Consider the following 288,358-nt stretch of genomic DNA (forward strand, 5'->3'; position numbering starts at 1 on the left):
CTAATAATGCCCTTAGTGATCGCACTAAGTGCCCAAAGTGCCACCTCCAAGCTGCTGACTTAGAACATATGCTGGTCCTCTGTCCAGTTCTTTCTTCGTTTTGGGACAGCTTCGAAAGAATTTTGAGATTGAAACAAATAATTGATGCACCATTAACATCTGAAATGATCCTTTTAGGTTTTCAGCCTATTCCATCTCCATTTCAAAATGTAATTTTTATTCTGTTAGCATGCGCAAGGCTGGTTTTTGCCAGAGCTTGGATTGCGAATCACTCGCCTCATGTAAATGAATGGTGGTGCTTGGTCAAAGAGATACATCATATGGAGCTATCTTTAGCTAGGAAAAGAGGTGTTAAAGCAATGACTAAAATAGAGAGAATCTGGGGATGCATGTTTCCTACTTGTGAACTGAACTAATGTGATCTGAATGCCTGATTAATCTTAATTTTGATCTTACCTTTTATTTGCGCCAATCTCTCTTATTTCTCTTATTTTCGTGTCTTTTTTCCTTTGTTAAACTGCTTCTTGTAATATCAGCGCAGATGCTGGATGTATTGTAAAATGAAATACTGTTTTTTGTTTGTGTTAAAACTTGCTTGTGACACCCATAAAATAAAAATGTTTAAAAAAAAAAGGTAATGACATCACAAATGTTCTTGACAGCCTTCACATTGCAACCACTAATGGGGCACAATAGCACTGAAGATTCCCTTCTACCCTCTCCGACCAATGAAATGGAGCGTCACATAAATGAGTCTGAAGGAACTGAACTCTACTCCTTTCTGTGACACCTTCTGATTGGCCAATAAAAGGTGTGGTAGGAGGAAACCTCACTTCCTCCTCAAGGGCACATTCAAAGCCGCCATCATGATTTCCAAGGTGCAGCTGAGACTAGTGGGGGTTTCCATGAGCATATCTACTCCACAAGATTCCTAGCAGCCTGGAGGTGGGCCATGAGTGCACATAATTAAATATTTCAGCTCAGCAATATAAGAAAAACAATCGATCAAATAAACAGAGTGAGACACACCATAGAATCATATTCAAAACACCCACACTCACCCTGCCAGTCCCTAGTTTTGGGGGAGGGGTGAACGCCTACAAGTGTTACATCACAGCACGTTCACGCTAGACCGCATGCATGCGTGTTAACATGAAATTGCTTCCTCAATCGGATGCTGAAGTTCTGGGGCATCTATAACACGAAACGTCTCATTGAGTGGCCCTATGTCCCACAGGGGTAGCAGTGGTTGTCAAAAGACCCAGCCTCTTGATTGCTTGTGGACTCAGTGCTTAATTTGAGCCAGTGGTTTCCTGTGCTGGTACTGGCACTTAATTTTCAACACCAGCACTTATGACAGCTGCCACATGGTGGCGCTGTCTGTCTGATTTAGAGATGAGCAGAGCAATAGTTTATTGTTAATGTAATGTATTTTAAAAATTACTAATAGCTACCTCCCAAGCCTTTTTTTATAGCTTTAGGGGCCTGTAATAGTCTGAATTGTCATATTCAGTGCTGACAGGGGTAATGGGTGGCGCAAGCTGAAGCAGTCTCCTCATGAGAATGCTGGAACGTATTAAAAAAAACAATTAAGCATTGCCTGTGGTATGATCTTCCATAAAAACTGCAGTCATTGTGGAGGTAGTGTGAGTCTCCAGGGGACCATCAATGTCACCCTTCACCCTCTTAGTGGGAACCCCACCCCAGGGCTGGAGCCAGCAGTATATATTTTGGTGGGTGCGGACCCCAGCAATGACAATGAGGTGTTCAGAGGAGGAGGGGCAGGCTGGATGTAGCAGATTTTTAAAAAATGCTATGCTAACGGTGATATTTTCAATAAAAAACAATTACTTTTTTTTGTTGGTCTCCCCAGAGGTGAAAGTGAGTGATAAATGGTGTATTTTATAGCCTGTGAGTCAACACTGAGCTTTGCTGGTCTTTGATCTTTCCTCTCCTTCTGCTGTCCTTAACTTTCAAACTGTCATGTTTCACATCAGGGACTGGATGAGCCACAATCACCTCAAACTTAACCCGGACAAAACCGAGTTGGTATTGACGGGCGGCTCATCCAGCCCCTGGTCTCCCCTCTTCTGGCCTCCCTCTCTTGGTTCTCCTCCTGTCCCCTCCCCCTCAGTTAAAACACTAGGCATTAAGCTCAATTCCCAACTCACCCTCCACTCCCAGGTTAGCTCTGTGGTATCTTCCTCTTTCCTCTCACTGCGTACTATACGCAAGGTGTCCCGCTTCTTTACCTTTTCTGCTCTCAAACTTATCATTCTGGCCATGGTGGTGTCCCGCCTGGACTACGGGAACGCTCTGTATGCCGGTATTCCTGCATACAGCTTGCGCCGCCTACAACAGATCCAAAACCAGGCGGCCCGCCTAGCCTTCAACCTTCCCAAATTCCACCACTCTACCCCACTTCTGAAATCTCTCCACTGGCTCCCAGTGCGGGCTAGAATTTAATTCAAGCTCGCATCCATCACTTTCCTGGCCCGATTGGACCTGGCACCCGCCTTCATCTCCTCTGAGATTGTTCCCTATGTCCCCTCTAGGGAACTACGTTCTTCTTCCCAGTCCCTCCTCTCCATCCCCCGCTTCCGGAGAAAGAAGTGGGGCGGCTCCAGATTTGCCATTCTGGCACCAACCCTTTGGAATTCCCTTCCCCTTCATCTTCGTGCCATCACCCTCTATCCCCAATTCCGCAAAAGTCTTAAAACCTACCTATTCACAAAATCCTTTGAATAAATTCCCATTCCTCTCTCCCTGCTCTTAACCCTCAGCCCCCACTAGCTACAGCGCCAAGAAACCGCCGGTATACGTGCGCTTTAAAAGTGCTTTTAAACTCAAACTCAAACTGCTTAAACTCATCCTGTCAAGAGGTTGTTGGACTCACTCATGGAATAGTTGCGAACATTAGTGTTCAGTGTTGTACATATAGGGGCTGATTCACAGAACTAACTTAAGACAAAATCCTAAACTTACTACTATTTTGGTATTCACAGAAGGCACTTACTCATTTCGGTATTCACAGAAGTCAGGAGTCCTAACTTTAGGACTCCTAAATGCCTTCTGTGAATACCGAAATGTATAAGTGCCTTCTGTGAATACCGAAATGAGTAAGTGCCTTCTGTGAATAGCAAAATGGTAGTAAGTTTAGGATTTTGTCTTAAGTTAGTTCTGTGAATCGGGCCCACAGTACTTTGGGTCAGTAAAACTGGCCAGCTGTGTTATGATGGAAACAGATTTCCCGGGCGGTTGGAGGTTCTTGTTGTGCACATGGACCACTGCAGGGCACACTGGAACAACCCAAAAAGTGAAAATGGGATAACATTTAGACAACACTTTACAGGGCGTATGGAGATTCTGCCCCCAAGAATTATTTGAGAAACTATTTCCAATCACACATTTTATAATAAAATAGGTCAGTATCATTCATTTGGAAAAACAAACTCAAACATTATAATAAGAGTAGGCATCATCCGGCCACAGAAGGGTGCACACATCACATGATCACCCTTTTGCATGCACACTTGCAAACACATGCAAGTACCTGTCCACATATTTACAAGCTGCCTCCATGCCTTTTTCTACATTCTCAGGACCCCATTTATGGCATTTTGGCTCAGGGCAGCACACCAAGGCACCTTACTGCGCAGCCCTACGCTAAAGTGAAAGGGTAGGAAGGAATGCACTGTATTTATCCAGCACACATGGAAAGAGTTAAAAATGAGGAGCAATTAGGTTATTTCTCCTCGTTATGCCTCACCTTGGGAGGTGTATGGATTTGGCGCTTCCCCGGGTTTACATGTTTTTATAAATCTGGGGCGGCTTCGAATTCCATGGGTGTTGCATGGGAAAATACCACTGCACCGATCATAAATCGAAATGAGAGTACTGCGTCACGCATGTACCATTTTACTTGATGCAAAAGTGACGCAGGGCTCTTGTAAATAAGCCCCTCATTCTGCCGTGCTGTCCCGCTTACGGTGCCCTTTGAACCGTGATCCTCCGCTCATCACCCGATGACTGGCAGACCTTTGACTCTTTGCTCAAGGCCTATCAGGATATAGTTTGAGGTATGAGATGACTGGTAGTTACAGGCCCTGCACTATTAGTCGCACTGAGACCAGTCCTGTCATTGGCTGCGCGGCATTGTGCAGGGCTGAATGGCATGCTTTCTGCCCCTTGCCTTGCACAGAGTGCTGGTGTGTTAATGCTCCAAACAACAAGAACGGCGCATGTGTGACAGCACAGCCTGGGACCATCACCCCATCAGAGGGTGCGGACCTTTCAGTGCGAAAGCGTTTGGAGTGATGGGAGTAAAAACACGAAGGGCACACACGGATGGCGAGCCATTGGCTTCGATATATTAATAAGGCACTCTGCACAAGCAAGGGAAAGTCATATAATTAGCTGAAGGACAACAGGTAAAAGTCCCTCCCTGGAAACCACATAGGTTGTTAAAATTGCCCTCACCCACTAAATAGTGGCATGCTTCATCATAGAGCCGCTAACGCAGCCTGGCACAGACCGATGATCAGAGTGGAGAGAGGGATCCTATCTGAAGAATAAATTAAAGCTGTCTAACAGGGTACTACCTCAATTTTATTATGGTCTCCCCGGCAGAGTGAAAATGGTAGAAATGGGGTGTACTGCGGAAACAAATCCCTGTCACCCTCTCTGCTGTTCTCAACATGTTTCAGCTGTCAATTTGCCATTATGGGTCATTGGCCTTCCTCAGGATAAAGATCCCTTTGTAGAGCATCTCCTTGTCAACGAAAGCATCTTTTTCAAAATAACCTCACATCATTTCATCCAGTGTTACCCTACTTTGGGGGCACTACTATCACACAGATAGCTATATTCTCCTTCTTATCCTCAGAGACATGTTGGTGTCAGGTATATTTAAACTAATGTGTGATACTCTGCCACACTGAGGGTACCTTAGTTGAGGGCTCTCGCATCTTCCATTGTCAATATCGAGCCATGTGGGCTCCATAGTACTTTCATATTTGCAACAGTGGATTCACCTCCGCTGAATTTTGTGCCCTGGCATTTACTCTTAGCTTCACCAGGGCTGGCCGTGGGCATCAGTTACTGGGTCACTCACTATATAGTGGTCGACAGTCCAGCCCACAGGTATGAGTGGCTGACGGTCGCTGCATCTACAGATGCATGGACTGAGCTGAAAGGAGGGAAGGCTAGTGACCAGGACCCAGGAGCGGCCCGACTGCAGCCCCTGGCGATCTACTGCCACGCGGCTCACCTGGGCAGTGGAGGGGCAGAGCAGGTAAGCCTGTGACTCTCGCCAGTGGACCAGACTTGCCACAGACACAGTGACAAATGCGGATCCAGCTCTGAGATGATGCAACTGTCTGCCCCAGGTCCCAAGGATGGGGGCACTGTTTGCTCTCTGGATGAAAGGCACTGGTGCAAAGAAGCTTCCCGATCAGCTTGTGTGGCACCTACAACCCCCCTTGGAGCTGAGAGTTCACACCATGAGCTGCAGCTCCACCACCCTGCACTGTGCAGAGCACTGCCAGGGGTCTTACATACAGGGACACAAGGTTTGGTATGAACTCACATTTATTAACAGCATAAACGGAGTATCATAGTATAATTCTAGTAATAGTTCTGGTGCTCATACAAGAATTAAAAGTGCGTGAAGTGAGGGGTGTTTGTGACATTAAAAATTATATTGCATTGACAATAACAATATGCAAAACAGATATCAAACTCCCGGAAGTATTGCTGGTGTGGGGATTAATGGTCCAAAAAAAGAGAAAAAAAAACCCAATATGCAAAACTCCAAATTAATTAGTGACAGTAACAGAGTTTTGGTTGTACGGTCGATGGCATTTCGATCTCATGAATGTGAGATCATCATCAGGACGAGACAAGTATGAGCAGGCTGTAGGAGAGTAGGGTCTGCTTCCTATGGTCACCCCCACTTTTTGCTGGGATTCTCTGGTTTTTTGACTTTAGTGTGGCTGTGGGCCTGCTAATCAGACCCACAGCGCAGCTGTTCTCTCTCTAAATTGATACCATGTACTTTAGGTACACACCTGATTGGGTATTGGGTCACCTTTGTGAGTCCCTGTATAGTGTACCATAGGTACCCAGGGCATAGGTGCACCCAAGGCCTACCAGGGGCTGCAGCATGTATTATGCCAGGCCATGGCTGGCCTTCCAAACTGACACCACAGGTCTGTTCACACAGCCTGGGTAAGGTGGTGTAATCACTCCTTACTTAGATATAGTATACCTATATCTACCTTATATATAGACACATATGCACCTATAAGTCACTCCTATGGTAGTCCGCGACAATCCTGGAGGCAGAGTGCTTAGTTTTCTGTTAGAGGGTGCCCTGGCATGAGTTGAGCCCCTCTGTAGCTTTCGGAACCATCTCCTTATAGCTGTTCTATGATATAGCCATACCATATACTCTTAAGTGCATTATATTCCTCGCGGTTAATGCTAACTTTGGTTTGGCTTTATCAATACATGTCGTGTAAGGTGTCAAACCTACTCACCCCCCCACAAGTCCTGGTGGCGGGGATAGCATTCCACCCTTCTAGAGGGAGAAGACATGTAGTTACTGCTTTACCCGGTTGAAGTTAAACAGAGCCTCAGCATCACAAAATGGATGCTGCTGCCACAGACATGAGTATGACCTCCTGTTGCTGGGGGAAACTCCAGCTCGGGCGGCCTGGACAATAGGTTTCCTGTCCAGGGAGGGGCCAGCACCTCCCCAGACAGGGGTTTTGTGTATTGCGGCAGGGAGGGCTGCATTCAGTGAATGCACCTAGACACTGCCTGGGGCACACAAAGTGCTCCATGCATAGCCCGGTTCAAACCAGTTGCTGGGGCACTCCAGCCCCAGCTCTGGCGTGAAACTGGACAAAGGGAAAGGGGTGTAACCACCCCCTTCTCAGGTACACCCATAGGAGGGACCTAGTCAGGTAAGCCAGCCCCCATCCTTAGTATAAGTATAGGAGCTGTGTCCCCAGGACTTTAGATTATCCTGGATGAATCTTTGAAAGACATATCTTGGGCCTTCGACATTCCATTCTGACTGGAAGATGGAAGACATCTCCCTTGTGGTCAAGAAGTGACCACACTGTGCACACAGGCACCAACAGCAACTTCGCCAGTCTGCAGTTTCAAGGCTCCCGTCGGAACCTGAAGACTCTGCGACTCAAGAACTGGACTTCCAGACTTTTCTGACCCTGATCCACATCCACAGCAAAGCTGAGACCCGTGGCGGACACGAGAGATGTGAGACTGGACATCTTGGACATCCTGCATTTTGCTACCTGCACTCCTTTCCTGAAGCCTCAGTAAGTTGTGCATTAAGGTACGAGAAGCCCCAGCCCCAAGCACCATTTGCACCGAAGCCCAGGTCCCCACACTCCGCGACTGTCCCGTGGGCCCCGCCTTTGCATTTGAGCTTGATGCGTTTTTTCGGTTCCTTGCCCGTTGGCTAGTGAGCCCCTGATGACGCCATCTTAAATTTGCTTTACTTTCCTGGTTGCTCCAGGCTTGCTCCAGCTTTCCTAAAAGGAGATGCGCCACAGAGCTTGCTGGTCTGCAACAGAGCCAATCTTGACATCCTGTGTGGATTGCGGTTGCCAAGGCTTGTTGGGTCTAATCTGGATACCGACACGCAGTCATCGGGATCCATCATGGGACAGCTTGAATCCAGCGCCTGGTCATCGTCAATGCCTCCTGGACCTCGTGGCTGAAGAGACAAACTCACCTTCTTCACCTTCAAGCACGCGACATAGCCTGGTTCCTTCCTGGTTCCTTCCTGGTCACTGGATAGTGACCCAGACTCTGTCCCCTCTGCTTTCAGGTTCTTCACATCTTCGATCCACCCTTGGATCCACCCGGACAGTTTTTTCCTGGTCGCCTGCAGCACTTCTTTGCAGATCTCCATAGTAAACAACGCCGAAACTCGACACCAAAAGGCACCTATGCACCCGGCTTCCCTGGGTGAGGTAACACGAGTACTCCGGTGCTCCCGTGGGTCTTGACTCTCGAAGTGTCCTAGTCTAAAGTGGTTTTGTCGTAGTCCATCCGGAAGTGCCCTTAAACAGTAACTTTGTAACTTCTTCGTTTCCCATTGAAAGTCAATGGGAACCCGCGCCTGTGTTTAGACACTGCACGCGTCTCAGGTGGGCCTCCTTCTTACTAACCTTTGGTTGTTTAGTGTAGCCCTAGCGATTCCCTAGGCCTGCTCTCTATTTCAGACGTGGTTCTTATATCACTTTCTTAGTATATGGTTTGTGAGGCCCCTAGGGCATTACTGTATATTGTGCAACTTATCGTATGCTAATAGAATAACTTGTGATGTACTTTTACCTCTGACCTCATAAAGAGTGCAGAGGGGTTGTGTTTAGAATAAATACATATATATTCGATATATACCTTGTCTGGTGTACTTTCATTTGGTATTCAAGGGATTATAATTGGTAAAACAGCTGGCTTCACATGCTCTCTGAAGTCTTAGCCTATTGACTGCTGGTCCATGCTACCACTAGGATAGCTTTCTATAAGGTTGACTTTACAACCACCATCAATAAGGGTTGATTAGACTGGTGCAAGGTCCCCACAAGAACTCAATCAATCAATCAATCAGAGCATTTATATAGCGCACTACTCACCCGGAGGGTCTCAAGGCGCTGGGGGGGGGGGTCCGCTACTGCTCGAACAGCCAGGTCTTGAGCTGCTTCCTGAAGGCGAGGTGGTCCTGGGTCAGGCGGAGGTGGGTCGGAAGGGAGTTCCAAGTCTTGGCAGCCAGGTAGGAGAAGGACCTTCCTCCTGTGGTGGCTCTTCGGATGCGGGGGACGGCGGCGAGGGCGTGGCTGGTCGAACGAAGCTGGCGTTTGGGAGCGTAGAAGTTGAGGCGGCTGTTGAGGTATCCTGGTCCTTGGTTGTGTAGGGCTTTGTGTGCGTGGGTGAGGAGCCGGAAGGTGATTCTCTTGTTGACCGGGAGCCAGTGCAGGTCTCTCAGGTGTCCGGAGATGTGGCTGCGGCGGGGGATGTCCAGGATGAGTCGTGCTGAGGTGTTCTGGATCCGCTGGAGTCTCTTCTGGAGTTTGGCGGTGGTTCCGGCGTAGAGGGAGTTACCGTAGTCCAGACGGCTGGTGACGAGGGCCTGGGTGACCGTCTTCCTGGTCTCGGTGGGGATTCATCGGAAGATCTTACGTAGCATGCGCAGGATGTTGAAGCATGACGAGGAGACGGCGTTGACTTGTCTGGTCATTGAGAGGGAGGAGTCCAGGATGAAGCCCAGGTTGCGTGCGTGGTCTGTTGGTTTGGGTGCGCTGCCCAGGGCGGGGGGCCACCAGGAGTCGTCCCAGGCGGAGGGTGAGGATCCCAGGATGAGGACTTCCGTCTTGTCCGAGTTCAGTTTCAGGCGGCTGTTCGACATCCATTTGGCTACGTCTGTCATCCCTTCGTGCAGGTTGGCTCTGGCGGTGGCGGGGCCGTTAGTGAGGGAGAGGATCAGCTGGGTGTCGTCGGCGTAGGAGATGATGTTCAGGTTGTGCTGGCGTGCGATGGCTGCGAGGGGGCTCATGTAGACGTTGAAGAGAGTTGGGCTGAGCGAGGAGCCTTGAGGAACGCCGCAGATGACTTCGGTGGCTTCCGATCTGAACGGGGGGAGGCGGACTCTCTGTGTCCTTCCGGCGAGGAAGGAGGTGATCCACTCCAGTGCCTTCTCCTGGATGCCGACGTTGCTGAGGCGCTGTACTAGGGTACGGTGGCAGACAGTGTCGAAGGCTGCGGAGAGGTCCAGGAGGATGAGGGCCGCTGTTTCTCCGTTGTCGAGCAGGGCTCGGATGTCATCGGTGGCTGCGATCAGGGCGGTCTCGGTGCTGTGGTTGGCCCGGAAGCCAGACTGCGAGGGGTTGAGGGAACCGTTCGTCTCGAGGAAGGCGGCCAGTTGCTTGTTGACGGTCTTCTCGATGACTTTGGCCGGAAACGGGAGCAGCGAGATGGGGCGGTAGTTCTTGAGGTCGGTTGGGTCTGCTGATGGTTTCTTGAGTAGGGCGCTGAGTTCGGCGTGCTTCCAGCTCTCCGGGAAGGTGGCGATGTCGAAGGAGGTGTTGATGATGTCCCGCAGGTGGGGTGCGATGACAGCGTCGGCCTTGTTGAAGACGTGGTGAGGGCAGGGGTCTGTCGGAGATCCGGAGTGGATGGAGTTCATCGTGCGGATGGTGTCTTCGGTGCTGATCGGGGTCCAGGTGCAGAGGGTGGTGGTGGGGGGAGGTGGTTCGGTCGTGGCGTGCGTCGGTTGAGTGCTGAAGCTGTTGTGTATGTCCGCGATCTTGTTGTGGAAGTAGGAGGCGAGGGAGTTGCAGAGGTCTTGCGAAGGGGTGATGTTGTTGTTCCCGGCGTTGGGGTTGGAGAGCTCTTTCACGATGTTGAAGAGTTCCTTGCTGTTGTGTGCGTTGTTGTCCAGTCTTTCCTTGAATGCTGTTTTCTTGGTGGCGCGGATCAGCTGGTGGTGTTTTCGGGTGGCGAGCTTGAGGGCAGTCATGTTGTCCGGTGTTGGGTCTCTGCGCCAGGTTTTCTCGAGTGCTCTGCAGTTCTTCTTGGAGCTCTTGAGTTCGTCGTTAAACCATGGGGCTTTCTTGCTGCCGGGTCTGTTCGGCGGGGTCTTCAGCGGGGCGAGGTCGTCTGCGCAGTCGCTGATCCATTTCGTGAGGTTGTTGGCTGCTTGGCTGGGGTTTGTTGTGCTGGTGGGAGGGTTCTTGTTCAGGGAGGTAGCGAGCTGGTCTGCAGTGATCTTGTTCCAGCTTCTGCGGGGAGCCTGTTGCTGGTGATGGTGGAGCGTGGTCCTCCTGAAGCTGAAGTGGACGCAGCTGTGGTCCGTCCAGTGGAGTCCCGTGGCGTGGCTGAAGGCGGTGTCCTTGCTGGAAGAGAAGATCGGGTCGAGAGTGTGTCCGGCGTAGTGGGTGGGAGTGGTCACCAGTTGCTTGAGTCCGAGGTTGGCGAGGTTGTCTAGCAGGGTGGTGGTGTTGCGGTCGTTGTTGTTCTCCAGGTGGAAGTTGAGGTCCCCGAGGAGGATGTAGTCGGCGGAGAGGAGGGCGTGCGGGCTGATGAAGTCGGCGATGTCCTCGCTGAATTGTGTGCGTGGTCCCGGGGGCCTGTAGATGAGGGTGCCTCTGAGGGTGGTCTTGGGGTTGACGTGGATCTGGAAGTGCAGGTGTTCGGCGGGTGCGAGGGTGTCGTCGGTGTTGGTCGTGATGCGGATGGTGTTCCTGTGGATGATGGCGATGCCTCCTCCGGTTTGGTTGGCGCGGTCTCTCCGGGTGATCTTGTAGCCCTCTGGGATGGGGATGGCGATGTCGGGCGCTGAGGAGGCGTTCATCCAGGTTTCCGTGAGGAAGGCGACGTCTGGGTCTGTGGTGTCGAGCAGGTTCCAGAGCTCGACGGCGTGTCTGTGGACGGAGCGGGTGTTGAGCAGGATGCACTTCAGGTGGGTGCTGCTGGAGGTCAGCTTGGTGGGTGCTGGTGTGGCGTGGGTCCGGTTGCAGGTGAACTTGCAGGAGTGGCAGCTGAAGGGTCCGTGGGTGCGTCTCGGTGTGGCTCGGTAACAGCCCGGGGTTCGGCCGGTGTTGAGTGCGTTGAGGTCGGTGGCGTCGTAGGTCCATCGGGTCGGCTTCCGGCGGTGGAGGGCAGGGGTCCTGGCACTGGGCGCGGTCCAGGCGCGGACGGGCGCAGACGGGCTTACCTTTGGCGCACCTTCGGCGCTCAATCGGTGTTCCCACTGCGCGCGTCCGTTGCGCGGTCGCTCTGGGGGCGTCATAAGTGAGGAGCCGGGAGGGCGGGTCAGATGGGTGGCGGGAGCGGGGCGGCCAATGGGCAGGGGGGGGCCGAGACGCCGGGGGGCAGTGGCGGGAAGGAGGGCGGCTCGAGGGAGCGGACAGGAGGTAAGGGGGCAAGGGGTACAGAAGGCAAAAAGGGGGAGGCAAGTGAGCAAAGGCGAGGGGGGACAGGTTAGGAACCGGGGGGAGACAGGAGAAATAACAAGAGGAGGCAAGATACACAGCGGGGGGAATAGGTGAAGATACGAGTGGAGGCAAAAACGGGCGGAAAGCGGGAGAAAATACCAGGGGGGCTAGTGGACAGTACAAAGCAGCAGGTGCACAGAAAACACAGGGGGGAAACAGGCACGCCGCAGCAGACAAGCAGCGGTGAAAACGGGGGTGTGCGAAGGCAGTGCGCGGCACTCAGCAGGGCAGGGTCCTGGCCACGGCGGGCAGGAGCAGCGGAGGTGGGGCAACCTCACCTGGAACAGGCTCGAGCGGTCGCTAGTGGAACTAGTGGACATCATATTCCAGGCTAACTTCTCACACAGGTGGAATAGGTTAGGCGACACGGCCGGTGTGGACAAGCATCAGTGGAAGCTTAAATGGACCTGAGCCAGCGATCCGAACACTTTGGGTTGGAGAATTGCCCAGAGCGTGACAAGTACGGCTGGTGTAAGGTGGGCGTGTTAGGAGGCCTTGGGAGCCGTGGCCGGTAAAGGCGAGGGCGCTTGATTAAAGGGCAGGTGTAGACACTGCTTCGGTATCAATTGTAGCCAGTTAGGTTTAAGGGTATAATTGAGTTGCCTTCTGCCCAGTTTTGCAATTCGTCCAGCAGAGTGCCTGCAAAATAGTTTGTCTCATTATCTAAAAGGGCAACTAAGCGATAGTTCCTAGGCAGAGTCTTATCGCCCGACTTGAAAATAGGTGAAATTACCGATGCACGCCAGGACGAAGGAAGTAGGCCTGTCTGCCTTACTTCCATGTACAGTGGACTAAGTGCTTTTGCCCAATAATCTAATTTTGTTTATAAAGCACAGGTGGTATTCCATTTGGGCCTAGCGCCCCTTCTTGCCTTCCCTTCTTTATATAGCTTTTTAGCGTTTTGAGGTGATCATTTGGGGGTGTGAATTCTCCTTGTATTGTCTCTGAGCTGGTCTCAATATGTAATAAGATATTTTCTTGGTGAAAGTGGTTTCCAAGGTAGATAGCCCAGTCCTCCTCGGATACCTTTGAACACAGACCCTCGTGTGTTGGGTGGGTAAATCTTTTCATAGTCTCCCAGAACCTTGCACTGTCTTTCCTCTTGGAATCTGCATGCAATTTCGCCCATAGAGAGTCCTCATTGTCTCTCCTGGCCTCCCAAATCGCTCGCTTCATCTGTTTTTTCTGCTGATGTTATTCTGCTAGTTTTAGTGTGTTAGATGGAGACCACCATACCTGCCGTAACGTATAATTGATAGTGTTTTTTATTGATCTTATCTTACTCTTTTGGATCCTGGTAAAGTTGGGATTGCCGCTGCAGCTTTGCTGTGTCCTTGATTTAATTGGGACGGCAAATGATTTTGCCGAGGAGTTCGTATAGTTTGTCCATTTCTCCGTCTCATTGCCAACTTCACGAGATTCGAATAAAAGTGTTGCTGCTTGCTGAAAGTTATCTTGCGTCGCTTGCACACATTTTATTTTTCTATAGTTGAATGTGGTGGTCATACCTGGCTGACCCTTCCATCTCATGAGTTTTGGCATATTTGTGCGAAGAGTGAGCTCTTAAGGCTGATGATCACTGTCGGCTTTGTCACCCATACTGAATGAAAAGATTGCAGTGAGCAGTGAGCGGAGCGAGCAAACCCAATGCTCTCCACAGTCCCCTTTTTTCTTTTTTTCACTCTTTGACCTATTTTTCATCTTTTGAATCGTTCTCTGTTGATGTGTTTGGATCTTGGCATGCCACGTGTAAATATAGGAACTTATTGATAGTCTTTTCTCTATTTGTTTGTAGCCCTGAAGAAGCTGGGATTCTGCGAAACACGTGTTGGCTGCCTCAGTTTTATGGCTACTTTCGATGTTATGTTCAGCAATCAAATTCTGTTCCTTCAAGGGCATGCAGGCTCTCAAAGTTGATCAATCATTTACTCTACTCATAGGCGCTTACCTGTGATTGATCTGCCTCAAACTGGAGCTCACCGTTTGATATGTGATCAATTGTTATGAGGATGTTTGTTTTCATTAACCCGTTTACCACTGCGGAAGCGGGCATTCTTCTAAGAAAATATAGCAATACTATATCAACAATTTACGTTTGTGGATCAACATATTTTTTAATTAGTTTGTTGATCTTTACTCATGCAACCGATCTTCACATGACCCGTCACTGTCATACCATGCTTATTCACTTCCACTTTTTGACTTCCTGGCACTCTGGCTTCCAGCCACTTCTTGGAAGATTGTCAGTAACAAGTTATTACTGGAACTCTCCTTCGAAAGTACTGATTAAAAAACCAAAACAAGCATTGGCAAAATCAACAGGCCTTGTCTTTGAGACCTGCTGTCTTTAGCAAAGGTTTTTGGGGACAATTTTCAACCTAGCTGATGCCGTGAAGCATGGCTAAAGAAAAAAAAGGAAAATGTGCAGTGGCCATGTCATTTTGCAGGTGTGCCCTTGTGCGTCACTACAGAATGATGGTGTCGCTTTTTTTAAACTTTTTATTAAAAGATCTGAGATGGCTTGGTAAATAAATTTAAAAAGTAGCGAGAAAGGGTTTTAAAAAATCTTTAAACGGATCATGAAGTGGGTGGGAAAGCAACAAGGGGAGAACTCAAGCGGGTGAGGAGAGTAACTCTGAGGGAGGGCAGCGGGTGGGGAAAGCAACACTGAGGGAGGGCAGGCGGGTGGGGAAAGTGACACTGAGGGAGGGCAGCAGGTGGGGAAAGCAACGCTGAGGGAGGGCAGCGGGTGGGGAAAGTGACACTGAGGGAGGGCAGCGGGTGGGGAAAGCAACGCTGAGGGAGGGCAGCAGGTGGGGAAAGTGACACTGAGTGAGGGCAGCGGGTGGGGAAAGCAACACTGAGGGAGGGCAGGCGGGTGGGGAAAGTGACACTGAGTGAGGGCAGCGGGTGGGGAAAGCAACACTGAGGGAGGGCAGGCGGGTGGGGAAAGTGACACTGAGGGTGGGCAGCGGGTGGGGAAAGCAACGCTAAGGGAGGGCAGCGGGTGGGATAAGCGACACTCAGGGAGGGCAGCGGGTGGGGAAAGCAACGCTGAGGGAGGGCAGCAGGTGGGGAAAGTGACACTGAGTGAGGGCAGCGGGTGGGGAAAGCAACACTGAGGGAGGGCAGGCGGGTGGGGAAAGTGACACTGAGTGAGGGCAGCAGGTGGGGAAAGCAACACTGAGGGAGGGCAGGCGGGTGGGGAAAGTGACACTGAGGGTGGGCAGCGGGTGGGGAAAGCAACGCTAAGGGAGGGCAGCGGGTGGGATAAGCGACACTGAGGGATGGCAGCGGGTGGGGAAAGCAACGCTGAGGGAGGGCAGTGGGTGGAGAAAGTGACGCTGAGGGAGGGCATCGGGTGGGGAAAGCAACACTGAGGGAGGGCAGGCGGGAGGGGAAAGCAACACTGAGGGAGGGCAGTGGGTGGGGAAAGCAACACTGAGGGAGGGCAGCGGGTGGGGAAAGCAACACTGAGGGAGGGCAGGCGGGTGGGGAAAGTGACACTGAGGGTGGGCAGCGGGTGGGGAAAGCAACGCTAAGGGAGGGCAGCGGGTGGGATAAGCGACACTGAGGGAGGGCAGCGGGTGGGGAAAGCAACGCTGAGGGAGGGCAGTGGGTGGGGAAAGTGACGCTGAGGGAGGGCAGCGGGTGGGGAAAGTAACACTGAGGGAGGGCAGCGGGTGGGGAAAGTGACACCGAGGGAGGGCAGCGGGTGTGGAAAGTAACACTGAGGGAGGGCAGCGGGTGGGGAAAGTGACACTGAGGGAGTGCAGCGGGTGAGGAAAGTAACACTGAGGGAGGGCAGCTGGTGAGGAAAGTAACGCTGATCAAAGCAACATGGAGGGCAGGCGATAAAGCTACCTGAGGGTAGTGAAGCAACACATGGGTCAGGAGAAAGCAAATGAGGGAGAACAACATGGGCAAGAGAGCAACATGGAGTGCAGGTGAAGGAGAGAAGCACACAGGAGAGAAAGCAACATGGCGAGGAGGTGTGGGAAGAGAAGCATATGTGTGAGATAGGAACACACGTGAGGTGGTGGCGCAACGTGAGGTGGTGGCGCAAGGGAAGAGAGAACAACATGGAGCATGGGGATGGAGAAGGCACATGAGGGCGACAGCCTGAATACACATGCACTCGCATGGAGGGCTTCAGCTAAAAAGAAAAAATATTGTTTGCTAAAAGTCAACAGTGTAAGGTATAAACGCCAGCCAATCACAGAGATGGTAAAGGGGCGATGCTGCAGTGGGGGAGGGACAATCACAAGATTGACATATTGCAACACAGAAAGCTGTTCAATAGGAAGCAAGCAAATGAGAGTGACAAGAGAGCAAACCAATGATTAGCAATGGGCAGGTTTTAAGGCCATGTAAGCCTTCAGTCAGCTCACAATGGGGGTCTCATTTATGAGGCCTTGCGTCAGTTTTGCACTTCCGATGCATCACTTTTTGTGGCACATCGGCGGCGTAAAACATGCCCCCTGTTGCGCACTATTTGCAAAGGGACGCATCTAAGCAGATGCGTCACTTTGTAAACCCCTGCGCTACATTATACCTGCGTCAGGTATCATGTATGCAGGGGGGCGTTCCCCCGCAAAAAGCCTCGTAGAAGTGACGCAGTGAAATCTAGGAGATTTCACTGCGTCACTTCTAGGACGCCGTTGCGTCAAAATCTTGCGCCTGCCTCACAGCAGGCGTAAGACTGACGCCAGCCCTTTCACATGGGGCTTGTGTGAAAGGAAGCATTGCTGGAGTTGCGTCACTTTTGTGACACACTCCAGCAATGCGTCCCTTTTGCGCCTACAGATACGTCAGAAATACTGACGTATCTGTAACTCCTTGTGACATGATGTGTCATACATTAAATATGACGCATCAGGTATGTCGCAAGGATGGCGCACTGAGAAGTGACACATCGCTGCTTTCACGCAGCGAAGCGTCATTTCTCATAAATGAGGCCCTAGGTCTTTTGTAACCAAACAGCTGTCCGTCAAGGATAGTGAGCAGTGCTGCACACCACAGTTGTGATTATCATGCAAATATGTTTTTTTTCTTTTTCGTTTGTAAACATATTAATTTAAAGTCTGAACGTCAGATTTTCAAACTATGGGAATACATGAATTTTGCTATGTGACACAAGGCCGTATGTTGATGGGGTTTCCAGGCGCAACGCAGAGCCGAACGCCTTTTTTATGTGCCTCCATGGCATAAAGTGAATTCAGTTAACCTGATATATTTTTTAGTTAGTGTTTTATTTTCAGAAAATACCTCTTGCAAACTGTGGGCATGTTTGCCATTTCAGTTTTATCAGCTGTGCTGTCTGAAAATAAAGAGTAACAGAAATACACCCTGCAATTCTATAATAATAAATGTGATTCTCCAAAGCAAAAGTGAGCACATTCATGACACAAAATACAATTTTCCTCTTGAAACTTCAGCTTTTCACTTTTAGTAAATGCATGTTTAGAACCCAAATCTCGGTTTGCCAGGTTCATCGAGTATCCAAATGTACCCTGGCCTCACTTTGAAACGCCCTGTGAGATGCCTATTTCAAATAATCACATGAACGGATGCCCACAATAGTTAATCACCAACGTTATGTGCCAGGGGCAACATTATACCAACATTGGGCAAATCTCCCTCACATGTGTATGCCAGCTGCAATGATGGGCATCTGCTAATAAAATGTTTGTTTTTGTACAGTGCTGAGTACTGAAATGTCGCCATCTAAGCGCTGTACACAAGAGGTGGGCTAGCCAAATTACTGACATTTTATTGACCTTACAAGGATGAAAGGCTGAGGTGGCAGTCCTGGATGGCAACGCGTAACGTGAAGGTCTCAGTCAGGTTTCAGAGCTAGCACTAACCTACCTTCTCAGCAATTCCATACTTAATAAAACCATTTCTGATGTATGTGAACAGTGTGGATTTGTTGATAACATTACCATTTGCACGCTTCATGATGGAAATGGTACAGATTTTCGTTTAAAAAATTTCACCTGCATCATTTCGGTCACAGAGCACGAGAATGGCTACCTTCGGAAAAATTTGACAGTGTCAGCAAACTATGGGCCATATTATCAAGAAAGGGTGATACATTATTGTCACTTTTATGGGCAGGAAACTGCCGCTAAAGCGGCGATAATGGGCTTGATAATATGCCCTTGTGAATTCCCATAGAAGCCCAGGTTAACACCAGAACCTGGGCTTCTATGGGAATTCACAAGGGCGTATTATCAAGCCCATTATCGCCGCTTTAGCAGCAGTTTCCTGCTGATAAAAGCAGCGATAATGTATCGCCCTTTCTTGATAATATGGCCCTATATTTTTTAAAGTGGCTGTGCATTTGAATGGAACTAAGGGCGGGGTGAGCATGGAAGTCTGCCCTGTTTAGGAAACTTTCGCCACACCCTGGCCCAACCAAAGCCCTGCGCCGCCCTTCCTGGTCCAAGAGCCCTCTAACTACCTGCCTGGTCCGCAGTTCACCAGGAAAGACAGACCTTCTGCAGCTCAGGAGAGGACATCGCATTGATAATTATTACCCTCTACCAGTTGGGGAGACCAAGGCTTGAGTATTGAAACACAGGGCTTTATTTATGAGAGGCTTGCGCTGCCGTAGTGTCACTTTTTTTGGCGTTCCAGTGCCCCAGGCCTCTCAATCATATCTGTGTGGCAACACAAAGCCACTGTGCTTGGCTTTTAATGGCCTCAAAGGTATGCAGTAAGGCGGTGCAGTGCAAGTCGCTCCCTTGCCTTACTCTGCATCAAGGAGGCGACCCATGGGCGCTGCAGTAGGTTTTCCCACGTGTGCTGCAATATCACAGGAAGAGGAAAACGCCACTCAGGATTGTTTTAGTCCAGGAAGGTGCAGCTTTTTGCACAAAAACAACCCTGCCTGCAATGGAGGCACCCTTGCACTGTGTTACAATGGTGCCTACGTTGGCGCTGGCAGCAAACTGTGCGTTAGTGCAGGAGGAAAGTGCAGGACTGCACCATATGTCATACGTACGGCACATTCCTGCCCTTTCACATTGGCATAGGGTAGCACAGCAAGAAGACCTGCAGTGCTGCCCTACGCCAGTTCCTCATAACCGAGGCCCACAGGCTGTAGAGAGTGGGGCACAGGACACCACCCCAGGGTTATTCCGAAACCCTTTTCCACATGTGAGTGCGGCAGCTCTCCCATCCTCTCCCTAACCCGAGGCGCTGGCCCTCCCACTTCGTTTACAACACACGTCCTTAGCACGGCAGGCAGAAAACAGAGACATGCATTTAAAATGCTGCTGAGCCTGGTTGTAATGAATTCACAGCCTCCCTGCAACCTTTTTCTTAATTTCTTTTTTTTAGAGAATCAGTGGACGAGGCCGGCGGGGCTGAAAACAGGCCTGCTGCTCCTAAACTACTTGCCAGTTGCCTAAGTTTCAGAGTGGCAGCTGGGACTGTTGTTTAAAATAAATAGTAGGGAGACTTTTGTTTTGAGGTAGGGTCACAAGCAGATGAAGAGGGGCCCTGGCCTCTCTGCCCCCTTACCCTGCCCTTCCGTAGCTACGGACCTTCCAACCCATGAAAACTTCAGCCACCCATTAGACATCCTGACTATCCCTTAAGATACCTCCAGACCACCCACAATCTCCACCAGCCGACCCATAGAGAAGTCTCAGCAGACGCCCAAACACCTCTATTAGGCCCATAGACATTCTTGCCTGTCCCTCACCCTTGAGGCACCATTGCCTGGTATTTAAACAGCATAGCTGTGCCCTCAAAGACAATTGGGGGATATTCTCAAGAATGTGAGATAATCATCGCCAAATTAGGTTAATGCAATTTTTCATATCGCCGTCTATCGCAGGAAAATAACTCTGTCTCAACGTCTTATTCACAACACAGCGATAACATGCGATAGTTTCCCAATAACGCGTCAAATGTCTGTGATACAATTACCAGGACGGATATAAAAATCTAAATCCGAACATGGAAAAAGTGGCGATGGGCCCAACTGCGAGAAAAAATTCAGCGATAAGCAGTGCCAGGCCTGCAAGTCCCACAAGTCAGGAGTGAAAAATCACTATATGTCAGATTCCCCCGGACGCGGCACGTCACCTCGGAATGCAACAGCCGAATCAGCCGCAGAACACCGCATCACGGGCGAACAAGAAACCACAACAACCAGCATGCCTGGCGCGAACAGTGTGCACACAGAAATGCGTACTTAGGATGCAGAAGATGCCGGGAACGCTGTCGTATATTTGGATTCTTGCCGGCCGTTGGGTTGTGTCCTGCTGTTCTTTGTTTTCCTGGGAAACCGAACCTCGCAGTTACCGAAGGAAGCGGTCCCGCTGTTCTGGAGTCAGGATCAAGGTCTAGGAAGGCAAGCGGCTGCTCGATCGGTTCCAACGTGTAGGAGTCTGGGTCGAGCGTTGGTTTCTACGCTCCCTGGACGGATTGTGGGACAGAGACGCTCACCAAGGGAGGTGATTGCCGCATCTCTGTTTGGGGCTTTGAGTACATCCAGACCCCTCGGTGGAGTGCCCGGCTGGGCGTTCCCGAGTAGTGTGTCTTCATAGCGCCTGGACGCTGTTTCTCGTTCTAACAACCCCAGCTAACAGTCCTTACCCCATCAGTCGTACACGAACGGCATTTTCGGCCGTTACTTAGCACGGTGTCCTCTGTTGGACGAACACCGGGACCGGTGTTTCTGCAGAGGACGGTTGGACCTTGGCCCTCCTGGGAACAGGGCAGGCGACTGATGGGTATCGTATGATTTAAACTTATTACTGAGCGAGACTGTTCATCGCATCTTCTTTAGTTACCTTTTTTCCTGTAAGTTATTGTGTACATTAAACAGTAACTTATCAGCAATACCTACACCTTGTTGTTTCAGTGGGTTTCTTACGGTTTCCTCGATCCCGAGAAACAGGGAGATTACATAATATCCGACCTTTGATTCATATCAATCTTCTCCCGATCGAGGGAAGAAGAACATGGCCACCCTGGATGATGTAGTGGCGGCTCTGGCCGCGGTCCAAATCGAGCTAACGGCGTCCAGGCAAGAAACAGCAGACCTGAAGGCCAGGTTCGAAGCAACACAGCGAAATCCCTTTGATGCTGGTAGCCAGGCGACTCCTCCTTCTCCAGCGGTTGTGGTAGAGATGCCCGTGTCCGTTCCCCTGGCCACTCCAGAACGTTACAGTGGAGACCCTGATACGGTGCAGGTGTTCATGACTCAGGTGGCATTGCACCTGTCCTGCAAATCCAAGGCGTTCCCCACAAGCCAGGCTAGAGTGGCCTTTCTCATTTCGTACCTCGCCGGAAACGCAGCGCAATGGGCGGTACCCTTGGTGAGCAGGGATGACCCCATTCTATGCGATTGGGGGGCGTTTCGCGAGGAATTCTTGAAAGTCTTCGACAGACGGGCGGATACATACACTGCAGACCGTGAACTGCTTGAGCTACGTCAGGGCAACAACGACGTCGTGCAATACCTGAACTCCTTTCGTCGTTTAGTTGCAGAAACCAAATGGCCGGTCTCGAAACAGATAGCCTTGTTCCATCAGGGACTGAGCGAGGAGCTCAAGGATGCCGTTGCACAGATCGATCCACAGCCCAAAACATGTGAGGGTCTCATTGCCTTGGTCCTACGCTTGGATCATCGTTTGGGCGAACGCAAAGGAGACCACAAAAAGAAAGGAAAATCCATGCCCGTACCAGGGACTCCCGGAACCCCAGATAATAACGCCACCACCAAGGCGGAACCCATGGACATCGGAGCGATTCGGGCCAGCCTCACTTCCACGGAAAAAGAGGCACGCCGCAAACAAGGCCTCTGTTTATACTGCGGCAAGAAGGGACAATATGTCCGTGAGTGCCCTGCCAAACCAAAAACCAGCCGCTTCAGGACCAATAAACCGGTAACCGCAGCAGTTGACGTCCAGGCGGAAAGCTAACAGACTCCCTGATTAGTGAAGGGGCCTCTCGGAGTCGTTATAGCATCCCTTCTTTGTCGAGTCCTACTCGTTCGAAACCACAGCACCTCTACGTCACCGTCTAAGTATCCGTAGAAGCCAGGTGGCTTCCCGTAGAGGCCATGGTTGACTCAGGGGCCACTGGCCTGTTCATGAACGAAGGCGAGGCTCGACGGTTGGGTATAGCCCTCATACCCAAGGATCTACCCGAGGATGTATATGCCGTGGATGGAAGACGACTGGTCACCGGCCCCATAGGGCACCACACGGGTGTACTGCCAGTGAGATACGGGGAAGATCACGAAGAGGTCAAAGACTTCAGTGTCATCCGAGCGCCTCAATATGGGATCATACTGGGTCTGCCATGGCTCAAAAAGCACAACCCGACCGTTGATTGGGAGACACACCAGATCAGGTTGACGTCTTCGCACTGTCGCCAACACTGTGGGGTACGGACGGGGTCCACCACCAGTCCTGAGATGGAACACACAGTAGCCACAGCGGCAGAGAAGGCTGTTACGTTACCCGGAGCATACATGCCGTCAGGCACGTATTTGACAAAGCACGGGCTGAGGTCCTTCCCCCGCACCGGATCTACGATTGTCAAATCGACTTAGTTCCGGGTGCCTGTGTCCCTAGCGGCAGGCTGTACGCGTTGACGGAGCCGGAGAACGTCCATCTGCACTCCTACCTTGATAAACTCCTGGGGTTGGGGTTCATCAGACCCTCTAAGTCCCCAGCTGCTTCACCCCTTTTCTTCATCCCGAAGGCCAATGGTGAGTTGAGGGTCTGTGTGGACTTCAGGGCGTTGAATGCGATTACCGTAAAAAAACGGTGCCCTCTGCCGCTCATAAACGTCTTATTGGAACAAGTGAAAAAGGCCCGGGTATACACAAAGCTAGACCTCAAAGGGGCATACCATCTGGTACGGATGCGCGACGGCGACGAGTGGAAGACGGCGTTTAAGACCAGATTCGGCCTCTTCGAATACCTCGTCATGCCGTTTGGGCTTTGCAACGCCCCTGCGGCCTTTCAATACTTCCTGAATGAGGTGTTCCAGGACATCATGGATGAGTACGTGGTGGTGTACATTGACGATATCCTCATCTATTCCAACACAGAGGAGGAACATGTACATCACGTGGCCACGGTACTCCAAAGACTCAGAGACAACCTGCTGGTTCTGCAAGCTCAGCAAATGCGACTTCCACGTCACATCTGTGGAGTTCCTGGGGGTGATGCTGAGCCCTGAGGGACAGGAAATGGCAGAGCGCAAGGTCAAGGCCGTGGAGGACTGGCCGACGCCACAGGGAGTAAAAGACGTGCAATGCTTCATCGGGTTCGCCAATTTCTATCGCCGCTTCATCGACGGGTTTTCAGGGTTGGTGGCCCCGATTACTCAGCTGCTGCGAAAGTCACAGCCCTTCGTATGGAATGCGGATGCTCAGGGCGCCTTTGTGGCGTTGAAAAAGGCTTTTGTTTCTGCACCCATCCTGGCTCATCCGAACCCTGACTTGCCGTATGTGGTAGAGGCAGATGCCTCTGAGGTCGCGGTGGGGGCCATCCTGTCGCAACGGCACCAACGCTCTGGAGTGCTACATCCCGTGGCGTTCATGTCCAGAAAGCTGAACACCGTAGAACGGAACTACCACATCCCGGAGAAGGAGCTGTTGGCCATAAAGGACGCTTTTACGGAGTGGAGGCACTGGCTGATGGGGGCCAGACATGATGTGACGGTATACACGGACCACCGCAATCTACAGTTCATGACGGCGGCAAAACACCTGTTGCCTCGGCAGATGCGGTGGATGCTATTCTTTTCCGTATTTCGCTTCCACATCACTTACAGGCCTGGCACGGAAAACAGGAAGGCGGATGCGCTTTCCCGTCAATCTTCTGTTCTGGCTACGCCGCCTGCTCCCGTGCACTCCATCATACCACCGGGCGCGGTGATTGGGGCTATACAGCCGGACATGTTCCTTAGGGGCATCCAGAGGGGGATACAGACCTTTGCCTGGAGGAGGTGGCTGTCGAGCCACAGGGAATGGCAGGTGATGGACGGTATACCGGTGCACGGTCACCGCTTGTTGGTACCTACTCCCCGACTGCGGAAATAGGCCTTTGCGTGGTGCCACACGTCACCCTGCGCGGGCCAGCTGGGGTTTGAGAAAACCGTGTCTAGCTTGGGAAGACATTTCTGGTGGCCGTCTTTGCGTGCTGAGGTCCGAAGATGGGGGGATAATTGTACCGTCTGTGCAGCCGCGAAATCAGACCATCGACGTCCGCAGGGCCTGCAGCAACCACTCCCACTGCCCTGCAGGCCTTGGGAGAGCATATCCTTGGACTTCGTCGCAGGATTGCCCAAGGATCAGGGCTGTACGGCGATCCTGGTTGTCGTGGACTATCTCACAAAGATGGGGCACTTAGTAGCCTGTAAACAGGTACCCTCGGCGGGCCAACTAGCCTTACTCCTTCTGCGGAATGTGGTACGGTTGCATGGGCTGCCCACCCTGATCGTGTCGGACAGGGGATCGCAGTTTACGGCTCAGTTCTGGAGGAAGTGGTGTTCGGCGTTACACGTCACTTCTGCTTTGTCGACCAGCTACCACCCGCAGACGAACGGGCAGACGGAACGCCTTAACCAGTCACTAAAGCAGTACCTGCGTTGTTTCCTGGACCAGGGGACCGAGGAGTGGGTGGATCACCTATTGCTGGCGGAGGTTGCCTACAACAACGCCACACATAGCTCCACCAAGGCATCTCCTTTTTACACCAACTATGGTCATCACCCCAGGTTTCTACCATTCGTTCACCCCATCAAGGACCTTCGGGTGCCGGAAGCCGCTAGGAGGGTGGCACACATCAAGGAGACTCTGGTTCGATCTCGTGCCTACCTGGAGGCGGCCAAGGCAGCGTACAAAGCTACGGCCGACAAGAAGCGACGGCCTGGACCTGTGTATACGGTTGGGGATTTCGTTTGGGTGTCCACCAGGAATCTGCGGTTCCGGAAGCGCAGCGTGTTTCATCCTAGGTTCATTGGTCCGTATCGCATCACTAAGCGCATCAGCCCTGTGAACGTGCGTCTGTGTTTGCCTAGCCACCTGAGGGTCGATCCGGTGTTCCACGTGTCCCTTTTGAAACCCTCCGCTCGGGGCAGACGTGTGCCGCCTGTGCCGGTGTCAGTGGATGCCGATGTGGAGTATGAGGTGGCCGGTATCCTGGATTCCAAATGGCGGGGCGACAGGTTCTGGTATCTGGTGGCGTGGAAGGGGTACGGCCCGGAGGAGCAGTCGTGGGAGCCCGCGTCGGGTGTCCACGCCCCGCGGTTGGTTGCTGCATTCAAGAAAAGGCACCCTGTCTGCGCGGGCCCCGTACGGAGGGGCTGATGGGGGGAGGATGTACTGTCAGATTCCCCGGGACGCGGCGCGTCACCTCGGAATGCAACAGCCGAATCAGCCGCAGAACACCGCATCACGGGCGGACAAGAAACCACAACAACCAGCATGCCTGGCGCGAACAGCGCTCACACAGAAATGCGTACTTAAGACGCAGAGGACGCCGGGAACGCTGTCGGATATTTGGATTCTTGCCGGCCGTTGGGTTGTGTCCTGCTGTTCTTTGTTTTCCTGGGAAACCGAACCTCGCAGTTACCGAAGGAAACGGTCCCGCTGTTCTGGAGTCAGGATCAAGGTCTAGGAAGGCAAGCGGCTGCTCGATCGGTACCAACGTGTAGGAGTCTGGGTCGAGCGTTGGTTTCTACGCTCCCTGGACGGATTGTGGGACAGAGACGCTCACCAAGGGAGGTAATTGCCGCGTCTCTGTTTGGGGCTTTGAGTACATCCAGACCCCTCGGTGGAGTGCCCGGCTGGGCGTTCCCGAGTAGTGTGTCTTCATAGCGCCTGGACGCTGTTTCTCGTTCTAACAACCCCAGCTAACAGTCCTTACCCCATCAGTCGTACACGAACGGCATTTTTGGCCGTTACTTAGCACGGTGTCCTCTGTTGGACGAACACCGGGACCGGTGTTTCTGCAGAGGACGGTTGGACCTTGGCCCTCCTGGGAACAGGGCAGGCGACTGATGGGTATCGTATGATTTAAACTTATTAATGAGCGAGACTGTTCATCGCATCTTCTTTAGTTACCTTTTTTCCTGTATGTTATTGTGTACATTAAACAGTAACTTATCAGCAATACCTACACCTTGTTGTTTCAGTGGGTTTCTTACGGTTTCCGCCGATCCCGAGAAACAGGGAGATTACACTATAAAAGCAGCAACAAAAAACACAAACAAACACAAACAACTGAGAAGCACCATGGAGGTAGCTGGAGCAAGTACAGAGGACAACCAGAACCCCACGAGCCCCACAGAGGACCAGCCAGGGGGTCAGGGAAGGGCAAGGAGAAGAAGAAGAAGAAGAAGAGGAACCAGCGTTTTAGTCAGCACATTCTGCGATTGTGTGGCTGAGGGGTCATGCCGTTTTCAAAATAAAGTTTATTAAAATAAAAGAGGTGTCAATACAAAGTCAAAGTAAAATACAATATCAGTGTCGAGGTCAAATACAGAAAAAAAAAATGCATGAAAACATAGAGCTGTTTTATTCTCTGCTGACTTGGTGGAAGTCCAGGAGGATGGGGATCGCGGGGGGGGGGGAGGGTGGGTAGCGGTGGTGGGCCTGGGGGTGGTGGCATTGGGTGTTGTGGCCCTCTTGGGTCTCCGAGCTGCATGATCAGTGTCTCCATGACATGTGTTGGTCTTTAGATGTGGCTCTGGGCTGGGCTCCCTTTCATACTGCAGGGTGTCGTCCTGCTTTACACCAGTAAAAGGCAGGTGTTAAATCCCTGCTTCTAACACGCCTTATCACCTGTTTTTGGATCACATCGCATATCTGGCTGGTTGTTGAGAATATCGCGAAGTTGTGTTTCCGTGTGTTTTTGCACGGGAACGCCTTCTCTGCATATCATTGGCGTTAGTTGTCACTGCCATCCGTGGCAATGTTTTTTGCGGCAGCTATTGCTGGAAAACTGGCGATATCGGCATTTTGTACCACCTTGAGAATAGGGCAATAAATCTATCACCACTTTTGCTACGCTAAAGTGCCGATAAATCGGCGATAAGTCCTTGAGAATATGCCCCTTGGTGTGCCCTCATACATCTTCAGCGATGCCCTGAGAATCCATGGAAATGCCCTCAGAGACACTCACTGCCCCAGTCCTAAGCTGAGACTCAAACTGCCCCCTGCTGGTTACAGGGTGAGTTGCCTCTGCCTTTGGCTGTGCATTTTGTAAGAGGGGGATGAAGTTTTTCGTTCAGTCACACAACCGTGCTTCTACGACCTCACGTGACGTGAGGCAGAGAGTGCATCTGCACTTAACCAGCACTAGTAGTCACACCACGAACTGCACAGGCACGCTTAGAGAGCGCTATATAAATGCAATTGCATTACAATACAATACAATACACACCAGGCCCCTGTGTCAGAGTGCTGGTGGGCTTCAAGTACAGGCACAGCCTGAGCGAGATAATGTACTGCGTCAGTTCTGACAACCGTCAGCAGATGGCGCTGCAGGACTGCAAATACCCCTGCAGGCTTTCTATCATTTTAACATGAAATATCTCCTACAGGGCGAGGCAATGAGCAGAAATATAGAAATTCTGCTGCCTTGAAGGAAAGCAAATCTAACGTTTGTTTCTTTGCTAGTTCAACCCTTTTGTTCATGGTTCGAGGGCTTCCGTTCTCCATAAATGCTCCCCGCGCCATCATGTCTCACAGGAGGGGGGGCACTGCGCCTGCTGGTTCGTTCTTTTATTGAATAATTCCAAACAAATACAGACAAAAACACACCCTTATGTTCTCCTAATTAACTTGGGAAAAAGGTGACAATCAAGTTGCCATCCGAAGTCTTTGGGAATTTTGGAACACAGGTGTGTCTGCTGAGAGCACATTCTCTGTGGCAATATGTTATTCCACTTTAATATCGACCCCAAGGGCCATATTACCAACAAAGTGGCGAAGAGAGGTGCTAGCCGCCTTGGCTAACGCTTCTCTTCGCCACTTCGGAAACGCGAGGCTGCACCATATTACCAAGGATATGGTGCAGCCTCGCGTTTCCCCCTGCGATGGCGATAAGTTTTACAACTTAACGCCAGCGCAGGCAGGGAAGGTTTGTTTATGTCACTTTTACCTTTACTACCTCATGTAAATGTAAATGTATGTGTCTTGTAAAGCGCACTGCTGCCCTGAGGTGTCGTGGCGCTGTAGACCGCTGGGGAACCCGTCCTGGCTATCCCTGTGAGATGGTCCCTAACTGGGTATCTCCAAGGTGAAACCAGGCATCCCCGGCGAATGTGGGGGGCCGTTGTAGAGATGAGGCAAGCTAATGCCCAGAGTTGCCGAGTGTGATCCCTGGTTAGAGTAGGCACCGAGGCGAGAATTATCGAGTCCGCTGACCCTGGTCCACGACCCTGCCGCGTCGGGAATTGAACCCTGGTCCCGGGCCATTCTCTGCTTCCGGGTCTGCCGCCTCTAACCAGTGAGCCACACCACTCCACTATATATGTATTTTGGTTGCTCACAATTTTTACTTAAGTATTTTGTTTGCTCACGATTGTCACTATTACCTTTACTACCTCATGTATTTTGTTTGCTCACTATTACCTTATGTAAGTAACGTATGTTTTTGCAATCTGTTCTTTTGTAATGTTTCTCATTATGTTTCATGTCTGTTCCTAATGTGAAGCGCTCTGACGCCTTCGGGTAAAGTCCGCGCTATATAAAAATGCATAAATAAATAAATGAAAAATAAATAAATATGTACAGGAAGGAGGGGCATATTACCAACGATTAGCGATATTTATCGCTAACTAGGCTTAGCAACTAATTTTTTATCGCTAAGCATCGCAGGAAATTATCGCTGAGATAACGTGCTATTAGCAACGTTTATCTCCAAAGCGATAAATTTTCCGGCGATAGCGTGAATATCGCTGAGAATACAGCGATATTCACTCATTAGCGACAAAATGCTCTTAGCCATGTTATCCACCTCCCATTGGATAACATGGCTAAGAACTGGTCTGAGCAGGTGTTAGTTGTTGGAGATATTCGCGCTTAGCGCGAATATTTCCAACGCTACGCCTGCCTTGTTAATAGGCGATAGCGACGTTATCGACTGCTTCCAGTTGCTAACGGGTTGGGTACGCCCACTTTGCATGTCATTAGCGATAAACATCGCTGACTTGCAAAGCGGGCCCCAAACTGCTCGCTATCGCCTAAAAGAATTCCAATAATAATAATAATCCACATTTGTAAAGTGCACAATCACCCGTTAGGGTCTCTAGGCGCTGGGGGCCGTCTGGAAGATTAAGGAAGCTATTGCCCAGAGTCACATGGTGCTGGGCTAACCTGCCGCCGGGGCCGGGGATTGAACCGTGATCCCCAGATTCCAGCGTCAGTCGCCCTGGCCGCGGCGCCACACCTCTCCCAATAGAAGCCCAGGTTAGATGTCCTGCACATCTAATATGCCCCTTAGTGCTTCGTTGTAGGTGTTATGCAGGTTAAGGTTGGTTAAAGATATGGAGCAGTTCGATAGTTGGTTCTCCTCCAATTGACTTACCCATCGCCCGGCTGGGGGTTCGGTCCAGGGGGTGGGGATGGCACGGATGACGAAGGCTCTATTCACTCATCAGCAGGCGAACTTGCGGACATGTTGGTAGAATTGAGTCTGAAAGGCGAATTGAGCCAGTAACCATGCTGCTCTCCCTGAGCTCCCACTAGTCCTTCCCCTAGAGTGGTGGCTGTAGGCGTTAGAGAGGGGGCTGAAGGGAAGGATGTAAGGGGCATATTATCAAGGGGGGTTATCTCCGCTTTTTTGGCTTTAAAAGCCAAGAAAGCGGAGATAAAATTATCTCCCTATTACCTAGCTGTCGCTAACACCAGTTAGCGACAGCTAGTAGGCGATAGCGACCATCTTGGGCCCCACTTTGCATGTCAGTGATATTTATCACTAATGACATGCAAAATGGGCGTGCCAAGATTTTAGCGACTGGAAACAGTCGCTAACATCGCTATCTCCTATTACCAACTTTTGGAGATATTCGCGCTAAGCGCGAATATCTCCAAAAACTAACACCTGCCCTGAGCAGTTCTTAGCCATGTTATCCAATGAGAGGTGGATAACATGGCTAAGAGTATTAGCTCGGTAATGCATGAATATCGCTGACTTTTCAGCGATATTCATGCATTGTGGCCGTTTTTTATCGCATTTGCGATAAACCTTGATAATAGCAAGGTTTATCTGCGATAATTTCTGACGATGCTTAGCGTTAAAAAATTTGTTGCTAAGCATCGTTAGCGATAAATATCGCTTAACGTTGGTAATATGCCCCATAGTCTGGTGGGAGAGAGGGCGGCGCCATTGTCCTTCATGAATGCAAACTTCAACTACTTTTTTCGGAGCCACTGCCATGCAGAGAAGATATTGTTATGAGATAGAGATGATGGCGAGACTCGTGGTGAGACTGACCTGCCGGCTGTCACTGTTGGGGGCTTTCGCCCAGTGCTGGGTGTCTGGGTCTCACACCCAAAGGGGAGGGTGGTGCACCTGGGGGGCAAAGGACATCAGGGAGGGCAAGGACTATGTGGCACGGGCTATGTGGGGAGCACCGGCCACAGATCAGAGCTGTGCTGGTCTATCTGGGAGCGGCTGGCAGACCTGATCAAGCCCCCTCAATCTGGCCAGCCAAGCCCACCCACTCCCCAGACACGCTGCGCTGAGCTACTTACCTGTGTCTTAGGACCTGGCAAGGGGGCAGTGAGGTGCGCTGGCGTGAGGGGCGGCTGAATGGTGGTCGGGTATGGCTGCTTGCATTTCTGTCAGGGAAGGGGCCGGGCTGCGGTTGCAGAGTGACAAAAGATTGCATGCGGCCACACTGGGAGGACACAACCTGCACTCAGCTTTAGCTGAACCGCTTCCGCAGGGATCCTGGGGGGACAACACTGCAGCCGCTGAGCGCAGCCGCAGTGCTTGCATGGACCGGAGCGGAGCTTACTCAGCAGGGATTGAACCCCTCAGGCGGCTCTGGCTGCCACAGCGCTGCCCTCGACCACCTCGCCAGAGACTGGAGCAACTGGAAAACCCGACGTGCCAGCAGCAGTAACTAAAAATCACTAGAAATTCACTGAAAAAACCAAAGGTTAAAATAACGTTAGAGGTAGGTGTGGTAAGAAGATCTGTTTTGTTTTAAAAAAATTAGAAAAACGTAGAAAGTTAAGGAAAAAAACAATGTTAAAGTCCCTTTTTAGGTAGGAGAATATGTCAGTCACAACATTAATGTTTTGGACAAAAAAAACCACAGAAATTCACTAGTTGTAGCTTGTGCTCCTGCCATGCACTGCTTATGACCTCACATATTTCATCACTCATGACATGTCTATGACATCATTTAAGACATCACTATCGACATCCCAAATGACATCCTTGATGACTTAACTGATGACATCATCCAAGCTTCTTTTGCACACATTGCTTTATAAACGGGTTTGGCATTAGTACAAATTAGCTCGGAATAATATGACGCCTCATTAATGCCATCACAGACACAACTCTTAGGTGTAGCAAGCGTGAGTACGTGCAGCATTGACCCTACATAATCCACTTCACAGGTAGCCGAGTTCACATCACCTGTCCATACCAGATATATGGGAAACCCGCACTGAGTAAGGTGTTCATTCTATTTGCAGCTGCAAACAGAGAGCAAAGTTCCTCAAGATACTCAATGTTTGACCAAAATGAATCCCCTACTGCAAACAGCTTTTATCTGCATCAAACCCCTCAAGGTCACTGAACCTACACTGAGAACTGAAGCTGATATGAGTGGAAAGGTGGGTCCTGTAAACAGTGTCCACTCTGTGGAGAGAGTTTGCTCTGCACCACCCTGTTTGCAGACAGTGAAACTCTAATGAGAAATACCCCACAACCTTGGCTACTTCAGGGCCACTTCTTGACCCGTTGACTCCACCCCGTGACCTTCTGAAGGTTTGATTCCTTTCCGGCCCCGCCCCCTGAACCCCCGGAAGCTGAACAGAGACTCTCAGACTGCAATGGTGGCATCTTGTTATTTTTATTGGAAGTATATGACCTTGTAGTTAAAAACACATAACAAAAATAAAGTTTAAAGATTATCCATCCAACAACAAGAGTTTATGAGGCAGTAGGCACTGCCAGCACAAATATGCAAATGCCGCAGTTGTTACACATGTATTATGCATACATCTTTGCTTTTAAAAGTATTCAGTGTGTTGCATTGCTGTGCGAAAAAGGAAGGTTGTAAACTGAGCATCACAGGGGTCATTACTGCTAGCTGCATTTGTATAGCGCCATTATAATTTTTTAAAGGTCATTTCTAGCACCGAAAGAGGTCTCAGCATCCTTTAATCAATTGTCATGAAATAATAAGACACAACAGAAAATAAAAATGACAAAATCTCAGTTGATATTTAACAAGAGAGAAAAGCAGATAAAATATTTTGCCGGTGCGACATTTAAAATGTACACAATGTAATCGTTTTATATTTAAAAATGTGTCATTTAAGGCCCAGACTCTGGCCAGATAAAATAATCAGGTATTCCAGCTGGAATGTGAGCTGGTGGTGAACGTCCCAAGGTAGCCCGTCTGCGCCCCACAGTCGCCCTGTCTGCACTTCACGGTCGCCCCGTCAGCGCCCCGTGGTCACCCCGTCTGCGCCCCTCGGTCGCCCCGTCTGCGCCCCACGGTCCCCCCGTCTGCGCCCCACGGTCGCCCCGTCTGCACCCCACGGTTGCCCCATCTGCACTTCACGGTCGCCCTGTCTGCACTCCACGGTCACCCCGTCTGCGCCCCACGGTCGCCCCGTCTGCGCCCCACGGTCGCCCCATCTGCACCCCACGGTCGCCCCGTCTGCGCCCCGTGGTCACCCCATCTGTGCTCCGTGGTCGCTCCGTCTGCGCCCCACGGTCGCCCCGTCTGTGCCCCACAGTCAATCCGTCTGCGCCCCGTGGTCACCCCGTCTGCGCCCCACGGTCGCCCCACCTGCGCCCCGTGGTCATCCCGTCTGCACTCCGTGGTCACCCCGCCTGCGCCCCACGGTCACTCCGTCTGTGCTCTGTGGTCACCCCGTCTGCAACCCACGGTCGCCCCGTCTGCGTCCCACAGTCGCCCCGTCATTTCCAGTTTGCTGTGAATTGAAGGGGCAGTCTCTGGCTGTCCCTGTAATTATCAGTCTATGTCTCTCTATCTGACTGTCACTTTTTCTCTTTACTAACCATGCAAAACTCTCTGTATGTAGTCGCTTTGTCATTCTTCCACTCTCTGGCTGTCTCTTTGATTGGCAGCTTTTGACTGTCAGTTTCTTTCTCTCTCTCTGTCATTGGCTCAGTGCACCTGTCAGTCTCTCATGCCCTCTGGCTGTCTCTGTATGGGTAGCAGTCTCTGATTGTCACTTTCAATCTATCGCTCCATCTCTCGCTCTGTCTCTCTCGGTCATTGGCTCTGTGTACCTGTCAGCCAGTGACAGGCACACAGTATCGAGCCTCTGTCTCAGTCTCTCACGCCCGCTGGCTGTCTCTATGTCAGTGTCACACCCTCTGGGTGATCTAGATTCACAAAACTCTCTTTTCTGCAGCCTCTCACGCTCTCCGTAGGTGTGGCCTATATGGTTCACTCTCCTTCCACACATGCCTGCAGTCTCTGAGGGGCATTAACAAGGGCTTTATCTCTGCTTTTTTGGCTTAAAAGCCAAAGAAGCGGAGATAAAAATATCGACAACAGGGTGCTAATATTGCAAAATTACATGTTAGCGCCCATTTTCACTATGCTTCCCTTTGCAACTCTAATGAGATGCAAAGTGGGCGTTCCAGAGCAAAATAATAGGAGAAATGTCGCTAAGCTATCGCTGGATTTTTTATCGCCTAAGCGGTTAGCGTTGTTAATAACCCGATAACCAGGCGATATTATCCAGCGATATCGGGCGTTAAATTTTTTTACGCTGAGCGCCTTTAGCGTTAATTTTCCCTGTTCCTTGATAATATGCCCCCAAGTTCCTGCTCCTAAGAGACACCACGCCGGGTGTGTGAAGCAGTCTCTTGAGGAGAGCGTCTAATCCCGTTCATTTCGTGACGTGCACTGAGAGCTCTCTTCTGGTTTACAGTCAGTAGAGACAGCTCTCGTGACCGTCTCTCTGGGTCAGGCAGTCTCACACTCTAACGTTGTGTCCATTAGTCCCCCCCCTCATGGCTTTCTTATTGTGTTTGGATCAGATGACAGAGCAGACAGAGGGGTCATTTGGTTATTTTTCCAGCATGAACACAGCCGGGGTTCTCCACTAGGGCTGCTGAGGCCCAATCCGACACTACAATCCCCTCATCCATCGTTACACTGGTTTTCAAAATATGGCCCTTGGCTCATTGGTATTACATCAATTCAGAGTTTAAATCGATTACAAAACGAAAACATAAAACACCGAAATAGTCATCATAAAACCAGCACTCATGAAATACACTCCAAATATTGTACAGACGTAGGGTGAGAGGGCGTGAAGACCTTCAGAGATTGGACAAGAGGAGGTCAGGCCAACAGGGGTAGGGTGAGAGGGCGTGAACACCTTCAGAGATTGGACAAGAGGAGATCAGGCCAACAGGGGTAGGCTGAGAGGGCGTGAAGAGCTTCAGAGATTGGACAGGAGGAGGTCAGGCCAACAGGGGTAGGGTGAGAGGGCGTGAAGACCTTCAGAGATTGGACAAGAGGAGATCAGGCCAACAGGGGTAGGCTGAGAGGGCGTGAAGAGCTTCAGAGATTGGACAGGAGGAGATCAGGCCACAGGGGTAGGGTGAGAGGGCGTGAAGACCTTCAGAGATTGGACAAGAGGAGGTCAGGCCAACAGGGGTTGGGTGAGAGGGCGTGAAGAGCTTCAGAGATTGGACAGGAGGAGATCAGGCCACAGGGGTAGGGTGAGAGGGCGTGAAGACCTTCAGAGATTGGACAAGAGGAGGTCAGGCCAACAGGGGTAGGGTGAGAGGGCGTGAAGAGCTTCAGAGATTGGACAAGAGGAGGTCAGGCCAACAGGGGTAGGGTGAGAGGGCGTGAAGAGCTTCAGAGATTGGACAAGTGGAGATCAGGTCACCAGGGGTAGGGTGAGAGGGCGTGAAGACCTTCAGAGATTGGACAAGAGGAGGTCAGGCCAACAGGGGTAGGGTGAGAGGGCGTGAAGACCTTCAGAGATTGGACAAGAGGAGGTCAGGCCAACAGGGGTTGGGTGAGAGGGCGTGAAGACCTTCAGAGATTGGACAAGAGGAGGTCAGGCCAACAGGGGTTGGGTGAGAGGGCGTGAACACCTTCAGAGATTGGACAAGAGGAGGTCAGGCCAACAGAGGTAGGGTGAGAGGGCGTGAACACGTTCAGAGATTGGACAAGAGGAGATCAGGCCAACAGGGGTAGGGTGAGAGGGCGTGAAGACCTTCAGAGATTGGACAAGAGGAGGTCAGGCCAACAGGGGTAGGGTGAGAGGGCGTGAAGAGCTTCAGAGATTGGACAAGAGGAGGTCAGGCCAATAGGGGTAGGGTGAGAGGGCGTGAAGAGCTTCAGAGATTGGACAAGAGGAGATCAGGCCACCAGGGGTAGGGTGAGAGGGCGTGAAGAGCTTCAGAGATTGGACAAGAGGAGATAAGGCCACCACGGATAGGGTGAGAGGGCGTGAAGACCTTCAGAGATTGGACAAGAGGAGATCAGGCCACCAGGGGTAGGGTGAGAGGGCGTGAAGACCTTCAGAGATTGGACAAGAGGAGATAAGGCCACCACGGATAGGGTGAGAGGGCGTGAAGACCTTCAGAGATTGGACAAGAGGAGATCAGGCCACCAGGGGTAGGGTGAGAGGGCGTGAAGACCTTCAGAGATTGGACAAGAGGAGATCAGGCCACCAGGGGTAGGGTGAGAGGGCGTGAAGACCTTCAGAGATTGGTCAAGAGCATATCAGGCCAAGAGGGTTAGGGTGAGAGGGCGCGACGCATGACAGGCATTGGAGGAAAGGAAATGAGACCGAAGGGGTAGAGCGAGAGGGCATGAAGACCTTCAGAGATTGGGCAAGAGGAGGTGAGGACAACATGCACTGGACAACAGAGCTCAAACGCTAAGGGGACAGGAGGACTGGGAACGCTGCCTACAGGGGCAGAGAAAGCATTGGATGAAACCAATAGGCATACAGCAAGTCAGCAGTGATAGGGCGAGAAAAGCTCAAGTCCTACAGAGATTGGTCAAGGGAATGGCGAGCATGAGAGAAGCTCTAGGCACTAGACCTCCTGTGGTCTGGGAGGCATGGAGCCCTGCTCGGGTTTGCGAGTTGGCGCACCCGCGTGCACGGGAGGCAGCGAGTGCTGGAGCGTGATGTATCCATTTTTGCTCACTCCTTGCTGGTGCAGACCGTCAGTGTACAGGTTCCCCATGGAGGTTGGGGTTGGGAAGAAGACGTTCTTTGGGCTGGACGTCGCTCTTGGGAAGGTGCTCGAAGTCTTCTGAGCAGGGACGTTTGGTTGCCCAGAGCCCTGGTGCAGAGGAAGCTCGCTCACGTAACAGATGCTTTCGTTGAAGGTTGGCTTGAGGCTCTCAAGAGCATCCTTAGGCACCCCGGTCCACTCCTGGAAGAGAGCCAAGATGGACAGTCAGAGTGGACATACAATTGAGGAACACCTAGAAACTAACAGTGTTAATCATATATCATTTGTGACATCCTAACTGTGAATTAATATACAGAGTACCTGAGTAAGCCCCACGGAGCCCGATGACTTTAATGAGCGAAACATGTAGTACGTATCCTAGTTAGAACAGCAAACAAATCTGATAAGCAAAATGCTACTTTTGAACATGCTTCAAAAATAAATGTGTTTCCGATAAGAAGTAATTGTCTATGAGCTTTTTTCAAATTATTGTTAAAAATTAGGCTGAATCTGAGATCAATCTCAGCAGAGCATGAGCACTATTTGTAATGCAAAGTTTTGGAAGCCTTGCCTCAACCCAAACAGATTCTGTAGCAGACATCATTTTGCTTTTCAATTGTAGTTTAGAAGAAACAAAAAAGGATAACATAACATCAAAATATGGATGTGTGGTCTTCTGCATCCACCATTGATTAATATTCAATAGTGCACGTATATAACCACAATACAGTGCACTGGTGTGGGGAACATCCCTGACAACGCGGTCAAAACACAGCGCTGCCATTACACGCGTCTTTTACAACGCAAGTCGTTACCAGTCTAGTCTAGAGGGCGCTCTAGACTAAGGAATAGTAGATTTACTATTCCAACACCTTCCCTACTGTACATAGGCTGGAGTTGGAATAGTAAATCTTACTATTCCTAAGTCCAGCACCCTACAGCGCAAGTCATGGTAACGACTTGCGTTGTAAAAGATGCGTTGTGATGTACCACGATCTAAAAGGTCGCGTTGTAACATCATACAACCACTGGTGCCCTTCTGTATTCACAATTCAGTAATATTCAATATGGAACTTTTGCATCCACATTGAATATACACTGCCACCTTTCTGAATCCACTATTCATTAACATGCACTAGTGCGTTCCTATATCCACTGTTCTCTATTCACAATAAAGACATGTACAATAGTGCCATTCAATATTATGGATTAGTGCTCTTGCTCATCCACTATTTATTATTGTGTACCAGTGTCCTCGTGCATCCACTAGTTAATAATATGCCCGCCTGCATCCATAATTCATTAATATTCACTAGTGTCCTCTTTCACTACTCCTCGATATGCACTAGTCGCATCCTTCATCCAGAATTCATTATTACAGCACTTTTGCACCTCCAGAATGCCACTTTATTGACATTCCGGTGGCGCAATGTGCCATTTATAAGGACCCCTGGAGTCCCTTTACGTGGTTTTTCGTGGCATTTCATGACATTTTCCATGGCATTATAAATATGAACCCCTTTCACGCAGAACTCTGCGTGAGCGGGCGTGCAGTGGGTGGTGCTGCAACTTCCATGGCTTAGTGACACTGCCACAGATTTACGAAATCCTAATTCTGAGGCATCGCAAGGCGTAAGGGAGGCACAACGAGGAGAAATGCCTTTATTGCTCCTCGTTTTTCACAGCCTCTTGTGAGTGTTTTTGTGCAGGAAGGCTTCGCTTGCTGCACATCAATAATCATCCCCGCAGTGCCGGCACCCTTGAACCATGGTGCAAAGATGCCTGCCTTGGTGCACGGCAGCCCATTGTGCGTCCGCACAGGGGAAAAGGACAAGAATGCGTTGTATCTAATAGATACAGCGCATTCCTGCCCTTTTCTTTTGCCGTACGCCAGCGCCGCAGGAAGGCCTGCTGTGCTGCCCTATGGCAAAAAACCCGTAAATGAGGCCATAAATGAATGTCTGTATACAAAACTCAGTAAGATGCACGAGTGCCCTTTTGCTTCCACAGTTCTTTATTAAGCATTAATTCCAGTCTGGGTCCACATTTCACTAATGTGCACTAGTGCCCTTCTGCATCCACAGTTCATTAAAAGGCCTTTCTGTATCCACAATTCGGCAACATGCACTAGTGCTCTTGTGCAACCACAATTCTGAAATACATACTAGTGGCCTTGTGTATCCAGAATTTGGTGATACACACAAGTGCCATTTTGTACACAATTCGTTAAGAAGGACTTATGCCCTTGTGTGTCCACAATTCTGTAATATGCACCAGTGCCCTTGTGTATTCACAATTCTGTAATATGCACCAGTGCCCTTGTGTGTCCATAACCCTGTGTTGTGCTCTGCTTCCCCTCTATATCTTGAGTAATATGCACTGTTTCACTTCCTTTCCCTCACTCGTGTGATGTGCACAAGTGAAGCGTCTCGGGTTCCAAAGTTGTCTCCTATGCACTAATGCAATTCTGTGTAGCGCTCCTCTGAAGAGCGTCGTTCAGGGCTTAACGCGATCACTGCACACACACACACACGCACCCACACAGACGCACACACACACACATAATGTTCAACAGGAAGTGGGTGAAACACACCAGAAGCCGGAAGTGGAGCACATCCAGGCACAGAACATTTTCACACGCCGCCTCTGCTCGCAGGAGGGATGTGGTCACAGACCCACCCTCCGAGTAAACACGTGCAGTGCCGGATTAAACTCTGTGAAGGGCCCCTAGGCAGTCGAAATTTCGCCCCACCCTCGTAAAATATCTGCTAATACGTTTTTAATTTTACCAGTCAACAATTTTAATTAAAAAAATGTATTAGACAAAACTTAACATTAACATTTATTAATGTTATTAAACAAAAAATAAATTTTTAACATTTTAATAAACCAACAAATATTCACTTTCCTCAGTTTGGTTGTGGTGAAATCTTTGAGGCCATCTTGGGAGTCTGCCTTTTGCAAGACGCCGTATTCAGTGGCCATAATGGCATATGAGTTCAGTCACTCTTGTATCATTGCATGTGAGTTCAGTCACTCTTGTGTCATTGCACATGAGTTCAGTCACTCTTGTGTCATTGCATGTGAGTTCAGTCACTCTTGTGTCATTGCACGTGAGTTCAGTCACTCTTGTATCATTGCATGTGAGTTAAGTCACTCTTGTGTCATTGCACATGAGTTCAGTCACTCTTGTGTCATTGCACGTGAGTTCAGTCACTCTTGTATCATTGCATGTGAGTTCAGTCACTCTTGTGTCATTGCACATGAGTTCAGTCACTCTTGTGTCATTGCACGTGAGTTCAGTCACTCTTGTATCATTGCATGTGAGTTCAGTCAATTTTGTGTCATTGCACATGAGTTCAGTCACTCTTGTGTCATTGCACGTGAGTTCAGTCACTCTTGTGTCATTGCACGTGAGTTCAGTCACTCTTGTGTCATTGCACATGAGTTCAGTCACTCTTGTGTCATTGCACCTGAGTTTGGTCACTCTTGTATCATTGCACGTGAGTTCAGTCACTCTTGTGTCATTGCACGTGAGTTCAGTCACTCTTGTGTCATTGCACATGAGTTCAGTCACTCTTGTGTCATTGCACGTGAGTTCAGTCACTCTTGTGTCATTGCACATGAGTTCAGTCACTCTTCTGTTATTGCACATGAGTTCAGTCACTCTTGTGTCATTGCACGTGAGTTCAGTCACTCTTTTGTCATTGCACGTGAGTTCAGTCACTCTTGTGTCATTACACGTGAGTACAGTCACTCTTGAGTCAATGCACGTGAGTTCAGTCACTCTTGAGTCAATGCACGTGAGTTCAGTCACTCTTGTGTCATTGCACATGAGTTCAGTCACTCTTGTGTCATTGCACATGAGTTCAGTCACTCTTGTGTCATTGCACCTGAGTTCGGTCACTCTTGTATCATTGCACGTGAGTTCAGTCACTCTTGTGTCATTGCACGTGAGTTCAGTCACTCTAGTGTCATTGCACGTGAGTTCAGTCACTCTTGTGTCATTGCACGTGAGTTCAGTCACTCTTGTGTTATTGCACATGAGTTCAGTCACTCTTGTGTCATTGCACGTGCGTTCAGTCACTCTTGTGTCATTGCACGTGAGTTCAGTCACTCTTGAGTCATTGCACGTGAGTTAAGTCACTCTTGTGTCATTGCACATGAGTTCAGTCACTCCGGTGTCATTGCACGTGAGTTCAGTCACTCTTGTGTCATTGCACGTGAGTTCAGTCACTCTTGTGTCATTGCACGTGAGTTCAGTCACTCTTGTGTCATTGCACGTGAGTTCAGTCACTCTTGTGTCATTGCACGTGAGTTCAGTCACTCTTGTGTCATTGCAGGTGATCTCAGTCACTCTTGTGTCATTGCACGTGAGTTCAGTCACTCTTGTGTCATTGCACGTGATCTCAGTCACTCTTGTGTCATTGAACGTGAGTTCAGTCACTCTTGTGTCATTGACGAGGGACAACATTTCAGTAGTTCTAACTTCGAAAAAGTTCATTCACCAGTAGCGTTTGTGATCATGAGACACAAATAAAATCTTAAGGCTGTCATTACATTTGGGAACATTGAGTGCACCACGTTTTAAAAAATTAGGGGCAGATTTACAAACCCGGACGCCACATTTGCGCCGCTGTTGTGTCACTTTTGTGACGCATAGGCGGCGCAAAGCCAGCGCCATGCTGCGGGGTATTTACAACGTGATGCATCTGGGAGATGTGTCACGTTGCAAAGCCCTGCACCACATGTAGGCGTTCGGCGCAGGGGGGGGGGGGGGGCGTTCCGTTGCAGAAACGCCTCCCAAATGTGGCTGAGTGAAATCTACAAGATTTCACTCAGTCACTTTCATGGCCATGCTGCGTCAAAACTCTGCACCTGCTTGAAGCAGGCGTAAGGATTGACGCAGCATGTTAGGGATAGGGCACTCCCCCCGAGCCTTGCTAGAACTCCAGCAATGCGCCGCCTTTCCGCCGGGGGATGCGACACGCATCTTCCCATCCGTGCGCCACGGTGCGACGCATTGTAAATGCGGCGCATCAGTGGTGGCGCACGGGTGGTTTGTCGGGTCGCAACTGTTCTGGTTATTCCTGCTGATTAGCATAGATGCGCCAGAAGTTGTAAATCTGCCCCTCAGTTTGTACGATTTAGATGCTGAGACTGAATACTTACTTCCCCTGAGGCGGAAAGCCGGGGGTGCTCTCTTTTGTGATTTACTGTGCGCCTTGCACTTTTCTGGTGATTCGTTTTTTAACAATTGTATATATCTTAAATTGTGTAATTTTAACCACATTAGTGCACTGATCTTTAGGCGAGACTTACGTCGCCTACAGGGTCCCAGCACGCTTCTGCCCACCGGCGCAGCCGATCTTGGCGCTGACGCCGGCACGCAGAGGGACAGCCGCCATCTTGGGGTAGGCAGGGTAGCGGTCCAGCTTCTGGCCGCCTCCCGCCCTCCCGTGTTTATTTAAGGCGCGCTTTCTCAGTCGATTTCAGACTGAATACTTACTTCCCCTGAGGCGGAAAGCCGGGGGTGCTCTCTTTTGTGATTTACTGTGCGCCTTGCACTTTTCTGGTGATTCGTTTTTTAACAATTGTATATATCTTAAATTGTGTAATTTTAACCACATTAGTGCACTGATCTTTAGGCGAGACTTACGTCGCCTACAGGGTCCAGGCACGCTTCTGCCCACCGGCGCAGCCGATCTTGGCGCTGACGCCGGCACGCAGAGGGACAGCCGCCATCTTGGGGTAGGCAGGGTAGCGGTCCAGCTTCTGGCCGCCTCCCGCCCTCCCGTGTTTATTTAAGGCGCGCTTTCTCAGTCGATTTCAGACTGAATACTTACTTCCCCTGAGGCGGAAAGCCGGGGGTGCTCTCTTTTGTGATTTACTGTGTGCCTTGCACTTTTCTGGTGATTCGTTTTTTAACAATTGTATATATCTTAAATTGTGTAATTTTAACCACATTAGTGCACTGATCTTTAGGCGAGACTTACGTCGCCTACAGGGTCCCAGCACGCTTCTGCCCACCGGCGCAGCCGATCTTGGCGCTGACGCCGGCACGCAGAGGGACAGCCGCCATCTTGGGGTAGGCAGGGTAGCGGTCCAGCTTCTGGCCGCCTCCCACCCTCCTCATGCATAATAACAGATGGTCTTCCCGTCCGCGCAGCGGGTGGGCGCAGCGGGCGCGCCGATGGCGCGCCGTCCGCGCCTGGACCGTGCCCAGTGCCGGTCCCCCTGTTTGTCATCTGGCTGCTCCCAGGGTAAGCTGGTCCAGAAATCAATTATTGCAAATGAGACCCAGGGTATGTTTCTCGTTCCCCATCTGCTGCCCTAGTAATCTGGAACACTCTTCCTATGATTGTTCCCATTGTGCGTTTAGATTACCGCCAGCAAGTAAACGTCCACCTCATTATTATAACATAAATAAACGTCTTACCCAAACGTTAACGCTGAAAACTGCTTTGGTTAACTGCCGCTCGCTCCCACGCCATGCTGGTGAAATATGGTCATCCCTTACTTCTGATGCCTGGGATGTACTGTTTCTCACGGAGACATGGCTAAAGGACTCCTCGAATCCTGACATTCTTTTAGCTACCCCCCCAGGCTACCTCCTTAACGGCTTTCACCGTGAAGGTGGTCAAATGGGTGGGGGCCTTGCCATTATAATCAAAAACCATCTTAAACTGATTGTTAGTAAACTTGGGAACATTGGCAAGATTGAAGCCATATACTTTACTATTGCTGATTCAGCGGCCGTTATTTTTGCTGGGATTTTAGTATATAATCCTCCCACGGCAACGGCAGCCTCCCTCACCTGTTTGGTCCATTTGATTGCAGACTTATCCCTTAAACATTCTCACTTTGTGGTGCTGGGTGATTTCAATCTACATGTGGATAATCCTCTATGTACCCAGGCTACCCAGTTCCTTGATACTATGAAGAGTCAGAATCTCCATCAATTAGTGCAGGGCCCCACACATGTAGCTGGTCATACTTTGGACCTGATTTTCACAGGGAATCTGGATATCAGGCTTCAGCCACCCCTCCCCCTTACCTGGTCAGATCACTATCTCCTCCCTTTTGATCTCGCCCTTACTATGGCACCCATGCCTGTTGCACTCAATAAGGAGTTCGGGAGAAAATGGCACAAAGTTACCTGCGCCTCCCTGAGCCCCTTGCTCTCCGACCTTGTGGATCCCATGACTAACAACATTGATGACAGGGTCTTAAAGTTTAATTCATCCTTATTGCTTGCCATTGACTCCATAGCGCCTCTCCAACCCATTACTTCCGCCAGATCTCACCCTTCGGCTCCATGGTTTTCCTCGACCCTCCGGGAGGAAAAGAGCCGATGCAAAAAATTAGAGCGTCAATGGCGGAAGACTATGACCCGAAGGCCAAATCCATCTATAAAGTCGCCTCAAGAAGATTTCTCAACCTCAAGCGATCTACAATGAGAGATTTTTTCTCTCTACAAATTGAGAAATCCAAGAATTCTTCTAAATCTCTTTTTAAAATTGTAAAGGATTTTACTCACCCTACCGCCCTGTCCCCTCAGATTGTGGCCAGTCAAGCCCTATGCAATGGTCTGTCTGACCATTTCCAGGAGAAAATCTTGACCATTAGATCGGCCTTTCCCTTGGAGGGATCCTCCCGGACCTCCAGAGAGGCAGAGCGGTGTACCTCCTCTTTCGAATCTTTTAAGGAGTTGACCATTGAGTCCTCACTGCGATTAATCACCCATTGTAAATCTAGCTCTCCCCTTGACCTTATTCCTGCTAAAATGATGGGAATATTAGCTCCCGTACTGATTAATCCTCTCCTTTCTATTTGGAACTCCTCTCTTGAATCAGGCCAATTTCCCTCGAGGTGGAAAGAGGCGATGCTAGTTCCTATTTTGAAAAAGGCGAACGCTGACCCTGCCCAATTTAATAACTATCGCCGATCTCCCTTCTCCCCAATTCAGCTAAAATTCTGGAGAAAGCTGTACAACTTCAACTGGCAGAATATCTGGAAACTAGCCGGATACTCCATGATTCCCAATCGGGATTTAGAACGGGCTTTAGCACAGAGACAGCTCTCTTGGAGGTTTCTGAGACAATCAGAGAGTGTGTGGACAGGGGCGAGGAAGCTATGTTAGTCCTCCTCGACCTGTCCGCGGCCTTTGATACTGTCTCACATGCTATACTACTGGATCGCCTTAGTCAGGCGGGAATTGGGGGCATGGTGCTGGCATGGCTTGCTTCTTTTTTAAAAGATCGCTCTCAGAGGGTTTTCCTTAGACCTTTTAAATCTGTGGGTCAGCCCCTCCTTTGTGGTGTCCCCCAGGGCTCGGCCCTGAGCCCATTGTTGTTTAATGTTTATCTGGCCCCACTGGCTAAGGTGGTGGAATCTTGGGGTGTCAGGGTGATCTCCTATGCTGACGACACTCAGCTTGTGTTCTCATTTAGGGATCACTCTGACCCCGGGTTTGCCAATTTCCGCCAGTGTCTGAATAATATATGTACCTGGATGACTACCAACCATCTAAGACTTAATACTGACAAGACGGAGGTAATGTTCTTCAATCAGAAGACTACTATTTCTCCTAGCCTTTGGTGGCCGACGGTGCTTGACCCCCGCCTATTCCAGCCCCCACAGTTCGCAACCTGGGTTTTCAGTTTGATAATACACTCTCCTGTATTCCCCACATTAACAAAACCACCGCCGCTTGCTTTGCGAAACTGGGTATGATGAGAAAGATCTTCCCTTACCTCCCTCTAAATGCTCGTAGAACTGTGGTTCAGGCGTTAATTACATCTCACCTGGACTACGCTAACAGTCTCTACGCTGGCGCCCCCATGTACCAGATCGAACGCCTGCAGATTGTGCAGAATGCCGCGGCCAGACTCATCGGTAATATTCCTTATCGTCAGTCAGTGGCAGCCTACCGCAATAAACTCCACTGGCTCCCCGTTGCTCGTCGCATCCATTTCAAGATTTTAACATTCGCTTTCCGAGCTTTGAATAATTTTGGTCCAGATTATTTGAAAAAACGGATTGTCCTTTCTCACTCCATCAGATCTCTACGATCTAATAGCCTTCGTCTTCTGGTTGTTCCACGGTTCCGTCTCTCTAGGATGGGCGGTAGAGCATTCGGAGTCTTGACGGCCAGACTCTGGAACAAACTTCCCCTGGACTTGAGATTTGCTCCCACTGAACCTGTCTTTCGCCGCAAATTGAAGACGTGGTTGTTCTCCTCTCAATAATCTGTTCTTGTTATTTCTTTTCTCTGAATTTCAGTCGTTAGCGCCGGGACACCCCCTCGGGGGTAGCCGAGCGCTTTATAAATTTCTTAAATAATAATAAATAATACTGGTGGGGCTCCTAAAAGCAGTGGGGCCCAGATGCCGGGGCCTACTTTGCCTAATGGTAATCCGGGACTAATTTTGTGGGGTAGAGACTCCTCCCCTCAGCGAGGGGGGTGGGGTCAGCAGGGAGGGGCAAGAGCAGGTTGGACGAGGAGGGAAGCGGGGGAGGCTGAGCGGGTTGGGCCTGGTGTCTCCACAGCAGAACTCAGGCTCGAGCTCCCTCTGCCGCCCACTCCTCACAAGCCTGTGGTGGTCACAGCAGCCATTGCCAGGCTGGATTAGTGCCAGGGCCTAACTGGCAAAAGATTGACTGGCAGTGCCCATTCTTATATACCCGACATTATTAAATATCTGCTTGTGGAAAACGTATCCACGTAGCGGTGACTTCACCTCCGGCCTCTTTAATCCCGCCCCTTTATTTCACTTTTGCAGGATCCTGCTTTGTCATTTTTTGGGATTTTTCCATCTTTCTCCTTCTCCCCCCCCAGTTCCCTGATAGCGACGTTATTAATCATACCTCGTAAATAACAATACCACGGGGTACGTTGTTATTGGGTGCGATAAATAGCACCTCACGAGTTTGTGGGGAATAACACGTAGATTTTGGTGTTTAACGCATGAAAATCTGCATGATACAGTAAATCGCGCCTGCTCTTCCCCTGTTACATTTCGGAAGGTTTCTTTTCCCCTGTTACATTTCGGCAGGTTCCACCTGAAATGAAATGAATGAAATTAAATTGGGTTTTGTAAAGCGCGTTACTACCCGGAGGCCTCGTAGCGCTATGGATGGGTAGGGTCGGGGAGTCTGCTAACTGGCTCTTACTGGAAGAGAAATGTTTTCAGATTTTTCCGGAATTTTTGTAGGTTGGGCTCACTGCGCAGTGTAGGAGGCAGGGAATTCCAGACAGAGTTCCATGAGAAGGAGCGCCCGCCCCACCTAGCGCGTTTGATTTTTTTTGTTGATGCCAGAAAAGCTGTGCTAGAACGCAGTGATCTCTGGGGGTGGTAGGGGGTAGCTAAGGAACAGATCATTGCGGGGGCTTTATTCCACATGGCCTTGTGCATAATGCACATTGCCTTGAATTTTATCCTGGCCTGGATAGGCAGCCAGTGTAATTTCCTCAAGGCGGCAGCACCCGAATGTCTTCGAGACAGTCCAAGAAGCAGGCGTGCTGCCGCATTTGGGTTATTTGGAGTTTTTTGATCGTGCTGATCGGTGCACCTAAGTAAAGAGCTTTCCCGTAGTCAAGGCGGGACAGGACAAGGGCCTGAACCATTATCCTGCGGGCTTGAAAAGGGAGAAGAGGCAAAACTTTCCTCAGCATCCTCATCAACCCGAAGCATGTGGCGGCAAGTATTGTGGCCTGCTGGTTAAAACTGAGGGTGTCATCTAGCCATACACCCAGACGTTTGATCCGATCTTTTGGACCCATGCAGATCGGCCAGTCAATAGTGGGTCTAGGTACGGCTGTGTTCCCCAGGAACATTAGCTCTGTTTTGTCCCCATTCAGCTTCAGATGGGACAAGGCCATCCATTTTGTTACTGCTTCCAGACAGCTACTCAGGTTGTGGGGAGTGCTGCCTGGCTGATTCAGGGCCACCACTAATTGGGTGTCGTCGGTATAAGTTACGATTTCAAAGACAAACGGGTGCCAAATTTCTGCCAGAGGCTTCATGTAAACATTAAAAAGCGTGGGGCTCAGGGAGGAGCCCTGAGGCACGCCGTGATTGAGGGGCCAGATTTTTGAATGAGTGGCCCCCTCCACTACCTGAAATGTGCGGTCCTCCAGAAAGAACCGTAACCACGTAATGGCATTCCCTGTTACTCCGAGCTGCGTTAGGCGGGAGATTAAGATGTTATTATTTACGGTATCAAAGGCGGCACTTAAGTCTAACAGCATAATTGCTGTGGTGCCGCCTTGATCCATGTGCTTCTGGGCTAGCTCCGTTACAGTCAACAGGGCAGCCTCTGTCCCCAGTTTTGGGCGGAAACCGGCTTGAGAATCATGGAGTAGGTGGTTAGTTTCCAAATATTGCATCAGGATGGTGTTGATGTGCTTCTCAAGCAGCTTACTTATCCAGGAGAGGAGCGAGATCGGGCGATAGTTGGCCATTTTTTCAAGGTCGAGGTTGGGCTTCTTCAAAAGGGCCCAGGCTTTCGGCACTCTCCCTGTGGTGATTGACATGTTTATGATGTTTAGGATGGTTGATCTAATGGTGTCCGCAACCTTAAGCAGATGTCGCGGAGGGGCAGGGTCGGTCGGGGATCCTGATGTTATTTTCAGCATTAGTGACTTGAGGGTATCTTCCTCAAGCAGCGGAAATTCCGCTAACTGGTAGGCAGGAGTTGTGGGGATGTTGTCTATTTTCGGTAAATGCTGTTCGATGGGATTAAAGGATGAGGAGATGGATTGAATCTTTTGAAAGAAATACTCTGCCTGCCTATCACAGCGGTTCTGGGCTTCGCTGGGGTCAGACAGAATGGAAGGGGTACTAATCAGAGATTTTGAGATCCGGAATATTTCCCTCGGGGTGTTGGCTGCCGTCCTAATTTTTTCCTCATAGAAAGTTGACTGTGCTAGTGTGATTTCGGCTTTATATTTCTTAATAGACTCTCGTGGATGCTTTTATCTTGCACCCTAAGTGTGCGTCTCCAAGTCCTTTCTAGTTTCCTGCAGTTTTGTTTTAAATCTTTTAGTTTGGGGGTGAACCAAGGTGACTCTTTAGACTTGGTTTTCTCCTTGAGAGGTTTCAGAGGGGCTATCGCGTCTAGCGCGGACTGTACCCATTCATTATAGTGTTTATAAAGTGTTTCTGGATCATCTCCTGTTTGTAGTGGGATTGCGGAGAGGGAGTTAACCCATTGGTCGACAGATACCTTCTCCCAGTTCCTCCCCTTTATTATAGCCCGAGTGGGGACCGAGGGGGGGCTCATGGTCTCCAAAAATAGTGGCACTAGAAAGTGGTCGAACCATGGAAGGGGGACTGGGGTCCCTACATCAAGCCTATAATCGTTGCTTAAGACTGCATTTAGCAAATGGTCTTTGTTGTGTGTGGGTTCAACGACCTTCTGGATAATTTGGAGGGCAGCAAGGTTGTTTATGAAGGTCTTTGCTAGGGGATCTGTGGGGTCGTCTAGATGGATATTTATATCTCCCAGTACCGTAAAGTGTGGTGAGGATATGGCTAGCTCGGCAACCTGAGAGGGAAGGGAGTCCATGAATTTTCCTATTTGACCCGGGGGGCGGTAGAGAAGTAGTCCGGAAAATGTCAAAGTAGCAGATAGGTTTAAGGCGAAGCTCATGCTTTCACAGTCCGATATTCCGGCTGGGCAGGCTCTACATTGGTAGCAGTTCTTGAATAGTATCCCTATTCCTCCTCCTCTTCCCTCCTTCCTGCCGACCCTCTGTAGTCCATAGCCACGCTGTAGTATAGCGCTGATGTCCAGGTCAACCTCGTCCTTTAGCCAGGTTTTCGTCAGGAATATATAGCATCTGGGTCGAGCTTATCAAGAAGAAGTGACATTTCCACAGCGTGTTTGGTCAGGGACTGGCAGTTTAAGAGAAACATTTGGAGAGGGGGGCTGGGACTCTCCGTTGATTTCAGCGGAGGTCTGAGTTCGAAATGGCAACTGGGGCACTTTCTAGTGGCCATGTTTAGACACATGGCGTAAAGGCAAGATGTCTCTGTTTGGGGCTCTAACTTCCTAAGGGACTCAGAGTCATATATTATACGAGTAGTAAGTTCCTCCGGGAGAGGGGCAGGGAGTCTGGTTCTTGGTCGTGGCAGGGCGTGGACGGGCGCAGACGGGCTTGCCTTTGGCGCGCTGCTGGCGCGCCCGCTGCGCGCGTGCGCTTGGCTTGCCGTTTTTGTAGGGTGGGGTGCTCCAGGACTAGAGTACAACCCTCCCGGAAGCGGCAAAGGCGGAGCCGGCGGAAGTTGAGCTTTCCTCCCTTCTAGCCCTCCGCAACAAACGGCAGAAGCCGCGGCGGAACGGGGCTCGGGAGAGTCAGAGGCAATGCCTAGTACAGGAGCAAACAGGTAGGGAAAACAATAGATTTTAAAAATAGTACATCATTTTGAAAATTGATTAAAGTGCAAGCGGTCAGGCATGCGACTGAGGCTTAAAGTAATGCCTAATGCAGGCAACAGACTGGAATGGGTAAAACAGTGAGGGGCATATTACCAATGTTAAGCGATATTTATCGCTAACGATGTTTAGCAACGAATTTTTTAACGCTAAGCATCGCCAGAAATTATCGCAGATAAACCTTGCTATTATCAAGGTTTATCGCAAATTCGATAAAAAACGGCCGCAATGCATGAATATCGCTGAAAAGTCAGCGATATTCATGCATTACCGAGCTAATGCTCTTAGCCATGTTATCCACCTCCCATTGGATAACATGGCTAAGAACTGCTCAGGGCAGGTGTTAGCTTTTGGAGATATTTGCGCTTAGCGCGAATATCTCCAAAAGTTGGTAATAGGAGATAGCGATGTTAGCGACTGTTTCCAGTCGCTAACATCTTGGCACTCCCACTTTGCATATCATTAGTGATAAATATCACTGACATGCAAAGTGGGGCCCAAGATGGTCGCTATCTCCTACTAGCTGTCACTAACTGGTGTTAGCGACAGCTAGGTAATAGGGAGATAATTTAATCTCCGCTTTCTTGACTTTTAAAGCCAAAAAAGCGGAGATAAACCCCCTTGATAATATGCCCCTAAGTTTAAAAAAAATAGCAGATCATTTTTTAAAAACAGTTCAGATTACAAGCGGTTAGGTAGAATCTCCGACAGAGACCCACCGCATCCCTCCCAAAAGTAAATGAAGGTTGAGTTATTTAACACATCTGGTAATTATCGAATACATTTAATAACAGTCAACTCGTAATTTCGACCCGTGCGCAAATAGATGTTTACGCAGAAGTAAAACAAATAGAACCCCCTTGCAATCAGGCCTTTTGTGTGTCTCCCTCTCTTGCTCTTAGAGAATGTTTAATGAGGAAAAAGTGCCAGTCCCCACAGACGTGTGCCACTGGCACCCACCGGCAAACTCCAGCTCAAATTAAGCACTGAGTAAGAAGCTGCCTTAATGCAAGGCTACAGCAGTCTCATCCTCAGGTCCTTTGGGGCCCCGGGTATGTTATTTTCGGGGCCTCATGTTTGCAACTACTTTGAATTGTATTACCCATTTCTGCAATTGAAGCAAGCAAAGGGACCTAACATATTAGCCGCTTTATGTCGACGTAAGGGACATAACATACCAGAAGCTTTATGTCGACGTAAGGGACCTAACATACTAGACGCTTTATGTCGACGCAAGGGACATAACATAAAAGAAGCTTTATGTCGACGTAAGGGACCTAACATACTAGACGCTTTATGTCAACGCAAGGGACATAACATAAAAGAAGCTTTATGTCGACGTAAGGGACATAACATACCAGAAGCTTTATGTCGATGTGAGGCACATAACATACCAGGAGCTTTATGTCGAAGTAAGGGACATAACATACCAGGAGCTTTATGTCGAAGTAAGGGACATAACATACCAGACGCTTTACGTCGACGTAAGGGACATAACATACCATGAGCTTTATGTCGAAGTAAGGGACATAACACAACCAGGAGCTTTATGTCGAAGTAAGGGACATAACATACCAGGAGCTTTATGTCGACTAAAGGGACATAACATACCAGGAGCTTTATGTTGACGACGTAAGGGACATAACATACCAGAAGCTTTATGTCGACGTAAGGGACCTAACATACTAGACGCTTTATGTCGACGCAAGGGACATAACATAAAAGAAGCTTTATGTCGACGTAAGGGACCTAACATACTAGACGCTTTATGTCGACGCAAGGGACATAACATAAAAGAAGCTTTATGTCGACGTAAGGGACATAACATACCAGAAGCTTTATGTCGATGTGAGGCACATAACATACCAGGAGCTTTATGTCGAAGTAAGGGACATAACATACCAGGAGCTTTATGTCGAAGTAAGGGACATAACATACCAGACGCTTTACGTCGACGTAAGGGACATAACATACCAGGAGCTTTATGTCGAAGTAAGGGACATAACACAACCAGGAGCTTTATGTCGAAGTAAGGGACATAACATACCAGGAGCTTTATGTCGACTAAAGGGACATAACATACCAGGAGCTTTATGTTGACGACGTAAGGGACATAACATACCAGAAGCTTTATGTCAACGTAATGTACATAACATACCCAAAGCTTTATGTCGAAGTAAGGGACATAACATACCAGAAGCTATATGTCAACATAAGGGACATAACATACCAGAAGCTTTATGTCGATGTAAGGGACATAACATACCAGGAGCTTTATGTCGACGTAAGGGACATAACATACCAGACGCTTTATGTCGACATAAGCGACATAACATACCAGAAGATTTATGTCGAAGTAAGGGACATACATACCAGGAGCTTTATGTCGACGTAAGGGACAAAACATACCAGGAGCTTTATGTTGACGTAAGGGACATAACATACCAGACGCTTTATGTCGACATAAGCGACATAACATACCAGAAGCTTTATGTCGAAGTAAGGGACATACATACCAGGAGCTTTATGTCGACGTAAGGGACAAAACATACCAGGAGCTTTATGTCGAAGTAAGGGACATAACATACCAGGAGCTTTATGTCGAAGTAAGGGACATAACATACAAGAGAAGCTTTATGTCGAAGTAAGGGACATAACATACAGACGCTTTATGTCAACGTAAGGGACTTAACATACCAGAAGCTTTATGTCGATGTAAGGGACTTAACATACCAGAAGCTTTATGTGGATCCTTTAGTATTCTATCTGGATGGAGTAGATGAATGTACGATCAGTCAATAATTGGCTGTTTCGTCGCCTGTATGTGTGAGAGCATCATGTGACAGTCCTTCTTCTCCAGCCGCCTGTCCTTTAGTTATTCTTTGTGATAGGGAAGGTTGTGTTGCAACTGTCCAAGTTGCACCATTGTTGAATAGCAAAGCTCAGAATAAAACTTTCCACAACATGAAATACCAAATGATTTGGATTGCCAAAGCTTGCTTTAATGCATGCTGTGAATGAATGAGTGAGCCCTGCAGCTTTTGAAATGGAGTAGATTGGAGCAGAGCTGCCATGTGGCTCTGTGCCATGGATGCCACCTTTGTTGAGTTCTGGCACTGTGGCCAACATCTCGTTGGGCTGCTGTTGGATTGGATGGAAATGCAACATGCAATTTAGTTCCTGCCTTTCTGCCTTTTTCTTGTAAACAGCCGGTGGGAGGCAGAGGCAGCCTTACAAATGCAAAGTGAGCCTCTCAGTGCTAATGAGCAACATTAGTCCTCCTTAGAAAACCAAACCTGTGCCCAAAAGACGTCATTCACTAATGCTATGTGAGCAGCAGCTGGAAGCATCTGAAGAGACACAAGAACAGCAAACAGAGCCTTGTCACTCCTCCCATCCTTTCTATTAGCCCAGAGTCTCAGACACATGATCACAGGAGGCTGGTCTGCTGACCTCAAGTTCACAGTGACCAGGCCAGCGTGAATATGAAGTACCCCCCCCCAAACCAGAAGTGGGGTCCAAGGTATTCGAAATATGAACTAAGCCCAGAGAGGTGCCTGGGGTCAAACAGCACAGATGTGTCAGACAGCATCAGTCCTTTCGAACTACTGTAGCCTCCGGGCCACACAGTGGCATACAACGGTGGCCGCAGCTTACAATGGTAGCTAGTGTGCCCACAGACAGAGCCACGCCCATGTCATGCTTGACTGCTGACACCTCCAGGAAGTGTCAGGTCAGGCTGACTGCCACCAGGGGGCTCCAGCATCATAGACCTGGACTATTAAATAGGACTTGGCCAATGCTCTATTGGTGGGGGGAGGGGTCTGAATCTACATCATTGTCCATACACACTCCCGGCATCCTAAGACTCTTGAAGCCGCTCACGTCTGCCAGATGTTGGCCTATGGTATTTCTTTTTCCAATCACATCCTGGATAACAGTGTCAGTCACTACCAGGGGTTGAAGCTCAAGTGGCAGTCTACATCAACAAACGCATGACCTTCCACCAACCAACCAGACACCTACAACCAGCCTCCCTCCTCCTCGCAGACACCGGCGGATCCGACCAGCTTACATGGGGGGACGGTCTTTTTCGCACCTAGCGGCCAAAGCTTGCAACGGCCTTCCCCTGTACCTCAGATTCTAGCAATTCAGGAAAGGATTCTAGACCTGGCTGTTTGAATAACAAACCACCTCGCAGCAGCTAGCAACTCCAGCGCCTTGAGACCCTCATGGGTGATTTATTGACTGATTAATTGAACGTGGCCTGGGATGAGAATGCCCCTAGAGCTCAATTGATGGTTTCAGTGGATGAGTGTTAAGCACACTGGCTGCTCCTGGTCTGATTATCTTGCGGTCAGTGATCCTCAGTAGCCCTGGGCACTTGAGGTGGGCAAACCCTTGTTGAGATATTGGTATCTGTTGCATTTCCCACTCAGCCCCTCGGTGTGGTAACGTGGGCCTCCTGGGTGGCAGTACATGGTGCTACTCTACTCTCTGAGAAAGGCAAACAAAGCCAATGGTGGGTCCTTGCAATGTTCAGTTGATCTGCCTCAAGTCACTGTGGGTGTTCACCAATTACTCCCATCTGTTGTCACCCATCAATCAATCAAACATTTGTAGAGTGCGCTACTCACCCGTGAGGGTCTCAAGGTGCTAAGGGGTGGAGGGGGAGCAGCTACTGGTCGAACAGCCAGGTCTTGAGGAGTCTACTGAAGGCGAGTAGGTCTTGGGTCTGTCGCCGGTGGACGGGGAGGGTGTTCCATGTCTTGGCGGCGAGGTGGGAGAATGATCTGCCGCCGGTGGTCGTTTGGCGGATGCGTGGGATGGTGGCGAGTGCGAGGTCGGCGGAGCGAAGATGGCGGTTCGGGGTGTAGAAGGACAGTCGTTCGTTGAGGTATGCTGGTTCGGTGTTGTGGAGTGCCTTGTGTGCGTGGGTGAGGAGCTTGAAGGTGATCCTCTTGTTGACCAGGAGCCAATGTAGATCTCTCAGGTGGGTGGTGATGTGGCAAGAAAGTCCGAGGTTGAGGCGTGCGGAGGCATTTTGTATGCGTTGGAGTCTCTTCTAGAGTGTAGCTGTGGATCCTGTGTAGAGGGCATTGCTGTAGTCCAGCCTGCTGCTGATGAGTGCTTGCATGATTGTTCTTCTAGTTTTGGTAGGGATCCATCTGTAGATCTTGCGGAGCATGCGGAGGGAGTTGAAGCAGGAGGAGGAAACCGTGCTGAATTGCTAGGTCATAGAGTTGTTTCATTCAATTGTGTTCTGATCAAATTATGATGAAATATTGTGTTTTTAATGTATTATTGGGCAAGTAATAAAGCTGGATGTATAGATCAATTATATTTTCTTATATTAAAAATATGATTGTTTCATGAAAAATTAATAGTTAATGAAATAAAAACCTTTTTAAAGCAATTGGTGGGTTAGTAATGATTGAAGATGTATTCATTGTAAAAGTTAAGTAGACTAACAGGAATCTTGTCTCTGATGTTTCCCGTTGAATGCTCATTAGGGCCACCAAGTCTTTGTCCATCATCAGGGTGTGATGTTGGTTTTCTGCCTTGTGGTTTAAAGGTGCAGGACTCCAGCCTCCTCTGTATCACCTCTGCATCCATAATGGCCGCACCACCACCTACATGTTCTCTCCTGTCCCTTTCTTCTTTCTCTTTTTGCTTCATTGCCAGATAGGGAGGTCCAGAGAGATATTCTGCTGGATTGTCTGCTCTGGCGAGAACGGGCAGTCTTAGAACTGGAATATCCCTTCCTCAGTCCTGATGTCTTGAATGGTCCTTTCAGGGGGTGGGGCTTGCAAGGGTTAGAGAAGAACTGCTAGAAGCAATTTTAATTTTTTGACCTTAAACTTTGATCAGGAGTCATGCCTGGAAGTTTGGCTTCTGGCTTAGGACTCGGTTGGGACAGTGGTGCAAACTTCTAAAACCACTCAGAGGCGAAAAAGCTGTCTGTCTGCAGAGCGTTGGCGCTGTCCGGTGGGAGGGTTTATGTGTGTGGAGAATGCACTAAGCGACAGTGCCTCAATGATAAACTACATTTCCCAGCAGTCCTTGAACTCTCACACGCGATGGCAGCAGCCATCTTGGATTATCAGGGTTTACTTTCTTTGAGGTTCACTCTATCCTCCCTAGAGACTCTTGCTACAATGTTGCTGAGCCAGGAAATGGCCCCTAGGAGTCAGGATGTTCTATTGCAAAGAATAGTAGCTTCCTTGAGCAAGTGTTGGAGGTCATTTGGAAATACGTGTTCTGAAAATCAAGTTGCGTTGAGAAAATGAACTTTGAACTGTTTTGAACATTTGATATTGAGCATTGATAAAGTCTTTAGAAATTGTTAATTCCTGTGATGAACCAGGAAGAATTCCCATGTCAAGATAATGTTGCATATGACATGGAGATATGATTATGCATAGGGTTTCTGCATTTCGATTTAATCCGAAAACAAAACAGTAATAACCTGTCGGAGGAAATTCTGGGCTTTCAGTAGCAACAGGGATAACAGCACATTCTGGGCAATTATTGTGCTTTTACTCCCTCTGGGGGCAGAGTAGTCGAAGTGCAGCCATTTCAGGTTCATTTTCGCAGTTGCTATCCCTAGTAGAAATTCTCCCAAACCTTCAAACACGTGCACCCTCCCTAGGAACTCCCACCCTGCGAGTGAGGGGGAAACAACCTTTACAACGCAACTTTTACAACGCACTACCATTACAACGAAACTTTTACAACGCAACATCCATTACATCGCATGCCATTACAACGCAACCATTACAACGCATGACACTACAACGCATACCACTACAATGCATGTCATTACAACGCATACCATTACAAAGCATAACATTACAACACATAGTACCCTTACACTATCCACACTTACCCTACTGTTGCACCCCCTGGAGTTAGAATAGAAATTTCTACCCCTACACTATCCAACACTTACCCTACTGTTGCCCCCCTGGAGTTAGAATAGTAATGTTTACCCCTACACTATCCAACACTTACCCCACTGTTGCCCCCCTGGAGTTAGAATAGTAATGTTTACCCCTACACTATCCAACACTTACCCCACTGTTGCCCCCCTGGAGTTAGAATAGTAATGTTTACCCCCACACTATCCAATACTTACCATACATGCAATGTAATGTTATGCGTTGTAATGGTATGCGTTGTAAAGGTAGTATGTGTTGTAATGGAATGCGTTGTAAAGGTAGTTTAAAAAAATTTGTTGTAATGGCATGCGTTGTATTGGAATGCGTTGTAATGGATGCTGCGTTGTAAAAAATGTATTGTAACATCATACATCCGAGTGAGGAGGCTGCCCCTCAAAATAAGCCCTATTGGGGGAGCACACACTGATAATTTCAACCTTGCTTGACGCTAAGAAAACATGAAAGAAAGTCAGATCTTCACTCTTTCATGGTCCTTCTGCCTAAACACATCCAGATGCTGTATTTACTAGGGTCGGCCTGGTGCTCTGTTTTTTAAATCGTGTAATCCTGACCTTCGCCCTCTAGAAGGCAGGTCGTGACAGACAAACTGAGGAAATGGCGGTGATACGCAGAGTGACATTCTACAGCGAGAGCACATGTAAAATGTAAATGTACAGGAATTTATATAGCGCAAATCACCAAGCGGTTTCTAAGCGCTTGCTTAGGGAACCCGTCCTGGTATTCCCCTGTGAGATAACCCCGGCAGGGTATCCGCAAGGTGAAAGCCAGGCATCCCGCCGCGAGGGGCCGTTGTGGAGATTAAGCAAGCTATTGCCCAGAGTCGCAGAGTGTGAACCCGTGAATCGAGTAGGCACCGGAGCGAGAATTGTCGAGTCCATGGACATTTTAGGACTCAAGACCCCGCCGAGCCGGGAATTGAACCCTGGTCCCGGGCTGACCTCTGCTTCCAGGTCTGCCTCCTCTAACCAGTCCACATCTAGTGACCGCGCGCATATTTTAGACAGTAGGGTGCATTTTGCACTAACACTAAATGCCAGGAGTAATTTGGGGGGAAATCCTACCCTAAGTGCACATTTAGTGCTCGCTGTTCATGTTCTGTCGCATTTAGCACTATTTCTTAGCACCAAATGCATTCTTGCACCATTTTGGATGCAAGAGGGCATTTTTGAAAATAACGCTAAATGCAGAATTCTTGGGTAACTCTGAGTGATAATCTTGAAAGAATTTCACGAGCTACACCCATTCCTATTTACTATAGAAAACCATTTTGAGTAATCACCAGGAACAGACTTTCAATCATTTTGCTGTTATTTGTTATTTTTTGTACTGTTACTGCTTGTGTGTTTTTAAAGCATACTTGTTTTTTTTTCTTTTTAGCTTCACAGCTCTTGCAATCGATAGGTGCAAAACATACCCATCAACAGAGAAAACAATAAATGTCTTGTGTAACACAAAAGCCCCTTCACACAGGCCCTTTTACCTTGCTGCAGGACTAACCTCTGAATAAAGCCGCTTGGATCCTCAGGGCCCGATTCACAGAACTAACTTAAGACAAAATCCTAAACTTACTACCATTTTGGTATTCACAGAAGGCACTTACTCATTTCGGTATTCACAGAAGTTAGGATTTTTCTCAGTTTAGGAGTAGTAAATTTAGGAGTCCTAACTTTAGGACTCCTAAACTGAGAACAATCCTGACTTTCAGACTTTGGTATTCACAGAAGGCATTTAGGGGTCCTAAAGTTAGGAGTCCTAACTTCTGTGAATACCGAAATGAGTAAGTGCCTTCTGTGAATACCAAAATGGTAGTAAGTTTAGGATTTTGTCTTAAGTTAGTTCTGTGAATCGGGCCCTCACTGTTTCAGGATCCTGCACTGCTTATTATAGGCTCCTACAAGCCTGAGCTGCTTTGTTATTGGATAACAGCTTCCGCAGTCACCCAATGACAAAGCTCGGTTCATGATGCCTCCCTCTACAGGACACGAGACCTCCACCCTGCCCCTACTGGTGGAGCGCAGAAACACAAGGTCCCAGGGAGGCTTCTCACAGATTCATTGTGAGCGGGTTCCTTCTTACCTAACTGCAGCCAGTGAACGTCTCTGTGGATCCGCTTACCTTCTGGGCCCTGGTGCAAGCCACCGGCTGCACCATTGGTAGCTACGTCCCTGATTCTGACATTGCAAATTTCCCACATCGCTAATCTCTGTCATTGCTAATGTTGCCACTACAAAACCATCTCACTGCTAAACTCTGACTAATGTGTCACTATACCGAACTCTGGCACTGCTGACCTCTGACAGAGCTAAGATTTGATTTTCCTAAACTTTACCTTTGCTAATCTTTCCCACTGCTAAACTCGCTTTTGCTAAACTCTTCTTGCTAAACTCTGACTTTGGTAAACTTTATCATAGTAATTTCATCTATTGGTGAGCTGTGGCTAGGCTAACACCTTGCACTGCTAAGCTCTTACACTGCTAAGCTCTTGCACTACTAGGCTTTGACATTGCTAAGCCTTGGCATTACTCAGCCCATACATTTCCAAGCTTTTGTAGTACTCATCTCTAACATTGCTAAGTTCCACTGGTGCACTAAAGCATTTTAACTGGTAATCCCTGACTTTGGGCCCGATTCACAGAACTAATTTAAGACAAAATCCTAAACTTACTACCATTTTGGTATTCACAGAAGGCACTTACTCATTTTGGTATTCACAGGAGGCACTTAATCATTTCGGTATTCACAGAAGTTAGGAGTCCTAACTTTAGGACTCCTAAATGCCTTCTGCGAATACCGAAAGTCTTAAAGTTAGGATTTTTCTAAGTTTAGGCGTCCTAAAGTTAGGAATCCTAACTTTACTACTCCTAAAGAGAGAAAAATCCTAACTTTAAGACTTTCGGTATTCACAGAAGGCATTTAGGAGTCCTAAAGTTAGGAGTCCTATCTTTACTACTCCTAAACTGAAAAAAATCCTAACTTTAAGACTTTCCGTATTCACAGAAGGCATTTAGGAGTCCTAAAGTTAGGACTCCTAACTTCTGTGAATACCGAAATGAGTTAAGTGCCTTCTGTGAATACCAAAATGGTAGTAAGTTTAGGATTTTGTCTTAAGTTAGTTCTGTGAATCGGGCCCTCTGCTCCCCTCTGAGTTTGCTAAGTCCAGGTGCTGAATGTTGCCATTGCTAGATTCAACTTTGCTTAGCTATGATCTTATGAACTCGGACATTGCCAACTCTTATGGTGTTTAGAGACACTGCTGAGCTCGGGTACAACTATGGTTTCCACTATGAGCAGGTATTGTGGATTTCTGAGAACAGTCACTGGTAGGAAACGCTCCAATGTCTTACTGAGAAGTTGCCGTTGTGGGTGATGAAAAGCTCCTCAAAGTTCTTGCCCGGGTTGGGCACCCGCGGGAGGATGATGACCCAGATTCTGTAAAAGGAGGAAAAGCAAAAAGGTTACTTCAAGTGTCGTGAAGGAGGAAGATTGCACAACAACAAAACTTCTGGAAGTAAAACAGCTGTGACTCTTTTTCTCATTGTCTCATCTCTCTTCTGGGTGTATTCAGATATATCTCTAAGCCCCGGATTCAATGATATCTCTGTCCTCAACTCTATGTTCTGATATGTCTATCTGTCTTTCTTGTCAGCTTTTCCACTGCCTCTCTGTACCTCAGTAGCACTATTTTTTGTTCCATTTTGTAATCACTTCATTTCTTTCCTTGCAGCATTACCTTCTGGCAGCCCTATGCTTACACAGTGACCACACAAGTGTTGTTTGCATTGACTCCACTTTTTGGCGACACCGGCAGGATTGAATGTTTCAAGATGGCGGCAAGGGCGAGAGGGTATTGTGAACAACGCCGGACAGTCAGCGGGCCTTAGGGCAGTGCTACTTCTTGCGGGAGTTCAGTTAGCCCATTCTACCCTTCTGTGGTTCCTGGCCCTTGTGAAGGGTTTTTGTGCCAGCACGGCCTGTGGAGTGGTCTTTGGCGGTAAGGTGTGCAGTTTGTGGAGTAGGGGCCTCATTTATGAGACCCCTTGCGTGGCCGAAACGTCACTTTTTGCGAAGGTCCATGGCTCACCAGCCTACTCCATATTTCCCCACTGCGTTTGGTGGGTTACTTCGACCAACCTTCATGTAATTAGCAATATCCCTTTCACCTTGTGAAACACACCTCATTTAGGGCCATATGTATCAAGGAACCATTTTGCGATTCTGTAATAGCGATTTTTAAGAAATCGCTATTTCAGAATCGCAAAATGGTATGTATCAAGAAAAATGCAATTGTTTAGCGATTTCTTGATATTCCTTAATTGCGAATTCGCAAATTGCGAATTCGCAATTAAGGAATACTTTCCCATTCATTTCTAGGAAGGAATGGGAATTTTCTCTCAATTTGCGATTTGCAATTTGCTAATCGCAAATTGAGACAGGACACCCGGTTGCACCCCTGAAATAAGCATAGGTGCACATGTGGTGCACATACATGCCCTAAGGGCATGTATGTGCCTCACATGGCACTTTGAAAAATGCAAAAATTTGCATTTTTCAAGGAATTCACAACTTACCACCAACTAGAAGTTGGTGGTAATTTGCGATTCCTTAAGGCCATTTATTACAAAAAACAGGGGTCCCTAGTACTTCTGGGATCTTTCGCAAAAATGATAGACATACGCTCAATAGTATGTAAGACCTTTGTCCAGCCGGACAGGAATTTTAATTAAAGTGATAAGCAAGAATAAAGAGGATTTTTTACACAGTGGGTGCAGCCTTTAATTAAAATTCCTGTCCGGCTGGACAAAGGTCATACATACTATTGAGCGTATGTCTATCATTTTTGCGAAAGATCCCTGAACTACTAGGGACCCCTGTTTTTTGTAATACGTTACTGCCCAAGGTCCCTAGTGCTATACCTTTGGGTTCCCTTGTTTTGTATAAAATCCTTAAGGCCATTTAGCACATTTTATTGCCTTCTTACATTGCATTTAAGGAATCGCAAAATTTGCGATTCCTTAAATGCAATTGCAAAATAAGGAATCGCAAATTTTGCAATTTCTTATTTTGCATCGGGATTTCCTTCATACATATCATTTTGCGAATGCAAATTTCAATGATACATATGGCCCATAGTCTATGAATCATTGTGCCCATTTTAGGCTGTCCTCTCCTCTTCCATCCCACAATCTTGAAGAAGACCCGCTGTGACGCTTATTGAGTAAAGCACTTTTCCGGATTTAATAAAGACTTGACTCCTTGTAAACATCTTTCCATTAATGCAGTTTTCTGTGTTAAAGGGGCGTGCAATGGATGTTTCTGAGGGCGTCCCCAGCAACATTCATGACTTTTTGACACTGCCCCAGATTTACAAGAGATTGTAACTCCGAGGCAGTGCCAAAAACTAGTGTGTAGTTGCAAAATGTGTGTGTTTGCTGCTTGATCTGCAGAGTCATCGGTGTGTACCACTTTGGATGCACAGTGAGTGAGCGTTGTGTTGGGTCGTCATCACGGTCTAGGCGTGCACAATTTGAGGCAGCGGTGGCCCTGCTGCTGTGTTTGTTAAGTGTCTGCGAGGGAAGCTTGCGGTGCTGCTGCTGCACTTGTTCGGTCCACTAGTGAGGGTTAGGTTGTTTCTGGCACTGATGCACTTGTTAAGTGTCTGCGGGGGAAGCTTGCGGTGCTGCTGCTGCTGCTGCATGTAGTCTGTCTGCTAGTGAGGGTTAGGTTGTTTCTTGCACTGCTGTACTTGTTAAGTGTCTGTGAGGGAAGCTTGCGCTGCTGCTGCACTTGTTCAGTCTGTGTTTGAGGGTTCCAAGGTTTCTGGCGCTGATCCACTTGTTAGGTGTCTGTGAGGGAGGCTTGCGCTGCTGCTGCTGCACTTGTTCAGTCTGTGTTTGAGGGTTCCAAGGTTTCTGGCGCTGATCCACTTGCTAAGTGTCTGCAAGGGAAGCTTGCGCTGCTGCTGCACTTGTTCAGTCTGTGTTTGAGGGTTCCAAGGTTTCTGGCGCTGATCCACTTGTTAAGTGTCTGTGAGGGAGGCTTGCGCTGCTGCTGCTGCACTTGTTCAGTCTGTGTTTGAGGGTTCCATGGTTTCTGGCTCTGATCCACTTGTTAAGTGTCTGTGAGGGAAGCTTGCGCTGCTGCTGCTGCACTTGTTCAGTCTGTGTTTGAGGGTTCCAAGGTTTCTGGCGCTGATCCACTTGTTAAGTGTCTGTGAGGGAGGCTTGCGCTGCTGCTGCTGCTGCACTTGTTCAGTCTGTGTTTGAGGGTTCCAAGGTTTCTGGCGCTGATCTACTTGTTAAGTGTCTGCGAGGGAAGCTTGCGCTGCTGCTGCTGCACTTGTTCAGTCTGTGTTTGAGGGTTCCAAGGTTTCTGGCGCTGATCCACTTGTTAAGTGTCTGTGAGGGAAGCTTGCGCTGCTGCTGCTGCACTTGTTCAGTCTGTGTTTGAGGGTTCCAAGGTTTCTGGCTCTGATGCACTTGTTAAGTGTCTGTGAGGGAAGCTTGCGCTGCTGCTGCTGCACTTGTTCAGTCTGTGTTTGAGGGTTCCAAGGTTTCTGGCGCTGATCCACTTGTTAAGTGTCTGTGAGGGAAGCTTGCGCTGCTGCTGCTGCACTTGTTCAGTCTGTGTTTGAGGGTTCCAAGGTTTCTGGCGCTGATCCACTTGTTAAGTGTCTGTGAGGGAAGCTTGCGCTGCTGCTGCTGCACTTGTTCAGTCTGTGTTTGAGGGTTCCAAGGTTTCTGGCGCTGATCCACTTGTTAAGTGTCTGTGAGGGAGGCTTGCGCTGCTGCTGCTGCACTTGTTCAGTCTGTCTTTGAGGGTTCCATGGTTTCTGGCTCTGATCCACTTGTTAAGTGTCTGTGAGGGAAGCTTGCGCTGCTGCTGCTGCACTTGTTCAGTCTGTGTTTGAGGGTTCCAAGGTTTCTGGCGCTGATCCACTTGTTAAGTGTCTGTGAGGGAAGCTTGCGCTGCTGCTGCTGCACTTGTTCAGTCTGTGTTTGAGGGTTCCATGGTTTCTGGCTCTGATCCACTTGTTAAGTGTCTGTGAGGGAAGCTTGTGCTGCTGCTGCTGCACTTGTTCAGTCTGTGTTTGAGGGTTCCAAGGTTTCTGGCGCTGATCCACTTGTTAAGTGTCTGTGAGGGAAGCTTGCGCTGCTGCTGCTGCACTTGTTCAGTCTGTGTTTGAGGGTTCCAAGGTTTCTGGCTCTAATCCACTTGTTAAGTGTCTGTGAGGGAAGCTTGCGCTGCTGCTGCTGCACTTGTTCAGTCTGTGTTTGAGGGTTCCAAGGTTTCTGGTGCTGATCCACTTGTTAAGTGTCTGCGAGGGAAGCTTGCGCTGCTGCTGCTGCACTTGTTCAGTCTGTGTTTGAGGGTTCCAAGGTTTCTGGCGCTGATCCACTTGTTAAGTGTCTGCGAGGGAAGCTTGCGCTGCTGCTGCTGCACTTGTTCAGTCTGTGTTTGAGGGTTCCATGGTTTCTGGCTCTGATGCACTTGTTAAGTGTCTGCGAGGGAAGCTTGCGCTGCTGCTGCTGCACTTGTTCAGTCTGTGTTTGAGGGTTCCAAGGTTTCTGGCGCTGATCCACTTGTTAAGTGTCTGCGAGGGAAGCTTGCGCTGCTGCTGCTGCACTTGTTCAGTCTGTGTTTGAGGGTTCCAAGGTTTCTGGCGCTGATCCACTTGTTAAGTGTCTGTGAGGGAAGCTTGCGCTGCTGCTGCTGCACTTGTTCTGTCTGTGTTTGAGGGTTCCAAGGTTTCTGACTCTGATCCACTTGTTAAGTGTCTGTGAGGGAAGCTTGCGCTGCTGCTGCTGCACTTGTTCAGTCTGTGTTTGAGGGTTCCATGATTTCTGGCTCTGATCCACTTGTTAAGTGTCTGCGAGGGAGGCTTGCGCTGCTGCTGCTGCACTTGTTCAGTCTGTGTTTCAGGGTTCCAAGGTTTCTGGCGCTGATCCACTTGTTAAGTGTCTGCGAGGGAGGCTTGCGCTGCTGCTGCTGCACTTGTTCAGTCTGTGTTTGAGGGTTCCAAGGTTTCTGGCGCTGATCCACTTGTTAAGTGTCTGCGAGGGAAGCTTGCGCTGCTGCTGCTGCACTTGTTCAGTCTGTGTTTGAGGGTTCCATGGTTTCTGGCTCTGATGCACTTGTTAAGTGTCTGCGAGGGAAGCTTGCGCTGCTGCTGCTGCACTTGTTCAGTCTGTGTTTGAGGGTTCCATGGTTTCTGGCTCTGATGCACTTGTTAAGTGTCTGTGAGGGAAGCTTGCGCTGCTGCTGCTGCACTTGTTCAGTCTGTGTTTGAGGGTTCCAAGGTTTCTGGCGCTGATCCACTTGTTAAGTGTCTGTGAGGGAAGCTTGCGCTGCTGCTGCTGCACTTGTTCAGTCTGTGTTTGAGGGTTCCAAGGTTTCTGGCGCTGATCCACTTGTTAAGTGTCTGTGAGGGAAGCTTGCGCTGCTGCTGCTGCACTTGTTCAGTCTGTGTTTGAGGGTTCCATGGTTTCTGACGCTGATCCACTTGTTAAGTGTCTGTGAGGGAAGCTTGCGCTGCTGCACTTGTTCAGACTGTGTTTGAGGTTTAGGTTGTTTCTGACACTGCTGCACTTGTTAAGTGTCTGCGAGGGAAGCTTGCGATGCTGCTGCTGCACTTGTTCAGTCTGCTAGTGAGGGTTAGGTTGTTTCTGACACTGCTGCACTTGTTAAGTGTCTGCGAGGGAAGCTTGCGATGCTGCTGCTGCTGCACTTGTTCAGTCTGCTAGTGAGGGTTAGGTTGTTTCTGACACTGCTGCACTTGTTAAGTGTCTGTGAGGGAAGCTTGCGCTGCTGCACTTGTTCAGTCTGTGTTTGAGGGTTCCAAGGTTTCTGGCGCTGATCCACTTGTTAAGTGTCTGTGAGGGAAGCTTGCGCTGCTGCTGCTGCACTTGTTCAGTCTGTGTTTGAGGGTTCCAAGGTTTCTGGCGCTGATCCACTTGTTAAGTGTCTGTGAGGGAAGCTTGCGCTGCTGCTGCTGCACTTGTTCAGTCTGTGTTTGAGGGTTCCATGGTTTCTGGTGCTGATCCACTTGTTAAGTGTCTGCGAGGGAAGCTTGCGCTGCTGCTGCTGCACTTGTTCAGTCTGTGTTTGAGGGTTCCAAGGTTTCTGGCGCTGATCCACTTGTTAAGTGTCTGTGAGGGAAGCTTGCGCTGCTGCTGCTGCACTTGTTCAGTCTGTGTTTGAGGGTTCCATGGTTTCTGGCGCTGATCCACTTGTTAAGTGTCTGTGAGGGAAGCTTGCGCTGCTGCTGCTGCACTTGTTCAGTCTGTGTTTGAGGGTTCCATGGTTTCTGGCTCTGATGCACTTGTTAAGTGTCTGCGAGGGAAGCTTGCGCTGCTGCTGCACTTGTTCAGTCTGTGTTTGAGGGTTCCAAGGTTTCTGGCGCTGATGCACTTGTTAAGTGTCTGTGAGGGAAGCTTGCGCTGCTGCTGCTGCACTTGTTCAGTCTGTGTTTGAGGGTTCCAAGGTTTCTGGCGCTGATCCACTTGTTAAGTGTCTGTGAGGGAAGCTTGCGCTGCTGCTGCACTTGTTCAGTCTGTGTTTGAGGGTTCCAAGGTTTCTGGCGCTGATCCACTTGTTAAGTGTCTGTGAGGGAAGCTGGCGCTGCTGCTGCACTTGTTCAGTCTGTGTTTGAGGGTTCCATGGTTTCTGGCGCTGATCCACTTGTTGAGTGTCTGCGAGGGAAGCTTGCGCTGCTGCTGCTGCACTTGTTCAGTCTGTGTTTGAGGGTTCCAAGGTTTCTGGCGCTGATCCACTTGTTAAGTGTCTGTGAGGGAAGCTTGCGCTGCTGCTGCTGCACTTGTTCAGTCTGTGTTTGAGGGTTCCAAGGTTTCTGGCGCTGATCCACTTGTTAAGTGTCTGTGAGGGAAGCTTGCGCTGCTGCACTTGTTCAGTCTGTGTTTGAGGGTTCCAAGGTTTCTGGCGCTGATCCACTTGTTAAGTGTCTGTGAGGGAAGCTTGCGCTGCTGCTGCTGCACTTGTTCAGTCTGTGTTTGAGGGTTCCATGGTTTCTGGCGCTGATCCACTTGTTAAGTGTCTGCGAGGGAAGCTTGCGCTGTTGCTGCTGCACTTGTTCAGTCTGTGTTTGAGGGTTCCAAGGTTTCTGGCTCTGATGCACTTGTTAAGTGTCTGTGAGGGAAGCTTGCGCTGCTGCTGCTGCACTTGTTCAGTCTGTGTTTGAGGGTTCCATGGTTTCTGGCGCTGATCCACTTGTTAAGTGTCTGTGAGGGAAGCTTGCGCTGCTGCTGCTGCACTTGTTCAGTCTGTGTTTGAGGGTTCCACGGTTTCTGGCGCTGATCCACTTGTTAAGTGTCTGTGAGGGAAGCTTGCGCTGCTGCTGCTGCACTTGTTCAGTCTGTGTTTGAGGGTTCCAAGGTTTCTGGCTCTGATGCACTTGTTAAGTGTCTGTGAGGGAAGCTTGCGCTGCTGCTGCTGCACTTGTTCAGTCTGTGTTTGAGGGTTCCAAGGTTTCTGGCTCTGATGCACTTGTTAAGTGTCTGCGAGGGAAGCTTGCGCTGCTGCACTTGTTCAGTCTGTGTTTGAGGGTTCCAAGGTTTCTGGCTCTGATCCACTTGTTAAGTGTCTGTGAGGGAAGCTTGCGCTGCTGCTGCTGCACTTGTTCAGTCTGTGTTTGAGGGTTCCATGGTTTCTGGCTCTGATGCACTTGTTAAGTGTCTGCGAGGGAAGCTTGCGCTGCTGCTGCTGCACTTGTTCAGTCTGTGTTTGAGGGTTCCATGGTTTCTGGCTCTGATGCACTTGTTAAGTGTCTGTGAGGGAAGCTTGCGCTGCTGCTGCTGCACTTGTTCAGTCTGTGTTTGAGGGTTCCAAGGTTTCTGGCGCTGATCCACTTGTTAAGTGTCTGTGAGGGAAGCTTGCGCTGCTGCTGCTGCACTTGTTCAGTCTGTGTTTGAGGGTTCCAAGGTTTCTGGCGCTGATCCACTTGTTAAGTGTCTGTGAGGGAAGCTTGCGCTGCTGCTGCTGCACTTGTTCAGTCTGTGTTTGAGGGTTCCATGGTTTCTGACGCTGATCCACTTGTTAAGTGTCTGTGAGGGAAGCTTGCGCTGCTGCACTTGTTCAGACTGTGTTTGAGGTTTAGGTTGTTTCTGACACTGCTGCACTTGTTAAGTGTCTGCGAGGGAAGCTTGCGATGCTGCTGCTGCACTTGTTCAGTCTGCTAGTGAGGGTTAGGTTGTTTCTGACACTGCTGCACTTGTTAAGTGTCTGCGAGGGAAGCTTGCGATGCTGCTGCTGCTGCACTTGTTCAGTCTGCTAGTGAGGGGTAGGTTGTTTCTGACACTGCTGCACTTGTTAAGTGTCTGTGAGGGAAGCTTGCGCTGCTGCACTTGTTCAGTCTGTGTTTGAGGGTTCCAAGGTTTCTGGCGCTGATCCACTTGTTAAGTGTCTGTGAGGGAAGCTTGCGCTGCTGCTGCACTTGTTCAGTCTGTGTTTGAGGGTTCCAAGGTTTCTGGCGCTGATCCACTTGTTAAGTGTCTGTGAGGGAAGCTTGCGCTGCTGCTGCTGCACTTGTTCAGTCTGTGTTTGAGGGTTCCATGGTTTCTGGTGCTGATCCACTTGTTAAGTGTCTGCGAGGGAAGCTTGCGCTGCTGCTGCTGCACTTGTTCAGTCTGTGTTTGAGGGTTCCAAGGTTTCTGGCGCTGATCCACTTGTTAAGTGTCTGTGAGGGAAGCTTGCGCTGCTGCTGCTGCACTTGTTCAGTCTGTGTTTGGGGGTTCCATGGTTTCTGGCGCTGATCCACTTGTTAAGTGTCTGTGAGGGAAGCTTGCGCTGCTGCTGCTGCACTTGTTCAGTCTGTGTTTGAGGGTTCCATGGTTTCTGGCTCTGATGCACTTGTTAAGTGTCTGCGAGGGAAGCTTGCGCTGCTGCTGCACTTGTTCAGTCTGTGTTTGAGGGTTCCAAGGTTTCTGGCGCTGATGCACTTGTTAAGTGTCTGTGAGGGAAGCTTGCGCTGCTGCTGCTGCACTTGTTCAGTCTGTGTTTGAGGGTTCCAAGGTTTCTGGCGCTGATCCACTTGTTAAGTGTCTGTGAGGGAAGCTTGCGCTGCTGCTGCACTTGTTCAGTCTGTGTTTGAGGGTTCCAAGGTTTCTGGCGCTGATCCACTTGTTAAGTGTCTGTGAGGGAAGCTGGCGCTGCTGCTGCTGCACTTGTTCAGTCTGTGTTTGAGGGTTCCATGGTTTCTGGCGCTGATCCACTTGTTAAGTGTCTGCGAGGGAAGCTTGCGCTGCTGCTGCTGCACTTGTTCAGTCTGTGTTTGAGGGTTCCAAGGTTTCTGGCGCTGATCCACTTGTTAAGTGTCTGTGAGGGAAGCTTGCGCTGCTGCTGCTGCACTTGTTCAGTCTGTGTTTGAGGGTTCCAAGGTTTCTGGCGCTGATCCACTTGTTAAGTGTCTGTGAGGGAAGCTTGCGCTGCTGCACTTGTTCAGTCTGTGTTTGAGGGTTCCAAGGTTTCTGGCGCTGATCCACTTGTTAAGTGTCTGTGAGGGAAGCTTGCGCTGCTGCTGCTGCACTTGTTCAGTCTGTGTTTGAGGGTTCCATGGTTTCTGGCGCTGATCCACTTGTTAAGTGTCTGCGAGGGAAGCTTGCGCTGTTGCTGCTGCACTTGTTCAGTCTGTGTTTGAGGGTTCCAAGGTTTCTGGCTCTGATGCACTTGTTAAGTGTCTGTGAGGGAAGCTTGCGCTGCTGCTGCTGCACTTGTTCAGTCTGTGTTTGAGGGTTCCACGGTTTCTGGCGCTGATCCACTTGTTAAGTGTCTGTGAGGGAAGCTTGCGCTGCTGCTGCTGCACTTGTTCAGTCTGTGTTTGAGGGTTCCACGGTTTCTGGCGCTGATCCACTTGTTAAGTGTCTGTGAGGGAAGCTTGCGCTGCTGCTGCTGCACTTGTTCAGTCTGTGTTTGAGGGATCCAAGGTTTCTGGCTCTGATGCACTTGTTAAGTGTCTGTGAGGGAAGCTTGCGCTGCTGCTGCTGCACTTGTTCAGTCTGTGTTTGAGGGTTCCAAGGTTTCTGGCTCTGATGCACTTGTTAAGTGTCTGCGAGGGAAGCTTGCGCTGCTGCACTTGTTCAGTCTGTGTTTGAGGGTTCCAAGGTTTCTGGCTCTGATGCACTTGTTAAGTGTCTGTGAGGGAAGCTTGCGCTGCTGCTGCTGCACTTGTTCAGTCTGTGTTTGAGGGTTCCATGGTTTCTGGCGCTGATCCACTTGTTAAGTGTCTGTGAGGGAAGCTTGCGCTGCTGCTGCTGCACTTGTTCAGTCTGTGTTTGAGGGTTCCATGGTTTCTGGCTCTGATGCACTTGTTAAGTGTCTGTGAGGGAAGCTTGCGCTGCTGCTGCTGCACCTGTTCAGTCTGTGTTTGAGGGTTCCAAGGTTTCTGGCTCTGATCCACTTGTTAAGTGTCTGTGAGGGAAGCTTGCGCTGCTGCTGCTGCACTTGTTCAGTCTGTGTTTGAGGGTTCCATGGTTTCTGGCTCTGATCCACTTGTTAAGTGTCTGTGAGGGAAGCTTGCCCTGCTGCTGCTGCACTTGTTCAGTCTGTGTTTGAGGGTTCCATGGTTTCTGGCGCTGATCCACTTGTTAAGTGTCTGTGAGGGAAGCTTGCGCTGCTGCTGCTGCACTTGTTCAGTCTGTGTTTGAGGGTTCCAAGGTTTCTGGCTCTGATGCACTTGTTAAGTGTCTGCGAGGGAAGCTTGCGCTGCTGCACTTGTTCAGTCTGTGTTTGAGGGTTCCAAGGTTTCTGGCTCTGATGCACTTGTTAAGTGTCTGTGAGGGAAGCTTGCGCTGCTGCTGCTGCACTTGTTCAGTCTGTGTTTGAGGGTTCCAAGGTTTCTGGCTCTGATGCACTTGTTAAGTGTCTGCGAGGGAAGCTTGCGTTGCTGCACTTGTTCAGTCTGTGTTTGAGGGTTCCAAGGTTTCTGGCTCTGATGCACTTGTTAAGTGTCTGTGAGGGAAGCTTGCGCTGCTGCTGCTGCACTTGTTCAGTCTGTGTTTGAGGGTTCCATGGTTTCTGGCGCTGATCCACTTGTTAAGTGTCTGTGAGGGAAGCTTGCGCTGCTGCTGCTGCACTTGTTCAGTCTGTGTTTGAGGGTTCCAAGGTTTCTGGCTCTGATGCACTTGTTAAGTGTCTGCGAGGGAAGCTTGCGCTGCTGCACTTGTTCAGTCTGTGTTTGAGGGTTCCAAGGTTTCTGGCGCTGATCCACTTGTTAAGTGTCTGTGAGGGAAGCTTGCGCTGCTGCTGCTGCACTTGTTCAGTCTGTGTTTGAGGGTTCCATGGTTTCTGGCGCTGATCCACTTGTTAAGTGTCTGTGAGGGAAGCTTGCGCTGCTGCTGCTGCACTTGTTCAGTCTGTGTTTGAGGGTTCCATGGTTTCTGGCTCTGATGCACTTGTTAAGTGTCTGTGAGGGAAGCTTGCGCTGCTGCTGCTGCACTTGTTCAGTCTGTGTTTGAGGGTTCCAAGGTTTCTGGCTCTGATCCACTTGTTAAGTGTCTGTGAGGGAAGCTTGCGCTGCTGCTGCTGCACTTGTTCAGTCTGTGTTTGAGGGTTCCATGGTTTCTGGCTCTGATCCACTTGTTAAGTGTCTGTGAGGGAAGCTTGCCCTGCTGCTGCTGCACTTGTTCAGTCTGTGTTTGAGGGTTCCATGGTTTCTGGTGCTGATCCACTTGTTAAGTGTCTGTGAGGGAAGCTTGCGCTGCTGCTGCTGCACTTGTTCAGTCTGTGTTTGAGGGTTCCAAGGTTTCTGGCTCTGATGCACTTGTTAAGTGTCTGCGAGGGAAGCTTGCGCTGCTGCACTTGTTCAGTCTGTGTTTGAGGGTTCCAAGGTTTCTGGCTCTGATGCACTTGTTAAGTGTCTGTGAGGGAAGCTTGCGCTGCTGCTGCTGCACTTGTTCAGTCTGTGTTTGAGGGTTCCAAGGTTTCTGGCTCTGATGCACTTGTTAAGTGTCTGCGAGGGAAGCTTGCGCTGCTGCACTTGTTCAGTCTGTGTTTGAGGGTTCCAAGGTTTCTGGCTCTGATGCACTTGTTAAGTGTCTGTGAGGGAAGCTTGCGCTGCTGCTGCTGCACTTGTTCAGTCTGTGTTTGAGGGTTCCATGGTTTCTGGCGCTGATCCACTTGTTAAGTGTCTGTGAGGGAAGCTTGCGCTGCTGCTGCTGCACTTGTTCAGTCTGTGTTTGAGGGTTCCATGGTTTCTGGCTCTGATGCACTTGTTAAGTGTCTGTGAGGGAAGCTTGCGCTGCTGCTGCTGCACTTGTTCAGTCTGTGTTTGAGGGTTCCAAGGTTTCTGGCTCTGATCCACTTGTTAAGTGTCTGTGAGGGAAGCTTGCGCTGCTGCTGCTGCACTTGTTCAGTCTGTGTTTGAGGGTTCCATGGTTTCTGGCTCTGATCCACTTGTTAAGTGTCTGTGAGGGAAGCTTGCCCTGCTGCTGCTGCACTTGTTCAGTCTGTGTTTGAGGGTTCCATGGTTTCTGGCGCTGATCCACTTGTTAAGTGTCTGTGAGGGAAGCTTGCGCTGCTGCTGCTGCACTTGTTCTGTCTGTGTTTGAGGGTTCCAAGGTTTCTGGCTCTGATCCACTTGTTAAGTGTCTGCGAGGGAGGCTTGCGCTGCTGCTGCTGCACTTGTTCAGTCTGTGTTTGAGGGTTCCAAGGTTTCTGGCTCTGATGCACTTGTTAAGTGTCTGTGAGGGAAGCTTGCGCTGCTGCACTTGTTCAGTCTGTGTTTGAGGGTTCCATGGTTTCTGGCTCTGATGCACTTGTTAAGTGTCTGTGAGGGAAGCTTGCGCTGCTGCTGCTGCACTTGTTCAGTCTGTGTTTGAGGGTTCCAAGGTTTCTGGCTCTGATGCACTTGTTAAGTGTCTGTGAGGGAAGCTTGCGCTGCTGCTGCTGCACTTGTTCAGTCTGTGTTTGAGGGTTCCATGGTTTCTGGCGCTGATCCACTTGTTAAGTGTCTGCAAGGGAAGCTTGCGATGCTGCTGCTGCACTTGTTCAGTCTGTGTTTGAGGGTTCCAAGGTTTCTTGCTCTGAAGCACTTGTTAAGTGTCTGCGAGGGAAGCTTGCGATGCTGCTGCTGCTGCACTTGTTCAGTCTGTGTTTGAGGGTTCCATGGTTTCTGGCGCTGATCCACTTGTTAAGTGTCTGCAAGGGAAGCTTGCGATGATGCTGCTGCACTTGTTCAGTCTGTGTTTGAGGGTTCCAAGGTTTCTGGCTCTGATGCACTTGTTAAGCGTCTGCGAGGGAAGCTTGCGGTGCTGCTGCTGCACTTGGTCAGTCCACTAGTGAGGGTTCCAAGGTTTCTGGTGCTGATGCACTTGTCAGGTGTCTGTGAGGGAAGCTTGCGCTGCTGCTGCTGCACTTGTTCAGTCTGTGTTTGAGGGTTCCATGGTTTCTGGCTCTGATGCACTTGTTAAGTGTCTGTGAGGGAAGCTTGCGCTGCTGCTGCTGCACTTGTTCAGTCTGTGTTTGAGGGTTCCATGGTTTCTGGCGCTGATCCACTTGTTAAGTGTCTGCAAGGGAAGCTTGCGATGCTGCTGCTGCACTTGTTCAGTCTGTGTTTGAGGGTTCCAAGGTTTCTGGCTCTGAAGCACTTGTTAAGTGTCTGCGAGGGAAGCTTGCGATGCTGCTGCTGCTGCACTTGTTCAGTCTGTGTTTGAGGGTTCCATGGTTTCTGGCGCTGATCCACTTGTTAAGTGTCTGCAAGGGAAGCTTGCGATGCTGCTGCTGCACTTGTTCAGTCTGTGTTTGAGGGTTCCAAGGTTTCTGGCTCTGATGCACTTGTTAAGCGTCTGCGAGGGAAGCTTGCGGTGCTGCTGCTGCACTTGGTCAGTCCACTAGTGAGGGTTCCAAGGTTTCTGGTGCTGATGCACTTGTCAGGTGTCTGTGAGGGAAGCTTGCGCTGCTGCTGCTGCACTTGTTCAGTCTGTGTTTGAGGGTTCCATGGTTTCTGGCTCTGATGCACTTGTTAAGTGTCTGCAAGGGAAGCTTGCGCTGCTGCTGCTGCACTTGTTCAGTCTGCTATTGAGGGTTCCATTGTTTCTGACACTGCTGGACTTGTTAAGCGTCTGCGAGGGAAGCTTGCGCTGCTGCTGCTGCTGCTGCACTTGGTCAGTCCACTAGTGAGGGTTCCAAGGTTTCTGGTGCTGATGCACTTGTCAGGTGTCTGTGAGGGAAGCTTGCACTGTTGCTACTGTGCTGGACCCAACCTCAACTAAATTTCCAAAAGAATATTTTGTGTTAGAGCCATTCTCTCTAAAGTTGTCTTTAAATCCTATCCCACGTCATGCAATGTTACTGGATGAATGTCAGTTACAATCCACCATTGATAATACACTTGCGGAAGAGCCCTCAGCTGAGGTACAAAGTTGTCTTTCTTTGAGATGCTGTTTCCCCCAATGATCAGTGGCCAGTGACTCAAAAATGGACATACACATGACCCTTCCACAAAGGTCACTGTATGAGAAGCAGGGAGGGGCCTCACATGAAGTTTGTGACCAGGGCATCGCTAAAGCTTCCGAAAGGCCTTGGGTGAAGACAGAAATGCTGTGCCTCTGCCCTACAGGAGCAGCCGGCGTAGCGGCTTGATACAGTGCTCACAGCGAGGCAGGCGCAGGAGCTTGGCTTGCAGAGTTTGCGCAGGAAGCGCCAGTACTTCATTTGAGCTGGTGGTTTCAGGTGCTCAGCACCAACACTTAATTGGCAGCACCTGCACTTATGAGAGTCTGCCACATGGTGGCGCTGTTTGTCTGATTTACAGTGAGCACAACAACAGTTGTTTACTAATTCATTATACGTCAAAATGCTAATATCTGCCGCCCATGCCAATCTTATAGCCTTGGGGGCCCGGAATAGTCTGAATTGTCACACTTGGTTAGTAGTTGTGTTGGTACCGTCATTAGCAGTGCTGGCCAGGGCAATGGGTGACATAGGGTGCATTGGCCTCATGAGGAGGGCCCTGGCACTTACTCTTATTTATACAAATGAAGCATTGGGAAGAGCATAGGGGAGTGGTGGAAGGCACCGGTACTATGTCTCGCCTGGTGTATCTCAGCGCCACCTGCTGGCAGAGGACAGAGACTGCAGTTAAAACAAAAGGGGAGGGGTTCCTGCTCTTACCTTTCAATGCGCAGCAGGGCCAAGGCACAGATAATCACCAACACGATGGAAAAGCAGATGATGCTGATGTTCTGCGTGGTCAGGAACCCATCGGGCTCTGGAAGAGATGACAAAGCAGAGCAAAGTGAGGAGGGAGGAGCTGCAGCGATTAGAGTAGATTCATAGAGGTCCCTTGAAAGCTGAACACCCCCCAAACACTCTTGTAGCAAAGAGATCTCTCACCCTGTTCAAAACCCTGATCCCCCCTCAGAGGCCTTATCTGTAGGATGTGTTCTACAACCCAAGAATCCAAGCCACTTACTTAACACCATTTGAGACCTGAGGGGAACGCAAACTAGGGGCGAGAAGCCCAGACTAAGAATAGGAGTACTTATGGCGGATAGTCCCAAAACACACGGGAGCATCCCACAGAGAGGATCCGCCTAGAAGGTGATGTATCATTGGTATTTCACACAAAAGAGAAGGGGAGACGGTCAACCACTGAGTAATCCCCAAACCCTCTATTACAAACTATACACACCAAGAGGAGTAGAGAGGAAAAACAATACTAGGCAAAACATGCAGGGGCACCAATGAAGTTAGTAAAACTGCCCTCACTCACACACAAGCCTGTGTGTGCATTGCTTCATCATTGGGTCTGCTTACAAAACACCCTGGCATAGCCACGCACAGGATGGAGCATACGGGAGGAGGAAACAACACAAACAAAACACATAAATGGGTGAGTGCAGAGTGTTACCAACTCTGACTGGGAACCGTGATAGAAATAAGTGCAGTGAGAAATAAATCTAAACTCACATCAACCCTCCTAGGACTGCCTAAGTCAACATGTTTCGACCGAATTTCATGTGCCCAAATTAACGAGTCACGCCGGTCTTCTTCAGGACTCCTACCAGTCCCAGTCAAGCACCCTGTTACCTTATTCTGGTTAATACTCAGAGTACATACATGCAGCAGTTCTGGCGTGTGGAGGTAATTCCCCTGACACGGGATACATGTACGAGTTTATTAGTGTTATAAGCTTAAAATGACGCGCGGGCAGGGGGAACCCCTAATGATACAACTGTCCCGTAGAAGGTTCTAGCCCAGTCGGCCTGCCTCGGACCCGCTGTGTAATCATGGCGGGTCCGAGGCAGGCCTTCTGGGCTAGAATCTTCTACGGGACAGTTGTGTCATTAGGGGTTCTCCCTTCCCGCAGCCATTTCAAGCTTATAACACTAATAAACTCAAGGGGGCTTGACTGGGACTAGTAGGAGTCCTGAAGAAGACCGGCGTGACTCGGTAATTTGGGCACATGAAATTCGGTCGAAACATGTTTACTTAGGGAGTCCTAGGAGGGTTGATGTGAGTTCCTCATTTTCTCACAAATAAACCCATCCCTTCTTATTTTTAATCCTGACCGTGGGACCCAGGTATAAAAGGTTTCATAGGGTACCCACAAGGCAGTTTTAGATTTATTTCTCACTGCACTTATTTCTATCACGGTTCCCAGTCAGGGTTGGTAGCACTCTGCACTCAGCCATTTATGTGTTTTGTTTGTGTTGTTTCCCCCTCCCCTATGCTCCACCCTGTGCGTGGCTATGCCAGGGTGTTTTGTAAGCAGACCCGATGATGAAGCAATGCACACACAGGCTTGTGTGTGAGTGAGGGCAGTTTTACTAACTTCATTGGTGCCCCTGCATGTTTTGCCTAGTATTGTTTTTCCTCTCTACCCCTCTTGATGTATCAATGGTACCAAAATCTGATAAGGTTAGCTGGATGTACCCTGCGACACTCATTGCGGCCGGAGCAGCCACGCATTTTATTGTGTTATTTTGGAAAATGTTAGAATTTCCTCTGATTGCATCATGGTTTAATAGGCTGTGGCTATTGCATGCTCTAGAACAGTTAACTCACAAATATCCCCATTATGAGAAGAAATTTGCCACCTGACGGCAACCACAATTGACCGCCTTTCTAAATTGGAATTTTTCTGTTTGACTGAAGAGGGTAGGGATTCTGCAACAGTGGAACAAAAGTCGCTCGCCATCCATCCCCTCTCGACGTCATGATTTACCACAAAATCAGAGTTCTCCAGACAAGGTCCCACCGGGCCCCGCCCCTGGTCCTTAGTTCCCTGTGACTGGCCCAATCCCCCTCCTCTCTCTGACTTCAGCATCCTCGATCAGCCCCACCCCCTTCCTTCTTCTGCCTCCAACATGGACTTCCCTCAAGGTCCTGGCCGGATGATGGTTGCTTTAATGTTTTGTTGAAATGTTTAGATACGGTCTGTGCATGTTTTACAATACTCCGCGGGTCAAGGTGGACCATTCTAAAATCCTACTGCCCTAATGCCATTCTCTATCAATCAATCAATCAATCAATCAGTCAATCAATCAATCAATCAATCAGTATTTGTTAAGCGCGACTACCCGCAAGGGTCTCAAGGCGGTCTATGAGACTGCCTCTGGCTTTGTTTATCTTGTACCGATGAACGATGATACTGCATTCTATTTTTTTACAAATCTGAAAATGTTTAACAAGAAGATCTGAAACAAAAGCTAACCGCCCCCTCCCCCCAGGACGCTGGCCTGAGCAACGGGCAGGCGGCCCATTGTTGGGTTAACGCGGTCCATTGTTGGGTTAACGCGGTTTACCATCTCTCCGCTCTGGCATCTAGAACTGATGCTTGTGATCCACCCAAGAGTGGTTCAGTCTCCACCACTGGATGAGTCCCAGCTGCTGAAACTGAACTCCACCAAGTCTATAGGCAACGCTCCTGGGGCCATCATCGACTTACCTATCCCCCTCACATTCAGTGCCACCAACCTTGTTTGGAAGCAACCACACTTTTTGATCAAACTTTTTCTGGGAATCTGATCTCACCATAGTGTCCTAGATGAGGGTTTGTCGATCTCTGAAAGCTGGAGAGAGTTAATACATGTATTTGTACCATGGAACATATGGCGTCATTTATGAGAATTTGGCTTAGGGCAGCACCGCAAGTCTTCAAGCCAATGTGAAAGGGCAGGGACGCATTGTATTTACCTCGTAGGGTGCATTCCTGTCTTATCTCCTGCATTGCAACGCATTTTGCTGCTCGGCGTCAACGCAGGCACTCTTGAACCATGGTGCGTATGCCTCCGTTACAGGCAAGATTGTTTTTGTGCAGGAAGGGGCACCTTCCTACACAAAAAGAGGCATTTTCCTCATTTTATGTGCGCTTCAGTATGCAGTACACATGGAAAGAGGAAAAAACGAGGAGAAATACAAATATTTCTCTTCGTTACGCCCGCTCTGGGGAGGTGTAAGGTTTTGGTTCTGTCCAAGGTTACATGCTCTTGTAAATCCGGGGAAGCGTCAAAATGCATGCGTGCTACATGGGGAAACCCACTGCACCACCCACGGAAAGCCTCCCTGGCAAAGAGTAAGGCAAAACAGTGACATGCGACATCATATGTGTGAGACCACGCAAAGCCATGCAGAGTGGCTTTGCGTCACCTCATAGATATGATTGAGAGGTTTGCGCCGCCTAAGCGTAAACACAAGTGAGGCTCCAGTGGGGCAAGCCTCTCATAAATAAGCCCATTGTACGGTGGCTGGCATGTGACAAATTCCATGAGTGGTTATGGAAATGCTTTGCTTTCTGTCTGGCCTGTGTGTCTAATCTATGTTCAAAAGTAGCCTCAGCTAGTCTACTCTTAAAGGGTCCTTGGATCGCTCCCAGCTGGGTAGCTTCCGGCAGTGCCACATCTGGGCAACCGAGAAGTGGACACAACATGGTACCCCAGTGGATGAAGAATCGTAAGACGCGTGGGCCCAAAAGTATGCCTAAGGAAAGCAACTGCTGCAGTTTTACATCACAGCTGCTAGACATTCCCTGTCTTGGTCACACAGCACCTAGAACAATCACTGCTGTCATGCTGGGGACATAGGTTCAGCAGCCCCCCCACCCCATACCCCAGTAAATAATCAACATCTTTCTCCCACTGATGTGAGTGTTTTCTTGTCACAGATTTGTAGAATAAATGTGCCGCAAGAGTTCAGGAAATGCAGTCTATAATATCTGGGTCTACTAGGTTTAAATCCACAGAGTGTAGGCTAGATTCAATTCTGAATATCTTTTGGGAGGCTAGAAACATGCCTGCTGTCTTCCTGAATGACTGCAAAAAAAACAATTGATGGTCAGAAGGTTGAACAATGTCATACATTCACCCCAGTACAGAGATCAGGGCCTAAATGTGGGGAGGAAAAGCTTTTTCTCACCTTGCGCCCAAAATGTGGAATCAGCTACCTGCGGCACTCCTCCTCACGCACAACTACCTCAGCTTTAGAAAGAATCTGAAGATATTCCTGTTCTAAATACTATGGTCTCATTTCTCTCTAGTTCTCAGCTCGGAGATACCCCATTTGGGGGGATTCAGCCGCTTTATAAGACATCTAAATAAATCTAAATAAAATAAATCCATCGGTATTTTTTTATGCACCCCATGCCATTCCAGTTTAAACCCAGCCATATGCAAATCAGTCTTGACCCCGCTCCCCATGAGAAAGGTCAGCCAAAGGGCCAGCCCAGGTCGTCCCTGGACTACAAACAGGCATCCTAAGATGGTTTTGGGGTTTCACCCCTCATCAGCCAGGCTAGCTTGACTCCAGTGGCATGGAGAGTATGGGACCCACGTCTGGGCTTACCCGTCCCACTCGGGGTGACAAATGCAAAAAGAACAATTAATGGACACAATGCTGAACAATGTCAAACATTCACTCCAGTACAGAGATCTGGGCCTTTTTTTGTTCTCCATGCCCTTCCAGTTTAAACCCAGCCATATGCAAATCAGTCTTGACCCTGCGCCCAATGGGAACAGTCCATCCAGAACTGCTTGGCCAGGTCCTCTCTGGCCCAGAAACAGGATCTCTGATTTTACTTTTTTTAACTTACTTGTATGTATTCATTCCTTTTACATTGTTTTTGAGCACTACTGCCACATTTATTTTCAGTCAGTTCAGTTTGAAGGATTTATCTCAGCATCCATTAGTGTGGCTAGCAGATACAACAGGAATGCAGCAACTACCCACACAGTTGAATAATAACATTCTAACATACTCAAATACATCAAACATACTAAATTAACACTCTATGATAAATGACACAGTAAGATCCAATACATCTTCCCCATTTAATCTGATGTAGCAGTCAAAACTAAATATACTAAAATATCAAACACATAAACAATGTAAAAGGAAGGAAAGAATAAACATTTCATCATAAAGAACACGTAATCTATTAGGAAGGATATTCTTGACAGACGACCTATCAAACGCTCTTTCATCTGGATTCACTGACTTTGCTTCACTGACCTCGACTCTCCACTGGACACAATCAACAACTTTGCTCAAACACAATCCATTCTCTAATCTCAGAGCTTTCTTCATTACCTGTACCACCTTCATAGGTAAAGAGAAACGTGAATCATTTTTCCTGTGACTTTGTGGTAACTTGACCCTAACTATATATATATATCACCCACATTCACATTCAGTTTCCTGCACTCAGCTTCCTGTGTCTTACTTGTGCTCTCCTATACTGTGTTCCCACATTGTGTATCAGTTCCTTCGGCAAATCCTTCTTGTCCACGCATGATCTATTCTTTTAGTACATGCAACTTCCCTCTCAATAATATAAAAGGAGAAATCTTAGTATTTGAGCTTGGAGTTATGGGAATAGCCCATAGATGTTTCAGTTCTAGTATCCAATGTAAACAACTTTTCATGGGCAATTGAATATTTTCTTTGACAACTTTGTTACACCTCTCCATTAAGCCATTGCATCTAGGATGATACAAAGATGTGGTAACGTGCTTGATGCTCAGACTGTACAAAAAGTAAGTCCTTTGATACCAATTGTGGACCTTTATTGCTGACAATCTCATCGTGCACACCTTCCCTGGAAAATAATTATTATAGAAATTCTACAAACTGTCTGAAACTGAACTCCTCAAAGACTGAGGTTATGCTTTTCAGCAACAATCCATCTTTCTGGTCCAACAACTGGTGGCCCCATGAATTAGGGATTCTGCCTACCCACAGTGACAAAGCAAAAAACCTTGTGGTAATCATTGACACTAACTGATCCTTTGAAGGACAGATAAATCATATCACTTCCTCATGCTTTTTCATCCTGAAAACTCTAAGGAAAGCGTTGCAATATATCCCAGCAAGTCTACAGAAGAGGGTAGTAACTCTTATCTCCTCCAAAGTAGACTATGGCAACGCCCTCTTAATCAATATCCGAAAGTGTTTTCTTCAAAAGCTACAAACACTACAGAATGCCGTGGCACGGCTACTACTGGGCATTCCAAAACATAAACTAGCTTCCAAGTACTGATACAACTACACTTGCTCCCTATTGATAAACGTACTACAATCCTTCTCGTCCTCTACGCTCATCCACAAGCGGGAATCTTATAATCCCCAGATTTAAAAAAGCCAATTGGGAAGGGATAGGCTTCATTGTTTGCACATCTAGGCTGAGGAACTCTCTTCCAACAGTACTTAAAATTAAGCCAAATCTGTTGGACTTTAGCAAACCTCTAAAAACCTGTCTCTTCCGCAAATAACTGTCTTTCTTCCAGATCCTCTTAGCTTTATAGTCCGCCTAGCACTTAGATACCCAAGGGTGATAGTCGCGCTTTATACATTTTAATTTAATTTAATTCAATTTAAGTTAATTTATTTCATCAACAAGACATCCTGAAAATAGTTCTCCCCATTTATGCCTCCCAACATTTCCATTAAATGCTATAACATAGCCAATGGGGAGCGCAATCCAAAAGGCATTTATTTGAAACAACATGTACCTTCTAGAGTGACAAAGAAGGTAAGATGACGAAACTGCTCATGCAAAACTACCTGGTGATAGGCCAAAGCCAGGTCAAAAGTGGCAAATACTTTTCCTTCTTTGATCAATGACAACATTTCAGTAATATTCAGAAGCATGTGTCTGTCAACCCAAATCCTAGAATCTAGATGGCTGAGATCCACACACATTCTCAAGGACCTGTTGGTTTTGCCTGTTAAAACCATAGGCAACAGGCAGTTTAACCACTCACTGGGATCTATCATGTCTTGAGAACACACTTTATCCACTCCTTTGTGTAATTCAACTCTGTCTGTCATTGGTGCCCTTCTAACCTTAGGTACTATTGGAAGAGTGTAAGGTTTGTGTTGAATTTTGTGTTTGAATACCTTCAATTTTCCTAAAGCTACTCCAAACATTTAAGAAAAACCTTTCTTCCCAGAGAAGTGCACCACCATACATTATTTTCAACAAAACTTGGTCAGAATTATTGGGATCTAATATTGTCCCTAAATTCCTTTGCTTTAACCTGCCCAATAAAGAAGGCCCATTTTTGCCCCATACACTATAGCTGGAGTCCTTTGCCTTTAAAAAACACAGTTGAACCAAATTCTCCCAGGCCCTCTATGGACTTACCACCATATGCTACTGGCTTGACAATGGTTAATTTTAATATGAAGTACTGAAACTTCTCCCAATCATTCACTCCCTATCAGTGTAAAAGGGGATCCGCAATCCGCCATAACATTCCCTGACATATCTCCGACACGGATCTGACTGCAGGGCCTCTGGATTAGACCTCGGTTTACTTGTAGAAATGATCTGTCTCCCCCTCACCATCTTTCATGTCACCTGACTCAAGACACAAGGTCACACTCTCATCGTCAGATTCTGAGGTGGGCCACTGAAGTCTCGAGCCGGCCCTGACTCATCTCCAATGGCTCTTGTAGCTTGGAACCCAAAACACCTTGAGCTTATTTTTATTAGATGATGATGACGATTATGATAATGATTATTATGATGTTGATTATGATGATGATGATAATGATGATGATTATAGTAATGATGATGATGATTATAGTAATGATGATGATGATTATAGTAATGATGATGATTATGATGATGATTATAGGAATAACTTATCGGAAGACAATTTCCCAAACTTTAAACATTATAACAATTAATAAAATAGTTGATCATTTTTAAAACTCACAATAAAAACAGGGTTGCCCACCGGTACCTAAAGATCTGTGAGTACCCGCTTTCCAGTCCACACTCAAGTCCTACAATGTGCACACTTGCAGAGCGCATCCTTACCTTCTGTCGGCCTCTTGCCCCAGTGGATCAGCTCACTCCAGTCACGCTCCACTCATACAATGTGCATACCTGCGCAGCGCATCCTTACCCTCTGTCGGCTTCTTGCGCCAGTGGATTGGCGCACTCCAGTCACACTCCACTCACACAATGTGTATGCTTGCGGAGTGCATCCTTACCCTCTGTCGGCTTCTTGCCCCAGTGGATCGGCGCACTCCAGTCGCTCCACAGGTTGGTGGAGGCACACAGCCAGTACACCTTGGCACTCACGTAGAAGGTGTAGAACTTCTCGGGATCCGCACTAGGGTAGGTGAACTCAAACTGGTTCTTAACCTCGAGCTCCTGTAAAAGCATGGATTTCCTCAATCAGAAGGCATTACACTAGGTAATATTCCATCTCATCTCAAAAAACTTTATTTCAGCTAAAAATAGCCATACAAGCACACATATAAAAACTACATTACATTTGATTAAAAACAGAGTTAAAAAATGACATGTGGTACATTGCATTATCACAACAAGGGCCTCGGAGAATACCAGCAAAGTAGATAAAAACATATAATATGGACAAAATTCATTAGCAACTCATTTGGCCTTCTAGCCCCGGCCCCACATTGTTGTGTAGGTGAGTGAATGGTAAAGTGCTTGTGCAACATGTAAATGTAAATGCCAGCATTTGTAAAACGCAGAGATACCTCCAACGGAAGTGTCCCGGCACTGTCCGTATACCACTTAGGAGCCCTTCCTGGCTTTTCCCTGTGAAATGCCCACTCCTGGGCACCCCCAAGGTGAAGCCAGGCATCCTAGCGTTGTTGGGGCCGTTGTGGAGATTAAGCAAGCTATTGCCCAGAGTTGCAGAGTGAGACTCATGATTAGAATAGGCACCGAGGCGAGAATTATCAGGTCCGAGGAAATTGAGCCCAAGACCTGCCGAGGCGGGTACTGAACCCTGGTCCCGGACCAGACCTCTGCATCAGGGTTCTGCCGCTCTAACCATTGAGCCACACTTCTCCACTGTGGCAGATTGTAGCCACTCTGGCAGATTGTAATTCCATTTTCCTTCTGCCTCAGACCCCAGCCCCATGATGTTGCTTAGTTAGGGTGGTAGCAAAGTGCTTATGCATCATATACACATTCTACTAATAGTTTAAGTGCTTGTGCAACCTACAGGTAATCTTAACGATTACTACTTTGTCTAGAATATTAAGTTCATAAGAGGCCCTTATATAGGCAAGAGATGCCCCTAATCAAATCTAACAACAATAGACAACCGAAGAGAGAGGAGATACTCAATACCCATTTTGGGCATTGTAGTAAAAAAGTTTTCTTGAAAAGTTTTAAAATGCTTGCTAACAATTTACAAAGATACCAATGAGAAACTAGAGACTAGGGGCATATTATCAAGCACGGAGTTAAAATTATCGCCGCGTTAGCGGCAGGAAACTGCTGCTAAAGCGGTGATAATGGGCTTGATAATATGCCCTTGAGAATTCCCTTAGAAGCCCAGGTTGACACCAAAACCTGGGCTTCTATTGGAACTCTCAAGGGCATATTATCAAGCCCATTATCGCCACTTTGGCGGCAGTTTTCTGCTGCTAAAGCGGCGATCATTTTAACTCTGTTTCCTGATAATATGCCCCCAGGTTCGTCGTGGGAGGTACAGTACAGTGTTTTGACCCATACTAGAATGTTGACTTTAAAATGGCACTGCGCACACACAACATTGAAAATAAAAAAAACATGCAACAGAAGCACAATGGGTGGATGTGTGTCATATTTCAATATCCTGTATGCCTCTCTACTGTGTTTAACTTCCAGGTTTCTACATAATAATAATAATAATCCACATTTGTAAAGCGCACAATCACCCGTAAGGGTCGCTAGGCGCTGGGGGCCGTTGGGAAGATTAAGCAAGCTATTGCCCAGAGTCACATGGTGCTGGGCTAATCTGCCGCCGGTGCCGGGGATCGAACCGTGATCCCCAGAGTCTGGAGTCAGTCGCCCTAGCCGCGGCGCCACACCTCTTCTTACATATCTGGCGGAGCCAGTGCGACCGTGCCTTCTTATAGCCTTGGCAGATGAAAAATACATGGATATCTGACTCCTCTCTATTGCTTCAAGCTGGGCAGCCTTGATCAGGACTAATCACCCATTTACTAGTAAATATGCTCAGTGGGAGCACCCCGTGCCTGAATTGGAGATATACTTTTTTGGCCAAAAGTGGCTGTATATCATTCAAGACTAGTTCTAGACTGTATTGGTCTTTGATTTGGAGAAGCTCGAGTGTTAGGCGACCAGCTGTGGAATTCTTTGTGGCCTGAGTCCGTTTATGTTCCCTATTGCTCACCACTAGGGTATTCCTGGGGGTAGCAAGACCGGGTTCTTCTGCATTGGTCCACAGGCCATGTCTCCCTATTGCAGCACAGGTGTTCCTAATATGTATCAACCAGGCGAGTTTGCCCGCGCCCCAGAGCCACAGCACTTTTCTCAGGTCTTCTCTATAAGTTGACAGTTCAGGGGTGCTCCTTAGGCGACGCCAGAATAAAAGAGGTCGTGAGGGAAGCCTGTTAGACCTGTCAGCCCTAGGTTGGTCTTTCCCCACTTTTTTCGCCCTTGCCTCATTTTTCCCACCTTCTTTTTGTTGGCCCTTAGGTCTCCGGGCACCTTTCCATGGCCAATCCATGTTAGGGTGCAGGTGCTCTCTACTACAAACATGGCTGCCACTGGCCCCTGCTACTGCAGCGTGGTCTGTTTCTAGTAGCACCCTAGTTGCCAGGAGCTGGCTTGGACCCCATACATTGTTGCAATGCCAGCCTGCCATCGCCTGCCCATAGGTAGAGTGGGGAAGCTCCTGAAACCTTCCAGAAGAAAGGCGGAGCCTATTTTTGCCGCCTTAGAGAGTGGTCACCTGACCTGGGCATATATAAGCAAGGGAGGAAACGTTTTTAAGTCAGTTGGGGCATCACTGACCTGGGGGACCCACGCAGGAGATTTAGGCGGTAGGGCCTAGTCAGGGACCTATGCCTATGGGAGTGACAGGGCTGAGGTGCTGCCTCCCAAGTAGAGTGAGGTATCCTAGGCTAGATAAACAGTAGAATGTAATGGCTGTGCACTGCTTGTTAATCCAATCAGGTATGCTTTATATATTGTGCTCCTAGGAGTACTCCCTGCTCAGGAGTACAATAGTATTCTATGAAGATAGCACCGACACGGGATGTGTGGGTGTCTCCTAGGGCACTGACTTGTGTGCTGAAAAAATCCAGCAAAAGTTTTGTAACAGAGTGTTGAGTACGAGATATTTATTTTCATAAACGCGAAACCCATTTAGACTTAGATACATCAAGTAGATATGAGATTACTATGCATTAAGATTTCTTGCAGCGATATTAGAATGGAGATTCTCATGACTATTTAATTCATGTTAAATGTATAAAACTTTGCGTGTAATAGAGGAGTTATAGTTATATTCCTTGCTTTTCAGACTTCCCTGACGAAGGCCCAGTGCCGAAATGCATTGGAAAGATTGTTGTGGTTTACCTAATATGGAATAGTGAATATGTAAATTGAAACATGAACATTTGAACAAATAAGGATTTTCACACAAGTATGAATAAAATACTTTGAAAACATACAAGAAACATTTGAAAGATAACTTTATTTACAAAACTTTGCTGGATTTTTTCAGCACACAAGTCAGCGCCCTAGGAGACACCCACACATCCCGTGTCGGTGCTATCTTCATAGTATCCTAGGCTAGCCCACTGATCTGGCCCGGCGGGAGGGGAACCCAGGGACCATCTTCAGTGACCTGAGAAACTTGACCAGCCTTCAACTCAACCCCCCCCCTTCTTAAGAAACAACCCACTAAGGGCGCCAGAATAACCAAGCGTCGAGAAGTCTACTTGCCCGTACTACAGAGGACTACTGGGGGATCGACCAGGTACTGGACTGTGCTGTCCCTGCGCACTCCCTGCTTCCACCTGGGCCTGTGCGGTCCTGCCTGCCTCCCCCTGACTGAACTGCTTGAATTCCTGTCTTGCCTCACCCCCTGCTGAATTGCCTCAGGAGCGCTGTAACCTGCTCCCCTCATAAGTGCTGTAATCCGGCTGAAGAGACTGCTGGGCGCTCGCCCTAGAACTGCCTTTGCGCCGGCCCACTGAACTGCCTCAAGCGCTTCCCTGCTGTACCCCTAAGGAGCGCTGTAAACCCCCCCAGTCGCGATCCTCACCAAGCGCCGTGTGTCCCTTCAAGCGCTCACCTGCAGTGCCCGGCGAAGCGCCGAGATTGCCCCCGGGCGGCCCTTGGTGCCAGGAGAGGGCCGCCGCCATGTGCTTGTGGGCCGCGCCCGGCCCGAGACTCTGCTGTCCCTGCGCCTGCCTCCAGAGCGCTGGGGAGGCCGCCGCGACCATCGGCCCGGCTGTGTCACGACTGGAGGCCCCAGCCCCCGGGCCTAGTAAATTCCTGTCAGCACATCAGGAGCCTAGGCCGCGGTAGGCCTGAAGCCGGCTCCTGCCCCACGTGATGGGGGAACACCTCTGCCCCGCCCCTCCGAGCACCGCACAGCCATTGGACCTGGCTGGCGCGCCCCCGAGGCAGGCACCGTGATTGGTCCCTGCAGCCCGGCCCCTCCTCTGTGGGTCCGGGATTGGTTCCCGGGCCGTGGAAGTGCCTGGAGGCCCGGGAACAGCCAGCAACCTCGCCGGAGGGCCCCGAAGGAAGCCCGGGCCCTCCCGACACTGCGAACCTCCTCAAGGGCTCCTTGTGGAGCCGAAGACCAGAAGGTAACCCCCGGGGGAGGTGGGCGGCCGCGGAAGGGAACGCGGGGCCCCAGGGAGATCGAAGGGGGCCCCGGGGCCGCCCCTCCCCTGCCGGGACTGTTGTTAGGCCCGGTGGCCTTCATTAACTGCCACAGGAGACCGAGAATTGGTGACTGGACCCCGTTGGCCCTAATCTCGCCAAGGAAGGCCCTGAACTGGGCTAGAGCCCCCAAAAGCCACCGTGGGTCCTCAGCTAAGGAAAGTTAACCCCTGGCTAGGGGTCTGGTTCTGCATAGGAAAGTACTGTTTCATGTTGCCTGATTCCTAATATGATTCACTCCTGGAAGAAGGGGAGAGTTACTCAAGCTAAATGTAGGCTAAGGTAGACCCTGATGCCTGAGTGAATTGTTGAGTTATGAAGTACCTTTGCTTGGTGCATTACTCATTCTTAATGAGGAGCACATCGTACCTGAATGCCTACAGTGATATAGGGAAATGTTTTATGCCTGCTAACTGAATTGATAATTGAATGCCTTGTACTGAATTCCTTGCAGGGGCGGGCTTCATGGCATAATTATGGAGATGTGCTATATTGCTTATTGACTTACCCCTTTACTACTTCAATGAAATGGTTATTCTGAGTGAAATGATTTAATGAAATGTTCTGCCTTTGATTAATGCTATTTACCGCGACAGGTTATACTGAATACTGAATTGCGCTCTGGATGAAGGGATCTAATGAAATGTTTATCTTTGATGCATGGCTCTAGATAAATTGATTTGATTTTTACTCAGGCTCACTGTTGTGGTCTCCATCTTTGCGTGTGCACTTAAAGTCTCAGTGGTTGTGTGTGCTGTGTAGTCACTTAACACCTGAGCTTTCGGGTGCCTACCTGCTCGTGCCAGGCTACCCCCGGGGAACTGGTGACCCCAGTTCTTACAAAGCCCGTCCTGACACCGCCGCCTGCTGCCACTACTGGGGAAGAGGAGGACCAGGACTACCGGTCCCAGCCTCACACGTGGCAGCTGCCGCCCACGTCATTTGCTCGGGCCCGGAGGCGCCATGAAGCTGCTTACGAGCTCCCACAGCCTGGGCATACCCGGCCGTGCCCGGGCTGAGCCGAGGCCAAAGGCAGGCCTATCTGCGCCCGTCAGAGCCAGGAAGAGGCTGGGCTGGGCCACACCCCTAAGGTTGGACATCCGGATTACTGGAGCAAAGGTCAGACTTAGATTCTCCTGTGTTTTCTCATCTTAAAGAGTCCCAGTTGTAGTGACTCTAACTTAAGATCATCTTCGTGTTCTGGGGGTTGCTGCCAATTTTGCCTACAACAGACCTGTTCCTTTTGCATCGTCCTGAAGTAAAGGTTTGGCTGAGGGAAGTAGGATCTAATAATCTGCCGTAAATCCTTTGTAACGGCGGACTAAAATCATGGGAAAGCCAATGGTGCAGGCAAATCCCAACTGCAATCCCCCCAAAATGTACAGCCTCCCCAGCAATCTTCCATTGACCAGATGCTCCAAAAGGCAATTGGAGCAGTGGCAACGGAAATCGAACGAACAGAAAGGCGCTTATCGCTGAGCACAGATCTTGTCCCACCTCTTTCCATCCAGAATGATTCACCTGGCCCACCAGCGCAGGTCCTAGATTCGCCCACCCAACACCCAATCCCAAGTACTAAGGTATGCAAGACACCTGGCCCTGGTGCACTCCTGGGAAAAACTCGTACTGCAGCACCACGAGCAAGTAAACGTAAGCCACTGTAAACACCAGGTCAAGCCGCAAGAAGCGTCCCCCAGAACGCCTGACGATCAGGGAACTATGGTGATGGGACTCTTGTTGCAAGGAGGCTTGGTACAGCCTCCCTGGGTATATAGTCCGGTCAAGGACATGCAGGCCCAAATGAGGGCCATTGTAAGGGACGAACTTAACACCCTTTGGGAAACATAGATAAGTTTGTGGCTCTGGTTGAAACTTGGGCGGGAAAGATTGAGGCTCCTGTAAGGGGGACAACCTTCTAAACACTTTGGGCCTTATTTATGAGGCCTTACGAAAGTTTTGCGCTTCCGATGCATCACTTTTTGTGATGCATCGGCGGCGTAAAACATGCCTCCTGGTGCGCCCTATTTACAAAGTGACGCATCTAAGCAGATGCGTCACTTTGTAATTCCCTGTGCTACATTATACTTGCATCAGGTATAATGCATGCAGGGGGGGCGTTCTCACGTACGTCTACGAGACTTGTGTCACTTTTGTGACACACTCCAGCAATGCGTCACTTTTGCGCATCTGACGTATCTGTAACTCCTTGCGACATGGTGCGTCATACAGTAAATATGACGCATCCATCATGTCCCAAGGATGGTGCACTGAGAAGTGTCGTATCGCTGCTTTCACGCAGCGATGCGTCACTTCTAATAAATAAGGCCCCTTGTCTCGCACCAAGATCCACATCGCACTACGGTAGAGCATCTACTGCCAAGTATTCTGCCTCCATACCGTACTCAAAATCATATTAGTCAGGAGGGAGGGATCAAACGGCCGAGTCATGTAGAAAGGCTTAAGACTAATGATTCACAAGGCAGACAGGACAAGCCCAGGTACAAACGACAGGTAGAGGCGGCCGGTCCCACGTAGCGAGGCCCCAGGTACAGGATGATGATCGACAGGGAACAAGACCCAAAGATGGGGTAAACCCCACCCAATGCCTAGAAAGTGATGAAGCTAGCTCAGACTTGCCAGTTATTAATATCCCCCCACCCGCAACCCCAAATCTAATCATTTTAACTGGTGTTCCAGGGCTGAATAATGGCATTAGAAATCACATTTGGACCTCAAAAACAAATGAATCTTTTTGTTAGCCAAATATCGTGACTTCTCACTTAAGAATTCAGATGACACACTCACGACCCGCAGGGTGGGACTGGTAGGCTGGAGGCCTAAAAACATCACAGGGGACTGCGTTGTAATCAATTTCAGATAACCAAGCATAGAGTCTTTCCCCCCTGGGCTATTTTTACCCTCCAAGCATTATACCGGTATATACAAGCCAGGATGGTCTTGAGGGGGGGGGTGTGGTAACAGACCAAGCCACGCCACACAAGGGGCCCGATTCACAGAACTAACTTAAGACAAACTCCTAAACTTACTACCATTTCGGTATTCACAGAAGGCACTTACTCAAATTGGTATTCACAGAAGTTAGGAGTCCTAACTTTACTACTCCTAAATGCCTTCTGTGAATACCGAAAGTCTTAAAGTTAGGATTTTTCTCAGTTTAGGAGTAGTAAAGTTAGGACTCCTAACTTCTGTGAATACCGAAACGAGTAAGTGCCTTCTGTGAATACCAAAATGGTAGTAAGTTTAGGATTTTGTCTTAAGTTAGTTCTGTGAATCGGGTTCTAGGGGTTCACACCACCCCTGCCCACTTTTTTACCATCTGCCACTCACGAACAGATTCGACTCACTTTAACTGGTGGATTGACCCGTGAGTAGGGGGTTTCCTACAAGGGAACTCCGTCCGAACAGGGGAGACCTGGAGGGACTCACAATGTTGGGGGCCGATGGCACGAGGGCAGGGGCGAGGGGAACAAAAGGGGGTAGAGAGTGGAGCAGAAAACAAAGGATGGAATAAGGCCGTTAACACTGAGATCACTAGGTAATATTAACACTTGCTACTTATAGTGCTTAAAAATGATGGATGAAGCGCTAGATACAAATAAGATAATGCTATTACTATACGGCACATTCCCAAATACCTTTCTGAACATAGGGCACCCTTCTGTGTTCTCACTCTCTCAGGAGAAGAGGTCTTGAAGGCCAGCAGAGGAATGGAGTAGTGGCTGACCGGACGATCTAAAGTGCGCATGTCAGTTTGGCCGGCTGTCTTGTAACGGCCAGGCTGACATGCGCACTTTACAGCTCTCTAAGACACCAAGCACAGACCCCTCCCCCAAATGTGTCTAATTTTACAGAGGAGGTAGCAGCAGCCAGGCCGTTTAGGGGGTCGCCTTTTTTTAAATTGCTCTTTATTAATTTTATATGAAAAAGATCAGATCACGCATATAGATCACCATTAACAACACTATATGTAGCATTGGCTGGTCTACGGGTTCATCTTTATGGCATCTGCAGCGTCCCCAGCCCCACAGCAGACTATGGTTTAAGAACGCTGAGGAGGACGAGCTGCAGTGGGTAAGTACCTTTTATTTCAAATGTATTTATTGTAAATGCTAGTGTCATATTTTGGGGGTTTTGGAGGGAGGGGTGTTTTATTAGGGCTTTTGGAGGGAGAGGTATTTTATTTCGGTCTTTTGGAGGGAGGGGTGTTTTATTAGGGCTTTTGGAGGGAGAGGTATTTTATTTCGGTCTTTTGGAGGGAGGGGTGTTTTATTAAGGGCTTTTGGAGGGAGAGGTATTTTATTTCGGTCTTTTGGAGGGAGGGGTGTTTTATTAAGGGCTTTTGGAGGGAGGGGGTGTTTTACTTTGTTTTTTGGGAAGTGGTGAGGCACTTTGCTCACCTCACCACTTTCTAAGGCTGCCAGCCGCCCCTGCTGCTCCTGCATGTAAGTAATAAACTCGTGATGAGGGCAAGGGGGGATCCCTTCCTCTCAGAAGGTTTGACCTCATTTCAATAACTTTTAGAAAAAGAGCTTGTGTACACAATTTTTTTGATTAGTTACAAATAACGATCAAAAATACCACAAATTAGTTGATCATTGTAAAATTCATTACTATATTATTCAAAATATACATTATGAAGGAAAATTTGCTCGAAAGACATTCGTTTCAAACACAGAAAAACACATGATTGTGACTTTGTGTGATCTATTGTGAAAAAATTGTGATGCATAAACCCAGATTTTAACTGCCGTCTAAAATAGACCGGTTCCAAACATACTTGAGATGGGGGTATTGACAAAGACTATGTTTCTCTCTCTGCATTAAGACATCACAAAAATCTAGATGGTCAGAACCAAGGGGTTTTCAGATAAACAAGTCTTTAGAAGAACAGTGCAGTTTTTATCATTTAGGGCCATATGTATCAAGCAAATTTGCATTCGCAAAGGCCTTTGCGAATTTGCTAAATGGAATGTATTAAGCAAAATGTGGTTCAAAATAAGGAATCGCAAAATTTGCGATTCCTTAAATGCAATGTATGAAGCAAAAAAGAATTGCTAATTGTCCCTAAGGAATCGCAAATTACCACCAACTTCAAGTTGGTGGTAATTTGCGATTTTCTTGAAAAATGCCAATTTTAGCATTTTACAAAGTGCAATGTGATGCACATACATGCCCTTAGAGCATGTATGTGCACCACATGTGCACCCATGCTTATTTCAGGGGTGCAACAGGGTGTCCTTTGGACACCCCTGCACCCTTGAAATTATTCTCAATTTGCGATTAGCAAATTGCGAATCGCAAATTGAGAATAATTTCACATTCATTCCTATGGGCCTCATGGCCCATAGGAATGAATGGGAAATTATTCCTTAATTGCAATTAGCAATTTGCTAATCGCAATTAAGGAATTTTAAGAAATCACAAAAAAATGCGATTTTCTTGATACATACCAATTTGCGATTCTGAAATAGCGATTTCTTAAAAATCGCTATTACAGAATCGCAAATTGGTTCCTTGATACATATGGCCCTAAAGTCCTTCAGCAAAAAATGACTCTTCTGTAGGGAGTGGGATAGAAAATCATTTCCCTTGGAAGAATTGTTTTTTTTCTTTAAAATCTTTTTATAGATTTTTTTATCATAACAAATACAGTTTGACACCCATGCAGCACACAGGTGAGGTCGGGAGGATCATATCGACATACAGGGACCTCAAAAAGTGTATTCTGAAGTAGATAAAGGAACTGCCTTACCCATGAGCGATATGGGGTGCGTTCGCCTGTGTTCTGTGTCTTTTTTATCGCCTGTGATAGGACCCTCAAGTACTGGAAGCCGTCTGGAGAACACCACAGGAGGCAGGGCCACCCAGCAGGGGGCATCTAGGTGGAAAGTGGGAATAGCACCGACCTTTGTCGATTTATGCGAATCCCATGTGTACGTATCAAGAATCTCAAGTTCCCTGGGGATAGAGCACTTCGTGTCCACCAAGTATAGTAAAACATCATCAGCGTACAGGGAGATGTTATCCTCCCATTCCGTCGCCCATTTCAGGCCCCGTAGTTGAGCATCGGCCCTCACCCAGCAAGCGAGTGGTTCCATAGCCATGGCGAATAGCAATGGGGAAGTGGGCAGCCCTGTCTAGTCCCGCGTCACAGAGTGAATGTCTCTGAGTGTCCTGTTAACCAGGACCCTGACTACCGGACTAGTGTATAGCAGGCGTACCCAAGACACAAAATCTTCACCAAACCCCATCTTGCCCAACACCGCCACAGGATATCGAACTCGACTAAATCAAATTCCTTTTCTGCATCTAGAGCCAGAAAAACCTCCGGCTCTCCCAGGCTCGGTCTCCTGGCCATTGAGCCAAAAAGACGCTGCAGGCTGTGTTGAGTCACGTCTGTGGACATAAAGCCTGGTGAGTCGGAGTCCACTAGTTTGTCGATAATTTGTGTTAGTCTATTGACTACGATTTTTGCCTGTATTTTAACTTCGGAGTTGAGTAGCGTGATCGGCCTGTAGGAGGCACATTGTTCTGGGGACTTTCCTTTAATGTGGATTAGGACTATAGCAGCAGTCCTTAAGTCTACCAGTAGAGTCCCCTATTTTTTGACAGTATATAGCAGTTTTCATGCGGGCTCGGCTACAAGTCTCCCCATGCATCTACAAATTCCAGTGGGAGACCATTTGGACATGGGGTCTTTCCCCTCCAGAGTTGGTGGATAGCCTCAAGAATGTCTTCAGCTGCAATCTCCCCGTCCAAGGCCATGAGTCATCCCAAGCAAGCCTAGGGGTTGGCAGGTCACTCACAAACTTTTGTAGGTCAGCCCTGGGCCATGAGGCCTCTGGGCAGTAACGCACCGCGAGGTGCACTGCAAAAATGCTTGGAATATCCTTGGGTCTGCATTGTCCGTCCCTCGTGGTTAGTTACTTGGTGTATCCAGTGCCTCCCATCCTCTTACGTGCCAGCCAGGCCAGCAATTTCCTGGCCTCATTGCCTGGATAATACAATCGGTATTGATTAGCGGGGTATTGCGTCCATGCCTCATCTTCTATCAGGCTACGGAATGACTCCTGATGAAGGGCTATGTAACGCCCGGGAACCTCTGCAGTCCGTAGATGGGATTGTAGCTCAACTGATTCTTTATTTGTATGTCACATTTACCAGTGATATGGGATATCAGATTCCCCTGGATAAACATCTCATAGGACTCCTACAGTATGGCAGCTGACTTCACAGAACCTATATTTTCCTTAAAGTACGCCTCTGTGGTGGAAGTCAGTAGTTTCCTGGTGTTCGAGTCTTCCAACTCCAAGGGGTCCAGTCGTCATGATATCTGTCCGCCCCCCTGGTCTCTGTCTGAGTTTAGTGTCTAGTGCAGATTGGAGATTGATCTGAGATTCCCGTGGTAAGTAGTGAGTGTCTCTTTATTGCCCTCCTTGCGGCCGGGGAGCTAAAGCATAGTCAAGTCTGGGCAGAGAGCCAGCCGTTCCTGCCGCATAAGAGAAAGGTTTTTAGATGGGATGCGTCTCATGCCAAATGTCCTGGAGTTCCATGGCCTTGAGGAACATGTGTAGGTGTGTGTCTCCCTCCATCATTGCATGTCCTCATGTGCGTCTATCCATGTCCCAGTGCAGTGTAAGATTGAGATCCCCCTATGATGGGTATTGCCTGTGAAGCCTGGAGGAACGAGTCGCCCAGCTTCTGGTGCACTGCAGTTTGAAAGCCCGGAGGGAAGTATAGGTCACTTCCCATACCAGTCACTCACTCAGTATACCTGCATTGCAGCCCCAGGGTTTACCCATGTGTTGGTAACCACCAGTGGGATTGAACCCGGAGTGTGCCAGGACCATGTATCGGCCTCTTCCCAAAATTGGTCAAGTATTGCTCACCAAGTGGGTCACTTGGAGCAGGACTATATCTGGGTTGTGACAGTATAGGAAGCAGGAAACCACCTCCGTCTTCAGCTTGTGTCCCACCCTGTTCACACTCTTGGACAGTATTGTCAGTCCCCCTAGTTGTGCGTCAGCTGTCATCATCTCTTGTGTCCCAGAGAGTCTGCAAGTGGTCTCCCAAGTGCTGGTGCCAGCTCCCCTGTGTATGCACCACAGGTGGTGTTGAAACTCCCCAAAATACTACCCCTCCCTACCACATCTGCCTGTGGTATCACTCATCCCCTTATTCCAAACATCAAATCTATTGAACTGGCTAATAGTCTAGCAAACCCAGTCTCACTGCCAGGGGATGGGGTGAAATGACTGCAAACCCAACGGACTGCAGCTGTCCCAACTTGTAGTGGATGGCCCAGCATCGTCTATCTCGCTTCAAGCTTCCGGTACTCTGGCTTTGACATGATATTTCACCTTCCACTTCATCGGGGAAGGGAGGGGCCATTTGCCCAACTGCCACCGCTGCCCAGTGGGACACCAACCCTCAAGCCAGTACCATGCTTCTTCAAGAGTAGCGCAGAACCAGGATTTTCCACTAGCGTGGATGTGCAGTTTTGCTGGAAACATTACTGAGTACTGCAGGTTCCGTTTTCTGAGTTCCTGTTTAACTTTGTCAAATGAGCGCCTCTTCATTTGCACCTCATGAGTGAAATTCGAGAACACCACGACAGTGTGGTTCTCAAACATAAGACGGCCCTACTGCCTAGCCACTCTCAAAACAGTGTGCAAGTCCTTCAAATTAAGCAATCAAGCAATGATTTGCCGTGAGCACACCCCTAGTGGGGTAGCGTTCCAGGCACTCTATTGATTCACTCTACCACAAACTGTGGGGCAAATTCCATGGTATTCACTCTGGTGGTAAGGAAAACTTCAATAAAGTGACACACATCCATTCCCTCTGCCTTTTCTGGTAGTCCCCGAACCGTACATTGTTGCGGCGAGTCCTGTCCTCCACGTCTGCGTGGAGCTGTTGAGTGGTCTCTTTAGTTGACTGATATCTGCAGCAAAGGTCTTGATGGTAGCATCGTAGTCTTTCAGGGCATACTCAGTTGGCGTTGGTGATCTTCCCCACGTCAGCCAGAATCAGTGTGATATCCACTGCCACCATACCAATTGTTGTCTCTAGGACTGCCCTGGAGGCTTGGATACCACTTGAGCAGTTCTTTCATGGTAGGACCCCAGAGTCAGTAGCCTCGGTCTCGGCCAAGGAGTCCTCTCCATCTGCACCCCCCATGCCTGGAATGCGTACTTATCCAGGTGATTAGCCTGAGGGCCTTGGAGCCCTTGCCCCACACTATCAGGCCTGGGGTCTGTGTTACTTTTTTGCTTGTGGGGCATAGGGAAACAGGAAAGCGTCTAGTCTATTTTCACTCTTAGAGCCCAGTTCTTGCAATGTTGGTCAAAATGGAAGATGGGGGGGGGGTCGGTGCCAAAAGAGGAGAAAAATATGGGGTGGGGGCACATTCCCAGCCTCCTTGTAATCCCCTGATGTCTCAATGATCACCAGGCCAGTCAATTGACCAGACGAACAGAACAGCAAACCCAGATGGGCTCAGGTTAAATGTTGGGCTTCAGTGAGGCCCTGCAGCACCCCCAAATAGATTTGGGGTCCCCCACTGTGGCCCTGACCCGGTCAGCAGCAACAGGGGGCATCCAGGAGGGCCGGTATTCAGGGGCTGTGTGCCCCACATAGGGTCGAAGTAGCTGAGGCAATACCCGGGCAACTTCAGAGGCGGTGTGCCACACAACAACTGCTGGGCAGCACTCCCAAGGGGCTCCGGGACCTTCACTGTAAGCTCCCCAGGTCAATGGCAGTGGCCCCGGGATCCACTCCGTGTAGACTGAGGCTCCTGGAGCTGCGCGCTTGGCCCGAACCAGCTGAGGGAGGGCAGTCCAACTGCCATCTTGACTTTCGTACACCTCCAGAGATACGATGGTGCAGGATCATTTTTCAGCACATCCGGGACCGCACACCCAACCAGCTGCCTCTCCTTACATTCCTGCATGGAGGGTGCCAGACATGGCCACCGGGAGCAATGAATGGGCCTTGCGGCACTGAGGTACCGGCGGAAGAACCGACAAGGCAGGCTCCATGTCGTTTCGGCATCTTGGCCATGCCCCCTCTTGGAAGAATTGTTGATGAGTTTTAACCCTGTCTCAGGAATCGATGCTGGGGTGCCTAATTAAAAGAGCAATGAATGCCTAAGCTTACGGGCCTCGTGAAATGTGACCATCCTCTTTCGTAAGGTCCCCACTCCGCTCAGTTTGCTCACCATTAGTGTTCCCGCAGCTTTGCTTCTGCTTTCCTCTTCCCTCTTCATGATTTCTATTTGTGGCTCCGGTGGCTCTTGAGATGTTCTTAAAACACTTGGCGGTTCTATCTTGCCATACTATGCTGCTGCCTCCTGTATGTCTGAACCCAGAGAGAGTCTTCTTGTGCATGGGTTTTGTCCATGGCCTGATACCTGGAGCATGAGGTGAGTCTTTACACTGCTTTAGATGAATGCGCCTGCATTATCTGAAATATCAGGTACTGCTGTTTTCTCTGTTGTTATTGTTATTGTTAACTTAGTCTTCTATAGCGCCAACTCACCAACAGGTCTCTAGGCGCTTAAAAACAACAGCAAACAACAATACATGAGGAAGAAGGCGGGCCAGGGGCCAATAAAAAGATTTATTTTGCTGGATCAAGTGCCTCCCTAAATGAAAAGGTTTTTAACACCTTCCTAAAACGCAAGAGGTTCGCTTCTTTCCGAAGTGATTCTGGTAGCTTGTTCCAGATCTGCGGCAACAAAACCGAAAAAGACCTACCCCCTTTGGTTTTTAACTTATAACGGGGGCAGACCAAAAGCTGGGATTCAGCAGACCGCAAAACTCGCTTGGGGGTATATAACTCCAAGCGCTCTTTAATATACGCAGGAGCTTGCCCATAGATGGCCTTGTGGGCTGTACAGAGGCTCTTGAACTCCACCCTCTGTTCAATGGGGTGCCAGTGTAACTTAAGTAGTAGAGCTGAGGCATGAGATCTTCTAGGTAACTTGAAGATTAGCCACGCTGCATCATTCAGGACCACCTGCAATCTATTAATCAAGATTTTAGGTAGGCCTAGATAAAGGGCATTCCCATAATCTAGCCTCGAGACAATGGTGGCAGAGACTACCATACGGAGTGCAGAAAAGGAAAGGAGAGGAGCCAGCTTTCGTAGCTGTCTGATCAAACCAGTACATATCCCTACTACTGAGGAGATCTGACTGGTCATAGACAACTCATTGTCAATCTTTATTCCAAGACTTTTTACATTGTCACTCGGTATCGGTGAGGGCCCTAGTTCCTGGGGCCAGTAAAGATCACTCCAAGGCGAGGCTAAGGTGGAGACCACCAATACCGCCGTTTTTTCCGGATTTATTTTTAGCAGATTGGCCGTCATCCAGCTAACCGTGTGTCTGAGGTTGTTCTGGGCACTAGTTTGTGCCAAGATCGTATTATCGATACTCAGCAACAACTGGGTGTCGTCCGCGTAGTTAAATACCCGGCAACCCATGTTAGCTAGTGAGTCAATCAACGGCTGGAGGTACAGATTAAAAAGCAGTGGGGATAGTGCGGAACCCTGAGGGACTCCGCACTCCAGAATACCCACTCTAGAAATGGCATCTCCCAATTGGATCCTCTGGGTCCTGCCGGTCAAAAAAGATTGGAGCCACTGATGGACTTGACCCCTTATCCCAAACGCAGCCAATCTGTCCAATAGCAGGGAGTGGCTGACAGTATCGAACGCCGCCGATAGATCTAAAAGTATCAGGGCGCTCGGTTTCTTACTGTCAGCCATACCTCTCAGCTCATCCAGCACCGAGAGCATCACCAGCTCGGTGCTGTGATGTGCACGAAATCCCGCCTGACGCTCCTGGAGAAGATGGTGTGATTCCAGGAATGAGGAAAGGGATCTCAGCACATGTTGCTCTAAAATCTTGGACAGAAAAGGCAGCTGGGATATTGGCCTATAGTTTTTTTAAATGGCCGGGTCGGCTCCAGGCTTTTTTAACAGAGGCCTCACACGTGCCTCCTTGAGACTTGATGGTAATTGCCCGGTCATCATTGAGCTATTGAGAATGGAGATAATGTGGTTTTCCAGGATAGGGCACGCCAGACGAAAGACCCTAGGGGGACACGGGTCCGCTGGAGAGCTTGACTTAGTGTTGATCATAATCTGCTCAAGACTTAAAGAATCTAGTTCAGGAAACTTAGAGATGTATGCTTCGGGGTAAAGCTGAGCTTCCAGTGACGGGCAGGGGTCCTTCAGGGCACTAATCTTGATCTCCGAAAGGATGGTTTCCACCTTCTCGAGAAAGAAGCTTTGAAAACTATCGGCAGTTATTGTAGTTTCCGACGTTTCTGTTTTTTTGCTCAGCTCAGTTAAAATTTTAAACGTTTCCTTCTGAATATTGTCCGCTTGATTTATACGAGTTTCATAAAAATCAGCTTTTGTTGCCACAATCAATTTTTTATAAGTCTTAAGTGAGGATCTGTATTGTTCCCTATCTGTCCCATCTTTGGTTCTCCTCCAGATCCTTTCTAAACACCGGAGTTTCTTTTTGTGGTCCCTTAAAAGCGGGGTGAACCATGGGGCGCCTTTTACTATGCCTTTTACTTTTTGTAATTTCTCAGGAGCTATCTGGTCAATTGCCTGACTCAGATTCTGCATTAAATCCTTATAGTCCTGGTCTAAATCTCCTTTTAGAACTAATGTTTGAACGCGGTCAGGGAGGCTACAGGTCAATGCTTTTGAATCCACTTTTGTCCACTGCCGGACTTTTTTCCGATTTAGGGATTTTTTGGGACAAATAACTATCGATCGGGATCTCACAATTCACCATGTAGTGGTCCGACCAGATACAAGGTACGGTGTCCATAAGTTTTACCCTTGGGTCTGATGTCCAAAAGAGATCTAGGATGTGCCCCTTGACATGAGTAGGGGCATCCACAAGCTGTCTGATCCCCAAAGAGGACATAGTATTCTCCAAATGTCTTGATGGCAAATCTTTTTTAACTTTATCCCAGTGCATGTTGAAGTCTCCTGTCACCACAATTTTTTGGTATCTAGTACATAAGTCAGACATAATCGGGGCAAACAAATCATTAAAAACTGACGTGGAATTTGGGGGACGATGCACGGTGAGGATTACTAAGCATGAGTTATTCAACATGATCTTTACTCCCAGTATATCAGCTAGTTCGATAGTTTCCGCAATTATTTTGACAGCTTTTAAATTTTTCTTAAACAGAATTGCTACCTCCCCACCCCGGGCATTTTCCACGCGGTTGTGCCATACCGCGTCATAATTACTGGGAAGGGCAGCTATAATGTCTGGCAGGGAATTTTCACCCAACCATGTCTCCGTGAGTGTTAAAATGTCAATAGCATCATCCTGGAGAAGAGTAAAAACCTCAAGATGGTGCTTTTGAAGGGCCCTAGTGTTTAAACAGGTTACTTGCCAGGGGAGAGGAGCTGTTTCGGACAGGCCCCTGAGCGGTCGGAGAATATTTAAGTCATTTAATCTAGTCACGATAGCAGGATCCAGAATCTGCCTGCCCATATCCATATCTCGCAGGTCTTTAGAAGAAAATACATATCGTTGACCAGAAAGCCTGGCCCCTGACCCCGACCGAGCGCGGACGGGCGCAGACGGGCAGGACTCTGGCACGACTCCGGTGCAGGTCCGGCGCGTCCGCTGTAAGCGTCCGCTGCGCGGAGTCATAACCGTCTTATTTATGCGCTGCTAGAGCGCGTCACCCGCCTGATCCTCACCCAATATGGCCGCCATAGAACCGGGAACCAGCCCTCGGCGTCGATACTCGGCCGAGAGCGGTCCCGAGGCAGAGGGAGGGGGGAAAGGGACACAGAGCGCAAGGAAGCGCTAAAGGAAGTCTCCAAAAGCTTATTAAATCAAGCGGTTTAAAATACACGAGTAAAAATGCACTTGAATGCAAATATAACAAAGTAAAGGAGAGAGACCTCCCGGCTTCCGCCTCAGGAGGGGAAAGTTGCTGCTGTCAGTTTCTCCTAAGATTCCAACCTCCTACTGAGAGATGGACCTTGATGCATGCAGTGGTGGCTGCTGCCAATAAAAGTGCTGGGGCAGCGCGGGGGAATAATATATATATTTTAAGTATTTACCTGCCGCTGCCGCTCGCTGCATCAGTGCTTCACAGTTCCACAGCCTCTTCCACGAGTAGATGGTTTCTGCACAGGCGCACAGGCTCCCAGACTCCCCACCCAATCCAGATGCTGCTCTCATGCTACTACCCAGCATGAAGGAAACACTGGGATTGGTCTAAGCAGCCTGGTTTGATGCTCGCTCAGGCAGCCTCTGCCTCTTCTCCACCCGGCAGTGCAACACAGCTGAGTTGGAGAAATCTACGTGCGCATGGCGATTTGGCCGTCCTGGCCAAACCTACATGTGCACTTATAGTGCCCACCACTCCCTTCTGCTCTCCATGGAGGATGGCCCCGCACGCCCTAGACTCGGTGGACTCGTCTCAGTCAGTGAAAACTAAAATGATAATAAAATAGTTTTATCATAATTTTATTTTTCATCCGCTGGCTCTGAGCAGTGGGGCGACGCTCCTCCGCCATGACGGAGGAGCTGACGCGGAATACGTGTCATTTGAAGCCAGTAGACGTGCGGCCACAGCTGTGTCGTCTTCTTTCTGTCCCTAATCCCTTACCCCCTTTCCCCTGCCGAGGTTGTGGTAGTGTCTATATCCGAGGCCACTGGCCGCCCTCCCAGGAGGAGACTGGGGGATCACCATCATACCTTGCCTCCAGCTGCACCCTGGGGCTGAATCCTGACAACTGCTGCTAGTGTTTATTCCCAGACAGTCCCTGTCTGGCCACACTGCCGCTTCTTTATACCCTTTTTGCAGGGTATGTGGCATTATCACTGCATCCTACCTGCCAGAGACTTATAAATGCCATTATATGAGATGTAAATCCATAATCTGACGTCTATTGTTTAACTTAGCAGGATTGGCAAATATACAACTTGCAAAGTTACATCTCTATAGCTCAACACAAAAACCAACAATGGAAGTGGTAAAGGGGCCAGTCAATGACAAGAAAATAAGCACTGGCAGAGCCAAAGGGCATGGCTTGTATTTCCATTTCTATGTCAGACCTACTGGCTTTGCCAAACTCGGTCAGCACACCGAACTCTTATTTAGGCAGTGATTGGGCAGCAGGAGCAGAGGAGCTGCTGAATGGACCGAGGTTCATCAGCAGTGCAGCAGCTAAATGTGTCTGCTAGGTAAATGTAATTTGTACTTGTAAAGCACACTAATACCCCAACGGGGGTTTCCTGGCGCTGTATGCATACCGCTGTGGAACCCTTCCTGGTTTTCCCATTGAAATGTCCACTCCTGGGCACCCCCAAGGTGAGGCCAGGCATCCCAGCGCTGTTGGGGCCGGTGTGGAGGTTAAGCAAGCTATAGCCCAGAGTGGGACCCATGATTAGAATAGGCACCGAGGCGAGAATTATCCGGTCCAAGGAAATTGAGCCCAAGACCCACCGAGGCGGGAATTGAACCCTGGTCCCGGGCCAGACCTCTGCATCAGGGTCTGCCGCTCTAACCATTGAGCCACAGTTTTCACACTTTCATGGAAGCCATTAGAGGAGCTGTTATTTGGCAGACTAGCACAGCATTTGTTTTGGTGTAAGGTGAACCAATGTGACTTGCAGAGATTAAAAAACAACAAAAAAGATTGCTTTCGGTGACCTATGCATGTAATGTATGAGATAAAGAATTGAATGCGACACAAAGTGGGATCATGGGCCACATGTATGAACACATGTTCCCATAGACACAGAATGGGTCAAACCCTTTGATACATCTGGCCCATTGTGCCATGTCTCAGTAGGACAGCCCCCCTACATTCAGGGGTCACCTCTTCCTAGAGGTAGAGAGATGCACCCAGAGCATGAGGGGAGCGATGCCCACTCCTCGGGGCTGGTCCAGGATGGGCGCGTCCTCACCGTGTACTCCGTCTCCTTGTTGCTCCTGTACCGGACTTTGAACTCCACACATCCCCTTTTGTAGCTGGAGTTCCACCTCAGCAGCAGCTGGTTGCTGGTCACATTCACGATGGTCAGATTCACAGGGGGGCCCAGTTTCACTGGAAAAGGAGACAGGTGCAGTCAGTCAAAGAAGCTTTACTCGATTTAAAATAAATCATAGAAGCACATGGGACAAGTGTTCATCATAAAACATATTCAAAATACATATAAAAAGAGAAATGCCAACATGCATCATAGTAGATAATAAAACATAGCAGCCCCCTATTAGTTCAATACAACTGTGAGCATCTGTAATAAATCAGAAATTAAACAGACCAATACAGAGTACACCAACCGCCCCTTACCATATTTATTTCTGATTGCAATATACCCTCTGATAACATTTAAACTTTTAAAACTGCACAACAAATGTCCATATAGTCCAAAGAGAGAAAAAATCTATAACCTTCTTGTTGTACCTGCTGCTCAGCCAGTGTGACGGTGGTGGTGGAATGTTGGTGTGACAGTGGTGGTGGAATGCTGGTGTGACAGTGGTGGTGGAATGTGGGTGTGACAGTGGTGGTGGAATGTTGGTGCGACAGTGGTGGTGGAATGCTGGTGTGACAGCGGTGGTGGAATGTTAGTGTGACAGTGGTGGTGGAATGCTGCTGTGACAGTGGTGGTGGAATGTTGGTGTCACAGTGGTGGTGGAATGCTGGTGTGACAGCGGTGGTGGAATGTTAGTGTGACAGTGGTGGTGGAATGCTGGTGTGACAGTGGTGGTGGAATGTTGGTGTGACAGTGGTGGTGGAATGCTGGTGTGACAGTGGTGGTGGAATGTTGGTGTAACAGTGGTGGTGGAATGTTGGTGTGACGGTGGTGGAATGGGTGGTGGAATGTTGGTGTGACAGTGGTGGTGGAATGTTGATGTGACAGTGGTGGTGGAGTGGGTGGTGGAATGTTGGTGTGACAGTGGCAGTGGAATGTTGGTGTGACAGTGGTGGTGGAGTGGGTGGTGGAATGTTGGTGTGACAGTGGCGGTGGAATGTTGGTGTGACAGTGGTGGTGGAGTGGGTGGTGGAATGTTGGTGTGACAGTGGCGGTGGAATGTTGGTGTGACAGTGGTGGTGGAGTGGGTGGTGGAATGTTGGTGTGACAGTGGCGGTGGAATGTTGGTGTGACAGTGGTGGTGGAGTGGGTGGTGGAATGTTGGTGTGACAGTGGCGGTGGAATGTTGGTGTGACAGTGGTGGTGGAATGTTGGTGTGACAGTGGTGGTGGAGTGGGTGGTGGAATGTTGGTGTGACAGTGGTGGTGGAGTGGGTGGTGGAATGTTGGTGTGACAGTGGCGGTGGAATGTTGGTGTGACAGTGGTGGTGGAATGTTGGTGTGACAGTGGTGGTGGAGTGGGTGGTGGAATGTTGGTGTGACAGTGGTGGTGGAATGCTGGTGTGACAGTGGCGGTGGAATGTTGGTGAGATAGTGAGTCAGTGTGAGGATGGGCTGTGCAGCAGGAAGGCTGCTCCTGGTGGGGCTCTACATCATAACATCTATCCTGAATAAATCTACCTGCTTAATATACATGGACTACGAGGCGTCTTTAGTACAACATATTGTGGCGACAATTTTACCAAGACGAACCTGCATGTGCCACCTGAAGGGAAGCTATGAAGCCTTAAGTAACTTGAAATTGAAGAAGAAAAACTTCAAGAAGCTGCTCTTGTAACTAAGCTTGGTGTGTACCTCAAGCTGGCAGCCCTTAGCCCCACCAGTGACCACAACACCGGTCGGCCCCAACCCGGGCATGTCAGTTCCTGCTGGACTTTCCCTCTTACTGGCTGCTGTAACCTTGGAAGAGGAGTCTGTGTCAAATTACCTTGGGAAAGTGGCTCCAACATTTTGAGTTTCCCGTGGAGCAACAGGAAGAGTGTTTGGGGTGCTGCCACTTGAGAGGTGTTCTTATTGTGTGGTGCAACCGTCATCAAGAGGAGTTTCCCAGAGGGTCAGCCAGTATGGGCTTTCCCTCTGGCATGTCTCTAACAGCCTTGAGGAAGAAGCAGTTTCTCTCTGTCTTTGTGGTTGTAGTAAGAAGCTTGTAGATATTAGAAGTGGTGGGTGATGATAAAAGCAAAGATGTCATCTGAGGGTCACAAAACTGAATACAAGTATGTGATGATAGTGTGGATAAAGTGTGTGTAATACAGCATGAATTAAAGAATTATATTTACTGTTTTACAAATCTAGGGAAGTTAAAAAGTAATTGTGCTTGATGAAAGGTAATGAAAGCAAGATGACAGGGATAAATTGGAAAACAAATTACAATGGTACAGGGATTTCCAAATCTCCCGGCCTACTTAGTTTTGGAATATAATCTGGTTAAAACTTCGCAAAACCTACAGTCTGGAAACGCAACTGCAACCCTATTTTTCATTTATAACAGGTTAAGGATGACCCCAGTCACCTTAAACAAAACGAATTACAATACTTTACCAACCTGTTGGTCAAATAATATTACTCATATAGTCCTTCACCATATTATTTTTTCTTGATCATCTAAACACAAATTTTGGTTGAAAGGTTGGAACCAATGTAACTTTTTTTTTCACACAAATGTTCCTATAATTGATTTTTAGGTCTCGCCTACCATTGCATCCCGCATGCGCTGCTCGCTCTGCGAGACATATTGTTAATGAGGAGATTTCAGAAGGGGACTTGAAGCCCCCCCATCATTTTCATGGAGTCGCGTCAGCGTTTATGCTAAACGCTGGCCTCCCATTGAAAATGATGCTTTTTTGTTACTGCCCTTTCTCCTTTTTGTCCGGCCCATCCGGACTGGGTCGTCCAGATGTCATGAAGCAATTTCTTATCTTTAGAGAGGCATCTGTTTCTAATTAGTGTAGCCTTAGCGTGGTCGCTTTCACTTTCACGCCATCATTCCTGCGCGTCCACTTCTTGACGTCTCCTTCTATATGCCAAGGCGAGGGACACATTTAGGGAATAGGGTTCCAGTTACAAATGAACCCCCATTCCTACAGCATGGTATTGGGATTAGTGACACAGCATTAGGGAGAGAGTTAATAGTCCAAGAGAACAACAGGAGAGTTGTGAAATGACCCATTTTTTGAGTGCGAGTATTCTGCTTTGGTGTGAAGGAAACGGATTTGCTGAATAACTAAAATATAGAATTGAAAAATAACCACAGTCAACTTTCCTGCCCTTCACAAAAATCTTGAGTTTTTCCTGGAGAATCTCACTTGCTGTAGGTCCTACTTCGGTCCTATTTCTCTAAAACTGCCTTCTCTCTCTTTCTCTTGGATTCCCTGCCCACACCCCTTCGCGTGCCCCTTTCTATGCCATACTTCCCACCCCCTCTCACGCACACATCATGCATCTGCTTCCCTCTCTTGTCCTCTCCCCCGCTTCATACTGTATATACAACCTCCATCTCTCTCTCTCTCTGCACACTTGTACCACACTCCAACCTGCCTTACTCTTGATACTGAAATCATTTTTGGGACGGTACTGATTGGCTGCTGATGAGCTCACCCAATTGTCCAGGACCCTGTGGGGGAGGGGAGTGTGGTGGGTGATGACATCGGCACCCAAATATCCCACCTGTGTGGGACAGAGTTAGAGTGTAACAAAAAGGGGGAACCAGGACGGACAATATTTAAAGGGGTCCAGTGTACGTGTCCGAAAGATTAGCCACAATGTAAAGTACAAAGTTCCCCAGACTGGGTAGAGAGGAGGTAGAGTATGTCGATATGTAGTGTGTATAGAGAGAAAGAAAGAAAAGCCAAAGAGGGGGGAATCCCCTTGTTGGGACTAAAACCCTCACACACCTAGCAAGCTAGATGTCATGCTTCATCATATGGGTTTGCTCCTCGCTGAACTGGCGCTGCAATGTTCAGCGGGCACCCTCAAGGGGGCTCTTTAACGGAGATCTTTAATCCCTGCCATATGGTGCATGCGGGTGTGCGGGGAAGAAAAGAGGTGTAGTCGTAGGAGGTGAGGTGAAGATAAAAAAGGTGGGTCAGTCCACAATAGAATTTATTGGAGTGGCTGGCGCCCTTAGTAAAAAGGTGGGAGGGGAGATAGTTGCTACTGGTTATGTTAGGCAAGATATCTACAACCCCCTGGTGTGGTCAACATGTTTCATGCCTACGCGGCATTTCATCAGGACCCAAAGTGGGACGTACTACACAGTGAAAAATAATATAAATGCAAAGGTTAAAAAATCTGTAGTCATACAACCTTATGCCAACAGGTCATAAAGGGGCAGGCAAGGAAATCCTGCTCAGTATGAGTGACCTGGAGGGATAAAACATAACAGAACATCGTGAACGTTAACTGTTATTCTGGCTATCTCACACGACACACATAGAAAAGACATACTCGTATTTACAAAGAGAAAGAGTCAACCAATTGGTTAGAACAGTGGTTGCATTGACATCAAGCTGTGTCTACTGGTGGGGCGCACAGTCACATGTCACGCACAAAGAAGATATAGAGTGAGTGGCTAAGGAACACTCAAATTCATAAGCAGGGGGGGCAATGTAAGAGATCTTACCCTAAGGGAGATCGTGAGATGCCCCGCAGTCTGCTCCAGTGGGACCTGCACGTAAAGGTCAGGAACCTGGGGGGGGAGCAAGACAGTGTTGATGACACCCCGTCATCTGTATTAACCCCTTAATGAAAATAAGCATCATGGGTGTTGAGGCTCGCAAGGGGGAAAGGGCTAATGCGGAGGAAATGCACCCGAACGGCCATTGGTTTAACTCCTGGAGCCTGAACCGATCAGTGGAGCTGGTGAGATACCACGGCGGTCCAGATTGGGGCGCGGACCATGAAACAGCGAAAAGCGACCCCGCAAGCCCAACGGGCGCTGAAGGTCAGGAATCACTGAAACGATGGGCCACACCGTCATCGAGGCCACCGGTGACCAAGCCATGCTCGTATGTAGGTTGGAGGCATAAGGTAAACATGGGCGTGTAGGTAACACTCCCAAAGCATGCGCGATACCACCTACGGTCAACAAAACAGGGGGGGGCCGAATGCCCTGAATCAGCCAGTCGAGCCACTTACCCGGATAGCGTGCGGTCGGAGCCGCTAACACCTACCCCCACCGTCTGGTCAGGACAGAGCAGCTGGTAACCGCCCTGGATTCACAAGCGGTATTAGTAGCCCGAATCTCGCCGAGTCCGCGTGGGGGCGGGGCCTCAGCGGGACTACGCGCATGCGTCGCAGTGTAAAGTTTTCCGACCACTGAAACAGGGCGGGAGGAAAAGTAATGGCGCTGGTTAGCGGCCATATTGGTGGTGAAGTGAGTGCCTGAATGGTCCAGTGGAACTAAGTACGAGTCGTTAGGGCACACAATGTCATATTCGGCCAAGTCATGGCGGCGAACACGGACAAGGGGTATCCAGCTGATGGATGTAATGTTGTACCATGAGAGAGATAACTACCGTATTTCACGGAAGGTACAGGAGCGCAAAAAGCAAATCATGTGTAGGATTAAATAACTTGCGCAATTATCACAAGGTGAATCTAGTCGGTTACTCGAATGCGCAGTGCGAAAATGACAGTACTGCGTGGTGGCCATATTGGGGGTCAGAAGGGAAAATTTATGGTCTGCTAAATCAAGGTAATTGATTAATGTACAACTAGTACAATCAGGACCAGCCCACGTAAGATGGTAGAGGTGGGTAGGAAAATTTGTTAATCAAGTACAGAGAGTTAAGTGTGACATCGAGTGTATTGTTTTCACGGTCAGGACGTCAGCAGGAGGTGCAGTTGGCACGGTAGGGGTGTCTTAAGCTAGGCACATCACAAGATATTACCGTGACACTAGCGACCATGGCACACAATCATTCAAACCAACAGTATCTAGGCGCAGACGATGTACCCATCTTTGTTCAATTCTGAACAAGGCTTGTTGTGAAATATGGGGATGGGATTCCAAGACTACCCATCTTATGTTGTCTGCCTGATGACCATGTTGGGTGTAGTGCTCATAGAGCCTGGTGTGGGTTTTCAGACATCTGATGTTGCTCTTGTGTTCCATGATACGGAGTTTGACTGGTCTCATGGTCATCCCCAAATAATGTTTATTACAGGGGCAAGTGATAAGATAAATGCACTTGGTGCTGTTGCAATTCGTATGTTTACGCAATTGCCACTTGAAAGTCTCTGAGAGTGTGATCTCCTTGATGGTGCTTGTTTGGGGGCAAACAACGCATCCACCACATGGGAAGTGTCCTGTCACTGGCGGATGACCCCATAGTGTGGTTTGATTTGTACTGTTTTGTTTCTTAGGGCGTGTATGTATGAGAGAGTCTTTCAGATTGGCCGTGCGTTTGAAGGCAAAACGAGGCGGTGGGATGTCAAGTTCGCTTGAGTTCAAAATGTGCCAATTTCTGTTAATAATTTTCTTGATGTGGCTTGAATGTTTAGTGAAACAAGTCACGCAAGTGATCACATCATCCGCTTCTCTCGGATTAGACTCCAAAAGTGCCTCTCGGTGGTTGTTACCAGCTCGTTTGCGAGAGTCCCGTAACAGCCGTGTCGGGTACCCCCTATCCTGTAATTTGTGTTGTAGGATAACAGCTTCATGATTGAAGTCAGTCTTATCAGTGCAATTCCTGCGGACTCGCAGGAATTGCCCGAAAGGTAAATTATCCCTTAGGGCTCGTGGGTGATGACTCCCATAGAGAAGGAGGCTGTTCCTGTCCGTCTCTTTGCGGTACAAAGTAGTCTTCAACCCATCTGGTCCAAGACTGATGTGTAGGTCTAGGAAAGGAATGGCCGTGTCTGATATGGTGCTGGTGAACTTAAGAAAAGGATTCTGTGAGTTGATCCAAGTACAAAAAGCTTCACATTGCATGCGGGTGCCTCTCCATAGTATGAAGATATCGTCTATATACCTTCGCCACATAGTCAGATTGTCACTGAAAGGGTTATTAGCAGAGTTAATCTTATCCTCTTCAAAGGTAGCCATATAAATACACGCTAGGCTGGGAGCAAATGTCGAACCCATCGAGGTCCCGCTGATTTGATGGTAAAGCTGGGTACCGTACTGGAAGAAGTTCTCGGTCAATGCTATAGTAGCACATGCCATTATAAAGTGGACAGGCGTGGGCGAGTGCCACTCCTCCTGAAGTAAGGTAGACTCGACTGCGTCTAGCGTAGCTTGTTGAGGGATGTTGGTATACAACGCTTCTACGTCTAATGTCACGAGGAGGTCCACTCCCTCCCTCCCATTGATGTCATTTATCAGACGGAGCACATCCCTAGTATCCTGGAGAAATGATGGTATCTTTCTCACCACTGGTTGTAAAAAGGAGTCACAAAACTTTGACAGTGGTTCTAGGAGAGAGCCAATCCCTGAGACAATGGGTCTGCCCGGGACTGGACTCTGACCCTTGTGAATCTTAGGAAGGGTGTAGAAGTATGGGGTGACGGGGTCGGTGGTTATCAAGAACTCAGCCTCGTTCTTGGTTATCCACCCATTAGTTTCTCCTTCCAAGACTAAGCTCGAAATAGATGTACTCAATCTTTTCGTAGGATCTGTTCTGAGGGGTTTGTAATGGGTTGTATTGGACAGCTGGCGTCTGCACTCTGTGTCGTAATCGACGCTGTTTTGGATCACAGTGGCACCACCCTTGTCCGCCTGTTTAATAACAATGGAGGTGTCATTTGCTAAATCTTGAATTGCCTGTCTCTCAACTTTGCTCAGATTGTTAAAGTTATTAGTAACCGGCATTGTTTCGAAACCTTTCAAGACAGCCTTCTCAAATGCCAAAACCTCAGGTGGAACCATGCTTTCATTAGGGGTGAAGGTTGATGGTTTTCGTAAGCCAGTATCAGTACTTTCCATGCTGGGTCTGTCATGGAAGAATGCTCGCAAGCGAACTTTTCTGAACAGTTGTTTTAATTCGCACATTTCTGTGAAACTGTCAGGGACGGGTGTCGGTACGAAGCCTAACCCCTTCTCTAGCACCCCGCTTTCGATGGAGGTGAGCGACCTTTCAGAAAGATTCACAATTAGGCTTTCCTTCCCCTGGTCGTGCTCCGTGTCTCCACTGAGGGGGTTGTGGTTTGCTGGTCCTGCCACTGCACTCCTTTCTGCGTTCCTCCTCTGTTCCGCCCTCTTCCTCTGCCCCAGCCTCTGCCTAAAAAAGGAGGGTTCATGGGATAGAATTGAGGTGCTGCCTGGGGATAGAAGGGATATTGCCAAGGGGGCATCATTTGTGGTGGAGGACCATGAAACTGTGGTACATTTTGATAGCCCTGGTTCCAATTGCCACGGCCTTGGTTGCGGTTGCTCTTGGCGGGGAAACCACCGCTGGAGTCGCTGCCGGATGAACCCCTCCGGCTGCCAGTATCTGAATTCTCGTCAGATGAATAAGTAGATTTTTTGTTGGAGTACCCAGTTTTGAGGTAGGGATAGACTTTTTCTTTGTCAAATCTATCCACCTCTTTCTGGAGTTTAGTCATCTTCTGCTTGAGCAGGAAGTCTTGACTGTCTTCAATCTCTTGGTTTATTTCTGCTAGTTTAGTAGTGAAAGGTGTTTTGGTTAGTGTACCCCTGATAGCTAGCTCCATGGCTGTTATTTTAACCTGCAGAGCATCTGCCAATCTTTTGGCAGTCTTGACTATCAGGAATAACAAATCTTTGGTGCACTTCCATGATACGTGGCACCAATCGATCTTAAATTGCCCATCCTCTAAAAAGAGTCTGGGTAGAATGTTAACTATAAGTCCTTGAGGAGCGATGTTTGCTCTAAGGTACTCGGTCATCATTTGTCCGTGGACAGTGATCCTTAGCCACTCTTTCTTTAGGGCTGTTAAGTTAGTCCAATCGTCGTTATTGGTTGTGTTTGAGGAAGAGGCTCCACCCACCGCAAAGAGTGGGGGGGCCTGTCTCAATGCTTCTGCAATGGTGTCTTCGTCAAAGCTCAACCCAGGGACGTCCTCCATGGTAGGTAGGTTTGTCTGGGCAAATAAGTGTGAGCTTTGAGGACCAACCCGATGTGTCAAAATAACAACGGGTACCCAATTGGTCCTCACAGTGATAAGTATACTGGAGGTAGCCTAGGGAGGGTTCCGCGGGATAAATCCCGTGCAAAATATGTAACAAAAAGGGGGAACCAGGACGGACAATATTTAAAGGGGTCCAGTGTACGTGTCCGAAAGATTAGCCACAATGTAAAGTACAAAGTTCCCCAGACTGGGTAGAGAGGAGGTAGAGTATGTCGATATGTAGTGTGTATAGAGAGAAAGAAAGAAAAGCCAAAGAGGGGGGAATCCCCTTGTTGGGACTAAAACCCTCACACACCTAGCAAGCTAGATGTCATGCTTCATCATATGGGTTTGCTCCTCGCTGAACTGGCGCTGCAATGTTCAGCGGGCACCCTCAATGCAGGAATTGCCCGAAAGGTAAATTATCCCTTAGGGCTCGTGGGTGATGACTCCCATAGAGAAGGAGGCTGTTCCTGTCCGTCTCTTTGCGGTACAAAGTAGTCTTTCCTTGCCTGCCCCTTTATGACCTGTTGGCATAAGGTTGTATGACTACAGATTTTTTAACCTTTGCATTTATATTATTTTTCACTGTGTAGTACGTCCCACTTTGGGTCCTGATGAAATGCCGCGTAGGCATGAAACATGTTGACCACACCAGGGGGTTGTAGATATCTTGCCTAACATAACCAGTAGCAACTATCTCCCCTCCCACCTTTTTACTAAGGGCGCCAGCCACTCCAATAAATTCTATTGTGGACTGACCCACCTTTTTTATCTTCACCTCACCTCCTACGACTACACCTCTTTTCTTCCCCGCACACCCGCATGCACCATATGGCAGGGATTAAAGATCTCCGTTAAAGAGCCCCCTTGAGGGTGCCCGCTGAACATTGCAGCGCCAGTTCAGCGAGGAGCAAACCCATATGATGAAGCATGACATCTAGCTTGCTAGGTGTGTGAGGGTTTTAGTCCCAACAAGGGGATTCCCCCCTCTTTGGCTTTTCTTTCTTTCTCTCTATACACACTACATATCGACATACTCTACCTCCTCTCTACCCAGTCTGGGGAACTTTGTACTTTACATTGTGGCTACAGAGTTAGAGTGGGCAGACTCTGACCGAATTAATATCAAAACTTCTCGGCACTCCTGTAAGAGGGCTCTGTTATGTCGTGACTGATGACGGTGTTCATCACGTTGCGACGTAAGGGTCATGTGACCCTCAATTAATAAAAGTCACGGAGCGTGCTCACGTCGACCAGTTGGCGACGGAGGCACAAGCCCGAGAGTTAAGCAGCAAACTGGCTCCTGTAATCATTTGCATCTACGTGCGTGGGCTACCCCTCAAAAGTAATTGGTATTACCCGTGTTGGGCTAATCACACGCCCGAGACAACAATTGGCGACGAGGGTGGGCATGCCCTCGCACCTTGGAGTGCCGGCCGCGAGTTCGTCCCATCGCTCGCGGCGCTAGTGCCCCGAGAACTCCCCGTGACGCCCGATGTGTGGCAGCTGCTGCCATCGAGTGGAGCGCCGGAGGTCGGAAGGCCCCGTGGCCTGTCCAAGTGAGGTCGTCTGCTGAGGAAGCCCCAACTGCTGCCAGTATAGGAGGCCCAATAAAGCCTGCCCAAGCTGTTGCGGAGCCCCGCCTGCCCGATTGAGTGTACCGCGGTGTGGCTCGGCAGGTGTGCGCGATGCCGTGCACCGGCTCAGGGGAAGTGCGCTCCCGTCTTTCACTGAAGGTGTCGCGCGGCGCGCTCGTCGTGAGAACTGCGCATTCCAATTCCCGCCGGTTGCGCTGCGGCATCGTGGGAGGCGTGGCCCTGAAGGCGGTTGGGGGACAGACGCCCGTCGGGCAGCGGGAAAAGCTGCGAGTGTGGCTGAGAACCGATCCACTCGCATCCCTGTGACACTGCCCAGGCTGGAGAGACAACTTTCCCCACGCAGCGCTGCTGAAACTACACGCTCCTCCAGCACACCAGAAGTCGCCCACTGCGGTGAAACACCCCAGATTGTACGCAGAAGGGGTTGGAGTTGGCTCAAGCTTCTCTGCAAGGTGTATAAGCTCAATACACCCATAGCACGGATAGAACTAGCCCACAAATAGCAAGGGGCTCACAAGGGGCTCAGGATAAGAGTGTCGGGTCATCTCTGGAAAAGAACACATTGGCACTAGCTCGGCACGTAGCCCCAAAGAGGAAAACCCTTTAACACAGCTGCAGCCGCCCACCGGAGTGCAAGACAAAAAGCGAGACGGCATCTGGGAGCCCTGAACATACAGCATGGCGCAGATACAACCCATTGAGCCGTTCATAGTAGAGGGATCACCATCCTCTCTCGCGCCCAAGTGGAAAGACTGGGTAGATCGGGTACAAATATTCTTCAAAGCAACCACGGTGCACAAAGATCAGAAAAGAGCAATGATATTGCACCTAGGGGGTAAAGATATACACAACATCACGAAGACACTCGTAGAAGCAACTCCCAAGAACCACCATACGCTAATCAATGCACTCAACGGGCATTTTGAGCCCATGGCTAGCCAGGACTATGAGAGATTTATCTTCAGGCAGGCCCGGAAACTACCGGATGAATCGTTGGACACGTATCATGCCCGGCTGAAGAACCTAGCCTCAACGTGCGGCTTCCAGGACGCGACAGAAGAAATACGAGGTCAGATAATCCAGGGGTGTGCATCCGCAAAGCTTCGAGAACGCATCCTAGAGGAGTCTGGAAAACCTCTCGCCGAAATCCTAACGTTGGGACGTACCAAGGAGCTGTCCAAAGCCCGCGCAGCTCACATGGAGGCGGCACTCCAAGCCCCCGTGAAGACGGAACCGGTAAACGCTGTTACCACCAAGCCTACAACGCGATGGAACAAGAAAGGGGCCCGTCCTGTCCCGACGGCAACGGACAAAATGTGCGTATATTGTGGCGGACCACCACACCAGCCAGCCGAGTGTCCAGCAAAAGGGAAAAGATGCTCGGGGTGTGGACGCTTTAATCCCTTCGAGAAGGTGTTTAGAGCTAAGAAATACCGCAAGCCACGCCAAGTGGTCAATGCAGTACAAGAGGGAGACAAATCACAGAGCGACATGGACGACGACGATGAGGAGGAGCGGGTAGTGCACAAGGTGCACATGATTGGCACTGCATCCCGCAAAGTGCGACGCCTGCCCCAGTGCAACATCCGGGTAGGGGCTCAAGAAGTTATGGTGGTGGTTGACACTGGGGCCACCATCAACATCATGGCTACTGCCCTACACTGGACAATGCGTCCCAAATCTCCGTTACACCCGTCAGCCATCACAGTGTTCGCGTATGGCCAGGATACCCCTCTGAAAATTCTGGGACATTTCAAAACATCAGTGAGTCATGGAGATCAGACTGTCAACACCAATATATATGTCACTGAAGATGGCCAAGGCATGCTCTTGGGATGTCGGGCTGCAGAAGACCTGGGGGTAGTGACATTTGCCTTCAGTGTACATCAGGAGTCAGTACAGCACCTGTTCGAGGAATTCTCAGAAGTATTTGAAGGCATAGGAAAGTTCAAAGGGAAGGAAGTCCATCTGCACATTGATCCTACCGTTCAACCTGTTGCGATACGACATCATCGAATAGCATTTCACTTAAGAACCCAGGTTGAGCAGGAACTGAAAAAATTGAAGGGCGCTGGGATTATTGAAAGGGTTACCTGTCCCACGCCGTGGGTATCACCCATTGTAGTCACGCGGAAACCAAAGCATCCTGGTGCCGTAAGAATATGCGTGGACATGCGCCTACCAAATGCCGCGATCAAGCCTGAGCACCATATAACCCCCCCAATTGACTATCCGATCAGAGAAATGGCTGGAGCATGCTGGTTCTCCAAACTTGATTTACGGTCAGGATACCACCAGCTGGTCCTCAACGAGGTGTCACGAAACATAACCACCTTCTCAACTCATGTGGGCCTGCGGCGCTACACGCGCCTGAGTTTTGGAGTGTCCAGCACCGCAGAAGTATTCCAGAACGTCATACAAGAGCTGATCACCGACATCCCGGGGGTGATTAATGTAAGTGATGACATCATGGTGCATGCCAAATCATTGCGGGAACACAATGCTCGTCTCACACAGGTACTGCGACGGCTGCGAGATGCTGGACTCACGTTACATAGGGAGAAGTGTGAGTTCTTGAAGAAGAAGCTTCAGTTTTTTAGCTACACTTTCTCCACTGAGGGGGTTAACCTGGATCCCGAGAAAGTGCGGGACATCAAAAATGCCATCCCCCTACCAGCGTGACAGAAGTGCGCAGCTTCCTGGGCATGATTAATTATTGCGGAAGATTTATCAAAGATCTGACTACCCTCACGTTGCTGCTACCGGAGCTGACCAAGGATTCTACTCCATGGAAGTGGGATCCGCTTCAAGACAAGGCCTTTAAGGACATCAAAGACACCCTTTCTGAGGCGACCACGTTGGCTTTCTTTGATCCGGCGCGAATGACCCAAATTGCCATTGATGCCGGCCCGCTAGGCCTCGGAGCGTTGCTCTTACAGAGACAGCGTCAGGAAGAAGATTGGGCTCCGGTGGCATTCACAAGCAGGTCACTCACAGAGACTGAACAGCATTATTCTCAGACAAAGAAGGAAGATATTGCCATACATTGGGGATGTCGTAATTTCCACCTGTATGTTTATGGGAAACCGTTCGTGGTCACTACTGATCACAAGCCGCTGGTAGCTCTGTTTGCAGGGACATCCACGAAGCCGCCCCCAAGAATTGAAAAGTGGATGCTTCACCTCCAAGACGACTGTCGAGTAGAATATCAACCGGGGTCACGGAATCCGGCGGACTACCTGTCCCGACATCTCAGAGCGGCCACGGATAAAGAAGGGGATGACGCTGAAAACACCGAAGAGTATGTGAAATGTATCACGGCCCGGTCCTGTCCGATCCCCCTATTTATGAAAGATCTATCTGAAGCTACTGCCAAGGATGAATGCCTTCAGAGGGCTAAGTTGATCTTGCAAAATGGGAACTGGCACAGAGCCAAAGAAGGATGGAAAATTCTGACGGCTCCAGCTCAGCGGATAATGGAAAGCCTACACCATGTGAAAGATGAACTCACTGAAGACCCAACCGGTTGTTTGTTAAGTGGGCATCGTCTAGTGATCCCCACATCATTAACGGACCGATGTGCACAATTGGCCCATGTGGGACATCAGGGCATGGTAAAAACGAAGGCGAGGCTCCGTACCAAGGTGTGGTTCCCCCTCATGGATGAGATGGTGGAGAATGCTGTCCGGTCCTGTTTGGCGTGTCAAGTCACAGGTGATCTGCCTTTTCCTGCTCCAGTCATTACTGAGCCTCGGCCACAGCCCCCGTGGTCATGTGCCAGCATGGATTTTGGTAGCCTGCCTGATGGCCGACACACACTGGTGGTAATCGATGACTATTCCAAATATCCGGAGGTGGAAATCGTGACATCTCCCAATGCTGCTGGGGTAATACCCAAGATACAGAAAATTATAGCCACCCACGGATTGATTCATGAGATGCGTACTGACAATGGGCCCCCATTCCAGGGGCAAGAACTGGCAGCTTATCTCACAGCCCTTGGTGTACAACATCGTCGGATCACGCCTCGCTGGCCTCAAGCCAATGGTGAAGCGGAACGCTTCATGAGGACCCTCAATAAGGTTATCAAAATTGCACATGACAAGAACCACTCCATAGAATTGGCTATCTTTACATTCCTTCGCAGTTACCGGCAGACACCCCACACCACCACGGGGGTAGCCCCTGCACACTTATGGATGGGACGAGTGGTCACTGGCTTAATACCTCAGGATGTATGACGTTACAACGCATACTTTTACAACGCATACCTTTACAACACATTTTTTACAATGCAACATCCATTACAACGCATGCCATTACAACAAATTTTTAAAAACTACAATTAAAAGGCATTCCACTACAACGCATACTACCTTTACAACGCATACCATTACAACGCATAACATTACATTGCATGTATGGTAAGTATTGGATAGTGTAGGGGTAAAAAATACTATTTTAACTCCAGGGGGTGCAACAGTAGGGTAAGTGTTGGATAGTGTAGGGGTAAAAATTACTATTCTAACTCCGGGGGGTGCAACAGTAGGGTAAGTGTTGGATAGTGTAGAGGTAAAAATTACTATTCTAACTCCGGGGGGTGCAACAGTAGGGTAAGTGTTGGATAGTGTAGGGGTAAAAATTACTATTCTAACTCCAGGGGGTGCAACAGAAGGGTGAGTGTTGGATGGTAATGTTATGCGTTGTAATGGTATGCGTTGTAATGACTGCGTTGTAATGACATGCGTTGTAGTGGTATGCGTTGTAGTGTCATGCGTTGTAATGATTGCGTTGTGATGGCATGCGTTGTAATGGATGTTGCGTTGTAAATGTTTCGTTGTAATGGTAGTGCGTTGTAAAAGTTGCATTGTAAAGGTTGTTTCCCAATACCTCATCATCCCACATGGCAGCCAAAACGTCCTGATAACACTCTCATTGACACTCGGCGACAAAGGGCCCATGCTCAAGTAAGCCACCGACGGAAAGCGCAGGAGAGCCAGATCAAGGAAGGGGACTTGGTGGTGTTAAAAACATCGACATCATACAGGAAAATTCCAACTGCCGTATGAAAAGATGCCTTGGACTGTGGTGGGCGTTGGAGGAACCAGAGTCATCGCCTCCAGAGGACGGGAAGTTGTGACCCGCAACGTGTCCCATTTCAAGAAGTTTCACACTACAACGTCAACATCAGACTTGGCTGCTTCAGGGACTATGGACAGTAATGGTGGGGCCCTGGGACACCTCCCTGTGGAGAATGAACGTGCTACTGAGGACCTGGATGAATCCTGGGTTGGAGGTCCTTGTGATGTGGCGAGCGCGAGCTCTTCAGTTCCGGTGGAAGATGACTGCCAGGAGATGGTTATGAAAGATGATCCCATCCTGTCCTCTGGACGGGGTCACTCTCAGTACCAGCTGCGGAGAAATCCTGAACCGTCGTCTAGACTGAGAGACTACCTCACGTAAGACTGTTCTATGTTTGATTTGGCTCTGTGCTGAATGGGTTATCCTAGTGGGTCAGAGTTACACTATGAAGAAACGTTAGTGTGTCGTTATTGCAAATTGTATTGCTCTGTTGTTTTTTGATCCTTGTTGGGGAGGAATGTTATGTCGTGACTGATGACGGTGTTCGTCACATCGCGACGTAAGAGTCATGTGACCCTCAATTAATAAAAGCCACGGAGCGTGCTCACGTCGACCAGTTGGCGACGGAGGCGCAAGCCCGAGAGTTCAGCAGGGCTCCTGTAATCATTTGCATCCACTTGCGTGGCCTACCCCTCAAAAGTAATTGGTATTACCTGTGTTGGGCAATCACACGCCCGACACAACAGGCTCCAGTCCCCCTCCCTGCGATTTTCCCCTTCCCGCCCCCCACTAATCTCGGCCAGTCCCTCCCGCCATCCACAAAAGACCATAATATGTGAGTTTTTTCTTTACAGTAACGGTTATTTGTTTGAAGCAAGTGTTCATCCCGCGTTGAATCTCCGTGTACACGGCCAGAGGGGCAATAACCGACAGCGAGTCTGGGGGTGATGGCGCGAGATTCGCGGTATTATCAGTGCTTTAAATGGGCCGGTACTCACTGGTACCGAGTACCGGCACTTCCGAATATTTGTGCTGTCAGTACCGGCACTTTTTCTGTAGACCAGGAGGGTACCGGTGCCATGACGGCAGGCTCAGGTTATGCATCTCCTGCACCTCAGGGCAAGGCCATCTCCTCCAGGGCTTCCGGGCAGCTTGCAAGTAAATGAAGCGTGACGTAGCCGCCCTTCTGCAGGGTTGCTGCTGAAGATTAGCAGCGCCCATTTCATTGTTGCCAAACTGCAGGGGTTTGAGTGGGCACTTGTCACACTGTGATTAGCAGGGCAGGGTCTCTAGACAGACCCTGCACTGTCAATCTGGTGTGCAGCGATGAAAGTGCTTTAGCGCCCCCGGTCTGCGTTCAATGCCATGGCTCCTTGCTTGGGAGCTAGTCTCCCGCAGCTCACTTCTTCGGATGCCCTCTCAGCTCCTTACGTGCTTTAAAAGCAGATCAATGAAAACGCCAGGATTTGCATACATATTGAATCGGATTACTGATACGGATCTAAAAGTACCTAAAAGGAGCTTTCCTTTCAGAAAGATAAACATTATATTTATATTAAGGTAATAGTGCGACCAACTAATTACAATGATTATTTACAAAGTTAAAACCCTGTAAATTGTATTTCTTTGGCACAAACAATGGTGAAACGAAAATTAATTTATGTTCCATATTTATTTAATCTCTTTCCGTATTCCTGTCCTGATCAGGGGAGAGGCTGCAAAGGAAAGAACCTGCTGCCCTAAGGAAACTTGCATGCCGCATTCGTTTACTTTCACAGGCGTAGGTTTCTGGACCATGAATAATTGTAAAATCAAAAGAGAAAGAGCTCATTTGGGGACCAGCTTGATTAGTATTCTGCCCAACACATTCCCGGCGCTCAGTGGCGTCACTAGGGGGGTGCTGACCGCGCGGGTGACACCATGAGTTACAGCACTGGGTGACACCAACCCTAGTGACGCTGCTGCCCACCCCTCCAGCAAATACCTCAAAACAAGGAAATGTTAACATATCACTGTTTGCTGTCATTTTGTGTAATGAGGTAATCTGTTTTGTGGACAAACACATTTCTCATGTGTTTTGATATATGCTGCAACTCGTACAGAAGTCATTATGTATGATCATATCTTCCCGTAGCCCCGCCCCTAACCCAGCCCACGTGCCACGCCTCAAGCTCATTTTAATGAGTACCTGCACTTTTTTTTTCTCCATTTAAAGCACTGGGTATGATGGCTGACAAAGCAGCATGTTCCTTCTCCAGGCCCTAGTCTGCCCCTCCCTTGAGGCCTGACTGGCAGCAGTGCAGAGACCCACAGGCATTAAAGCTATTCCATTATGGGGAGAGGGGGCACATTTACCATTGTCCGAATTTCTAAATACATTTTATTGTAAACTCTATTCAAGCCTTTTTAACCATTCCAGAATCCCTAAACGGCCTGTATATTTGAGTGAGAAAGGTCGTGACCCTAGGTTTAAGGGTCTAAGAATGCCTTCATTTCTATAATCAATACCGCCCTTGAGCTGGGACACTAGATGAAGGCAAGGTTAATGGGGCGCGTGCCATGGGTGACCAACCAGACCTGATGCAAGCAGGCTCTATATTGATGAACCAAAGGATGACACAACAAGAAGGAACAAATCCAATACTACTACTCCAAACCAATGGCACACAACCCAGGTAGAAAAAGATTAACACATCTGGTGACACAATCATAGGTGAAAAAGCTGCACAGTGCAGCAGAGCCAGGCATGCAACCTTGTGACACAGTCGGGGTAACATGGCGGAGCAACATGGCGGAGCAACAAACGAAAAAGGTCATCAGAGCAGTGACAATACAGAGTAACTGAACCAAAGCAACACAACAAGGGATTGCATTTTATCTGATGTTGATACAAAGCAATGCAATTTGGCAATCAACTAGAGCATGTGTACTCACAAACATTTTCCCGGGGGCTGCAAAGGTTGATCTTTGGTGTGATCGAGGGCCGCACTGATGCCAGCCAGGTGAGGGGGGTGTAAAGTAGGTGAGGGGGAAATGAAGCATGTATATCTATTGGCTGAACTCAATTGATTGTATGTTGTTACAATGTATTCCGTTGCAACGCGTGCCTTTTCCACGCATGCGTTGCAACGGAATGCTTTTTCAACGCATAACCTTTACCACCAATATTCCTTTACCACATATACCTTCACAACGATTTTCGTTGTAAATGTATGCTTGGTAAGGGAATACTCTTGGTAAAGGTTATACCCCTTACATGACTCCCGATCCCCAATCCTTCTTATTTTTACCACTTCCCTTAACCAATCCAATCCAATCCAAAATTTCTTTATTTCGGTCCTTAAGACCATAAAAGATTCATACAAAATACATTTATACATCCATATTTAAAAAGTACATTACATTTTTAAAATACAATAATAAATAAGCTTTCATAATGTACCAGGGATAGAAATGGATTGGAGAATCAATTGAATGATATTAGAAAAAATAATTTCAATATTTAAAAGGGATAATTCTGATTGGGAGAAACATTCAAATATTCAACATTTAGGCGGGAAGTAGTTTTTTCCTTAGCTGCCACATAGCCATAATAAATTTAGCCACTGCAAATACAATATGAGGCAAAGTGCTTGTTTTTAAAAATCTATATGCAAGTAGGTAAGACCTAGTTCCCAGGTTCCTGCATAAGGGCACCAGCCAGTATTTCCTGGGTCTATTGTAGGCAGGGCAAAAGAAAAAGAGATGAATTTCCTCCTCATCATGCATGTTACATCCAGGACATGATCTATCCCCCCCCCCCTTAAGCCATTTACAGGTGAAGGTTTTTATGGGAAAAGTACCTAACCTCCACTGTATAAACAATTTTCTCGCTAGGATGGGGAATATAATGTCCATAAAATCTTCAAATTCAAAGGAATTCTTAAATTCCAGAAAACGATCAGTCAGGGTGCCATTGGTAGTGGCGGACATGAGAAGAGCTAAACTGGATTCCTTATGGACTTGCACCAGATTTTTGCGGGAAATGGTTCGACATCCCTGCTCTGGGTCCTCCCATAGCTCCCGCAATTTTAACCGATACAATTCCTTTTTGACAAAGGCCAGCCATGGGATTCTATCCCGCTTATTCAAACTCATCACATGGGTGAGATCACGCCTGTAATGAGCGAGTTCGCTGGTGGTCCATAGCCTATGCCAGAATCTTAGTGGCTTTGACTCCAGTTCTATGGCAATGGAAGGTAATCCCACATCTAATCTTAGGGGGAGCAGAGTTGTGCTACGAGGGAGTACCAAAAGGCGTCTTAAGAAGTTATTTTCCACATTGGCCAATTCACGCCCCGCTCTATACCCCCAAAACTCGTTGCCATAGGATGCAGCTGCCTTGGCTTGAGTTTTGTAAAGCTCTAGTGCCGGGCTTATAGGTTTAAAAGTGGAAGTATTCACAGCCTTTAGAATGGCACCTGAGAGTTGGCACAACTTCAACCGAGATTTTGATATTTGGTTCTTTCCGTTTCCTCTTAAACGATGCCGATTGCCTGTACTTCTCTACATTACTTCAGGTGAGCCCCCTTTTTTTCCCCTACGTTTTATTTTTGTCCCTTTTCTAATTTGTCCCTTTACCACACTTGCCTTTACTACGTATCTCGTAGTAAAGGCATGTGTGGTAAAGGCTTTCTTGGTAACCACGCATGCGTTGTAATGCATGCGTGGTTAAGCCTTTCGTGGAAACGGCTGCGTTGTAGTGGCCGTTTCCTAACTCAATTGTGAAACCAATGTGCAATGCAATAGGTCTCGTATTCACACGATTTTAAGCTGCTGCTGCTTTTCAGTAAACAACTAAGCATTTGAAAAGTTCCTCAACTATCTCTTTTCAAGCCTGGTGGCATGGTGTATCCTACACTCACAGACAATATAGAGCATATGTCAACCCTGTTGCATTTGTTATTTAAAGAGACATTATTTGGCCACTGGTTACCATTTTGGACACATACTCATGAGAGTTTGCTACTCATCATCATTCAGTAGGAGAGGTTCTTAAACTTCCATGAAGGTTTGTTAATCAGTTTTAAATATATGTAGTAACATTGTTGCTGTTTTTATCTTGAACGCATATTTTATACACCTCTTTACATTTATCATCTCTTCTTCAACAATATTTTTCATTACATTCCTTTTTGCTTATTACATTTTCTTTTCTCCTCTTTCCTGCTCTTACACTTTGCCTTAAATCTTATTTTTATCTGCTTGCATCCTTTTATAATTACTTGTTACACTGTGTCTATGTACATTGTTCTTTTTGTTGTTATGTTATGTTATGTTATGTGATGTTAATTTATATTTGTAGAGCGACAAATCACCAACGGTCTCTAAGCGCTACAGACCATGAACCCCATATTACTAGCTGGTCGAGCAAAATCGGGGTAAACTTATCCGAATGCCTCAGTGAACAAGATGGTCTTAAGTTTCCTCCTAAATGAGAGTAAAGTGGCTTTCCCACGAAAACGCTCTGGTAGCTTGTTCCAAAGCTGGGGAACCACAACCGAGAAGGCACGCCCCCCAAAGGTGCTTCTGTTAAAACCGCGGACAGGCCAACAGGTGTGTCTCTGTTGAGCGAAGGCATCGAACAGGCACATAAAGCTTCAGACGGTCTTTGACTATTTGATGTAACTAGGCGCTGCTCCCTACTTAGCTTTGTGTGCAATGCATAGGCCCTTAAACCTGACCCTCTGCTTAGTAGGGAGCCAGTGTAACTGTTGTAGCAGGGGTGTGGCGTGTGTTCTTCTCAACAGTTTAAAGATCAGTCTTACCACATCATTTAGTGCCAGCTGAAGTTTTCCCAGGAGTTTTTTCGGGGAGCCCTATGTATACTGTGTTACCGTAATCCAGGCGTGACAGGATTAGAGCCGGCACCACGGTACGCATGGTGGCAAATGACAACAAGGGTTCCAGTTTCCGTAGTTGCCTCATCAGTCCCACACAGCCCCCCACTACAGCAGTTACCTGATTGTCCATCGTTAACTTGGAATCTAACCTAATACCCAAGCTCTTCACCGCTGGCACCGGTATCAGAGTGGTGCCAAGCTCTTGTGGCCAGAAGAGCGTTGACCAGGGGTTAGCCCCTGTAGCGATAGCAAGAACCTCTGTCTTGTCTGGATTTACCTTAAGTGAATTAGAGGTCATCCAGTTCATAATGAACCGGAGGATGTTCTGCACCTTGAGCTGTGCCTGAGAAGAATTGTCAATACGAACAATTAATTGAGTGCCATCTGCATAATTAAACACCTGACATTCCAGTTCAGCCAATGCTTCTATCAAAGGCTGAAGATAAATATTGAAAAGCATAGGGGACCACGCAGAGCCCTGCGGGACCCCACAAGGCAAAGTGCCATGCCTGAATGTACAATCCCCTAATTGGACCTTTTGGTACTTATCTTCCAGAAAGGAGACAATCCATTGGAGGACTGTCCCAGTAACTCCCAGCCGACGGATACGGGCCACCAACTGTGCATGGTTCACCGTGTCAAACGCGGCTGAGAGGTCCAATGAGATCAACACTGAGGGGATCTTCTTATCAGCTGCAAGCCTTAACTCATCCAATACTGAGAGCAGCACCAACTCGGTGCCGCTGTGAGCTCTAAATCCCGCTTGCCGACCATGTAACAGCAGGTGGTCTTCCAGAAAGGATGAGAACACTCTGAGCACACGCTGCTCAAGCACTTTAGCCAGAAATGGAAGTCTGGAGATAGGTCGAAAATTCTTCAAGTTCTTAATGTCCGCCCCTGCTTTCTTCGGCAGTGGGATTACCATGCTTTCCTTAAATTTGTGAGGGACCTTCCCTGTTGCCAAGGACAGGTTGAGTAGGCATCTCTGGCCCTACCACCGGAAGACCCATTTTAAACACCCTAGGAGGACAGGGGTCTTCTGGTGACCCAGACTTTACTGTGACCATGATATGAGCTAGACCGTTTAAATCAAGTGCAAGGAAGACTGAGAGTATGCCTCCCTGAAAGTCTGGTGGGTCAGACACTGGGAAGGGACAAGGGCCCAGATGTAGGTAATAGCAATTAACCGAATGGTAAATACCGAATTTTACCGATTCGGTATTTACAATTCGGTAATTGCTATGTAGGTAAATAATTCGGTAAAAATACCGAATCTGTAAGATTCGGTAATTACCGATTCGGTAATTACCGAGTCGGTATCTGCCATTGATTCCTATGGGCCTTGAAGCCCATAGGATTCAATAGCAAATACCGATTCGGTAATTACCGAATCAGTAAAATTACCGATTTTACAAGGGGGACTGGGTGTCACTTTGACACCGTGTTGCACCCCTGTTTCGGGCTTGTGTGCCATGTGACACACATACATGCCCTTAGGGCATGTCAGTGTGCCACATGGCACAGGTGTACATGCACAGATGTGCATGTACACTGGAATTCGTTATTTACCATGGAATAGTATTCCATGGTAAATAACGAATCGGTAATGGCCCGTGGCACTGTTTTCAGTGCCACCTACATCTGTATTTACCGATTCGGTAAATTTACCGATTCTGTATCTTTTGAGGCCCCTACATGCCAATGTCCAAATACCGGTCGGAAACGGCCGAAAATCTGTATTTTCGGCCGTTTCCGACCGGTATTTGGCGACCTACATCTGGCCCAAGGACTTTTGCGGGTAGTGCCTATTTCTCTAATAATATGTTTCACCTTGACTAAAAAGAAGTCCTGTATCTTATCACAGTCCTCCTGGTTGACGACTGTCCTCTGTTCTTTCTTTTAGCTTAGCTCGAGTAAATTAAACGTCTCCTTCTGAGTGTTAGTAGCCTCCCTGATCTTCAATTCATAGAACTCTTATTTTGTGGAAATCATTGATGCTTTATAATTAGGGCTCCCGGTTTTATGGTACTTATATTTTTGTCATTTCCGTCTGTATTTATCCATATTTATTTTTTGCTAATTTTACCTGTATTTATCCATATTTATTTTAAGTTTTGTGAAGAAATGAAGCTGAAATGTGTATATTTCTGCATTTATTAAACCAGTTAATGTACACTTGTGCCTGAACGCATGACAGGTTTCAAAGATATATACACACTTAGAAGGTAAAATACACACTTATAAGAAAACGTGCACATTTCAGTATCAAGTTTGTGCAAATCTAGTGCTGTTTGATGGTTATTTACTAAAGTTCCTTAATTTTTAATCGCTTGCCTGTCAATCCGCATAGTTTTTGTCCTGGCAGTTATGGTTGACAGCATTCAGAATCACTCAAAAACAAGCCAATTTCCATTTTTATCCAGATTTAAAAATAAATACAGACATGAAAATAAATGGTTTTCTGTCTGTATTTATCTGTAAAAATCAGTAAAAACGGAAAACAGGGAGCCTTATTTATAAAGGGCTAATTTTGCTTTATAGTTTTCCTGATCCCTTGGCTCATGTGATTTCCGCCAATGCCTTTCGCGTTGACGAAGAGCCTGTTTTTCACTTCTCAGCTCTTCAGTATACCGAGGGGCACCCTTTGTTCTATGGCTGCCCTCAGCCGATGAGTGAGTTTCTCATACTCTAGATCCGGATCACAGGACTGTGTCTCTAGGTAAGCCATCTCATTTAATGCTACCCTCAGACTACTGTCGTGTTGTAGCTATTCGCTGGGTGGCATACCAAGCACAGGACACAGGTTAGTCGGGTACTTCATTTATTGTCATATTGTACAGCAGCTCGTCAGTACATCCGTCCTCGTCTCTGTCCTGGTCATTGCCTGTCCTCTTCCTGCCCCGTCACCGGAACTGGTGTCCGGTGACGACCTGGTCACTCTCCCTTAGGACATTAGGACCCACAGGGTCCTAACGCCCTACTGTCGGTCGCCCACCTTATCAGGACATGACATCTCCCCCTTTGTTGCAAACAAATGTTCATGACACATTTATCATAACCACTGTCGCCCACCATTGACAGTCCTCATTCACAGTTACATTCATGAAGGGGAAAAACAAAAAAGAGAGAGAGAGAGAGAGAGAGAGAGAGAGAGAGAGAGAGAGAGACTTGTCATTCTACATTTCTTCAATGAGTCTCTGTTGTTTACTGCATGCCCTTCGTTATTCTAATTTCTCCATCGCTTCCTTGTCCTTTATCTTCTACCTTCCATATGGCTGAAGTTGTCGCTGCCATTTCTTCTTTCTCCGCCTTCTTTGTCCTTGAAATGCTATCTCTTTCTTGTTATTCGTTGTTTGTCGTAGACAGCCGTTATCATCCATCCTTTCACTTTCGTCACCGCCAGTGACTCTTTGGAGAGCTTGTTGTCTTATCATCTATATTATTTCTGTCTCAACACCTTTGGTCCTGGCCCTGCGGTGCCTCTTTCCTTTATTTCCTTGGTGGCGCTTGTCCGCTCTGCTCATTGCATGTCTTTGTCCTTTCTTTTTGCTGCTCTTTCTCCTGTGGTATGTCTTTCCGTGTTGCTCCCTTTTACCCCTTTTTTTCTAGGCTCTCCTTGTCCTTTGAGCCTTTTCTAGGCTATCCTTGTCCTTTTCTCTTGTGTCCCTTTTGTGTCCTTTTTTCTTCTTCTTCTTCTGTTATTCTCCTTGTCCTTTTAGCCTTTTCTAGGCTCTCCTTGTCCTTTTAGCCTTTTCTAGGCTATCCTTGTCCTTTTCTCTTGTGTCCCTTTTGTGTCCTTTTTTCTTCTTCTTCTTCCGTTATTCTCCTTGTCCTTTTAGCCTTTTCTAGGCTCTCCTTGTTCTTTTTTGTGTGTGTCTCTTTTGTTGTCTTTGTCTCTCCTTTTCCTCTCTTTTTCTTTTGTGTTCTCCTTTTTTCTTTCCTTTTTCTTTGGTCCTTTCTTTCCTCGTTATTTTGCTCCTCGTTCTTCTTTCTTCTTTTCTTTATTGCCTTGTAACTTCTCTTTTGCTCTTTCTTTGTCCTTGCGCAATCTTTGTCCTTTTATTTCTCTTTGTTGTTCTGCTTTCTTTCCTTTTGTTTTCATTTCTTTTCTTTGTTGTGTCTCTTTTCTGTCTTTTATTTAGCCTTCTCTGGCTTCTTCCACTCTCTTGTTCTTCTTTCTTATATATGTCTATATTCTTTCCTTCTTTCTCCTTCTCTAAGTCCTCTTTGTCCCTCTTTTCTTTGTTATTTCTCTTTTCTGTCTTTTGTTCAGCCTTCTCTGGCTTCCTCCACTCTCTTTCTTTCACTCTCTTTTGCTCCTTTCTTAACACTTTTCTTTTCTTCTTTCTCTTTTTATTTCACTTATTATTCTTTTCTTTTCTCTTTTCTTATTGCACTGTCTTCTTTCTTTTTCTTATTGCTCTTTTTCCACTTGTGCGCTCTTTTGCCCGCTATTTATCCTTTATTCTTCAATCAAGACATTTATCTCCTTTGTCTCCCTTTTCAGACCTTTTCCGTGCTTATCTTTCTTTTCTTCTTTATCTTCTTTTTCTTCCTGTCTTTTCTTCTTGCTCGCGTTCTCCTTTATTCACCTTGTCTTATGTTCTTCTTCTTCTTTGCCCTTTGCCTTGCTTTGAAATGGCTGCTCTGTTCTTTCCGTTGATCATTTCTTGAGTCTCTGTTTCTTTTGGTATGCTATGTTGTGCTCCTTTTTCTTTATCCTTTATCTTTTTCTCTGGCACCTTAATTGTCTTTGTACTTATTCTCTTCTCTTTTATCTTCTTTTGCCCCTTATTTTCTTCTTTGTTGTTTTCTTGTGGGGATCTTTAGTCCCTTTCTACCTCTGTTTACCTTTCATTCTCTTCGTGTTCTTTAATTGTCTCTTTTTCAATGTTCTTTCACTTATTTTCTTCTTCGCCTGGCCTTGAAATGGCAGCCCCGCTGTTTCTTATGGCCTGTTTCTCCAATGTCCCATTTAAAATGGCCGCCGTTATCTCGCGAGATTTCGCAATCGAAATCTCGCTTTTCCTGACCTCATGATGGCCTCCTCATTTGTTTCCCACTTTCATTGGCTCAGCCGCCTGACTTAGTGATGGCCGCCGAGACTCCTAAGCTCTCGCGAGACCTCGCGCCTTCCTTTCAAAGGCCCGCGCTTGTTCTTAGCGCTTACCGCGATCTGCTGCATCTTTCTACAGTCGCTGTCTGGTGGGCTCCCGCGTCGCTCTTCCCGTCTTCCATCTCACTTGCGGCACATCCAGGGTGAGCACCTGGTTTTTCCACGATGGTGCATGTGCTGGACATATGTCGATCCGTTTCTTTCCTTCGTCGCCAGTGTCGTGTTGTAGCTATTCGCTGGGCGGCATACCAAGCACAGGACACAGGTTAGTCGGGTACTTCATTTATTGTCATATTGTACAGCAGCTCGTCAGTACATCCGTCCTCGTCTCTGTCCTGGTCATTGTCTGTCCTCTTCCTGCCCCGTCACCGGAACTGGTGACGGGGCTGACTTGAAGGTCTCACACTTGTTGAAACTTCGAGCAGACATAAGAAGCAAGAAACGCCCAAAGACCCGACACTCCAGGCTCCCCAGCCCCTCCGCTGAGGGCCACTCAAGCTTGTCCACGATTGGTGAGGACGAATGAGCGCAGCAGCGCCTAGAAGCACCCCTCTGAGCTTCTACCCTCCACTGCGCTATGCACGGCGCGACTCCACTGTCGGGTGAAAGTTCACCATGTTTCTCATTCTAGTTTTCAAACATTGAGAGACACGTGCGCCTAGAAGCAGGCCAGCGCCTGGCCTACGCGATCCTTGACGCAAACTGGCCTCTGAAAACATGTGTTGTTCCCTCACTCCAGCCGGGGGTCATCGAAGACTCTCTGGTGTGTACATGAGCGTTAAGACGTCGCTCTCCTTTTCCAGCCTCCCGGTGCATTGTGGTCCTTGTAGTCGCATGTGTTACAGGCACGCATGGGCTTTGCAGAGACACGGATGCCACAGGCCGCGCCTGGTCGTGGCCCCCATGCACGGGGGTGGCATCCCCTCAGATTCATTCATGGTTCGCTCTGTTCCCACCTCCGCTGAGGACCAATGACTCAGAAACATCCATCGGTGCGTCACAGACTCTGCGGGGGCCTCGCCGACCTTTAGAAAGGTCACATGTAAATGTCACCGCTGCAGGACACGCGTGTCTGCGCCCACGGCGGTGTCAACATCACTCTCACGTGGAGCCCGGCCGCGCACGCACCTCATTCACGCGCCTTGAATCGCGGCGTCAAAGGTGGCGCTACAAAGAAACACATGGTTTAGAATCCGCAAGAGTCTCAGTTTATCATCAATGGTCTGGGCCAGTGCTTTAAATGGGCCGGTACTTACCGGTACTGAGTACCGGCACCTGTTCATTTTCTCGCATCGAGTACCGGCACTTTTCCTTGAATAAGGAGAGTACCGGTACTCACGAGGGCCTGGTTTTGATGCAGGTGGCGCTCCTGACATCAATCACCTCGTACGTTGGCAGCCCCTTCCACTCTTAATCACAGTGGAAGCCTGGGCCGGGCTCGTACAAGAGTGATCTGCATATGCTGCTCTGGAAGCCATCAGAGCAGAGGTGTGGCTGCAGGGAGGTTCGATTAGCCTTTGTTTTTACACAGCAGGGGCAGAGAGGTGGCCATTAAATCTAATGGGCGAGGGTGTGAGAGGCATTGTTCAGGGTAACACAGTGCTACAATGACGCTTCTGTAGCAAAAAAGCACTATTTGTAAACTGCTTCCATTAGACTTTTTAACACAAATTCGTCAGTACATCAATCACAAGACAGGATGTTGAAAACTATGTAAAAGTCAAAGGATTGATATTGTGCATCTTCAAAACACATAAAAGCATTTTTTCCAGTTACTGATGCCTGTGGTGGGCCGAGAATGAAAAGAGTGTCTGATAAATTGCTAGCTTTTTTGCAGCTAAGCATTTACTAATCGTATGACACAGGAAGACAGTGCCTTTCTCTTAAGTAAGATTGGGGCACCAAAAGTAGCAAGAAAGTGGATAACTCTGTGGGTTAATGTGCTTGCTAGAAAGATCTGTGTGCAATCTAATTTAAGGTTCAACTCACAATAAAATTGCATCGGGGGGTCATCGTGCCTGGTGGAAAGCATAGCACACAACATGTAGTACAGAGATATTTTTTATGTAGATAGCTCAGTAGGATACTGTTTTCGTTGCATAGATCCTGGTCTTCCCTGTAGGTCACAAGCTAACATTCTTGGCATATATTTTAGTGAATTATGTCCCTGCAACAAGAACTTGCTTGCAAAAACAAGGAATATATATAGAACCTTACTGGTTTTTTTTCTCAATCTTTTCATTTTTTAAGGTTGCTAAAAAGGGGTTAATTTGTGTAGTAATAAACACTTAGTAAGTGCTATATAAATGGTTATTAATGTAAAAAGCTAATGGACAGATACATCTGATATTCTAACAATGCATGCATATTTATTGCATAAAAACCTTTGAAAGGTAAAAAAAAAATGAAGCCCCACCCCTGTTCCGCCTTTAGCACCACCCTTATGCCCACCCCAAGCTCCACCCCCAGTCTATCCCTCCTTTTGATGAGTACCTGCACTTATTTTTGTCCATTTAAAGCACTGGTCTGGGCTCTGTCTCTGAATTTAAACTCCAGATGTGTCGGTGGCTCGGCTCGTGCTCAGGGTCTGACGCCCCTCACCTTCCAACACCCCACTTCACCCCCGGGGTCTGGCCAGGCGGGGGTCAGGACTCAGGGCTGCTCCTGCAGCGCAAGCTTTCACCGGACACACCCTAAAACCCCTTGTTTTGTATTACTTGATTTTAATGCACGGAAGTGCTGCGGGCAGGAAAGGCCCTCAGCAGTAAACCGGCTCCCACCTTCTCGGCCTACCGAGGACACGCGCGGCGCCGGATAGGGCCCCTCGGGCCTGGTGGCAATGCCCCAGGAGGGCCCTGTAATAGTGTGGGGCCCTAGGCCCACATGGTGGAAGAAGTGCGACACACTCACTAGATGTATCGTGGGTTAGTGAGCCTCGAGCACGTGCGCTCGGCTCCTTTTATTGACTGATGTCACGCGCCTCGTGACATCAGTGGTGGGTGTTTAGTGTAGGCTTACATTGTTAACCCTTAACAGTGTCAGCTATGACACTACAGGCCCCATGGCAGTCATGGCTGTTGAACTTCGACGTAAAAGGCGCCGTGTGCACATAATTGCAAAAACTGAAGACGGCTGGAATGCCAGAAACCGGTCCTCGGAAGCTTGTTTCCACAGCCATTTCAGCAACGAGAAACTCTACGAAGATCTTAAAACTATTGCAAAGCACCAGAAATGGAAGGGCACTATCTGACATGAAACACAGACTGCATAGCTGCCACGTTTTAAGAGTGCTTATGTGTGACATTTTCAAGGTTTCAGGGTGTTTATGAACGACATTCAACTACTAAATGTATAACACTTAAGTGTGACACTTTTCTGCGAGCAAAATCAACAAATTAAGTACATGGACACAGATAAAACATAAGAAATTACACTCATTTGATCAAGGACAAGCTATGGAAAGAACTTGAAACTTCTGCAAAACACCTGATCCTATTGTAAAACGATTGTATACCCACATCTTACATGATTTTACACTTGTTATCATTACTGCTGCTTGTAGAGCCACAAACAAACTGCATTTTACAATGTAAAATTGCCAGATCATGTTTGGCTACGGAACACTTTATCGCACTTAGTTCAACAAGCCATGAATTCCCTTTCTTATTGTAATCTCAACCTTATTGCCGCGTGCTCTCTTCTTAAACACAAAAATCACTGCACTGATTCTAGTACTTGCTCCGTAGTGTAACAGGCCACTTACCAACAGGAAAATCCTGCCTGGGGCTGTAGTTAATAAGCTGCAGTGGCGAACTCAGTACTCACTGCTGACAGCTATTGCGTAGGCCATGCCGGGGTCGCAGCAATGAATGTCTAATGTCTTCCTGGGGGGCCCGGCAAGGCTTGTAAAAAAAAATCCTGTCTGGAGTTAGTCACGCCGCGCGCCATCCACTTACAGGAGCCTGCCAGGCTTTGGAGGAATGAGTGCATTGAAAGGAGCCTGCTCTGACAATAAGCAGGTATTATATCTTAACAGGTACCGGCCGCCCATGCTGGCAGGAGGTATCATAAAGAGGAAGCGAAGGCAGAGTTTCTCAGGGCCCATCGATGTGTAGAATAGCTTTAGTCGGAATAGCAGGGGCATTAAGGGGGGCCTAGTGAGCAACAAGAGTCAAGCCTGGAGCCTCCTGCCTGGCAACCAGAACGCCAGGGGGAAAGGAAGCCACGTAAAGCCTCAACAGCGGGCCGATCCGCAGCAGGAGCAGTGCACAGAACTTGGAGGCATATCCTGAAGCGCCTGTGAGTAGGCAGCAGAGCCGCCTGCCTCTGCAGCCGGGGGTCTGGGGCAGAGTATCTGTTGGACTGGCCCTTCTGGCAGGTCCACCCCTGAAGTTGTGCTTGTTATATGTGACCTGGGGATGGTGATTCCCACTCTGAGTGCGTGTAGATGCGAGAAGCCTGCCCTCCCATAGGATTGCATGGGGAAGGGGTGTGTCCCTGATAGGTCCTGGTGCGTGGGGGGTACAGGCTCGAGTCTGGTATGTATGGACTCGTGTGATTGAATGCTGTACGATGATGTATGCGACGTGTGTGTGTCTAAAAGAGAAGTACCACTTCTAGACATCGGTGTGTGTGTGCAGTAAGTATGCTGGCGCGTGATTGGCTGAAGTGAGGGAGGGGCTGTGCCTGTATCCTGTATGGGTCTGGGCTGTCCCCCACAATGCTGGCTCCACCCACCTGGGGTGCGTCTGGTGTCCTAGCCTGGCCAGTAACAAGAAATTCCTTATAACCAGTTCTAGCTGGTTCTCATCCTGCCTGCCCCTTTTTAGACAAAGGGATCTCCTGTATAAAAGGAGGGAGTGCCCTCTTCTCTCGCTCTTTCCTGCTTGTCCTGACTGGCATCCTGCCAGGGGCATGCTGCTTGGGCTCAGGGGAGGGGCCTGCCTCCCTGAGCCCTGCCCTGCTCCTGATCTGCTGGGATCCTGGACTTCTTTGGGTCTCTGCTATCTATGGCCCTAGCGCTTGGGAGCGCTTCCCAGCTATCCTAGCGCCTTGGGGCGCTCATTCCCGCTTCAAGCGCTTCTCTGCTGTCTTAGCGCCTGGGGGCGCTTCATCCCGGCTTCTAGTGCCATCCGGCTGTCCTAGCGCCTCGAGGTGCCGCCATTCCGCCCCCCCAGCGCTGGGAGCGCTCTATTCCTCCAGCCGGTGCCCACCCGGCATCTGCCTGTTCGTGGGAGGGGGCCCGAGCCCCCAGCGAGTGCCTACCTCGCTTGCCCCTTCATGGCTGCCTTATCGAGGGAGCCTGGCCCTCGTCAATTTCCCCTGTGTTCACCGCCGCAGCCCGGGACCCCGCGTGAGCCCCGCCCCCGGGCCGCGCACTGATTGGCTGCTGGCCCGATGACGTCTCCCCGGGCCGCGCTCTGATTGGCCGGCGGCCCGGGGAGCTGCTGAGAGAGAGACAAGCATGCAGGGAGCGGCGGGAGCCTACTCCGCGCCCCTGCGTCACCCGAGACGACTGCCGCTTCCCCCCGGGGCCCCCCAGGAGCGAGAGGGAGCCCCGGAGAGCGAGAGAGACCGGCGCGCTCGCTGACCGGTGAGTGATGCAGGAAGGGAGGCGGGGCATCGGGCCACATTGCCGGTGGCCGCCCCTCCCCTCCCGCGTGAGCACCGATGTGTTCAGAGGCCCGCGGGGCCCCCAGTGACGCCGGGTCCCCCGAGGGGGGCCCCGCCTGCCCACAGCTTCAGCCCCTGAGCCCCGAGAGGCTCCATCATAGCCCGTGGGGCCCCCAGTGATGCCGGGTCCGCCGAGGGGGATCCCGCCTGCCATGTCTTCACCCCGGAGCCCCGAGAGGCTCCCCCTCCGGCCTGAGCCCCGTGAGGCTCCTTCCGTATGTTTACCCCTGAGCCCCGAGAGGCTCCAGCCGCATTCCAGGCCCCTGAGCCCCGAGGAGGCTCCACCACGTGTCCCTGGCCCTCCGAGCCTGTGAGGCTCAGCCCAGATATTCCCTGAGCCCCGAGAGGCTCCAGCCTAGTCCCCGAGCCCCGAGGAGGCTCCAACGTGTCCTTGCCCCTGAGCCCCGAGGAGGCTCCACCACGTGTCCCTGGCCCTTTGAGCCGTCGAGGCTCCCACAATGGCCCCATCCTTGCGCTACAGCTGCCCAGCACTTCGTGGGCAGCTGCCCCGTTTAGGTTTATTGTTGGCTACCTGCAGCCTGCCTTGAACATCGTGACACTGCCTGCTGGGAGTATTGATTAATGTTAATGGTGACTCTGAAAGTATTACGTATTGCCTTCTGATGACGCCTCTATTGTGTTATGTACTTTGTCATTCCTTCCCTCCTGTATAACCTTGCCTCATGTATGTTGATACTGGTTAGAGTGAGTTCTAGTGCTAGTCCTGTGAAACCCCGGGGCGTGACGTATTCTGATGCTAAGCTCCTGGTGATTATGTGATCTAGTCCTAGTTCGAGGAAACTCCCAGTGGTGGTATGTTCCAAATGCCGACTCCATCTTGTGCATATCCCTGGCAGTGGTCCCATGGCCCTGTCCTGTATATTCTCCCTTGTAAATCCTGCCCGTGCCTCTGGCACCCTGTAAGGTATGTGCTCCTATGTGTCCTTTTTAATATAAAAGCTATTTTCATATATATCTTGTGTGGAGTCCGTTTGTGGGGGGCCCGGAAGGTTGTTGCTGGGGGTGCGGGCGCAAATGCTTTACACATGACCTCCGAGATAAGCCTGACTGCTCGTGCCAAGCTACCAAGGGGGTGAGCAGGGGTTGTCTTGGCGGGTGACTTCCCTACCCTAACTGGAAGTGGTGATTTCTGCCTGGCCTTGGCTCAAGCCTCGGCCAACCAGGGATCCCATTTCCAACAGTATCAGCTTGGAATAAGAGATGGAGATGCAGCCGAGAGGTATGGGGCACGCACCGGAGATCCCGCGGGGGCCGATGCCACGGGCATCAGAAAGTGAGGTGATATTAAAGCTAAACAACAGAGTTATACGAGCGTGCTACACTTACAGGGATTGGTTTGGTAAAAGACCACAGACTCGCCAGAATCTGAGGTTTTCTGTGTTAGACGGAGGTGTGAGGCGCCTTGCAGGAATCCAATCAATGATTCCACGCATGACTGAGTCTGACCGGGCGGCCAGCGTGGATATATCAGCTCAGCTGTTGTCATCTAACCAACATTAACGGGCACCAGCTGAGAGTTACAAAATCAGGCTGACTCCAAAGAAACATTCCCAGGAATACTATAAATTTCACACACCTGTGTCAGCGCGGCCGCGACGAGTTCTGTTGCATGCACCAAAGCAGTCAGATCATATTGTAATGATCGCTGACTGATCCTGCCTCTGCCATGACTGTGCGACCCATTTCAACGTCGTAAACTCCAGTGCCCATGATCAACGAGGCACCAATATAATTATTGCGGCGACGCATGGTGGGTAGCGGCAAACGAAAGCAATTTAACTGCCGCTCGCCCTGCCGCGCACTCTGGGTGAGTAATGGATACACTGTTTGCATTCACGTGACCCCACCACGTCACGTGAATGCCGTGCCGGACGGCCCGCAGCAGCTGGGCTAAAAATGAATGCTCATTGTGCAGCCAGCGCAGCAATGAAGAGCCACCAGATTAGTGCAACGATCCTGACCTGCCATTGCCATTCAAGTAAAAACTGCACTCTTGACACCAATGACACAATCTACTGTCAGAGCAGCACGCGGTCCATTTGCAGGTCCATTTGCGCTGCTTCCTCATGCGTCACGACTCACTAAAGTGCCTGGACGGCAATTTCGGCCCGCTTGTCTTTTCCTCTGCAACGACAGTGGTGGTAAGGAGGCGCCGCAAATGCGTGACGTTAAATTTTAGTGCGGGGATGCGGACCACCGAGCTAAAATACGTTAGTGTCACGTCTAATGCGTGACACTTGACAGGCCTGGGGAAGGCATGGCTTGGCAGTTCGGGCTGGACTGTTCCCATGAGGCACAGGGTCAGACTGATTTGCATATAGCCATGTCTGAACTGGGGTGGCAGAGTGGGCTAAAGAACGGTGATGAATTAAACCCAGATCTTTTGACTGGGTGTGAGTGTTTGATTGGTTCAGATGCTCCGTCCATCACCACCCCCTTTTGTACCGCTTTGGCCGCTATAAGTGTGGCAGGGTATGCTCAGACGTCAGTCCCTTGCTCACTTTGCCACTGGATTCAAGCAAGTCGGGCTGAAGACGGCTGGAATGCCAGGAACCGGTCCTCGGAAGCTTGTTTCCGGTCCAGGGAAGGCATGGCTTGGCAGTTTGGGCTGGACTGTTCCCATGAGGCACAGGGTCAGACTGATTTGCATATAGCCATGTCTGAACTGGGGTGGCAGAGTGGGCTAAAGAACGGTGATGAATTAAACCCAGATCTTTTGACTGGGTGCAGGGGGCCTAAGGCATGTGTAAGCTGTGCACATGCACAGGGCCACCAAACCCCAGGGGCCACCACAGCAATATGTATCCATAATATAATAATCCTCTGAGGATGGATGCATATTTGCGTGGCCGCCCCTGACAGGGATTTGGCGGCCTCCAGCTGTGTTCCACTTCCAAACACCCTGACCCCCCCTCCTTCACTGGCCTCCGCGCTCTGCCCCGCCCGGACCGCCTCTACCGGGGCTCCCTACCTATGCTCCCTGCCCATGGCCACCATGAGACTAGAGCCGCCCCCTGCTGGGTGTGAGTGTTTGATTGATTCAGATGCTCCGTCCATTACCAGAAGTGGCGTAACAAAACTTGTGGGTGCCCCCCTGCAAAGTTGGCCATGTTGGTCCTCCTCGACCTATCCGCTGCATTTGACACTGTTTCCCACAGCATACTTGTAACCCGTTTACAACAGTTAGGGGTCGGTGGTACAGTCCTGGCATGGATCAAATCCTTCTTGTCCAGCAGGTCTCAGAGGGTACTGATGCACCCTTTTGAATCAGAGGACAAACCTCTCCTGTGCGGAGTGCCCCAGGGTTCCGCATTAAGCCCTTTATTGTTTAGCGCTTACTTGGCCCCATTCGCCAAGGTAGTAGAGTCTTGGGGTGTCAGGGTGGTCTCTTATGCTGACGATACTCAGCTTGTCTTTTCATTTAGAGACCATTCTGACTCCCTTTTCTCCAACTTTAGAAACTGCCTTGGTAATATCTGCACATGGATGTCTGCTAATCATCTTGCCCTCAATACCGACAAAACTGAGGTACTCTTCTTCAGCCAGAAAACACCCCCCCGCAACCCTCTGGTGGCCCTCCGTCTTGAACCCTCCCCCCACACCCGTGCAGGCTGCCCGCAACCTTGGCTTCATATTTGATAATACCTTGTCTGGTAGAATTCAAGTCAACAAAGTTGCGGGGGCCTGTTTTAATAAACTGCGCATGATCAGGAAGATTTTTCCCTACCTTCCTCAAACATCCCGCAAAACGGTTGTCCAGGCACTAATCACGGCACATCTAGACTATGCCAATAGTCTATATGCTGGTACCCCCCAATATCTGATTGACCGTTTGTAAATCATTCAGAACGCCGCTGCGCGTCTCATTGGTAATATCCCTGCCCGTAATTCGGTCAGAGCATACCGGGATGAGCTACATTGGCTTCCCATAGCCCGGCGTATCGACTTCAAAACCCTGATTCTTGCATTCCGTGCAATTCATGGAACTGGCCCGACCTATCTGAGCAAACGACTCAAGATTTCATCTTCAGTAAGACACTTGAGATCCAACAGCCTTCGTCTACTGATCGTCCCAAGATTCAGGCTCTCTCGAAGTGGCGGCAGAACTTTCACCGTCACTGCTGCCAAGCTCTGGAACAGCCTACCTCTTGACCTCAGGTTCATTGAATCCGAGCCAGTTATTCGTCGCAAACTAAAAACCTGGCTGTTTACTAAACGCTAATTAAATGCCTTAGCATTCCTTTTCACTTTTTTCGGATTTGAACTAGGCCTCTCACTTTGGGGATACTCTGGTAATCTTAGCGCCGGGACACCTCCGCTGGAGGTAGCCGCGCGCTTTACAAGCTACTAAATAAATAAATATATAAATAAAGTGCATGGAGGGGGGCCCCATGCTCCCGGACCCAGTCAGGAGCTTTCAGGTCCATCCGTGTACAGAGCCGGCGGGGCGCCCTGGAGCTCGGGACCCAGCACTGCAGGGGCTGCAGGTGCCATTGTTACACCAGAGCGAATCTGCAGGCTCACACCAATAACTGAACTCCATCTGTAAACCAAGGATGAGCTCCATCTCGCTCTGTGCACTGGCCTTCGGTCTCAAACTGACAACCAGCCTTCAGTCTTACAGCAAGGACGAGTGTCCAAATGCAGCCAAAGTTGTGACTCCACCCTCATACCAAGGACTGGGCTCCAGTGTCACAAGTTAAGCTAGTTGCAATTTACTGGGAGGACAAAGATCCTACCTCACACCTTGGGTCTGGTGAAGAGCTTTGGGCATTTAAATGGTCAGGGTTACAGACAAACTCTGCATGGATTTCTACCGAAACCTCTTTTGATCTGTCCCTCTCTGGTTCTCCTTATTGAGACATGACTCCTTTTCTGTGTTCCACCAGCTCTCCCTCCGTAGTCGTCGCATGCGCCAACTGGACCACTTAAGCTTTTCTCTTAGTGATCAAATGACAACACAGCCCCTATAGCTATGGGGTAAGAACTTATGCTTCTTGAACTGATCACTGCTTTGGTCATTTTCATCTAGTATCACAGTATTTACTCAGTAAGGGTGCGGACTGTCGCCATTGATGGCCAGGACGAGGCAAGCCAGATCCTGTCATCAAATAATCAAGTCGGTCCAGATTAACATAACAAAGAACTCTGGTAAGTCTGCGCTATGTGTGTGACATGTCTGAGGGGTGTTTCTCTTGCCTTCTAAAGGCATTAGATCGAAAAATAAAACACAAATGACTGTTTGACCCAGATTGCAAATAAACAGTTCAAGACCATCATGCCATTACTTTAGAACCAGTTTCTCTCTTTAAATTAATATAGTCTGTGCATAATTCTTTTGCAATCTGACCAGTATAATGGGGGCTTTCAAAAGTAACTGAAAAATGTATTGAATTATTTTTTGGGAAATTTAAAACATAATTTCCTCTTGGATATGACAACTTTGTGTGAATGAATGTGATTTTGAAAATGTAAAATACAGTTTTCTCCACAGTTATGACGGTGTGTTTAGATACATGTATGTATGTGGTCAGTGCGTGTGTGTGTGTATTTGTGTGTGTGATATATCTCAGGACAAAAAACTGCAAGTCCCCTTGGCCCTTGACCAGGGCCACTAGAATTATAATGCAAGGGGGATCAAATTTGGTCGCCAGGTTGATTAAATAAAGTGGTCACAAAAGGCAAACAAATATGCATTATGCCATTGGCTGAAGGGGAAAGCAAAGTTGCCCCTCAGTAGTGTGTGCCAAAGAGGATGGATCTACTAGATACGGTGCAGCACACAAAGAAAAAAAACCTTTTAATCTCTGGGATCTGAGTCAGATTGCTGGTCTCCTCCTGCCATCGTTAAAGCGCTTGAAGGCGATAGGTGCAATAGCGTGCCAATTGGCTGCAGCCAATTGAAAGCCATATCTAGCATTTAACAGAGCTTTAGCCTCATATTAAATAAATATCCTCAAAACGTTTTGTGCTTCTTCAAATAACCTGTATAAAATTAACAAACCAACCAGACTCCTGGTTTTATTTGGTGTATTTACAAGTTGAACTCCCCCTTAACTCACTGAAAGATTGGTGTGACCCACCCCCTGGAAACAAGTCTGACCACATCAAGGCTCACGCCCCAGATGGGCATTACCTTTAACAGAGATTAAAAGATTAGGCGTGTGTGATTCACCAGCATAGCTGCCAAGGTTTCAGATTGCTCATGTGTGACATTTTCATAATTTCAGTGTAATTAAGAGTGACATTCAACGACTATGAGTGACACTATCTCCAACACCACTGACCAGAGTCACCCGATCCTCACGGGCGCAGCCCAAACATAGCTGCCAACTTTTCATTGCACACAAGTGACATTTCTATGTTTCAAGACACCTATGAGTGACATATTCACATCTCATGTGTGACACCTTATAACTATCAGTGGATTAAGAAAATCTTGTTTTAGTAAATGCAGTGTACTACCTGGATTAAATAAACCACTCACACCCAACATGGGGTATTTTGTGATTTGTGAAGTTGCCCTGCGCCCTTTCCCACCGTACCATACCTTCCTCTACTATTTGATAGTAGTATAAAATAAAATGCAGTTGGTAATCTATACCAAATAACTCTCTTATCTCAGTTACGGCATGTATATAAACATTGATCTGCAATTTATAATTAATTGTGCAGTAAAAAATGTTTACACTAGTGGAGGGATTTCAAAGTGTTGCAACTAATAGCATTAGCCAAATTAATGACCGCAGTTTTGAGATCTCTGAAGAACTTATACAGCTGCCACCAGCCAGTGCCCTGCACATTTATCACCACGCGTTGCCAAATTGTTTTTTTTTTTTGTTTTTGTTTTATATAGCGCGGACTAGACCCGAGAAATCGGATATCAGAGCGCTTTACATGAGCACCAGTTTCGTCTTCTCTCCCCAAACCTGTACAATGCTCCATGGCCTGTGTGCAGCAGCACTGGATCAAACACTATTGAAAACGATCAAAATATTAAGGTTTAATAACGAAATATAACTCTGGCATATGTGTGCACGTCCATGGTGTCATGTGTGTATATTTTTGTACATGCATTTGTGATTATTTGTGTGGTGCTATGTAGGCATACGTGACCATTTGCATATTATGATATCCTCCCCATTTGCAAAGCGCAGAGATGCCATTGCAGTGGCCAGGTAGCGCTAGAATATGTGTTCTTGGCGTGCGCAATAGTTTTTTCTCCGTGACAACCTGACAGAATGGATTTACGTTCCAAAAATAATATTCATACCTGAAGTGATGACGTGGCATCCCGTCATTTTAAAAGTTTTAATCCCATAAAGTCCGACATTATTTACCGTTGTGCTAGGCAGGCCAAAGCGTTGGGAAGCATCAGCCAATATTAAGAACTACGATTACCAGAATGCTCTAGTCTCGTGTTTGAGTCTAAGGCTTGCTTGCATTAGAGGCCGGGGCACACGTCCCATGCTACAGAGGGGCCAACGAAAGAGAAGGGGCAATTAAAGCCAAGACTAGCCCTGAAAGTTTGATTTAAAGGAGAGTGCTAATATTATATGTCTAGGGTGGGGACCGGCTTTGGGGCCATACTTTGGACTGATGCCAACTTGTAGGAAAAAGATGCAAAGGATTGTCCAAACACCACAGTTTACTTAAGAACTTAGGGGCATATTTACGACTCCTGGCGCATCTCTGCATACAATGCGGCGCGCCGTGGCGCAAGAGTAGGCAGATGTGTGACGCATCTCGTGACGTAAGGGCGGTGCATCGTTGGAGATGCGTCGCAAGCGCGACGCAACTCCTGCAATGCTCAGGGCCGCCCAATTCTTAACATGCTGCGTGAGTCCTTATGCCTGCTTCAAACAGGCGTAAGGAATTGACGTAGCAGCGTCACGGAAGTGCCTGCGTGAAATCTTGTAGATTTCACGCAGACACTTTTGCGAGGCGCACAGGCGCTGGAACGCCCACCCTGCGTGGGAATGCCCCCATTGTGGCGCTGGGCTTTATAACGTGACGCATCTCCCTAGATGCGTCACGTTGTAAATTGTAGTACTTAAAATTCTGAACCTGTGTGATAAACATCGTCGTATCATGATGATTTTGATATCAGCAGACTGAGAATGGCTAGTATACTATGCACAAGGATTTTCGTCATATTCGAGTGACGATTTCACCCCGAAACCAGAGATTCCATCCTGAACCTTCGGGTTCCATTTTGTATACGGCAGCCATTTTGTGATTGCCCTCACATAGGCCGGTGAAGGACACGTACTCCTTTGCTGACTTCTACACGACCTGGGCAAGCTGGCTCCACTGCCCAAGGCCAAACCTGTTCGGTCAGTTCCTCTCCCAGTGGCCGATCGAGATAGTATCAAGGCACAACATGCCATAAACTTTTCATCGCACACAAACCACGCCTAATCTCACACACACCTGTCTCTGTTCCTTACTTTATGACCTGCTTTACGAGGAGGAGGTACCCGTTTTTATTAGGGGTCCGCCGATATCTGATGGAAAATGTTGGGCCTTGCCGGGCAATTTGTTGTGGGCTGGACAAACTGAAAATAAGCTTGTCATCATGATTCTGCTTTTTCTTTGTAGTGAAAATATGTGAATGGTCAACTGTAATGTAAAGAATGTTTGCCTGAAGCATAATATTTTGTATAAAAAGAGAAGGCTGGCTTTGTAAGATTGAGCAGTCTCCTGAGAATATACACTGTGTTGTACTTCTAGGACGCCTGTTACTTGGTTGCAGCCAATAAATTCGATCTTTGACTTCACCTAGAAGACTCTGAGTTTCTGTAGTCTGAAACAGGAAGCACCCGAAGTCTTAGGGTGTACCCCTGGCACCGCTGGGTTCTGAAAACCCAGTACTTCAGCTGGCGCCCAACGTGGGGCGATATCAGCGGTACCGGTCAAAGCCAGAGGTTCGTGAGGAGCTTCGTGTGAAAATTCTGGAGGAAGGCCGCCACTTCATCGACCCCTGCATGTCGACGTGGTCCGAAAGTCTTTGCTGCGAGGTTCCACGCTTCCCAACGGCTACGAAGGACTGCTGCCCTGACTATCGCCCTGTTTTGGACCCTTGATGTTTGGTAGAGCGAAACGATAGACGAGTCTTCTGGTGACGTCATCGATACCTCAGTTAAGTATAAGTGGAGCGTCTCCCAGTCCTTAGTTTGGTTCTTAGTTTGGGTATCCCCTTGGGATCTTTGATTTGGAACTTGCAAGTACCAAAGCCGAGGGACTCGTGTATTCACAAGACTATCGTATTCGATAATCCTTTGAAGTTTGAAGCTAGACTAGAGAGCGAAGATGCCTGGTCTTAGCAGACTTGGAAACTTGTTTTGTCTTGGTTGTAATAGGGGTTCCCGATTGGAGGACTCGTGTCCGGTTCCTCCGATTGGAACTCCAACTTATGAACTATATGTGAAACACGGCGTAGGCCCCATCACATATAATGAAGTGTGGATCAAATACACCAGAAAGGATGGTGTTTTAAAATGGCCCCAATATGGTAGCTTTGACACGGAAATCTTAGATAATCTGGAGGTGAAACTTTTTAAAAAGAAAGCCCGGCCGGCGATGTTTGACTCTTTCCGCCTATGGCGTAAGGAAGCCAAACAGAAAGAAATTAAATTAGCAAAGAGAAATAAGAGAGAAAGGGGTATCTCGATAATGCAAGCTGCTACGCAGTATAAAGACAATGAAGAAGAACAGGCAAGTGAGCAGTTGCACAGGCAACGTAAAATGGCAATACAGGCAACGTAAAATGGCAATTGATAAATGTTATCCAGTTTTGCCGCCTCTTCAGCAAGATGCAGCAAAAGATCTTGAAAAAGATCCCCTAATGTCACACTTATTGAGTTCGCCACCCCCCTATGTGCAGAGTGCTACAGCACCTCCGCAACCTTTAGTTGTGCAACCTCCAATTGTTGTGCCTCAAGTTCTTCCACAACCGCCAGCTCCTCTTCAGTTGGCTCCTATTCCTTTGGTGCAGCCTCCTCAAGGGCCGCTGACTTTGCTACCTGCTCTACCTACACTTCTTACGACTTTACCTATTGCATCAACTACCCCTTCTGGTATTCCTCCTGATACTGCCTCTGCGTCTGCATCTGCATCTACCTTGCCTCACCCTGTTTTTCCCCCTGTTCTCTCGTCGACTTCTCCTTCTGTTCGACAGAGAATGACTGACACTGTTGCTAGCCTTCTATATCCTTTCTTTGGAGCAACAAGTGTAACCCCTGTTTCAACACGCAAACAGTTGCGTAGTCAACTGCCTGACTCTAGAGAGCAGAAAACGTTGGATTATTTGGCACATAAATGGGTTACCGACCCGACAAGATATGATCTAGAGTCTGTTATGGATGTCTTCCATCAGTGGGAAGCACCAAAACAGAGGTACGTTTTTGAGAAAATGTGTACTTTCCTTTGTGAAGATTTAGAGGAGAAGGATTTGGAGCAAAACCCGCCTGAGTTGTGTCGTGTACGGTTCGAGTTTGGGAAAGGCACAATTGTGGGTTCAGATGTTAAGAAAGCAGTTGCGACATTGTTATCGTTTAGGAGTGGAACTATTTCTCAACAGTTGTTTGGGTCTGATTTTTCTGTTAAGAGGAAGGCGAGACAATATCCCATGAGAGAAGTACCTCCAGTATGGAAGGAAGAAGCAGCGGCTGGTCTGAATAATGTTCCCCCAGCTATACGGGCACACTTTCAGCGTGTCTGGGTACATGTCCCATGGAAGCGAGCTGAAGTTCTGGCCCTTAAACAGACATTGCCTGATCCCCGTAAAAATCCTGCAAGGTATTACAAGGAATTGTCACAGACTGCAGGCTCTTGCATTATGAATTTAGCCGACATAGACATGTTGTTTGGAAATGTTGTTCCACAGCCTTTATGGGGAAAGATTTGTCATGCGGATCATGATCAAGAGTTAGGTGACTCATGGGTTAATATTAGTGCTGCAGATGACCGACAAGTTGGTGGTGCTAAACCCAAGCCTTTAGTAGCAGACCTTTCTGGTAGGATCATTAATTACATGAAAACTTTAATGCCTGCGATGCGAGTGAATTGGGACAAATTGTCTGCATGTAAGCAGAAGAAAGATGAGACGGTGTCTGATTTCTTCACCAGGTTTGAAGAAACGTTTATCGACCACAGTGGTCAAGATATGAGTACAGAAGGTGGTCAACGGTTGTTCGTTGACAAGTTCGTGCACAATTTGCTTCCCGAGGTGTGTAAGAAATTAAAAGATTCAGAAAGTTCTTGGGCAGTTTCCTCTTCAGCACATATATTGGCTACTGCGCAGTACTACGAAAATAGGGACAAAGATGAGAAAGATAGAGCAGACAAGAAAACGAAAGAGTTAAAAACAAAGGTTCTTTTACAACAGGCGTATCCGCCACGTGGTGGTCAGAGTAACTATCAGCAACCTCAACAGTTTCAGAGGAACTCGCAAAAGTTCGAGTATCCTCAACAGCGTGTTCCTGTAGGTCCCAATCAGTGTTCATATTGTAAGGAAGAAGGTAATTTCAAGTATAGTTGTCCTATTTTGTTACAGCGTATGAATGGTGCTTCTGGTGCAAGAGGTCGAGGTGTTCAACAAGCTCCTAGAGGTAGAGGGCGTGGAAATTTCCCCCAGAACGCGCGTTCCTTTCCGCCTCAGAATTCAATGAATAGTTTTGATCAGCAGAATAACGCATCTGGTAGGACGACTCAGTACTATGCTGATGACTACTATGCAGAAGATGAAAATATGGAAGGTAATGATTGCTAGGACAGCCATAGACAAAGAGAGGGAGTTGTTTCAGTTCCAGTAGATTAGAGTGGACCTTACGTTGAGGTGATTACATCAGGTGTGTCAGAGCCTTTTCTGTTGGATACTGGTGCTACAAAGAGTTCTATTATGCACTCTAAACTCCCTGGCGCACCTTTGTCTGGCGAAACTAATGTATCAGTAGGTTTTTCTGGCGCCCCGGTTAGAAACCCAGTTTCTAGTCCTATGTCCCTTTCTGTTGGACCTTGCGAATTCGAAGCACCCCTTATTCTAACGACAGGTTGTGGTGAAAACTTGTTAGGATTAGATTTGTTGAAAAGATTGTATGCGACTTTGTACTGTTCTCCTTCGGGATTACAACTTACACTGGGTAAGAAAGTGGTTTCTCCAATGTATTTGTCGAAGGATAAACTTCCGACAGAATTGTCGTTTCTTCCTAATATTCTTTGGGCTACTGGTCCTAATGATGTGGGTCTTTTGGAAATACCGCCATATGTTGTGACATTGAAAGCCAATGTTAAAATGCCACGCATTCCCCAATATAAAATTTCTAGTGAAGGTGAAAAAGCGTTGCTAGCGATCATTTATGACTTGATGGAAAAAGATGTGATTGAAGAGACAAGAGGCAACGTTTGCAATAGTCCTGTTCTGCCTGTTTTGAAGCGTACTGACCCTTCCCAACCACCTGTTTACAGATTCGTGATTGACCTTAGAGAGGTGAATAAAATCGTTGTGCCACAATTTCCAGTTGTTCCTGATATCACTACCCTATTAACTATGATTCCAGCTTCCGCGACCTGGTTCTCGGTGATTGACTTGAAGAATGCTTTCGTCAGCATCCCGATTGCCGAGGAGAGTAGGGATATTTTCGGCTTCAGTTTAGGAGGCCGAAGCTTCCGCTTCAAACGCGCTCCCCAGGGCTACTGTGAAAGTCCATTGATATATAGTCAGGCTTTAAAAACACAGCTTGATACGATTGTTTTACCCGATGGCGCTACCCTTATTCAGTATGTTGATGATCTGCTTGTTGCTGCAGATACTGAGGAAATCTGTAAAGAAGCCACGTTGTCATTGTTGCGTCATTTGTCCGAGTTGCACCACAAAGTGTCCCTTTCAAAATTGCAATATTGTCGACAAGAAGTGACCTACTTAGGTCATCTCTTATCGAAGGAGGGAAGGAAACTGACCCCAGAAAGAATTCAGGCAATAGCAAAACTGAGTGTGCCAAGAACATAGAGAGAAGTGCGTGCTTTCTTGGGCATTACATCATACTGCAGACAATGGATACCGAATTTTTCTTTGTTGGCCAAACCTTTGGTGGCATTAACTTGTAAAGATACACCGAATCCCCTTCCATGGTCTGAAGAGTTCAGAAAAGTTTTTCCGAATTGCGCAATGCATTATGTTCGGCTCCTGTGTTGGGTACCCCCGACTACAGTAAGCCCTTTACATTGTATGTCCATGAGAAAGAAGGTTGTGCATTGTCAGTGTTGACACAGTTGTTCGGAAACAAGCAGCGTCCATGCGCATATTTTTCGTCGACTTTGGACCCGGTAGCTAAAGCATTGCCGAGTTGCTTAAGAGCCACAGCGGCAGCAGCTGTTTCTATTCGGCAGTCTGCTGGTTTAGTGATGAATAATACATTGGTTGTGATGGTTCCACCTGCAGTGGACACTTTGTTAAACAAAACCAAGACACAGCACTTAACTAGTGCTCGATTGTCAGGTTATGAGTTGACACTGTTAGCGAGCCATGTGCACATAAAGAGATGCAACACATTGAATCCAGCTACGTTGTTGCCGATTGTAGCAGAGACAGATGCTTCTGAACAGCATGATTGTTTTCTCAGAACAGAAGAAGAAATGAAAGGGAGAGTAGATCTTCAGGACACTTCCCTTGTGAAGTGTGATGGTACCTTATGGGTGGATGGTTCATGCTTCAAGCTTCCGAATGGTGATACGACTGCAGCATATGCTGCCACGACTTTGCATACGATTGTTGAAGCTGCACGTATCCCACATAATTCAGCTCAAGCAGCAGAGTTGATTGCACTTACGAGAGCGCGTGTGTTGTCGAAAGGAATGAAAGTGACCATATATACCGACAGCCAGTATGCATTTGGTGTGGCTCACAGTTTTGGACGATTGTGGAAAGAACGTGGGTTTCTGACTTCGCATGGAGCTAAGATACAGCATGGTCAGTTGGTGAATGAGCTTCTCGAGTCACTTACTTTACCGTTGCAAGTTGCGATTGTGAAATGTAGTGCGTAAAAAAAGGTGACTGATGATGTTGGTCGTGGAAATGCATTTGCTGATGAAATCGCAAAAGAAACAGCGAGGGATGTGATGAGCCGAATGTATGTTGCAGGCCCTGCAAGATGGATTGGTGACATTGGAATGTGTGAAGACACGATAGAGAGTGTGAAATCTATTCAAGCTGAAGCTACAGAGAAAGAGTTGAGTGTGTGGAGAGAGAGTACGGGTAAAATGGATGCAAATGGTTGTTGGGTTGAATTGTTAGAGTATCAGAGATGGTTGTTACCCGATGCGTATGTGCTTGCAGTGGTTACAATGGCCCATGGAATGGCTCACATCAGTGTGAAAGGGATTTGTAAGTTGTTGGCTCCAGTATGGCAAAATGCTGGAATTCCTAAGTGTGCAGAGAATGTGGTCAAGAATTGTATGGTGTGTCTGAAATACAATCCGGGTAGGGGAACCCCAACTCCAGCTGGTCATTTTGCGCCTCCAACTTATCTGTTCGAGGTTTTGCAGCTAGATTTCATCCACATGGAAAGGTGCAACAATTTGAAATACGTACTCGTTGTTGTTTGTGCCTTTTCAAGATGGGTAGAAGCATATCCCCTGAAAGACAACACTGCCTTATCCACAGCTAAAGCCCTTGTGAAAGAGTTTTTCCCTAGATTTGGAATGCCGAGAATGGTCTGGAGTGACAATGGGAGTGAATTATTGGGTCGAGTGATGAAGAAAGTATGCGAAGGGCTAGGTATCCAGCAAAAATTCCACGCTGCAAATCACCCCCAATCAGCTGGACTAGTAGAATGCTATAATGGCACGCTAAAACTAAAATTGGCCAAAATTCAAGCGGGCTCTGGTCTTAAATGGCCTGACGCTCTGCCCTTAGCACTCCTATCAACAAGAATGACTGTGCATTCGCGAATGGGACTTAGTCCATATGAGATTGTGTTCGGCCGTCCGGCCAACATATGGGGAGTGCCAAGGCCGTTAAAATTCAGTGCGATCGAACACCCTGTACTGCTTGACTATTTGTATGAATTGACGGCTAAATTGCGTGTTTTACACCAACAGGTTCACGATACTCTGCCTCAGGCCTCCGGAGCTCCAGGACACCATATCGACCCTGGATCCTGGGTGCTGGTCAAGAATTTTCAGCGAACAAAGAATGACCAGCCCCGGTGGACCGGCCCCCATCTATTTCTTCTCTCAACGAGATCAGCCGTTCGAGTGGAAGGAAAGAAGCACTGGATCCACGGGGCTCATTGCAAGAGGGTCCCTTTGCCTCTGCCGTATGACCAGTGGGTCAAGGAGGGTGTCGCTGACTCAGAGACTCAGACCGTGCCTCACTTTCTGCCTTTCAGTGATGCACGTGTAAAAGGAACAATTTCAGAACGAGAAAGTGACAATCTTTTGCAAGAAGCTGTGCCACCGTTAATTCGATTGGACACTACAGAGCCTGAACTCCTGTTTCAGGACCAGACAGTACCTGGGAAGAAATGCTATAATCTGAGACCGAGACCTATGGACTAATAAAAAAGTTTTTTCCCTTTTCTTTGCTAATTTTTGAAAGTGCAGCTCTCTCATCTGAGAAACTTTTTTTATTTTTGTTTTTCGAACCACCATCCGGGTTCAGCTGTAGGGTCGCGGTTGCCCAAGTCTTTGGGGTGCAGCTGAAGACGTTAGGTCGACAGTTCTGGTTGGTCTAAGGGACTTGCCCTGGACTGACAGAAGCATTCCTTAGCATAGAACACCCTACCATCGCAAGCAGCATTTAGAGAGGATGGAGTTTTTCGAGATGGAGAGACCTGCCAAAACAATGAACTTTAAAGCCAAAATATGTAGAATGATGACCAAGAAAAGCTTTTTGATATTATGCTTTTTTATGTTGTTCAGTGTAATGATGTTTTTAATAGGATATGTTTTATTCTCTTTTCGAGTGACATTTGCAACCACTACACAGCCCATACCTCCTCCTACTGTTTCCTCGCATTCTTTCCACCCTTTTCCTGAACATGAATCCGCTAGGAGATTAGAGTTTATTAATAACTCCTTCGTTCAGCTTTTGCACCAACACCAACTAGTAATGAACACGACTAACTGCTGGGTGTGCGGTCTTATGCCTCACACAACGGATAAAGGTATCCCTTATCTGGTCTTGCCATTCAGCCACAATGGTTCTGTGTGGGCATACAGAACGATGTTCATCTACGCTCATGAAGTCTACCCCCTACATTCTGTAAAAGACAATCCTAAGAATAGTGCTCTAGTTAAGGGTATAGTAGACATGATTAAGGAAGATATTTCCTATGAGACTATCCCGAGAGATGAGACACTAGTGTATATTGGATGGAACGTGACCGGATATGGAATTACTCTGAGTGAGAAACAGCAAGCTGAGAGATCTTCCCCGATTTGGATTGTACCCCATCAGGGTCACCTATGTCTGCAAGGTACTGGCAAGAATCCCAGAGCTCAGTTAGGGAAGAGCATCTGCACTGAGACATATGTTTTTGCGTCCCAGACTTCCCCTTCGTTCTTAGCAGCTAAGGGTACCTATTTCATCTGCCATGATAGAGCCTACACATGGTTGCCCCCTGACTTTTTGGGCACATGCTTTGTTTCGTTCCTGTTGCCTCCCACCTACACAGCAGCGGCCGATTACCATAAGACAAGGATAGTTAGAGGGGTCTTCAGTAAAGAAGACACTGCAGGACAAGAATTTGGAAACTTCGTGAAGGGTTTTCTGCCGTTCTGGGGACCCATGGTTAACAGCAGGAACATAAGGCAATTGACGAGGGTGGTTGAATCCACCGTAGTTGAAACTGCCGGTGCCCTTAGTAACTTGACTGCTGAGCTCCAGTTGGATCGTCTTATGACCCTTCAGAACAGGGTCGCGTTAGACGTCATACTTGCAGACCGAGGTGGGGTATGTAGGGTGATCCAATCGAGTTGCTGTGTTTTCATTCCAGATAACGCTCCAACAGTGTACCAGGCCATCTCCAAACTACATAAGATCTCTGAATCTATTCATGTGGATAAAGGAGATTGGTCGTTGATGGGGTGGTTCTGGGAACTGTTATCCGCCTGGGGATGGAAAATTCTGATGGTCATTGGGTTGATCTTAGCCATTCTTTTCCTGTTCTGTCTGTGCGTACAGTGTGCTCCTGCTATATGTGGCCTCTGTGCTACATCATGTGTAAGGAAACCTGTATCAAGGGACAAGCTAAGCAATAGAATGATGCTACAGCAACATCTCAATGACTTTATGAATATAGACCTGGACTCAGATTAGCGTATAGGTTATTGCCTATGTAAGGGCAAAAGGAGGGTTTGTAGTACTTAAAATTCTGGACCTGTGTTATAAACATCGTCGTATCATGACGATTTTGATATCAGCAGACCGAGAATGGCTAGAATACTATGCAGAAGCATTTTCGTCATATTCGAGTGACGATTTCACCCCGAAACCAGAGATTCCGTCCTGAACCTTCGGGTTCCATTTTGTATACAGCAGCCATTTTGTGATTGCCCTCACATAGGCCGGTGAAGGACACGTACACCTTTGCTGACTTCTACACGACCTGGGCAAGCTGACTCCACTGCCCAAGGTCAAACCTGTTCGGTCAGTTGCTCTCCCAGTGGCCGATCGAGATAGTATCAAGGCATAACATGCCATAAACCTTTCATCGCACACAAACCACGCCTAATCTCACACACACCTGTCTCTGTTCCTTACTTTATGACCTGCTTTACGAGGAGGAGGTGCCCATTTTTATTAGGGGTCCGCCGATATCTGATGGAAAATGTTGGGCCTTGCCGGGTAATTTATTGTGGGCTGGACAAACTGAAAATAAGCTTGTCATCATGATTCTGCTTTTTCTTTGTAGTGAAAATATGTGAATGGTCAACTGTAATGTAAAGAATGTTTGCCTGAAGCATAATATTTTGTATAAAAGAGAAGGCTGGCTTTGTAAGATTGAGCAGTCTCCTGAGAATATACACCGTGTTGTACTTCTAGGACGCCTGTTACTTGGTTGCAGCCAATAAATTCAATCTTTGACTTCACCTAGAAGACTCTGAGTTTCTGTAGTCTGAAACAGGAAGGACCCGAAGTCTTAGGGTGTACCCCTGGCACCACTGGGTTCTGAAAACCCAGGACTTCAAAATGCCTCGCACGGATGCGCCACGTTTACGCCGCTGTTGCGTCACGCAAGGCGGCGTAAATGTGGCGCAAGGGGCTTGTAAATCTGCCCCTTAACATTTGCATACATTACAATGTCACATAAATGCATAGAGTTGGTATCACCGTCTGAGAGCGCTCGTGCCCTGCACTGCAGACAGGCCTGGCTCGCTGACCGAGGCTCTCTCTGACCTGCTACGTCGCATAGCGCCTGCAAGAACCCCCCAGAATCAGCTGGTAGAATTGTCCCAGGGTCCAGTAGAAAAGCCCCAAGAAGCTCTTAAAAGTGACTTTTCTAGGCTCTATTTAGCAGATGGATCTGACCTGCTTGCTTTGCTGGGTGGTGACCCGTTTTGTTAAATCTTCTATATGTCAGTCTGAAGAGTAATTGCCGACGCATAATTGTGACTGTGTGCTCTGTGGTGGCAGCATCTTGACAGAGGTGAGCACTGGGCACCCACACCTCTCACCTCACCTCACCGAGTGTGTGAAAGATCACAATTCAGACATGTGCAGGCGATGAGAGCTGCAGCAGAGGCGGGCTCCCGGCTGCGCTGGCTTCCATAGTTAAATAGAGCACAAGAATAGACTGCGTACATCCAAGGGGCCACTCAGGGACTAGCGAGAATTAAATTATGGCCGGCGGCCGCACAGTCCCTCGGATGCGCATGACAATGGTTACCCGTCTCCCGGCGCAGATGTGGAGATGTGCGCGCCGCGCACCAATTAATTAATTTGGGGTTGGAGGTAAAAATCGTGTGGCCAGCGACATGTGTCTCCTGTGTAATGATCTGGTTCAAGGAAAAATTAGTCATTGTATCAGTCAGTGAGGTCGTACTACTATCCCCACTTTTCTCTAGATGGTAGTTAAAGTCTCCAAGTATCGCATAGTCTGGTCCACCTAGACTAGACTCCAAAAAGGGACTGATGATATTTAGAAGGGTAGTCCGTGCTCTAGAGGGCCTATATAAAAGACGGCCATTTAGAGAGTAATTGTCAGTCAGTGGAATCTGAAAAGACAGAGTTTCGCAGTCCGCAGAGCTCCCTGCTGCGGATCCCACCACTCGCAAACTCTCTTTAAAAATGATCGCTAGTCCGCCATCCCGTTTGAGCATTCTGTTTGCTCTAATAATTTTAAAACCCACCGGGAGAGCAAGAGCGAGCTCCGGCTCTGATGACTCATCTGCCCAGGATTCGGTTATAAATGCAAGGCCAACCTCATGAGTTCCAATTACCTCAGCCACCTCAGTATTATGTTTTACCAACGACCTAGCGTTAACTAGCATTCCTTTAAGATCGGGGATGGTATTTTTGTGGCCAGTGTTAACGAATGTACACATCTTCTGAAGCAGTGGAGGCTGGCTGCATGCCTGGAGTGTGGGCAACATCTGGAAAGAGGCTTTACATCTCTGATGGACACGCTATGAGACACATGAATGAAGCCAATGCAGACTGTGTGTAACACGGAGCCACAGGAGCCTAACAGGACTTGCAAAGAGTGGCGGCCATCTTGAACTCTTGGAGTCAAATTTCCTCCTGGTCTGTAACGTCTATACAGGCAGGTGAGACGCACAGTTGCTGCAGCACAGATGTTGTCAGAGTTTGGAATCTTTGCAGACTATTTTTATCTTTGGAAGTTTGACACAAGATTGACCTGGATCAGGAAATTATTCAAGCCCAATAATTGCGTTTAAGGCGTCAAGCTTTGCAATGGAGCACTATTTTTCAGGAGTTATCAGTTGGCGATTATGAACTCTTTTGTTTGCATTCTTTTTTCCAGAAGAGGAGTGAAATAGACCCTCATCTTGTACACACTCTGATAGTCTTTCTTTTGAGATGTGATTGGCATTACTGTATTGGCTTACCTAGGGAATTGTTTGCTTGTTAGCTCTATAACTTTAATATCCATTTATTATATTGCAGTTTCTGAATATTTCACTTTGAAGGAAGAGAATCTTAAATTCTTCATGGTGGCCTCAACTGTGTGGGGGGGCAGTATCGAATGGAGGAACGAGGTGTTCTAGGGTTTGTGTGAATTGAAGCAGAAAGCCTGTATTCTTGTTTTCTCTTCTATATCTTGAAAAGCTCCATCAGATTGGTCTTTGGGGGTTTTCTGTCCAGTAGTCCAGTTTGTTGATTTGGCTAGCTTTGTAGATGATGGCGAGTGATTTCAGCTTGATAATTCCTGGGAGGGGTAGCCAGTAGAAGTCCCTGAGAATTGAGACAATATGATTCACCAGTAACATTGTATGCAAGACTACTTTTGGGAGAATTCTGGACTGTCAGGTGGGACAGGAAGTGGTACTTTGCACCCATGGATGTGAAAGGGCATGGGGTCTGGCACCCTAGTTCAAAAGATGTCAGCTGGGAGGGGAAGTTTGATTCACAGAGGAGGCTTAGCCATACCAGTTGACCTGCTGTTTCTTTTTACATCCTCATTGAAGCAGGACTTAATGTACTTGACCAGAAAGAAAGTGCAAGTCGAGTGGGGGAAAGGGAAGAAGTTACATCTTGTTGAGCTATCTTGGTCTGAGCTGGAGGTGGCTTCTGTGTGTTCTGTTTTGGTGGGACTCAAGTCACATAAAGGACATGCATCAAACTTGGGAAACAGCAGTATATGCTGTTGGGGGTTGACTTGCTTGACCAATAAAACCCCCAAGAATCCCATATTTACAATAAAGATTATTAGAGTAGAATTGAAGGTTCACTACAGGGATGATACATATATTCTTTGTTTTTTCTTTGTTCGCCCTAAGTGTGGCAGGGTATGCTCAGACGTGAGTCCCTTGCTCACTTTGCCACTGGAGTCAAGCTATCCGGGCTGAAGACGGCTGGAATGCCAGAAACCGGTCCTGGGAAGCTTGTTTCCGGTCCAGGGAAGACATGGCTTGGCAGTTCGGGCTGGACTGTTCCCATGAGGCACAGGGTCAGACTGATTTGCATATAGCCATGTCTGACCTGGGGTGGCAGAGTGGGCTAAAGAACGGTGATGGATCAAACCCAGATCTTTTGACTGGGGGTGAGTGTTTGTATTGTCAACGCTCCGTCCATCACCACCTTTGGTTTTTCTACGTATATTCTAGTGGCAATGCCTACTACAATTATGAATGATACTTATTCTATGTTACACATTGCCCGATTACTTATTGCGCCCTTATAACCTACAGGCCAGACACTCTATACACCAGTGACACAGGTATGCCAACAATTTGGGGCATACACACTGGACACTGGACACATTGATTTTAGCATGTGTACATACCTGACACTTGGGGCGATTGACAATGCTAGCTTGCAAATACTAAGAGAGATGCATAGCAAATACTGCATGTACATGGAGTAACGCATATTGTTTTATAACTTGTGCCTCAACACATATAGGATTATGTTTATGGTGGAGAGGTGTGGCTCAATGGTTAGAGCGGCAGACCCTGATGCAGAGGTCTGGCCCGGACCAGGGTTCAATTCCCCCCTCTGCGGCTCTTGGACTCAATTTCCTCAGACCTGATAATTCTCGCCTCGGTGCCTACTCTAAGCATGGGTCCCACTCTGCAACTCTGGGCAATAGCTTGCTTAACCTCCACAACGGCCCCAACAGCGCTGGGATGCCTGGCTTCACCTTGGGGGTGCCCAGGAGTGGACATTTCACAGGGAAAGGGTTCCACAGCGGTATGCGTACAGCACCAGGAAACCCCTGTTGGGGTATAAGTGCGCTATACAAATTCATTTCATTTCATTTTCTGTCTCACCAACCCACAAGTTTCGGGTGTTCGAGTTGTTCTAACATTGGGACTGAGGGTCTCTCCTCACAAATGACTGTATAACAATGTGGGAAACATATGTGTGATGTTGTAACATCACATTGTATATATGTCTTTCCAGCCCTGACGAAGTCACGGGTGATCCACCCAACTAGCGACGAAACACGTGTTGGCGGGAACAACTGGAATAAAGAGAAAAAGACTGAGAAGAATTATTGCTGCTGTGGTTGATACTTATTGTCATGAACATAATACAATTGGTTTGTGTGTGCTAGGACATTGCAACAAATTATTAGAGTCAAATTGAAGCTTGTAGTGTGGTGTAGCTGGCAGAGTTGGGAGGATGTGTTCATTTAGAAGTATTGATTCTCAGGCCTGTAGAGGATTGGTGCAATCCATGTGTTCTGAGGTTTTCTGCGTGGGGTGGTTGGGAGGTTATAGAAGTGTGGACTGGAGTGTGCCGCGCTGGAGTGCACACTGTGGATTTTGTTGACAAGAGCGGGCGATGTTGGTGGATTGTCTGACAGGGCACCTTCCACAGGTTCTGAATATCCTTTTCTCAGTTTGCCATCCTTTACATTCTGAATTTATCAAGTACACACATGGTTAGCCATCATTCCATTTTCAACAAACGTGATTGTGCAGCATTTATTAGGAATCATTTCTCTTCTATGAAGAAAGCCCTGAGTCTCTGTCCAGCCCAGCACCAGAAGGCAGAAGAGGTCAGCCAGGTAGGAAGGAGAAGCAAGCAAGACAAGAGGAGGAAAATGCTTTAAGGTGCGAAGCAGGTCATGGGGCCTCAAACTGCACTTTATAAGAAGACATAACATCACTCCACTTCCCTGTGGAAGAGGTGTGGTGCAGCGGCCAGGGTGCCTGACTCCGGACCACAGGGTTCATGGTTCGATCCCCGGCGGCAGGTTATGTCAGCACCATGTGACTCTGGGCAATAGTTTGCTTAATCTTCCAGATGGCCCCCAGTGCTGGGACACCTCTCCGGAAGTAGCTGTGCGCTTTACAAATGCTGGCATTTACATTTACCCACACCCAGGCCGCCTTTAGGGTTGGACCTCTCTATGAGCGGGTTGTCCCTTTCCACCAGTGTCGGCTGTGTATCCTTACCTAGGTTCTGAAGCCTCAGTTCCTTGGTGGGAATAACAACCTCCTCTCCACCATGGCTTCCATTCACCCGGATGTTGAAACCCCGGAAGTATATGAGCTCCGCGGCTCCGAACCAGCATCCAGTGTTGATCCCGCGTTCCTGTAGGTAGCGCTGACATTCCACAACAGAATCCTCATTACCATTGTACCTGGTGGAGGACAGAACCAAATGTAAGATATTGACATGGTTGTATCACATAATAACACAAAAATCCTTCAATCTGAGAGGATGTGGCCTAACAGCTAGAGCAGTCGATCTCGAAGCTGGGGAACCGGGTTCGAGTCTTGGCAACGACGCTGAACATCCTGTAATTCTGATCAAATCACTTAATCTCCCCGTGCCTAACAAAAATGAATGTGTCCATCTGTATTGAAACTGGTGCTCATGTAAAGCGCTCTGATACCCGATTTCTCGGGTCTAGTTCGCGCTACTCAACAAAAAAAAAGAAGGGTCCAGAAAGACATTCATTCATGGAACATTGCATAGTATGGACACTGCTCTGTAACTACTGTAAAACATGGCTGCAGAGGTAATGAGGTGGCAGTGATGCTATGTCTGACGTGTGGCTGGTGAGAAATGCCTAGTGTGGCTGACCCCATTGTAGGATATGTCGTCCAGCAGTCTCGGTGTCTGGTCGAAGTAGCGGGCAGCGCTCTATATAAAGGAGCAACGCACAGCGAGTGCGCAGGTGGTGTGCGCATGTGGTCTCTGGATATGAGTCATTTCATGACCAGCTCTTTCTGCGAAGGGTCAATTGTGCCCCCAACTCTCTTCAGTGTGTACAGCGATTCTCGACATCAGTGGTTCCCAACCTGTGGTCCGGGGACCCTTGGGGGTCTGCGAAGCCACCTGAGGGTCCGCGACTACTTAGAAAATTAAACAATGATATCAGTTTAATAAAGTGTATAGAAATATAGAAGCAGAATGTACAATTCAAAAAAATAAAATGTACTGTAAATGGAAAGGAATTTGAAATTGGAGGCTAAAAATGTAACAAGTATCCTCAGATTAATTTGTGAGAGCAGTGCGGGTGCATTAAATAGAATATAGTATGGTCGATGAGTGGCCTCAAGTGAATTTAGAAAAGCTCAAACCTTTTTAGTAAAACATTTAAAAAACAAATATTTATATGTGTTTGCAAATAAAATAAAATGTGCCATCGTTTGTGTATTTGTTTGATGAAGGCTTTTTTCTGCATATTTTGTGTATTGTTTTGTTGTTTAATTCATGGATAATGCTTAGACCAGGGGTGGCGGCCTCCAGTAATGACTCATTGGGGGTCCCCAGCTTCCAGTAATGACTCAGTGGGGGTCCCAGGCTTCCATTAATGACTCCATAGGCGGTCCCCGTCTGCCAGTACTGATTCAGTGGGGGGTCCCGGTGTTATGAACTCCAATGTACCCCAATATAGGCCTAGGTAGTTGCATGACCTTTTACCTACATTTGTCCTACCATTGTTCTACATAACAGGTTTGATGCTGACCTTTTACCTAGTTAGGTGCTGCAGAAATGTTCTGTGGTGTTCTCCGAAAACTAGCCTCATTTATTATGCATTAGGATACTCTGAATTACAGCAGGACTACCATTGTCTGCCTAATAACTCTATATAAGGGTCACCACCATTGTCATCCTTGCCTGACATGCCCACAGTACCATGACACATTTAGGTAGAACCCCTGAGGGTACCTTTTGGGTATATAAGCACCACATGTTCACTGGACAAGCAGAGGAGAAAAAGGACTCCCATGCTGACAAACTGACACGAGACGCTCAAGTCCTGGCAAGCAGTCTCACCCCAGCACGCAGTGGTTTGGCATCCCTTGCGGGGTGTCCACCTCGAGACCAAGACGGGGTTCTTCGCTCTCCCACATCAGGTAATGTGTTTGGCTCTATCCTAAGGGGATTCTTGGCTATACACATACATACATGCAAGGTACACTTAGGTACATCTAGTTAGGGTCTACATGGTAAGAGTACGCATTATTACTGTCATGTATCTATATGCCTCCATATATATTCATTGTTTTAGCACAAAGGTAGAATTCAACCATCTATTTACTCTGTTTGTGCTTATAACCGTATACATCTGTTTCTGTCTTATGGCTGTTGCAGCACACTTATTTTATACTAGAATGATGCTGGTTCAATAAATGCTTATTGAAAATGTCTCCACTGTTTATTCAGTATATTTCTCTTTTAGACAAAGTAGGCACAGGTGACTGAGCGAAAAGTACTGTACTGTTTCCACGATCCCTGAGGGGTCAAGGTTGTCATGTTGGATAGTTGCCAGAGAGTATTCGCTCCTTGGTAGGAGGGGCTCATTGTGGCACTGTGAGCTAGCTGGTCTACAGGCGAACATATCCTCTGGGGGTGCCTGGAATCTGTCTGGACACCAATCCCTTAGTTTGTGTTGTCTAAACTTGCAGATCCTATATAGATCTATAGGAGCTACACAACACTGGCTTTCAGTAATGACTCATGGGGGGTCCCCAGCTTCCAGTAATCAATCATGGGTTGTCCCTAGCTTCCAATAATGTTTCAGTGGGGGTCCCAGATTCTAATAATGATGACTCAGTGGGAGTCCCCAGCTTCCAGTAATGACTCTGGGAGGGGGGAGTTGGGGGGTCCTCAGGTTCCAATAATGACTCATGGGGGTCCCAGGGGTTCCAGTAATGACTCAGTGGGGGGTCCCCAGCTTCCTGTTAATGACTAAGTGGGGGTCCCTGTCTTCCAGTAATGATTATTTGAAGTTCCCAAGAAGTCAAAAGGCTGGGAACCACTGCTCTATGTCATCTGCTAAAATGCTGAGTCATCTCCTGCCGACCCTACGTTATTGGTATGTGATATTACCTCTAGGTATCATCGCCAGTGGCCAAGACTCTTGAGGAGATCCAGGCCTAGAAGACTCTTCCCCATCGTAAACTTAATGCTCTAAAAATAACTAGGACCTTATCTCTCCAGCCTTAGGGCCTCTCTCCTTTACAGTTTTGACTGAATCTAGTTCTTACCGTAGACTGCACCATGGATTGCGCAACTTGCTTAGGCTTCTGAGAGGAAAGGTTGAACCCGCCGGCCCAGATCAACAATTTGTGTTGAAATAGAAAATATCAAGCAGTGTCGTGCTATGTTATCAGTTATTTGTATAGCGCATGGTCACCACAGCTTCATCGTGCTTAATAACCATCTTCCATGAGCTGGAGAGCATCTCATTACGGAACAGGAAGGACTTTAACTGCTCCCTGAAGTAGTTTAAGGAGGGTGCTTGCCACAGGTGTGGTGGGAGAGAGGTCCTGACCTGGGCCGCAGTGACACAGTAGGCCTGCTCGCAATGGCAAGATGTTTCTACTCTCAAAAAGTCAAGCAAGAACAGAGAGCTTGATCGAAGAGAACAAGGAGACCCATGCCAACGCCATCTTGAGCCAATGAACTCTGGTAGACACGGCTACAGGCTTTACGGACGATAATCATCAGTTTATAGAAGACCTGCAGCCAATCAGGAGCCAATGAGTGGTTTCAGGATGGGGGGAATATGCTGTCATTTGAAGCGTTGGTAATGAGACCTCTGCAGTGACCAGTGTGGCCTGTAGGGGGACAGTGGTGCCTACATACCACCAGCGTGGACTCTAGGAGGACAGTGGTGCCTTACACCCCCCAGTGTGCCCTCGCGGAGGACAGTGGTGCCTTACACACCCCCGTGAGGCCTCTAGGAGGACAGTGGTGCCTTACACAACCCAGTGTGGCCTCTAGCAGGACAGTGATGCCTTACACACCCCAGTGTGACCTCTAGGAGAACAGTGGTGCCTTACACACCCCAGTGTGGCCTCTAGCAGGACAGTGATGCCTTACACACCCCAGTGTGACCTCTAGGAGAACAGTGGTGCCTTACACAACCCAGTGTGGCCTCTAGGAGTACAGTGGTGCCTTACACAACCCAGTGTGGCCTCTAGGTGGACAGTGGTGCCTTACACACCGCCAGTGTGGGCTTTAGCAGGACAATGGTGCCTTACACCCCCCAGTGTGGCCTCTAGGAGGACAGTGGTGCCTTACACCCCCCAGTGTGGCCTCTAGGAGGACAGTGGTGCCTTACACCCCCCAGTGTGGCCTCTAGCAGGACAGTGGTGCCTTACACCCCCAGTGTGGCCTCTAGGGGGACAGTGGTGCCTTACACCCCCAGTGTGGCCTCTAGGGGGACAGTGGTGCCTTATACCCCCCCAGTGTGGCCTCTAGGAGTACAGTGGTGCCTTATTCCCCCCCCCAGTGTGGCCTCAAGGAGGACAGTGGTGCCTTACACCCCCAGTGTGGCCTCTAGGGGGACAGTGGTGCCTTACACCCCCCAGTGTGGCCTCTAGGAGGACAGTGGTGCCTTACACACCCCTAGTGGGGCCTCTAGGAGGACAGTGGTGCCTTATACCCCCCCCAGTGTGGCCTCTAGGAGTACAGTGGTGCCTTACACCCCCAGCGTGGCCTCTAGGAGGACAGTGGTGCCTTATACCCCCCCCAGTGTGGCCTCTAGGGGGACAGTGGTGCCTTACACCCCCAGCGTGGCCTCTAGGGGGACAGTGGTGCCTTATACCCCCCCAGTGTGGCCTCTAGGAGTACAGTGGTGCCTTATTCCCCCCCAGTGTGGCCTCTAGGAGGACAGTGGTGCCTTACACCCCCCAGTGTGGCCTCTAGCAGGACAGTGGTGCCTTACACCCCCAGTGTGGCCTCTAGCAGGACAGTGGTGCCTTACACCCCCCAGTGTGGCCTCTAGGAGGACAGTGGTACCTTACACCCCCCAGTGTGGCCTCTAGGAGGACAGTGGTGCCTTACACCCCCCAGTGTGGCCTCTAGGGGGACAGTGGTGCCTTACACCCCCCAGTGTGGCCTCTAGCAGGACAGTGGTGCCTTACACCCCCAGTGTGGCCTCTAGGGGGACAATGGTGCCTTACACCCCCAGTGTGGCCTCTAGGGGGACAGTGGTGCCTTATACCCCCCCAGTGTGGCCTCTAGGAGTACAGTGGTGCCTTATTCTCCCCCCCCAGTGTGGCCTCAAGGAGGACAGTGGTGCCTTACACCCCCAGTGTGGCCTCTAGGGGGACAGTGGTGCCTTATTCCCCCCCAGTGTGGCCTCAAGGAGGACAGTGGTGCCTTACACCCCCAGTGTGGCCTCTAGGAGGACAGTGGTGCCTTACACACCCCTAGTGGGGCCTCTAGGAGGACAGTGGTGCCTTATACCCCCCCCCAGCGTGGCCTCTAGGAGGACAGTGGTGCCTTACACATCCCCAGTGTGGCCTCTAGGGGGACAGTGGTGCCTTATACCCCCCCAGTGTGGCCTCTAGGAGTACAGTGGTGCCTTACACATCCCCAGTGTGGCCTCTAGGGGGACAGTGGTGCCTTATACCCCCCCAGTGTGGCCTCTAGGAGGACAGTGGTGCCTTACACACCCAGTGTGGCCTCTAGGGGGACAGTGGTGCCTTACACCCCCAGCGTGGCCTCTAGGGGGACAGTGGTGCCTTATACCCCCCCAGTGTGGCCTCTAGGAGTACAGTGGTGCCTTATTCCCCCCCAGTGTGGCCTCAAGGAGGACAGTGGTGCCTTACACCCCCAGTGTGGCCTCTAGGAGGACAGTGGTGCCTTACACCCCCAGTGTGGCCTCTAGCAGGACAGTGGTGCCTTACACACCCCAGTGTGGCCTCTAGGAGGACAGTGGTGCCTTACACACTCTCAGTGTGGTCTCTGGGAGGACAGTGGTGCCTTACACCCCCAGTGTGGCCTCTAGCAGGACAGTGGTGCCTTACACACCCCAGTGTGACCTCTAGGAGAACAGTGGTGCCTTACACCCCCAGTGTGACCTCTAGGAGGACAGTGGTGCCTTACACCCCCCAGTGTGGCCTCTAGGAGGACAGTGGTGCCTTACACCCCCAGTGTGACCTCTAGGAGGACAGTGGTGCCTTACACCCCCCAGTGTGGCCTCTAGGAGGACAGTGGTGCCTTACACCCCCAGTGTGACCTCTAGCAGGACAGTGGTGCCTTACACCCCCCAGTGTGGCCTCTAGGAGGACAGTGGTGCCTTACACCCCCAGTGTGACCTCTAGGAGGACAGTGGTGCCTTACACAACCCAGTGTGACCTCTAGGGGACAGGGGTGCCTTACACACCGCCAGTGTGGCCTCTAGGAGGACAGTGGTGCCTTACACACCCACCAGTGTGGCCTCTAGGAGGACAGTGGTGCCTTACACACCGCCAGTGTGGCCTCTAGGAGGACAGTGGTGCCTTACACACCCACCAGTGTGGCCTCTAGGAGGACAGTGGTACCTTACACACCGCCAGTGTGGCCTCTAGGAGGACAGTGGTGCCTTACACAACCCAGTGTGACCTCTAGGAGGACAGTGGTACCTTACACACCGCCAGTGTGGCCTCTAGGAGGACAGTGGTGCCTTACACAACCCAGTGTGGCCTCTAGGAGGACAGTGGTGCCTTACACCCCCAGTGTGACCTCTAGGAGGACAGTGGTGCCTTACACCCCCAGTGTGACCTCTAGCAGGACAGTGGTGCCTTACACCCCCCAGTGTGGCCTCTAGGAGGACAGTGGTGCCTTACACCCCCAGTGTGACCTCTAGGAGGACAGTGGTGCCTTACACACCCCCAGTGTGACCTCTAGGAGGACAGTGGTACCTTACACACCGCCAGTGTGGCCTCTAGGAGGACAGTGGTGCCTAACACACCCCAGTGTGGCCGCTAGGTGGACAGTGGTGCCTTACACACCCCAGTGTGGCATCTAAGAGGACAGTGGTGCCTTACACACAACCAGTGTGGCCTCTAGGAGGACAATGGTGCCTTACACCCCCCAGTGTGGCCGCTAGGTGGACAGTGGTGCCTTACACACCCAAGTGTGGCCTCCAGGAGGACAGTGGTGCCTTACACCCCCAGTGTGGCCTCAAGGAGGACAGTGGTGCCTTACACACCCCAGTGTGACCTCTAGGAGGACAGTGGTGCCTTACACCCCCCAGTGTGGCCGCTAGGAGGACAGTGGTGCCTTACACAACCCAGTGTGACCTCTAGGAGGACAGTGGTGCCTTACACAACCCAGTGTGACCTCTAGGAGGACAGTGGTGCCTAACACACCCCACTGTGGCCTCAAGGAGGACAGTGGTGCCTTACACACCCCAGTGTGACCTCTAGGAGGACAGTGGTGCCTTACACAACCCAGTGTGACCTCTAGGAGGACAGTGGTGCCTAACACACCCCAGTGTGGCCGCTAGGAGGACAGTGGTGCCTTACACCCCCAGTGTGACCTCTAGGAGGACAGTGGTGCCTTACACACCCCAGTGTGGCATCTAGGAGGACAGTGGTGCCTTACACACCCCAGTGTGACCTCTAGGAGGACAGTGGTGCCTAACACACCCCAGTGTGGCCGCTAGGAGGACAGTGGTGCCTTACACACCCCAGTGTGGCCGCTAGGAGGACAGTGGTGCCTTACACAACCCAGTGTGGCCTCTAGGAGGACAGTGGTGGCTTACACACCCCCAGTGTGACCTCTAGGAGGACAGTGGTGCCTTACACACCCCAGTGTGGCATCTAAGAGGACAGTGGTGCCTTACACACCCACCAGTGTGGCCTCTAGGAGGACAGTGGTGCCTTACACACCCCAGTGTGGCATCTAAGAGGACAGTGGTGCCTTACACACCCACCAGTGTGGCCCCTAGGAGGACAGTGGTGCCTTACACACCCCCAGTGTGGCCTCTAGGAGGACAGTGGTGCCTTACACACCCCCAGTGTGGCCTCCAGGAGGAGAGTGGTGCCTTACACACCCCCAGTGTGGCCCCTAGGAGGACAGTGGTGCCTTACACACCCCCAGTGTGGCCTCTAGGAGGACAGTGGTGCCTTACACGCCCCCAGTGTGGCCTCTAGGAGGACAGTGGTGCCTTACACCCCCAGTGTGACCTCTAGCAGGACAGTGGTGCCTTACACCCCCCAGTGTGGCCGCTAGGAGGACAGTGGTGCCTTACACAACCCAGTGTGACCTCTAGGAGGACAGTGGTGCCTTACACAACCCAGTGTGACCTCTAGGAGGACAGTGGTGCCTTACACTCCCCAGTGTGGCATCTAAGAGGACAGTGGTGCCTTACACCCCCAGTGTGGCCGCTAGGAGGACAGTGGTGCCTTACACACCCCCAGTGTGGCCTCGCAGAGGACAGTGGTGCCTTACACCCCCAGTGTGGCCTCTAGGGGGACAGTGGTGCCTTACACCCCCCAGTGTGGCCTCTAGCAGGACAGTGGTGCCTTACACCCCCCAGTGTGGCCTCTAGGAGGACAGTGGTGCCTTACACCCCCAGTGTGGCCTCTAGGGGGACAGTGGTGCCTTACACCCCCCAGTGTGGCCTCTAGGAGGACAGTGGTGCCTTACACACCCCCAGTGTGGCCTCGCAGAGGACAGTGGTGCCTTACACACCCTCAGCGTGGCCTCGCAGAGGACAGTGGTGCCTTACACACCCTCAGCGTGGCCTCTAGGAGGACAGTGGTGCCTTACACTCCCCAGTGTGGCCTCCAGGAGGACAGTGGTGCCTTACACTCCCCAGTGTGGCCTCCAGGAGGACAGTGGTGCCTTACACACACCCAGCGTAGCGTCTAGGAGTACAGTGGTGCCTTACATAACCCCAGTGTGGCCTCTAGGAGTACAGTGGTGCCTTACACTCCCCAGTGTGGCCTCCAGGAGGACAGTGGTGCCTTACACTCCCCAGTGTGGCCTCCAGGAGGACAGTGGTGCCTTACACTCCCCAGTGTGGCCTCCAGGAGGACAGTGGTGCCTTACACACACCCAGCGTAGCGTCTAGGAGTACAGTGGTGCCTTACACCCCCAGTGTGACCTCTAGGAGGACAGTGGTGCCTTACACCCCCAGTGTGGCCTCTAGGGGGACAGTGGTGCCTTATACCCCCCCAGTGTGGCCTCTAGGAGTACAGTGGTGCCTTATTCCCTCCCCAGTGTGGCCTCAAGGAGGACAGTGGTGCCTTACACCCCCAGTGTGGCCTCTAGGGGGACAGTGGTGCCTTACACCCCCCAGTGTGGCCTCTAGGAGGACAGTGGTGCCTTACACACCCCTAGTGGGGCCTCTAGGAGGACAGTGGTGCCTTATACCCCCCCCAGTGTGGCCTCTAGGAGTACAGTGGTGCCTTACACACCCAGTGTGGCCTCTAGGGGGACAGTGGTGCCTTACACCCCCAGCGTGGCCTCTAGGGGGACAGTGGTGCCTTATACCCCCCAGTGTGGCCTCTAGGAGTACAGTGGTGCCTTATTCCCCCCCAGTGTGGCCTCTAGGAGGACAGTGGTGCCTTACACCCCCCAGTGTGGCCTCTAGCAGGACAGTGGTGCCTTACACCCCCAGTGTGGCCTCTAGCAGGACAGTGGTGCCTTACACCCCCAGTGTGGCCTCTAGGAGGACAGTGGTACCTTACACCCCCCATTGTGGCCTCTAGGAGGACAGTGGTGCCTTACACCCCCCAGTGTGGCCTCTAGGGGGACAGTGGTGCCTTACACCCCCCAGTGTGGCCTCTAGCAGGACAGTGGTGCCTTACACCCCCAGTGTGGCCTCTAGGGGGACAGTGGTGCCTTACACCCCCAGTGTGGCCTCTAGGGGGACAGTGGTGCCTTATACCCCCCCAGTGTGGCCTCTAGGAGTACAGTGGTGCCTTATTCTCCCCCCCAGTGTGGCCTCAAGGAGGACAGTGGTGCCTTACACCCCCAGTGTGGCCTCTAGGGGGACAGTGGTGCCTTATTCCCCCCCAGTGTGGCCTCAAGGAGGACAGTGGTGCCTTACACCCCCAGTGTGGCCTCTAGGAGGACAGTGGTGCCTTACACACCCCTAGTGGGGCCTCTAGGAGGACAGTGGTGCCTTATACCCCCCCCCCAGTGTGGCCTCTAGGAGGACAGTGGTGCCTTACACATCCCCAGTGTGGCCTCTAGGGGGACAGTGGTGCCTTATACCCCCCCAGTGTGGCCTCTAGGAGTACAGTGGTGCCTTACACATCCCCAGTGTGGCCTCTAGGGGGACAGTGGTGCCTTATACCCCCCCAGTGTGGCCTCTAGGAGGACAGTGGTGCCTTACACACACAGTATGGCCTCTAGGGGGACAGTGGTGCCTTACACCCCCAGCGTGGCCTCTAGGGGGACAGTGGTGCCTTATACCCCCCCAGTGTGGCCTCTAGGAGTACAGTGGTGCCTTATTCCCCCCCAGTGTGGCCTCAAGGAGGACAGTGGTGCCTTACACCCCCAGTGTGGCCTCTAGGAGGACAGTGGTGCCTTACACCCCCAGTGTGGCCTCTAGCAGGACAGTGGTGCCTTACACACCCCAGTGTGGCCTCTAGGAGGACAGTGGTGCCTTACACACTCTCAGTGTGGTCTCTGGGAGGACAGTGGTGCCTTACACCCCCAGTGTGGCCTCTAGCAGGACAGTGGTGCCTTACACACCCCAGTGTGACCTCTAGGAGAACAGTGGTGCCTTACACCCCCAGTGTGACCTCTAGGAGGACAGTGGTGCCTTACACCCCCCAGTGTGGCCTCTAGGAGGACAGTGGTGCCTTACACCCCCAGTGTGACCTCTAGGAGGACAGTGGTGCCTTACACCCCCCAGTGTGGCCTCTAGGAGGACAGTGGTGCCTTACACCCCCAGTGTGACCTCTAGCAGGACAGTGGTGCCTTACACCCCCCAGTGTGGCCTCTAGGAGGACAGTGGTGCCTTACACCCCCAGTGTGACCTCTAGGAGGACAGTGGTGCCTTACACAACCCAGTGTGACCTCTAGGGGGACAGGGGTGCCTTACACACCGCCAGTGTGGCCTCTAGGAGGACAGTGGTGCCTTACACACCCACCAGTGTGGCCTCTAGGAGGACAGTGGTGCCTTACACACCGCCAGTGTGGCCTCTAGGAGGACAGTGGTGCCTTACACACCCACCAGTGTGGCCTCTAGGAGGACAGTGGTACCTTACACACCGCCAGTGTGGCCTCTAGGAGGACAGTGGTGCCTTACACAACCCAGTGTGACCTCTAGGAGGACAGTGGTACCTTACACACCGCCAGTGTGGCCTCTAGGAGGACAGTGGTGCCTTACACAACCCAGTGTGGCCTCTAGGAGGACAGTGGTGCCTTACACCCCCAGTGTGACCTCTAGGAGGACAGTGGTGCCTTACACCCCCAGTGTGACCTCTAGCAGGACAGTGGTGCCTTACACCCCCCAGTGTGGCCTCTAGGAGGACAGTGGTGCCTTACACCCCCAGTGTGACCTCTAGGAGGACAGTGGTGCCTTACACACCCCCAGTGTGACCTCTAGGAGGACAGTGGTACCTTACACACCGCCAGTGTGGCCTCTAGGAGGACAGTGGTGCCTAACACACCCCAGTGTGGCCGCTAGGTGGACAGTGGTGCCTTACACACCCCAGTGTGGCATCTAAGAGGACAGTGGTGCCTTACACACCCCCAGTGTGGCCTCTAGGAGGACAATGGTGCCTTACACCCCCCAGTGTGGCCACTAGGTGGACAGTGGTGCCTTACACACCCCAGTGTGGCCTCCAGGAGGACAGTGGTGCCTTACACCCCCAGTGTGGCCTCAAGGAGGACAGTGGTGCCTTACACACCCCAGTGTGACCTCTAGGAGGACAGTGGTGCCTTACACCCCCCAGTGTGGCCGCTAGGAGGACAGTGGTGCCTTACACAACCCAGTGTGACCTCTAGGAGGACAGTGGTGCCTTACACAACCCAGTGTGACCTCTAGGAGGACAGTGGTGCCTAACACACCCCAGTGTGGCCTCAAGGAGGACAGTGGTGCCTTACACACCCCAGTGTGACCTCTAGGAGGACAGTGGTGCCTTACACAACCCAGTGTGACCTCTAGGAGGACAGTGGTGCCTAACACACCCCAGTGTGGCCGCTAGGAGGACAGTGGTGCCTTACACCCCCAGTGTGACCTCTAGGAGGACAGTGGTGCCTTACACACCCCAGTGTGGCATCTAGGAGGACAGTGGTGCCTTACACACCCCAGTGTGACCTCTAGGAGGACAGTGGTGCCTAACACACCCCAGTGTGGCCGCTAGGAGGACAGTGGTGCCTTACACACCCCAGTGTGGCCGCTAGGAGGACAGTGGTGCCTTACACAACCCAGTGTGGCCTCTAGGAGGACAGTGGTGGCTTACACACCCCCAGTGTGACCTCTAGGAGGACAGTGGTGCCTTACACACCCCAGTGTGGCATCTAAGAGGACAGTGGTGCCTTACACACCCACCAGTGTGGCCTCTAGGAGGACAGTGGTGCCTTACACACCCCAGTGTGGCATCTAAGAGGACAGTGGTGCCTTACACACCCACCAGTGTGGCCCCTAGGAGGACAGTGGTGCCTTACACACCCCCAGTGTGGCCTCTAGGAGGACAGTGGTGCCTTACACACCCCCAGTGTGGCCTCCAGGAGGACAGTGGTGCCTTACACACCCCCAGTGTGGCCCCTAGGAGGACAGTGGTGCCTTACACACCCCCAGTGTGGCCTCTAGGAGGACAGTGGTGCCTTACACGCCCCCAGTGTGGCCTCTAGGAGGACAGTGGTGCCTTACACCCCCAGTGTGACCTCTAGCAGGACAGTGGTGCCTTACACCCCCCAGTGTGGCCGCTAGGAGGACAGTGTTGCCTTACACAACCCAGTGTGACCTCTAGGAGGACAGTGGTGCCTTACACAACCCAGTGTGACCTCTAGGAGGACAGTGGTGCCTTACACTCCCCAGTGTGGCATCTAAGAGGACATTGGTGCCTTACACCCCCAGTGTGGCCGCTAGGAGGACAGTGGTGCCTTACACACCCCCAGTGTGGCCTCGCAGAGGACAGTGGTGCCTTACACCCCCAGTGTGGCCTCTAGGGGGACAGTGGTGCCTTACACCCCCCAGTGTGGCCTCTAGCAGGACAGTGGTGCCTTACACCCCCCAGTGTGGCCTCTAGGAGGACAGTGGTGCCTTACACCCCCAGTGTGGCCTCTAGGGGGACAGTGGTGCCTTACACCCCCCAGTGTGGCCTCTAGGAGGACAGTGGTGCCTTACACACCCCCAGTGTGGCCTCGCAGAGGACAGTGGTGCCTTACACACCCTCAGCGTGGCCTCGCAGAGGACAGTGGTGCCTTACACACCCTCAGCGTGGCCTCTAGGAGGACAGTGGTGCCTTACACTCCCCAGTGTGGCCTCCAGGAGGACAGTGGTGCCTTACACTCCCCAGTGTGGCCTCCAGGAGGACAGTGGTGCCTTACACTCCCCAGTGTGGCCTCCAGGAGGACAGTGGTGCCTTACACACACCCAGCGTAGCGTCTAGGAGTACAGTGGTGCCTTACATAACCCCAGTGTGGCCTCTAGGAGTACAGTGGTGCCTTACACTCCCCAGTGTGGCCTCCAGGAGGACAGTGGTGCCTTACACTCCCCAGTGTGGCCTCCAGGAGGACAGTGGTGCCTTACACTCCCCAGTGTGGCCTCCAGGAGGACAGTGGTGCCTTACACACACCCAGCGTAGCGTCTAGGAGTACAGTGGTGCCTTACACCCCCAGTGTGACCTCTAGGAGGACAGTGGTGCCTTACATAACCCCAGTGTGGCCTCTAGGAGGACAGTGGTGCCTTACACCCCCAGTGTGGCCTCCAGGAGGACAGTGGTGCCTTACACACACCCAGCGTAGCGTCTAGGAGTACAGTGGTGCCTTACATAACCCCAGTGTGGCCTCTAGGAGGACAGTGGTGCCTTACACTCCCCAGTGTGGCCTCTAGGAGGACAGTGGTGCCTTACATCCCCACAGTGTGGTACCTTGCATGGCAGGGGTGCCTTACACTCCTTAAGTGTGATTCCTTGCACGACAGTGGTGCAGTATATAATCCTAGGAGGGAGTGGCTGCCATGGACTGTTCTGCTTCTGAGGGGATGTCTAACTTTAGGAGAGAGAGAGAGAGAGACTGGGGGAGGGTCGAACAGGGAGACAAAGAAGTGAAGATGGAAGACATGGAAAGGAGGTTGTGGCTGTAAAACGAAGGAAGAATTGCAGACACAAAGCATGGACATGAGAAGGACAGGAAGTAGGTGCGACTGTCATATTTCACCTACCAGTAAAAGAGGGAATTGTTCACTTCCGGCCTCCCCTGACTGTTCCACATGCATGTCATGTGCTCCGTGTTGAAAATGATGCACTCCACACCTGAAAAAGGTAATCAGACAGTGGGTCAGTAATGTGGCTTGAGGTTCTCACTAGCCTTCAGGCGCTATCTCCGGGATGCAAGTTTTGAGGGTGGAACAGACGTGTCCTGTGGCCCCCCCACTCCATGACCTGCTCTTCGGCTTTCCTCACTACCACCCAGCAAAAGGGCCTCTCCTCTCTCCATAGCTCCTCTCTCACATATGTTTCATTTATTTTAAAGTGCTGGTAAGGGCTAGATTTACCAATCTACTCAGCTATTCACATAAAATACAGATCTGTTCTCTGCAGCAGGCATATTAACCCTCTGCGCTACTTTATGGTGAGTCCAAACTGCCCCTAGATAAAACTCTGATGCTCTCTCTCTAGCAGGAACATTAATCACAAGAGTTATCTTGACATTTTTATTGCTGCCTGAAAACTGGACGTACAAGAAACTCTGTTGCACGTGTTGTTACATCATAAGTAGGGCTCCCGGTTTTATGGTATTTATATTCTTGTCATTTCCGTCTGTATTTATCCATATTTATTTTAGGTTATGTGAAAAAATTGAACTGAAATGTGTATATTTCTGCATTTATTTAACTGGTTAATGTACACTGTTGCCTGCACACCTGACAGGTTTCAACGATATATATATATAAATACACACACTCGGATGATACAATATGCACTTATAAGAAAACATGCACATTTTAGTATCACAGTTGTGCAAATCTACTACTGTTTAAGGCTCTTTACTAAAATTCCTTTATTTTTGTAATCTTCTTGCCTGATTGACAGCATTCAGAATCTTCAAAAACAACCCAATTTCCATTTTTATCCATATTTAAAAGTAAATACAGACAGAAAAATAAATGGTTTTCTGTCTGTATTTATCTGTAAAAATCAGTAAAAACGGAAAACAGGGAGTCTTAATCATAAGGTATTGCTAAACACAGCACCACCCCTTCCAACAGGTCAGTGCCACCCTTCTAGTTCAGCGCCCAGTGCGGCTGCACCGGTCCCACCCCCCCTAAAGCCGGACTTGCTGAGAGAGCCATTGCCTCGCTCACTGGTAAAACCACAACCGCGTGTTCTTTCAATTTGCGCGCAATGTACAGCAGTGAGCAGCTCTGCCTACAAAGCGTTGCTCGTGGGCTCTCTTAGGTGTATTACTGGTAACTCACGCCAGCGCCACCCTGCACGTGCACGGATTTAGAATGGGTAGTAATGGTAAATCCCAGAGGAGAATCCTCTGACGGAATTCAGTTCACCACTCTGTCCCACGGAGTAAGGTGCACCCGCGTGTTGTCTACCAGACTTAAGGCCATATTTATGAGCTGTTTGCGTCACTTTTGTGCCACGCAAGGTGGTGCAAGAGCGACGCAAACCTAAAGTCATATTTTTGAAGCCACGCAAAGCCATTGTGCGTGGCTTCGATGGCCTAATGAATATGGAGTAATGAAATGCAGCGCAAATCGCTGCGTTACACTGCTTAGTGCAAGGGAGGCGTTCCACGGGCGGCGTGTGGGTGTTCCCACACAACTCCCATGGTTTAAGATGCATTCCCAGATCTACCAAACCTGGTGAACCAAGGAATGAGCCAAAAAGATACGCCTCCCAGGTGAGGCATAACGGGAGAAATATCTTTATTCCTCCTCTTTGTTTCCTCTTTCTACGTGTGCAGCATTCAGCAGTACGCATAGAAAGAGAAAAAAGCCTCTCAGGATTGTTTTTGAGCAGGAACGTGTCCCTTCCGGCACAAAATCAATCCTGCATGCAACACAGGCACCCTTGCACCAAGTTGCAAAGGTGCTTGCGTTCTCGCTAGGCATCCAAAATGGCGTCAGTGCCAGGGGAAAGGACAGGAATGCACCGTATTGGATAAATACAACGCTTACTACTTCAATCAAAAAAGAGGATGTTCCTTTACTATCGATTCCTCAAAGTTTGCACTGGTACAAGAAGTAAAAGTTTTTCTGCACTATTTTTGCACATATTCCACCCTAGTGTTACACAAACATCTCTGAACCACAACTAAAATGAACTTCAGTTTCTGAAAACATTGCAAAAATGTGTGAAACATCAACTGATTGTAATAAATTATTGAAAGCGCCCAGTGGCGTAGCTAGACCTTTGGCCGTCCATGGCGGTCCCTGCGTTTGCTGCCCCATGGCGGCCGCATATAAGGGAGGGGAATTGGTGAATCCTGCTTTTGATATCCCCAACTGGCACAGGTAAGAGCAGAGGTGGGAAAGGCCGCTGCCCCTAAAACCCATGCTGCCCGGGGCGGACCACCCCCTGCTCCCCTTGCTATGCTCCAGAAAGCACCTCACACATTTGAGCCACTTTTTGCGCCTCAGGGAAATCTTTGTGTTGAAAATGGGTGTAGTAGACGTGTGCAGCCCAATCTGTTCTTTTCAAATAACCCACATTGTGGTGACTACAACAACAGTATATATATTGTTTATATGGCTTTTTTAAATGTTTTTACTTTTTATTGTTTTCAGACGATACCTCATACAGTGCTTGACATTGGACAATCACAGGGTCAGTATAGCCAGTGTGAATCCAGACCCCGCCCACCATCCCCTCATATGACAGTAGGTCAACGAGTCTGGACAGCGCCTAATAGTGCGAGTTCCCTTTCAAGGGTGCGACTTGTGGTACCTCCTGGAGTATAACATAGCAACATAACATGTATTTGTAAAGTGCACGTTCACCCGTAGGTCTCTTGGCTCTGAATAACAGATGTTTATTGTTACCCAACTCAATGGTACTCATTTTATCGACCTCAGAAGGATGAAAGGCTGAGTGGACCCGCCGGGATTTGAACCTGTGACCATGAGGTCGAACACAGACGCCTGCAGTGGATGCATTAGTCCACTGAGCCACCAGACCCGGCTGTCTGTGGTCCTCAGGAGCCCCTCATACAGGGACCGGGCATTCCATTTTTTCACACTTCCAGGGACAGCCCCAGTACATTTTTTGTAATAAAATAAGTGCTGGAGCCCTTGTCAGGAGGTCACTAGAGCTGGCACCACCCATTGCCCCTGCTAAAGCTCCCAAAACAAAACTAGTAACCATCGCGTGAAGCTGAATACAGATAAAACAAATTAATCCAAATCGGGAGGGCCCTCAAACCCCTGGAACTCCAACTTCTGGCCGCCAGAGTTGGGAAATCCCCCCTTCTGTGAAGATCTATCAAAAGCCTCGGCATCACTATTGACAGCGCCCTGTCGATGAAATCTCAGATCGGGACAGTAGTTTCTGTTTTTTCCAGCTTCGGAGGATCAGGAAAATCAGCAGATTTCTTACCACCGATGCCCTGACCCAAGTTGAACTGGCCTTAGTCATCTCCCACATTGACTATGCCAACTCTCTTCACTTTGGTATACCAGCATACCATACAACAGTGGGCGTAGTTGGTGGAGTACCACCACACGGAATTCTGCAGAATTGATCAAAAACTCTATGTGAATTCCGCTCCACAACTCGATTCCGTCTCACCACAGTTAATAAAACAGAAACCTCACATACCCTTCATAAAACGACAAGTAACTCTATTATTATATGCTAAAATGCATATAATCATCTCACGAAAATACTTCAAGCAGTGAGAGAGGTGATGATTTTGGGGTCCTCCCTAACCTAGGGAGTGAACCGAGCAGATGCCTTGAACACAAAGAGCACATCCTGCTGAAGGATTCGGTGGTGGTCCCATCCTCCTAGGACCACCCCACGCACAGTTATGGGCAAAAATACAATCCCAACCGAAGGCACTGCAAAGCATTATGGGACAATGTTCTAGAGCACCATGAATATTATAGTATCCAATATCAAAACATTCCTCAAAGGGCAGGCTCTCCAGGCTCAGCTGAGAGCTAATATTATAATATTCACAAACTCTAGAATCTCGCCCCATAATGCTTTGCTTGACCTTTGGTTGGCATTGTATTTTTGCCCATACCTGTGTTTGGGGTGGTCCTAAGAGGATGGGACCACCACTGAATCGTTCAGCAAGATGTGCTCTATGTGTTCATGGCAGCTGCTTGGTCCTCCCTCTAGGTTAGTGGGGACCCCAAAATCATCACCTCTCTCATTGACTGATATTTTTCAAAGCTCACTTTAGTGAACTGGTTACATGGTTTGTAGCATGTAAAGGTAAAGTTGTTTTATCAATAGAATGTGGTTACAGTAGTGTATTCCAGAGTTTGTGTATCAACTCCATTGTTGTGTATTAATAAAAGTTTTAAACAGAAATCTCACATACCTTTAGTAAACAAAAAAAAAAAAACTGTGCATGTTAAAGTACATTTAGCCATCTCACAAAAATGAAAATATAGCAAGCAGAGCCGTTAGTTAAACAATAAATAATTCTATCTTTACATGCTTAAATGCATATAGTCATCTCACAAAAGTGAAAATGAAAAATAGCAAGCAGTGAGAGACGTGATGATTTTGGGGTCCTTCCTAACCTAGGGAGAGGACCTAGAAGATGCCTTGAACACAAAGAGCACATCATGCTGAAATAATGCGGAGGTGGTCCCATCCTCCTAGGACCACCCCAAGCACAGGTATGGGCAAAAATACAATCCCAACCAAAGGCCCTGTAAAGCATTGTGGGACGATATTCTAGAGTGCCGTGAATATTATAGTATCCAATATCAAAACACTGCTCAAGGGGCAGGGGCTCTCGGGCTCAGCTGAGAGCTAAAACTATAATATTCACTGCCCTCTAGAATCTCGCCCCATAATGCTTTGCAAGGCCTTTGGTTGGGATTGTAATTTTGCCCATAACTTTGCTTGGGGCGGTCCTAGGAGGATGGGACCACCACTGAACCATTCAGCATGATATGCTCTATGTGTTCAAGGCATCTGCTTGCCCTCACCCTAGGTAAGGGGTGACCCCAAAATCATCACCTCTCTCATTGCCTGATGTTTTTCAAAGTTCGCTTTTGTGAATTGGTTATATGTTTATTTAGCACGTAAAGGGAAAGTTGGTTTACTAAAGGTTTGTGAGTACAGTAGAAAACTCCTTTGCGGAGCGGAGTTTATTGCCTAGGTTTAATACCAAGCCAAAAGACTGCAACTTGTGCAAAATCAGGCTGCTAGATTAAATAATCACCAGCCCAGATGGCAGACCGATCATGAAAAAGTTGCACTGGTTACCGGTTGCTGAACGCCCATGCATTCAAGCTGGGATGTATTATATTTAAAGCGCTCCATGGCAAATGTCCAGCGTTTGCTTCTTCTCGGGCAAAGAGATACTTCCCTACCCTGAATCTTAGGTCTTCCCACCTCAACCTTTTAGTTACTCCTTTCAAACGTAAGAAACTGGGGGCCTAAGATTGGCAGTCCTGGCCCCAACATTCTGGAATTCTCTTCCTCCTGATATTAGAGCGACAACCTCGTACTCTCAATTTAGGAAGCTTTTAAAGACCTGGGGGCATATTATCAAGAAAGGGCGTCACATTATCGCCGCTTTTATCGGCAGGAAACTGCAGATAAAGCGGCGATAATGGGCTTGATAATATGCTCTATGAATTCCAACCGAAGCCCATGTTAGATGTGAAGACATGTGGGCATCTGCTCTACGGCAAGAGACCTCCTCGTCTCGTTTCTCCTTGATATAACCCAGGCCGTCACTCTTGGACCTTACCAATCTGCTAAGCTGACACAGCCATGTGGGGTACCTCAAGGCTCATCCCTGAGTCCGACACTATTTAATATCTATGTGTCGGACCTTGCCAATGTCATCAAGGCACATGGGATGAGCCTAACCTCATATGCTGATGACACGCAATTGGTTATGGCCATTAGGGGTGACGGAGGGGAGGTCGCCCAACGCTTCCAGAATGGATTGACAGAGATAGGAGAGTGGATGGCTATAAACTGCCTGAAACTCAACTCAGAAAAAACTGAGGTTGTGATTTTCGGACCTCTTTCACCGGACTGGTCTGCCTTCTGGTGGCCTTCCACTTTTGGTGCCCCCCCTAAACCAGTGACTAAAGTAAGAAATTTGGGAGTCACCTTTGATGACGGACTTAATTTCATGGATCATGCCAATTAAGTGGCCTCCACAGCCCACCATAAACTTCGCATGATCCGGAAAATAAGTCCCTATCTTCCAGCGACCGCCATTAAAACATTGGTTAGTTCATTGGTTCTAACATCATTGGACTATTGCAACGGGCTTTTCCTAAACACCCAAGTTAGAGTCATGAGAAAAATGCAGTCGATACAAAATGCGGCAGCACGCCTGCTCTTTGGAATTCCAAAGTTCGCGCCTATATCGGACGCTATCACACGACTCCACTGGTTGACGATCCAGAATAGAATCAGATTTAAATCGCTGTGTATAGTTTACATTTACAAAGCACTAAACAGGCAAGGTCCGCATTTCTTAACAGATCAATTGTGCCCATATCAACCTTCCCGCCAGCTCCGATCCTCCAACTGCAACCATTTAGTGGTCCCTCGCACCAAAACGGTGTCATGGGGTGATCGCCGCTTTATGGTCGCTGCCCCCAAACTCTGGAACACTTTGCCCCAGGACATCAGAACATGTTCTACACTCCTCCAATTTCGTAAGAGACTTAAGACGTGGTTGTTTACCCAATCATTTTTAAATAAGTGGGTACCCTGTTGGAGCATTTAATAACCATCTGAAGTTTGCAAATTAACCAGCGCCAAGACGCCTTCGGGTATACGCTGCGCTTTATAAATGGCAATAAATAAATAAATAAAAATAAATAAGACATCTAACATTGGCTTCGATTGGAATTCATAGAGCATATTATCAAGCCCATTATCGCCGCTTTATCGGCAGTTTCCTGCCGATAAAAGCGGCGATAATGTAACTGCCTTACTTGATAATATGCCCCCTGGTTCTTTTGCCAGGCATACAAATGAACTTCTCAGCGGCAGCACTCCCTGGATCATAGCGCCATGAAACCGCATGATGTACGTGCGCTCAATAAGTACCTTTAACATAACATAACCATCACACTCCTAAAAGTGTGACAAGTCAGACTATACCAGGCCCCAAGCTGTAAGAATCTCTTGGGCAGCAGGTATTATTCATTTTTAATAAAAATTATTAATTAACATCAGTTATTGTGCTCATCTCTAAATTAGACACCATGGTGCTGATTTACAAGCTGCTTGTGCCACTTTTGCGTCACATATCCCATGTTGAAAATGGCACAAAAGTGGCGCAAGGGGCTTGTAAATCTGCCCCCATGTGTCAGACTGTCATATGTACTGGTGTTGATAATTAAGTGCCGGTGCGGAGCCCTGGAAACCACTGGCTCAAATTCCTGGCCTTCAGTCCACGTGTGCAGCCTGCATGCACCAATCCTTATCATTGCCTTAGTGGTCAAACAATGGTAGAGAGGGTGATACCAACAGCCTAGCTATATAGAGCCTAACTACTACTACGGGCGCTGGTAGCCTTAGAAAGTGGTGGGGTGAGCAACTTGTCGTTTTGTGACGACTGCCCACCCTCTCCTTTTTTCCCTTCTGTGAGTTAGCCCACCTCACAAGCCTCAAGACCCAGATATTTGCAACCTTACCTCCCCACTGGAAAATCACCCTGAAGATTGTCCACGATTGGTTCAAATGACCTTTGTTTGGCCAATGAGAGCGAAGAAAGATCCAGAAAGAAAAGCTACATTTGCTCATGATAGACGTACATAAGACATTAAAACGTATTCATCTTCATAGGAGTGCACCCTGGTTAACGCATCAGGGACCAGATCTCGCTTTCAAGATGGCGGGCCGACCCTCTGTGTTCTATCCAGTCTTCCTTGGTCACTCCCTCTGCTTTGCAGGATGGGTTCAAAGAGATCGGAAATATATAATCTCAGATCTTTGTGGGTAAATCTCAAGGAATGCCCCAGATGTGAAAATTGAGTCCAGGTCTTGGCATATCATGTGTCTCCTCGAGGGCCAGCATGCGCCTCCGAAACTGCTCTTAGCAGTCAACTTGACTCATCCAGTCCTATTTCCAATTTTATCAACCTGTCTCCTTGGTCGATGAGGTCTTTCAAGCTCAACAAAACCGGTTTTTTTCCATAACTTCTCACAATGCCAGCAGGAGGAGTCTTGAATTCTAGTTTGGTCCGAGTACTCCTGGGCCTCTGCAGGCCTACCAGTGTTTCTTGTCGCTGTTCGTTTTATCGGCTGCACCGCGGTGGAGGAAGGTCCTTGGACTCTGTCATCCCCCCGCCTCCGGTCATCATATGACTTATTTCAGCTGCCGGCGTGTTTAATGATTTTCTAGGACTTCTTCCGGGTTGCCTCTGTTTAGGGGGCTAGGACTTTGGGGCTTCAGCTGTCCGAGGGCTCCCACGGCAGGATGCTCCAAGACCTCCAAGCCAGGCACTTATAAGATGGTCACTTCTGTGGTCCAGGAGACGCTAATCTCAGGTCACGACCCTCCTGTATCGCTCAACGGCAAAGAGGATCCAGTGTGACATGCTCAGCCTCCATCTTGAGTGCAGCAATTCTCAATCCCCAGAATGGAGCGGACAAGCATCCCCCACCCCCAGAACACAATTTCCAAGGGGGGGGGGGACCACCAGCTTCTATCCACCCATCAACTTCTGGTCACCATCAGAATATCTCGCCATGTCCTCCACCCCCATTTGGTATTGTGTTGGATCCCCTGTGCGTCTGGTCGAGGAGCGTTACAGGCCACAGTTTCACCGCCGTGGTGGGGGGCAGGTGGGTTCCCCATAGACAGGTGGCTGCCTCTCTTTGGGGTCACCTGCTTCAGAGCTTCATAGCTACTAACCAGAGGCTCTCATAGCGACATGCGCTCGCGTTTGGTGTGGGGTTGCTAGATACGAGGCGAGTTTCTTGGGAGCGCTTAGCTCAGCCTGTACGGTCTGACCGTAGAACCGGGGGTCGCCATCTTAGGCCGGATCATGGGGCCCAGCTTTCACCTTGGTCGTCGGGCTACATCAGTTGTCCCAGAATCTCTGATTTAACTCCTCCCACCAACCTCAGAAGATTGTCCAATTCAGTTATTAGCACAAAATACCTCTCTCCTAACGAATATTACTTTCTGTGTGACCTGAAATGGTTCTGATGTGCTAATAACCCACCAAAAGTATGCAACACCAGCAAGGTTGCAACAAGCAATGTTTTGTTCTGTATTTTATTACATCATTAACATGTTTTCTTTGTGCATGAAAAATATTTTTTGTGTGCCACATGTGCACACAAGCACTTTTCAGGGGTGCAACAGGGTGTCAATGTGACACCCTGCCACCCTTGAATGTTTCCCTATTTTACCGAATCGGTATTTACCGATTCGGTAATTCACATTCATTCCTATGGGCGGAATGAATGGGAATTACCGAATCGGTAAATACCAATTCGGTAAATACCGAATCGTACCGATTCGGTAATATTTACCGAATTTTTATCTACTTTGCATTTACCGATTCTAAAATACCGAATCGGTCAAATTGTGTATTTTAGAATCGGGAAATTTTCATTACCTACATCTAGCCCTAAGTGATTTACCCAGAATCACACATTGTTAAACTAAGCACTGAAGCCGGGATGCAAACATGGGCCCCAGGTACAAAACTGAGCAGCTCTAGCCAAATCTCCTCCCTAAAACATCAGTGATATTTAATGATCACAATATTTATACGGTATTGGCGTCCATAGTAAACATTAACAATACATTAATAATATTGGTAGATGATAAAGGGCTGTGATGCACCTACGCCCTTTTCGGAGATGTTTCTGGATAGGATTAGGCTTGGGTGGTAAATTCCGTTCTGCTCGCGGAATTTGGGCAATTTCGCAGTCCGTGGAGAACGCGAAATTGCCTAAAATTCTGCGTTCCGCGACTTCGCGAAATTTTTTGCGTGTTTGCAGAGATTTGCGTAACGCGAGTACGCAAATTCCACCCACCCCTAGATAGGATGCCTCTTTGCAGATACTTCTACACAGGGCATAGGAACTCTAGTTTTACTATCTTGGAGAGCTCCTATCTGTAAGTAGGAGCCAGTCAGCAGCTGGCTGCCTTGATGCTGTGACTGTGATCCGGTCTGTGTCGGAGGGTGTGGTACAGGCTGGGACTTAATATCTGTAATTTTGGGAGTCAGAGCTAATACCCCTCTTTTACTGTAGATAACCTGCTCTACTTGGTTTGGTGTGTTAGGAGATGGGACAGGGAAGTCATTCAAAATTGATTTAAAGTTGTAAGTTACAGTGTAAATAAGTTTAGTTAGCCCCACCCAGCCTGTTATAGGCTCTGAATGTTTCAAGTTTGGGGTCTGGAGGGGTCCTGACTGTTCAGACGATTACCGCAAGACATGGCCCTTCTTAAGGGGATTTCCATAAAACCTTTTGCTTTTTGTCCTCCTGGTTTTTGCCGGCTCTCTTTTCATGACCTTAGGACTCTGGACAATTTCACAGTGTTCTGTAGTGGGAAAGGGTAAGTGCCCTTCCTGCCTATGTCAGGATAGGGTGCCTACTTGATTGGGTTAGGTGTTGTACATATGAGTAGCTCGATAAAAGGTGCACCACATACTCAGGGCAAGTGCTGCACTGGCTAATAGGGGGATGCCGCACTGATTGTGCCGCCCACCGGAATAGCCTGTCAAAAATGTGTCATAGTCAGGCTGACCGGTCCCCCTCCATAGCCAACCGTCAGGGCTGTTCACTACCACCAAACCGGGGCAGGTGAGTGGCCGGGTAGGTACATCTGCGTGTGAACTGTCCAGAAAGGTTTGAACCCCCATGAGTGTTTTCCCTACGTAGGGGGTCGGCTCTCCTGAGGGGACACTTTCTGGGTGTGGCCGATTCTCTCGTTAAGACATTGCAATATTGTGTACAAGCCTGTAACTTTCCCTATCAATGTCGGGTTTCGCCACCCTCCTGGATGGTTGGTTGGCAATCTTACCGAGAACCAGACATAGGTTTGTGTGGCACGGCACCAAGTTAGATAAGGCAGGGATATGGTTGGCGATTAGCGGGCAGTGGGCCAGGCTCCCAGTCATCTTAGTGGCAGCCGCGGTCGCTGCAGGTAAGAGCTCTGGGGACGGTTGGGGGAGGATTTAAAGAGACGACCACAAGGGAAAATTAAATAAACAATTAATTTTCCCTTGTGTTCTTCTTTTGAAATACCCCCCCCCCCCCCCAATCCGGCCCCACTGCCCCAGCATTCTTACCTGCAGCTGCTGCGGTTGCTTAGTGGTACTGTATGCCCCAGTCAAGGACATGTTAAATTCTTGTTACACATCGTACAGGAGATAATTGAGTGCAATTAATTATAACTGAGGAGGGACTCCTGAACCTTCAATAGATGGGGAGACCCGAGCGGAGACTTGGATGCAGTTGATGCTTGGGCGCACTGTCACCCGATGTCAACTGATTACATGCTTCTTAACCTTGCAGAGCGCATGAATACCCAGAGGCGTCTAGGCGCTAATACCAGCGAATCCAGTAAGGTGCAGATGAAACTGTGGATGAACATGATAGTTGGCAAAGAGCCAGGTTTTTAGCGATTTCCTAAAAGATACCAGCGTAGGGCTGTACGTTATGCCGGCTGGAAGCGGGTTCCATGTTTGGACCGTTCCTAACAAAAAGCTTCTTCTGCCCCATCGAACTTTCTTGAACCTGGGAATTTGTAGGAGTCTGCTAAGTGCGCATCTTAGATTTCTGGAAGGCACATACCAGTTCAGATGTTTCTTCAGGAATTGAGGACCGGCACTGTGCAGTGCCTTAAAAACTAGGCACTGGGATTTAAACTTGATCCTCCTGTCCACTGGGAGCCAGTGCAGGGTTCTCAGACAGTGGGCGACTGGCTGGGACCTGGGGATATCAAGCAGTAGTCCAGCTGCCGCATTTTGGAGGTGCTGCAGCCTCAGCAGAAACTGTGACTGGTTACCCATGTACAAAGTATTACCGAAGTCTAATCTGGACAGGGTAATGCTGTTACAAGAGTTCTCAGGGCGTCGGGCGGGATAAAAGGGCGAACTTTGCGGATCATTTTTAAGACGAAACAAATAGTTGAGGTGCGTGTATTGATCTGATTTTGTCATCAAAGACGAACCCTAAGTTTTTCACCTTCTGCACTAGAACTGGAAAGTCTCCCAAACTGGGGAGCCACCGTCGGGGTGACCAAAAGGAGGTGTCACTACCTAACAGAAGGACCTCCGTTTTTACGCTGTTCAACTTTAGGCAGTTGGACCTCATCCACTGGTTTAACTGCGTCATGCAGCTGTTCAATCGTCCTGCTGTCTCTTCAACGTTGCTTGAGACTGACACCACTAACTGGCAGTTGTCAGCGTATGAGCGACCACAGAGAATCTGTGCCATCTGATGATTGTAGCTAGCGGGGTCACATAGAGATTAAAAAGTGTAGGGCTCAGGGACGTGCCCTGTGGCACCCCGCAGGGGAGTTTAAATTGCTCGGACGAGAAGGCTCCAGACTCTACTGATTGAACCCTATGATGTCAGCAGCTTAAGGGCGGTGCCTCTGATTCCCAGCTCTGCCAGCCTGTTGGCTAATATTTCATGGTTCACTGTGTCAAAGGCCGTCGATAGATCTAACAAAATCAGGGCGGCCTTAACCCCAGCATCCAGCATTGCTCTTAATTCTTCCTACCATGACCAGAGCTGTCTCAGTGCTGTGCCCCTCCCGGAACCCGTATTGTGAGGGATCTAGAAGGTCCGTGGAGGAGATAAATGCCGTGAGCGATGCATTTAGTATTTTCTCCAGCACCTTAGCTCGGAAGGATAGTCTGGAGATAGGTCGGTAGCTGCTAGGATTGGCTGGATCGAGGTTGGTTTTTTTAGGAGTGGTAGAATCGATGTTGTTTTCCAAGTGTCAGGGAATGAGCCTGAGCAGTTTATCTCCTTGTATACAACGCCTAGTTGTTCACAGATGACATCAGGAACCAGGTGCAGTATTTTAGGAGGACAAGGGTCGGAGGGAGCCTCCGATTTGGATGTTTTTACCACCTGCATAATCTGTTCTGTGGGAAGAGGGGAGAAGGAAGTGAACAGATTAGGTGGGAAAGGAGATGCAACTGCTAGAGGGTTCCCAAGTATGGATTCATTACAGTCCGGGAAAGATTTTGACACTGTCCCTATTTTGTCCTTAGACGACTGATGCTGGTGCCCTGCACTGAGTAAAGAGATTGAGGAGCAGGTACAGCAGTAAAGAGATTGAGGCTTGTGTCAAGGATAAAGAGGCTGAGTAGTATGTAAAAAAGTAAGGAGATTGAAGTGTACATCAAAGAGTAAATACGTGGGCGAGAACGTAAAATACTAATGAGATTGAGGAATGTGCAAAAGAGTAAGAATTTTTAAGCAGTATGTAAAAGACGAAAGATATTATGGACTATGTATAAGGATATTGAAAACAATGTGATAGAGTCAAGAGTTTGAGGAGTATGTAAAAGAGTAAAGGGATTGATGAATATGTAAAAGAGTAAGGAGTGAGTAAAAGAGTAAAGAGATGATGGAGTAGGCAAAGACTGTAGCCATTGAAGACTGTGAAAGAGTAAAGTGATTGATGAATATGTAAAAAAGTAAAAGGAGGCATAAGTAAGAGGGTAAAGAGAGTGGAAATGTGTAAAAGAGTGAAGTAACTGAGGAGCATATAAAAGAGTAAAGATATTGATTGTGTAAAAGTGCAATGAGGGTAAGGAGTAAGTAAAACAGTAGAGCGACGGAGGAGTATGCAATGACTACAGCCATTGAAGACTGTAAAAGAGTAAAGTGATTGAGGAGTCGGTAAAGTACTAAAGATTTTGAGAAGTGTGTAGAAGAGTAAAGCGACCGAGGAACATGAAAAAGAGTTAAGAGGTGCAGAGTATTAAAAGACCAATGATATTGAGGAGTATCTAAAAGTAAAGAGATTGAACAGTATATAAAAGCAAGAGAAATTGAGGATTATGTGAAAGAGTAAAGAGAATGAGGATTAAGTAAAAGAATAAAGAGATTAAAGAGTACATAACAGTGTAAAGTGGAGGCGGATGTAAAATCGCATGAGTGTTTGTGCTGGTAAAGCAGGTTCTCGATGCCATCACCGACGTCCAATGGGACATGGCCCACGGTTCCCTTAAACTTTTTTACAGCTCCATTGCGTCACACCAAAATACCATGGGGCAGAATTACAAGCCCCTTGCGCCACTTTTGGGTCACTTTTCCCATGGTAAAAGTGACAAAAAGTGGCGCATGTGGCTTGTAAATCTGCCCCCATGGGTTTTATTTACAAGGCCCTTGCGCCACTTATGCGTCATTTTTAACATGGGGAAAGTGACGCAAGAGGCTTGAAAATCTGCCCTCATTATTTTGTGGGCAGCTGAGCTACTTTCAAAGAGACCTTATTGAAATATTAGGATTACTTCCGGGTGAAGCAAATCTACTCAAACTCTTATCTGCTGAATTTCCCGGTGATACGAGTTTTGAGGAACTCTCCAGATGATGTGAGACTCGAGATTTGACGACGCGTTACTGGCATAGTCTTTCTTTCATCTTCTCCACTGGCTGAGAGCTGAGAACCAATGAGCGTTGTGCAACTGACTGAGCATGTGGTGAGGACAGCTCATTTGCTGAGTTGGCCCGGGGGCTTTTTTTGTCCAAAAGGAAGTGAGAATTGAAGGGACAGGGTTTGTTTTTAACTTGACTGAGGACTCACTTGCTGCACTGGAGTCTTCAGGAGTCTCAACTTGAAGTGGTCACATGTGAGAATCATATCGATAAAACCCGGAGTGGAGTAGCTACTCACACAACCCCAGGCTCAGTTCTGGCTTTTTAGTTAACATGAACCTCCAAGCAGGCTGGAAGCAGCCAGCGTGTGCTTTCAGTCAGCATCACTGCATGGCGGCAAGTTAGAGAACATACAGCTAACAGACCAGTGAGACTACAAGTCCCAGAATGCAAAGTTGTATTCCTTAAAATGCTGGGTTTCAAAGCTCACACGTGAAAGCGCGGCTTGAATGAAGGGGCGTAGCTTGATCAGTAAGGTTTGGGGCGGGGTTCTTCAGATTTTCCAACAACCACCCTGACATATCGTGTTAAAATATATTACACAACAGTGAAACGCAAGAGAGGGGCTTAACCCCTTCGGCGCTGCTCACATTTGTACCCTGTGCGGGTGATTTAAATAGTGGACGGGATTCGGACAGCCCCCAGCCGTCCTCCGCACACGCCCACCGTGACTCATGACGGCCGGGTGCCGTCATGCGCACCGAAGGGGTTAAGGGGCAGTGGAAAGGGGGAGGACTGTGGATTGGTAGGAGTATTAAGTGAAAGAAACCATCATATTTTGTAAAATAACTAACATTTTTGAGGACTTTCAAAACAGAGAGGAAGAGAGTGTGTGTTTTTGTCTGTGTGTATGTGAAAATTCCTGGTGTAATCCGACAGACACCTCACCACACCCGAGTGAAAGCCCCTGCACCCACCTTTATGGCAGAGGAGAGTCGCCCCGCCACTGCCAGCGCAGCAGGCAAACACATTCATAAAATGGTAAAAAATACAATGTTATTATGTGTGGCAGGCACGAGGATGAGGACAGGAGGCGGGGCCGATTAGTGCAATTGCACAATCATATCAGCCCTCTGCCTGTGCCCATGGCAGATTGGCCGGGTGTCTATAGTCGGCCAATCTGCCAAGCGCACTTCAAAGCCTGCAATCCCAGGGCTGGAGAACCAGCCGCGGGATTGCAGCCACAGGCCCCCAGCCTCAGAATGAGCGCTGGGTTAGCCTGCTCCAACCAATCGCAGCTCCAAAATTGGTTGGATTGGCGTGGTACAAGGGAGGAAGTCCCTCCCTTTCCACCTGAGTCCGAGAGCACCAGAAGAAGAGAGAGACGGGGACTGGACCCTGTGGCCAGAAACATACTTATCATGAGTTTTTGGGGGCATTGCACCCACCATATGTTAATGTTGCCGGCCGCTACTGCCTGCCCCAAATATTTATCAGAAAACAGATTCATGGGGCTATATTTGTTTATTAAACTTGTTATGTTATGTTACAATACATTTATATCACGCAAGGATAGTCAAGAGTGTCCCGGCGCGGCTGGTGAACATAACAGCAGAGAGTAAAAAATGAGATGGCTTGATTAAAAAGAAAAGTCTTCAACTGTTTCTTGAATAGCATAGTATACTGAATATTACACAGCTCCAGAGGGAGGGAGTTCCAGACCTCCGCTGCTTTGACAGAGAGAGAGCTGTGCCCCAGACGGACCCTGCGGAAGCGGGGACAACTGCCAGGCACTGAGTTGCAGAACGAAGACTTCTGCGAGGGACGTAACAGGCAAAGCGCCTCCGGAGGTAGGCTGGCCTAATCCATGCAAGGCTCTATGAGCCCGAGTAAGGGCCTTAAACTGGACTCGATGGACCACAGGGAGCCAGTGAAGGTCCCGTACGTGCTGTTTCATACTCGATCTTCCAGGGATTTGCAGCAGAACCCTAGCTGCTGCGCTCTGTATTGTTTTTAATTGTTTGATCTGATACCCTGGGAGGCCAATGTACAAGCCGTTAGCATAATCAATGCGGGACAGAATGAGAGCTCGAGTCACCATCTCCTTAGCCGGCCTAGGCAGCAAAGGGAAAAACTTTCTAAGTGATTTTAGTATGCCAAAGCACGCCCGCAAGCCTCTTTGTCTGCGTGATGAACCTAAGATCCTCCCCAAACCGGACTCCCTGGTTTTTTGCAGGGTTGCCACAGAGTCTCTCTAAAAGAAGGAACGAAGGATCCATAGAGAAGGACCTCGGACTTGTCCTCGTTACACTTTAACTGCGCCCTAGCCAGCCATTTGAAAACGGCAGAGAGACAACTCTGAGCTGCAGTCGGGGACAGATCACTTTCCCTCCAAGTGAAGAGGTGCTGGGTATCATCCGCATAGGCAATGACTTTCGCTCCCAGCTCCTGTGCAAGAAAGATCAAGGGCGTGATATAGACATTAAAAAGCAAGGGGCTCAGAGTCGAGCCCTGCGGAACTCCAGTAGACATTCTCCTAGGGGTTGAGGAGACAGGTGGCAACCAAACCTGCTGGGTGCGATCTTCTAGGAAGGATTTAAGCCAATCCCAAACCCGACCAGAAATGCCAATGCTAGAAAGCCGGGTAAGAAGTTGTTGATGGGGGACCGTATCGAAGGCCGCAGAGTGGTCAAATAAAATCAAGGCTGCTCTGCCGCCCGCGTCCAGACATTCCCTTATTGCCTCCGACATTTCCACAAGAGCGGTCTCAGTGCTGTATGATGCCCTAAAACCGGATTGGGCCGGGTGAAGAACACCAGATGACTCCACAAAGGTGGCTAGCTGTCTACAGACTGCTTTCTCGCACACCTTTGCCACGACTGGAAGAAGGGAGATGGGATGGTAGCTAGTGAGTATCTCCGGGTCTAAGGAAAGCTTCTTCAGAAGCGGTAAAAGAATTGCCTGATTCCATACCAGAGGGACGATGGCAGTCTGGAGGGATAGTTTTATGATGGTATTTACCTCCGGATTAACCAACTCTGCGACCCCCGCCAGCAACCTAGCAGGAAACTTGTACTAAGAGATGCGCCTAATGCCGAGACAGTCTTTTTTCATACCTGTCAGGAGCACTGGGAAAGTTGTATGGAAGGCAGAGGGAGTGTGATAACAATGTCGTGCCCTGGCCTGCAGAAGCAGGTTACTGGCCCTGCATACTCCGAGTCACACAAGACCAATCCCTGTCGGCTGAAGCCCGCTGAGGAATCGAGGTCTTTCATGCAGGAATCGGGAGGCGGGAGAGTAGCCTTGAAATCGGTAGTCTCTCACCTGAATCGGGAGAGGTGGCATGGATGACCTATGTTCACATAAAGAAGGGGGGAAGCAGGAAGAAAGGAAAGTGAAACATAAATGAACTGTGCTGCCTCTGGCTACATTATTGATATGATTTAAATCACACAATACTATTGAGAAGCGGTGCTCACAGGAAGGTTTCTAGGCAAGGGTCCATTCGTGCCCCCTGGAGCCGAGCCAACAAGCATGACCTGGGTTTGGGGCATTGTCCGCTCACAAGGTGCCCCTTGGAGTAACGCACGGGTCAGGACTCCTCACTGGCACCGTTCAACGTATACATGCATCTTCTGCCCAGGCCCTGGCACACCATGGGCTAAACCTTCAAATGTCCCGTTGCCAACGACACTCAGATTCACACTGGACTGAACGTGTCATAGGGGGACCAGGATAAACCACAAATTATTTATTTATTTATTTATTTATTTATTTATGCATTTTTATATAGCGCGGACTTTACCCGAAGGTGTCAGAGCGCTTCACAATAGGAACAGAACTGATACATGAGAACATTACAAGTGAACCAAATAAAAAGGCAAACGTCACATTAAATGAAGCAAAAATGACAATTGTGCGCCAACAAAATATAAGAGGTAGCAAACGGTGCATTACAAAAGTGACAATCGTGAGTCAACAAAATACAAGAGGTAGCAAACGGTGCATTGCAGGAGGAAAAAGTGACGTGTGCAGGTTACAAAAAGCGTACAAAATAAACATAGAGGTATAATACTGCAATATATGGAGGACACTCCAGCACAAGAACAAACGTTACGTAGGCACTGGTGGCACTTGTGCAGGTGTCGAAACAAACAAATGTAGGAGGTAGAAAACAGTGTGTTACCGGAGAGAGTGACGGGTGCAAGTCACCCACGAGTCCCAGACACAGGAAGAAGGACAATACTGCAATAAGAGGCAGACTCTCAAACCACAAGAACTTGCTTAAGTGTGTGTTGTCGTGGTCGGGTTCAGTGTTTTAATGAGGCGCCAATACAACGCATGACACAATTAACAATGAAAGAACATCTTGGTTAATGGTAGAGGAGCTTTTAAAAAACAAGTTCTATTTCCTGTCTGTGGCAGGAAAAGGGAAATAACACCTTTCCCGGAAGACCTTTGATGTCTTGTTGCTGAAGCATGTTGGGCCTCATCGCAGACCGCACAGCTCACGAGGCAAGAAGGTTTTGCAGAGCCAGTGGGTCTTGTAGTGTCACGTGATCATGTGCAGTAGGACTCTTGTGGTCCACGGCGGGCTCCTTACAAAGTTACGTCATCAGTTGTGAGGTATTTCGGTGGGTCTGGGTGTGGCCAATAAAGATTGTGATGTATTGCATTCAGTTAACGGTTGCATACTGGAAAAACAAGCATTGGAAATGCAATAGGTCTCGCATTATGAAAGTTTGAGCTATTGGTCTTGTAAATGACAATTTTTTTATTTGTGTGTTGATTTTGAAAATAGCTAAATTAATAGCTTTGTCATTTTCAATGCCAATAGTTATAACTTTCGCACATGTGACGACTATAGCATTTGTAATGCAACATGTTTTGTATTTACGTGACTTAGATGTATTGATATTACAAATAGCAACGGCTTTTAATTTTTTTAAATAATTAATACTTAAATAAAAGTGATTGTAATTTATATTGGCAATAGCTTAAACTTTTGTAAATAACGTTTGTGAAGATTATGTTCAGTGTATTTTATTGTGATGAAAATCCAAGAACAGAAGTGAAATAACATCTTTTTGGGACATTTGTAATAAAGCTTGAAACATTGAGAGAACATAATTGAACCAGCACTCTGCACTCTGAATCTGCACTCTGAATCTGCACTCTGCACTCTGCACTCTGCACTCTGCACTCTGCACTCTCCACTCTGCACTCTGCACTCTCCACTCTGCACTCTGCACTCTGCACTCTGCACTCTGCACTCTGAATCTGCACTCTGCACTCTGAATCTGCACTCTGCACTCTGAATCTGCACTCTGCACTCTGAATCTGCACTCTGAATCTGCACTCTGCACTCTGAATCTGCACTCTGCACTTTGAATCTGCACTCTGAATCTGCACTCTGCACTCTGAATCTGCACTCTGAATCTGCACTCACAATCTGCACTCACAATCTGCACTCACAATCTGCACTCACAATCTGCACTCTGCACACTGCACTCTGAATCTGCACTCTGAATCTGCACTCTGCACTCTACATATGGTATGTTATGCTTACATACGTTCCATATATTATCCATGTATATGCCACATTTAGTTAAGAATATATGTTCTGTTTAGTTACATTACTTTGTTTGTAAACCCTTTTATGCTGCTCTAAAGTTATTTCAATGGGTGAAATGCGGAGCCTGGCCGAGAGTAACAAGGCAGTGCTGGAAGGGGGGCTGCGCACCAACTGAAGTGCTCTGGTTGAACGGCCTGCGGCCGTGTGAAGTGATAAGCCTTTGAAGTATGGGAGTGTGGGAGGAGTGCTGCTACGGCCTGGAGAAGCTGGCTGGGGAGGGGGAGGAGAAATGAATGCAAGGCTGTGGGGAACAGAGTTTATGGCCCAAAAGCGCATGCCTGTGGCCACGTGAACTTCAAGAAAACGCCAAGGAACGAAGCCCTTAGTTTGAAGAGTATTTCGAGCACTTGAATTCTCGTTCCTCAATGCGCTAGCGCGCATTTAAGGTCACGAGACCTTAAAAGGCGAGTGTTACAGAGCTCCATGTGTGGCGTGGTCATCTGTGTGCTCCAGAGCTGGGGTGTACCCGACAGGACTCATGTTTCAATGGCGTCACTTGACCGTATCACTTTGCCAATGCTTTTTGCAAATGCAGATCTGATTTGCAAAAAGAAAAAATATACTTACTTACTCACCTGGAACAGCAACGATAAAAACAAAAAAAAGTTGCTGCGGTGTGACGACATATACGCACATGCACGTCATGACATGTTGGCCATTGCTTGCTTCTGATTTATGAAAGATGAAGGACCACAATCTCAGAGAGGTATATTAAAAAATAAATATGCACAAAGCACATCAAAGAGAACGCCCATTACCAAAGGTCCCCTGCTGGACTCTCCAAAAAGAAAAAATATCAATATTTTTAAATGCAAAAACACAACTGTGAGGGGGGGCAGCAAGAGAGAATCTAGCGGGGGATGGGGTTGGAGGGAGTCAATGCCGGGATCGAGAGATTAAGAAGTATGTCGAAAACTTGCAATATGGAGGAGTATGTAAACTTAAAGAGATTGAGGATTATATAAAAGAGTAAAGGAATTGAGGGTTAGATAAAAGGATAAAGAGAATGAAGAATATATAGAAGTGTAAAACGGAGGAGGATATAAAATCGCATTGAGTGATTTTGCAGGAAACATCTTCCACTGAAAAGCAGGCTCTCTATGCCATTACCAAGTCCAAGTGGAGCACAGCACAGTGGGGGTAGAACCCCATTCCTGGCATGTAACACATGTCACTCTGACTGAGGCATGTGACAGATGTCACTCTGACTCAATCCTGTGACACATGTCACTCTGACTCTGGAATGTGACACATGTCACTCTGACTCTGGCATGTGGCACGTGTCACTTTGACTCTGGCATGCGACACGTGTCACTCTGACTCTGGCATGTGACAAATGTCACTCTGACTGAGACATGTGACAGATGTCACTCTGACTCAAGCCTATGACACGTCACTCTGACTCTGGCATGTGGCACGTGTCACTTTGACTCAGGCATGCGACACGTGTCACTCTGACTCTGGCATGTGACACATGTCACTCTGACTCTGGCATGTGTCACTCTGACTCTGGCATGTGACACGTGTCACTCTGACTCTGGCATGTGACACGTGTCACTCTGACTCAAGCATGTGACACATGTCACTCTGAATCAAGCATGTGACACATTTCACTCTGACTCTGGCATGTAACACATGTCACTCTGACACAAGCATTTGACACGTGTTACTCTGAGTCAAGCACGTGACATGTGTCACACTGACTCTGGCATGTGACATGTGTCACTCTGACTCTGGCATGTGACACGTGTCACTCTAACTCAAGCATGTGACACGTGTCACTCTGACTCTGGCATGTGACACGTGTCACTCTGACTCAAGCATGTGACACATGTCACGACGTTAGTGACACGTGCCAGAAAAAGATGCACACAGATCTCTGCAGCAGATTCAGTAATGCACTGAGTCGCCTGCTGGGTGGAGCTAAGACGCGAGGCCCTCGTAGTGCACCATAGACCACATCAAAGTGCGAAGCTTGGCACCAGCGTGGGTGCCATCTGTGGCTCGTGAATTCCAATAGGAGTCCATGTTCTGGTGTGAACCTGGGCTTTTATGTGAATTCTCTACGGCATATTATCCAGTCCATTATCGCCGCTTTAGTCGCAGTTTTCTGCCGCTAAAGTGGCGATAATTATAACGCCGATCCTTGATAATATGCCCCTCAGTTCAGGAAGATGATCAAAACATGACTCCACACTCATTGGTTTAACTTAAACTCCAGCTCCAGACGATTGGGGATGCGCTCTCGACTCACTTAGCACTGGGAAGCCTCAGGGTAGCTATGCGCTGTATACATTTGCATAAGATAAGATAAGGTACTCCCCCCTCCCAGTAAACACTCTTACAAAGTGCTCTTTTCTCCTCTTCCTCCCTCCCTTTGCAGCATTGCTGTGCTCGCTGGCTAGGCACGCTCTATAAAATACCACCACATACAGATATTCTATCTAAAATATATGTGTTCTGCTCACATGGTTCTGAGAAATATTGTTGTTTTTTTAGCACGCCATGTTCACTTTCCAAGAAGTGATAAGGAGTGATAATATTTAGTGCATTGTCAGTGAGATGTTCTGATTTCCATTTAAAGGGCTCATTCTGCCCTGTCACCCACTGGACTGTTCAACCCTCAAGAAACAAGGCTGAAAGTCAGCACCAAAACATTATTTTGTGTTTCGCACGTCTGCCAAGTTCACTGTGGCATGGCAGTTATTCCTTGAATTTCAGCAAACAGCATTCAGCTGGAATTGCTTTGTAGTTTTGATTTTACACTTCATGAGTTCAAAGCCCCAGGATACAAAGTGCTGTTGGTTAAAGTGCTAGAACTGGCCGAGGGTGTGACACAAGAGATGAGGTATGTTTTAAATTTTACAAAGTTGCATGAAGCCCAAACTAAACTCTGATTGTGTCTTTTCTGAAGGTTCACACTTCCATTCACTTCATGCATTAAAGGCAGCACTGGTAGTACACAATATATAGCTGTTTGTGCAGTGGAAAATTTTATACTGAACCTCACAACACAGCAAAGGTACAACAAGGACAGCAGCAACACCGCTCACAACACAGCAAAGGTACAACAAGGACAGCAGCAACACCGCTCACAACACAGCAAAGGTACAACAAGGACAGCAGCGACACCGCTCACAACAGAGCAAAGGTACAACAAGGACAGCAGCGACACCGTTCACAACACAGCAAAGGTACAACATGGACAGCAGCGACACCGCTCACAACACAGCAAAGGTACAACAAGGACAGCGGCGACACAGATCACAACACAGCAAAGGTACAACAAGGACAGCAGTGACACCGCTCACAACACAGCAAAGGTACAACAAGGACAGCAGCGACACCGCTCACAACACAGCAAAGGTACAACAAGGACAGCAGCGACACCGTTCACAACACAGCAAAGGTACAACAAGGACAGCAGCGACAACGCTCACAACACAGCAAAGGTACAACAAGGACGCCAGCGTCTCCGCTCACAACACAGCAAAGGTACAACAAGGACAGCAGCGACACCGTTCACAACACAGCAAAGGTACAACATGGACAGCAGCGACACCGTTCACAACACAGCAAAGGTACAACAAGGACAGCAGCGACACCGCTCACAACACAGCAAAGGTACAACAAGGACAGCGGCGACACAGATCACAACACAGCAAAGGTACAACAAGGACAGCAGTGACACCGCTCACAACATGGACAGCAGCGACACCGCTCACAACACAGCAAAGGTACAACAAGGACAGCAGCGACACAGATCACAACACAGCAAAGGTACAACAAGGACAGCAGCGACACCGCTCACACCACAGCAAAGGTACAGCAAGGACAGCAGCGACACCGCTCACAACACAGCAAAGGTACAACAAGGACAGCAGCGACACCGCTCAAAACACAGCAAAGGTACAACATGGACAGCAGCGACACCGCTCACAACACAGCAAAGGTACAACATGGACCGCAGCGACACAGCTCACAACACAGCAAAGGTACAACAAGGACAGCGGCGACACCTCTCACAACACAGCAAAGGTACAACAAGGACAGCAGCGACACCGCTCAAAACACAGCAAAGGTACAACATGGACAGCAGCGACACCGCTCACAACACAGCAAAGGTACAACATGGACCGCAGCGACACAGCTCACAACACAGCAAAGGTACAACAAGGACAGCGGCGACACAGATCACAACACAGCAAAGGTATAACAAGGACAGCAGCGACACCGCTCACAACACAGCAAAGGTACAACAAGGACAGCAGCGACACAGATCACAACACAGCAAAGGTACAACAAGGACAGCAGCGACACCGCTCACAACGCAGCAAAGGTACAACATGGACAGCGGCGACACCGCTCACAACATGGACAGCAGCGACACCACTCACAACACAGCAAAGGTATAACAAGGACAGCAGCGACACCGCTCACAACACAGCAAAGGTACAACAAGGACAGCAGCGACACCATTCACAACACAGCAAAGGTACAACATGGACAGCAGCGACACCTCTCACAACACAGCAAAGGTACAACAAGGACAGCAGCGACACCGCTCAAAACACAGCAAAGGTACAACAAGGACAGGGGCGACACAGATCACAACACAGCAAAGGTACAACAAGGACAGCAGCGACACCATTCACAACACAGCAAAGGTACAACATGGACAGCAGCGACACCTCTCACAACACAGCAAAGATACAACATGTACAGCGGCGACACCGCTCACAACACAGCAAAGGTACAACAAGGACAGCAGCGACACCGCTCACAACACAGCAAAGGTACAACAAGGACAGCAGCGACACTGCTCACAGCAAAGGTACCACATGGACAGCAGCGAAACCGCTCACAAAACAGCAAAGGTACAACAAGGACAGCAGCGACACCGCTCACAACACAGCAAAGGTACAACATGGACAGCAGCGACACCGTTCACAACACAGCAAAGGTATAACAAGGACAGCAGTGACACCGCTCACAACACAGCAAAGGTACAACAAGGACAGCAGCGACACCGCTCACAACACAGCAAAGGTACAACAAGGACAGCAGCGACACAGATCACAATACAGCAAAGGTACAACAAGGACAGCAGCGACACCGCTCACAACACAGCAAAGGTACAACATGGACAGCAGCGACACCGCTCACAACACAGCAAAGGTACAAGATGGACAGCAGCGACACCGCTCACAACACAGCAAAGGTACAAGATGGACAGCAGCGACACCGCTCACAACACAGCAAAGGTGCAACATGGACAGCAGCGACACCGCTCACACCACTGCAAAGGAACAACAAGGACAGCAGCGACACCGCTCACAACACAGCAAAGGTACAACAAGGACAGCAGCGACACCGCTCACAACACAGCAAAGGTACAACTTGGACAGCGGCGACACCGCTCACAACACAGCAAAGGTACAACAAGGACAGCAGCGACACCGCTCACAACACAGCAAAGGTACAACAAGGACAGCGGCGACACCGCTCAAAACACAGCAAAGGTACAACAAGGACAGCAGCGACACCGCTCACAACACAGCAAAGGTACAACAAGGACAGCAGCGACACTGCTCACAACACAGCAAAGGTACAACAAGGACAGCGGTGACACAGGTCACAATACAGCAAAGGTACAACAAGGACAGCGCGACACCGCTCACAACACAGCATAGGTACAACATGGACAGCGGCGACACAGCTCACAACAGAGCAAAGGTACAACAAGGACAGCGGCGACACTGCTCACAACACTGCAAAGGTACAACAAGGACAGAGGCGACACCGCTCACAACACAGCAAAGGTACAACAAGGACAGCAGCGACAACGCTAACAACACAGCAAAGGTACAACAAGGACAGCGGCGACACCGCTCACAACACAGCAAAGGTACAACAAGGACAGCGGCGACACCGCTCACAACACAGCAAAGGTACAACATGGAGAGCAGCCACACGGCTCACAACACAGCAAAGGTACAACAAGGACAGCAGCGACACCGCTCACAACACAGCAAAGGTACAACAAGGACAGCAGCGACACCGCTCACAACACAGCAAAGGTACAACAAGGACAGCAGCGACACCGCTCACAACACAGCAAAGGTACAACAAGGACAGCGGCGACACCGCTCACACCACAGCAAAGGTACAACAAGGACAGCGGCGACACAGCTCACAACACAGCAAAGGTACAACAAGGACAGCGGAGACACCGCTCACAACACTGCAAAGGTACAGCATGGACAGCAGCAACACCACTCACAACACTGCAAAGGTACAATAAGGACAGCAGCGACACCGCTCACAACACAGCAAAGATACAACATGTACCGCGGCGACACCGCTCAGAACACAGCAAAGGTAAAACAAGGACAGCAGCGACACCGCTCACAACACAGCAAAGGTACAACAAGGACAGCAGTGACACCGCTCACAGCAAAGGTACAACATGGACAGCAGCGACACCGCTCACACCACAGCAAAGGTACAACAAGGACAGCAGCGACACCGCTCAGAACACAGCAAAGGCACAACAAGGACAGCAGCGACACCGCTCACAACACAGCAAAGGTACAACATGGACAGCAGCGACACCGTTCACAACACAGCAAAGGTACAACAAGGACAGCAGCGACACCGCTCACAACACAGCAAAGGTACAACAAGGACAGCAGTGACACCGCTCACAGCAAAGGTACAACATGGACAGCAGCGACACCGCTCACACCACAGCAAAGGTACAACAAGGACAGCAGCGACACCGCTCAGAACACAGCAAAGGCACAACAAGGACAGCAGCGACACCGCTCACAACACAGCAAAGGTACAACAAGGACAGCAGCGACACCTCTCACAGCAAACGTACAACATGGACAGCAGCGACACTGCTCACACCACAGCAAAGGTACAACAAGGACAGCAGCGACACCGCTCACAACACAGCAAAGGTACAACATGGACAGCGGCGACACAGCTCACAACACAGCAAAGGTACAACAAGGACAGCGGCGACACCGCTCACAACACAGCAAAGGTACAACAAGGACAGCAGCGACACCGCTCACAACACAGCAAAGGTACAACAAGGACAGCAGCGACACCATTCACAACACAGCAAAGGTACAACATGGACAGCAGCGACACCTCTCACAACACAGCAAAGGTACAACAAGGACAGCAGTGACACCGCTCACAACACAGCAAAGGTACAACAAGGACAGCAGCGACACCGTTCACAACACAGCAAAGGGATAACAAGGACAGCAGCGACACCGCTCACAACACAGCAAAGGTACAACAAGGACAGCAGCGACACCGCTCACAACACAGCAAAGGCACAACAAGGACAGCAGCGACACCGCTCACAACACAGCAAAAGTACAACAAGGACAGCAGCGACACCGCTCACAGCAAAGGTACAACATGGACAGCAGCGACACCGCTCACACCACAGCAAAGGTACAACAAGGACAGCAGCGACACCGCTCACAACACAGCAAAGGTACAACTTGGACAGCGGCGACACCGCTCACAACACAGCAAAGGTACAACAAGGACAGCAGCGACACCGCTCACAACACAGCAAAAGTACAACAAGGACAGCAGCGACACCGCTCACAGCAAAGGTACAACATGGACAGCAGCGACACCGCTCACACCACAGCAAAGGTACAACAAGGACAGCAGCGACACCGCTCACAACACAGCAAAGGTACAACTTGGACAGCGGCGACACCGCTCACAACACAGCAAAGGTACAACAAGGACAGCGGCGACACCGTTCACAACACAGCAAAGGTACAACTTGGACAGCGGCGACACCGCTCACAACACAGCAAAGGTACAACAAGGACAGCAGCGACACAGCTCACAACACAGCAAAGATACAACAAGGACAGCAGCGACACCGCTTACAACACAGCAAAGGTACAACAAGGACAGCAGTGACACCGCTCACAACACAGCAAAGGTACAACAAGGACAGCAGTGACACCGCTCACAACACAGCAAAGGCACAACAAGGACAGCAGCGACACCGCTCACAACACAGCAAAGGTACAACTTGGACAGCGGCGACACTGCTCACAACACAGCAAAGGTACAACTTGGACAGCGGCGACACTGCTCACAACACAGCAAAGGTACAACTTGGACAGCGGCGACACCGCTCACAACACAGCAAAGGTACAACAAGGACAGCAGCGACACCGCTCACAACACAGCAAAGGTACAACTTGGACAGCGGCGACACCGCTCACAACACAGCAAAGGTACAACTTGGACAGCGGCGACACTGCTCACAACACAGCAAAGGTACAACTTGGACAGCGGCGACACCGCTCACAACACAGCAAAGGTACAACAAGGACAGCAGCGACACCGCTCACAACACAGCAAAGGTACAACAAGGACAGCAGCGACACCGCTCACAACACAGCAAAGGTACAACAAGGACAGCAGCGACACCGCTCACAACACAGCAAAGGTACAACAAGGACAGCAGCGACACCGTTCACAACACAGCAAAGGTACAACAAGGACGCCAGCGACACCGCTCACAACACAGCAAAGGTACAACAAGGACAGCAGCGACACAGCTCACAACACAGCAAAGGTACAACATGGACAGCAGCGACACCTCTCACAACACAGCAAAGGTACAACACGGACAGCAGTGACACCGCTCACAACACAGCAAAGGTACAACAAGGACAGCAGCGACAACGCTCACAACACAGCAAAGGTACAACAAGGACGCCAGCGACACCGCTCACAACACAGCAAAGGTACAACTTGGACAGCGGCGACACTGCTCACAACACAGCAAAGGTACAACTTGGACAGCGGCGACACTGCTCACAACACAGCAAAGGTACAACTTGGACAGCGGCGATACCGCTCACAACACAGCAAAGGTACAACAAGGACAGCAGCGACACCGCTCACAACACAGCAAAGGTACAACAAGGACAGCAGCGACACCGCTCACAACACAGCAAAGGTACAACAAGGACAGCAGCGACAACGCTCACAACACAGGAAAGGTACAACTTGGACAGCAGCGACACCTCTCACAACACAGGAAAGGTACAACAAGGACAGCAGCGACACCGCTCACAACACAGGAAAGGTACAACTTGGACAGCAGCGACACAGCTCACACCGCAGCAAAGGTACAACAAGGACAGCAGCGACACCGCTCACAACACAGCAAAGGTACAACAAGGACAGCAGCGACACCGTTCACAACACAGCAAAGGTACAACAAGGACGCCAGCGACACCGCTCACAACACAGCAAAGGTACAACAAGGACAGCAGTGACACCGCTCACAACACAGCAAAGGTACAACAAGGACAGCAGCGACAACGCTCACAACACAGCAAAGGTACAACAAGGACGCCAGCGACACCGCTCACAACACAGCAAAGGTACAACTTGGACAGCGGCGACACTGCTCACAACACAGCAAAGGTACAACTTGGACAGCGGCGACACTGCTCACAACACAGCAAAGGTACAACTTGGACAGCGGCGATACCGCTCACAACACAGCAAAGGTACAACAAGGACAGCAGCGACACCGCTCACAACACAGCAAAGGTACAACAAGGACAGCAGCGACAACGCTCACAACACAGGAAAGGTACAACTTGGACAGCAGCGACACCTCTCACAACTCAGCAAAGGTACAACTTGGACAGCGGCGATACCGCTCACAACACAGCAAAGGTACAACAAGGACAGCAGCGACACCGCTCACAACACAGCAAAGGTACAACAAGGACAGCAGCGACACCGCTCACAACACAGCAAAGGTACAACAAGGACAGCAGCGACAACGCTCACAACACAGCAAAGGTACAACAAGGACGCCAGCGACACCGCTCACAACACAGCAAAGGTACAACTTGGACAGCGGCGACACTGCTCACAACACAGCAAAGGTACAACTTGGACAGCGGCGACACTGCTCACAACACAGCAAAGGTACAACTTGGACAGCGGCGATACCGCTCACAACACAGCAAAGGTACAACAAGGACAGCAGCGACACCGCTCACAACACAGCAAAGGTACAACAAGGACAGCAGCGACAACGCTCACAACACAGGAAAGGTACAACATGGACAGCAGCGACACCGCGCACAACACAGCAAAGGTACAACATGGACAGCAGCCACACAGCTCTCTCTAACCCAAAGAATACGTAAAGGGAAGGAGACAGCAGCAGGTGAAACATCAAACAGTTCTCTCACACACACAGGACAGGTACAACACAGGCAGCTGACACACTAAAGAGGCAGTGACAGGAGTTAAGAACTGTTGTACACTCTCCGTAAACATACAAGAAGCTCAACGCACCAGCAGGAAAGAGTGACACATCGAACAGAATTACTGTGCAGTCATCTACTCATACAGGATGATGGAACGCGTTCTGCCTGGAGTGGGACGGGTCATCGGGGGCTCCACATCTAGCGCTGTGAGCACCCAGAGCACTCCTGTTCATCGGTTGTACACTCTCCCAGTTATGGGTTTTGAGTTTTCGTAAGATGACGTCCCGTATATCAGGATTTATGTTCTCCCTTTGTTACACTTGCAGACCTACATTAAAACTGTGGGTGGGCGAGCTAAAACTATTTACAGGTGTCCACCTGCCACAAGATTCATATAGAGGAAAGAGTAACATACCCGGCTTCTCTTTCCTGTCAACATGTTTCGGCGCTCACATTATGCTCCTGTCAGGACAGGGACTCCCTCAGGACTAGAAGTATCTCATATCAAACATTGTTGAAGAGTCCTTGTTCATAGGGCAGGCAATGCAGGTGCATTCTATCTTTCCTTCTTTCAAGCAATGTAAACATCTTCATTCAGCCGTGGAAACACAGCTTCTTCAAGGCACAGGAACGCTTTGGGCAGAAACATTGCCAGCTTCCCTCCATCAGAGGACAGATGTAGGTTCAATAGCCACACAGGCTTTGCCCATCACAAGACACATACAAATCAAGCAGCAGCAGTGCATGCTTTGCTGTATCACAGAACAGGGACAGCATGACGGCAGTGAGGCAAGCTTCCCTGTCACACAATGCAGCACGTGCTGACTCAATTCCCAGCTGAAGAGATTCAGCAGGGCAGCAGAGTGCAAGCTTCGATCGCTCACAGAACACGTGCAATCAGGGCACAATCCCTAAAAAAGAAGTGGAGGGACTAACCAAGTTAGACAGTGTGCAAGTGACAACACGGTGCGTGACAACGCAAGTGACATCACAGGAAGTGACATCGCAGGAAGTGGCATTACAACCCATAACCTCACAGGAAGTGACACCACAAGAAGTGACATCAGATCCTGAGACATCACACATATGTTTAGCAGGCCTATAGGGAGTTCATTTGAGCTCATTACCAGATTTAACAAATAAGATTTTGCATTGGGGTTTTGCCAAAAAGTTATGTGAAACCTGGACCTCAATTTATACATTTTTTTTAACTCTGCCACGTAGAAATTGAAGCAAGTAGAAATGTGGCAATAAATCTTATTCTGCTTAATTGGATGCAAGGTCTGTATTTTAAAATATCTTATGGGGTTAAGGCACCTGCTGCAGAGAGCTTTGTGTGCCTGTAAATCTCAGGAAATATTAATAATAATAGGATAACTCTGGTGGTTAACACATTTGCTGAAGAGATCTGTGTTTAGTCTAGTCCCAGTTTTGAATCAAAATAGCCTCGAGGGTTGACGTGTCTTCTTCAAAGCACATCATCTAACACTCAGATGACAGAAAGTTTATTTTATGTAAATGGGTGAGTGTGTTTCTGCTTTTAACACAGATCCTTGTGTTACCTGCAGTTCATAAATTGTAATCCTTCTAGTATAGCACAGTGAGGTATGAAGGACATGTGACTCCTGCACCTTGTAACCCTCACTGTCCTATGTAACACATCCTGTACACTGATGTACACACATTTGATTTATTGTCAATGTGTACGTGTGCTGTAAAGCGCTCTGACTCCTGCTTTGGGATCAGTAGCGCTAGAAACGAAATAAAACAAAGCAGTGAGAATTACATTGTTATTTGTGTAAATACTGGGACAGACGGACACATCTGACATTCTTACAGGGCATGCATAGCTCCTATAAACAGGATCTCCTGTAGAGTGATCAGCTGTGAGCCCTTGTTTCCCCTCCGGTACATTTGCATCTGAGGTGTGAAGCTCCAGAGAGCTTCCAGCCAGGATGAACACAAGTAGGGCTGATGCCCCTTGACTTCGGTCTTTGTTTAAGGTCCATTTCGAATTTAAAACAGCAAACCCTCCCTCCCCCATCCCACCCCCCCTTCTCTTCCCCACTCCATCCCCTCACCCACTCTCCCGCCGCGCTGCTGCTCAGAACGAAAGCCGACAATGTGCAGGCGCTGCTTGAAGCGTGCCCACCCCACAGCTTCTTGGCAGGGTGGACAGCGTCCACCCAGGGACAATAGTGGGTGGACGCCGTCTACCCGCAGGTGCCCCGACTTGTGCCCTGCGTACTGTTAAAGCATCAGGATAGAGACGGATCTCTGGAGTGGGTGGTTAACTCACTGAGGAGACTGAGCGAATTTGTCAAGTTCTGACACTGACCTCACGTAGGTGATGTTCCACGTCAGCAGGGGCGTCCTGAACCCCCACTTCACAAGCTACAGTGGGGAGTTTTTTTTTTATGTGCCTCTTCTGCCTGTAACTTGGCAGACAAAAGTTTATAATTAACCAAAGAAAGATGGGTTGAAAGAAAAGGGAATGTAAGATGGAAGGTTAAAAGGAAGGATGAGTGAAAGGGTGCGTGCGTGGGTGGGTGAAATGAGGTGTGAATCGGTCGGTGGATGAAAGGATGCATAGATGGGTGAAAGGGTGGATGGATAAAAGGCCGCGGGTGGGAGAAAGGATGTATTTGTGGGGGAAAGCATGGGTGAAAGGATGCTTCTCTGAGTGAAAGGATGGACGAAAGGGTGGATAGGTTAAAGGCTGCATGGGTGAAAGAATTGGTGAAGCAGTGGATAGGTAAAAGAATTAATCGTTGGGTGAAAGGATGGGTGAAATGTCGGGTGGATGAATGGATGTGTGGGTGAGCTGTGAAAGAATTTGTGAGTGGGAGAAAGAATAGTTGAAACAATGCGTGTGTGAGTGAAAATATCGGTTAAAGGGTGAATGAGTGAAAGGATGGGTGATCGGATGGATGAGCGAAAGGATGAAAGTGTGCATGGACAAAAGGATTGGTGGATGGGTGAAAGGATAGGTGGTAAAAAAGATGCATGTGTGGGGGAAAGCATGGGTGAAAGGGTGGAAGGGTGAAAGGATGAATGCATTGATGCTAGGATAGAGGCCACAAGGGGGCTCTTCTGGGGAGGGCCGGGCTCACCTGCTACCCTTGCTTGGTGCCATCAGAGCTTTGGTTCTAAGTGGGGTGTATTTTATTATTCTGGCCCCTCCCTTGCACGTCAGCATCCTGAAAGTCCCACTTAATGTACCTCAAGGTCACTGTTAGTTGGAGCAGCCTCGCAACAGCGTAAGGAACTCTGCTATACGCAGGGACCCAGGTGGCAACGCCTCGAGGAGGTTCAGAACGTGCGTGCACCGGGCACTGAATGTGCGTGCGGCAGGCATCCGAAAATACATGCAGCAGGCATCTGATTGTGCGTGCAGCAGGCACCTGGATGTGCGTGCAGCAGGCATCTAAATGTGCGTGCAGCAGGCACCTGAATGTGCGTGCAACAGGCACCTGGATGTGCGTGCAACAGGCACCTGGATGTGCGTGCACCAGGCACCTGGATGTGCGTGCAACAGGCACCTGGATGGGCGTGCAGCAGGCACCTGGATGGGCGGCAGCAGGCACCTGGATGGGCGTGCAGCAGGCATCTAAATGTGCGTGCAGCAGGCACCTGAATGTGCGTGCAGCAGGCACCTGGATGTGCGTGCAGCAGGCATCTAAATGTGCGTGCAGCAGGCACCTGAATATGCGTGCAGCAGGCACCTGGATGTGCGTGCAGCAGGCATCTAAATGTGCGTGCAGCAGGCACCTGAATGTGCGTGCAGCAGGCACCTGGATGTGCGTGCAACAGGCACCTGGATGGGCGTGCAGCAGGCACCTGAATGTGCGTGCAGCAGGCACCTGGATGTGCGTGCAACAGGCACCTGGATGGGCGTGCAGCAGGCACCTGAATGTGCGTGCAGCAGGCACCTGGATGTGCGTGCAACAGGCACCTGGATGGGCGTGCAGCAGGCACCTGGATGGGCGTGCAGCAGGCACCTGGATGGGCGTGCAACAGGCACCTGGATGGACGTGCACTAAGCACCTGGATGTGCGTGCAACAGGCACCTGGATGTGCGTGCAGCAGGCACCTGGATGGGCGTGCAGCAGGCACCTGGATGGGCGTGCAGCAGGCACCTGAATGTGCGTGCAGCAGGCACCTGGATGTGCGTGCAACAGGCACCTGGATGGGCGTGCAGCAGGCACCTGAATGTGCGTGCAGCAGGCACCTGGATGTGCGTGCAACAGGCACCTGGATGGGCGTGCAGCAGGCACCTGGATGGGCGTGCAACAGGCACCTGGATGGGCGTGCACTAAGCACCTGGATGTGCGTGCAACAGGCACCTGGATGTGCGTGCAGCAGGCACCTGGATGTGCGTGCAGCAGGCATCTAAATGTGCGTTCAGCAGGCACCTGGATGGGCGTGCAGCAGGCACTGTGCATTCCCTGCCTCGGGGCTGCACCTGTTGAAATGTTGAGACCTCCAGTGGCACTCACCAAAGAATGACAAACGCCAGGAAGTGAGAACCCGAAGACGAAGCAACGAGTCATAGATGATAGATGGAGGGGGGGGGGGGGTTGCGGGTGGGGGGCGCTTCACATGGAGAAAGACTGAGCACCTTTAACTGAGTTCAGAAAATGAGGGGGAGACAGACTTCAGCACCGCCACCTTCCCGGAGAGCTGGAAGCACGCCGAACTCAGCGCCCTTCTCAAGAAACCCACAGCAGACCCCACCGACCTCAAGAACTACCGTCCCATCTCGCTCCTCCCGTTCCCGGCCAAAGTCATCGAGAAGACCGTCAACAAACAACTGGCCGCCTTCCTCGAGACGAATGGATCCCTCGACCCCTCACAGTCTGGCTTCCGAGCGAACCACAGCACCGAGACCGCCCTCATCGCCGCCACCGATGACCTTCGGACTCTGATGGACAACGGGGAAACAGCGGCCCTCATCCTCCTGGACCTCTCCGCGGCTTTCGACACTGTTTGCCACCGCACCCTAGTACAGCGCCTCGGCAACATCGGAATCCAGGACAAGGCACTGGAATGGATCACCTCCTTCCTCGACGGAAGAACGCAGAGAGTCCGTCTACCACCGTACAAGTCAGAGGCCACCGAAGTCATCTGCGGCGTACCCCAGGGATCCTCGCTGAGCCCAACCCTCTTCAACGTCTACATGAGCCCCCTCGCGACCATCGCACGCCAACACAACCTGAACATCATCTCCTACGCCGATGACACCCAGCTGATCCTCTCCCTGACCAACGACCCCGACGCCGCCAGAGCCAACCTGCACGAAGGGATGAGAGAGGTAGCCGAATGGATGACGACCAGCCGCCTGAAACTGAACGCAGACAAGACGGAGGTCCTCATCCTGGGCTCCTCGCCCTCCGCCTGGGACGACTCCTGGTGGCCCCCCGCCCTGGGCACCGCACCCATACCGACGGACCACGCACGCAACCTGGGCTTCATCCTGGACTCCTCCCTCTCCATGACCAGACAAGTCAACGCCGTCTCCTCGTCATGCTTCAACATCCTGCGCATGCTACGGAAGATCTTCCGGTGGATCCCCACCGAGACCAGGAAGACTGTCACCCAGGCCCTCGTCACTAGCCGACTGGACTACGGCAACGCCCTCTACGCCGGAACCACCGCCAAGCTCCAGAAGAGACTCCAGCGGATCCAGAACGCCTCGGCCAGACTCATCCTCGACATCCCACGAAACAGCCACATCTCCGGACACCTGAGAGACCTGCACTGGCTCCCGGTCAACAAGAGGATCACCTTCCGCCTCCTCACCCACGCGCACAAAGCCCTACACGACCAAGGCCCGAGCTACCTCAACAGCAGGATCAACTTCTACACTCCCACGCGCCTCCTCAGATCAACCAGCCACGCCCTCGCCGCCGTCCCCCGCATCCGAAGAGCGACAACAGGAGGAAGGTCCTTCTCCCACCTGGCTGCCAAGACCTGGAACTCACTCCCGTCCGACCTGCGCCTGACCCAAGACCACCTCTCCTTCAGGAAGAAGCTCAAGACCTGGCTGTTCGAGCAGTAACGGCACCCCCCCCCTCCCAGCGCCTTGAGACCCTACGGGTGAGTAGTGCGCTATACAAATGACTTGATTGATTGATTGATTGACTCACTCCCTGACCCTGCGGCTCCTTGTTAGCAGCTGGATGTCATCAGAGTGTCCTGAGCTAAAAAATGTGAACATACAATGGGGAATAACCAACCTGGAGACACTGCTTTGTCCAAGGTCACAAATACCTCTACACAGGACTTGGGGTGACACCGAAATGAAGACTCGCAGTTTAGCCTCCAGGGGGCGTGCTTCGGAGCCATCCGAGCCCAGAACTCACGGAGGGCCCCCGAGGCCCGAGCCTCGTCACTACAACGCTTCAAACTAAATCACAATACAGTCCTGATCTGGACGTATTAGCACAGCCATCGTTTTTACAACACTGGCCCGGAAGCGAAGGAAGCAAGAAACAAACAAAGTAATGAAGATGGATGAAAGAGAGAAAGATAGGCAGACAAGGAAGAAAGAAAGAAGAACGAAAGAAGAAAGAAAGAAAGAAAGAAACAAAAGATGAAAGGTAGATGGATAAAAAAGAAAGAGAAATGGACGAGAAAGAAAGAAAGAAGGAAAGAAGAGGGCCCTGATAGACAGACCCTGGAGAGGCAGTAGAAGGTGTAAGATGACGTCAGTAGGCCTGGCAGTGCCAGGCTTCTTTCACACAGATGCCCTCTGACCTGTCGGCGTCTGTGCCGCTCCGGTGAGGCCGAGCTGCAGCGATGCCAGGACGAGGAGGAGACACAGCCACGCGCTGCCCTCTTGCCAGCTTGAAAGGAGACGAGCCAGGTGCGTCCTGGTGCCAACGGTGCGCCCAGCTGTGCCAGCAGCGCACGGGGCCATGGCTGGGGCGGGGGTTTTCAAAGGCACGTCACCGAGCAGGGGCTGGGGGCCTCTCACTGCAGATGGCACCTTACTCGAGACAGGGGCCCCTCGCCATGCAGAGGGCAGCTTGCTGCTGATGGGACACCTCACCCGTGGTAGGGGCCAGTCACCCGTGTCAGCTGAGGGCACCTCACCCGTGTCAGCTGGGGGTCTCTCACCCTGCAGCGATAGAACACCTCACTTGGGCCAGGCCTAGCACCCCCAGAGACTGGCAGAGCGCTCTTTGGCACCCACGGAAGCGAGCTATAGATGTCAGCAGTTCCCTCTCAGCACAGACGCGGATCCTGTGAGCCTTCCGGTGTGAAGGCTTCCTGTGCTGGAAACCCCCACCGCCCCCCCGGGGCCCCGGCGGCCTCGAGACGCGCCTCTGCCCACAGCTGCTATCAGACACACAGGCCTGTAAGACTGAGCGACCCTCCACCGCTTCCTGTCCACCGCACCACCATTATTAAAATAACTATTATTAAATCTGAGTTTAAATGCAGTCATTCTTACTTCGCATGCCCAAGTCCGGACACCGGCCTCACCCCCTCCAAACTGCCACCTGCGGCCGGAGAGCGGGCAAAGACTGACGGGGTTCGCCCAAGATCACAAGCCTCCTTTAAAAAACATAATTTCACTCATCCATCCAGCCATCCCTTCACTCACTCACTCGCCCACCGTTTCACATTATGAGCTGAGCCTTTGTCTCCAGAGTTGCAGACAGAAGTGGCCCATCAAGAACTTCACCCCTGCTGTAGTTCTTAAAACAAGGGGTGGGGTGGGGGAGGGTTCCCTATGCCCCTGCACACAGGCAATCTGAAAAAGTCAGAGTCATGAGCCATGCATGAGGCACAGTGCCAGGCCTTGAGGTGTTGGTTCCAGGGCTTTAAGTGAGATGAAGAAATTGGGGTGTATGTCCAAAGGGGGTGTTGGATGTAATAAAGGGCGGGGCTTAAAACACCTAAGCTAAAAATCTGTGCTCAGTATAGTGTGCTGCCCGACTGGTATTTTGCCTCGTCTGTCATTTTATCCAGATATATAACACAACAAGTAACGTTACACCTACAACAAGCCGGAACTATTGGCTTTGTCAAGGATTGTTAGTTGCTTAAAATAAAAAAGCGGCAACCATGTCTTCGTTGAATATAATATTGAAAATGCATCAGTTCTAAAATGATGAGACTGTGAAAGAACTCTAGCCCCTTCTTTTTAACTTCTTCCACCGGCTTCTTTTCCTAAACTGGATTCCGTAGCCGCATCGGCTCCCTGCAAGGCCCAGAATTGCGGACAAAAGGCGTCCGTAAAAAGGATCCTCACGGACAACGGACATGAGGTCCAAATTACGGAGGGTCTGTGAAATTTATGGTCACCCTATAGCACCGTGGGAGTTGGCAGGTCTGCATCCCCGAGTGTTGTCCCTGGATGGTTGTGGGGGAGAAAGCATACCCAGTTCAGGGGACCCTGGCATGGCGCCCTCTCTGGTTGCTGCCACGTGTTTGATGCATGAGGTCTGACAAAGGGAAGCCTGGTGGTGCCCGGACTGTGCGTACCAAGGTCAGCTCCTTGGTAAAGTGTGCTCAGGGACAAGCTGCGTCCTCACCGCTGTTTACTGCACTACGCAGGTCTGCGTCAAAACGTGACTCTTTCTCTGCATTTCTTACAACATAGTTTTGAGGTCTCTGGAGCAAATGACGCCATTATTTAGGGTGTTGCAGATGATACAAACACCTCAAGATATAATGCACTTGTAATCTGGCTGATGGGACAAACGCTATAAGCTGTAATGTACTTGTAATATGGTGGCTGGGACAAACGCTATAAGCTATAATGTACTTGTAATATGGTGGATGGGACAAACGCTATAAGCTGTAATGTACTTGTAATCTGGCGGATGGGACAAACGCTATAAGCTGTAATGTACTTGTAATATGGCGGATGGGACAAACGCTATAAGCTATAATGTACTTGTAATATGGTGGATGGGACAAACGCTATAAGCTATAATGTACTTGTAATATGGCGGATGGGACAAACGCTCTAAGCTATAATGTACTTGTAATATCGCGGATGGGACAAACGCTATAAGCTGTAATGTACTTGTAATATGGTGGATGGGACAAACGCCATAGCCTGTAATGCACTTGTAATATGGTGGATGGGACAAACGCTATAAGCTATAATGTACTTGTAATATGGCGGATGGGACAAACGCTCTAAGCTATAATGTACTTGTAATATGGTGGATGGGACAAACGCTATAAGCTGTAATGTACTTGTAATCTGGCGGATGGGACAAACGCTATAAGCTGTAATGTACTTGTAATATGGCGGATGGGACAAACGCTATAAGCTATAATGTACTTGTAATATGGTGGATGGGACAAACGCTATAAGCTATAATGTACTTGTAATATGGCGGATGGGACAAACGCTCTAAGCTATAATGTACTTGTAATATCGCGGATGGGACAAACGCTATAAGCTGTAATGTACTTGTAATATGGTGGATGGGACAAACGCCATAGCCTGTAATGCACTTGTAATATGGTGGATGGGACAAACGCTATAAACTATAATGTACTTGTAATCTGGCGGATGGGACGAACGCTATAAGCTATAATGTACTTGTAATATGGTGGATGGGACAAACGCTATAAGCTATAATGTACTTGTAATCTGGCGGATGGGACAAACGCTATAAACTATAATGTACTTGTAATCTGGCGGATGGGACAAACGCTATAAGCTATAATGTACTTGTAATCTGGCGGATGGGACAAACGCTATAAACTATAATGTACTTGTAATATGGTGGATGGGACAAACGCTCTAAGCTATAATGTACTTGTAATATCGCGGATGGGACAAACGCTATAAGCTATAATGTACTTGTAATATGGTGGATGGGACAAACGCTCTAAGCTATAATGTACTTGTAATATGGTGGATGGGACAAACGCTCTAAGCTGGACAAACGCTCTAAGCTATAATGTACTTGTAATATGGTGGATGGGACAAACGCTATAAGCTATAATGTACTTGTAATATGGCGGATGGGACAAACGCTATAAACTATAATGTACTTGTAATATGGTGGATGGGACAAACGCTATAAGCTATAATGTACTTGTAATATCGCGGATGGGACAAACGCTATAAGCTATAATGTACTTGTAATATGGTGGATGGGACAAACGCTATAAGCTATAATGCACTTGTAATATGGTGGATGGGACAAACGCTATAAGCTATAATGTACTTGTAATCTGGCGGATGGGACAAACGCTATAAGCTATAATGTACTTGTAATATGGTGGATGGGACAAACGCTCTAAGCTATAATGTACTTGTAATATGGTGGATGGGACAAACGCTATAAACTATAATGTACTTGTAATCTGGCGGATGGGACAAACGCCATAGCCTGTAATGCACTTGTAATATGGTGGATGGGACAAACGCTATAAGCTGTAATGTACTTGTAATATCGCGGATGGGACAAACGCTATAAACTGTAATGTACTTGTAATCTGGTGGCTGGGACAAACGCTATAAACTATAATGTACTTGTAATATGGTGGATGGGACAAACGCTCTAAGCTATAATGTACTTGTAATATGGTGGATGGGACAAACGCTCTAAGCTGGACAAACGCTCTAAGCTATAATGTACTTGTAATATGGTGGATGGGACAAACGCTATAAGCTATAATGTACTTGTAATATGGCGGATGGGACAAACGCTATAAACTATAATGTACTTGTAATATGGTGGATGGGACAAACGCTATAAGCTATAATGTACTTGTAATATCGCGGATGGGACAAACGCTATAAGCTATAATGTACTTGTAATATGGTGGATGGGACAAACGCTATAAGCTATAATGCACTTGTAATATGGTGGATGGGACAAACGCTATAAGCTATAATGTACTTGTAATCTGGCGGATGGGACAAACGCTATAAGCTATAATGTACTTGTAATATGGTGGATGGGACAAACGCTCTAAGCTATAATGTACTTGTAATATGGTGGATGGGACAAACGCTATAAACTATAATGTACTTGTAATCTGGCGGATGGGACAAACGCCATAGCCTGTAATGCACTTGTAATATGGTGGATGGGACAAACGCTATAAGCTATAATGTACTTGTAATATGGTGGATGGGACAAACGCTCTAACCTATAATGTACTTGTAATATGGTGGATGGGACAAACGCTATAAGCTATAATGTACTTGTAATATGGTGGATGGGACAAACGCCATAGCCTGTAATGCACTTGTAATATGGTGGATGGGACAAACGCTATAAACTATAATGTACTTGTAATATGGTGGATGGGACAAACGCTATAAGCTATAATGTACTTGTAATATGGTGGATGGGACAAACGCTATAAGCTATAATGTACTTGTAATATGGCGGATGGGACAAACGCTATAAGCTGTAATGTACTTGTAATATGGTGGATGGGACAAACGCTATAAGCTATAATGTACTTGTAATATGGCGGATGGGACAAACGCTATAAGCTATAATGTACTTGTAATCTGGCGGATGGGACAAACGCCATAGCCTGTAATGCACTTGTAATATGGCGGATGGGACAAACGTTATAAGCTGTAATGTAATTGTAATATGGTGGATGGGACAAACGCTATAAGCTATAATGTACTTGTAATATGGTGGGTGGGACAAACGCTATAAGCTATAATGTAATTGTAATATGGCGTATGGGACAAACGCTATAAGCTATAATGTACTTGTAATCTGGCGGATGGGACAAACGCCATAGCCTGTAATGCACTTGTAATATGGCGGATGGGACAAACGCTATAAGCTATAATGTACTTGTAATATGGTGGATGGGACAAACGCTATAAGCTATAATGTACTTGTAATATGGTGGATGGGACAAACGCTATAAGCTATAATGTACTTGTAATATGGTGATGGGACAAACGCTATAAGCTATAATGCACTTGTAATCTGGCGGATGGGACAAACGCTATAAGCTATAATGTACTTGTAATCTGGCGGATGGGACAAACGCCATAGCCTGTAATGCACTTGTAATATGGTGGATGGGACAAACGCTATAAGCTATAATGTACTTGTAATATGGTGGATGGGACAAACGCTCTAAGCTATAATGTACTTGTAATATGGTGGATGGGACAAACGCTATAAGCTATAATGTACTTGTAATATGGTGGATGGGACAAACGCCATAGCCTGTAATGCACTTGTAATATGGTGGATGGGACAAACGCTATAAGCTATAATGTACTTGTAATATGGTGGATGGGACAAACGCTATAAGCTATAATGTACTTGTAATATGGTGGATGGGACAAACGCTATAAACTATAATGTACTTGTAATATGGCGGATGGGACAAACGCTATAAGCTATAAGGTACTTGTAATCTGGCGGATAGGACAAACGCCATAGCCTGTAATGCACTTGTAATATGGCGGATGGGACAAACGTTATAAGCTGTAATGTAATTGTAATATGGTGGATGGGACAAACGCTATAAGCTATAATGTACTTGTAATATGGTGGATGGGACAAACGCTATAAGCTATAATGTAATTGTAATATGGCGTATGGGACAAACGCTATAAACTATAATGTACTTGTAATCTGGCGGATGGGACAAACGCCATAGCCTGTAATGCACTTGTAATATGGCGGATGGGACAAACGCTATAAGCTATAATGTACTTGTAATATGGTGGATGGGACAAACGCTATAAGCTATAATGTACTTGTAATATGGTGGATGGGACAAACGCTATAAGCTATAATGTACTTGTAATATGGTGATGGGACAAACGCTATAAGCTATAATGCACTTGTAATCTGGCGGATGGGACAAACGCTATAAGCTGTAATGTACTTGTAATATGGTGGATGGGACAAACGCTATAAGCTGTAATGTACTTGTAATATGGTGGATGGGACAAACGCTATAAGCTATAATGTACTTGTAATCTGGCGGATGGGACAAACGCCATAGCCTGTAATGCACTTGTAATATGGCGGATGGGACAAACGCTATAAGCTATAATGTACTTGTAATATGGTGGATGGGACAAACGCTATAAGCTATAATGTACTTGTAATATGGTGGATGGGACAAACGCTATAAGCTATAATGTACTTGTAATATGGTGGATGGGACAAACGCTATAAGCTATAATGTACTTGTAATATGGTGGATGGGACAAACGCTATAAGCTATAATGCACTTGTAATATGGTGGCTGGGACAAACGCTATAAGCTATAATGTACTTGTAATATGGTGGATGGGACAAACGCTATAAGCTGTAATGTACTTGTAATATGGTGGATGGGACAAACGCTATAAGCTATAATGTACTTGTAATATGGTGGATGGGACAAACGCTATAAGCTATAATGTACTTGTAATATGGTGGATGGGACAAACGCTATAAGCTATAATGTACTTGTAATATGGTGGATGGGACAAACGCTATAAGCTGTAATGTAATTGTAATCTGGCGGATGGGACAAACGCCATAGCCTGTAATGCACTTGTAATATGGCGGATGGGACAAACGCTATAAGCTATAATGTACTTGTAATCTGGCGGATGGGACAAACGCCATAGCCTGTAATGCACTTGTAATATGGCGGATGGGACAAACGCTATAAGCTATAATGTACTTGTAATCTGGCGGATGGGACAAACGCCATAGCCTGTAATGCACTTGTAATATGGCGGATGGGACAAACGCTATAAGCTATAATGCGCTTGTAATATGGTGGATGGGACAAACGCTATAAGCTATAATGTACTTGTAATATGGCGGATGGGACAAACGCTATAAGCTGTAATGTACTTGTAATATGGTGGATGGGACAAACGCTATAAGCTATAATGTACTTGTAATATGGTGGATGGGACAAACGCTATAAGCTGTAATGTACTTGTAATATGGTGGATGGGACAAACGCTATAAGCTATAATGTACTTGTAATCTGGCGGATGGGACAAACGCCATAGCCTGTAATGCACTTGTAATATGGCGGATGGGACAAACGCTATAAGCTATAATGTACTTGTAATCTGGCGGATGGGACAAACGCCATAGCCTGTAATGCACTTGTAATATGGCGGATGGGACAAACGCTATAAGCTATAATGTACTTGTAATATGGCGGATGGGACAAACGCTATAAGCTATAATGTACTTGTAATATGGTGGATGGGACAAACGCTATAAGCTATATTGTACTTGTAATATGGTGGATGGGACAAACGCTATAAGCTATAATGTAATTGTAATATGGCGTATGGGACAAACGCTATAAGCTATAATGTACTTGTAATCTGGCGGATGGGACAAATGCCATAGCCTGTAATGCACTTGTAATATGGTGGATGGGACAAACGCTATAAGCTATAATGTACTTGTAATCTGGCGGATGGGACAAACGCCATAGCCTGTAATGCACTTGTAATATGGCGGATGGGACAAACGCTATAAACTATAATGTACTTGTAATCTGGCGGATGGGACAAACGCCATAGCCTGTAATGCACTTGTAATATGGCGGATGGGACAAACGCTATAAGCTATAATGCACTTGTAATATGGTGGATGGGACAAACGCTATAAGCTATAATGTACTTGTAATATGGTGGATGGGACAAACGCTATAAGCTATAATGTACTTGTAATCTGGCGGATGGGACAAACGCCATAGCCTGTAATGCACTTGTAATATGGCGGATGGGACAAACGCTATAAGCTATAATGTACTTGTAATATGGCGGATGGGACAAACGCTATAAGCTATAATGTACTTGTAATATGGTGGATGGGACAAACGCTATAAGCTATATTGTACTTGTAATATGGTGGATGGGACAAACGCTATAAGCTATAATGTAATTGTAATATGGCGTATGGGACAAACGCTATAAACTATAATGTACTTAAAATCTGGCGGATGGGACAAACGCCATAGCCTGTAATGCACTTGTAATATGGCGGATGGGGCAAACGCTATAAGCTATAATGCACTTGTAATATGGTGGATGGGACAAACGCTATAAGCTATAATGTACTTGTAATATGGTGGATGGGACAAACGCTATAAGCTATAATGTACTTGTAATCTGGCGGATGGGACAAACGCCATAGCCTGTAATGCACTTTTAATATGGCGGATGGGACAAACGCTATAAGCTATAATGTACTTGTAATATGGTGGATGGGACAAACGCTATAAGCTATAATGTACTTGTAATATGGTGGATGGGACAAACGCTATAAGCTGTAATGTACTTGTAATATGGTGGATGGGACAAACGCTCTAAGCTATAATGTACTTGTAATATCGCGGATGGGACAAACGCTATAAGCTGTAATGTACTTGTAATCTGGCGGATGGGACAAACGCTATAAACTATAATGTACTTGTAATCTGGCGGATGGGACAAACGCTATAAACTATAATGTACTTGTAATCTGGCGGATGGGACAAACGCTATAAGCTATAATGTACTTGTAATATGGTGGATGGGACAAACGCTCTAAGCTATAATGTACTTGTAATATGGTGGATGGGACAAACGCTATAAGCTATAATGTACTTGTAATCTGGCGGATGGGACAAACGCCATAGCCTGTAATGCACTTGTAATATGGTGGATGGGACAAACGCTATAAGCTATATTGTACTTGTAATATGGTGGATGGGACAAACGCTCTAACCTATAATGTACTTGTAATATGGTGGATGGGACAAACGCTATAAGCTATAATGTACTTGTAATATGGTGGATGGGACAAACGCCATAGCCTGTAATGCACTTGTAATATGGTGGATGGGACAAACGCTATAAACTATAATGTACTTGTAATATGGTGGATGGGACAAACGCTATAAGCTATAATGTACTTGTAATATGGTGGATGGGACAAACGCTATAAGCTATAATGTACTTGTAATATGGCGGATGGGACAAACGCTATAAGCTGTAATGTACTTGTAATATGGTGGATGGGACAAACGCTATAAGCTATAATTTACTTGTAATATGGCGGATGGGACAAACGCTATAAGCTATAATGTACTTGTAATCTGGCGGATGGGACAAACGCCATAGCCTGTAATGCACTTGTAATATGGCGGATGGGACAAACGTTATAAGCTGTAATGTAATTGTAATATGGTGGATGGGACAAACGCTATAAGCTATAATGTACTTGTAATATGGTGGATGGGACAAACGCTATAAGCTATAATGTAATTGTAATATGGCGTATGGGACAAACGCTATAAGCTATAATGTACTTGTAATCTGGCGGATGGGACAAACGCCATAGCCTGTAATGCACTTGTAATATGGCGGATGGGACAAACGCTATAAGCTATAATGTACTTGTAATATGGTGGATGGGACAAACGCTATAAGCTATAATGTACTTGTAATATGGTGGATGGGACAAACGCTATAAGCTATAATGTACTTGTAATATGGTGATGGGACAAACGCTATAAGCTATAATGCACTTGTAATCTGGCGGATGGGACAAACGCTATAAGCTATAATGTACTTGTAATCTGGCGGATGGGACAAACGCCATAGCCTGTAATGCACTTGTAATATGGTGGATGGGACAAACGCTATAAGCTATAATGTACTTGTAATATGGTGGATGGGACAAACGCTCTAAGCTATAATGTACTTGTAATATGGTGGATGGGACAAACGCTATAAGCTATAATGTACTTGTAATATGGTGGATGGGACAAACGCCATAGCCTGTAATGCACTTGTAATATGGTGGATGGGACAAACGCTATAAGCTATAATGTACTTGTAATATGGTGGATGGGACAAACGCTATAAGCTATAATGTACTTGTAATATGGTGGATGGGACAAACGCTATAAACTATAATGTACTTGTAATATGGCGGATGGGACAAACGCTATAAGCTGTAATGTACTTGTAATAAGGTGGATGGGACAAACGCTATAAGCTATAATGTACTTGTAATATGGCGGATGGGACAAACGCTATAAGCTATAATGTACTTGTAATCTGGCGTATGGGACAAACGCTATAAGCTATAATGTACTTGTAATCTGGCGGATGGGACAAACGCCATAGCCTGTAATGCACTTGTAATATGGCGGATGGGACAAACGCTATAAGCTATAATGTACTTGTAATATGGTGGATGGGACAAACGCTATAAGCTATAATGTACTTGTAATATGGTGGATGGGACAAACGCTATAAACTATAATGTACTTGTAATATGGCGGATGGGACAAACGCTATAAGCTATAATGTACTTGTAATCTGGCGGATGGGACAAACGCCATAGCCTGTAATGCACTTGTAATATGGCGGATGGGACAAACGTTATAAGCTGTAATGTAATTGTAATATGGTGGATGGGACAAACGCTATAAGCTATAATGTACTTGTAATATGGTGGATGGGACAAACGCTATAAGCTATAATGTAATTGTAATATGGCGTATGGGACAAACGCTATAAACTATAATGTACTTGTAATATGGTGGATGGGACAAACGCTATAAGCTATAATGTACTTGTAATATGGTGGATGGGACAAACGCTATAAGCTATAATGCACTTGTAATATGGTGGCTGGGACAAACGCTATAAGCTATAATGTACTTGTAATCTGGCGGATGGGACAAACGCCATAGCCTGTAATGCACTTGTAATATGGCGGATGGGACAAACGCTATAAGCTATAATGTACTTGTAATATGGTGGATGGGACAAACGCTATAAGCTATAATGTACTTGTAATATGGTGGATGGGACAAACGCTATAAGCTATAATGTACTTGTAATATGGTGGATGGGACAAACGCTATAAGCTATAATGTACTTGTAATATGGTGGATGGGACAAACGCTATAAGCTATAATGCACTTGTAATATGGTGGCTGGGACAAACGCTATAAGCTATAATGTACTTGTAATATGGTGGATGGGACAAACGCTATAAGCTGTAATGTACTTGTAATATGGTGGATGGGACAAACGCTATAAGCTATAATGTACTTGTAATATGGTGGATGGGACAAACGCTATAAGCTATAATGTACTTGTAATATGGTGGATGGGACAAACGCTATAAGCTATAATGTACTTGTAATATGGTGGATGGGACAAACGCTATAAGCTGTAATGTAATTGTAATCTGGCGGATGGGACAAACGCCATAGCCTGTAATGCACTTGTAATATGGCGGATGGGACAAACGCTATAAGCTATAATGTACTTGTAATCTGGCGGATGGGACAAACGCCATAGCCTGTAATGCACTTGTAATATGGCGGATGGGACAAACGCTATAAGCTATAATGTACTTGTAATCTGGCGGATGGGACAAACGCCATAGCCTGTAATGCACTTGTAATATGGCGGATGGGACAAACGCTATAAGCTATAATGCGCTTGTAATATGGTGGATGGGACAAACGCTATAAGCTATAATGTACTTGTAATATGGCGGATGGGACAAACGCTATAAGCTGTAATGTACTTGTAATATGGTGGATGGGACAAACGCTATAAGCTATAATGTACTTGTAATATGGTGGATGGGACAAACGCTATAAGCTGTAATGTACTTGTAATATGGTGGATGGGACAAACGCTATAAGCTATAATGTACTTGTAATCTGGCGGATGGGACAAACGCCATAGCCTGTAATGCACTTGTAATATGGCGGATGGGACAAACGCTATAAGCTATAATGTACTTGTAATCTGGCGGATGGGACAAACGCCATAGCCTGTAATGCACTTGTAATATGGCGGATGGGACAAACGCTATAAGCTATAATGTACTTGTAATATGGCGGATGGGACAAACGCTATAAGCTATAATGTACTTGTAATATGGTGGATGGGACAAACGCTATAAGCTATATTGTACTTGTAATATGGTGGATGGGACAAACGCTATAAGCTATAATGTAATTGTAATATGGCGTATGGGACAAACGCTATAAGCTATAATGTACTTGTAATCTGGCGGATGGGACAAATGCCATAGCCTGTAATGCACTTGTAATATGGTGGATGGGACAAACGCTATAAGCTATAATGTACTTGTAATCTGGCGGATGGGACAAACGCCATAGCCTGTAATGCACTTGTAATATGGCGGATGGGACAAACGCTATAAACTATAATGTACTTGTAATCTGGCGGATGGGACAAACGCCATAGCCTGTAATGCACTTGTAATATGGCGGATGGGACAAACGCTATAAGCTATAATGCACTTGTAATATGGTGGATGGGACAAACGCTATAAGCTATAATGTACTTGTAATATGGTGGATGGGACAAACGCTATAAGCTATAATGTACTTGTAATCTGGCGGATGGGACAAACGCCATAGCCTGTAATGCACTTGTAATATGGCGGATGGGACAAACGCTATAAGCTATAATGTACTTGTAATATGGCGGATGGGACAAACGCTATAAGCTATAATGTACTTGTAATATGGTGGATGGGACAAACGCTATAAGCTATATTGTACTTGTAATATGGTGGATGGGACAAACGCTATAAGCTATAATGTAATTGTAATATGGCGTATGGGACAAACGCTATAAACTATAATGTACTTAAAATCTGGCGGATGGGACAAACGCCATAGCCTGTAATGCACTTGTAATATGGCGGATGGGGCAAACGCTATAAGCTATAATGCACTTGTAATATGGTGGATGGGACAAACGCTATAAGCTATAATGTACTTGTAATATGGTGGATGGGACAAACGCTATAAGCTATAATGTACTTGTAATCTGGCGGATGGGACAAACGCCATAGCCTGTAATGCACTTTTAATATGGCGGATGGGACAAACGCTATAAGCTATAATGTACTTGTAATATGGTGGATGGGACAAACGCTATAAGCTATAATGTACTTGTAATATGGTGGATGGGACAAACGCTATAAGCTGTAATGTACTTGTAATATGGTGGATGGGACAAACGCTCTAAGCTATAATGTACTTGTAATATCGCGGATGGGACAAACGCTATAAGCTGTAATGTACTTGTAATCTGGCGGATGGGACAAACGCTATAAACTATAATGTACTTGTAATCTGGCGGATGGGACAAACGCTATAAACTATAATGTACTTGTAATCTGGCGGATGGGACAAACGCTATAAGCTATAATGTACTTGTAATATGGTGGATGGGACAAACGCTCTAAGCTATAATGTACTTGTAATATGGTGGATGGGACAAACGCTATAAGCTATAATGTACTTGTAATCTGGCGGATGGGACAAACGCCATAGCCTGTAATGCACTTGTAATATGGTGGATGGGACAAACGCTATAAGCTATATTGTACTTGTAATATGGTGGATGGGACAAACGCTCTAACCTATAATGTACTTGTAATATGGTGGATGGGACAAACGCTATAAGCTATAATGTACTTGTAATATGGTGGATGGGACAAACGCCATAGCCTGTAATGCACTTGTAATATGGTGGATGGGACAAACGCTATAAACTATAATGTACTTGTAATATGGTGGATGGGACAAACGCTATAAGCTATAATGTACTTGTAATATGGTGGATGGGACAAACGCTATAAGCTATAATGTACTTGTAATATGGCGGATGGGACAAACGCTATAAGCTGTAATGTACTTGTAATATGGTGGATGGGACAAACGCTATAAGCTATAATTTACTTGTAATATGGCGGATGGGACAAACGCTATAAGCTATAATGTACTTGTAATCTGGCGGATGGGACAAACGCCATTGCCTGTAATGCACTTGTAATATGGCGGATGGGACAAACGTTATAAGCTGTAATGTAATTGTAATATGGTGGATGGGACAAACGCTATAAGCTATAATGTACTTGTAATATGGTGGATGGGACAAACGCTATAAGCTATAATGTAATTGTAATATGGCGTATGGGACAAACGCTATAAGCTATAATGTACTTGTAATCTGGCGGATGGGACAAACGCCATAGCCTGTAATGCACTTGTAATATGGCGGATGGGACAAACGCTATAAGCTATAATGTACTTGTAATATGGTGGATGGGACAAACGCTATAAGCTATAATGTACTTGTAATATGGTGGATGGGACAAACGCTATAAGCTATAATGTACTTGTAATATGGTGATGGGACAAACGCTATAAGCTATAATGCACTTGTAATCTGGCGGATGGGACAAACGCTATAAGCTATAATGTACTTGTAATCTGGCGGATGGGACAAACGCCATAGCCTGTAATGCACTTGTAATATGGTGGATGGGACAAACGCTATAAGCTATAATGTACTTGTAATATGGTGGATGGGACAAACGCTCTAAGCTATAATGTACTTGTAATATGGTGGATGGGACAAACGCTATAAGCTATAATGTACTTGTAATATGGTGGATGGGACAAACGCCATAGCCTGTAATGCACTTGTAATATGGTGGATGGGACAAACGCTATAAGCTATAATGTACTTGTAATATGGTGGATGGGACAAACGCTATAAGCTATAATGTACTTGTAATATGGTGGATGGGACAAACGCTATAAACTATAATGTACTTGTAATATGGCGGATGGGACAAACGCTATAAGCTGTAATGTACTTGTAATAAGGTGGATGGGACAAACGCTATAAGCTATAATGTACTTGTAATATGGCGGATGGGACAAACGCTATAAGCTATAATGTACTTGTAATCTGGCGTATGGGACAAACGCTATAAGCTATAATGTACTTGTAATCTGGCGGATGGGACAAACGCCATAGCCTGTAATGCACTTGTAATATGGCGGATGGGACAAACGCTATAAGCTATAATGTACTTGTAATATGGTGGATGGGACAAACGCTATAAGCTATAATGTACTTGTAATATGGTGGATGTGACAAACGCTATAAGCTATAATGTACTTGTAATATGGTGATGGGACAAACGCTATAAGCTATAATGCACTTGTAATCTGGCGGATGGGACAAACGCTATAAGCTGTAATGTACTTGTAATATGGTGGATGGGACAAACGCTATAAGCTGTAATGTACTTGTAATATGGTGGATGGGACAAACGCTATAAGCTATAATGTACTTGTAATCTGGCGGATGGGACAAACGCCATAGCCTGTAATGCACTTGTAATATGGCGGATGGGACAAACGCTATAAGCTATAATGTACTTGTAATATGGTGGATGGGACAAACGCTATAAGCTATAATGTACTTGTAATATGGTGGATGGGACAAACGCTATAAGCTATAATGTACTTGTAATATGGTGGATGGGACAAACGCTATAAGCTATAATGTACGTGTAATATGGTGGATGGGACAAACGCTATAAGCTATAATGCACTTGTAATATGGTGGCTGGGACAAACGCTATAAGCTATAATGTACTTGTAATATGGTGGATGGGACAAACGCTATAAGCTGTAATGTACTTGTAATATGGTGGATGGGACAAACGCTATAAGCTATAATGTACTTGTAATATGGTGGATGGGACAAACGCTATAAGCTATAATGTACTTGTAATATGGTGGATGGGACAAACGCTATAAGCTATAATGTACTTGTAATATGGTGGATGGGACAAACGCTATAAGCTGTAATGTAATTGTAATCTGGCGGATGGGACAAACGCCATAGCCTGTAATGCACTTGTAATATGGCGGATGGGACAAACGCTATAAGCTATAATGTACTTGTAATCTGGCGGATGGGACAAACGCCATAGCCTGTAATGCACTTGTAATATGGCGGATGGGACAAACGCTATAAGCTATAATGTACTTGTAATCTGGCGGATGGGACAAACGCCATAGCTATAGGCTATAATGTACTTGTAATATGGCGGATGGGACAAACGCTATAAGCTGTAATGTACTTGTAATATGGTGGATGGGACAAACGCTATAAGCTATAATGTACTTGTAATATGGTGGATGGGACAAACGCTATAAGCTGTAATGTACTTGTAATATGGTGGATGGGACAAACGCTATAAGCTATAATGTACTTGTAATCTGGCGGATGGGACAAACGCCATAGCCTGTAATGCACTTGTAATATGGCGGATGGGACAAACGCTATAAGCTATAATGTACTTGTAATCTGGCGGATGGGACAAACGCCATAGCCTGTAATGCACTTGTAATATGGCGGATGGGACAAACGCTATAAGCTATAATGTACTTGTAATATGGCGCATGGGACAAACGCTATAAGCTATAATGTACTTGTAATATGGTGGATGGGACAAACGCTATAAGCTATATTGTACTTGTAATATGGTGGATGAGACAAACGCTATAAGCTATAATGTAATTGTAATATGGCGTATGGGACAAACGCTATAAGCTATAATGTACTTGTAATCTGGCGGATGGGACAAATGCCATAGCCTGTAATGCACTTGTAATATGGTGGATGGGACAAACGCTATAAGCTATAATGTACTTGTAATCTGGCGGATGGGAGAAACGCCATAGCCTGTAATGCACTTGTAATATGGCGGATGGGACAAACGCTATAAACTATAATGTACTTGTAATCTGGCGGATGGGACAAACGCCATAGCCTGTAATGCACTTGTAATATGGCGGATGGGACAAACGCTATAAGCTATAATGCACTTGTAATATGGTGGATGGGACAAACGCTATAAGCTATAATGTACTTGTAATAGGGTGGATGGGACAAACGCTATAAGCTATAATGTACTTGTAATCTGGCGGATGGGACAAACGCCATAGCCTGTAATGCACTTGTAATATGGCGGATGGGACAAACGCTATAAGTTATAATGTACTTGTAATATGGCGGATGGGACAAACGCTATAAGCTATAATGTACTTGTAATATGGTGGATGGGACAAACGCTATAAGCTATATTGTACTTGTAATATGGTGGATGGGACAAACGCTATAAGCTATAATGTAATTGTAATATGGCGTATGGGACAAACGCTATAAACTATAATGTACTTGTAATCTGGCGGATGGGACTAACGCCATAGCCTGTAATGCACTTGTAATATGGCGGATGGGGCAAACGCTATAAGCTATAATGCACTTGTAATATGGTGGATGGGACAAACGCTATAAGCTATAATGTACTTGTAATATGGTGGATGGGACAAACGCTATAAACTATAATCTACTTGTAATCTGGCGGATGGGACAAACGCCATAGCCTGTAATGCACTTGTAATATGGCGGATGGGACAAACGCTATAAGCTATAATGTACTTGTAATATGGCGGATGGGACAAACGCTATAAGCTATAATGTACTTGTAATGTGGTGGATGGGACAAACGCTATAAGCTATATTGTACTTGTAATATGGTGGATGGGACAAACGCTATAAGCTATAATGTAATTGTAATATGGCGTATGGGACAAACGCTATAAACTATAATGTACTTGTAATCTGGCGGATGGGACAAACGCCATAGCCTGTAATGCACTTGTAATATGGCGGTTGGGACAAACGCTATAAGCTATAATGCACTTGTAATATGGTGGATGGGACAAACGCTATAAGCTATAATGTACTTGTAATATGGTGGATGGGACAAACGCTATAAGCTATAATGTACTTGTAATCTGGCGGATGGGACAAACGCCATAGCCTGTAATGTACTTGTAATATGGTGGCTGGGATAGACGCTATAACCTATAATGTACTTGTAATATGGTGGACAGGACAAACGCTATAAGCTGCAATGTACTTGTAATATGGTGGATGGGACAAACGCTATAAGCTATAATGTACTTGTAATATGGTGGATGGGACAAACGCTATAAGCTATAATGTACTTGTAATATGGTGGATGGGACAAACGCTATAAGCTATAATGTACTTGTAATATGGTGGATGGGACAAACGCCATAGCCTGTAATGCACTTGTAATATGGCGGATGGGACAAACGCTATAAGCTATAATGCACTTGTAATATGGTGGCTGGGACAAACGCTATAAGCTATAATGTACTTGTAATATGGTGGATGGGACAAACGCTATAAGCTATAATGTACTTGTAATATGGTGGATGGGACAAACGCTATAAGCTATAATGTACTTGTAATATGGTGGATGGGACAAACGCTATAAGCTATAATGTACTAGTAATATGGTGGATGGGACAAACGCTATAAGCTATAATGTAATTGTAATATGGCGTATGGGACAAACGCTATAAGCTATAATGTACTTGTAATCTGGCGGATGGGACAAACGCCATAGCCTGTAATGCACTTGTAATATGGCGGATGGGACATACGCTATAAGCTATAATGTACTTGTAATCTGGCGGATGGGACAAACGCCATAGCCTGTAATGCACTTGTAATATGGCGGATGGGGCAAACGCTATAAGCTATAATGCACTTGTAATATGGTGGATGGGACAAACGCTATAAGCTATAATGTACTTGTAATATGGTGGATGGGACAAACGCTATAAGCTATAATGTACTTGTAATATGGTGGATGGGACAAACGCTATAAGCTATAATGTACTTGTAATATGGTGGATGGGACAAACGCTATAAGCTATAATGTACTTGTAATATTATGGATGGGACAAACGCTATAAGCTGTAATGTACTTGTAATATGGTGGATGGGACAAACGCTATAAGATGTAATGTACTTGTAATATGGTGGATGGGACAAACGCTATAAGCTATAATGTACTTGTAATCTGGCGGATGGGACAAACGCCATAGCCTGTAATGCACTTGTAATATGGCGGATGGGACAAACGCCATAGCCTGTAATGCACTTGTAATATGGCGGATGGGACAAACGCTATAAGCTATAATGCACTTGTAATATGGTGGATGGGACAAACGCTCTAAGCTATAATGTACTTGTAATATGGTGGATGGGACAAACGCTATAAGCTATAATGTACTTGTAATATGGTGGATGGGACAAACGCTATAAGCTATAATGTACTTGTAATATGGTGGATGGGACAAATGCTATAAGCTATAATGTACTTGTAATATGGTGGATGGGACAAACGCTATAAGCTATAATGTACTTGTAATATGGTGGATGGGACAAACGCTATAAGCTGTAATGTACTTGTAATATGGTGGATGGGACAAACGCTATAAGCTATAATGTACTTGTAATATGGTGATGGGACAAACGCTATAAGCTGTAATGTACTTGTAATATGGTGGATGGGACAAACGCTATAAGCTATAATGTACTTGTAATATGGTGGATGGGACAAACGCTATAAGCTGTAATGTACTTGTAATATGGTGGCTGGGACAAACGCTATAAGCTGTAATGTACTTGTAATATGGTGGCTGGGACAAACGCTATAAGCTATAATGCACTTGTAATATGGTGGATGGGAATAAGCTATAATGTACTTGTAATATGGCGGATGGGACAAACGCTATAAGCTGTAATGTACTTGTAATATGCTGGATGGGACAAACGCTATAAGCTGTAATGTACTTGTAATATGGTGGCTGGGACAAACGCTATAAGCTGTAATGTACTTGTAATATGGTGGCTGGGATAGACGCTATAACCTATAATGTACTTGTAATATGGTGGACAGGACAAACGCTATAAGCTGTAATGTACTTGTAATATGGTGGATGGGACAAACGCTATAAGCTATAATGTACTTGTAATATGGTGGATGGGACAAACGCTATAAGCTATAATGTACTTGTAATATGGTGGATGGGACAAACGCTATAAGCTATAATGTACTTGTAATATGGTGGATGGGACAAACGCTATAAGCTGTAATGTACTTGTAATATGGTGGATGGGACAAACGCTATAAGCTATAATGTACTTGTAATATGGTGGATGGGACAAACGCTATAAGCTATAATGTACTTGTAATATGGTGGATGGGACAAACGCTATAAGCTATAATGTACTTGTAATATGGTGGATGGGACAAACGCTATAAGCTATATTGTACTTGTAATATGGTGGATGGGACAAACGCTATAAGCTATAATGTAATTGTAATCTGGCGGATGGGACAAACGCCATAGCCTGTAATGCACTTGTAATATGGCGGATGGGACAAACGCTATAAGCTATAATGTACTTGTAATCTGGCGGATGGGACAAACGCCATAGCCTGTAATGCACTTGTAATATGGCGGATGGGACAAACGCTATAAGCTATAATGTACTTGTAATATGGCGGATGGGACAAACGCTATAAGCTATAATGTACTTGTAATATGGTGGATGGGACAAACGCTATAAGCTATATTGTACTTGTAATATGGTGGATGGGACAAACGCTATAAGCTATAATGTAATTGTAATATGGCGTATGGGACAAACGCTATAAGCTATAATGTACTTGTAATCTGGCGGATGGGACAAATGCCATACCCTGTAATGCACTTGTAATATGGTGGATGGGACAAACGCTATAAGCTATAATGTACTTGTAATCTGGCGGATGGGACAAACGCCATAGCCTGTAATGCACTTGTAATATGGCGGATGGGACAAACGCTATAAACTATAATGTACTTGTAATCTGGCGGATGGGACAAACGCCATAGCCTGTAATGCACTTGTAATATGGCGGATGGGACAAACGCTATAAGCTATAATGCACTTGTAATATGGTGGATGGGACAAACGCTATAAGCTATAATGTACTTGTAATATGGTGGATGGGACAAACGCTATAAGCTATAATGTACTTGTAATCTGGCGGATGGGACAAACGCCATAGCCTGTAATGCACTTGTAATATGGCGGATGGGACAAACGCTATAAGCTATAATGTACTTGTAATATGGCGGATGGGACAAACGCTATAAGCTATAATGTACTTGTAATATGGTGGATGGGACAAACGCTATAAGCTATATTGTACTTGTAATATGGTGGATGGGACAAACGCTATAAGCTATAATGTAATTGTAATATGGCGTATGGGACAAACGCTATAAACTATAATGTACTTGTAATCTGGCGGATGGGACAAACGCCATAGCCTGTAATGCACTTGTAATATGGCGGATGGGGCAAACGCTATAAGCTATAATGCACTTGTAATATGGTGGATGGGACAAACGCTATAAGCTATAATGTACTTGTAATATGGTGGATGGGACAAACGCTATAAGCTATAATGTACTTGTAATCTGGCGGATGGGACAAACGCCATAGCCTGTAATGCACTTGTAATATGGCGGATGGGACAAACGCTATCAGCTATAATGTACTTGTAATATGGCGGATGGGACAAACGCTATAAGCTATAATGTACTTGTAATGTGGTGGATGGGACAAACGCTATAAGCTATATTGTACTTGTAATATGGTGGATGGGACAAACGCTATAAGCTATAATGTAATTGTAATATGGCGTATGGGACAAACGCTATAAACTATAATGTACTTGTAATCTGGTGGATGGGACAAACGCCATAGCCTGTAATGCACTTGTAATATGGCGGATGGGACAAACGCTATAAGCTATAATGCACTTGTAATATGGTGGATGGGACAAACGCTATAAGCTATAATGTACTTGTAATATGGTGGATGGGACAAACGCTATAAACTATAATGTACTTGTAATCTGGCGGATGGGACAAACGCCATAGCCTGTAATGTACTTGTAATATGGTGGCTGGGACAAACGCTATAAGCTGTAATGTACTTGTAATATGGTGGCTGGGATAGACGCTATAACCTATAATGTACTTGTAATATGGTGGACAGGACAAACGCTATAAGCTGTAATGTACTTGTAATATGGTGGCTGGGATAGACGCTATAACCTATAATGTACTTGTAATATGGTGGACAGGACAAACGCTATAAGCTGTAATGTACTTGTAATATGGTGGATGGGACAAACGCTATAAGCTATAATGTACTTGTAATATGGTGGATGGGACAAACGCTATAAGCTATAATGTACTTGTAATATGGTGGATGGGACAAACGCTATAAGCTATAATGTACTTGTAATATGGTGGATGGGACAAACGCTATAAGCTGTAATGTACTTGTAATATGGTGGATGGGACAAACGCTATAAGCTATAATGTACTTGTAATATGGTGGATGGGACAAATGCTATAAGCTATAATGTACTTGTAATATGGTGGATGGGACAAACGCTATAAGCTATAATGTACTTGTAATATGGTGGATGGGACAAACGCTATAAGCTATATTGTACTTGTAATATGGTGGATGGGACAAACGCTATAAGCTATAATGTAATTGTAATCTGGCGGATGGGACAAACGCCATAGCCTGTAATGCACTTGTAATATGGCGGATGGGACAAACGCTATAAGCTATAATGTACTTGTAATCTGGCGGATGGGACAAACGCCATAGCCTGTAATGCACTTGTAATATGGCGGATGGGACAAACGCTATAAGCTATAATGTACTTGTAATATGGCGGATGGGACAAACGCTATAAGCTATAATGTACTTGTAATATGGTGGATGGGACAAACGCTATAAGCTATATTGTACTTGTAATATGGTGGATGGGACAAACGCTATAAGCTATAATGTAATTGTAATATGGCGTATGGGACAAACGCTATAAGCTATAATGTACTTGTAATCTGGCGGATGGGACAAATGCCATAGCCTGTAATGCACTTGTAATATGGTGGATGGGACAAACGCTATAAGCTATAATGTACTTGTAATCTGGCGGATGGGACAAACGCCATAGCCTGTAATGCACTTGTAATATGGCGGATGGGACAAACGCTATAAACTATAATGTACTTGTAATCTGGCGGATGGGACAAACGCCATAGCCTGTAATGCACTTGTAATATGGCGGATGGGACAAACGCTATAAGCTATAATGCACTTGTAATATGGTGGATGGGACAAACGCTATAAGCTATAATGTACTTGTAATATGGTGGATGGGACAAACGCTATAAGCTATAATGTACTTGTAATCTGGCGGATGGGACAAACGCCATAGCCTGTAATGCACTTGTAATATGGCGGATGGGACAAACGCTATAAGCTATAATGTACTTGTAATATGGCGGATGGGACAAACGCTATAAGCTATAATGTACTTGTAATATGGTGGATGGGACAAACGCTATAAGCTATAATGTACTTGTAATCTGGCGGATGGGACAAACGCCATAGCCTGTAATGCACTTGTAATATGGCGGATGGGACAAACGCTATAAGCTATAATGTACTTGTAATATGGCGGATGGGACAAACGCTATAAGCTATAATGTACTTGTAATGTGGTGGATGGGACAAACGCTATAAGCTATATTGTACTTGTAATATGGTGGATGGGACAAACGCTATAAGCTATAATGTAATTGTAATATGGCGTATGGGACAAACGCTATAAACTATAATGTACTTGTAATCTGGCGGATGGGACAAACGCCATAGCCTGTAATGCACTTGTAATATGGCGGATGGGACAAACGCTATAAGCTATAATGCACTTGTAATATGGTGGATGGGACAAACGCTATAAGCTATAATGTACTTGTAATATGGTGGATGGGACAAACGCTATAAGCTATAATGTACTTGTAATCTGGCGGATGGGACAAACGCCATAGCCTGTAATGTACTTGTAATATGGTGGCTGGGACAAACGCTATAAGCTGTAATGTACTTGTAATATGGTGGCTGGGATAGACGCTATAACCTATAATGTACTTGTAATATGGTGGACAGGACAAACGCTATAAGCTGTAATGTACTTGTAATATGGTGGATGGGACAAACGCTATAAGCTATAATGTACTTGTAATATGGTGGATGGGACAAACGCTATAAGCTATAATGTACTTGTAATATGGTGGATGGGACAAACGCTATAAGCTATAATGTACTTGTAATATTATGGATGGGACAAACGCTATAAGCTGTAATGTACTTGTAATATGGTGGATGGGACAAACGCTATAAGATGTAATGTACTTGTAATATGGTGGATGGGACAAACGCTATAAGCTATAATGTACTTGTAATATGGTGGATGGGACAAACGCTATAAGCTATAATGTACTTGTAATATGGTGGATGGGACAAACGCTATAAGCTATAATGTACTTGTAATATGGTGGATGGGACAAACGCTATAAGCTATAATGTACTTGTAATATGGTGGATGGGACAAACGCTATAAGCTATAATGTACTTGTAATATGATGGATGGGACAAACGCTATAAGCTATAATGCACTTGTAATATGGTGGATGGGAATAAGCTATAATGTACTTGTAATATGGCGGATGGGACAAACGCTATAAGCTGTAATGTACTTGTAATATGGTGGATGGGACAAACGCTATAAGCTGTAATGTACTTGTAATATGGTGGCTGGGACAAACGCTATAAGCTGTAATGTACTTGTAATATGGTGGCTGGGATAGACGCTATAACCTATAATGTACTTGTAATATGGTGGACAGGACAAACGCTATAAGCTGTAATGTACTTGTAATATGGTGGATGGGACAAACGCTATAAGCTATAATGTACTTGTAATATGGTGGATGGGACAAACGCTATAAGCTATAATGTACTTGTAATATGGTGGATGGGACAAACGCTATAAGCTATAATGTACTTGTAATATGGTGGATGGGACAAACGCCATAGCCTGTAATGCACTTGTAATATGGCGGATGGGACAAACGCTATAAGCTATAATGCACTTGTAATATGGTGGCTGGGACAAACGCTATAAGCTATAATGTACTTGTAATATGGTGGATGGGACAAACGCTATAAGCTATAATGTACTTGTAATATGGTGGATGGGACAAACGCTATAAGCTATAATGTACTTGTAATATGGTGGATGGGAGAAACGCTATAAGCTATAATGTACTTGTAATATGGTGGATGGGACAAACGCTATAAGCTATAATGTAATTGTAATATGGCGTATGGGACAAACGCTATAAGCTATAATGTACTTGTAATCTGGCGGATGGGACAAACGCCATAGCCTGTAATGCACTTGTAATATGGCGGATGGGACATACACTATAAGCTATAATGTACTTGTAATCTGGCGGATGGGACAAACGCCATAGCCTGTAATGCACTTGTAATATGGCGGATGGGACAAACGCTATAAGCTATAATGCACTTGTAATATGGTGGATGGGACAAACGCTATAAGCTATAATGTACTTGTAATATGGTGGATGGGACAAACGCTATAAGCTATAATGTACTTGTAATATGGTGGATGGGACAAACGCTATAAGCTATAATGTACTTGTAATATGGTGGATGGGACAAACGCTATAAGCTATAATGTACTTGTAATATTATGGATGGGACAAACGCTATAAGCTGTAATGTACTTGTAATATGGTGGATGGGACAAACGCTATAAGATGTAATGTACTTGTAATATGGTGGATGGGACAAACGCTATAAGCTATAATGTACTTGTAATATGGTGGCTGGGATAGACGCTATAACCTATAATGTACTTGTAATATGGTGGACAGGACAAACGCTATAAGCTGTAATGTACTTGTAATATGGTGGATGGGACAAACGCTATAAGCTATAATGTACTTGTAATATGGTGGATGGGACAAACGCTATAAGCTATAATGTACTTGTAATATGGTGGATGGGACAAACGCTATAAGCTATAATGTACTTGTAATATGGTGGATGGGACAAACGCCATAGCCTGTAATGCACTTGTAATATGGCGGATGGGACAAACGCTATAAGCTATAATGCACTTGTAATATGGTGGCTGGGACAAACGCTATAAGCTATAATGTACTTGTAATATGGTGGATGGGACAAACGCTATAAGCTATAATGTACTTGTAATATGGTGGATGGGACAAACGCTATAAGCTATAATGTACTTGTAATATGGTGGATGGGAGAAACGCTATAAGCTATAATGTACTTGTAATATGGTGGATGGGACAAACGCTATAAGCTATAATGTAATTGTAATATGGCGTATGGGACAAACGCTATAAGCTATAATGTACTTGTAATCTGGCGGATGGGACAAACGCCATAGCCTGTAATGCACTTGTAATATGGCGGATGGGACATACACTATAAGCTATAATGTACTTGTAATCTGGCGGATGGGACAAACGCCATAGCCTGTAATGCACTTGTAATATGGCGGATGGGACAAACGCTATAAGCTATAATGCACTTGTAATATGGTGGATGGGACAAACGCTATAAGCTATAATGTACTTGTAATATGGTGGATGGGACAAACGCTATAAGCTATAATGTACTTGTAATATGGTGGATGGGACAAACGCTATAAGCTATAATGTACTTGTAATATGGTGGATGGGACAAACGCTATAAGCTATAATGTACTTGTAATATTATGGATGGGACAAACGCTATAAGCTGTAATGTACTTGTAATATGGTGGATGGGACAAACGCTATAAGATGTAATGTACTTGTAATATGGTGGATGGGACAAACGCTATAAGCTATAATGTACTTGTAATCTGGCGGATGGGACAAACGCCATAGCCTGTAATGCACTTGTAATATGGCGGATGGGACAAACGCCATAGCCTGTAATGCACTTGTAATATGGCGGATGGGACAAACGCTATAAGCTATAATGCACTTGTAATATGGTGGATGGGAGAAACGCTATAAGCTATAATGTACTTGTAATATGGTGGATGGGACAAACGCTATAAGCTGTAATGTACTTGTAATATGGTGGATGGGACAAACGCTATAAGCTATAATGTACTTGTAATATGGTGATGGGACAAACGCTATAAGCTGTAATGTACTTGTAATATGGTGGATGGGACAAACGCTATAAGCTATAATGTACTTGTAATATGGTGGATGGGACAAACGCTATAAGCTGTAATGTACTTGTAATATGGTGGCTGGGACAAACGCTATAAGCTGTAATGTACTTGTAATATGGTGGCTGGGACAAACGCTATAAGCTATAATGCACTTGTAATATGGTGGATGGGAATAAGCTATAATGTACTTGTAATATGGCGGATGGGACAAACGCTATAAGCTGTAATGTACTTGTAATATGCTGGATGGGACAAACGCTATAAGCTGTAATGTACTTGTAATATGGTGGCTGGGACAAACGCTATAAGCTGTAATGTACTTGTAATATGGTGGCTGGGATAGACGCTATAACCTATAATGTACTTGTAATATGGTGGACAGGACAAACGCTATAAGCTGTAATGTACTTGTAATATGGTGGATGGGACAAACGCTATAAGCTATAGTGTACTTGTAATATGGTGGATGGGACAAACGCTATAAGCTATAATGTACTTGTAATATGGTGGATGGGACAAACGCTATAAGCTATAATGTACTTGTAATATGGTGGATGGGACAAACGCTATAAGCTGTAATGTACTTGTAATATGGTGGATGGGACAAACGCTATAAGCTATAATGTACTTGTAATATGGTGGATGGGACAAACGCTATAAGCTATAATGTACTTGTAATATGGTGGATGGGACAAACGCTATAAGCTATAATGTACTTGTAATATGGTGGATGGGACAAACGCTATAAGCTATATTGTACTTGTAATATGGTGGATGGGACAAACGCTATAAGCTATAATGTAATTGTAATCTGGCGGATGGGACAAACGCCATAGCCTGTAATGCACTTGTAATATGGCGGATGGGACAAACGCTATAAGCTATAATGTACTTGTAATCTGGCGGATGGGACAAACGCCATAGCCTGTAATGCACTTGTAATATGGCGGATGGGACAAACGCTATAAGCTATAATGTACTTGTAATATGGCGGATGGGACAAACGCTATAAGCTATAATGTACTTGTAATATGGTGGATGGGACAAACGCTATAAGCTATATTGTACTTGTAATATGGTGGATGGGACAAACGCTATAAGCTATAATGTAATTGTAATATGGCGTATGGGACAAAGGCTATAAGCTATAATGTACTTGTAATCTGGAGGATGGGACAAATGCCATAGCCTGTAATGCACTTGTAATATGGTGGATGGGACAAACGCTATAAGCTATAATGTACTTGTAATATGGTGGATGGGACAAACGCTATAAGCTATAATGTACTTGTAATATGGTGGATGGGACAAACGCTATAAGCTATAATGTACTTGTAATCTGGCGGATGGGACAAACGCCATAGCCTGCAATGCACTTGTAATATGGCGGATGGGACAAACGCTATAAGCTATAATGTACTCGTAATATGGCGGATGGGACAAACGCTATAAGCTATAATGTACTTGTAATATGGTGGATGGGACAAACGCTATAAGCTATATTGTACTTGTAATATGGTGGATGGGACAAACGCTATAAGCTATAATGTAATTGTAATATGGCGTATGGGACAAACGCTATAAACTATAATGTACTTGTAATCTGGCGGATGGGACAAACGCCATAGCCTGTAATGCACTTGTAATATGGCGGATGGGGCAAACGCTATAAGCTATAATGCACTTGTAATATGGTGGATGGGACAAACGCTATAAGCTATAATGTACTTGTAATATGGTGGATGGGACAAACGCTATAAGCTATAATGTACTTGTAATCTGGCGGATGGGACAAACGCCATAGCCTGTAATGCACTTGTAATATGGCGGATGGGACAAACGCTATAAGCTATAATGTACTTGTAATATGGCGGATGGGACAAACGCTATAAGCTATAATGTACTTGTAATGTGGTGGATGGGACAAACGCTATAAGCTATATTGTACTTGTAATATGGTGGATGGGACAAACGCTATAAGCTATAATGTAATTGTAATATGGCGTATGGGACAAACGCGATAAACTATAATGTACTTGTAATCTGGCGGATGGGACAAACGCCATAGCCTGTAATGCACTTGTAATATGGCGGATGGGACAAACGCTATAAGCTATAATGCACTTATAATATGGTGGATGGGACAAACGCTATACGCTATAATGTACTTGTAATATGGTGGATGGGACAAACGCTATAAGCTATAATGTACTTGTAATCTGGCGGATGGGACAAACGCCATAGCCTGTAATGTACTTGTAATATGGTGGCTGGGACAAACGCTATAAGCTGTAATGTACTTGTAATATGGTGGCTGGGATAGACGCTATAACCTATAATGTACTTGTAATATGGTGGACAGGACAAACGCTATAAGCTGTAATGTACTTGTAATATGGTGGATGGGACAAACGCTATAAGCTATAATGTACTTGTAATATGGTGGATGGGACAAACGCTATAAGCTATAATGTACTTGTAATATGGTGGATGGGACAAACGCTATAAGCTATAATGTACTTGTAATATTATGGATGGGACAAACGCTATAAGCTGTAATGTACTTGTAATATGGTGGATGGGACAAACGCTATAAGATGTAATGTACTTGTAATATGGTGGATGGGACAAACGCTATAAGCTATAATGTACTTGTAATATGGTGGATGGGACAAACGCTATAAGCTATAATGTACTTGTAATATGGTGGATGGGACAAACGCTATAAGCTATAATGTACTTGTAATATGGTGGATGGGACAAACGCTATAAGCTGTAATGTACTTGTAATATGGTGGATGGGACAAACGCTATAAGCTATAATGTACTTGTAATATGGTGATGGGACAAACGCTATAAGCTGTAATGTACTTGTAATATGGTGGATGGGACAAACGCTATAAGCTATAATGTACTTGTAATATGGTGGATGGGACAAACGCTATAAGCTATAATGCACTTGTAATATGGTGGATGGGAATAAGCTATAATGTACTTGTAATATGGCGGATGGGACAAACGCTATAAGCTGTAATGTACTTGTAATATGGTGGATGGGACAAACGCTATAAGCTGTAATGTACTTGTAATATGGTGGCTGGGACAAACGCTATAAGCTGTAATGTACTTGTAATATGGTGGCTGGGATAGACGCTATAACCTATAATGTACTTGTAATATGGTGGACAGGACAAACGCTATAAGCTGTAATGTACTTGTAATATGGTGGATGGGACAAACGCTATTAGCTATAATGTACTTGTAATATGGTGGATGGGACAAACGCTATAAGCTATAATGTACTTGTAATATGGTGGATGGGACAAACGCTATAAGCTATAATGTACTTGTAATATGGTGGATGGGACAAACGCCATAGCCTGTAATGCACTTGTAATATGGCGGATGGGACAAACGCTATAAGCTATAATGCACTTGTAATATGGTGGCTGGGACAAACGCTATAAGCTATAATGTACTTGTAATATGGTGGATGGGACAAACGCTATAAGCTATAATGTACTTGTAATATGGTGGATGGGACAAACGCTATAAGCTATAATGTACTTGTAATATGGTGGATGGGACAAACGCTATAAGCTATAATGTACTTGTAATATGGTGGATGGGACAAACGCTATAAGCTATAATGTAATTGTAATATGGCGTATGGGACAAACGCTATAAGCTATAATGTACTTGTAATCTGGCGGATGGGACAAACGCCATAGCCTGTAATGCACTTGTAATATGGCGGATGGGACATACGCTATAAGCTATAATGTACTTGTAATCTGGCGGATGGGACAAACGCCATAGCCTGTAATGCACTTGTAATATGGCGGATGGGACAAACGCTATAAGCTATAATGCACTTGTAATATGGTGGATGGGACAAACGCTATAAGCTATAATGTACTTGTAATATGGTGGATGGGACAAACGCTATAAGCTATAATGTACTTGTAATATGGTGGATGGGACAAACGCTATAAGCTATAATGTACTTGTAATATGGTGGATGGGACAAACGCTATAAGCTATAATGTACTTGTAATATTATGGATGGGACAAACGCTATAAGCTGTAATGTACTTGTAATATGGTGGATGGGACAAACGCTATAAGATGTAATGTACTTGTAATATGGTGGATGGGACAAACGCTATAAGCTATAATGTACTTGTAATCTGGCGGATGGGACAAACGCCATAGCCTGTAATGCACTTGTAATATGGCGGATGGGACAAACGCCATAGCCTGTAATGCACTTGTAATATGGCGGATGGGACAAACGCTATAAGCTATAATGCACTTGTAATATGGTGGATGGGACAAACGCTCTAAGCTATAATGTACTTGTAATATGGTGGATGGGACAAACGCTATAAGCTATAATGTACTTGTAATATGGTGGATGGGACAAACGCTATAAGCTATAATGTACTTGTAATATGGTGGATGGGACAAATGCTATAAGCTATAATGTACTTGTAATATGGTGGATGGGACAAACGCTATAAGCTATAATGTACTTGTAATATGGTGGATGGGACAAACGCTATAAGCTGTAATGTACTTGTAATATGGTGGATGGGACAAACGCTATAAGCTATAATGTACTTGTAATATGGTGATGGGACAAGCGCTATAAGCTGTAATGTACTTGTAATATGGTGGATGGGACAAACGCTATAAGCTATAATGTACTTGTAATATGGTGGATGGGACAAACGCTATAAGCTGTAATGTACTTGTAATATGGTGGCTGGGACAAACGCTATAAGCTGTAATGAACTTGTAATATGGTGGCTGGGACAAACACTATAAGCTATAATGCACTTGTAATATGGTGGATGGGAATAAGCTATAATGTACTTGTAATATGGCGGATGGGACAAACGCTATAAGCTGTAATGTACTTGTAATATGCTGGATGGGACAAACGCTATAAGCTGTAATGTACTTGTAATATGGTGGCTGGGACAAACGCTATAAGCTGTAATGTACTTGTAATATGGTGGCTGGGATAGACGCTATAACCTATAATGTACTTGTAATATGGTGGACAGGACAAACGCTATAAGCTGTAATGTACTTGTAATATGGTGGATGGGACAAACGCTATAAGCTATAATGTACTTGTAATATGGTGGATGGGACAAACGCTATAAGCTATAATGTACTTGTAATATGGTGGATGGGACAAACGCTATAAGCTATAATGTACTTGTAATATGGTGGATGGGACAAACGCTATAAGCTGTAATGTACTTGTAATATGGTGGATGGGACAAACGCTATAAGCTATAATGTACTTGTAATATGGTGGATGGGACAAACGCTATAAGCTATAATGTACTTGTAATATGGTGGATGGGACAAACGCTATAAGCTATATTGTACTTGTAATATGGTGGATGGGACAAACGCTATAAGCTATAATGTAATTGTAATATGGCGTATGGGACAAACGCTATAAGCTATAATGTACTTGTAATATGGTGGATGGGACAAACGCTATAAGCTATAATGTACTTGTAATCTGGCGGATGGGACAAACGCCATAGCCTGCAATGCACTTGTAATATGGCGGATGGGACAAACGCTATAAGCTATAATGTACTTGTAATATGGCGGATGGGACAAACGCTATAAGCTATAATGTACTTGTAATATGGTGGATGGGACAAACGCTATAAGCTATATTGTACTTGTAATATGGTGGATGGGACAAACGCTATAAGCTATAATGTAATTGTAATATGGCGTATGGGACAAACGCTATAAACTATAATGTACTTGTAATCTGGCGGATGGGACAAACGCCATAGCCTGTAATGCACTTGTAATATGGCGGATGGGGCAAACGCTATAAGCTATAATGCACTTGTAATATGGTGGATGGGACAAACGCTATAAGCTATAATGTACTTGTAATATGGTGGATGGGACAAACGCTATAAGCTATAATGTACTTGTAATCTGGCGGATGGGACAAACGCCATAGCCTGTAATGCACTTGTAATATGGCGGATGGGACAAACGCTATAAGCTATAATGTACTTGTAATATGGCGGATGGGACAAACGCTATAAGCTATAATGTACTTGTAATGTGGTGGATGGGACAAACGCTATAAGCTATATTGTACTTGTAATATGGTGGATGGGACAAACGCTATAAGCTATAATGTAATTGTAATATGGCGTATGGGACAAACGCGATAAACTATAATGTACTTGTAATCTGGCGGATGGGACAAACGCCATAGCCTGTAATGCACTTGTAATATGGCGGATGGGACAAACGCTATAAGCTATAATGCACTTATAATATGGTGGATGGGACAAACGCTATACGCTATAATGTACTTGTAATATGGTGGATGGGACAAACGCTATAAGCTATAATGTACTTGTAATCTGGCGGATGGGACAAACGCCATAGCCTGTAATGTACTTGTAATATGGTGGCTGGGACAAACGCTATAAGCTGTAATGTACTTGTAATATGGTGGCTGGGATAGACGCTATAACCTATAATGTACTTGTAATATGGTGGACAGGACAAACGCTATAAGCTGTAATGTACTTGTAATATGGTGGATGGGACAAACGCTATAAGCTATAATGTACTTGTAATATGGTGGATGGGACAAACGCTATAAGCTATAATGTACTTGTAATATGGTGGATGGGACAAACGCTATAAGCTATAATGTACTTGTAATATTATGGATGGGATAAACGCTATAAGCTGTAATGTACTTGTAATATGGTGGATGGGACAAACGCTATAAGATGTAATGTACTTGTAATATGGTGGATGGGACAAACGCTATAAGCTATAATGTACTTGTAATATGGTGGATGGGACAAACGCTATAAGCTATAATGTACTTGTAATATGGTGGATGGGACAAACGCTATAAGCTATAATGTACTTGTAATATGGTGGATGGGACAAACGCTATAAGCTGTAATGTACTTGTAATATGGTGGATGGGACAAACGCTATAAGCTATAATGTACTTGTAATATGGTGATGGGACAAACGCTATAAGCTGTAATGTACTTGTAATATGGTGGATGGGACAAACGCTATAAGCTATAATGTACTTGTAATATGGTGGATGGGACAAACGCTATAAGCTATAATGCACTTGTAATATGGTGGATGGGAATAAGCTATAATGTACTTGTAATATGGCGGATGGGACAAACGCTATAAGCTGTAATGTACTTGTAATATGGTGGATGGGACAAACGCTATAAGCTGTAATGTACTTGTAATATGGTGGCTGGGACAAACGCTATAAGCTGTAATGTACTTGTAATATGGTGGCTGGGATAGACGCTATAACCTATAATGTACTTGTAATATGGTGGACAGGACAAACGCTATAAGCTGTAATGTACTTGTAATATGGTGGATGGGACAAACGCTATTAGCTATAATGTACTTGTAATATGGTGGATGGGACAAACGCTATAAGCTATAATGTACTTGTAATATGGTGGATGGGACAAACGCTATAAGCTATAATGTACTTGTAATATGGTGGATGGGACAAACGCCATAGCCTGTAATGCACTTGTAATATGGCGGATGGGACAAACGCTATAAGCTATAATGCACTTGTAATATGGTGGCTGGGACAAACGCTATAAGCTATAATGTACTTGTAATATGGTGGATGGGACAAACGCTATAAGCTATAATGTACTTGTAATATGGTGGATGGGACAAACGCTATAAGCTATAATGTACTTGTAATATGGTGGATGGGACAAACGCTATAAGCTATAATGTACTTGTAATATGGTGGATGGGACAAACGCTATAAGCTATAATGTAATTGTAATATGGCGTATGGGACAAACGCTATAAGCTATAATGTACTTGTAATCTGGCGGATGGGACAAACGCCATAGCCTGTAATGCACTTGTAATATGGCGGATGGGACATACGCTATAAGCTATAATGTACTTGTAATCTGGCGGATGGGACAAACGCCATAGCCTGTAATGCACTTGTAATATGGCGGATGGGACAAACGCTATAAGCTATAATGCACTTGTAATATGGTGGATGGGACAAACGCTATAAGCTATAATGTACTTGTAATATGGTGGATGGGACAAACGCTATAAGCTATAATGTACTTGTAATATGGTGGATGGGACAAACGCTATAAGCTATAATGTACTTGTAATATGGTGGATGGGACAAACGCTATAAGCTATAATGTACTTGTAATATTATGGATGGGACAAACGCTATAAGCTGTAATGTACTTGTAATATGGTGGATGGGACAAACGCTATAAGATGTAATGTACTTGTAATATGGTGGATGGGACAAACGCTATAAGCTATAATGTACTTGTAATCTGGCGGATGGGACAAACGCCATAGCCTGTAATGCACTTGTAATATGGCGGATGGGACAAACGCCATAGCCTGTAATGCACTTGTAATATGGCGGATGGGACAAACGCTATAAGCTATAATGCACTTGTAATATGGTGGATGGGACAAACGCTCTAAGCTATAATGTACTTGTAATATGGTGGATGGGACAAACGCTATAAGCTATAATGTACTTGTAATATGGTGGATGGGACAAACGCTATAAGCTATAATGTACTTGTAATATGGTGGATGGGACAAATGCTATAAGCTATAATGTACTTGTAATATGGTGGATGGGACAAACGCTATAAGCTATAATGTACTTGTAATATGGTGGATGGGACAAACGCTATAAGCTGTAATGTACTTGTAATATGGTGGATGGGACAAACGCTATAAGCTATAATGTACTTGTAATATGGTGATGGGACAAGCGCTATAAGCTGTAATGTACTTGTAATATGGTGGATGGGACAAACGCTATAAGCTATAATGTACTTGTAATATGGTGGATGGGACAAACGCTATAAGCTGTAATGTACTTGTAATATGGTGGCTGGGACAAACGCTATAAGCTGTAATGAACTTGTAATATGGTGGCTGGGACAAACACTATAAGCTATAATGCACTTGTAATATGGTGGATGGGAATAAGCTATAATGTACTTGTAATATGGCGGATGGGACAAACGCTATAAGCTGTAATGTACTTGTAATATGCTGGATGGGACAAACGCTATAAGCTGTAATGTACTTGTAATATGGTGGCTGGGACAAACGCTATAAGCTGTAATGTACTTGTAATATGGTGGCTGGGATAGACGCTATAACCTATAATGTACTTGTAATATGGTGGACAGGACAAACGCTATAAGCTGTAATGTACTTGTAATATGGTGGATGGGACAAACGCTATAAGCTATAATGTACTTGTAATATGGTGGATGGGACAAACGCTATAAGCTATAATGTACTTGTAATATGGTGGATGGGACAAACGCTATAAGCTATAATGTACTTGTAATATGGTGGATGGGACAAACGCTATAAGCTGTAATGTACTTGTAATATGGTGGATGGGACAAACGCTATAAGCTATAATGTACTTGTAATATGGTGGATGGGACAAACGCTATAAGCTATAATGTACTTGTAATATGGTGGATGGGACAAACGCTATAAGCTATATTGTACTTGTAATATGGTGGATGGGACAAACGCTATAAGCTATAATGTAATTGTAATATGGCGTATGGGACAAACGCTATAAGCTATAATGTACTTGTAATCTGGCGGATGGGACAAACGCCATAGCCTGTAATGCACTTGTAATATGGCGGATGGGACAAACGCTATAAGCTATAATGTACTTGTAATATGGTGGATGGGACAAACGCTATAAGCTATAATGTACTTGTAATATGGTGGATGGGACAAATGCTATAAGCTATAATGTACTTGTAATATGGTGGATGGGACAAACGCTATAAGCTATAATGTACTTGTAATATGGTGGATGGGACAAACGCTATAAGCTATAATGTACTTGTAATATGGTGGATGGGACAAACGCCATAGCCTGTAATGCACTTGTAATATGGCGGATGGGACAAACGCTATAAGCTATAATGCACTTATAATATGGTGGATGGGACAAACGCTATACGCTATAATGTACTTGTAATATGGTGGATGGGACAAACGCTATAAGCTATAATGTACTTGTAATCTGGCGGATGGGACAAACGCCATAGCCTGTAATGTACTTGTAATATGGTGGCTGGGACAAACGCTATAAGCTGTAATGTACTTGTAATATGGTGGCTGGGATAGACGCTATAACCTATAATGTACTTGTAATATGGTGGACAGGACAAACGCTATAAGCTGTAATGTACTTGTAATATGGTGGATGGGACAAACGCTATAAGCTATAATGTACTTGTAATATGGTGGATGGGACAAACGCTATAAGCTATAATGTACTTGTAATATGGTGGATGGGACAAACGCTATAAGCTATAATGTACTTGTAATATTATGGATGGGACAAACGCTATAAGCTGTAATGTACTTGTAATATGGTGGATGGGACAAACGCTATAAGATGTAATGTACTTGTAATATGGTGGATGGGACAAACGCTATAAGCTATAATGTACTTGTAATATGGTGGATGGGACAAACGCTATAAGCTATAATGTACTTGTAATATGGTGGATGGGACAAACGCTATAAGCTATAATGTACTTGTAATATGGTGGATGGGACAAACGCTATAAGCTGTAATGTACTTGTAATATGGTGGATGGGACAAACGCTATAAGCTATAATGTACTTGTAATATGGTGATGGGACAAACGCTATAAGCTGTAATGTACTTGTAATATGGTGGATGGGACAAACGCTATAAGCTATAATGTACTTGTAATATGGTGGATGGGACAAACGCTATAAGCTATAATGTACTTGTAATATGGTGGATGGGACAAACGCTATAAGCTATAATGCACTTGTAATATGGTGGATGGGAATAAGCTATAATGTACTTGTAATATGGCGGATGGGACAAACGCTATAAGCTGTAATGTACTTGTAATATGGTGGATGGGACAAACGCTATAAGCTGTAATGTACTTGTAATATGGTGGCTGGGACAAACGCTATAAGCTGTAATGTACTTGTAATATGGTGGCTGGGATAGACGCTATAACCTATAATGTACTTGTAATATGGTGGACAGGACAAACGCTATAAGCTGTAATGTACTTGTAATATGGTGGATGGGACAAACGCTATTAGCTATAATGTACTTGTAATATGGTGGATGGGACAAACGCTATAAGCTATAATGTACTTGTAATATGGTGGATGGGACAAACGCTATAAGCTATAATGTACTTGTAATATGGTGGATGGGACAAACGCCATAGCCTGTAATGCACTTGTAATATGGCGGATGGGACAAACGCTATAAGCTATAATGCACTTGTAATATGGTGGCTGGGACAAACGCTATAAGCTATAATGTACTTGTAATATGGTGGATGGGACAAACGCTATAAGCTATAATGTACTTGTAATATGGTGGATGGGACAAACGCTATAAGCTATAATGTACTTGTAATATGGTGGATGGGACAAACGCTATAAGCTATAATGTACTTGTAATATGGTGGATGGGACAAACGCTATAAGCTATAATGTAATTGTAATATGGCGTATGGGACAAACGCTATAAGCTATAATGTACTTGTAATCTGGCGGATGGGACAAACGCCATAGCCTGTAATGCACTTGTAATATGGCGGATGGGACATACGCTATAAGCTATAATGTACTTGTAATCTGGCGGATGGGACAAACGCCATAGCCTGTAATGCACTTGTAATATGGCGGATGGGACAAACGCTATAAGCTATAATGCACTTGTAATATGGTGGATGGGACAAACGCTATAAGCTATAATGTACTTGTAATATGGTGGATGGGACAAACGCTATAAGCTATAATGTACTTGTAATATGGTGGATGGGACAAACGCTATAAGCTATAATGTACTTGTAATATGGTGGATGGGACAAACGCTATAAGCTATAATGTACTTGTAATATTATGGATGGGACAAACGCTATCAGCTGTAATGTACTTGTAATATGGTGGATGGGACAAACGCTATAAGATGTAATGTACTTGTAATATGGTGGATGGGACAAACGCTATAAGCTATAATGTACTTGTAATCTGGCGGATGGGACAAACGCCATAGCCTGTAATGCACTTGTAATATGGCGGATGGGACAAACGCCATAGCCTGTAATGCACTTGTAATATGGCGGATGGGACAAACGCTATAAGCTATAATGCACTTGTAATATGGTGGATGGGACAAACGCTCTAAGCTATAATGTACTTGTAATATGGTGGATGGGACAAACGCTATAAGCTATAATGTACTTGTAATATGGTGGATGGGACAAACGCTATAAGCTATAATGTACTTGTAATATGGTGGATGGGACAAATGCTATAAGCTATAATGTACTTGTAATATGGTGGATGGGACAAACGCTATAAGCTATAATGTACTTGTAATATGGTGGATGGGACAAACGCTATAAGCTGTAATGTACTTGTAATATGGTGGATGGGACAAACGCTATAAGCTATAATGTACTTGTAATATGGTGATGGGACAAACGCTATAAGCTGTAATGTACTTGTAATATGGTGGATGGGACAAACGCTATAAGCTATAATGTACTTGTAATATGGTGGATGGGACAAACGCTATAAGCTGTAATGTACTTGTAATATGGTGGCTGGGACAAACGCTATAAGCTGTAATGAACTTGTAATATGGTGGCTGGGACAAACACTATAAGCTATAATGCACTTGTAATATGGTGGATGGGAATAAGCTATAATGTACTTGTAATATGGCGGATGGGACAAACGCTATAAGCTGTAATGTACTTGTAATATGCTGGATGGGACAAACGCTATAAGCTGTAATGTACTTGTAATATGGTGGCTGGGACAAACGCTATAAGCTGTAATGTACTTGTAATATGGTGGCTGGGATAGACGCTATAACCTATAATGTACTTGTAATATGGTGGACAGGACAAACGCTATAAGCTGTAATGTACTTGTAATATGGTGGATGGGACAAACGCTATAAGCTATAATGTACTTGTAATATGGTGGATGGGACAAACGCTATAAGCTATAATGTACTTGTAATATGGTGGATGGGACAAACGCTATAAGCTATAATGTACTTGTAATATGGTGGATGGGACAAACGCTATAAGCTGTAATGTACTTGTAATATGGTGGATGGGACAAACGCTATAAGCTATAATGTACTTGTAATATGGTGGATGGGACAAACGCTATAAGCTATAATGTACTTGTAATATGGTGGATGGGACAAACGCTATAAGCTATATTGTACTTGTAATATGGTGGATGGGACAAACGCTATAAGCTATAATGTAATTGTAATATGGCGTATGGGACAAACGCTATAAGCTATAATGTACTTGTAATCTGGCGGATGGGACAAACGCCATAGCCTGTAATGCACTTGTAATATGGCGGATGGGACAAACGCTATAAGCTATAATGTACTTGTAATATGGTGGATGGGACAAACGCTATAAGCTATAATGTACTTGTAATATGGTGGATGGGACAAATGCTATAAGCTATAATGTACTTGTAATATGGTGGATGGGACAAACGCTATAAGCTATAATGTACTTGTAATATGGTGGATGGGACAAACGCTATAAGCTATAATGTACTTGTAATATGGTGGATGGGACAAACGCTATAAGCTGTAATGTACTTGTAATATGGTGGATGGGACAAACGCTATAAGCTGTAATGTACTTGTAATATGGTGGATGGGACAAACGCTATAAACTATAATGTACTTGTAATCTGGCGGATGGGACAAACGCCATAGCCTGTAATGCACTTGTAATATGGCGGATGGGACAAACGCTATAAGCTATAATGTACTTGTAATCTGACGGATGGGACAAACGCCATAGCCTGTAATGCACTTGTAATATGGCGGATGGGAGAAACGCTATAAGCTATAATGCACTTGTAATATGGTGGATGGGACAAACGCTATAAGCTATAATGTAATTGTAATCTGGCGGATGGGACAAACGCCATAGCCTGTAATGCACTTGTAATATGGCGGATGGGACAAACGCTATAAACTATAATGCACTTGTAATATGGTGGATGGGACAAACGCTATAAGCTATAATGTACTTGTAATATGGTGGATGGGACAAACGCTATAAGCTATAATGTAATTGTAATATGGCGTATGGGACAAACGCTATAAGCTATAATGTACTTGTAATCTGGCGGATGGGACAAACGCCATAGCCTGTAATGCACTTGTAATATCGCGGATGGGACAAACGCTATAAGCTATAATGTACTTGTAATCTGGCGGATGGGACAAACGCCATAGCCTGTAATGCACTTGTAATATGGCGGATGGGACAAACGCTATAAACTATAATGTACTTGTAATCTGGCGGATGGGACAAACGCCATAGCCTGTAATGCACTTGTAATATGGCGGATGGGACAAACGCTATAAGCTATAATGCACTTGTAATATGGTGGATGGGACAAACGCTATAAGCTATAATGTACTTGTAATATGGTGGATGGGACAAACGCTATAAGCTATAATGTACTTGTAATATGGTGGATGGGACAAACGCTATAAGCTATAATGTACTTGTAATATGGTGGATGGGACAAACGCTATAAGCTATAATGTACTTGTAATATGGTGGATGGGACAAACGCTATAAGCTATAATGTACTTGTAATATGGTGGATGGGACAAACGCTATAAGCTGTAATGTACTTGTAATATGGTGGATGGGACAAACGCTCTAAGCTATAATGTACTTGTAATATGGTGGATGGGACAAACGCTATAAGCTATAATGTACTTGTAATATGGTGGATGGGACAAACGCTATAAGCTATAATGTACTTGTAATATGGTGGATGGGACAAATGCTATAAGCTATAATGTACTTGTAATATGGTGGATGGGACAAACGCTATAAGCTATAATGTACTTGTAATATGGTGGATGGGACAAACGCTATAAGCTATAATGTACTTGTAATATGGTGGATGGGACAAACGCTATAAGCTGTAATGTACTTGTAATATGGTGGATGGGACAAACGCTATAAGCTGTAATGTACTTGTAATATGGTGGATGGGACAAACGCTATAAGCTATAATGTACTTGTAATCTGGCGGATGGGACAAACGCCATAGCCTGTAATGCACTTGTAATATGGCGGATGGGACAAACGCTATAAGCTATAATGTACTTGTAATCTGGCGGATGGGACAAACGCCATAGCCTGTAATGCACTTGTAATATGGCGGATGGGACAAACGCTATAAGCTATAATGCACTTGTAATATGGTGGATGGGACAAACGCTATAAGCTATAATGTAATTGTAATCTGGCGGATGGGACAAACGCCATAGCCTGTAATGCACTTGTAATATGGCGGATGGGACAAACGCTATAAGCTATAATGCACTTGTAATATGGTGGATGGGACAAACGCTATAAGCTATAATGTACTTGTAATATGGTGGATGGGACAAACGCTATAAGCTATAATGTACTTGTAATATGGTGGATGGGACAAACGCTATAAGCTATAATGTAATTGTAATATGGCGTATGGGACAAACACTATAAGCTATAATGTACTTGTAATCTGGCGGATGGGACAAACGCCATAGCCTGTAATGCACTTGTAATATCGCGGATGGGACAAACGCTATAAGCTATAATGTACTTGTAATCTGGCGGATGGGACAAACGCCATAGCCTGTAATGCACTTGTAATATGGCGGATGGGACAAACGCTATAAACTATAATGTACTTGTAATCTGGCGGATGGGACAAACGCTATAAGCTATAATGTACTTGTAATATGGTGGATGGGACAAACGCTATAAGCTATAATGTACTTGTAATATGGTGGATGGGACAAACGCTATAAACTATAATGTACTTGTAATCTGGCGGATGGGACAAACACTATAAGCTATAATGTACTTGTAATATGGTGGATGGGACAAACGCTATAAGCTGTAATGTACTTGTAATATGGTGGATGGGACAAACGCTATAAGCTGTAATGTACTTGTAATATGGTGGATGGGACAAACGCTATAAACTATAATGTACTTGTAATCTGGCGGATGGGACAAACGCCATAGCCTGTAATGCACTTGTAATATGGCGGATGGGACAAACGCTATAAGCTATAATGCACTTGTAATATGGTGGATGGGACAAACGCTATAAGCTATAATGTACTTGTAATATGGTGGATGGGACAAACGCTATAAGCTATAATGTACTTGTAATATGGTGGATGGGACAAACGCTATAAGCTGTAATGTACTTGTAATATGGTGGATGGGACAAACGCTATAAGCTGTAATGTACTTGTAATATGGTGGATGGGACAAACGCTATAAGCTATAATGTACTTGTAATATGGTGATGGGACAAACGCTATAAGCTGTAATGTACTTGTAATATGGTGGATGGGACAAACGCTATAAGCTATAATGTACTTGTAATATGGTGGATGGGACAAACGCTATAAGCTATAATGTACTTGTAATATGGTGGATGGGACAAACGCTATAAGCTATAATGTACTTGTAATATGGTGGATGGGACAAACACTATAAGCTATAATGCACTTGTAATATGGTGGATGGGAATAAGCTATAATGTACTTGTAATATGGCGGATGGGACAAACGCTATAAGCTGTAATGTGCTTGTAATATGGTGGCTGGGACAAACGCTATAAGCTGTAATGTACTTGTAATATGGCGGATGGGACAAACGCTATAAGCTATAATGTACTTGTAATATGGCGGATGGGACAAACGCTATAAGCTATAATGCACTTGTAATATGGTGGACGGGACAAACGCTATAAGCTATAATGTACTTGTAATATGGTGGATGGGACAAGACACATTTCCAGATTTACGAGGAATCGTAAATCTGGAAATTGCGTGTCAATGCGCAGCGAGGAGAAATGTTTCTATTTCCCCTCGTTTTTTTCTCTCTCAATGTGTGCTGCATTCTACAGCACGCATTGAAAGAGGAAAATGCGGGTAGTGATTGTTTTTGTGCAGGAAGGTGCATTGCTTTGTTCAGTGCTGTGCAGAGTGAATTGCATCTTCAGTGCCGTACTGAATGCATTGCTCTATTCATTTCTGTGTAGAGTGCACTGCTTTATTCAGTGCAGTGTCGAATGCCTATCTTTATTCAGCACTGTGCAGAGGTATTTGCATATTCAGTGCTGTACTGAATGCATTTCTCTATTCAGCGCTGTGCAGAGTGCATTTCTTTATTCAGCGCAGTGTAGAATGACTGCTTTATGTAGGCTGTGCTTTATTCAGTGCTGTGTAGAGTGCATTTGTTTTTCAGTACTGTGCAAACTACTTTGGTTTCTTCAGTACGTGCAAACTGCTTTGCTTTGTTCATAGCTGTACTGAATGCATTGCTCTATTCAGTGCTGTGCAGAGTGTATTGCTTTATTCAGAGCTGTGTAGAGTGCATTGCTCTATTCAGTGCTGTGCAGAGTGCATTGCTTTATTCAGTGCTGTGTAGAGTGCATTTCTTTATTCAGTGCAGTGTAGAATCCCTTCCTTCAGTCAGTACTGTGCAGAGTCCACTGCTCTATTCAGTGCTGTGCAGAGTGTATTGCTTTATTCAGTGCTGTGTAGAGTGAATTTCTTTATTCAGTGCAGTGTAGAGTGCATTTGTTTTTCAGTACTGTGCAAACTGCTTTGGTTTCTTCAGTGCTGTGCAGAATGAATTGCTTTATCCGATACAGTACAGAAAGCATTGCTTTAGTCAATACTGTGCAAACTGCTTTGCTTTGTTCATAGTTGTACAGAGTGCATTTCTTTGTTCAGTGCTGTGCAGAGTGAATTGCATATTCAGTGCTGTACTGGATGCATTGCTTTATTCAGTGCTGTACTGAATGCATTTTTTTATTCAGTGCGGTGCTGAGTGCACTGCTTTATTCAGTGCAGTGCAGAGTGAATTGCATATTCAGTGCTGTACTGGATGCATTGCTTTATTCAGTGCTGTACTGAATGCATTTTCTTATTCAGTGCGGTGCAGAGTGCACTGCTTTATTCAGTGCAGTGCAGAGTGAATTGCATATTCAGTGCTTGTTGGACTTGGCCTTGTTGACTAAAGTTTGCTTAAACTTTTTGCTTTTCCCCTAGACCGATTTCCTGACAGAGAGTTGTGAAGTAGATGCTGTAGGTACTTGCCACTGCTAATCAGTGTGCAAGTACAGATGTTCCCCGTATAAATTGTAGTGGTGATTGGTTATCTCTGATCGGTATGTTTGCCTTACTAGCAAGATCCCTAAGTGATGTGGCCTTCTGAACTGGGTGTGACCCCCTCTCCGGTATCGGAGATAAAAAATCTTGGGGTTTGGCTTGATCCAACACTTAGTTTTATCTGCCACACCAAGAGGTTGGCGGCCTCTTGCTATGGCGTTATTAGAGGCCTAAGGTCTATAATGAGATTCTTTGATGCCCCCACCAGACAGCTGGTGGTTCAGGCATCAGTACTGTCTCGACTGGACTACGCCAGCTCGCTCTTGGCCGGGATAAATCAGGCTGAACTCATTCGGCTGCAGCGAGTTCAAAACGCTGCGGCCTGAATAGTGGTAGGTTTGCCTAGACGGTGCTCGGTCTCCAAGACGATGCCCTCGCTTCATTGGCTCCCTGTAACTCAGAGGATTAAATTCAAGGTTCTCTGCCTGGCATTTAAAATCCTCAAAGGTATGTCTCCCCAAATTCTGGTGAATCTTTTAATTCCTTATGTCCCTTTGCGGACTCGGGGCCAGAACTTGGCAGTGGTTCCACGCTTCAGGCTGAGTAGAACTGGCGGCCGCTCCTTTTGAGTACTGGCAGCGAAGTGGTGGAACCTTCTCCCTTCTGAGACTCGGGCAATTGATGACCTTCTTCAGTTTAGACGCGCTATCAAAACCTTATTGTTTGTCTAAATTTAGGTTCTTCTCTGCGCCAGACTGATGTTGTGTTGTGTTTGCCTTCTCATAGCGCCAGGACGCCCCTTTGCTGGGGCAGCTGTTGCGCTGTACAAATATTAATAACATAACATGTGCACTGTGTGTGCCAGAGCTAGTGCTAAAGAAATGTGCAGAGAGGGACCACAGGTCTTCAGTGTAGGGCCTGCGCGCATTATGCTAAATTAGAATGTTGTCCTGACAAGTGCAACCACTTGTCAGGCCTTACTTTCCATTTGCATACACATGGGGCACCCCTGTAGGACGTCCTGGGTAACCCCTAGGCAGGGTGCAGTATAGGTAAAAGGCAGGCCCTGTGCCAGTGTGGGTGTTAGGCCCTGACAGTGGAAAATACTCCATATCGTTTTCCCTGGTGAAAAGCCATGCTGCCCATAGGACAGAATGGAGGAGGCTGGGTGTAGTTTTGTTAGGCTAGTTTCCCAAGAATTAGAAATGGAACAGTGAAGTTTGGTATGTCTGAACTCACAGCGTCATAACGCTTCTTTTTGAGTAGATGATTTTGTCGCTGTGTGTCCAGAAAGCACTGTTTGAGAAAACAGCTGAATTTGTGCTTCAGACCTTCTTGTGTGTCTCAGCAGAATATGAATTGCCTGCCTGGATCGTAGAAAGGGTGAGGGACGTCGTGCCCCCGGGGAGGGGTGGAGACAGCGCCAGGCTGCCCTGTACCTGGAGCGGGGCAAAGGAGAGGCTTTGCGAGGTGAAGAGGCCTGGCTAAGAGCCATAAAACAATAGAGCCATCTCCCTCTGAGTGATTAAAGATCCAGGCTTCCAGTATCAAAGAAAGGACGGTGGCACCTATTTTATTTATTTATCTTATTTTATTTATGGGTTTATATAGTGCTAGAATCGACTCCCGAAGGAGTATTTCTGCGCTCAGAACAACAGAAATGGAGAGTTAATGTTCCTAGAATGTTCACTGAGTTTGAAACAAAAAAGTTTTTAACAATTGGGGGGAGATATGCAAGACTGATTTAGGAAGGGTTCGGGGACCCCTGAGCACAAGGAAACTTCAAAGACAATGAGGGGTATAACTAGAAGAACTGTAACCCCAAGACTTTGGTTAGGTTACGTTGGTGATGCCAACAATGTCATTGAGAATGGTCTTGGTATCATTCAGAGAAGGGCTGGGAGCGCTTTGAAGACGCCATGGACTGGTCGAGTCTCTGGTGACTCTGACTTGTCCATGATCGGGAAGAAAACCTCTGCCTCAGGGAGAGTTGCTGAATAGGCTGCAGGAGACACTTGACCTTTGCTTTGTGATCTGGGGCTTGTGGGCAGTTTGCAGCTTTTGACCGAGGAGAGACTGAAGGGGCGCTGCAGTGGGTCATACTCCCTTCTTCCTGAGCAGGACTTTGCTGTGTGCTGTGTCCTGAACCCCAAGGGCCCGAGGTGAACTGGCTCCCTGTTCGGAAGCACAGGAACATAAAAGTTTCCAGGAATTCTAAAGTGGCGATGTGATGAGACCGTGTCGTGGCAGCCTGAGACCTCCAAAGGGGATGCCTAAGGTGATCGTGGGAACCCAGAGCGACTCAAGACTTTGACGCACAGAGTGCGTGTCTTGGTGTGGCTACAGGTGTTGGAGGGCCTGTGGTTTGTGGGCATCATGGAAGAGAGCCCAGATTCAGGTCGCGCAGAGGGTGCGTGTCACAGTGCAGTCCACGCACTAGTGAAGAGTGCAGGGACATCGTAGGCACTAAGTAGGAGTGAGTCACCAATATGCAGGTTGGCGTGTGGTGGTGCAGTCAGGGCATTAGCGAGGGCGCCTGGTACCTCGTGTGCACCAGAGGAGAGGTGAGACACCGACGCGCAGTGTGCATGTCGTGGTGTGACCCTGACGTTAGTGGAGAGAGTCTGAAGACCGGGTGCACTAGGAAGCGGAGTGAGTCTTGGATGTGCCAGGGGTGCATGTCAAAGGTGCCACCAGAGGTGCTGGTGAGGAGTACCGGTGGAGCGGTGAGAACAGTGGAGCGAAGAAGACCTAACAGCACTGGAGAGGCGGGCCAAGTGATCGGGCCCTCGAAGACATCGTGAGGTAGCGCCACATCGGGTGGAAGGCTTCATGGAAGAAGTTTCTGCTGAACGTTGGCGGCCCAGACTGGCAGCCCCGCAGGAGCTGAACTACCGGCCCGAGCACACCTTGCCCTTGTTGACAAGGTTTTAGAGTGAGGCCAAGCCGCTGCTACAGGAGAGGAGAGAGAGGTGGCGCCCCCTCCGGGTAAAGTGGATCATAGCCTGGCATGGGGTGCGGGCCCAGAGGCACTCTCTCTCGACCTCTTGCTGCTGGTAGCTGTGTGCGCCTATTGCTTCGGCCCAGATCTCGGTCCGTGCTGGTCCCGGACAGGGCAGTAGAGGGGCCAGGGCCCGGAGTGAAACTTGGGTGTAATCCTTGATCCGTTTCGGGGGCAACCGGTTGCAAAACTTCTAAAACAGTCGTATAACACTTCACATATTTGCTGCTAACGAACTATCAAACTATTGGACAACGTCTGACACTAGAGGTGCTTATCAAACTCAGGGGTTAGTGCACTACGCACTGCGTTATGTTTCTCTTGCAAGATACAGGATCATAGCGTAGCGCACTGCATTGGTTGCTTACTGCACTGTACTGAATTGCGCTGTGACTCATTACCTTATTCCTTCCTTGCACAGGGCCTGCTGGAGGGGATACGCATTGCATTGTCTTCCTAACGGACTGTACGTAATTGCAGCGTACCGCATTGCTATATTTCTTCCTTGAACAGGGCATGCCGGTTGCGAACCGAGTTGCATTATCTTGTGCTGACTCAGTACATGATCTTGACGCTACGCATTGCATTGTTTCACTGTGGCACTGTACAGGAACACTTTGTTAAGTAGTGCAGTATTCCTTGTATTTTGCAATGTTTGTGAATCTAGTGATACCACTGTATTCTTCTCCTGGTGAAAGGGAAAGCATCCAGTGTCCGCTCCGATTCCAGTTCCGGCTGCCGCTGTTTGCCGCTGCTGCCTATTGCGCTGCTGTATGAGCTGCGAGCCGTGAGTGCTTACCTCCGGCTGCTGCCCTCCGTCTTTGTCTCGGCCGTGTCCATTGCGGAGGGCCCGGCCGGCCCGGAGGGGCACGGAGGGTCTTGGAGTGGTCCGAAGAGGCCTGCTGAGGCCTGGAAACGACACACTGTCCGGAGAGGGTACCGAGCGGACTGGACCCCTGCCCCTGGTGGTCACTGGGATCAGTCTTGCTGATCTTGCGGATCGGATTGTTGTACTTATTTAGATCCATCCCTTTACAACTAAATAACACATATATTAAAAAAATAGAGGGTATATATAGCAGCTACATCTGGAGCTATAAAAAAGCTCGCAGATCAATGGCATGTTTGAAACTTTCAATTGAAAAAGGGGGTTTAAACTTTCCGGATTTTAAAACATATTTTTTGGCAACTTTTTTTCAACGTATACGTAGTTTAATAACCAACGAAGCTCCCTTATTTTTCCATCAATTTATGTTGGACAAGATAGTAATCAGTTCTTGTACCGTGTGCATGACCCCAACTTGTGGTATAGGGTTCAAATCAGGCCTACATACTCTGCTAAACTCTCGAACACCTTAGTATAGAAGTTGGCACGGACACTGGAAAAGGTAAAAGACAAGTTTATTAAGACCCCATGGGGTGGTGATACATTCCCACAGCACCCTTCGGCAATGTAAGAAGTAGCACCCCGAACATCGATGCGCGACCTCTTTTATACAGTTTAATAGCAATAAAAAGATAGGCGGGTACAAGTTACACATTTTAGGTACATATAAGGTCATTTTTGGAACACAGCCAACATGTGGGAGGAGTTTCAACAGCACTGGTCAGTTAGTGTGAACATTCCTAAAGAGTGACCAATTGGTGCGTAGTGCGCATGTGCGCTTGACCAGTACTAAAAATAGCCTGTTGCCGAGCAGACTAGTGACCATGGGTATCGAGAAAGGACGAAAGGGCACACTGACCACGAGGCAGCGTTCATAGGAAACGGAAGTCAGAGGGATTCAAAATGGCCCCCGTTCGTTTTGGTCAAGTTAACAGAAAAGACCGTGTAGCTGTGCTAAACGCTAACTCAGGAGCTGCCAAAACACGCCAGACGGCCCTTTTAGCGTTTAGCAAAAGCTACCTCATAGTGAACGTAGTCGGAATGTTCATCCTCAATGTCAATAGCCATTATTTTCAATACTTCATCATTGATCATTTTCTCTTGCTTGACAATAGCTCGTTTGGACGGAATACAGGCTGTGATACATACAGAACATAATGTAGGGCCACATTGAATACATAAACAAAGGAAAAATAGTACTCCAATAAAAACACAGAGAATCGTTAATAATTTCCAACCCCAAGTACTAAGCAGGGTCCAGAACCAACCAGAAAAGGTCCATGTTCCATTTTCTGGGTGGATCTCAGCAGCTATCTTATGTAATTTTGTAATCGAATCATATACAGAAGGTGAGTTATCTGGTACGTAAACGCAACAACTACTTCCGATGACGCGGCATGCTCCACCCCTATCAGCTAGTATCACATCTAGAACCATTCGATTCTGGAGCGCCACAATTCTGGTAATTTGTAATTCCTCAGTAATATTCCCTAAAGCAGAGGCAGTTTCATTAGCGACGGCTTCCACCACACGTGTAAGCCGCCTTATCTTCCTACTATTCAGTGCAGCTCCTACGAATGAAAATAACCCCAAATTGAAATCTACATATTGTTGTAATGTGGTATCCGTCTGGTCTATTTCATCAAGATCTATTGTTCGTTTTACTCTGTTCAGTATGAAATCATGGTACAGAACATAATCATTGTGGTACATGGGAGGAGCAATAAATACAGGTGGTAATACAAAAGCTATATAACACGTTCCTAACCATCCCAACGGTAAACGATGGTATCCCTTATTTCCACAAATGAAATATGTGTTACGTGAAGCTGCAAATGCAATTCCAGTTGGTGTATCAAAGGTAAGTGTAATATTACATTCACTGCGGCCCACAGGGATTGTACCTTTATTTCTAATACACAAATCTGCTTTTGTATCGATAACGGTTATTATATGCATGCTCGTCACATTTATAAGTCTTTGATTCGTATATACACGAGGTGTAGAAACATTGTCCGGACGATATTCTTCCCATTCGAATTTAGTTCCTTCAGCGTGTGGATAGCCATCTTTATCGTTATAGCATATTTTATTCAACCGAAAAAGTAATCCACCTTTCGTTGGCCATCGCAGAGTAAAAAGAAGAGTGTACCAAGCATGACAAGAACCATTATGAGAAAACGGGAGAGGAATGAGTGGTGTTCCTCCCTTCTTCTGGTGTCCGGGCAACATTCCACATACCCAACAATTGGACGTGTTGGTCATATTATGAGTATGATGCAAAATCTTAATAAAGCTGTTGTTCAAATAAGTCTGCCTATGTCTTTCTTCGTGAAAAGGCAGAGTGAAATGAAAATGTTCAGATGGACTTGGAGTGGTGGGCAGCAAATGTTCTCGTACAGGAAACAATAGTTCTATAGTCCAGGCTAATACTGCGATCACCACTACGGTCAAGACAAACAAAACAGCACCAAGAATTCTTCCTTTTTGTGTCGAAGGAGATGCCATAGTTCACAAAACAATATTCTTCACAAGCAACACTAAGCGAGAAAAAATAAAACGATGGTTCTGAACCGAGGCTGCCGTTGATTTGTTCTCCGGGATTCAAGACGGGTGTCGCTACACTGGGCAGAACTGATCCCCCCCCCCTTGATATTCCCGGCTTCCGTTTCACAAACCTCAGAGCGGTTACCAACCAGTTTCAAAAACACAAAAGGAATCTTATTTCCTGGGGCGTAGATTGTACTTCACTTTATCTGAAACAACGTGGTCCGGGAAGGCTCCCTCCAATTCATCAGGCGTGACAGCTGGGCTCTTTTCTGTATCCAAAATCTTTCTGTAGTCGGATAGCACCACAGGGCTCACCAGATCCGGAGAGACACGTCGGCAATGCGTTGAATGTATCCACCGCTTCTTATTGGTGACTCTCACAGCAGTTCGCGTAGCCAGCAGCACTTGCTCAGGGTCATGCCATCTCGGTTCCAAACTGCTGGATCGCTCAAATACTTTGACCATCACGTGGTCTCCAGGGCGGAGATCGTGAGCCTCACCAGTGGAGTTATCAGGGAGCGCCTCTCGAACCTGTTGATGAATAGAAAGCAAATCATTTGTTAATCGTGCCAGATAATCGTTCATCATTATACAAGGCATATCATGTATCAAACGAGGCTTTGGAACCCCCCAAATATTCATAGGCCTTCCAAACACCACTTCGTAGGGTGTGAGGCCAGATCGAGAATGTGGCACTGACCGAATGGACAGCAATGCCAGAGGCAAAGCGTCCGGCCATTTCAGAGATGTCGATGCCACTATCTTTGCTAACTTCAGCTTCAGAGTTGCATTGTATCGTTCTACTAAACCTGCTGATTGCGGATGAAAGACAGCATGGAATCGTTGCTTGATTCCCAATCCCTTCAGGACATATTCCACTACTTTTCCAATGAAATGAGGGCCATTATCACTCCACATAAGTTTACAAACTCCGTAGCGCGGGAAGTATTCCTTGAGTAACACCTGAGCTGTTGTCAATGCTGTATTGTCTTTCGTAGGGTAAGCCTCAATCCATTTGCTGAAGGCACACACAACTACTAGGACATACTTGAGATTATTACAGCGCTCCAGCTGGATGTAATTCATTTGTAGTACTTCGAATGGTGCAGTAGGTGGAACAAACCCACCTTTAGGAGTATGAGTCCCTTGTCCAGGATTGTGCTGCAAACATATCAGACAGGTCTGCACTACTCTCTTAGCCGTGCTAGCAATGTCAGCATTTTCCCAAACTCGTGTAAGCAATTTAGTAATTGCGAGAGCTCCAATGTGTGCCAGCCCGTGTGTCATTTGCACCATTGTTTGTAAATAGGCCATTGGTAGTTTCCATCTCTCCATATCTTTACTACGCCAGCAACCCTCATCATCCAATACTCCTTCAGTGGCCCATTTCACAAGTTCTGCCTCTGATGCTGACTTCTGTATATCTAATATTTCTTCTCTAGCATCATGCCACCGTTCAGCTTGTGACTTCACCACATACATGGGGAAATTATTTTGCAGCATAGCGGTCTCTCTTGCAATACGGTCTGCAAAAGCATTGCCTTGTCCTATTTTGTCCGTCACCTTTTTGTGTGCACTGCACTTGACTATTGCAACTTTCTCTGGGCATAACAGTGCATTAAGGAGATCGCGTACCAATTCTCCATGCATGATGTGTACTCCGTGTGAAGTCAGGAATCCTCGTTCCTTCCAAAGTAGGCCAAAATCATGCACTACTCCAAAAGCGTAACGACTATCCGTGTAAATGTTCACACATAGTCCAGCACTTAACTCACATGCCTTCGTTAAGGCTATCAACTCAGCTGCTTGAGCCGATTTTTGGGGTATCCGTGCTGCTTCTACCACAGTCTTAAGTGTCGTGATCGCATAAGCTGCGGAAGTCGTACCATCTGGTAACCTCACGCACGATCCATCAACCCACAGTTCCCCATCTACATCTGGAAATGGCGTATCCTGTAAGTCGATACGACCCTTTGTCTGTTCCTCAGTCAGAAAAACACAATCATGTTGTTCTTCCTTCTGGGTCTCAGCAACAGGGTCCGGCAATAAAGTAGCAGGATTTAGTGTTGCACATCGTTTTAGTGTGATGTGAGGTGCCAACAACGTTAGCTCATATCCTGTGAGACGGGCACTGGTTAGATGCTGCGTTTTCGTTTGATTCAGTAACGCATCTACCGCATGGGGAACTAGCACCAACAATTTGTGCGACAAAACTATTCCCTCACTTTGTCGTATCGCAACTGCTGTTGCTGCAACTGCTCGAAAACATCCAGGCAATCCTCGAGCCACAGGGTCGAGTACCGCCGAGAAGTATGCACAAGGCCTCTGTTTGTCTCCGTGTGTCTGCACTAAGACTGACAATGCGCACCCATCCTTCTCATGTACATATAATGTGAAAACCTTCGTGTAATCAGGTGTACCTAACACTGGTGCAGAACAAAGAGCTTGTCTCAATTGTCCAAAAGCATTCTGACATTCATCCGTCCATTCAATGGGAATCGGTGTATCTTTAGACAACAATGCTAACAATGGTTTAACAATATGTGAAAAACCCAATATCCATTGCCTACAAAAAGACGTCAAACCTATAAAGGCGCGAACATCCTTCTGAGTGCGAGGGACTGGAGTATCTAGAATTGCTTGAATTCGATCTGGTGTCAATGCACGGCCCTCCTTAGACAAAAGATGACCGAGGTAGGTCACCTTTGGTCTACAATATTGCAGCTTTTTCTTCGAAACTTTATGATTATGTTTGGCCAGGAAGGAAAGCAAAGAAAAGGTACTCTTCTCACATTGTTCTGGCGTGTCTGCAGCAAGTAAGATATCATCTACATATTGAATGAGAACCACTCCCTCCTGTAAGTCAAAGGAATCAAGCTGTCTTTTTAATGCCTGACTATAAATGCTAGGACTTTCAGTATAGCCTTGAGGAACTCGACAGAATCTGTATGATTTATTATTTAATGTAAAGCCGAATAAATATCGACTGTCAGGATGTACAGGGATCGAAAAGAAGGCATTCTTCAAATCGATGACTGTAAAAGTAGTTGCCGTCGGTGGAACCAACGTAAGCAATGTGGTGATGTCAGACACCACCTGATACTGAGGCACTACTATCTTGTTTATTTCCCTCAAATCAATAATGAAACGGTAAACCTTAGCATCTGTATCTCTTTTAAGGATTGGTAAAATTGGGCTATTACAAACATTGTAGGGGACTTCCTCAACTACTCCTGCCGAAATTAAATCATCTACAATGTGTATCAAAGCAAGTTCACCTTCTCTAGAAATCTTATATTGTGGGATACGTGGTAGAGATACTCCCTCCTTTACCGTAATACGCACTGGAGGAATTATCATCTGCCCTACATCCGTATCGGAAGTGGCCCACAACGTTTTCGGTAAGGAGGCCAGAACTTCAGATTCATGGAGAAAACACACTCGCTCTAATTCCGGGTAATTCTCATTCAACACAACTCGCACTCCTTCTGGGGCACAGCGAATAGTAGCTCGAAAGTGTTTTAACATATCGAGTCCAATAATATTATCTGGTGTATTTGGAGACAACAAAAAGGGACAAGGGGCAGCAAATTTATCAACATGAAATGTAACTGGTTGAGACAGTGGGCTAGAAGTAGGTGTTCCATCGAACCCTATTGCTGTAATTACCTCGCCAGACAGGGGAGCCCTTGGAACCAAGTATTTGGACAAAGCGCTACGAGTAGCTCCTGTATCGACCAGAAATTGATCAGTGGAACCCAGAACATGTGCTTCTATGTATGGACCCCTTTGATCAACTGGTACCTCAACCGATTCCACACCCCATCCTACGCAATCCTATGCGTAATGCTCATCCCGTAGTTCAGCAGGACCACCCTCATTTATCTGATATTGATTGCGATTATCAAACGTATTATAATCTGACTGACCACGACCCCTTGCTCCATATCCCCCACGATCATTCGTGCCATAACCTCCTCTTGACCCTCCATAATAACTTCTAGACCTTCCACTTCCTCGTCCCCTCAAATTACGCTGCTCTCGAAACACCGGACAGTCTGCAATCCAATGCCCAAACTGTTTGCAGTATGCACATTGATTCACAGAAATGTCAGAACGAGGGGGAGGAGCATTACTGTACGATCCTCGCCCCCCTCTATTGTTCCCTCTCGTAACCTGAACCTGAGCTAACATTACCTTCGTTTTCAATTCCTTCGCCTTCTTTTCACTACTTTCTTTCGCCTCCAATTCCTGTCTTTCATAATATTGAGCCATAGTCAATAAAGAAGCAGGGGTTGCTGTGGTCCATGAACTTTCACTCGCTTTTAATCGTTTCGCAATCTCCGGTAGGAGATTAGCTACATACTTATCAACGAATAGATGCCTGCCAGTATCTTCTGTCAATAATTGACCACTGTAATCATGGAACGCTTCCTTGAAGCGAGAGAAAAAATCGGAAACTGATTCATCCGCTTTCTGCTTACAAGAGGCTAATATAGTCCAATCAATCTTTTTAGCGGGGGCAAGAGTTTTTAGTTTTGTCAGTATGGCCCCTGGAAGGTCTAATATTAATTGACACGGCTTACATGCTGGTTCTCTATCTAAATCAGCCTGAACAAGATCTTTCCAAGTGGCCCCGAGAGTCGTGAGGTCATCAAACCTACGAATCGCTCTCCACATATCAGGGGGCAATATCAACCCGAAAAATAGATCAATATCAACTAACGTCATGATACACGAAGAAATTGCACTTTCAACATTTTCATAAAAAGCCGCAGGGTTTTTACGGGGATCAGGTAAAGCATTCTTAAGCGCCATGACATCTGCTCTATTCCAAGGCGTATAAACCCAATTATATACAAAATACCCTTTCGCGTCTTTGGATCTTTTATCATCATCTGTGCCATCCCCTTTATGAGGGACATATAAAGGCGCAGCTTCTCGCATAGGTCTAACATTAATCGCAGCGATCTTATCTGTTTCAAAGATAGGGCATTCTTTGGATATCCCCGTCGCTTCGGACGCAGACGAATTCTTCGACTTTGCCACCTCCCGTAGTCGTGTCGCCTCATTACGTAGTTCAATCAAACGCTTGAAGAAGTCGTCCGCATCTGAAAGAACAAAAAGACCTTTACGAAAATTCTCACGACTCTTGGATATCTCCTTTGGTTCTAACTCGAGAGAATATTTTCTATACCGCTCAACAACTTCATCTCCAAAATGATCTAAAAAATACAGTCGTTCCTTATCAGGCCACTGTTCCATTTGTTTAGTAACATCAGAAACAGTAACAGTATTAATATTTAGCTTTCGTGCAACTGAGCGTAATTCCGCAGCTCGTTCCGCATGTAACCTGGTACGCTGTGTTCGATCACTATCCTCGTCCGAGTCCTCGTTCGGAGCCGTAGGTACGACGTACGGAGGCGGACAACGATCTAGTAAGGAAAAATCATCTATTTCATTAGTAAGGACCGGATAAAGAGGACGCCTGATAGGGAATTGACCATTAACCTGTAAATTTCGTTCTCGTCTCTCCCTCTCTTTCTTTTCCTGTAATTCCTTCTCCTGCAGCTGTAAAGCTTTGTCATGTGCAGCCTTCTGCTGCACTTTCTCCGCCAAGGCTACCTCACGCTTCGCTCGTTCACGCACCTCTTTCTCCCACATACGCACACAATCAAACATATCTTGCCTAGACCTTCGCTGAAACAAACACTGTTCTACATACTGTACCTTTCGAAGGTCAAACGACCCATATAGTGGCCACTGTAATTCACGATCAGTTTTAGTATACTTATGCCATAATGTACTATACATTATTGGTGGAATACCGAATTTGACATACATTTCACGATTTGGAGTCCCCTCTGGGGGAGCCGGCTGTTTTGCACTTAATCGATAATTGGTACCATTTTCAGAACAGCACATCCTACGGAGTGTGCTAAAAACAGGCATGTTTCAAAAAGTACCACGAAAACGCGATACTACAAAAATGCCACCTAACACGGTGCACTGTTCAAATCAAATAAATCAGAGAAATATCCCTACATGCCTGCCTATGTGAGGTGCACTTCACATATTCAAATTCAAAATCAAAGATTCAAAACGTTAGCTAACAAATTCAAATTCAAATTCAAAGTTTCAAAAAGCCACAGTAAGCGTCAGTAGACTACCTCACCAATCAAAAGCTTACCAATTTTCTTTTCAAACGTCCAAAGTCCAACTGCCAAGTTCTGTGGTCAAATCAGCCAAAACGGCACATCACGACAATCCAAGATCAGAATCTCAGTCGAAGACCGGCGCCACCTGGAAGGTCAGATCGGAAGGACGGGAAAACACACCGTGGGTGCCGAGACTCGGGTCACTCAGTGGCAGCGTACGCGTCCATGGCGAGTTTTCCTGACCTTCGTCACGACCTCTCCTTCGGGCATCCGAGTCGCCGATGAGTCCCTTCGTGGTCGCCAATTGTGGTATAGGGTTCAAATCAGGCCTACATACTCTGCTAAACTCTCGAACACCTTAGTATAGAAGTTGGCACGGACACTGGAAAAGGTAAAAGACAAGTTTATTAAGACCCCATGGGGTGGTGATACATTCCCACAGCACCTTTCGGCAATGTAAGAAGTAGCACCCCGAACATCGATGCGCGACCTCTTTTATACAGTTTAATAGCAATAAAAAGATAGGCGGGTACAAGTTACACATTTTAGGTACATATAAGGTCATTTTTGGAACACAGCCAACATGTGGGAGGAGTTTCAACAGCACTGGTCAGTTAGTGTGAACATTCCTAAAGAGTGACCAATTGGTGCGTAGTGCGCATGTGCGCTTGACCAGTACTAAAAATAGCCTGTTGCCGAGCAGACTAGTGACCATGGGTATCGAGAAAGGACGAAAGGGCACACTGACCACGAGGCAGCGTTCATAGGAAACGGAAGTCAGAGGGATTCAAAATGGCCCCCGTTCGTTTTGGTCAAGTTAACAGAAAAGACCGTGTAGCTGTGCTAAACGCTAACTCAGGAGCTGCCAAAACACGACAAACTATTTTAAGAGAGTTAAGTTTAAGACCGCGAGACATATTAAAAGAATCTGGGACCAAATAACGATCTTTGGTAAGATACCCTTCTTTAATGCAGAGTTGCAGATCTAGGGCAACCCCGGGTTACCAGGTTTTTTTTCAGATGGTTCAGCTGCCTTGTGGCTGGAGCATGGTATTTGTATACTAGGTGACTTATTTGGTCCGGATGGTTTTCTGAGTTTCAACGCACTAAAATTAATCTACAAAATTAGAGATACTATGTATTTTAAATACATACAGATGAAAGACTTTTTGGTTAATAAAATGAAAATTGAGAAAATAGAAAACTCGGATACCTTACAACATCTCTACTCTAAACATACTAAATCATTTATTAGCAAGAGTTACGCTCACTTATGTAGCCACAAGCAAGGAGACTGCGAAAGCCTGGCCGAAAAATGGACTAATCGACTAGATGTGAATATTAACCCTAGTCAGATTGCACGCTCGCTTAAACAAATAAACTTAGTTGTTCAATCGTCCAGCTTGAGGCTTCAACTATATAGAACAGTGACTCAATTATACTATACTCCACAAAGAATTGTTAGTTGGGCCTCTGGAAATGTTTTTAGCGAGCGAACTAAATGTCCCAAATGCAACCTAGAAGCCGCCGGTATAGAACACATGCTTTATCAATGCCCGGCACTTATTACCTTTTGGAAAGACTTTACCGTGGCTTTAAATAGTAGACAAATTGTATTTCCAACACTGTCGGCACATTTAGTATTGCTAGACATACAAGATACAAACTACAAACATAAAGACTTGATTACTATTGCTATTGCATGTGCTAGGATGGTTATTGCACGGACTTGGATCTTTAAGGAACCACCCAAAATCATGGACTGGTGGAATCTTATCAATGAAATACACACAATGGAACTTTCGTTGGCCAAACTAAGGGGTATTAAGTCATTGAAAGCGAGGCAAAAAATTTGGGATACTTTTATTTGATCTATATGTACCGGCAGCAACTAAAACGATTTATTTTTTCTCTTTGAGAATGTACAGTGTTATCCTCTGTATTTATTCAATTATCTATCTAATGGCTAAATTCTTTGTTTGTTTGGATATTTTTACCTCTGAAATTTGTACGTAATGTGATGCTGTTTTCTTTTTCCTGCAATAAATAAAAAAATTAAAAAAAATAAAAATAAAAAATAAAGGAATTGGGAGCGGAAGTCAGGCAAGCCCTCAGCGGGAGCCTGGCAGCGGCGGGATCAGCGGTGGAGTCAGCAGCAGTAAGCCGTGGCTCGAGCCAGCTCCATCCCCACACAAGACCTCAGCCTTACCCCTTCAGTTCTCTTAGCCTCACACCCTTACAAAATCCTCTAAAACCTCGGACCAAAGCTAGGATCGGACGGGGGTGAGACTGGTCAGGTCTGTGTGTGAGGGCCAGGACTAGGGCTGGGCCCATCTTTGTTGTAGTATGGGCAGAGCTGGTTGCTGGACCAGCCGCAGAGCCCGTTGCTGCAAGTACAGTCAGCTCTCCATCGCCACGAGACTCCGGGAATGCCAAGACCCAGACCTGAGGCTGAGACTTGAGGCCCGAGACGACTGCAGCTTGGGGCTTGTGGCTGAGGCTGAGAGGATTGGGGGACTTGAGAGGCGGTGTAGTACGGAGGCGGTCAGGCGGAGCAACGGAGACTGCAAGGTGAAGGTGGTGCTGGTGATCGGAACTGGGAGGTGAGCTGAATCAATATCTTGCTCCCACATCCCTTCCCCACCTCCCTCTCCCTCCCTTGCATTGTACTCCTTGCATAGTGCAAACTGCACACACCAGCCCCAACTCAGACGTCAGTAGAGGCAATTGCAAGTCAATCATCAGCGAGGACCACAACTAGAGAACAGGGAACCATGAGATCAGGAAGAGTCCGGAAGGCACCGTCACAGACCAAAGCAACAAAACGGAAGAATGATAGCAAGAATGATAGCAATAGTATACACAGAGATCCCAGTCCCTTTGGCTTTGATCCTGACAACCACAAAACAAAACGTGAAAAACTTGACGAGAAACAGGAAAAGCCACTGACCAGCATGCTCTACAACCCCCATAACACCTTGTTCCTTAATGCATCAACCAATGCTGATTTTGTTAGCCAAGAAGGGAGTAATTCTTCCCTGGCTGTAACAACTGGAACAGTGAACAAGAGAGGGCTTGAAGACCAGGTCTTAACTAGACTGGAAGGGCCCCCATCAAGAAGGAACCCCTGTACCTTCCAGCCTAAAATATATACAAAATTCTTCTTTTTGAAGGACCCCTCCACAGCAATTTTCTCCAAAAGTGGCTCAATAGAAGGTCTGCAATCCCCTCTCCTGCCTTTGGGACAAGACCGCACCAATCAAATCTCGCAAACTACAATGACCTCACAAAGAGTCGCATTAGTTCATTCTAACGATTGCTCCCCAGAAAAAACTAACAGGAGCACTAAAGCAGAGAAGAAGCACCATCAGCTAAAACCGCGAATTGGTACAAACAGCAGAAAAAACAAACGTAACATGTTTTGACGAGGAACATGATAACATACAAGAGGACCACCAAAACCATCAACTCATTTATCAGAAAGACAGCAATTTCACCCAAAAGACTAACCTACGAAACTTTACTCAAATTCCACAAGAGGCCCACTACGACCTACAAGTTGCTCACCAAAATGACATCATCACCCAAAAGAAAAATACTCAAATCACTTCTCCAACTCATCAAAATGCTTCACCGGTTAGTTTATGTTCTGAACACAGCCCTCAGACACTTTGTTTGACTTTATACGCGCCTGCGGAAGGACCCGAGGGCCAACTAGAGACAACTAATTCAACGCCTTCCAAGCTAGATGAGGAAATGCTTAGACCAAACCCAAAGCATCGCCAAGCCACCCCTCAACTACCAGTGACTGTTCCTAATATAGATGTTCACAATAGCCCACAACAAGCAAAATCAAATTTGGAGCTCGCATCAAAGCTCCAATATGGCCAACTGTCTAAAGCAGCCCAGCCGGAAGAACAGAAAATAAAAGAACATAAAGTAAATGAACTTGTATCATCACCACTAAATAATTCTTCATTTAATTGTTTATCAATCTCCGATCCAGGATTAATAACATCTACCGTGACTCTTTCGGCACCGGACGCACTCTCTGAAAAATTCATACCACAGCACAGTCAGCCGCCCATTCTTGGAGATTTACCCAATGGTAATGGCGAAATGACCTTCTTAGCCTCCCAAGAGTGGGAGGAATTAGTCGCCTCTTACAACCACGACCCTAAACCTCCAAAAATCACCCCCCTGGAAAGCTGCAACTCAAATAAAAACCTAATGTGGGAATCATTGCTAAGTACAATGCAATATTCAACGGCGGCTTTACAATATCAGTCACACAAAATGAACCTCCAGCTGACAATCCTCCAATCCTTAGCTGACTTTACTTCGGGGATTGATAGGAAATTAGCCGACCTGAACGGTTTAATAAAGAGAGGGCAGGAAGCAACCTACAACGTACAGCAATCGCATCTAGAATGTTTCTGTGCCCCAATAGTGGACAAGCTACAGACCCTTCCGGGAATATTAGGCGACCTAATGTCTGTCCTGAAATCAACTGTTATTAAGCAGAAAGCTGTGGGCAACGACAACTCTTTACTGGAGAAAACCACAATGGCCGCATCCCTCATTAAGACAGTGCACCACCAACAGTAAGTGGTGGGTGCCGGCAAAACAGCAAGCCAGACCCCTTAGAAGAATTAGCTTCTCCAGTAAAAACTGGACGTAAGCAAAAAAGGAAAGGAAGAACGAAGAGAACGCATCTCCAATTTCTACGTTCAGTTTCCTCTATTAAACCGGACCACACAACTAAGGGAACACCAAATCTTCCAGCACTAACTCCTCCAGCACCAGCTCCGACAGAAGCCAGGAAAGAGGCTCAGCAAATAGTCCCTAGACCCACAGCCAGTGCCACCAATGGCCAGGCAATCAAAAACCAACCAGGAACTCGCTTGACTGTAACCACCTACCAACCCCCTCTACCAATGAACGTAACTCTGTAAAAATAAGTCTGATCAAAGAACCACCTAATTCACCTTTAAAAATCAAGACCTTAACCGAGGGTATACAAGCCACAGGGCGGAACCAATGCTTAAGCCCTCAAGGGAATTACATAGGCTTAAGCTTATCGTCGAGCCAAGCCCTCAAGCAAGCACCAACCAACCAAGAAACAACTCAAGTTACGTCTGTTCAACTAGAACCCGCTCATAATAATACTGGTTGGGAAACAAAAACGACCAACGACTCTCGATTGGGCCACTCTACCCGTGCAGTTACCAGCAACATAGGCACCTTCAACCCAAATCAGGGATGTTTTCCAAACATAGTAACTACTTGTGACAAAACATCTTCTCACAGCTCGAAACTACCAAAAGTGGCAGAGACTGACACTATTATACTACTTCCTCAGTATGAATCGCAAGGCCGAATGGATATACTAAATCGACAAAACGTGCTACGGCTCTTACACTCTACTCCAACTTTAACTGATATTGTCATCTGACTTGTTGTCAATTGAATTCTTGTCAAATAACAACAGCCAAAACCCAGAAGCTACCAGAACTATATGGAAAAATTCTGATGTTGCAGGCAGAATTTTACAGGAAGGTGATCGCCTCCAAAGCTGGGGGATAATTATGAAAACCAATCCCAAAACCATTATACCCAACTCCCTTCCTAAACAACGATACAAAAAACACAAGTTCAGCGACGCTTTCAGTCTTGAAAGGAGCAAGGAGTAGAACTCCAGGCACAAAGATCGAGTCAAATTTATCAATTGCAGTATTGATAACTGAGACCCAACGCACATTAGTACAACCCCCAGCAAACAACAACTGGTCAGGTATACATCGTGTAATTACATCAGTACGCACAAATTGACAAGAGTTGCTCGTGAAACAACCACCTGAAATCGAGCAAGATGGTCTCAAAATATGTGTCTGGAATATTAATGGCTTAGCCTCCAAAACAAGCAACCAAGATTTCCTAAACTAAATCCTTTGACATAATCCTGCTCCAGGAGACTTGGGAAGACCAGTCCTTTGAACTACATGGCTATATCTCCCATTTACATCCGGCAACTAAGGGATCTGTTTTTGGCCGCCGCTCGGGTGGCTTATTACTCTTAACCTCTATAACAGAAATAGGTCAGACCGAGACAATGAAAATTCAATTATCATCCCCAAGTTGCACTCAGGGAATAAAAGTAAAGCTAAAGATTAACCAGACCCCACAGGACGTAATAATAATAAACATCTATATACACCCAAAACAAAAGCTAAAAGCAGAAAAGGAGTTGTCAATGGAATTAAAAAGACTGATGGAAGAGGAAGCAACGGTTTATATTATCCTTGCTGGAGACTTCAACATGCATCTCTTAGGAAACACTCAAGATGACGACCAACTCAAGGATCTTTCAGACGCATGGGGAATCCCGACGCAAGCCCAATCTACAACCCCCAAGCCAGTTCGAAGCGCGAGATACCTGCTTCAGGAGCTGGAGTACTTAAATATGAGAGCAATAAATGGGCACTTTAAGGACGACAACCCACCAGCTGCCACATATCATTCAACCACAGCTTCATCCCACTTGGACTACATCTTCACAACTCTGGCACTAATTGACTACATAGACTCTTTCGAGATTGGCAATAACGATCTTAGCGACCACATGCCACAAGAATTACGTCTGAAAGCAAATTCAAGTCAGACATTGCTTGTCAGCAAAACAATTGTGCAAAATGAGACCAGAAATCTTAAAAGAATAAGGTGTAACTCCTCGAATTTAGTGGAAATAACAAATATTGCCAAAGATGTGTATAATCAAGGGGGAGAATGGGCAGCTCAGCCTTTGGAACACTGGGAAAACTTTGGCAAGACGCTTGGAGAAACCTTTGTAAGTAGGCAAGGTTTGAAATGGAGGAACGCTTCACAAATTCCTAGTAAAATGGCAAAAAGTCCAGTATCGACAAAACTGAAGCAATTTATAAATCACACACTGAGACAGCTCCGCAAATTTCCAAACAATCCGAGACTACAAAGCTCCCTCCGCGAAGGTAAGAAGTCTTTAAGCAAGAGGAGATGGGCAATTAAAAGAGCCAAGAACAATGAAGCATGGGCTAAACTTCTCTATGATGCAAAACAGAAAAATAGCGCCAAATTTTGGCAATCAGTGAATAGATTACAGAGGCCTAACCATCCTGGTATCGACTCCAACATCACAGAAGCGGTTTGGAATGAATATCTATTTAATCACTTCAACGACTCAATTCAATTAAAACTTTTGACACTACTTTTACTCACCAGGGTAATGTTCGCATTATCAGTTCAAAAGAAGAAGTAACTACTCTACATTTTCCCGGCAAAGAGTACAGTAGCAGCTTCTGGTCGATGCAGGGGGAAAAAGATTCATCAAACCAAAACTGCTCATCCATTGCAGCGGAAGAGCATAATAGCCCTGCGGCTCTAGCAATAAATAAGCAAATAGCTAAAGGCAGACGAACGGGAGCTCCCGGTCCCAATGGCATACCACCAATAATGTTCAAGCAGGATCCGGAGTTCTGGAGTAACGCACTGGTACCAGTCTTCAGACAAGCCTTAAGAACTCCTTTACTCCCGGAATCATGGAGGGGCTCAATTATCAGTATATAATATATATATATATATATATATATATATATATATATATATATATATATATATATATATATATATATATAAATATATATATATAATTATAAATATATAAACAAGGTGAGAGATCTATTCCAAATAACTACCGGCTGATAGCCCTTATAGACACTGAGGCTAAATATTATGCAGGGATCATCTTGGAAGAAATAGCCAACTGGGCCTCAGAGAATAAAATTATTCCCATAACACAAACAGGATTCCGCAAAGGCCAAGGAACAACAACTAACATCATGGCCTTGATCCTGCTATTGGACGCTGCAAAAAAGGGCAAACACCCCCTGTATCTCTGCTTCATTGATTACACAGCAGCGTTCGACCACGTTGACTGCACTAAACTCTGGCACAAGCTGGCCAGTTGGGGGTTACCAACTTTTCTCTTAGACCAACTTAGGCACTTGTACACCAACACGTGGATCAGAATAAAACTAGGAGGCGGAACGCACATTTCCAGCAGAATTACTACAACTAAGGGCCTAAAACAATGGTGCGTCCTAGCCCCACTGCTGTTTAACCTCTTCTTAGCAGACTTACCGGATGAATTGGACAGTTGCTCATCCCATGCCCCAAAGTTAGGAGGTATGACACTGACAAATTTGTCATATGCTGAAGATTTAGTTCTAATCAGCCGGACCCCAATTGGTCTTCAACATCTCTTGGACGTAACTAGCAACTTTTCTCAAAGGAACGCCTTAAAAATAAATCTCACCAAAACCAAAACTATGATAGTAAACTACCATAAGAAGACAAGTCCAAACTGGTATCTTGATGGGAAACGTCTACATCAAGTAACAAGCTATAAATACCTGGGGATACTTTTAGATCAAAATAACTCCTTCAAACCGCAGCTGGAATCCTTGCGAAGGAAGGGTGCTATGACCTATCTGGCACTTAAACCCTTGAAAAAGATGTTGCCGGACCTGTCATTAGAACCTTTCCTAAAAGTCCTGCGAGCCAAATTGCAGCCCACAATCACCTATGGTAGTGAATCAATGAGAGGTAGAGATGCTGGAACTTTAAACAGCATAATAACAACCTCTTACCGAGCAATATTTCAGCTCCCTAAATACATTTCTCCAGCCCAAATACGACTGGAATTCGGGCTACAAAACCAAACGGCAGAGAGAATGGGAGTCTATGCAAAATGTTGGCACAAAATCAGAGCTGCGGAAAAGGGTTCCCTAAATAACCACCGCTGGGTAGAACTAACACGCACAGGGAAATCACAAGCTAACAAATACCTCCTGCATTCCATCCAAGCCCTGGGTCTAACAGACCTTTGGAATACCTCAACGGCTCATTGTGTGTTCAAAAAACTAGTCACAAAGTCAATAAGACTTAAATCTACTACAGAGGACAAGGAAGCACTATCAAAACGAGCTCATGGCTGGGTTGTGCTCAATAATTACGAAGCCGGAAAACCTCAACCTTATTTAAACGCAGGAATAAAGATAACAACTAAAGAATTTTTTTTTAAGCTTCATCTGGGAGTTGGTGCAATTAATCCATTTTTACCCCATTGGGAAAACAGAGGGGGAGATCAGCTATGCAGGCTATGTGCTCGTGGAGTCAAGAACCTCATCCACAGCATTTGTATCTGCGATAAACTAAAAGATATAAGGAAAACTTTATTAAAGCCATTTTTTAACCAGCATGGCATCAGGTCCTGCAGACCGGCGGTAATCCTGTGCTTCAATTCAACTTTAACACAGTTGAATTGCCGCCTTACAAAATTCCTTGAACTCACTGAACAGAGACTGAAGAACATATCTATACTAGCCTCGGCCTAGTCCCTCATGATGCTCCTCAGAACTAAACTAGTTAGTCGAGGATAGCTAACCTTAATAACTTGAGCATAGTATTAGGACCACTCCAGCAGTGACACCTTGAAGCCGCTTATGTTGTCTCGAATAACCAGAGCGGTAAGGAACTCTATGGAGAAAGACACTAACGTCAACGTCAATGTCAATGTCAATGTCAATGTCATTAGTTTTTATAGAGCGCCATTATCACCGCAAGGTCTCAAGGCGCTTGCAGCATAAGAACCGGGTGGAAGGAGACAAACACTGAACGGGCTCACAGTAGAAAAAGACGGGCCACATGCTAGGGAAAAAGCCATGTTTTCAAGGCTTTGCGAAATTGCTGATGCTCCTTAATGGAAAGAAGGTGGGGGGTAACTTATTCCAAAGGGCAGGTGCAAGAAATGAAAAGGAGCGTTGCCCATGCCTGGAGGTTCGCACGCGTGGTTGCATTAGCAGAGACTTGAGGCTAGATCTTAAGGCCCTCTTGGGGGCATACCAGGTCAGTTTTTTTTAAGATACCGGGGCCCTTTTTTGTACAATGCATTGTGGGTCAAACATAGGATCTTAAATTGACTTCTTTGGCGTATGGGCAGCCAGTGTAGTTGTTTCAAACATGGAGCAGACGCTGTTCTAGGCGGCAGATCCAGCACCAATCTTGCCGCCGTATTCTGCAAAGTTTGTAGTTTTGACAACAGGTCCTCATTCAGGCCGTGGTACATGGCATTACCATAATCAAGATGGCTAATGATCAGGCCCTGGACCAACGGCTTCCTGGCTTCAAGCGGAAGCCATCTAAAGATTTTTCTGAGGCCACGCATTATACCATAGCAGGTGACCGTCACCTTGGCTACATGATTTTTCAAGGACAGAGCGCTGTCCATAATGATTCCAAGGTTCCGGACTACCGGCTTAGGGGCCGGACAAGCTCCCAACTCGGATGGCCACCATTCTGGTGTCTGCTTTACCGAACAGAATAATTTCGGTCTTGCCCGCATTGAGTTGGAGTTTATTTGCCCGCATCCAGCTACTGATCTCAACCATGCATTTTTTAAAACGTAAGCAGGTGTCGACAGGATCAACGCCACATGTGATCAGCAGCTGCGTATCATCTGCATATGACACCGTTCCAAAGCCAAAAGATTTAATTATTTTAGCCAAAGGTGTTAAATACAGATTAAAAAGCAGCGGGCTCAAAATCGAGCCTTGAGGCACGCCTACCGTAACCGGGCGGCTCTGGGCAGCTAGGGAGTCGACTCGAACGGTGGTGAGGCGGCCAGTGAGATAATCCTCAATCCAACCCAGTGCCCTTCCATGGACACCAATCTCCCACAGCCGATGTTTCAAAATACCGTGGGAGATGGTGTCAAACGCTGCGGAGAGGTCTAGGAGGATGAGTACAGCTGAATCGCCCTTATCCACCGTGAGTCTGATGTTATCCACAATCTCCACTACAGCGGTCTCAGTGCTGTGCGCGGCCCGAAAGCCAGACTGGGAGGGATCAAGAGCTCCACTGGCTTCTACGTAGGCCGTCAGTCGGTTATTCACAAGGAGTTCCAACACCTTCCAAAAGAAAGGCAGCAGTGATATCGGCCGGTAGTGGGAAGGTAAAGCAGGATCATCGTCAGATGGCTTCTTCAAGATAGGCTTTACTTGGGCCTGCTTCCACTTGGAAGGGACCTCGGCTTGCTCCAAGGAGGCGTTAAAGATAGCTGTAAGGGGCTCAGCTAGCAGGGGCATAATTTTTGTGCAATGTCGTGGCGGGAAAGGGTCCATTGGGGAGCCTGACTTTATTTACTAAGACCTTCAAGAGTCTCCTTGACCGTGATCGGCGTGAATTTTGTCAAGTAGAGACCTTGATTATCAACCATCTCAGATTGCGGCGTCACCAAGTAACCATCTGGGATTTGTTGGTCCAAATCTGAGGTAGGGAAAGCGGAATATATTAAGTTAATTTTATCCTCAAAAAATTCTGCCATTGACTCAATCCATTTTTGGGAGGGGCTAAACAGGGATTGTTCAGCACGAGGGGACGTAAATTCCTTCAGTATTTTAAATAGTTCTCTTCTTGAATTAGCTGAGATTTTTATCCGCTGCGTTAAGTACTCCTTCTTTGCCAATTTTATTTTTTTCATGTAGTCTAAATGAAGTAACTTATATTTAGCTCTGTCCTCCTCGGTTTTGGTTTTCCGCCATGTTCGCTCTGCGACTCTACTGGCCTGTTTCTCTATCTTAAGATTGGGGGTAAACCATGGAGAAGCCACCAGTTTAGCTTTGACAGTTGTTTCCGGAATGACATGATCTAAGGCTTGTAAAATGGAAGACTCCAGATTATCAACCCTTTGCTCTAGTGGGAGAGCCAAATTATTTTCGTACTTAAAATGAGCTAAAAATGCTTCCGAGGTAAGTTTCCGCCATGGGCGGATCCGCATTCTTAGGCCACTCACAGGAATGGCCGGAATTTTACTTGGGAGATTAATCTTTAAAAGATAATGATCCGTCCAGATCATTGGGAGGGGATCAGCAATGCTTAGTCTAAGGGAACTCGTAAAAATTAAGTCAATAGTGTTGCCTGCACAGTGGGTGGGGCCACTGACTCGCTGAGACAGGCCGAGGCTTTCCATAGTCCTTATTAGGAGACATGTCTCTGGATCGACGGAAAGCTCTGCATGATAATTAAAATCGCCTAATAAAATAAAATTCTCCTTGGTTAGGGCATGGGTGACTACTATTTCTAACAGTTTATTAACAAAAGCCTGTTTTAGTACCCGGGGGCCTATATACTAGTGCAACCCGCCAGTTATCCAAACTGGAAAGCTGTATGTTCACGATCATAATTTCAAGTGTGGGACAGGACAGAGATTCTAGTAGCTTGATCTTAATGGGGGATCTGGCTGCTATTGCTAAGCCACCTCCCCTTTTCCCCACCCTGTCCAAACTGGAAAAAAATAAAAATAAAAAAATAATCTAGATAATGGAATCTGTGAGCGCACTGCTCAATAATACAAGCTTTATGACACAGACTTATATCCTGATTAGAATATTAATTATATTTTGTGCAGATTTATGTAAGATACAGACCGGATCATTTTTAAGTGGATTAATTTTTCTATCGCAACAAAGAATTATTTTATTAACTGGTCAAAATGTTTATAATAACGAATATTGATTTGAAAGATTATTTAATGTATGCAACGGTTTTAATTAATCATGCATAATAAAAATGACTTACTTACTTACTTAGTGATACAACGCACCTAACCTGTTGAGAACGGTTAAAAGTCAAAGTAACTGTTGGTTAGAAGTGGTGATTGGGGATTTGGACCGCCCAACCCACCGGGAACAATATTACCCAGTGTATATATGTGGGAGTTGTATCGTGTGGTCATTTCGCATATCTTTTTATATAAAGTATACTAGTTTTATTCAAACTCGTGTGGAGTCCGTTCGTGGTGACATCATTGGGATTGCTGTGGGCGTGGTTGCACATACTGAACACTCATGTCTTGGAGATAAGCCGGCTGCTCGTGTCAAGCTACCAAGGGGGTGAGCAGGGCTGTCTCGGACGCTGTCCTTTCTTGGCCTTAAGTGGGAGCGGGGCGGGTCCGGGTCGCGCCCTTGACAACAACGGTGCGCGTGGGAACTCCGGATTCTAACAGTTCTGTACTAAATGCATTGCAGAATGCAGCGCTCTATTCAGTGCTGTACAGAATACATTGTTATTATTCAGTGCTGTGCAGAATGCATTGCTTTACTCGGGGCTGTGCAGAATGCAGTGCTTTATCAATGCAGGGCTATGCTTTATCAATGCAGGGCTGTGCCAAGGGCTTTGCTTTAACTGGCACGGCGAAGAATGCATTGCCGTATCAGTGCAGGGCTGTGCAGAGGGCATTGCTTTGTTCAGTGCTGTGCAGAGTGCATTGCTTTGCTCAGTGCTGTTCAGATCCCATTAATGTGTTCAGTGCTGTACATAATGCATTGCTTTATTGGGGGCTGTACAGGGAGCTTTGCTTTAACTGGAACGGCGAAGAATGCATTGCCGTATCAGTGCAGGGCTGTGCAGAGGGCATTGCTTTATCAGTGCTGTGCAGAGGGCATTGCTTTGTTCAGTGCTGTTCAGATCCCATTAATGTGTTCAGTGCTGTACATAATGCATTGATTTATTGGGGGCTGTACAGGGGGCTTTGCTTTAACTGGCACTGCGAAGAATGCATTGCCGTATCAGTGCAGGGCTGTGCAGAGGGCATTGCTTTATCAGTGCTGCAAAGAGGGCATTGCTTTGTTCAGTGCTGTTCAGATTCCATTAATGTGTTCAGTGCTGTACAGAATACATTGCTTTATTGGGGGCTGTACAGGGGGCTTTGCTTTAACTGGCACTGCGAAGAATGCATTGCCGTATCAGTGAAGGGCTGTGCAGAGGGCATTGCTTTGTTCAGTGCCGTGCAGAGTGTTTTGCTTTGTTCAGTGCTGTTCAGATTCCATTAATGTGTTCAGTGGTGTACACAATGCATTGCTTTATTCGGGGCTGTGCCGAGGCTTTGCTTTAACTGGCACTGCGAAGAACGCATTGCCTTATTAGTGCAGGGCTGTGCAGAGGGCATTGCTTTGCTCAGTGCTGTTCAGATCCCATTAATGTGTTCAGTGCTGTACATAATGCATTGCTTTATTCGGGCTGTGCAGAGAGCTTTTCTTTAACTGGCACTGCGAAGAATGCATTGCTGTATCAGTGCAGGGCTTTGCAGAGGGCATTGCTTTATCAGTGCTGTGCAGAGTGCATTGCTTTATTCGGGGCTGTGCCGAGGGCTTTGCTTTAACTGGCACTGCGAAGAATGCATTGCCATATCAGTTCAGGGCTGTGCAGAGGGCATTGCTTTATCAGTGCTGTGCAGAGTGTGTTGCTTTGTTCAGTGCTGTTCAGATTCCATTAATGTGTTCAGTGCTGTACAGAATGCATTGCTTTATTCGAGGCTGTGCAGAGGGCTTTGCTTTAACTGGCACAGCGAAGAATGCATTGCTATATCAGTGCAGGGCTGCACAGAGGGCATTGCTTTGTTCAGTGCTGTGCAGAGTGTGTTGCTTTGTTCAGTGATGTTCAGATTCCATTAATGTGTTCAGTGCTGTACAGAATACATTGCTTTATTGGGGGCTGTACATGGGGAATCGATTTAACTGGCACGGCGAAGAATGCATTGCTATATCAGTGCAGGGCTGTGCAGAGGGCATTGCTTTATCAGTGCTGTGCAGAGTGCATTGCTTTGCTCAGTGCTGTTCAGATTCCATTAATGTGTTCAGTGCTGTACATAATGCATTGCTTTATTGGGGGCTGTACAGGGGGCTTTGCTTTAACTGGCACTGCGAAGAATGCATTGCCGTATCAATGCAGGGCTGTGCAGAGGGCATTGCTTTATCAGTGCTGTGCAGAGGGCATTGCTTTGTTCAGTGCTGTTCATATCCCATTAATGTGTTCAGTGCTGTACAGAACGCATTGTTTTATTGGGGCTGTACAGGGGGCATGGATTTAACTGGCACGGCGAATAATGAATTGCTGTATCAGTGCAGGGCTGTGCAGAGCGCATTGCTTTGTTCAGTGCTGGGCATAGTGAGTTGCTTTGTTCAGTGCAGTTCAGATAGTGCTGTACAGAATGCATTGCTTTATTCGGGGCTGTGCAGAGGGCTTTGCTTTAACTGGCACGGCGAAGAATGCATTGCTGTATCAGTGCAGGGCTGTGCAGAGGGCATTGCTATATCAGTGCTGTGCAGAGTGCATTGCTTTGCTCAGCGCTGTTCAGATCCCATTAATTTGTTCAGTGCTGTACAGAATGCATTGCTTTATTGGGGGCTGTACAGGGAGCTTTGCTTTAACTGGCACGGCGAAGAATGCATTGCTGTATCAGTGCAGGGCTGTGCAGAGGGCATTGCTTTATCAGTGCTCTGCAGAGTGCATTGCTTTGCTCAGTGCTGTTCAGATCCCATTAATGTGTTCAGTGCTGTACAGAATGCATTGCTTTATTCGGGGCTGTGCAGAGGCCTTTGCTTTAACTGGCACGGCGAAGAATGCATTGCTGTATCAGTGCAGGGCTGTGCAGAGGGCATTGCTTTATCTGTGCTGTGCAGAGTGCATTGCTTTGCTCAGCGCTGTTCAGATCCCATTAATGTGTTCAGTGCTGTACAGAATGCATTGCTTTATTGGGGGCTGTACAGGGGGCTTTGCTTTAACTGGCACGGCAAAGAATGCATTGCTGTATCAGTGCAGGGCTGTGCCGAGGGCATTGCTTTATCAGTGCTGTGCAGAGTGTGTTGCTTTGTTCAGTGCTGTTCAGATTCCATTAATGTGTTCAGTGGTGTACACAATGCATTGCTTTATTCGGGGCTGTGCCGAGGGCTTTGCTTTAACTGGCACGGCAAAGAATGCATTGCTGTATCAGTGCAGGGCTGTGCCGAGGGCATTGCTTTATCAGTGCTGTGCAGAGTGTGTTGCTTTGTTCAGTGCTGTTCAGATTCCATTCATGTGTTCAGTGGTGTACACAATGCATTGCTTTATTTGGGGCTGTGCCGAGGTTTTGCTTTAACTGGCACTGCGAAGAACGCATTGCCTTATCAGTGCAGGGCTGTGCAGAGGGCATTGCTTTGCTCAGTGCTGTTCAGATCCCATTAATGTGTTCAGTGCTGTACATAATGCATTGCTTTATTCGGGCTGTGCAGAGAGCTTTGCTTTAACTGGCACTGCAAAGAATGCATTGCCGTATCAGTGCAGGGCTTTGCAGAGGGCATTGCTTTATCAGTGCTGTGCAGAGTGCATTGCTTTATTCGGGGCTGTGCCGAGGGCTTTGCTTTAACTGGCACTGCGAAGAATGCATTGCCATATCAGTGCAGGGCTGTGCAGAGGGCATTGCTTTATCAGTGCTGTGCAGAGTGCGTTGCTTTGTTCAGTGCTGTTCAGATTCCATTAATGTGTTCAGTGCTGTACAGAATGCATTGCTTTATTCGGGGCTGTGCAGAGGGCTTTGCTTTAACTGGCACGGCGAAGAATGCATTGCTATATCCAATCCAATCCAAAAATTCTTTATTTCGGCCTCATAGGCCATAAAAGAAGCAATAAAAGTACATACAGATAAAAAACAATATATACAATAAAAACCAACTGGGCCTGCAGAGTTTAGAGAAGCGTGGTAAAATAGATTAACCAGACATTTTCTTCCTTATTATCCATGCTGCCATTAAGAATTTGGAAACCGCAAACACAATGTGGCCCAGGGTATTAGTTTTCAGCACCCTGTAGGCTTGTAAATAGTTACTGAAGCCCAGATTCCGACATAGAGGGGCTAGCCAGCGCCTCCTCGGGCTCCAGTAGACATGGCAACAGAACATTATGTGCAAGTCATCTTCTTCCTTAACTTTACAGCATGGGCAAAGCTTGTCGCCCCCTGGCGACCATTTACAGGTGAAGACTTTAGTAGGGAGCGTGCCAAACCTCCATTGCAGGAACAATTTCCTCGCCAGAAGAGGGTAAATAAAATCCATAAAAGGTTCAAAAACATAAGAATTTTTGAATACAATAAAACGTCCCGTCAGGGTGCCACTGTCATGTGCACTGTCCATATCAGCGAGGGTTTTGTTCTTATAGAGCTGTGCCAGGGTTTTGCGCGAAATCCTTCTACATCCCTGAGCTGGGTCATCCCATAGGTCTGGCAAGTTCAAGCTGGAACATTCCGATTTGATGAGTGCCAGCCACGGGATCTTACCATTGACATCCAGCCTCAAGACATGTATGAGGTCCTGCCTATAGTGATGCAGCTCCTCGGTGGACCATAACCGATGCCAGTACTTCACCGGTTTCGACCGCAAGTCCTCTGCGATTGACGGGAGACCCAGGTCAAGTCTTAGGGGGAGGAGTGGTGTGCCTTGCGGGAGAGCAAGTAGACGTCTGAGGAAACAATTTTCCACCCCTGCCATGACAGACCCAGCTTTATGGCCCCACAGCTCACTGCCATACAAGGCAGCCGCCTTCGCCTGAGTCCTGTACATTTCTAGGGCCGGACTGACAGGCTTAAAGGTGGACTTGTTGGATACCCTCAGGAGTGCGCCCGAAAGCTGGGAGAGTTTCAGCCTAGATCTTGCCACCTGGGAATCCCAGGTCAGATTTTCTTGGAGTGAGACCCCCAAGTATGTAAAGGTAGAAACCCTTTCCAGACTGGTTCCCCCGAGTTTTGGGTTGGGTCTGGTCTTGGTCGGAGGGTTGAAGATCATGAACTTAGTTTTTTCCGTGTTCACCTCCAACCCGTGTTGTCTACAGAAGTGACCAAAACCATCCACGATCCTCTGAATCCCCATGGGGGATTTGGAAAGAAGGAGGGTGTCATCGGCAAACATAATTGCCGGAACCCTCCTTCCTGCCAAAACCGGGGCGTCATTATCCCCGACAGCGTCAAGGTGTTGAATGACGCTGTTGATGTACAGACAGAACAGTGTCGGAGCCAGAACACAGCCCTGTCTGACACCTCGACGGACCGGGAATTTACCCGAGGGCTTGCCATCCCTCCCACACCTTACTACCGCAAAGTTGTTCTCATGCAGTCTAATGATGATTCTAAGGAGGTGGGGGGAAACTCCTAGCTTCTGCAGAACCTCCCATAACTTCCCCCTCGGGATTGCTATATCAGTGCAGGGCTGCGCAGAGGGCATTGCTTTCTTCAGTGCTGTGCAGAGTGTGTTGCTTTGTTCAGTGCTGTTCAGATTCCATTAATGTGTTCAGTGCTGTACAGAATACATTGCTTTATTGGGGGCTGTACATGGGGAATAGATTTAACTGGCACGGCGAAGAGTGCATTGCTATATCAGTGCAGGGCTGTGCAGAGGGCATTGCTTTATCAGTGCTGTGCAGAGTGCATTGCTTTGCTCAGTGCTGTTCAGATTCCATTAATGTGTTCAGTGCTGTACATAATGCATTGATTTATTGGGGGCTGTACAGGGGGATTTGCTTTAACTGGCACTGCGAAGAATGCATTGCCGTATCAGTGCAGGGCTGTGCAGAGGGCATTGCTTTATCAGTGCTGTGCAGAGGGCATTGCTTTGTTCAGTGCTGTTCAGATCCCATTAATGTGTTCAGTGCTGTACAGAACGCATTGTTTTATTGGGGGCTGTACAGGGGGCATGGATTTAACTGGCACGGCGAATAATGAATTGCTGTAGCAGTGCAGGGCTGTGCAAAGGGCATTGCTTTGTTCAGTGCTGTGCATAGTGAGTTGCTTTGTTCAGTGCAGTTCAGATCCTATTAACGTGTTCAGAGCTGTACAGAATGCATTGCTTTATTCGGGGCTGTGCAGAGGGCTTTGCTTTAACTGGCACGGCGAAGAATGCATTGCTGTATCAGTGCAGGGCTGTGCAGAGGGCATTGCTTTATCAGTGCTGTGCAGAGTGCATTGCTTTGCTCAGCGCTGTTCAGATCCCATGAATGTGTTCAGTGCTGTACAGAATGCATTGCTTTATTCGGGGCTGTGCAGAGGGCTTTGCTTTAACTGGCACGGCGAAGAATGCATTGCTGTATCAGTGCAGGGCTGTGCAGAGGGAATTGCTTTATCAGTGCTGTGCAGAGTGCATTGCTTTGTTCAGCGCTGTTCAGATCCCATTAATGTGTTCAGTGCTGTACAGAATGCATTGCTTTATTTGGGGCTGTGCCGAGGGCTTTGCTTTAACTGGCACGGCAAAGAATGCATTGCTGTATCAGTGCAGGGCTGTGCAGAGGGCATTGCTTTATCAGTGCTGTGCAGAGTGCATTGCTTTGCTCAGTGCTGTTCAGATCCCATTAATGTGTTCAGTGCTGTACATAATGCATTGCTTTATTTGGGCTGTGCAGAGAGCTTTGCTTTAACTGGCACTGCGAAGAATGCATTGCCGTATCAGTGCAGGGCTTTGCAGAGGGCATTGCTTTATCAGTGCTGTGCAGAGTGCATTGCTTTATTCGGGGCTGTGCCGAGGGCTTTGCTTTAACTGGCACTGTGAAGAATGC

The 288,358-nt window shown here is 47.1% G+C and overlaps 1 protein-coding gene across 2 annotated transcripts; it reads right to left on the bottom strand.

Annotated features, from left to right (window-relative positions):
- Positions 1-36,269: 36,269 nt before the first annotated feature.
- Positions 36,270-211,336, bottom strand: IL2RG (interleukin 2 receptor subunit gamma). Of its 2 annotated transcripts, none has more exons than XM_078640206.1 (9): positions 211,178-211,336; positions 210,844-211,095; positions 173,613-173,703; positions 159,484-159,671; positions 103,977-104,116; positions 83,305-83,467; positions 74,977-75,073; positions 60,201-60,285; positions 36,270-36,652 (listed from the first exon to the last, which is right to left on the bottom strand). In XM_078640206.1, exons 2-9 carry the CDS (start codon positions 211,004-211,006, stop codon positions 36,308-36,310), a joined length of 1,272 nt encoding a protein of 423 aa, XP_078496332.1. In that variant the 5' UTR covers positions 211,007-211,095; positions 211,178-211,336; the 3' UTR covers positions 36,270-36,307. The 2 variants fall into 2 exon arrangements, with proteins under 2 accessions (XP_078496332.1, XP_078496333.1); XM_078640207.1 differs by having other exon boundaries at positions 210,844-211,133; positions 211,178-211,252.
- Positions 211,337-288,358: the final 77,022 nt, after the last annotated feature.

The sequence above is a fragment of the Lissotriton helveticus genome, chromosome 4_2, assembly GCF_964261635.1.
Source record: "Lissotriton helveticus chromosome 4_2, aLisHel1.1, whole genome shotgun sequence".
Classification (NCBI taxonomy): Eukaryota; Metazoa; Chordata; class Amphibia; order Caudata; family Salamandridae; genus Lissotriton; species Lissotriton helveticus.

What these genes read in the sequence shown, in the direction of transcription:
- IL2RG (XM_078640206.1), bottom strand. Translation starts at nt 211,006, where the DNA reads ATGGCCCCGTGCGCTGCTGGCACAGCTGGGCGCACCGTTGGCACCAGG. An exon ending in AGCGGCACAGACGCCGACAG is followed by an intron (nt 173,704 to 210,843) that starts GTCAGAGGGCAT and finishes TACCTTTTTCAG; the next exon opens with GTGTGGAGTGCATCATTTTC. An exon ending in CCCACAACGGCAACTTCTCA is followed by an intron (nt 36,653 to 60,200) that starts GTAAGACATTGG and finishes GCTCTCTTCCAG; the next exon opens with GAGTGGACCGGGGTGCCTAA.